The sequence below is a fragment of the Sminthopsis crassicaudata genome, chromosome 4 (assembly GCF_048593235.1).
Source record: "Sminthopsis crassicaudata isolate SCR6 chromosome 4, ASM4859323v1, whole genome shotgun sequence".
NCBI lineage: Eukaryota > Metazoa > Chordata > Mammalia > Dasyuromorphia > Dasyuridae > Sminthopsis > Sminthopsis crassicaudata.
Genome location: NC_133620.1, coordinates 370,702,685 through 370,991,042, shown reverse-complemented (window position 1 = coordinate 370,991,042; position 288,358 = coordinate 370,702,685). Strand labels below are relative to the sequence as shown.

At 36.1% G+C, this 288,358-nt stretch overlaps 5 protein-coding genes, 1 long non-coding RNA gene and 1 pseudogene across 24 annotated transcripts; 2 read left to right on the top strand and 5 right to left on the bottom strand.

Moving 5' to 3' along the window:
• Positions 1 to 8,599: 8,599 nt before the first annotated feature.
• Positions 8,600 to 10,932, bottom strand: LOC141541365 (uncharacterized). The gene is made up of 2 exons (XR_012481762.1): positions 10,769 to 10,932; positions 8,600 to 9,147 (listed from the first exon to the last, which is right to left on the bottom strand). It is a non-coding gene; the product is annotated as an uncharacterized LOC141541365 (long non-coding RNA).
• A 37,273-nt stretch (positions 10,933 to 48,205) lies between these two features.
• KPRP (keratinocyte proline rich protein) lies at positions 48,206 to 59,189 on the bottom strand. 2 transcript variants are annotated; one of them, XM_074262083.1, is made up of 3 exons: positions 58,985 to 59,189; positions 52,934 to 53,226; positions 48,206 to 50,755 (listed from the first exon to the last, which is right to left on the bottom strand). In XM_074262083.1, the coding sequence occupies exons 2-3, from the start codon at positions 53,038 to 53,040 to the stop codon at positions 48,841 to 48,843; spliced, it is 2,022 nt and encodes a 673-aa protein (XP_074118184.1). In that variant the 5' UTR covers positions 53,041 to 53,226; positions 58,985 to 59,189; the 3' UTR covers positions 48,206 to 48,840. The 2 variants fall into 2 exon arrangements, with proteins under 2 accessions (XP_074118184.1, XP_074118185.1); XM_074262084.1 differs by having other exon boundaries at positions 52,934 to 53,241; positions 58,985 to 59,188.
• Positions 59,190 to 66,279: 7,090 nt separating this feature from the next.
• On the bottom strand, positions 66,280 to 97,409 carry LOC141540825 (tubulin beta chain-like; annotated as a pseudogene).
• A 1,619-nt stretch (positions 97,410 to 99,028) lies between these two features.
• Positions 99,029 to 99,995, bottom strand: KPLCE (KPRP N-terminal and LCE C-terminal like protein). The gene is made up of 2 exons (XM_074265502.1): positions 99,884 to 99,995; positions 99,029 to 99,814 (listed from the first exon to the last, which is right to left on the bottom strand). Exons 1-2 carry the CDS (start codon positions 99,993 to 99,995, stop codon positions 99,114 to 99,116), a joined length of 813 nt encoding a protein of 270 aa, XP_074121603.1. The 3' UTR covers positions 99,029 to 99,113.
• Positions 99,996 to 125,914: 25,919 nt separating this feature from the next.
• Positions 125,915 to 154,861, top strand: DDX52 (DExD-box helicase 52). Of its 3 annotated transcripts, none has more exons than XM_074262068.1 (15): positions 125,915 to 126,090; positions 126,955 to 127,171; positions 127,715 to 127,842; positions 131,723 to 131,908; positions 133,927 to 134,070; positions 134,971 to 135,082; positions 135,653 to 135,725; positions 138,013 to 138,216; positions 138,683 to 138,773; positions 143,220 to 143,342; positions 145,011 to 145,161; positions 145,353 to 145,428; positions 148,388 to 148,459; positions 149,037 to 149,129; positions 153,853 to 154,861. In XM_074262068.1, exons 1-15 carry the CDS (start codon positions 126,004 to 126,006, stop codon positions 153,938 to 153,940), a joined length of 1,845 nt encoding a protein of 614 aa, XP_074118169.1. In that variant the 5' UTR covers positions 125,915 to 126,003; the 3' UTR covers positions 153,941 to 154,861. The 3 variants fall into 3 exon arrangements, with proteins under 3 accessions (XP_074118169.1, XP_074118168.1, XP_074118170.1); XM_074262067.1 differs by having other exon boundaries at positions 125,916 to 126,090; positions 127,703 to 127,842; XM_074262069.1 differs by lacking the exon at positions 125,915 to 126,090 and having other exon boundaries at positions 127,037 to 127,171; positions 127,685 to 127,842.
• Positions 154,862 to 158,719: 3,858 nt separating this feature from the next.
• On the top strand, positions 158,720 to 247,969 carry SYNRG (synergin gamma). 15 transcript variants are annotated; one of them, XM_074262055.1, is made up of 24 exons: positions 159,052 to 159,183; positions 162,838 to 162,878; positions 171,017 to 171,135; positions 174,918 to 175,014; positions 186,974 to 187,104; positions 192,862 to 192,967; positions 193,838 to 193,949; positions 197,804 to 198,106; positions 198,622 to 198,855; positions 199,829 to 199,906; positions 204,067 to 204,263; positions 204,743 to 204,991; positions 205,671 to 205,804; positions 212,682 to 212,797; positions 212,980 to 213,042; positions 218,153 to 219,109; positions 227,260 to 227,844; positions 228,609 to 228,772; positions 231,047 to 231,100; positions 232,212 to 232,308; positions 232,803 to 232,951; positions 245,714 to 245,824; positions 246,221 to 246,256; positions 247,319 to 247,969. In XM_074262055.1, exons 5-24 carry the CDS (start codon positions 186,986 to 186,988, stop codon positions 247,448 to 247,450), a joined length of 3,996 nt encoding a protein of 1,331 aa, XP_074118156.1. In that variant the 5' UTR covers positions 159,052 to 159,183; positions 162,838 to 162,878; positions 171,017 to 171,135; positions 174,918 to 175,014; positions 186,974 to 186,985; the 3' UTR covers positions 247,451 to 247,969. The 15 variants fall into 15 exon arrangements, with proteins under 15 accessions (XP_074118154.1, XP_074118151.1, XP_074118159.1 ...); XM_074262056.1 differs by lacking the exon at positions 159,052 to 159,183 and adding an exon at positions 161,244 to 162,020; XM_074262053.1 differs by lacking the exons at positions 159,052 to 159,183; positions 174,918 to 175,014 and adding an exon at positions 158,720 to 158,868 and having other exon boundaries at positions 197,966 to 198,106.
• A 3,037-nt stretch (positions 247,970 to 251,006) lies between these two features.
• DUSP14 (dual specificity phosphatase 14) lies at positions 251,007 to 252,624 on the bottom strand. 2 transcript variants are annotated; one of them, XR_012481282.1, is made up of 2 exons: positions 251,883 to 252,624; positions 251,007 to 251,701 (listed from the first exon to the last, which is right to left on the bottom strand). XR_012481282.1 is itself a non-coding variant. In XM_074262082.1 (1 exon), the coding sequence occupies exon 1, from the start codon at positions 252,622 to 252,624 to the stop codon at positions 252,028 to 252,030; it is 597 nt and encodes a 198-aa protein (XP_074118183.1). In that variant the 3' UTR covers positions 251,007 to 252,027. The 2 variants fall into 2 exon arrangements, 1 of the variants encoding a protein (XP_074118183.1); XM_074262082.1 differs by having other exon boundaries at positions 251,007 to 252,624.
• Between the last annotated feature and the right edge of the window lie 35,734 nt (positions 252,625 to 288,358).

Sequence of the window (288,358 nt, the reverse complement as noted above, 5' to 3'; positions counted from 1 at the left end):
TATAGCTTTTTATTTACTAAATATGCATGAGTAATTTTTCAACATTGACCCTTGCAAAATTTTCTGTTCCAACTTTTCTCCTCCTTCCCTTAACCCCCTCCCCTAGATGGCAAGTAGTCCAATACATGTTAAATATGTTAAAGTATATGTTAAATACAATATATGTGTACATATTTATACAGTTATCTTGCTGCACAAGAAAAATTGAATTTAGAAAGAAGGTAAAAATAATCTGAGAAGGAATACAAAAATGAAAGCAGACAATAACAGAAAGAGTGGAAATGCTATGTTGTGGTCCAGACTCATTTCCCAAAGTTCTTTTGCTGGGTGTAGTTGGTTTTCTTCATTACTGAACAATTGGAACTGATTTGAATCATCCCGTTATTGAAGAGAGCTATGACCATCAGAATTGATCATCATACAGTATTGTTGTTGAAATATATAATGATCTCCTGGTTCAGCTCGTTTCACTTAGCATCATGTATGTCTCTCCAGGCCTCTCTGAAATCATCCTGCTGAGGACCTTTAAGTTTAAAAATATTTACAGCAACTCTTTTTTGTGGTGGCAAAGAATTGGAAACTGAAGGGATGACTATCAATTAGGGAAGGGTCAACAAAGTTGCATATAATTGTGATGAAATATTATTGTGCTGTAAGAAATGATGTGGGGGGTGGCTTCAGGAAAAAATATAGCAAGAATTACATGAACTGATACAGAGTGTAGTAAATAGAACTAGGGGATCATTGTGCACAGTAATAGCAATGTTGTAATGATGCTTAACTATGAAAGATTTTGCTGCTCTAAGCAATACAATATTCCAAGACAATTCCAAATGGTCCATAATGAAAAAACTGCTATCTACCTCCAGAAAGAGAACTAATGAACTCTGAGTGAAAACTGAAGAACAATTTTTCATTTCCCTTTTTTTTTTTTTGCTTTTTAAAAAAATATGACTAATATGGAACTATATTTTACATCATTTCATATGTATAACTGATATATTGCTTACCATCTCAGTGGATTTGAAAAGGGATGGGAGGAAGGGACAGAAGTTAGAATTCAAAATTAAAAAAAAAAAAAAAAGAATGTTAAAAATAAATAATTAAAATGTTGGGGGAAATGTTGGGAGAAAAAAGAAAATAAACTGGAAAGTAGTTTCATTCCCTGGCTTTGTAGCTCCAAAGCCTAGTACATTATAATTAATTGATAATTAACTGAATTTTGGGGTTAATTGATAGTAAATGACAGAGAATGATTTGAATCTACACCTTCTGTTACCAAATCTTACATTGTTATTTTTCAGTTATTTCACTTGTATTCAACTCTTCATGACCCCAGGAGGTTTTCTTGGCAAAGATGCTAGAATAGTTTTCCATTTCTTTGCTAGCTCATTTTACACATGAGGAAACTGAAGTAAGCAAGTTTAAGTAACTTGCTCACAGTCACACAGGTATATGAGTCCAGATTTGAACTCAGGAACATTAGTTTTGACTTCGTCTGCTATTTTGTACACTATGGCGCCACCTAGCTGTCCAAAGTCCTATATTACATAGACACTAATGTTTTCCAGCCTTCCAAGCCTATTACATTCCTATCCACCCCAACTTCCAGTTTCTTTCCCTACCCTCAGAGGCTTTCACCATTCCTTCTGCCTGGTGAAGAAATGCTCCACATTTTTGCTTCCCTAGGTGTACCTATAATAGGAGGGTGGGGTACCAACAGACCCACTGATGATGTTGATGAGATTCTTATCAAATTAGTTTCCAGGTGATTATTCAGGGCAGTAATGAAAGACAAACACGTTCCTTCCTTCCATTTCTCTGGCCAAGTGCCAGAATGCTTCTCTCTTCTTCAAGAGTTTCAACAGAGAAATGTGGAGAACATAATTTTATCTAGGGTTCATGTTATTTTAATTCAATTTCATAGCATTTAATAAATGCTTGATATGGACCCAGGACTACTAACCACAGAAAGAAAGAAAGGAAGGAAAGAAGGGAGGGAGGGAGTGAAGAAGGAAGGAAGGGAGAGAGAAAAGGAGAGAGGAAGGGAGGAAAGGAGGGAGGGAAGGAAGGAAGAAATGGAGGGAGGAAGGGAGGGAAGGAAGAAGGAAAAGAGGGAGCAAGGGAAGGGAGGGAGGGAAAAGAGGAAGGGAAGGAAGAGGGAGGGAAAGAAGTAAGAAAGGGAAGGATGGAGGGAAGGAGGGAGAGAAGAAGGGAAGGAGGAGGGAGGAAGGGAAGGAGGAAGGAAGAAAGTAAGGAAGGGAGGGAGGGAAGAAGGGAAAGAGGAAGGTTTTGATGGAGGGAAGAAGGGAGGGAGGGAGGGAAAGAAGAAGGGAGAAAGGGAATGATGGAGGGAAGGAGAGAGAAGGGGAAGGCAGGGAGAAAAAGAGGAAGGGAGAAAGAAAGGGAGGGAGGGAAGAAGGGAAGGAGAGAGGAAGGAAGGAGGCAAGGGAAGAACAGAGGAAAGAATAAAGCAAGGGAGGAAGATAGGAAGGATTGGAATAGATTTTTTATGTCATCTATGGTCAGTTAGCTTAGTAGGTAAGAGCTTTGTGTTAATGAGTGCACAGCCACAGATTTATCTTATACTGTGCTCTTCTATAGCCCTAGAAACCCTGGTCACAAGCATGGCCATATTTAAATACTTTGAAGGTCTGCAGTGGGCAGGGACCAGGTTTGTGTAAATATGGTACCCAATCCAAATAATGAGGGTTTGGGGTAATGATCTTTGAACATCTATAGTTAGGAATGCGTCTATATTTGAGTATTCAGTTCTGTAGCAGATTAAAGGAAGATAACTATAGATTTCTGTAGGCATATCTATAAAGAACAAAAATATTATCTATAGGTAGAAATGATACTATGCTAAGAGCCCTAGACCTGAAATTGAGTCTTGACATTTTATCTTGGCTCTGAGATTAGCTAGATACTCAATTCTAATAATAATAACAACCACCAATATTTATATAATACTATGTGCCAGACTCTGTACCAAATTATCTCATTTGCTCTTCACAACAACTCTGGGAGATGGTATTATTATCTCCATTTTACAATAAGGAAATAGACAAATGGAACATAAGTGATTTTCTCAAGATTGTACAACTAATACATATCTGAGATCAGATTTGAATTTAGTTTTCCCTGTCTCTAGATCCAGCATTTTTAATTAATTAATTCACTGTTAGAAAGTGGTAGCATTCTTCTCCATCACCTTTCCAGAATCATACTTGGTAACTTTTAATCAAAATGATCAGATTAGGGCTTCTTAAATTTTTTCTGCTTATGACACTTTTTTTGTCTGAGAAATTTTTACTCAACACAGGGGTATGAGTATATAAAATAGGTATACAAATCAAACTTTTACTTAATATAAATCTTAATTTCACAACCCCCACATTCATTTATACAACCCCATATGGGGTTGCAAACCATAGTCACACAATAGGACTACATAATAGGACAACTTAGTAGATTTGGAATGGGTCAGATAGTGCAATTTATCATAAATAGTTCAATGTCATCTTGTGAGAAGAAGGAATCTCTATTTCAGGGGTTCAAGAATTTCTGTTTATTTCTATGCTATTCAATAAACTTATGAATGATTTAGATGAAAGCAGAGGTGGCATATATGTCAGATTTGCTTGAGGACATATTACTGAGAGAGATAACAAACATTAACACACTGAATGACAGAGTAAGGATCCAAAAAGTTCACTCAGCGAAAATAATTGAGGGAATTTCATAAAATGTCATTTAATAAAGATAAATGTAAAATCTGATACTTGGTTAAAAATATCACTTTGACAAAAGATGGTCTTCCTTATACCCAGTCAAAAGTCTTACTCCTTGTAATTGCCATCAGTGAATCTCAGTTCTAGAATTATGCACAATATATCTACACCCTTTCCAAAAAAAAATTTCACCTTGACAAAAGATGACAGTTCCTCTAAAACAAGATTTGGACATTTTAGTGGACTAGCAATCCACTACATATAGATCAATAGTATGGCAAAAAAAAAAAAAAACTATTCTGATCTCAGACTGTATTAAGAGACTCATATGGTCCACAATAAAAAGCCAATAGTTATTCGTTATTCTCACCTGGTCTAAATATATCTGGAGCATTGTGTTCAATTCTGAGGATCTGAAGGGCTATTATGTGGAACAATGATTAGATTTTTTTTCCCTACTTAATTCCACAAGCCAGAATCAGGATTAATGGATGGAATTAATGGAATCATATTTCAACTCTATGTAAGCAGAAACTTCCTAAGAATTAGAGCTATCCAAAAGTAAAAAAAAGTCTTTGGAATTGAGGCTGGGATAGTGGGGGTTTTTCTCCCCCGGTTTGTTGTATTATTCTTCCCACTTTTATAGTTGTCATCATTGTGTATATCTTTTCCCTGATCCTGTTCCTTTTATTTCATATCACTTCATAAAAGTCTTCCCATACTTCTCTGAAGTCAATTCAATTCAGTTCAATAAACATTTATTAAGCACCTACTATGTGTCAGGAACTGTGATAAACACTGGATTTTTGTCATCTTTTAAGGCACAGAAATATTTAATTTCATTCATATACCATACTTGGCTTAAGCATTTTCCAAGAAAGTGCATCTACTTTATTTCCAATTCTTTACTAAGCAAAGTCTGGATGGTCCTTTTATGAGAATGTTGTCAAAGGGATTGACATTCAAGTCCTGGCTGAACTATATGGCTTACAAACTCCTTTCCAATTCTGACATACTAGATTTGGGGTTCAATAAATACAAAATATCCCTGATGAGTCTTTTGGCCTAACAATATTATTATTATACATATACAACACATAATATGCATTACCAGATTCTATTTCATTACATGATATATTTATTATCATTATAACACTGTCTTTGGAAACCTCAGGCTGAAACATGGTCATTCCTGGCAAGACTGATAAGGACTGAAATTCCTTCCTCTATACTTCTACTTCCTAAACGGAGGAGAAATTGAGCAAGGGATGGCATATTACCAATCAAGACTTCCAATGTGCTTTGGTTATTTGCGACTCAGGATGAGACTTGTTGTTCAGTCCAGTCCAATTCTTCATGACCCCATTTGGGATTTTCTTGGCAAAGATACTAGAGTGATTTGCCATTTCCTTCTCCAGTTCATTTTACATATGAGGAAACTGAGGCAAACAAGGTGAAGTGACTTGCCCAGGGACATACAGCTAGGAATTATCTAAGGTTAGATTTGAATTTAGGTAGATGAGTCTCCCTGACATCAAAATCAGGACTATCCATTGTGCCACCTAGCTTCCCCAGAGATGAAGTAAGTATATAGTCCTTGTGCTGAGCCAGCAAAGCCTGGCTTTAGCTCCAATCTTTCTGACCGCTCATACTTGGCTCAGCCTTACAACCCAATTCCAAAACCCTGTTCTGTGGGGATATCTTATGACAAACTGATTCCTGATCCTGACCCTTTTGTCTGATTTTATTTGCTATGCTTTAGACAAGAGGAAGTCCTAAGTCAAAGTGGATAATAGGCAAAATTTGCCTTTCTGTTCTCCTACCCCTTCAAATTTCTTTGCTTCTTATATTCATTGATAATTGGAAATATTAATTGTTAAATGCTTAAGGGAAAATAGCCCTCTGTGAACTAGAATCATTCAACTAATCCATAACTTTTATTGCCTTCTGTATGCCAGGGACTGTCCTAGGTTCTCTGGGAGACAGGAAGTAAAGTCAGTTTGGCATACTATAGTGGATAAAGCACTGGACTTGGGAATAAGAAATAGGAAAAAAAAATCTGAATTCAAATCTGCCTTGGGTTCTTGTTTAACTGCACATTTCTAAACAAATGACAATCTCTTTGGGATTCAGTTTCTTCATCTGAAAAATGAGGGAATTGAACTCATGACTTCTAAGGTGTCTTTCAGAACTTACTATGTGACCATGATCCAAAAAGAGGCAAAGTATAAGGCAGAGCCCCCAATAATAAACTTATAATATAATTGGGAAGACTGCTCATAAACATACAAAGACAGGAATACCATAAAATTTATGTGGCTAAATGCCTAGAAGTAATCTAAACAATTCCAAGGCTAGTGATAACCATGAGAAAAAATGATAGAAAAGCCTTCAAGAACCAAAAGAAGAAAGACACTATCTAGAAATGGAAGACTTTTGAGTTAATTTGTAGACATAGGATCTTGCCTGATCAACTCTTCAAGAACAAGTATTCACTCACACTCAAAACTATCTCTTGCTTTCTAGAAGTCTGATGGTCCCCAGGAACTATATTGTAATATCAGGAGCCAAATCACAGAATCATGAAATCACAGAATAATCAATAGACCCAGGATCACTGAATCTTTGATTTACAGGACATCAACATCATAGATTTATTCATTCAAATTTTAAAATTGGAAAAAACATAATTCTTCAAGTCCAACTTCCTAATCTCTGGGTAATTACATGGTATCATTCCTAATGGATTGCTATTTCACCTTTACTTGAACATTTCCAGTGACAGAGAGCTCACTACTTCATGACTCACATCATTCCATTTTGGGACAATGGTAATTGTTAGGAAGCTCTTTCTTATATCCAGTTGAAATCTAACTCCCTATAATTTCCACCCATATATTCTAATTCTAGAATTATGCACAATAAGTCTACGCCCTTTCCCATGTGACAGCCCTTTGGACATTTGAGGATAGTTATCATGTCCATTCCAACACTCCTTTTATTTAATCTCACTGAGTTGTAGTTTCCTTATCTATAAAATGAGGGTTTGAACTCTATGACCTCTTATGTTTTTTTTAGCTTGAAAGTTATAATCCTAAAATCTTGAAATTCCCTTTTCTAGGCTAGATATTCCAATTCTTTCAGTCATTTGTATTGGGGTATGATTTGAATTGTCCTCATTCTTCTTGTTACATATCAATTTGTCTATGCCCCTCTTGAGCCACATGTCCCGTACTGAAAAGAATATGGCAGATATAATCTGATCACCACAGAGCAAAGGATAATATCAGTTTTTTTTTTATTCTGAATATTTCTTAGAATTCATTATTCCAAAACTCCATGATTTCAGATATTCAAGTACTTCATTCACCAATATGGATTATAATCCTATCATTTCTTTTTTTCATAGGTAGAGTCACTCAAAAAAAAATTCATAAAGTGGTGACTGCTCCTCTGGCAATAAGATTCTCAGGACATAAAAGTGTGTTTCCTAAGAGAGTCAATCAATCAATCAGTGAACATTTATTAATTACCCACCATGTTTCAAGCACTGTATTAAGCTTTGGGGATACAAAGAATGACAAAAAGATAGTCCATGCTCTCAAGGAACTCACAGTCACACATGGGACATATTGGGCAAATATATAGATTAAAAAGGAGTTGTCATTATTCAGTCATTTCAATTGTGTTCATTTGGGGTTTTCTTGGCAAAGATACTGGAGGGATTTGCCATTTCCTACTCCAGTTCATTTGATGAGGAAACTGACAGATGGGGAAATTGAGACAAAAAAGGGGTTGACTTGCCCAGGATCACACAACTGGTAAGTGTTTAAGGCCAGTCTGGCCTCAGTTTCCTCATATGTCAAATGAAGTAGAGAAGTGAATTGAAGACTGATTTCCCTGATTCCTGGCCCAGTCATCTATCCATTGTATCACCTTGATGCCCAAACAAGAATAACATGGAATAAATTGGGAGACAACCAACAAAGGGAAGGTGGACCAGGAAAGACTTCTTGTAGAACAGGAGATTTTAGCTGGAATGTAAAGAAATCTAGGGCAGCTAGTTGGCTCAGTGGATGGAGCTATTGGGCCTGGACTCAGGAACAATTGAGTTCAAATTTGACCTCAGACACTTACTAGCTGTATTGACCCTGACAAGCTATTCCAGTATCTTTGCCAAGAAAAACACAAATAGGGTCACAAAATGTCAGAGATGATGGAAACAGACTCTACAACAAAGAATAGAAAACTTCTGACTCCCCACTCAATGCTCTTTTCACTGGGCCATAAAGACTTTCTGGCTTCTGTTCCATCACTTGTAAAATGAAGGGGTTGTATAAGAGTGATCAAGAAAGCTACCTTTGCTTTTAAATAGATGCTTTTTAAAAATGTCAGATTTCATTTTATATATCTATACATGTATATGTGTATGTATGCGTGTATATGTATGTATGTATAGCTGTTTTTTTTTTTTTTTCATGCTTCTTAATTGTAACCTGCTTGGGGACGCTGGAAGGAGGTGAAAGGAGAAAAAAAAAATAAAGTAAAAAGGACATCATAGAGAACAAAAGAATAACCTACAAGGAAGCAAAAAAAAAAAGATGAAATCATGAATATAATCTTTTCTATTTTTATATATGCTTTCTTGAAATGGAAATTTATTGTTATTTATTTTGAATACTCCCTGATGTTCTGCTGGGCACATAACATTTTTTTTTCCTTTCTCTTTCTTTTTCTGGTTTTTTGTTTTGTATTTTTGTATTTTGTATTTAAGTTTAATTTTTTTTTTAATGTCAGATTTCCTGAGGAAAAAGCAACTAGATGTGTACTGTATGGTTAAAGCACAAAGGTACCCTGGAGGCCAATGAGTTTATAACAGAGAAGTTTTATTGCTATTTAGCTGGAGGACAGGGAAGAGAAAGTTAATTATTCTTTATTCAGTTCTCTCCAAGAAGGTCCTTGCAATGAAGATGGCTTCTTTACTGGAAGGACAAAATGAAGGACTTCTGGGCATCTTTTTTTTTTCTTTTTTTTTTTTTTTAAATTAACATCTAATTTCTTTTCAATAGAAGATTCCTTATTATTCATTGCTATTCAATACATCCTTCCGCCAGTTTCCAGCCCTGCAATATGGAAGCCTTCATTTAAGGGCACTGGCACCTAGCATTCCTCCTCTTTGCAATGATAGTAGGTGTCCCCTTGGAGGCAATGGGGCTTCCTCCGAGTAGCCCTGTGGGGCTGTCCTTGACTCCCCATGGAGCAGGGACTCTGTGCCCTGGGCCTCTGGTTTTCGAGAAAGCAACCTCTTGACTTAGGGACCAGGCAGGAAGCTGGGCAAGGAGCTGGGGTAGGATTCTTGGGAAAGGGCTGCTGTTGTAGCTGCTGTGACATCAGTAATGCTTATGAAGTGGATCTGGAAAAGAACAGAGCACAAGGTCAAGATTATAGGTTCCTAATCCTTGGCACTCAGTGGGGACTTCTGCAAAATTTTTAAAATTAACTTTAGTGTGATATATCAATCACATCTCCATAGGATTTGAGGGAAATCAACAACATTCAAAGGACCATCAATCTAAAGACCAGACAAGACCAGAGACACCATTTATTACAACCTTCTCACTTTATAGATATGAAAACTGAGGTCAGGAGTTATTATGTGATTGTCCAAGATTTCACAGAACTTAAAGGTCAGATAGGATTTGAATCTAGCTCCTGAAGTCAGAGCTTGGGCCACTTTATAAAAATAAACATTTAAAAATAAATAAATGAATAAATAAAATAGATATTTCAATGGAGAGCATATACAATTTTCCATTCTTATAATTTAGAATTTTTTAAGAGGAAAAAAGATATTTTCCTCTCAATCCTAGGAACCCAACAATGAACCTTCTGAACACTATCATCATTTAGATTTATCTTCAATTATATTATTTCTTTCTTAATATATACTGTTTATTTGGGGCAGGGTGGGATTTGGTATTCAAGACAGAAATTAAGAAGTTATTCTCAGTCCCCAGAGAACATCTGATTGCCAATTTTTTTTGGTGATAAATCATATATAAAATGTCCACAGTTATTCCAATTTAACCAGCTTGAAAAACTCATTGCCTTAGTCTCCTGTGACAAACCCATAGTTTTCTAGGCATAGTCTGACCAACTTGACCAGGTAAAGTAACACCCTTCTCCTAAAACCACCAGCAGCAAAAAACAACAAAACAAGAGCATATTAACAATCTACCTCTGTGTTGGCCATTAGCCACAAGAACATTTGTGTATTTGCAGGTGTATATGTATACTTTGTTTTTATAGAATAGATTTAAAATGCACTTTGAGTTTTGCTCATTTGGGATAGCTAGGTGATAATGTAGTTAGAGTGTTGAAACTAGAGTCAGGAAAACCTAAATTCATATTTAGCCTCACATACTTACAGGCTGTATGACTCTGAATAAGTCACTTGACCTCTGTCTAAAAATTGCAAAGGGATTGGTATAATACCTGGCCCATAGTAAATGCTATGTAAATGTTAATTATTATAGTTGTTGTTTTACAAATATTATATCATCTGTACTTCCCAAGAACCCTGGGAGGTAGGTATTTTAATTATCCCCATTTTACAATAGGGAAAACTGAGGCAGACAATGGTCCAGTCATGGTCACAAAACTAGGCAGAGTCTAGACTAGATTTAAGCTATATCTTCCTGATTTCAGGTCCAGCATATTCCATTTAACTGCCTCTAAAAAGCAAAGGAATAAGATGCTTTGATTTGGGAGTATGTTCTACCTACATTGCTTCTATACCCTTTCTCAAATCTAGCTCATTCTGGACCACTAATGCCACTAGTGGTCTCTATTCCTCTTGTAACTCTTACCTATGACATTGTGGGTTCCCTTCTGTACACTATTGAAAAAGTCACACCTCCTTTCTTTCTCCCCTTCCCCTTTTCTTCCTTTTTAACTACAGTCCAGGCAGGACCAAAGGAAAGGGTCCTTTTGGAAGAGCAGAAAATCACAGAACCCCAGAGAGATTTCCTTACCTGGTCAGTTGTACAGGAAAAAGTGTAGAGTGCCGTAATTGAAATCTCTTTTGAGACCTGAAGGGATGAGAGCTTTTTATAGGTTCCTCCAGCCAAAGCCTCAGGACTTCCAGAGGAGCTGTGGTTGTTGGCCAGGAGCCAACTGAAGAGCTACAATCAGCGATGTGTATGATTTATCCAGATATTTCATAAGCCTCATCTGCCATGGGACATCCTCTTGTGACGCTCCCAGAAATGAATTCCTTAGCCTCACATAACCAATAGTTGCAGACATAGGAAGGTGCCCATGTGAATATGTGACAGGATTTCTGCAATGAGAAGGGTGGGACCAATGATAAACAGTGACCTGCCTTCTGTGGGGTTGAGTTGGGATGGAGAACAAGACCCAGGAAAAATACAGGCAGAAGGGAGTATGGGTCTCTCCCTTCTCCAAGTTATCTTTTATACAGCCATCAAAATAGTGCCAGAATCTCAAAATATAGGTCTGACCATATCATTCTCGGACTCAAATTTCTTCTAAGTTCCACTTACTTCTAGTGGCTCCCTATTACCTCTACAATCAAATAACAAATCCCCTTTTTGGTATTTAAAACCTTTCACAATCTGCTTTCAGCATACCCTTCTGGGTTGCATTTCTATTATGCTTTTGTCATCCCCCATATATACATTTCATTTCCTATTCCCATTCATTTGAACAGACACTTTCTCTTCACCCAAATTTCTTAGAATTCCTGTTTTCTGAGTTTTCCATTAATCCCAGCATTTTCTTACCTTGTCCTTCACAATCTGCCTTGACTATAGTCACATGCATGCTAGATTGGTGCATGGTGCAGCATTGGGGCAAATTGGGGCAGCATTCTTTTTTTATTCCCTCCTCCATTTAATAGTATTTTATTTTTTCCAATTATATGTAAAGATAGTTTTCAACATTTCCTTTTTTAAGATTTTGATTTCCATTTTTCTCTCTTCCTCCTTTTTCTCCCCCACCCCAAGATGGCAAGCAATCTGACATAGGTTATACATGTACAATCATATTAAACATATTTCCACATTAGTCATGTTGTGACAGAAGAATCAGAACAAAAGGGAAAAACCATGAAAAAGAAAAAAAATTGAAAATTGTATTTATCCCCATTTACACTGAATATGGAAAGCATTTTCCATCATGAGTCTCTTGAAATTGTTTTAGATCATTGTATTGCTGAGAAGAGCAAAGTCTATCAAAGCTGATCACTGCACAATGTTGCTGTTATTGTGTTCAATGCTCAACTTCTGCTCATTCACTCAGCAGCAGTATATGGAACTATTTCCAGGTTTTTCTGAAATCATCCTGCTCATTTTAGAACAATGGTATTCCATCACAATCATATACCACCATTGTTCAGCCATTCCTCCATTGATGGCCATCCTCCAAGACAGCATTTTTTAAAAATTTCTGGCTTTTCCTTTTTCCTTCTCAACCTGCAGGGTTGAGAAAGACAGTTGCCTTCTTCACTTGTGCAGGGGGAGAGCTGATTTCCAGATATCTGGGCTTCTAGATGGACTGCTTTCCTGGGCATGCTATCATGGTGTTTTTCATCCAGCCAGTATCTTCCTCAGCAGCAGACTCAATTCCTCCTCATACATAAAAATTTGATTTGAACCCACCCACCTCACTACTAGTGCCTCTTGCACCAACATCTTGGATTAGTTTTGTATTAACTTAAATGTGACTGTCAGCCCTGATAAAAGGTAACTTCTTTGAGGGCATGAAATGTTTCTTTTTTTGTTTGTTTCTTTCTCTTGTTGGTCTTCTTCCATAACAAAGGACAGAACAACAACTTTGTATCTTTAGCATCTAGTACAGTGCCTGGAATTTAATCTTAGTAAATCTTATTGATTGACTGAATGATGGATAGGTTCCTAAACTCAGCTTGTGAATGCTTGTGGGAAAAGTAACCAAGATAAAAGGCAAACTAAAGGTCACCCTTTTTTCTTTAGGGAAAACTCTGAATTAACCCCATACATTCATTTTTATTATTTTTATCCTCATCCTCACCCAAAACAATTGTAAGAAACACCTTGTCATGTGGCTCTGCTCTGTAGATTTATTCTCAAAAAGGTTGATAGAAATCAATCATTTGTGAGTTGAATCCTACTTTAAATGCAGAAAGGGGGTTGGATTTGTACCATAACTTTGCAACAAATCCTACCATCACATGGAGATTCTCTCCCCATTACCCTTCCCTTCCAATCAACTCCCTCGTTGCCCCAATATATATTATTAAAATTTGGATTTTTCACTTAGTATTTTTAAGAAGAAGTCAACCTATAGAGAAACAATCCCTGCTTCTAGGAGCTAGGAGTCTCAGATACACTCATGTGGACAAATAAGTCACAGAAAGATGGATCATCATAATAGTTGACATAGTTCTGGAATTTACAGAAAGTTAACCTTACAACATCCCTGAGAAATAGGTAAGGCTAGAGTCATTGACCCCATTTTACAGATAAGAAAAGGCAAAGGGATCTAGGGTCACAAAGCTTAGCTAATCTGAGCAATAGGCTGATAAAGAAGCAGACAGTAATTTCTCAGTGTCAAAGAACTACACAGACACAGTTTTAATCTAGAAGAGACTTAAGTGGAATATGAAATATAGGTCAAGAGTAAGTTTACTTTAAAGAAAGAGGAAAGAAGTATAGAATCAGGGCATGGATTTGAAGCAGAATGAGAGGAGGAAAACCTGTGCTAGTACCAAGTCCTGGGAAGGTAGGACAACTTAGGTGATCAATCACAGAAAGCTTAAATAAAACCTTAGACGAAGGGAGAAAAATAATATAGGAAGTGAGGAGGAGGAGGAAAAGAGAATGGAAATATGTGCCCCTGTGTGTAGTCTCCCCCACCCCAATACAATGACACTGATGATACCTTGAGGATAGGAATAGGAGATGAATGGTGGAATGAAGGAGAGAGGAAGAGTCAGATTTTGATTATGTTGAAATCAACTCTATTTGGGGAATAAGAACATTGAATTTAGACTTGGGAATAATGTGAGATTATCTAGTCCAACCCACTGGATCATAAGAAAGAGCAAACTCAAGGAGGTTATGACTTATAACCTAAGGTTATAAGTCATAACCTTATCTGGGATAACGGGGGAAATACAATTGGGATTCTCCCTACCTCCCAGCCTTATCAGGAGATAGTATTATCTTTTTCCAGTGGATATTTCAGGTACATAGAACATTAGAGGGAAGGTGAAATAGAGTTTACTGAATTTGAAACTTCTTTCTTCATCTAGAAACTTCACACCACATATACCTATTTCCTTAAGACTTCTTACAATATATTGTTGCTGAGTTATTTCAGTTGTGTCTCCCTATTGGGGGATTTCTTGACAAAAATACTAAAGTGGTTTGCCATTTCCTTCTCCAGCTCATTTTACAAATTAAGAAACTGAGGCAAATAAGATTAAGTGGCTTCCCCAAGATTACACAGCTGGTAAATATCTGTGGCCAGTTTTGAACTCATATCTTCCTGACTCTAGGCCCAGCACTCTATCCACCACATCACCTAATTACCTAAGCAAGGAACAAAGGGTCATGAAGAAGCAAACTAAATCTACCTTGTCAATCTTCATTTGCAAATCCTACTGGTTTCCCTCAATTCCCTCCAAACTGCTATCCAGGCCAAATTCTTAATTGGTTCCTAAGCAACTATGTGATCTCTATTTCCAGTTCTGAACTATTTCTATTTCCTTCCTTGACCATTCAAGAATTTTATCTCCTTGTTCATCTCAAGTTTATTGTCATTGGACTCACGTCCAACTCTTTGTGACTCTGTAGACACGGGGCTTTCTTCAGAATGATACAGGAATGGTTTGCCATTTCCTTCTCCAGTGGATTAAGATCACACAGCTAGTAAATGTCTTAGACCAGATTTTAACTCAGGCCTTCTTGATTCCAGGCTCTATCTACTGAGCCACCTGGCTGCCTCCTTATCCCAACTTTGTTTGTATGTGTATGTTGTACATGTTTATAAAAATATGTGTATATAAGTTCATGTGTACCCTTCACATGTAGTCATTAAATGTCTACATCATGTATATATGTATATACAAAGGTAGACACACACTGTATATTTATACATTCATTATAGTTTGCATATATATGTATATATTTATATATACCAGTGTCTGCACAAGCACATACATGCTACATATATCATTATTTGAGGAGAGAAATGGAAAATAAAGTTTTCCCACAGGAAATGACACATGAACTAAACTGCTAAGAAGTAGAAGAAAGAGTACATTCCAAAGATATATAAAGACACACAGTGGGAGCTGGAATGACAGGTATGGGGAACAGTAAGAAAATAAGTTTATTTAAACATGGAGTACATGAAGGGGAATAATATGAAATAAACTTGCAAAGGTAGACTGGAGCCAATGCAGGAACATTTAGATCTGTTGTATTGAAGGGACATAGAATCACTTGCTATCTCTGGGTAGAACCAGAGAGTCTTCTGTATACATAGGAATAAATCATATTTGAGAGTATGAAAACCCAGAATGATTCCTTAATACATATAGGACAAAGTCTGAATTTCTCAGTCTGGCATTCAAGGCTCCATATTTTTTATCTTATCTACCACTACTCCCCTATATGAACCATCCACTGGAGAAGCACCAATCTACTCCATCCTTTGCCATTCTACAGCCTTGTTCTTGGTGGGGCAGGTGGGGAGGCTATTTGCTTTTTTTTTATTGGTTGGTTATTTTTTGCCTAGAATGTCTTTCCCAACTTTCTCTGCCTCCTGAAATCAATCCCTCCAGGTCTAGATCACATTTTCCCTTTCCTGTGAGGTTTGCCTTGGTTATTCTAGACCAGTGTGGGTTTATAAGGCCATAGGATTTACATTTGGAAAGGATCACAGTAATATCATAAATCAAAAACTAGAAGTGATAATGTTTTTGTTGTTCTGTCATGTCCAAGTATGTTTATGACCCCATTATGGAGTTTTCTAGGCAAAAATTCTAGAGTGATTTGTCATTTCCTCCTCTAGTGTATTAAGGTAAAACGAGATTAAGTAACTTGCCCAAGATCACACAGCTAATGTCTGAGGCTGAATTTGAACAGGTCTTCCTGATGCCAGATACAGCAGTCATGTAGCTGCTCCAGGAAAAACATTAGAGATTATCTAATTCAAATGCTACATGTTCTATAAATGAAAAAACCAAAGAGAGGGGATTTGCTCAAGAAAATGTAAGCTCCTTGAGGGCAGGAACCTCTTTGTCTTTGTATGTCAGGATGCCAGAGAGTGCTCAATAAATCTATGTTGGGTGAATGAATGAATGAATGAATGAATGAATATTCAAGTTCATTGCACATAGTGACAAATGACAAGATTTGAACTGATCACCTCTTATTCAAAATCCCATGTTCCTGCTAGAATGTTGCTCTGAGTTTTCTGAGTTGGTCTGAACCAGTCATCTGCTGCTTATGAATTATCTTTGTAACATTCATTTTTATGTGCAACTTTTTTATTGCTCTGACTAGATTATAAACTCCCTGTAGAGAGGGATTATGTTATAACATAACATACCCAGTGATTCACTGAATGTTTATTAATTGATTAGTTATAAATTAATTGACATGCACAAGTCATTAGTACAAGAAATCAGACACTTGAACATATTCACTGGAAGGTGAGGGATGGAGGACGTCAACTACCACATCCCTTTGAGCGCTGCTCTGTACCTTGTGCTCATCCTAAGTGTTTTCCAAGGGGCTTAGCTGTAGGGGAGGATCCAGGAAATGGATTCTTCTCACAAACAAGAAATTCTTAACACAACTCATCACTTCCTATGATGCTCCTGATAAGAAAGGACTTTCAGAAGTCATCTGGTCCATTCCTACCCTCCAGGCAAGACTGTATCCAAACCATCAATTAATAATATTTGCAATATGTCAACAAAACAGCCCATGCATCCCGAGGATCTTGCTCACTTTGCTGTAGTAAATAGATTTCCCCAGCTCAGGGAAATATGTAAACAGAGATACAGATACAGATAGATTGATTGATTGATGATAGGCAGATTTATTTTTCTAATTTTATAGAAATTAAACATAGTAATGATTGAGTTTCTGAGGGTTTCCTTTAGCTGCCACTATCCTCGTTGTTGTTGTTGCTTGTCTTTCATTCTCCAGGACTATGACATCAGGGAGATCTTGCCATGATGGGCAAGTGAGTTGGATTTAAGTGAGGCAGGGCTGTCACCTGTCTCGCTTTCCCCTCCAGAGTCTTCAGAGTCCCAATGGCCAAATAGAGATCATAGAGATGGCCCTGGATGCAATCTTGGCCTTTTTGTGTATCAGGAAGGGCAGGCAGGGAGAAATCAGAGCCAGGGGATATTTCTTAATTATATAGGACTAAAAAGAGCCTAAGCTGAATGTTGAGGAAGATAAATAACTAGTGAGAGCAAATGAACAAAAGGCATGAAAGAAGGATCAATAATTCTTTTTTATAAATGCACTTGTTTTAGGGAGATGAAGTTCTCTTTGTAAAGATTAGTTATCAAGCAGAAATGTGCTCAAGGGGAGGCTCAAAATGTCCAGTGGGCAGTAAAGCATAGCAAGGAGCAGTGTTCAAATCCTGCCTAAGGTACACAATGCATTGTCCTACCTCTGCCAGAAACTGGGGAGTTCTTATCCATAGAAAACCATTCAATCCTAGACTTGAAAACTTCTTATTTTTAAATTGATTCCCTCTTCTCGAAAAACTGGGGAAGAAAAGGGAAAAAACTGGGAATTTATCCTAAAGATTAAGGAAGCCTAAACTCAAGGGTCTAGTTTGATTGCGTTTTTCTCTCTGGGAAATCTTAGTTCAAATCTTAAATATTCAAATGTTTTGCATTCCTGGAAATGTGCCCAGATTCCTCCTGAGGCCATGTGTGTATTAGGGGATAAGGGCAAGGAGAGGAAGAAAAGCAATGGAGATAGACAGAAATGGAGAGAGGAGAAAGAGAGAGTGACACAGAGAAAGACAGAAATAGAAGCAAAGATAGAAAGATAGACACAGAGGCAGAGAGAGACAGAGAGACAAAGACAGAGACAGAGGGTTGGGCATGCTCAGAGAATCAACCTAAGAGATAAGTTTTCTTTTCTTTTTTTATTTTATTATAGCTTTTTATTTACAAAACATATGCATGGGTAATTTTTCAACATTGATCCTTGCAAAATCTTCTATTCCAGATTTTCCCCTCTTCCCCCCCCCCAACCTTTTCCCCTAGATGGCAGGTATGTCCATACATGTTAAATATGGTAAAATATATGTTAAATCCAATATATGTATACATAATTATACAGTGATCTTGCTGCACAAAAAAAAAATCAGATCAAGAAGGAAAAAAAACTGAGAAAGAAAACAAAATGCAAGCAAATAATAACATAAAGAGTGAGAATGCTATGTTGTGTTCCATACTCAGTTCCCACAGCTCTCTCTGGGTGTAGATGGCTCTCTTCATCACAAAAGAATTTGAACTGGTTTGAATCATTTCATTGTTGAAGAGAGCCACGTCCATCAGAATTGATCATCATATAATCGTGTGGTTGCCGTGTATAATGATCTCCTGGTTCTGTTCATTTCACTCAGCATCAGTTCATGTAAGTCTCTCCAGGCCTCTCTGAAATCATCCTGCTGATCATTTCTTATAGAACAGTAATATTCACATACCATTACTTATTCAGCCATTCTCCAATTGATGGCCATCCACTCAGCTTCCAGTTTCTGGCCTCTACAAAAAGGGCTGCCACAAATGAGGGACAGGTTTTTCAAGGTGCTTAAGGAGTTAACAGAAGGATGAATTACCTCTGAAAACAAGCAGGTGGAGCTCTATCCCAGAGGAATAGTGAGGGATTAAGTGGTGAAGGATGACAAAATTAGTACTAAAACAGGGGAAAAGTTTATTCCTAGAAACCCAAGAAGAGCCTGCCTCCAAACTAAGGTATTCTCTGTATATATGTTCACTCTCCAATCCACTCTCTCTCCCCCTCCATCTATCTGTCTCTTCTTTGTCTGTCTCTGTCTAAGTATGTCTATTTCTTTGTCTGCCTTTGTCTATCTGTGTCTTTCTGTGTCTCTGTATTTATCTCTGTCCTTTCCCTCTCCCTCTGTTTTTCTCTTTCTCTGTCTCTTTTTGTCTGTCTCTGTCTCCTTGTCTTCTTGTATCCACCCTTTCATCTCTTCTCTTACCCCTTTCTCCACCTACCCCACCATCCCCTTAACCTCCAATCCTGAGGATATAGGGACACTTCTCCTTACTCTTTTACCAAATAATAGGAAAACCATTAATTCAGCAGATAAATGGTATAGGGTTAAAATGTTTTATGATTAGGGCAAGGGAAAGAGTAAAGTAACATAAAACAATACATGATGAGGGGATGTGGGAAAACTGGGACACTGATACATTGTTGGTGGAGTTGTGAAAGAATCCAGCCATTCTGGAGAGCAATTTGGAACTATGCCCCAAAAGTTATCAAACTGTGCATATACCCTTTGACCCAGCATTGCTGCTATTGGGCTTATATCCCAAAGAAATACTAAAGAGCGGAAAGGGACCTGTATGTGCCAAAATGTTTGTGGCAGCTCTTTTTGTTGTAACTAGAAACTGGAAGTTGAATGGATGTCCATCAATTGGAGAATGGTTGGGTAAATTATGGTATATGAAGGTTATGGAATATTATTGCTCTGTAAGAAATGACCAGCAAGAGGAATACAGAGAGGCTTGGAGAGACTTACATCAACTGATGCTGAGTGAAATGAACAGAACCAGAAGATCACTGTACACTTCAATGCTGTATGAAGATGTATTCTGATAGAAGTGGATATCTTCAACCTAAAGAAGATCCAACTCACTTCCAGTTGATCAATGATGGACAGAAATAACTACACCCAGAGAAGGAACACTGGGAAGTGAATGTAAACTGTTAGCACTACTGTCTATCTACCCAGGTTACTTATACCTTAGGAATCGAATAATGTGCAACAAGAAAATGGTATTTACACACATATATTGTATCTAGGTTATATTGTAACACATGTAAAATGTATGGGATTGCCTGTCATGGGGGGGAGGGAGTGGAGGGAGGGGAGGAATAATTTGGAAAAATGAATACAAGGGATAATATTATAAAAAAAATTACTCATGCATATATACTGTGGAAAAAATTCTAAATAAAAAAATATAAAATAAAATAAAATAAAACAATACATGAAAGTTGAGACTTTTATTCACATAGAAATACTATGTGTATAGGCCTTTTTAATAGGGGTGTGAGTAGGAAGGAAGCAAGAGAATCTGGAACTCAAAGTTTAAATTCAGGTAAAAATTGTTTTACATGTAACTGGGAAAATAAAAATATTAAATATTTAAACAGAAATACTATGTTAAGAAAGTCTGACCCTGTCCCAGAGAACAAGCCAAGGCTCCCCTCTTAATGTTTTCCTTGAATCCCCTCTGTCCTACCTTAGGATAGGATACCTTCTCCAGCCAAAGAGTAATTGTCCATTGCTACTTAAATATCTCTAGTAAAAATACCAGGAATTTGTAATTTGAAAGTTTACAAAATGATTTATCTCCTTCACATCTTATTAGTTAAGTACTACATGTAATCATTTACAAATGAGAAAACTGAGTTTAGGTAATTTGTCTCTTAGGAACACAACTAAATGTCATAAGTTAGACTTAAAAACAGATCTATCTTGCCCTCAAGTCCAGCATTATTTCAACCACATAACTCTGCCTCTCTAGCAATAGACACATCACAAGACCTAAATTTGAGACCCTCTTTTACTACTTAGTAAGTATCTTTAGGTTAGTTTCTTAACATCTCTGAACCTCAGTTTCCTCATCTGTGAAATGGGAATAATATTAACTCACTTTTCATATAACACTAAGATTTCTTTACAATTCTTTTTAGTAGAACAAATATTCTTATTTTCACAAGGATTAAGTAACAAAGCTAGGATTCAAATCTAAATCTCTAGATTTTTATTTATTTGGTTAAATATTTCCCAATTATGTTTTAATTTTTCATTTGCATTTGGACCACTGGCCTGAGTGTTTCACTGATCCACACAGATGGGTGTTTGAAGATGTGTGGGATGTAGAAGACCCTTACCCAAAATGACTACTCAGAGATCACTCAAAGTAGAAAGCAGAAAGGTTGTTTATTAAACCTCCAGAGGATGAGCCAACCCATCAAGGGAAAGAGAAAGCTTGTGGTAGGAGGGCTAAAGAAATAGTAGATACACAGATTTTATACAAGAGATTACATCACAAGTAAGAGAACATTGAGAAGGGGGGAAGAAGTATCTTATTGGTTGTTGCTGGATTGGAATGGAAGGTTTCTGTTTCCCTGAAATCACCTGATTTCTAGGAAACAGAAAATCAGGCCTTCAGGCTTCAGATAATTAAGCAGATCAAGCTAATAGGCTAAATATCGATAAATGTCAAATACTGATAAATATCATCAGCTCAGGTTAAGTAAATATGTTTATAGCTGGCCAAGGCTCAAGTAAATATGAGCCTGCACATATTATATAGGTCATAGGGGAAACACAGAAATAATGAAAATAAAATACAGAAAAAAAATTCACACAGTCCTGTAAGTTCTTCACCTTATCTCTCTATTCCACACAAAGACATAGAAATCGGTGAAATTGCCAAGGGAAAGAGTATAGAGAAAGAAAATAAGACAGATAAAGACAGAAGTAACAGTATATCTACCTTAATGGAATGGAAAGAGACAAGAAAACTATCAAGAAGATAGAGAAGGTATAGTAGAGATCTTTGAAAGAGTAATTTTAATAGAATGATGAAAATGATCATTGTAGTAGAGGGATTGAGGTAAGATATATGAAAAGGAATTAAAGATACCAAGTGCACACTTTTTATTTCAATAGAGAAAGAAAATATATATATATAAGATTAAAGTAGTTACAATGTTAAAGAGGTCAGGTCTTTGCCCTAGGAAACTAAAATTTAAATAATATTGATAACACATTTTTTCAATAATTAGGAAAAAAATGAACTTAGTACCTAGTTTATAAAAATAACTTAATTAAAGTAGAAAGCTATCAAATGGTATGTTTCCCCATTCTTTTGATTTCATCCCAGGTTAAAAAGTTAACCTGAAGATATGGTTCTTAATATTTTCCCAGGGTATGTTTTGCATGTCCTGTCCTAGATGTCAAATATGCTAATTATGGTCTATATAAGAGGTTAACTAAAGGAGCCAAGGAAGCTGTTAGAATTTGGTAGATGTGAGCATTACAATCTCCCACTAAGTACATATGTAATTTTAGACAAGGCACATAACCACTCTAGCATTTGGTTTTGCCATTTATAAGATGAAGGAGTAGAACCTGATGACGTCAAAAGTCCCGTCTAGCTATAAATCCAATGAGCCTATGTTTGCAGGTAGATAGAGAGAAAAAATGGTTGAAGATGCACAATTGTTAGAGGTCCTAGAGGGAGTAAAAAGGAAGGGGGTCGGGGAGCAGAGATTTTCCATTACTAGATGCAAAGAAGAAAGAGCAAGTGATGATCCTGAAATTTGGACTAATAGAATCAACCAACCAACAAGCAATTAGGCTTTTGTTTGGGGGGGGGGCTTTTTTTGGAGAGTGGGGTGTTACAAAATTTTTTTTCATGTTTCGGTCTTTTAATATTCTATTTTTCCAGTTACATGTAAAATAACCTTTTACATTTGTTTTTAAAACTTTGAGTTCCAGATTCTCTTCTTTCCTTCCACCCACCCTTACTGAGAGGGCACATGTGAAGTTATACAAAACATTTCTTATAAAAGTCATGTTGTAAAAAGAAAATATAGATTCCCCCAAAAAAAGTCTATCAAGAAAAATAGTTTGGTGTTTGTTTTTAAAGATTTACAACAAGTATTTGTTGAGAGCCTGTTATGTACCAGGCACAGAATCTCAGAGTGGGAAAGTACCTCAGAGCCCATTTAGTTCACTTTATCTAAGCAAGAATCCCTTCTAAAATATGCCTAAAATCTTTCTGAGTTTGTGTTTTTTAGGTATATTTTAAAGGGAATTCTTGCTTAGATAAACTGGACTAAATGACATTGTTGATTAGAGAAACACAAATTAATACAATTTTTAGGTATCACTTTATACCTGTCAGATTGGCTAATATGACAGAAAAGGAAAATTATAAATTTTGAAAAATATGTGGGAACACTAATGAATTTGTTGGTAGAGTTGTGAACTGTTCCACCCATTCTAAAGAGCAATTTGGGAATGATCCAGCAATATTGCTTCTAGGTTTGTATTCCAAAGAAATGATTAAAAAAGAGAAAGGACCCACATGTATACAAATATTTATACTAGCTCTTTCTGTGGTAGCAAAGAATTAGAAATTGAGAAGATGCTCATCAATTGGGAAATGGCTATATAAGTTGAGGTAAATGAATGTAATGGAATATATTCTATAAGAAATAATAAGCAGGATGATTTCAGAAAAACCTGAAAAAAGTTATATGAACTGATGAGCAGATCCAAGGGAACTTTTATATGCAATAGTCACATTGTATGATGATCAACTATAATAAATTTAGCTCTTTTCAGCAATACAGTGATCTAAGACAATTCAATAGACTCATGTTGGAAAATGTCATCCACATCCAGAAAAAGAATATGGAGTCTGAATGCAAATAGAAAGCATACTATTTTTGCTTTTTTGGTTTTTGTTTTTTATTTCTCATTTTCCCCCTTTTGTTCTGATTCTTCTCTCACAACATGACTAACGTGGAAATATGTTTAACATAATTACACATATATAACCTATATCAGATTGTTTGCTGTCATGGGGAAGAAGACAAGGAAGGGAGAAAAAAAATTTGGAATTCAAAATCTTATAAAGATGAATGTTAAAACTATCTTTACATGTAATTAGAAAAAAAAAGTGGGGAGAGGGTAAAATATGCATAAAAATGGCCACCCAGACTTTGCTTAAAGATTCCTAATAGCTATTCACCAACAAAAATAGATAACTTAATTTTTCAGAAACACTTCCTACACTCCCTGCCTCCAATCTTTATTCATAGGGTTTCCAGAGCAGACGACGATTTCCACCCCTCTTCCCTTGTTGTCCCTATCTACTAAAATCCTACCTGAAGGCAGCTAGATGGCACAGTGGATGGAACACTGGCTCTAGAGACGGGAAGATCTGAGTTCAACTACAGCTTCAGACATTTAACATGTACTAGCTGTGTTATCCTGGGCAATTGCCTAAAAAAAATTAGCATCCTACCTGTCCTTAGAATTCTAATTCAAATACCACTTCCTCTATGAATCCTCCTTCAATAACCCCAATTGATAATCATCTTTCTCTTTTTGGACCTTAAAGCTTTGAATTTTAGCCGGGTGAACCTTGGACAAGGTCCTCAACTTCAAGGACTTAGTTTTTCATCTGTAAAATGAATACTACTTTCCCCCAATGGTTATTTTAAAGGAAATAATTTTGTAAATTTTAAAGTTTATAAAGTAAAATATAAAATTACACCCAAAAGTTAGTTATTATTATTAGTGTCTATAATGCACTATTGTGCATTATTTTATAGTCTAGATAGTTGTATATTTGCACTATCACTAAACTCTATACTTTACAAGGGCAGGAATTGAGTCTTTACTAAATCCTTTGTGTCTCCCTCCTTTCCTTCATAGCTAACTGTACACAGTAGGGCTTATTGAATTGAAATACAATAAAATAAAAGGAATCAAATCAAATATCCACACTTAAAGTCAGCTAGATGGCATTGTAGATAGTAGGTTGGACCCAGAGTCAGGAATACCTTAGTTCAAATCCAACTTGATCCATTTAAGTAACTGTGTGGCTCTAGGAAAGTCACTTAACTGAGACAAGTCTGCCTAAGTTTCCTCCTCCATAAAATAGGAATGATACTAATAGTATCTATGTCTCAAGGTTGTTGTGAGGTTAAAATGAAACAATATTTTTTCATGCCTTTATTCATACCCCTTCCTTCCCATCTTTCAACTTTCTTTTACTTTTCTTTCCTCATTAGAATATAACCTCCTTGAAAGCGAAGACTGTCGGTGTTCTTATCATTTAATATTTGGGCAATGAGGTGGTGAAGAACATAGAGCACTAGACTTGGAATCAGGAAGGATCATCTTCCTGAGTTCAAATCCAGCCTGAGACACTTATTAATTGAGTGACCCTGGGCAAGTATTTAACCCCAAATGCCTCCAAAAATGGGTAAAATCTGTTAAAATGAGATATAAGAGGAATTAAGATAAAGTCTCAAAGGCCGATTGAGGTTAAGTTCCTTGTTCAAGATCACAGAGATATTAAGTGGTAGAGTTAAAATTTTCATCCAGATTCTATGACTTTAACTCTAGCACTCATTCCATAATGTCAAGTAGAAGTTTAAATGTTTGTGGAATTCAGTTATGGTCTCTCAGTTTCCAATGTTACCTAGTTAAGTTTTTATCTCCAAACTTATAGCTTTGGACTTGGCGGAGTGAATTTATAAATTATAGAAATCAACTAAGGTAAAATGCAAAGGGAAAAAAACAGACAGAAACAGGATTCCAAGTAAACTCCTTTTATTTTTCTTTCTCAACCAAGAAACCCTGTGGATCAGACCACTAAATTTTATGTTTGGGGATTTCTTCTCCTCCCCTATGTGCTTCCTAGAAAGTTTAAAAGACAGAATATACAGCTGGGGTGAGAGATCAAGCAGGTATCCGTAACAGGGCCAATCAGGACTCCAACAGAGCGAATTTCCCAGGAAACAACTCTGAATGCTTCTAAAATCTTAGGAATTCAGGCTTCAGGAAGGAAGGGAAAAGGCATAAGAGTAGTATTGGGGAGAAGGTGCAGGGTCATTGGTTTTTTTATTCTTCTAATATAGTTGGTGTTGAGTGAGGGGACCAGTTCAACAGCATCCTCCACTGCTCCCGGACTGCTGACTGCTCCCACTGCCACTGCTACAGCAGCCTCCACCACCACTGCTATGGCCACTGCTGCAGCAGCCTCCACCACCACTACTATGGCCACTGCTGCAGCAGCCTCCACCACCACTACTATGGCCACTGCTGCAGCAGCCTCCACCACCACTGCTATGGCCACTGCTGCAGCAGCCTCCACCACCACTGCTATGGCCACAACATCCTGAGCTATGGCGTTGGCGTCTTCGGGATCTCCTGCTATGGCATCCGCCACCTCCACCCCCACAGCTAGAGCCGCAGCATCCTCCAGAGCTGGAGCCACAACAGGAAGAGACAGGAGGAGGGCATGGAGACTTAGGAGGGCACTTTGGTGGGCACTTGGGGGTCTGGCATTTGGGAGGGGGCTGGCACTGCTGCTGGCTTTGCTGGCAAGACATCTTTGTGGGAGCTCAGGAAACCTGAGAGAGAATCGAACAGAAAATTAGGATCATCTTTGGTTTCCCAAAATACCTCTATGACATCAACAATTTGTGGAAATATCCAGTGCTGGACCAAGATGGACAACAATAAATTGGAAACTGGTATCAGTGACTCCTGCTGAGCTCTTGAGCCCATGAATGACTGATCCTAGGAGCCAATGTTTGCTACTCTCCATTTTATTGATTTACTACTGGGAACCATCTGTCTAGTGCTCCCCTCTATGTCAATTCCTAACTCCTCTCCTTTACAAAACTTTCCTCCATCAATCCCCCCCCCCACACACACACATACACACACACACACACACACACACACACACACACACTATTTAGGCTCCAAATTTATTCTTTGTGATCATGGAAGTCAAATGAAGATGCTCTATTTATATCTCTATATAGATTTGTATTTCAGAACAGAGGCAGGGTAGATGGAGACCCAAATCTTTACTGCTTCTGTTTTTTTTTTAATCTTTCAAGATTTAAAAAGATATTTTGGGTCAGCCAAGGAAAAATGAGAAGACTTTTTAAAAAAGAGATATCCTAACTGGGAGCCAATTGAGGGTTGCATTCTTTTCTTGGATAGAAAAAATTAACATTATCATGATAGAATTTCTTCAGGAATCATTCCCCAGAAATCTGTGCTGCCAGGCCATCAAACATTAGACCTTGAAAGGACTTTAGAGATCATTTAATTATTCCCTCACATTGGACAGATGAGAAAATAGAAACCTGGAGAACTAAGGTGGCTAACCCATAGAAACAGAAAAACAAGACATAATACCATTGACCATCAGGCCCAGGGTCTATTAATTATACTGAACCGTGTAACTTCCCCCGAAGTTTAAAGAATCATATTTCCATGATCAGGCAAAAAAATCACAGAATCATTGCGAGAATGAAAAAGAACCTTAAAGATCCCCTGCTCCAATTGCTTCATTTCATAGATAAAGAAACTAAGGACCAGAGAGAGACTGAAGTAGCCTGATTAAGATCACAATTTGAAGAGCTCTATTTAGAGTTCTTTCCAGCAATATGACTCTTTTCAAAGCTATCCTCTCATTCCCTGTGTACAACCTATTATGCAGCAAAGTGATAATCAAAATTTTGCATCTCTGAGACTTGATGGAAGCCTCTTTGGTTTAAGGACATAATTGGAAATTTCTAGCAAACAGAAGCAATGTAGAGCCTTTCTTTCTATTATTCCTTTGCTTCCACACCATCTCCCCTGCTCCCACCTTCCCATATCCTTTTAACCTATAGTCATAAAATGTCAGAGCAAGATGGGAGCATGATAACCATCAGTTCCATCTCTCTCATACAACCTACATCCTTGCCTTTTCCCCTCACCCTTGGTGCCAGTCTTCTTTCCCTCCTCTCCCCTTGAGCCTGGTTCTCAATCATCCCTTACCCAGATGGATTCACATACCTGATCCACTCTCAGAGTAGGGTTCAGTCTATCACCACAGAAGGCAAGTAGATTGAGGTATCCTATCCCTCAGCATCCTTTTTATGCTGCTCTTGAGTACTGCCCTTGTCTTGTGAGATACAACCTAAGCTTGTGGAATGTCATTTTCCACCCACATAGTCTCTATGACTGACAGTTCATCACATATCTCTTCATCATTAGGTTCAGGGGGAGATGCCATCAAGGCAGGAATCTGAATACTTGGAAAAGGAAGGGCCCATCCCTGACCTCCACTACCTACGCCAGACTAGAGAGAGGAATGCCTCTGAAGCCATTTGATTCACATTCAAATTCTGTGACCCCCTTCTACCCCACAATCTCTCTCTACCATTTTGTTAACTCATCTAGTCTATTGATGCAAAGTAACCTCATCAGAATGTCCAAACCCAACCTCCTCTTATCACCATTCCTCCAAATTCCAGATCCTCTCCAGAAGCCCTCTCAACAGGAGTCAAAATGAGAGTTTCAAAAATATTAGATAATTTGATTAGAAAAAAGGAAAGAAAAAATCAAATTGCTAATCTCAAAAATGAGAAGGGAAGACTTTATACCAATGAAGAGAAAATTAGAGTAATAATTAGAAGTTAACCAAGTTACATGATTCTTGAATGCCCACATTCACAGGCTGAAACAATACCTAGATAATTCCAAGTAATCAATAAACAAGATCAATGAATATAAAATTTAAAAATACATAAATATATATACATATAATATACATATATGTATATATGCATTTGTGTGGTAAACATAAAAGAATTATGAATATATGAATACAAAAACATGTATAAATAAAAATAAATTAGAAATTCAGAAGATAATTTTAAAATTCATTTCTTAATTAGAATGCTAAGTAAATTCATTTTGGTGGAAGATCACAGAGTTATAGATTGGGACCTCAAAAGAACCTTAGAGGTTTTATGGTTTTGTTTTATAGTTGAAGACACTGAGATCCAGAAAAATTAAGTGGCTTTCCAAAATCACACAGATACTAAGTAGCAAGATCAGAATTTGAACTCAGATTCAAATCCAATTTACTTTTCATTCTACAGTGATGATTCTATTGAATTTTTATTGAAATCAATTCATAAACTCTGAGTATGTGGGATGTTGGTGTGAGTATGATGTAAGAGAATTCTAGATTGCATAGGATAGATAGTTGGGTAAAATGTTGACCGTGTGTAACCTGTATGGTAAACAACAAATATGTAATGGTTGAGATGACTCTAATTCCTTAGAATGACAACATTGGAAAGAACCTTAGAGGTTTTTTAGTCCAATACATATCTGAGCAAGAATTCCTTCTATAGGATCTATAAATCAATCAATAAACATTCTTTAAGCACTTATTATATTCCAGGAACTGTGCTAAATGCTGGAGATAGATAAAAAAGACAAAAATTAGTCCCGATCTTCAAAGAGCTTACATTCTAATGATAGAAACAACATTTTAAAAAATACAAAGCAAGGTACATACAGGATAAATGAGAAACAATTAAAAGAGGGAAAGTCCTGGAATTAAAAGGAGTTAAGGAAAATTACTGTAGAAAGTAGGATTTTTACATGGGACTCAAAAGAAGTTAGGAAAGTCAGTAGAAGAAGCATAACTGAATTGAAATAACCAGGACTTTCCCCCAAGGCCCTGACATCTAAAGAACATCATTCCTCCCTCTCTACACCTTGAATCCTCTACTGGCCTATATCATTGCACATGATTCTATTCCCTCACCTAACACTTTACCACATCTGCTTCTCCTTCCTTCTCCTCCCCATACACACACTTCCCCTGTGATTGAAGCAGGAGTCCCTGGAATGGACCATTCCCTCTCATGTTTTGACTATATCCACAGCTGAACTGACCTCTCCTATTACAGATACTAGATGACTTCCTGCTTCAAACTGGTTTTGCCACCTAAAACACAAATTCTAAATACAGCTTTGGCAGTCCAAAGAAGTGGTCATCCAATCTGCACTGGAAGATGTCTTATAAGGAAAAACTTGCTATTCCTTGAAGTAGCCCATTCATTCCATTTTTTGAACCACCCTTATTGTTTTCCCTCTATTGAACCTAAATCTGCCTCTCCATAATTTCTATCCATTGCTCATAGTTGTCCAATCTAGGTGCAGATTGAATAGGTACAATCCCTCTTCCACAAAATGACCTTTCAAATATTTGAAAATAGCTATCACAGGTATCTCCCATACAGGGACTTCAGGTTCTGATTTATTATTGTCTCATGTTTAGCCCACAATATTAGGATGTCTGCTCTGGCTTTATTTTACTTTATGCCACCCTCTCCACCTTGGCTTTTCTTCAGTCACCTTGCTACTTCATATATATCCTTGCCCTCCCTACCTCCTCCTATGTCATTTCAAGAACTACAATCAAATCAATTTTGCCATTGATCCTAGAAAGAGTGTGCATCTATTATCCTATAACTCCATTCATTATCCCATCAACTTTCCAAATCAAAATACCCAACTTCCTGAACACCACTTCCTTGTATGTATTATCTCTCTCATTTAAATGTAAGCTCCTTGAGCAATTTGGAACTCTGACTAAAGGACTATCCTTTGATCCAGCAGTCTCACTACTGGGTCTGTATCCCAAAGAGATCTTAAAAGAGGGAAAAGGACTCACATGTGCAAAAATGTTTGTGGCAGTTCTTTTTGTAGTGGCAAGGAACTGGAAACTGAGTGGGAAAATGGCTGAATAAGTTATGGTATATGAATGTAATGGAATATGAACATTCTGTAAGAACTGATGGGCAGGTTGATTTCAAAAAAGCCTGAAAAAATTTACCTACTGAGTGAAATGAGCAGAATCATGAGAATATATTGTACACAGTATCAAGAAGATTATGTGATGATCAACTCAGATGGATGTGGCTCTTTTCAACAATGAGGTGATTCAAGTCAATTCCAGTAAATTTGAGATGGAAAATGCCATCCGTATTCAGAGAGAGAACTTTGGAGACAATATGGATCAAAGCATAATATTTTCACTTTTTTCTCATGTTTTTTTTCCTCTTTTGGTCTGGTTTTTCTTACACATGACAAATTATAGAAAATATGTTTAGAAGAATTACACATATTTGACCTATATCAAATTACTTGCTGTCTTTGGGAGAGGGGAGATAAGGGAAGGGAGGAGAAAAAATTGGAACACAAAGTCTTACAAAAATGAATGTTGAAAACTATCTTTACATCTATTTGGGAAAATAATATATTGTTGAATATAATCTCCTTGAGGACAGGGGCTGTCTTCACTTTTGTTTTTCTATTTACTATATTTAGGACGATTTTGATACATTTAATAAATTATTTGTTAATTCATTCTTTCTCCACATCTCATCCCCAAATATATTTTCTCTTTTCCATAGTCTGACTGGACCCTGTTTAGTTCATCGATGACTAGACTTATATACACTACATAACTTGTTTATTATCCTTACTATGTACCAATTATATCCATACAAATATGATCTGACTAGAGCAGACATGAAGCTATATTTGTTTCCGATCAGTTTTGCAATTTCTCAACCTAAGTTTTGGGGGCCTATTTGTGAGAGGGATTTACATGGCATCTATTCCATCAGATTTGTGAATCTCTAAGAGAAGAGCCTGAATGTCCTCTGAAGACATAAACTCTATCCCCTTCCCATTGTTATCCATTATTTTTCTCTGGTGCCCTTGACAGGTTCCAGAGGAGAGGTCAGAGGTCAAACTCCCCTTCCCAGGGTTGCCACTTCAATTTCAGTCAATGGTATATATTAAAAGAAGTTATTGATAGTGGGGACAAATACTATAGAAATATCTGATTAGTTAATGAAGCAATTAAACAATTTGCTTCAGTTTTCTGAATTACAAAATGGGGATAATAATAATGTCTACTTCTCTGAGTTATTGTAAAGATAAAATGAAATATCTGTAAAGCATTTAGCACAGTGCCTGGCATATAGTAGCCACTACATAAATATCTATTTTCTTCCTTTCTTTTCCTATGTTACCTTCCCTTCCCTTTAGTTGTTAGGGCAACAATAAATTGTTTTGTTTTGTTTTTTTTTCAGAGACTAAGGGCACAATCACTCCTCTAAAGTTGAGAATTCTTTCTGATTACACACCAGCCACACACCCTCAGTAATTCTGTTGTGCCTCTGAATCCTCAGTGAAGTCTATCATTATGCAGCAGGTGGGGTCATCATGTCATTCTTGGTGAACAATGGCATGTGTTCATTGAAAGAAGGTCAATACTTGTCCTGCTTGAACAAGTTTGAAGGACTAGAAGCAATGAATAGCAGTTGTAGAAGAAGATAACCATAGCTTTGATAGAAGAGGAAAACTTCCTTAATAACTAGAGAAGGTCCAAAGTGGATTGGATTGTCTCAGGCATTGATTGATCAACGACATTGAAACTTGAACTAATTTCCATTAATAAATATATTTTATTTTAGCCCGTTTTCAACTCCCAACTTTGTCCTTGGTAGAAATAGCTAGGTGGTACAGTAGACAGAGCTGTTGGTGAGCCTCTTAACCTCTATCTGCTTCTATTTTCTAATCTATAAAAAAAGGGACAATATTAGAGCCAACCACTCATGGTTGTTGTGAGGATAAAATAATGATTTTTGTAAAATGTTTTGCAAACCTTAAAGTAACATATTTATAGCAGCTAGTTAATAGTAGTAGTAGTAGTAGTAGTAGTAGTAGTAGTAGTAGTAGTAGTAGTAGTAGTAGTAGAAGAAGAAGAAGAAGAAGAAGAAGAAGAAGAAGAAGAAGAAGAAGAAGAAATAGTAGTAATAATAATAATTAGTAGTAGTAGTAGTAGTGCTATTCTTGTTGTCCTCCTGCCCCATCTTCCCAAAACAATAACAACAAAATCTTTCTTCCCATATAGGATAACAGGATCTTGTATTTAAAGCTGGAAAAGAACTCAGAGATCAGTAAATCTAACTATTTCATTTTATAGATGAAGAAATTGAGGTAAAGAGAGATAAGTGACCTGTCTAACCTCACATAGCTAACAAGTGTTAGAGGCAGAATCCAATATCAGGTTTTCAAATCTCACATTCTATCCCCAATGTCAATTTTCAGCTTCTTTATTTCACCTCAATAGGCTTCCCAAACCTCTCCCCTGACATCTTGTATCCCCATCATGTTTCTAAATCTTATTTTACACTCTTTTTCTCTAGGAAGATCTTGGGTTTTTATTTATTTAGGTTTGATTTAGTTGGATGTTTTGTTGTTGTTATTTGGGGTTTTTTGTTTAGTTTTGGGGTTGGGGACTGGTTAGAGAAGCAACATAATGTAATGAAAAATGTTGGACTTGCCTCAAGATCCCAGCTCCCCCATTTATTGCTAAGATAAAAATTATTCAAAGATCTATTGATCTGTCAATCACTAAATCTACTACACAAAGTTAGTTATCTGTAGTGTTTTATTACACTCAGAGGCAAGCTTATCTGTATACAAAGTAAGAGAGCATCAGCTTATATACAATGTGAACACATAAGTAACACAGAAACATGGAATTTGACAGGAAGCAAGAAGGAAAACTAAGGGTATACATGTCTGGGAATAAGTAACAGAAGAGAGAGAAAAAAGGACACTTGCCAGATAGTCAAAAAAGGAGCTAGGCTTCCTTCCCAACCCTGATTCTAAAGTTTCTGTGACCTTCTAACTTCCAGCAATGACATCTGAAGCTCAAAAGAGTGACTAGAGCAGTTTTTTTTTTTTATTCTTATCACAGTAGTGGCAAGAAGTAGGAACCAGAGTTTCATCATAGTCTTCTCTTACAACAGTAACAAAAAGAAGTCTGATCCAAAAATTCTCACAATGGAAATAAATCTGACAGCAAGGGACTGTTATATTTGTCATTGTGTGCCTAGAACATAGCACATTGCTTTGACTATTAAGCGATGGATATTGAACCTGTGATTTCATTGGTGTAAAGAGCTCTCAGTGAGAAACTTCCTTCTTCTCTGAAACTTAGTCTTTGAGAATCACCTATAATCTTTAGAGATAAAGTGACTTATTCAGGTTCATGCAGCCAATATTTATCAGAAGCAGGACTTGAGTCTAGGTTTGCTACCCTTATGATCCTTCTCTTAAACATAGATGACAGATACAACTAAGAGACACAGTAGATAGAATGCTGGGTCTGGAGTTAGGAAGATCTGAGTTCAAATATGGCCTCAGATACTTTGCCTCACTTTCCACATCTTTAAAATGGAGATGATGATGATAATAATAATAATAGCATCTACCTCCCAGGATTGATGTGAGGATCAAATAAGATTCTAATCAGAAAGCACTTACACAGTGCCTAGCTATATAATAAGCACTATATAAAATGTTAACTATCACTATTAATAATTAATGTAAAGCAGAATTGGGATATAAGCTGATTTTATAGCTAGAATATACCTGTGATACTTTAAAAATATTGAAAAGACATAGGCTCTGATTAATTTAATCATTTTATTAATAAAGTTAGAATTTTTATGAATTTTTATGAATGTGGCCCTCTGGAATAACAAAGATCCTTCATGGTAGTGAGTTCATGGTTTATACGTCCTTGGAAGGGTTCCTGAAAGTGGTGGTCAAGTCTGACCACTTAACAATTAATGAAAAAATGAATATTACAATAAGAGGTGGCCTATATTACAAAGAAGATTTTAGGGTAGTGATTTAGATCACCCAAGTCTTGGTCAAAGAAATTAATCAAATTTCCTTATCACCCGTCTGACAAAAGGGAGAATACACATTTTCTCAGACCTGTCTGAGGAAATACAATGAGTAAGCCTAAACTTAGAATTTCTTTTTCTGAATGAGTCTTTGAAAAAGATTTCCCGCATTGGTTCATTTCTGGATGAGAAAGTAGAAAAGGGGGGAAACATTGGTCCCAATTCAAAAATTAATAGATAGATTTGCCCATGGTCCAACAACTAGCTATGTAGATAATAGAAAGAAGAATATGTTTGGAATTTCAGGCCTGGTCCAGTTTGATCTCAGCTATTTACTAGTTGTGTATGACTTTGATCAAACTACTTAAACTTTTACAGTTTTCTGTGATAAGGCATAACACTTTAAACTTTACAGAGTAATTTATACATATAAACTTATTTGACCTCATGGCAGGTACTTCAAATATTGTTGTAACTATTTTATTAAACTAGGAGACATGTAGAATATGAGAGAATTGATTATTTCTCTTTGCCCAGAGAAAGAATTGATTGCATTAGTAAGAATAATAGCTAACATATCTAAAATCCTTTAAAGTTTGCAAAGTCCTGTATAGAGAGAAACAGAGCTGGAGAGGCAGAGACACAGATAAAAACAGAGACAGACAGAGAAAGATAGTGACAGAGAAGAGATATAAAGAGATACAGAGAGACAGAAGAGACAGAGATAGAAATAGAAAGGAACAGAGAGACAGAAAAGGAGAGATACAAAGTGAGAAGAGGCAGAAAGAGAAAAAGAGAGGAGAGGGAAAGAGAGAGAGAAAGAGAAAGAGAGAGAGATTGAGAGAAGAGGAAAAGAGAGATAGAAGAGACAGAGAGAGAGAGAGAGAGAGAGAGAGAGAGAGAGAGAGAGAGAGAGAGAGAGAGAGAGAGAGAGAGAGAGAGAGAGAAGGGAAAGAGGAAGAAAGAAACGGACAGAGTTTTATACTTATACAAACACACACACATACATACCTACCTCATTTGATCCTCATCATTTTATAGAAGAGGAAACTGGTGAAAGAACCTTAGTCCCCAGCAAGGATCACATAGTTAATAATTTTCTGGAGTGGGATTTCAAGCTCGCATCTTATTGACTCCAAGTCCAATATTTAATTTAGTATACCATGTTATTTCTCATTTTAACTTTCTAAGTTTCATTCTCCTAATCTTTTCAATAGGGATAAATTCTTACACTATCTACCAAACTCTCAGAACTAAAAATAAATTTAAAAAATAAATGAAGAAGACAACAGCTAAGCGACATACCTAGGACTGTACAGTTAGGTGGCTGTTGATGATTTGAATTTAATTAATCCATGCACTACTTAGCTACAATCCTTGTTTTCAAGAAGTTATATCAGTATTCTTGCCTTTTTCATATGTGTCTAATTCCTCCCATCACTCTAATTTCCATTTTTCTACTTCTCCTATTGAATCTCAATAGTATATAACATCTTATCACAGGATGTAATATCTCCCCATAACAGGGGTTCATAAGCTAGGATCCATGCAACCCTAAATTTCATGATGTTCATGAACTTGAAGGATAAAATTACATTTTAATTTTCACTAATCCCTAACTGAAATTTAGCATTCTCTTCCACTATGAAAGTAGATAACAAATGTTTGGGTTGTTTTGTTTTTTTCTGAGAAGAGATCTCTTATACCTCACCTACCTGCCAAAGAAGTCTATAATATACAAAAAATTTCAATCCTTCACTCTACAACATGTAGTATGCCTTTGTTCATATTATATTTTCTGTGTTCAGTTTTTCTCTTTTCTGTCAAACATTTCCCTACAATGTTTTTTCTACAGATTTTAATATTTCTTTGAAGTGCCTTGTTAGCTGATTGGTGAAGAGGGAAGAACACAAGATTCAAAATCAGAAAACCTGTTTTTTAATCCCAGCCCTAATATTTATTAACTAAGTGAATCAGGCAAATTGCTTAATGTTTCTGAGCTTACCTATTTCCAAGGGTTGTTGTGAAGAAAATATTTTGTCAATCTTAGAGTATTTTTAAGTGAGAATTATTGTCTTATTATTGTTGTTTACACAGTATTAGCTAAATCTCCAGAGTATCTAAAATCAGCAAGCATTTATGTAGAACCTACTATGTGTCAGGAACTGCTAAAACCTGGGGCTGTAAACACTAACATAAGGCAGTCCCTGCCCTCAAGAAATCTACATTCCGAAGGAGGAGACAGGATATACAACACGTATAAATACCTCCTGTAAAGCCTAGCTTCGATTCCACCTGCTACAAGAAGCCTTCTTTAGACTTCTCATGAACACATGAGCTATATGCTTGTTATATTTCACATTAACAGTAAGGTAATGTAAGCTTCTCAAGGGCAGAAATTATTTCTCTTCTTTTTCCTTATATTTCCAGACCCTAGCATAGTGTCTCATTAAGGAAACATTTGTTTTCTTAAACATCTGTGTATTTGTTTTTGCTGAAATTATCTCCACATTGATGGACATGGCTCTTTTCAACAATAAATGATTCAGGCCAATTCAATGGACTTGTGATGGAAAGAGCCATCTGCATCCAGAGAGAACTGTGGGAATTGAATCACATCAAAGTATTTTCACCTTTTTGTTGTGTGCTTATTTGCTTTTTGTTTTCCTTCTCATTTTTCCCTTTTTCATCTTGTGCAACGTGATAACTGTGGAAATATGTATAGAAGTGCACATGTTTGGTCTATATTGGATTGCTTGCTGTCTAGAGGAGGGGAGCAGAGGGAAGGGAGAGAGAAAAATCTGGAATACAGGGTTTTGCAAGAGTGAATGCTGGAAACTATTTTTGCATATATTTTTAAAATAAAAACTATTATTAAGGGAAAAAAGAAATTATCTCCAATTCATACTGTCTACATCTTATATTTACATGGTTTGCATGTTATATCCTATGTTATACTATAAACAAATGAAATAATATTCGTAAAGTGCTTAGTACAGTGCCTGGCACATAGTGAGTACTTAAAATCAATACTTGACCCTTTCCTATGTACAAGGTAAGTGTTTAACAAGTATTCATTATAATTAGATAAGCTTTAATTTTAAAAATTATTTAGATTTTTTTCTAAGACCTATTTGCTATTTGTGTTATATGTGAAGGAAAAAAATACACAAAGATGATCAATTCTTAAGGTTAAGGACATACTGAAGGACATCATGCTATTTGATCAGCCCACCATGGCATGATATGGCCATATGGGAAGTCCTTGTTCCCTTGTAATCTTAATCCTTACATTCATCTATTATCAAAGCTCTTCTCTAAAATCCAAAATAGGATTTTATTGTCAGTAGGTTCAGTGCCTGTTCTATGCAAATCAATGTTGGGTTTCAGGTTTACCTTGGGGTTTTTTCCTATTTCATTTGTTCCCAATTAGACTTTAAGATTTTTGAAGATAGGGACCATCCCTGATGCCCTGTCATTCTCTACAAAAAGGATGGCAAAAGTGAACACTAGTAGTTCTCCAAAGATGATTCATTGAATCTCAAAGTAGAAAGAGACCTCTGGGATCATGTAACACAACCTTTCATTCCCAAGTAGGAATTGTCCTCAAGAGTATCTCCAGCATTCATTATTGTCTTGAACACTTCCAGTAATAGAGAGTTCACTACCTGAAAAAGAGGAAACTTTAGGGCTGTTGATATCTGACATCAAATATTTGAAAGACTATATGCTGAAGAAAAGAAAGATATATGTTCCAGTTCTATTAATAGTTTCATTTTTGACTTAAGGAAAGAAAGAAATATCTCTTAAGGACCTATGATGTGCCAGATACTGTGATAGGTGCTTTATAAATATTATCTCATTTTGATCCTAACAATAACTCTGGGACATAGGTGCTATGACTATCCCCATTTTATCTCCACATTGATGGACATGGCTAAAGAAACTGGTGTAGACAGCAGTTAAGTGACTTACCTTGAATCATACAAGTAGGAAATCTTCCTGATTCCAGACCTAGTACTCTGCCTACTGAACTAATTATATAGCTGATTTTCAAGTATTTATACCACTCCGGCCATATTTTAATTTATTAATTCCTTAAATTGTGGCTCCAGAATTGAATACAACTAACTGTGTCCTGATTAGGGCAGAGTACAGCTCAAAAAGTCTCTCCTTTGCTTGAAATGTTATGCTTCTAATCATATAGCCTGAGATTTTTTTTTTGTTTATTTGCTTTTTGCGTATGTTGTATTTTGCAACCATGTATATCAATCATTCAATCCACAAAGCATTAATTAAATACCTAATCGGTACCAGGTACTGAAACACTATTTGATTCAAATTGTTGTTGTTTGTCCTTTGTTTTTAAAGAAGATCAATGATATTACAGAGTGATACCTTGATTTGCCAGTGAATTGGAATTAAATAGATCTTACAGGACACTTAAAATTGCAAATCTTTTTCAGGGGGACTCTAATTGAGATTATACTCCTCAATGATTTATTTGTGGCATTGATTTTGTGTGCAAGACTTTTTTTTTCCTGCATGTATTCTTTACATATGTTATCCTTTACATGTATTCTTTAATTTTATCTTGCCAGATATAGCCTTCCCACCCCATCATCAGAATGACTACAAAACTCCCCCTCAGTTTTGTGTGAAAAATATTTTTTAAAGTTCATAGACCTCAAATTAAGAAACTCCTCCTCTAAAATTCTCAAGATCTTTTTTGGAACCTGTCATCCATATGTCAACTACGCCTCCCACTATGGTATCATTGGCAAATTTGGCAAGCTTGTCTTCATTCGAGTTGCTAATACATACAATACATTAAGGTTAGCCCAAACAATGAAGTTTTTTTGGCATTCCTTTGTTTGCCTTATATGGGTCACTGACCTTTACCCAAATTAAAATCAGAGATTCTCAATGTAAAAAGCATTACAATCTCAAAAGAAAGAGCAACTTCCAATAGACAAGGTGTCAGTAGAGGAGTGCAAAGTGCAAAGTGCAAAACGCAAGATTATATTGACTATAACCAGAATCCCCTGTCCCCCCTTTCTGACATTTTCTTCCATTGGCTGGGGAGTTCTAATTTTATCCAGAGCCCAGAAATAAAGAATACTAATCAATAATACCCTCTTTACCTAGGTACTTAAATGCTAATGAAAAGGTGTAAGGGGAAACCAAGGGAAATGTATGTTTATTTAAGATGATCAAACCTTCACTTTTTGGCTATAGCTCAACTTATTACAAAGTCTCAAGTCACAAATAGGGCATAGATTGTTATGAGAGCTCTTCACTCAGTTTAATCCATTCAGCCTCCTCCCTGATTGAGTGGAAGTTCCCTCAAGGCAAGAAGTATCTCATTTTTATCTTTGTATTGTGACTCTTAAGAGAAGATTAATAATGCTTTTTGAAGTCAATTGAAGATGTTTATTGTTCCATGAATCAATTCTCTCTTTTTGATGAGTTGTAACTGTATTGTAGTCTTGCCCAATAACCATCCTACTCATAGAGATATTTGTGAGATGCTTTAATCAGGTCAAAATAAACTCTGAGGAAGTATTATGTAAAAATGAGTTATTTTAAGTCAAGTCACGTGGTGACTGGTGATTGATTAACATCACTAGTGTTCAGTAGATATTAAAAAGCCATTGTGCAATTCAGTTGGTGGCTAAGAGGAACTGTTTGTTGACTGAGTAAGAACACGGACTTGGATATGGAATAGGGTAGGGGATTGTCTATGTGACCCAGTTTGGATCCAGTCATCTCAATTTAAATTCTTGATAAAACTCTAAATGTTCCAACTCCACGTAGAAATCTCTACAGCCAACTGTGGTAAAAGTGGGAGTGGTAAAAAGGACGGATACTTCATTCTCTCTTCCCTTCCTGGTTTCTGAACCATGATCATAGATACGCATGATTTTCAGTGTGTCACATTACATTGCAAGAAGTATGCTTCACCCACTGCCAATTTGATTATCCATCATCATATCCTCTTATTATTAACTATTTATTCTCTTATCCATCAATGAACTATTTTCTTATGTATCATTTGTTTATGCCTTCCCTCTAAAAGTATCTCTGATTTATCCTATCTGTATAGCTGTTTGCATGTTATTTTCCTTATAGGACTGTGAAGGCAAGAATGGCTTTTACCTTTCTTTGTATCCCTAGTGCTTAGCATAGAACCCAACACATAGTAAGTACTTAATAAATGCTAATGGACAGTTAGGTGACATATTGAATAGAATTCTGGGCCTGGAATCAGGAAGATAATTCATTCTCATGAGTTCAAATCTGGCTTCAGACCCTTACTAGCTGTATGACCCTGGGCAAGTCATTTAATCCTGTTTGCCTCAGGATACAAAGACGTATTTTCTTAATTTTTAGACTTGGCACTCTATCCATTGTGCCATCTAGCTTCCCAGCAGGATTATCACTACCCTCTTTGGATAAATAATACACTCTTAGTACCTTAGATCAGTTTGCTGACTCATAGTAAGAGTTTCATCCACTAAAACCCTCAGATTTTTTTTCAAGCAAATTCAGGCCTCTCCTATTCTATATGTAAGATATCAATTCTTTTAAAATAAGTGTAAGATTTGATGTAACTCAGGGCTAAACAGTATATATATCCACACACATACACATACACACACACCCCTTACATTCAAATTTATCTCTATTAAATTTCATCTTATTGTTATTATTAGATTCATTCTAATTCCTTAGACCAGTTGTTCTTAACCTTTTTTATTATCATGGACTTCTTTGGCAATATGATGAAACCAATGGTCTTAAATGTGTACAAATAGCATTACAAAAGACACTAGTTATATTGAAGTTATGCAAAAATAATTTTTTTAAAAAATTCATGGACCTCAAATTAAGAAACTCCTCTTCTAAAATTCTCATCTTTTTTTGAACCTATATACATGTGTCAGTTATCCCTCCCACCTTGATGTCATTGGCAAATTTGGTAAGCATGCTATCTATACTGATAAAAATATCAAATAGCATAAGACTAAGGAGTGATCCCTGAGGCATTCCACTGGGCATTTCTACCATGTCAATATTGAACCATTTGCCAATTGTTCTTTGGGCTTTGAGTGCAGCCAGCAAAGTCTTTTTGAAATCCATCTGATTTCTAGATCATTTGTCTCCAACTTTTCCTCAAGCAAAATATGAGATATTTTATCAAAAACTTTACATGTCCTCCTGATCCACCAGTTTTGTAACCTTATTAGAGAAAGAAATTAGTCTGGAACAACCTGTTCTTTTTTAAAATATATTTTTTGTTTATTTTGTTAAATATTACCCAATTATAAGTAATTAATTTTGAACATTCATTTTTAAAAATTTTGAGTTTAAATTCTCTCCTTTCCTCTTACCCCTCAATTCTACTTGAAAATATAAGCAATTTGATATTGATTGTTCATGAAAAGTCATATAAAAATTTCCATATTAACCACATTACAAAAGAAAATGGTCAAAAAAAAAAAAAGAAAGTTTAAAAAAAGAGTTCATCAATTTTCTCTTCAGAGGGAGATAACATTTTGGAATTGTCTTCATCTTGATCAGAGTAGCTATCTTTCATGGCTGATCATCTTTATATTTGTTATATAAAACGTTCTCCTGGTTCTGCTCACTTCACTTTGTATCAATTCAGATAAGTTTTCCCTGCTTTTCTGAAACTATCTGGTTCATCATTTCTTATAGCACAATAGTATTCTGTCACAATCATATACCACAACTTGTTGGGGCATTCCCTAAATTGATGGGCATGGGATAACCTGTTCTTAACAAAATCATGCTGTCTTTGTAATTGCTATTTCCCTTTCTAGAAATTAATCAACCATGTCTTTAATGATTCATTCTAGAATTTTCTCAGGAATTGAAGTTGTTTGCTGATTTATAGTTGCAAATTACATTCTCTTCCTTCCTTACCCACCTCTATCCAACTTTTTTTTAGGTATGAACTAAATTTGCTCTTCTCTAACCTTGTAGTACTTCCCCTATTTCCCATAATCTTTTAAATATGATCAGAGTGACTCATCAATCAAAGAAATCAATATTTCTTTGTCTAAGCTAAGCTATTTGAATTAACCAATGGCAACTAGATGCTTTATTAGGCCCCTTACTTATCTTGAATATTTATTTAAAATTGGTTGGTGAGTTCCCTGTATATCCACATTAGTCTCTTCAGATAAATCCCATTTTTTCCTCATTACAGTTGTTTTTCTTTAATAAGTTGTATAAAGCTAGAATTTGAAATCAGCTCCTGTGACTTCAAAATAAGGACTGTTTTCACTACAGAACTATACTTGTTCTGCTTACCTCACAATATTATTGTGAGGATGACAAGAAATAATTTTTGTCAAATAGTTAGCAATCCATGACATGTATAAAATTTTTAATGGTAACTTCGTATTTTCTCTGTTGCGATCTAGATAGAGTTCAGACATGAGTGAATAAGTATAAAACCTTGCACTCAAAAAATTCTACCATCCCCTTTGTTTATCTTTATCTAGATTTCTCATGATTGATCAATTCTCACCCTGATCCATTTCTGTATAAGACCACACAAATACACACACACACACATTCATCAAGCCAAGTCAATGAGCATTTATTAAGCACCTATTTTTTTATCAAGCTCAGCACTAAATGCTTTTGCATTCTTGTCCTCCCACAAACTCTCCAACATTCATTTCTCCCTCCTTTCAACTCAGCCAATTTGTTAAATGTGAGTTGAAACTTTAGAATTATTTTAATTTTCTTCTCCTGATTTCTTCTGAACATCATTCATATCCTTTGACTATATATCCTTTTGTTGGGGGAAGAGTCAGAGCACATACTGATGAATGTTTATACTACTAGTTTTTATGCTCTTAATATATATGATGTTTATATTAGAATTTAATATTACTATATTTCCTCCCTTAAAATACAGACCTTGATTATTTCTCAAATAATCCCAATTACCTTCTACTTCGAGTATAGGTCTCATCTTCTTTACTCAATTGTAGGGTCCTTGAGGGTATAGACTCCATTGACATTCATTCTTAGGCCACACAAAAATATTAGAGATAGAAGGGACTTGCAAGATTTACTTCTCTCTGCTCCTTTTATAGATGAAAAAACTGAGAACAAAAGAAAGTATTATCTTCTTTTTTCTTTTTTCTTTTTTTTTAGTGGGGGATGGTGGTTTGAGGCAAACAGGGTTAGGTGACTTGCCCAAAGACACATAGCTAATGAGCATATGAGGTCAGATTTGAATTCAGTCCTCCTAAGTCCAGGGCTGCTGCTGCATTCACTGTTCCACTGAGCTGTCCCATGATTTTCTTAAGGTTGCATAATTGGTGTCTGCACTAGAATGGGATTCCTGGTCTCCTGATCCAGATCACTGTGCTTTCCAAAATTAGGAACTCAATAAATATTTTTGGGAATGTCAATATACATACAAAATTAGGTACAAACTGAGTCCATACCTGTAAAGAGGTTGTAGGATAAAGGAAGAAACAGGTGAGTAAAATTTGAGGGCAGGAAATATAAAACAGGATCTGGAAGAAGGGGAGGAGTTTGAGGTTGAGATAATGGCTTTATCCCTATTTTCCATCTTATTTTTCAGTTTCTATTATTTATCACCCCATGTTCGTTAAGCAGTATCTCTCCTAGTTCTCTCCCCATATGAGCCACTGATTCACATCTGAAATGAAATCCCAACCTCCAACCTGAAGCAACAGGTTATAGCAGTTTATGGATTTAGATCTGGGAAGGGCCTGTCTTAATTGAAGAATCTAACCTTCTCAATTCACAGAGAATGAAACTAGGACTTAAATCAAGTGACCCAACCCAGACTCACACAGATAATAACTAGCAGAACTAGAATGAGAACCTAGGTCCTCAGACTCCAAAATTAACATTCTTCTCACTGGACCATGAAATCTTGAGTCCCAGCTTCAAGAAAGTCCCTCAACTTCTCTAAAGCTGCTTTTCTTCCTCAAAAAAATTGAAAGGCTTTAACCAGATTATCTCTAAATTCCTTTCTAAAATCTATTTACATACCTAAATATGCCACACTAAGCCTTTACCCAAAGGAGATCAAAGAAAGAGGAAAGGGTTCTTTATACACAAAAATATTTATAATTGCTCATTTTTGGTGGCAAAAAAACCCTGGAAACTAAAGTTTTCATCAACTGAGAGGTGATTGAACGAATTGTGGTTTATGACTGTGGTGGAACACTATTGTGCTGTAAGAAATGAAGAATAGGAAAGATTCATGAGAACTGATACATAATGAAGTGAGCAGAATCAGAAAAAAATTTGTAATATCACATATAATATAAACATTTAATATAATTATATGTAATGTGTTACCAACAAAAACCTGGAAACTCACATAAACTGCTAAAGAATGAATAGCAGAATAGGGAAAATAATTTACATAATAACAACACTGTGAAAGCAGAAAAAACTTTGAAAGCAGTAAAGACTCTAGTCTATTCAATGATGACCCATGATCTCATAGGTCTAATTATGAAGCATAAATATGAAGCACCTCTTGACAAAGAGGTGCATAACTACCTCATGACTTGCTTGACTACAGATATTCTTTACAAAAAAAAAAAGTTTTCTTTCTTTTTTTCTTATAGGGCATGGAGTGGGAAGGGAAGGAAATAGATTTCTGTAAATTTAAAATATTGAATTTGCCCATCTATCCAGTACCTTTCATATGCTCTCCTCCTTGGGAGGATTGTCTTAGTATAGAACAGATAATTGTCTGAGCTCCTCAAACCAAATAGCATGATTTCACACATTATCTCCCAACTCAGTGCTATTGTACTTGTGTCTCAAGCTGTAATGCTCTCCTCATCTCTGATTTCTGGCTTTCTTCAAGTCCCACCTTCTGCAAGAGATCATCTGCTTGTATCTTTATATTTAAATTATATTATATGTATACATGGTTATTTGCACATTTTTCTTACCATTAGAAGAAGCTTCTTTGTATCTTTGCAGTTTTTCTTTGCCTGACTTTGTATCTTCAGAAAATTTAATAAATACTGATTGACTGGCTGCTTGTTTGTTACTTGACTGTTTCCAAGATTCTTAATTATATTAAGTAATATAAGTAAGTATATTAAGATAAGTAAAAAGTAAATATCGTAAAAGAAAGGATATGAAAAGTATCATAACAGAGGTACAGATAAGATATGTTAGGGTTTAGAAGAAGAGTAAGTGATCATATCTGACTGGAAGAATTTGGGAAGATTTCATGGAGGATACCATATTGGAGCTGAGCCTTGAATGTTACAGGAAAATGAATTTCAGATGGAATGGACAACATTAGCAAAGGAAAAGAGTTTGGGGAATAGTGACAGAGCCAATTTGGATGAAATAAAGAAGTAGTAGGCAACTTAATTGTGGATGGGTCTAAGGGAGAAAATCTAGAACTCAAAAATTTTAAATACAAATGTAAACAATTTTTGTTTTAAATATAATTTGAGAAATATATTAAATAAAATAAAATATCAAAAAAGGAATAGTAGGCAACTAGATGGCTCAGTATGATAGAACACTGTACCTAAAAGTAAGGAACATCTAAGTTCAAATACATCCTCAGACATTTATTAGCTTTGTGACCCTAGGCAAGTCATTTAACCTTGTGTAAGTCTTTTTTCCTCCTCTATAAAATGAGCTAGGGAAGGAAACAGCAAATCATTTCAGTATCTTTGCCAAGAACACCTCTTGGACAGTAATGGTGTACTATTGTCCATAAGGTCGTAGACAATAACACACCAGTACAGTCCCTGCTATCATGAAGAGACCCAACTGGAAAACAACATAAGTACATGGAAGGAGATGGTGGAAGATGCTCAGAATATTTTATGAAGTGCTCTAAATGCCAGGGTGAAGAGTTTGGATTTTATTTGGCAAAAAATGAGGCACCAGTGAAGGAATTATATCATGAGTGGGGGAGTTACAGGATCAGAACTAGACATAAAGAAAATTCATGTGGCAGTCATGTTAGGATGGATCCCTGAGATCAGAAATGAGATGGGGAAAGGAGATACTCACTCAAACAGGAAACAGTTAGGTGATCATGATATCACAGAAATCAGAGGAGAGTAATCATCTTCACTTAATGTTGCAGGGAAGTTAAAAAGGATGAAGACTGAGAAAAGGCCCTTCGTTGGATTAGAAAATCATGTAATTCTGGGGAGAACAGTTTCAGCTTAGTAATACCTTCTAAAGCCAGATCACAGGAGCTTGAGGGACTAATGTTTAGTGAGGAAGTAGAGGAAGCAAGTACTAGAAATTTGGTAGTACAGGGAAGTAGTGGATTGAGGAGAGGACAAGGATAAATGATTTTTTTTTCCTTTAGCCTGAAGAGGCACAACAATGTTTTGTAGAGAAAGATTTTAGTGAAAGAAAAGGTAATTGAAGAATTGAAAAATTAAAGTCTTAGAAGAGGAGGACAAGCATAGGATCAAAAGCATAGGAAGAGTGGGGAAACAACACAGGGAAAAGAGGCAAGAGCCACACAAAACTAAAAGTGTTGTGGTGTATTAGAACATATCCTGGGATGTATACATAGAGGCAGGTAGGTGAAGCAGTGAACAGAGTGCTGGGTCTGTAGTCTGGAGAATCTGAGTTCAAATCTAGACTTACATACATAGATATGTTTATAGAATAATTTTTCATATATATGTGTGTATTTATGTATATGTATATACAATATACATTATATTGTATATAAGTATATATAAATTGTAAAACAATAAAGAAATATGTAGTTTTACAGAGGAAAAAACATTCAGCCTCAGACACTTACCGGCTATGTGATCCTGGGCAAATCATATAAGCACAATTGCCTCAAAAACAACAAAAAGAAAAAGAACACGCACTGGAATGACACTAGAATTCTCACTGAGTTCTTCCAATAATTAGTTAATTAGTCATTATCCCTTTCTGAGTATGAATATTCTCTCTTTAAAAAGAAGAGGATTGATCTATATGAGAGATTCATAGGACCCATAGTGCCTATGGATAGATTTCAGGAGGTCCGTCAATTTGTTATTTTTTAAATATTTTGATAATTATATTTTAATATATTTTCTTCCTAATCCTATATATTTTATATTTTTTTAACTTTTAAAATATTTTAATAGTTTTTTATTTAGCAGATATGTGCATGGGTAAATTTTACAACATTGACAATTGTTCAGATGGCAAGTTGACCAATACATGTTAAATATGTTAAAGTATAAATTAATATATTTTATATTTTTAAAAACATTATTCTAAGAAGTGGGTCTTTAATCTAAAAAAAGGTTAAGATGATCCTTTTGCTGTTAGGATTTATAAGTACTCATATTCTATATTCTAAGGTCCATCTGTAACAAGCTTTGCACTAATGTCCCTTAAATTAGCCTTGTAGTTCCATTTCAGCTTTGGAATTAAAAATCTGACTTTTGAACATGGTCTCTGTGGTCATGTCCTCAGTGGAAGGGTCAGGTCTCTCCCTATCTCTCTGATGCTTGAGCACATCCTACCTCACTGTTCCTTAGGGAAGTACTCTTCCTAAGGAACACATTTCATCCATCATGAAGAACTGATTAAGCACAGAGAGTGGGAATGTAGATTCTCTGGACGACCAACTTTGGCCACAGCATTGCCATGCCACAGACCACCATATAGAGAGAAACTCTGGTCAAAGAAACTCTGAAAGATCTCTGTTTATCCTTTTGAAAAGAAAAGAATTATTTTGCTCTTAAAATTCATTTGTTGAAACCACAAAGAGGCTCAAGATTAAAGAAACAGACAAAATGGTCTTTAAACTCTGGTCTTTATTGTTGCAAGTTTGCTGTCAATCCTATCTCTTGGTGGTTTAGGACAGGTGTCATCGAGGAGAGGGTAAGAGAGGGAGAATGAACCAAGACCCACCAGTGAGGTATGAAAGTGATATGGAGTGAGGGAGAGTTTGAGTGGATCAGCCAAAGGGAGAGTTTGAGTGGATCAGCCAATCAACAATAATTAGTCACTTATGCAATCAAGGCATGGTGTTCTGAAAGGATACAAAGAAGGCTAAGACACAGCTCCTGCCCTCTCACAATTTCCCAAACTTTTGGAGGAGATTGGACATAAATGCCAGGAAAATGAAAATTTCCAATGATGTCTCAGGGCAGAGAATATTTCACCCACACAGCAGCAACATAGGGACCAGGTAGTGAGTGTGCAAAGAATTATCAAAGTAGGCTGGAATTTTGTTTATGGAGGAGGGACCTTGAGTCCTGGCTAGAAGGGAATAGTGTTGAGCAGGTATTGTAAAGTGAGAAAATGTGTTTGATAGCTGGCTAGAGATAATCCTGGGGTGGGGTGGGGGGATGGAGGGAGAAAGAGAGACAGAGAAAGGTAGAGAAAGGGACACAGAAAGAGAAAGAAGAGGAGGCCTACTAAACTGTTTAGAAATAGCAGCTCTTCACTCCAGCGAAAGCCCCACCTTTGGGACCACAGCTACCCAAATCTCGAGGTTTTGAACATTCTGCAGAGCCATAGGTCTCTTCTTCATTGTATCCAGCAGGGCCACAGTGAGGAGGCTCGATATCTAGATGGCGAGGTTCAGATTCATGGCAGCCAGGAGAACATGGGCACGGACATGGTTTGGGGTAGTTGCGAGGACTGCTAGGCCCACATGATTCCATACGCGGTGGCTCTAGATGCGGGCAAGGTTCTGAGTAGGGCTCGAAACAGGGCCGTGGTGCTGGCCGCGGTTCTGGACATGGCTCAGGCTGGGGTGCGGAGCACGGTTCAGGGCGCGGTTGCCAGCATGTGCGTGGAGCTGGGAGTGGGCATGGTCTCGGCTGTCGTTCAGGGGATGAACTGTTATCTCGGAAGGCACGTGGCTCTGAACATGGCTGGGGGCGGGGAGAGTTACAAGAATACTGTGTGCTAGAGTCCTGGTAGGTGCGTCTGATGGGAGGGATCTGAACCGGCTCCCTCCTTGCTGGGACCTGAGAAGGACAGTTGGGAGAGCAAATTTCTACACGATATTTGGGACCACACCTCTGGGAAGACCCTGAATCTGGATGCCTAGGAGGACAGCTACTATAGCAAGGCTGAGATTGGCGTGGAGGAGTACAGTATGTATAAGTAGGCTGAGATCTGCGTGGTGGGGAGCAGCTTCTATAGGTGGGTCTGGACATGCGCGGAGGGCCACAGGGAGGAGAGCAGCTCCTATAGGTAGGCCTAGACATGCGTGGAGGGCCACAAGGAGAGCAGCTCCTATAGGCAGGCCTAGACATGCGTGGAGGGCCACAAGGAGGAGAGCAGCTCCTATAGGCTGGCCTAGATGTGCGTGGAGGGCCACATGGAGGAGAGCAGTTCCTATAGGTTGGCCTGGACGCCCGTGGGACACAAGGGGGTGAGTAGCTCCGATAGGTAGGCCGAGACTCACGTGGAGGGCTACATGGAGGTGAGTAGTTCCTATAGGTAGGCCTGGATGCCCGTGGGACACAGGGGGGAGAGTAGCTCCGATAGGTAGGCCGAGACACCTGTGGAGGGGAGCAGCTCTGATAGGCTGGCTGAGACACGTGTGGAGGTGAGCAGCTGCGATAGGTTGGCCGGGATGTGCGCGAAGGGGTGCAACCTACATACGAGGGCTGAGGTCTTCGAGGAGAGCAGCTCCGATAAGAAGGCTGAGGGGGGCGGGAAGGTCCACATCGACCATAGGATTGTTGATATTGATTTTGAGGGGAACAGCTGCTGTAGGTTCCTTGGTATTGGCTCTGAAGGGCAGCACCACCATAGTATTGAGATTGGCGTTGAGAGGTACAGGTGGTATAATACCCCTGAGCCTGGCGCTGAGGGCCACTGCTGCTGTAATACCCCTGAGTCTGGTATTGAGGGTAGTATTCTACGTAAGTCTGGACTGGTTGAGGAGCTGGTATATAGGCCTCCACGGGGCGTTGCACATAGTAAGTTTCAGTACAGCACACTGGAGAGCATTGTAAGTAGGAGGTCTGAACAGGTTGTGCAACTTGGTATTCTACATAGGATGCCGGGGCCTGGGGTGGGACCTGGTAGTGGATATAGCATATCTGATTGGCTTGGGACTGACTCGGGTCTGGACCCGTTCCCGAACATATATTAGACTGGCATAGGGTCTGGCCTTTTGTAGATGAAGTTTGAGCTTGGCTTACAACTTGGCCCTTCGTACAGCAAGTCTGAAGAGTCTGTACTTCACCGGAGGCCTGTCCTTTTATAGGGGTGAAGGAGGGAGAGGGGAAAAAAGAATTCCCTTTCACACAGCACTCTGGGAGAGGCAGGCAAGGCTGCTTCTGCTGGTCACACATGATGCTGACTCCAGATGATAGTGCTCTGTGGGCAGAGAGAGCACTGGTTAGTTTGGGAGGTTGGGGGAAGAGAAGGAATCCCAGAATCAGATAAAATTTGGAGCAGGGAGCAGAATGAGGATCCAAACTCATCTTGCAAGTAGTGAAACTTAAGGGCCAAGGAGGTGAAGTGATGACTCACACAGATCATTGGGCTACCAAAATAACAGAGCAGGAATTTGAAGGCCAGTTGTCTGGATCCAGAGTTTAGTGCTGGTCATCACACTACAGCTCCTGAGAGCTGATTGGAGGCAAAAACACAGGGAAAGCTACACAGACATTTACTCTCTCACAACACTGCTCCTAAAAGGAACCTCAAGAGGCAGCTAGGTAGTGCAGTGGATAGAGCACCAGCCCTGAAGTCAGGAGGACCTGAGTTCAAATGTGATCTCAGATATTTAACACTTCCTAGCTGTGTGACCCTGGGCAAGTCACTTAACCCCAATTGCCTCAATATAAATAAATAAATAAATAAACATAATTATCGTTCACTGGGCTGCACATATGCCTCTTACACCTTTCGTTTCAAGAAAGACTTTTTGGATTGTTGACCATTGTACACAACACTTTGGGCCGGCCCAAACTGGAGCTCTTTGGAATTTGTATTGTCTGTGGAATGTTTTGCCTCTATACAAGTGAATAATGGAGAGATGAAGTCACACACAGAGGCATGCACACATGTAAAAAACTGTACTGACATGCTGCCAAAACCACCCATTGAGAAGTGGGGAATCCAGTCAGAGCTATTTGGTAGCATGCACACAATAGCTGGCTACCACCCAAGCAAAATATTTGTATTGTAGTAGGTTTGTTTTTAAACAAACCTTTTTATTTGTCAGAGAAAATTTTAATTTAATTTAAATGGTCCTATATGCACCAACATGAAGTGGAAAGAATTGCTTTGGAGTCAGAGGAGATGAATTCAAATGCTGGTTCTTCCTTAGGACCTGTGTGACTTTGGGCATATCAATTCACTTCTAGATTTTGACTTCAGCCATTCATAAAATGAGGAGGCTTGAGATGATCTCTAACATCCCTTCCAGCTCAAGCTGAATAATATCCACATACATCAACTAGGCCAACAACTCTTTCCTTGCCCACTGCTTGCAGTAAACCCCAGTTTACACCTGGATAAGGAAAGACCGCTGATAGTAATTCCTTTTTACCTTGGGATGAGCTTAAGAGAATTTAAAAAAAAAAAAAAAAAAAAAAAAAAAAAAAAAAACCATGGACTAGAAGCTTGGGGGCTAGGATGTATAAGCCAGACATATATTCATGAATATATTTCTCTTTGGCCTTACAAATATAATGGATACATTTCTAAACAGGCAAGCATTCCAGATCTAAATACATGTAGCCACCCTTCTCCTGCCCTCGCCTGTCCTAGGTCAAACCATCTCACAAAACCAAACAAATAAACAAAAACTGTCACATGAAAGCAGAAAAGGCAATCATCTGTTTTAGAGACTCGGAAAAAACCTCTGTGGCTTATTGATCTGCCAAATCCTCCTTCAACCTTTTTTCTGATTTCTGAAACTCTTTTGCCGGGGCCCAAGTCTTTCCTGTAAAAGATGGCACACTAGTCAGTTCATCGCTGTATTTCAAGGAGGACCTGTGATTTCATGAATACAAATGGATCCTCTACCCAAGCAGGATCCAACCCCTGTACTATCAGATAGATGATTTTCAATAGTTGTTGTGGTCAGTGGCTATTATCCTATGGCCCAGTCTAGTGATGAATCTCTCCAAACATAACACACCCACTTCTTGGACAAGAGACAATCTGTCATAAAACAGCTTGCTTATAGCTGTCCAAATTTGATAATTCTTCCATCTTGTTCTAACCTAACAGAGCCTATTATAATCTATGGTTACTTCTACCACTAGGATGAAACTTCAATGGAAGAATTTAGTGGAGGTTCTAATTTATTCTCAAATAAAAATTTTCAAATATAAATCAATCAATTCATCTCTGTGTTGCCAAAGACCACCTTGGTTTTACATAAGCCACCTTCCATCACCTTCCTCTGTACTGCTCTCTTCTCCCAAATCCCAATTCTTTCTCCATCCTCATAGCTCGACAGTTTCACTGTTCTGACTCTTTGTCACCTGATCCCATCCCCCCATCCTAACCTAAGTCCCCTGTTCCCTATCAAAGACTTACCCTCCTTGATGGTACGTGATCACTCTGGCTGAGGAGTCTGAGCCTGGGAGCTGCTGCTTTATAGAGTTCCAGAGTCTGTCTTGGACCGTGAGACAATTTATTGGCATCTGCTCCTCTCACAAGGGTGGCAGCTGAAGTCCTGGTGACAAGGACTGGCATTCCATTGGCTGGTTCCCTCCCTGTGTACACCTGGGTGTGTCTGAGCTCAGGGCTGAGACTTCGGGAATAGGAAGAGACTATTGTTTCCCTCATCCTTCTTCATCTTACATGTGTTTCCTCCATTCCTGGAAGTCCTAGGAGGTTACAAACTGGCTGGGGATTACAAAGTTCTCCCATTCACCATGTTCTTCCACTCCCCACGCACAAACATATACAATTCTAGAGGTCACATTCCCTCTTCTATGGGATTTAACAGACTTTAGTAATTAACCAACTCCCAAATAATGGCAAAACTGGTGTGCTAGATGTTGTCTAAGCCCATTAACTCCAGTCCATAACTGATTACTTCTTCTAGAATGGATTCCAGAAACAACTCCAGATTACAACAATGTTTCCTTAGCTAAGATGAAAGGAAAAAATGATGACGAATATTGGAGGGGATGTGGGAAAACTGGGGTATTGATGCCTTGTTGGTGGAGTTGTGAACGGATGCAATCATTCTGGAGAGCAATTTGGAACTATACTCAAAAAGTTATCAAACAGTGCATACCCTTTGATCCAGCAGTGTTACTACTGGGCTTATATCCCAAAGAAATATTAAAGAAAGGAAAGGGACTCACATGTGCAAAAATGCTTGTGGCAGCCCTTTTCATAGTGGCTAGAAATTGGAAATTGAATGGATGCCCATCAATTGGATAATGGCTGAATAAATTGTGTTATATGAATGTTATGGAATATTATTGTTCTGTAAAAAACGACCAACAGGATGATTTCAGAAAGGCCTGGAGATTACATGAACTGATGCTAAGTGAAATGAGCAGAGATCATTATACACTTCAACAACAATACTATATGATGATCAATTCTGATGGACATGGCTCTCTTCAACAATGAGAGGATCCAAATCAGTTCCAATTGATCTGTAATGAACAGAACCAACTACACCCAGTGAAAGAACTCTGGGAAATGAGTATGGACCACAACATAATATTTCCACTCTTTCTGTTATGGTTTACTTGCATTTTTGTTTTTTCTTCTCAGGCTATTTTTACTTTCTTTCTAAATCTGATCCTTCTTGTGCAACAAGATAACCGTATAAATATGTATACATATATTATATTTAATATATACTTTAACATATTTAACATGTATGGGGCTTCACCTGCCATCTAGGGGAGGGGGTGGAGGGAAGGAGGGGAAAAGTTGAAACAGAAGTTTTTGCAAGGGTCAATGTTGAAAAATTACCCATGCATATATTTTATATATAAAAAGCTATAATAATAATAAAAAATAAAATAAAATAAACAACAACAAAATAAAACAAAACAATGTTTCCGTGTGACTTGAGTTCCTTGAAAACTTTTTGTCTTATTTTGTTTTATTGTGCTTCTTTGTATCCTTAGGACTTAGCTTAGTACCTGGCACATAGTCAGTATCTAATAAGTGTTAGTTGATTGATACACTTGATTCTCTGTAGCCTGTGCTTGCTTGGCCATGTGCAGAAGACCACATCCAGGCCTGTGCATATTAACTTGGGTCTGAGTAGGCCATGTGTGGCAAATAGAATGTTCAAGAAATTCTTAAGACTTTGAACTAGTGACACAATCTTTTATATTCACATTAGCATATTAAAAGCACCCATAGAGAAAGTCTAGTACCTTTTCAGACCTGACAAAGTTTCCACTCTATGGGGGCTGCATTTGCCATCATGTATGTGTCATCTTCATGGGAAAAAAAGGAGTTAAAGACTGCCTAACCATTCCAGAAAAAAATGACAAAAAAATGCCACCCATAGAGAAAGAGCTAATAGAGTCTGAATGCAAAACAAATTACACTATTTTCACTTAAGTGTTTTCATAAGGTTTTTCTTTTGATCTGTTTCTTCTTTGACATGTTTTACATGATTGCAAATATGTAACATATATCAAATTACTTACCAATTAGGAAGGGGAGAGTGAAGGGAAGAGAGAAAAAAATTGGAACTCATTTTTAAAAATTAATGTTAAAATTCTGTTTACTGTAAAAGGAAAAAATATATATATTAAAAAAAAAAAACATCTTGTTGCTTATATGGACCAGAACCAGAGCTATAACTACCAATATGTTTTCTGATCCTGTGATCATAAACTGAGTAAACTGTGATGGAAGAAGGGCTAGACTTAGAATCAAGAAGACCTGGGTTTAAATCCTGCCTTAGACATAGCTATATGATCATGTGCAAACCATTTCATTTTTCCTGGCCTCCGTTTCCTTATCTGTAAAATGAGGATAATAATAATTCCTACCACACAGGGTTGTTATAAAGATCAAATGAGAAAAGATTTGTACAGTGTTTTTCAGCCTCTAAAGTATTATACAAATTTCAGCTTTTTATTATAATCACCTTGCCTACTCAGACCCAAGGTCAGCTGTTTACATTCCCTCAATACCTGAGATTAGCTAAGGGGGAGGTACTGTAGCTGTCCACCATGTCATGTGTCCCCTGTAATGTATGTTTGGAATCACCTGTGGTGTGAGATAAGGAGTACAGAAATAAGGTATGAGAAGTGTCGATTATATATGTCCCTGTTACAATGGGAAGCATTAAATGTCAACGAGTAGGGGGAAATGCAGGTTCCTTTTAGGTGCAGAATCCTTGGAGAGTACAGTGATGAAAGCCAGTACTAGACAAAGCTCAGATACTAAGGAGCACTGCAACTTCTCTCATTTTCTGGTCTTTGGAACTTCAGTAGAAAAAAAGAAGGGGAAGGGATGGAAGAAGCAGAGGTAGCCTTCAGTGGAACACTGGGGAGAAACATCTCTAAAAGTATTTCACTGACTTGCATAGGAAAATAGTACTGAGTTTTTGTTAAACCAATCCCAAACCTCAAAACAGAGGATTCTTCCTTTTCTAATATAAGATTATAGAGACCTAGAATAATGGATGGCTTAAAGAATAGAGGTTAAAGTGGTAAGAAGAAAAACAATTTTCTTTTTCTCTTTGGAATGCTTGTATATTGCATTATTTTTATAGAGGCTCCAGATTTTCCCCCCAGAACTTTCTTTGTTATAAGGAATCTGGAAAGTTAATAATTTTTAAAAACCCATTGTTTTATGACCATTAACTTAGGTTTGTTTTTTTTTTAATGATAATCCCTCACACACATGTATGCGTGCATATGGATACATACCTATATATACACAATGAAATATAATAGCTTTCATTTTCTGACAGATATTATGAATTCATATATCTATATGTGTATGTCTATATATGTATGTGTGTATGTATGTATATATATATATATATATCATACATTGCAAAAGGAAATGGCAAACCATTGTAATATCTCTGCCAAGAAACTTCAAATTGGGCTACAAAGAGTCAGACACAATCAAAACTGAACAAAAATAATATATAATACAGATATGCAAATAAAGAAAGGTAAAAATGGAAAAGAGTTACATCTGAGTAGAGATAAAAATAGTAATAGCTCTGCTCTGAAACTACCTGTGCACCCTTAGATAAGGCATTGAATCCTTCCAAATTTTATTGGCAAAAGAAGAGAGTTGGATTATCAATAGTGTCAAACTCAAATAGAAAGGGATTCAATTAACATTATCTATATTGCATCATATTTTTATTTTTTTAAACATTTCCCATTACATTTTAATTTATTTGGGACCACACTGAAAAGGACCACACTCTGGACTAGATCATCTCTAAGATACTTGCCTCCTATAAACATTCTATAATCTTATGATTCTCAATAGAAAAAGAGCTATGTAATAAAGCTACATATGTAAAAATAAAGAATTATATAGATAAAGAAGCACAGTTAGAGATCATGAAAACAAATGTAGAAGTCAAGATTGAGATATTTAGAGATAAGGAGAGAGGTTTTCTAGAGGGAGAGAGAGTAGATACTTTTTAATTTCACTCAATTCATAAAACATTTTAGAGAGGCAACTGGGAAGATTGGATAGAATGATGTATTTAGAATCAGAAAGAATTGAGCTGAAATCCTTTCCCTAACTCATATTAGTAGTTTGACATGGGCTAGTCACTATAACTATAAGGCTTAGACAAATTCCTAAAATTTAGTTATGAAGTTATACACTGGTCTGTATAGAGTTTGTATACCAAGAATATCACAGATTTTCTTACCAACAAAATGACAAGAAATTACCTGAATGACTTAGTGTGTGTATTTTTGCAAACTTTGAAGTGCTATATAAATATTATTGTTATCATCATCATCATCATTATCATTACACAGGATCCCTGATCTTAGACTTTAAAGTCTGGCTAGAAAAATAAGTTTAATATGCAAGAAACCACAGAAAACAATACAAGATGTATTACCTGGTTTTGGAATGGAAATATTTAGATTTATGGTGACATAGTATTTAGAAAAAATATAAGAAATTGAGAGCAAAAGGAAGTGGAAAAGAATCAATGTATGGTTCAGTGACCAACCACAATTCCAGAAGACCAATAGTAGAAATGTACTACCTACCTCCTATGGACTCCAGAAAGAAATACATTTCTTTTGATCATGGGCAATTAGGGAATTTGTTTTGTTCGACTACCCATTTTTGTTACAGGTGTTTGATTTTGTTTTTCCTTTCTCCAATGAGGTTTAGGTAGGAAGGACATAAAAAAGATTTTTGGTTTTTTAATTTTTTAAAATTATATGTGTATATATGATAGATATGCAATAGTGAGAAATGCTGTTGATATAGTTTTAGAGATAAAGAGGTGTCTGATAATAGAAATAGAAATGAAGGTAAAATTATGTAGGAACAGAACACTGTATAGAGATCCTTAGAGGCAGAAATATAGAAATACACAAAGAGAAATCATGATCAGTAGACAAATATAGAGTAGTAATTATGTGGACAAATAGAAAACAATACAGAGGGAAAAAAAGAGTCCAACAGAGAGAAAACAAGAGAGGCAGGGAAGGGGAAGAGATAGGAGAGAGACAAGCAGAGAAAAAGAGATAAGATAAATAGACCTCTATATTTAGAGCCTGCCTTTGTTCATTGCAAGTCCTCCTTCCCCAGAGATACCCTTCAGCCCCCTGAGATGTTCTTTGCTCTTGATTTCCATCAATGCTAATAATCTGCAAAGTCTGGCTTCGAAACCAGGTCATACACCTTGTGTTGCTTTCTGTGGTTTCCTATTTATTAAACTTATTTTCCTAAGCAGACTTTAAAGTCTAAGATCAAGAATCCTAGCATTTATATAGCACATTAAGGTTTGCAAATAAACATTTAAATATATACATACAATCCTATGTATGTGTGTGCATAATAAGGCACCTAGATCATGCAGTGAATAGAGTGCTGGATCTGGAAGCAATAATGCTGAGTTCAAAATCTGGTCTCAGAAATTTACTAATTGTTGGACATTGGACAAGTCAATTAAACTGTCTTTTTCAGTTTCCTCATCTGTAAAATGAGGGTGATAATAGCATCTACTACCAAAAAATCTTATGATGATAAAATATAAACATATATGTATACATATATATTATATAACATCTACCTACCACATAGGTATTTAATAAATCTTTGTTAATTGATTGATTGTTAGCAACTGTCAAGACCTATCTCTAGCAATTCTGTCACTTGGGACAGAATATCAGATTCTGGCCAATCTACATGAAAGATAACCTTTGTTAATCAGTGTGGGACTGGGAAGGAGATTACAATAAGGAAGGAGAAGAGGTCTTGAAAATTCTTTACCTTAGAACTCAAACCCCTTACCCCCACTCCAGACCCAAAGACCAGTGAGAGAAGAGATCCCATGAGGTTGCCCTACTACAGAGAAGGAGATCTGAGTCTGTGGGACACCTTGAAGCCACCTCTGGAGAGGTTACCACTGGAATAAGTTAGGAGACAGACCTTGGAGAAGTTCACCTCAGGGGAAGGATATGTGATACCATCTGGTAGCTTCCTGTTTTAATTAATTATTCTTGTCAATGAGGTGCTAACTCAGTTGTTTCAGCCCATTAGGGAGAATAAGTGCTGTCAGCATTCACTATATATCTATGCATTGCAACAAAACCCCTACTGCCCTCTCCTAGTTAAAGCACCATCTCCAGCCCTCAAGGAGCTTACCTTCTCCTTGGGAAAACAAGTGTGATGTAGTTCAACGGAACACACATAGAACAATGTCAGACTGACAATAAGATTCTGTATCATGCGCCATAGGTATCATAGAAGCTCAGGGGAAGGGGAGGTCAGGGTAGGCTAAAGCTAAATCTCGTTTTTAACATAAATTCTTTGGGGTCAGTGACTTTGAGGCAATTTTATTTTAATCTGTTTATACCCAGCACCTGGGACAGCGCCTGGCACACAGTAAGATATTATTAATTCATTGACTTATGATAGAGACAACAATTATGAGTATTACAAGGTTCCTTATATTATAACAGATGGAATCCTAGGAACATTTCTTTAAATTGAATTTTGTGAATTAAATTACATTTTTCTCTTGATTTCCATTACTTATCAAATTAGAGCTGTTTCCCACAGAAAGGATGGAGACTCAAGACTAATGTTTAACAGTCTCACTAAATAGTGTATTAGACCCTCCTTATTATATATTTATTTCAAACTCTCAGACAAACTGAGACCTGGGAAAGACCTCAATTTAGAAAGGCCAAGGTCACCCTTTATATATGGGGCCAAGTCCAATTGTCTTGACCTTTGTCTTGACATTGTTTTCATATGATTCTGGAGGAGAGAGTGAGGCTGATAACTTTGCCTAGCTCTGCCTCACTTAAATCCAATTTATGCACAAGTTAAAACAGCACCTCATGATATTATCAATTCTCTTTGAGAAGGAAAGACAAACTACAACATCAAACTTATGTAAAAAATTATAATACTTAGATGAAAAAGTATTACCCCAATTGATGAGTAAAATATTTTAAATAAGCTTTCCTCCCTTTGAACTTACATGGCACTTTGTATTTCTTTTCTACTATTATCATATCTCATTCTTCATTGTATTTATTCTAAATTTGTACTAGAACATTACATATTTGTGTGTCACATCTCCTTGCTAAATAGCAAATACCATTAGGGCAGAAATGATGTCTTAATTATCTTAGTGCCTATCAGACTGTGCTACACATAGTAGGCCCATTATAAATGCTAGTTGAACAAATGACAGAACTGATGACTGAATGAATGATGAAGAATGAATATACTTCATTATCTTAGGCATGTTAAATCATATGTGAATGATTATACTCTTTTAGGCATACAAAACTTTGAAGAGAGTCATTTTTCCCCTTTACATCCATCAGGTTTCCTGGTGAACACAATTCCTCTATGTAAAGAACTTGTATTTGTTGTGAATAGAAAAGGGAGAAGAGTAGGATCAAGAGCAAGAAATCAGAGTCCTGGGAGTACTCTATTCTCCTGGCTAGACTTGACTTTACATCAATGTGCAATGGGAATCAGATTCACATTGTCTTCTTCATGATGAGTGAAAAAGAGGAAAATATTGGATCTGGAGTGTTCTCTTCAGTTCTCTTTCTATAAAATAAGGTATTAAATTAGTTGATTTCTGGAGGAATTTCTCAGCTCTAATGCTAATTATCTTACAATGGCCCTTAGGATTGGTCTTCAACAAAATGGTGAAGTTGATGACTCTTGCCTGTCTTGAACTCCCACCCCCACCTGTCTTTCTGTGTCCTTTTCCATCTTTCCCTTTCATGGAATTTCATGAAACTATACATGAAGGAGATGGTACAATGGATAGGGCACTGGTCTGGAGTCAGGAGAATCTGAGTTCAAATCTGACCATAAGCACTTATCTAGCCTTGGGCAAATCACTTAATTGTATAGTCTGAGCAAGTCATTTAACTCCAATTGCCTTCCCCCCCAAAACAACTTAATAAAACCATTCTAAGTCTGTATGGTGTGTGTGTGTGTATGTGTGTGTGTGTGTGTGTGTGTGTGTGTGTGTGTGTGTGTGTGTGTGTAAGAGAGAGAGAGAGAGAGAGAGAGAGAGAGAGAGAGAGAGAGAGAGAAAAGGAGAGAGAGAGAGAGAGAGAGAGAGAGAGAGAGAGAGAGAGAGAGAGAAAAGGAGAGAGGGAGGGAGAGGGAGGGAGGGAGGGAGGGAGAGGGAGGGAGGGAGGGAGAGGGAGGGAGGGAGAGAGAGAATGGCTAAAGAGTTGGTCTTAAGGCCAGGAACACCTGGATTCCTGATCTCCCTCTGACACATATTGTCTGTGTCATTCTGGGCAAATCATTTAAGTCTTGGTGTCAAACTCACATTAAAATGGAGGCAACTTAATTCTATATAAGGACCTTTGCTAACTGCAAATTGTCTTAGCTTTAAAGTGTATTATCAATATATTAGTGTATTTTAATTGGTGCACTCAGAAGTGCTGCTGGCCACTGGTGGCTGTTTTTGATTCCTCTGGCCCCTCTCCAAGATTGTGAGTTTACAGTGAAATATCAACCTGAATTGATAGAGGGAGTTTCCTCCTCTAGGAGTTTCTTATATAGTCACACATTTTATTGAGTTTTATTTTATTGCACTTCACAGATAATTGTACTTTTTGAAGGTTCAGGGTAACTCAGCTTTAGCAACATTTTTCCAATAGTATGTGCTCACATTATTTCTCTGTATCACAGTTTGGTAATTCTCACAGTATTTCAAACTTTTCCCTTATTATTATAATAATATGTTATGATAAGCTAAGATCAGTAATTTTTTGATGTTGCTATTGTTTGGGAGGGTCATGAGCCATGGCCATCTAAGATGAGAAACAATAAATGTTGTATGTTCTAACTGCTCCATCAACCAACCAGTCTTCCATTTTCCTCTGGCTTACCTATTCCCCGAGACATAATAACATTGAAATTAGCCACTTATTAACCATACAATGATCTCTGACTATTCAAGCAAAAGGAAAAGTCTATCAATAAAACAAACTTCATTTTTATCAATCTCAAGAAATTGCCATAGCCACCCTAACCTTCACCCTGATCAGTCAGCAACCATCAACATAAAAGCAAGACCTTCCACCAGCAAAAAGATTATGACTCAAATGATGTCAAGCATTTTTTAGTGATGAAGTATTTTTAATTAAGATATGCATATGCATTTTTAGACTATAATACTACTACATAGATTTCAATGTAGTATAAATATAATTTTTATATGCACTGGGAAACTGAAAGATTCACATGACTCACTTTATTGTTATTCTGGAATTGTGTTCTGGAATTGACCCTGCAATATCTCTAAAGTATATCTGTAACTAGTGAAAACACCAATAAGGGATATAAAAAGATATTAAAAAAACAGTAAAAGTATAAGACATCTTGAAAATGCAGGAATTGTTATTGTTATTATTGATTTGTTCATTATTCATTCAACAAATATTTAATAGGAACTTATTTGTTCAGTGACCTCAACTAGACACCCAAGAGGAATGTAAAGATGAATTATAACTGGCATTTATGTAGGGTTCTTTGAAACTTTGAAACTTGTATAATTTAACCCTCACAAACATCCTTGTGAGGCAAGTGTAGATATCAGTATATACTTTCTGTAGATGAGAAAACTAAGGCTAAAATAATAATATGTAGCCCCTGCATAGTACTTTAAGATTTGTTGTTATTGTTCATTCATGCCATATTTGATCTTCATGTCTCATCCAAGAGTCACACAGCTTGTGAGTGTCTGAGACTGAATTTTAATTCAATTCTTCTTGATTTCAGGCCCAAAGCTCTAACCACTGCTCTGCCTAGCTGTCCTTAAGGTTTGCAGAGTGCTAAATATGGTATCTCATTTGATCCTTACAATAACCCTACAAAATAGATGTTAATGTTATTCCCATTGATAGTTGAAGAAAATGAAGTTTAGGACTTGTCTAAAGTCTAAGTGACTTGTCTAAAATGTTACCTTTAGTAAGGGAGAGTCTGTAATAGGATTTGAACCCATTTCTTTCTGAATCTTGGTCCATTGTTGTATGTGACACATACTGGTTCTTGTAAGACATAGTCACCAGCCTCAAAGAAGTCACAGTCTAGTCACAAAGGCATTAAGACAGGCACACATTAAATTCAATACAATGTAGAATGTTGCAATGGTAATAGCTAGCATTTCTTAGCACTTTAAGGTTTGCAAAACATCTTACAAATATGATCTCATTTGAATCTTGAAACAACCCTGGGAGATAGGTACATTATGATCCCCATTTTGCAGAAGAGGTAGATGGAGATTAAGTGAGTTACCTAGGATTGCATAGCACAGACACATAGTAAATGTCTGAGGCTAGACTTGAACTCAGATCTATTTTGACTCTAGCGTCAGTACTCTAGTCACTGCATCACTTGGCTGGTTTTCAAGGGACTTAAGAGAAGCACAGTATTTTCAGGGTATGTGAAAAGTAGAGAATCGAGGACAGCATTCTGTAGCAGGTAGCTTTGAAGCTGGGTTCTGAAGGATTTCTGCAGTCAGTGGTTAAGGATTGAAGAAAGGCTATTTCCAAACATATGGCAAACATAAGGCATTTCAAACATATGTGAAAAAAATGGAGATAGAACATTTGGTATGTTTAGATTTAGTGATAGAATCACAGTCTCCAAGGTCAATGAGATCTCTGTGCCTGAATATTTACATTTTTAATAATAGCTTTTTATTTTCAAAATATAATCAAAGATAGTTTTCAGCATTCACCCTTGCAAAACCCTGTTCCAAATTTTTCTCCCTTCCTTCCTCTCCTCCCTCCCCTAGACAGCAAGTAATCCAATAAATGTTAAACATGTGTAATTTTTCTATACATATTTCCACATTCATCATGCTGCAGGAGAAAAACCAAATCAAAAAGGGAAAAAAGAGAAAGAAAAAAAATTCAAGCAAACAACAAAAAAAATGAAAATACTGTGTTATGGTCCACATTCAGTCCCCATAATTCTCTTTCTGGATGCAGATGGCTCTCTCCATCACAAGTCTATTGGAATTAGCCTCAATCACCTCATTATAAAAAAGAGCCACATCCATCAGAGTTAATCATCACATAATCATCTTATTGCTGTGTTTGATGTTCTCATGGTTCTACTCCAGTTCTTAGTTCAGAACTTAGTATCAGTTTATGTGTGCCTAAATATTTAGATGATACTTGTAAAGTTTTGATGTATTAGCCTTACAACAACCCTAACATGTTGATAATATCATTATGTCCAACAAATAAGTTGTTTCAAACTCAGATCTTCCAAGTCCACACTTTATCCAGCATGCCGCCAACAGCCAATATAAAGGTCTGCTCTGCTGCCTCATTTTGCATAAATGACCTGGGCTTTTGAAGACTACAGCCAGTCCTACTTTGCTTCAAAGGTTCTGAGGACAGACCTGGTGATATACATATGTCTTACATCCCAGAAACAGTCTATATGACTGTGATATTACTAAATTATTAAATCAAATTCATGGTAGTGATTTTTCTTCCTAGGTATCTCATGCATTTCCTGATGTACATTGAAATGAACCGATTAATCAGCCAGCAAGTCTTATTAAGTATTTATTCCAACCACCTAAGAACAGTTAAAACACAAAAATAAAGAATATTTTTAATGGGAGGAACAACTTGGTATATGCAAGATATATAAAAAAGATATATACAAAGAATATAGATGACAATTTGGGAGAAAAAGACACTGCCACCTGGGGGGACTGGGAAAGAGTTCCTGCAGAAAGGAATATTTGAATTGAGTCTTGAATGAAGCCAAGATGGAGATAAGTAGACCTAGAAAGCTCTGCATGTTGTTTGGTTGTTTTCAGTTATATTCAATTCTTGGGGCTCCTTCTGGGGTTTTTTTGGCAGAAATATTGGAATGGTTTGCCATTTCCTTCTCCAGCTCATTTTATAGATAAAGAAAATTAAATAAATATGATTAAGTGACTTGCAGCTAACAAGTATCTGAGGCCTGATTTGAATTCAGGAAGCTAAGTTTTTCTGACTTCAGGTCCAGTGCTCTATCGACTCTATAACCTGCTCCTTCCAGATGTACTAAATAATCAATACCAAAGGAGATGGGAGTGTCAGATTCAAGTCCAGTAGGCCAGAGTAAAATACCTAGAGAAAAGAAAGAGTGGAAAGGTAAAAGGGAACCAGTTTGTCTAGAACTTCAAATGCCAAACAGAAGAGTTTGTATTTCTTTCTGAAGGTAATGAGATAATAGTCACTAACTCTGTGCCTGAATATTTATATGATATTTATAAGATATTTTAAGATTTGCAAAGCTTTGATATGATGCTTAAAACAACACAGAATGTTGAAAATATTATTATCCCTAGCATAATTGTGTGAGATAAGTTTCAAATTCAGGTCTTCCAAGCTCAATACTCTATCTACTGTGCCACCAATAGGCAATACAAAGATCTACTCTGATGCCTCATTTTGCAGAAATGAACCTGAATTCTTGAGGACAGAGGTCAGTAAACAGGCCAGATGTATGCTTTTAGAAAATCATTTTGGAAGCTGAGTAGAGGCTGGATTGGAATGGAAAGAAATTGAAGACAGGAAATTTAGTTGGGAGAGGAACATAATAGTCCAGTAATGAGGGACTGAACTAGAGCATAAACTTGGAGTGGAGAGAAGGGAATATATAGGAAAGTTGTTGTGAAAATAGAGACAAGAAGATTTGGCAGCATATTGCATTATGGAATAAGGGAGACTGAAAAACTGAAAGTTATGTATTGCCTAGAGAAAAACAGACCCTGTACTTTGACCTCCCAACTCAATAGCTACCTCATGGCAGTGGCCTAATAGTGGGTAACTGAGTAGGAAAATAGAAATAATTATTACCAGCATTTTATATAGTGTTTATATGGGTTTGCAAAGTGTTTTATAAACATTTTCTCATTGGCAGCAAGAACCAGCATGTATGGAGGGCAAAGGACCAAATGAAAACCTGATAGCAATAAAAAGAAATTTTATTGTTTCACAGAATAAAGTGCAATTCCAGAAGATATATCTGAGTAACAGTTTCAGAAAGGCACAGGTGATGAAGTTGACTTGTATTTCAGGATAGCTGCATGGAATAAATTCCTTGGCAGAAAGCTTTGAACTCCTCACCGGAATCTCTTAGCATCTTAAACCCAAAGAGTAAGGAAGAAGATTAAAGAAAGAGGATGGGGAAAAGAAGAGAAGCAGTAGGCTGGGGGAGGGTCATTGGCTGATCTTGCAGGCTGAAAGAACTAAATTAGCAGCATCCCCCATAGCTGCCACCGCATCCTCCACCTGTCCCAGACTTCTGACTCTGCCCACTTTCACCACAGTCAGAAATTTGGGGGCGACGTCGGATGGATTTCCTCCTCCAGTGGGAAAATGGGCTATATGGTCCTCCAGAGCCAGATCTGCCATATCCTCCGGAGTTAGAGCTCCAGCATGAAGAAATTGGAGTGGGAGCCTGAGAAGGGCACTTGGGAAGACTCTCAGTGTATTTAGGAGGGGGATGGTGCAGCTGCTGGTTTTGCTGGTTGGACATCTCTGCACAAGTTCACCACACCTGATAAAGAATCAAATGGTAAATTAGACTCATAAGCTTCAAACACTATAATTCCATAGAAGACTGGCAGCATATGAAAACTTCCAGGGTCAGAACTGAAATCTACTACAGGGGCATGGAAAGTGACCAGGAGAAATCCTGTCATTGGGAGACTGCTGGTGAGCTCTAAGATTTTCTTTCTCTCAACTCTTTTTGCCTTCTGAATACAAAGTATCTAGATAACATCTTCCTTATGAGGGCATCCAAATCAACCTTTAAAAAAAACCTTTAATTCCCATGTCCTAGAAAAATATTAAAATTCTATACTTTCTTGTTAGGTATTCATATCTATGGTAAAGAAGGGTCAAGGAAATTATGTGAGTACACCTTATAAAATAGCCAACATTTATATAGTATTTACTCTGTGCCAAACATTGTGCTAAGTGCTTTACAGTTATTACCTTGCTTGATACTACAACAACCATAGAAGGTATCATTGTCCTCATATTACAGATGAGGAAACTGAGGCAAAGAGAGATTAAGTGACTTATCCAAGATCAAATAGTTAGGATGCCTCTGAAGCCATATTTGAACTTAGGAAGATGAGTCTTCCTGACTTCACACTCAGTACTCCATCAACTACCCCACCCAGCTGGTACTGATTCCAATTAACTGATAATTCCCAAACTGAGGTCTTCCTGACTTTAGGTCTGATACACTTCCCACTGTACCAGCTCACATATATTTCTGTATAAGTATGTACATGGGACTGGAAAAGAAGGAAGGAAAGGAATAACCATTTATATAGTTTCTGCTATGTGTCAGATACTGCACTAAGCTCTTTACAAATATTATCACATTTGATCCTCCCAATAAGTCTGATTAAGGACAAGAACTGTGAAGGTCAGGAACTGTCTAATCCATGGCAGTTGCCACATCTGAGTTCCATGGTAAGTATCTAATAAACGCTGTTTTTATTCATCCATCCATCTATCCAATTCTGATTCTTCCCCATTCCCTCCACTGCCAGCTGCCGATATTCCTCTCTTTTCTTCTTCTTGCCCCACACACCCTTGCTTACTGTCATGGTTTCTTCTCTTTTCCCTCTGACCAAATGTCTCTTCCCAGCTCCTCTGTGAAGAGCAGGGATCACCAGCTCTACATTGCTCAGAACAGGGCTCTAGCCCTCCCACCAAGGACCCTGGCTAGATGCTCACCGGACTCATTGGCAGTAACTGAAGAAAGGTAGACTGAAGACTTTAAATGGGAAGCTCTTTTATCTTATTATAGGCTCTGCCCCTTACCTCCAAGGCACAGCCCATGTATCTTGGGCAGCTTCATTCACAAACTGCCCAATGGGGGTGACACATCCCCAAACATTCCCTTCCTGGAGGCCTCCATTACTCATCTAACTTGTAGGGTGGCAGGTTAGAGTTTGTGAAAGGGGATGGTTACAGTTGGGGTAACCCAACTGTTCCAAGAGGTGGAAGGTTAAGTTTAAGGAGGAGACTGAGAGTGTGATTAAAAAGAAAACAGGAAAGGTCCTAGCTATGTAGGAATGCCCCAAGCCTTTAGATTCTCTTCCAATAGATTCATGCCTTTGGTCTATGCTTTAGAAGAAGGATCCTCAAACATTAAAACTGGAAATCACCTTAGAGAATACCTTGTCACTTTATAGTGTGGGACACTGGATTAAATGATAACCAAGTTTTCTTATGATGGCTTGGGAAACAATACCTATGTCCAGGTCTCAGTCCTACATAGTGGTCAGGGCCGAAGGGAGTGCTAGGATCAGGCTGGTAATAATTATAAAGACAGTAGAGGGAATACTCTGGAGCAAGAATCATACGGTAAAGCCCTGAAAAGTCAATGGACTTAATATAAGTGGATATAGAAGATACAGTTACCATAAGAGAGGGACCAAACCTTTATGAGAGTAGGAGGAAGGGGTCTAAAGCAATCCTTTAGCTATCTCACCTATGCCTATCAATATGGTCTCACTGGAAGAAATGGATAGATAGACAGATATAAACATCAAGAGATAGGTGTAAATACCTTGGAAGAGGAAAAAAAGACATAGAACTAGACATCAATTTGGTCATATCAGTCAGTCAATAAACATTTATTATACACTTATTCAGTTATTTCAGACTCACTGAGACCCCATTTGGAGATTTTCTTGACAGAGATGCTGGAGTGCTTTGCCATTTCCATCTCTAATTCACTTGACAGATGAGAGAACTAAGGCAAATAGGGTTAAATGTATTGCCCAAGATCACATAGCTAGGAAGTATCTTGGGTCAGATTTGAACTCAGAAGAATTAGTCTTCCTGATTCCAAGTCTAATGCTCTTATCTAATGTGTCACCTAACTGCCCTATTAAATACTTACTTTGTGACAGACCCTTTCCTAAAAAGTAGGAATTATCCATCCCATTCCCCTAAAAGGGCAAAGAATTCTCAAAGAGCTTACCTTCTAACAAATACATGGATAATATAATAATGGAATTTATACAGTGTTTCCATTTGAATCATGCTTTCTTCATAATCCTGAAAAGTATAGAGTATTAGGATTGTTATCCCCCTTTGATAAATGAGAGATTAAATGATTTGTTCAGACTCCCCTTGAAGGGGGAATGAAACTATGTTCCATTTAAAATTATCACTCTGAAACTGTGTTCCCTTTTGATCTTGGAGTCTCAGGCCTTCCTGAGAAAGCATATCTCCCCAGTTAAATGTCCTTATTAAATTAAAAATCTTGGTCAAAAAGCACCCCATTGATCTTTCGGAGATGCCAGACCCTTTTAAATTCCAATTGGAGATCTGGACTAGATATTGATGAGCATCTAGTATCTTTCTTTTCAACCTGAATCTGAACCTCAAGATTCCTTTTTAAAGGGAAATATCTGAACTCATTCTATTCAGAAGGTCCAAAGCAGCTTGCTCTGCCTCTTTGGTATAGCTATTAGGACCCTGCCTGCTGAGAAGCCATTCTATTCTCAATGTCAGCCTCCATTTCCCTAATAGGACTTTGCCACTAAAGAAGTCAATCTCTTAGCAAAACTGGTTTCCTATCAAACGATAAACTTCCATTTTTGCCAATTTGTATTTCGGGTGCATGAATTCTTCCACATAGAACCTGCGTTGACCAAAAAGAAATTTCTACAACTCTCTGACTGCACTAACCTCATCACCCTGACTAGTAAATGGCAAATTGAAAACTCAAATTTGGATATGCTGACTCAAGTCATCTTTTCCAAAGCTTCATCCCTAGTTTTATTAGCATTGTGATTTTCAAAATTTTATAGCCCACTCTCTATATGATAGTAGTTATACTATTGATATCTGTTTATCAAGGAAATGCATAATGACTAAAGTCATTAAGAATTCAAAAAGTCTTTAAATGAGTTTGCATTATATTAATCACAATAGCATCTACATACATTTCAAATTAGTACCTAATTATTATTAGCACTATAAGTTATTAAAGCAGCAGGCTATTTGTAGCTTTGAAATTTCACTCAAGACTTTTCAAATACTCTATGAGAGCTAGAAATATATGTGCCAAAAACATATAAAAGAAACAAAAACCACTCTTTAATCCAGCCGCATCACTAGCAGGTCTGTATCTTAAAGAAACTTTTTTAAATGATGGAAAGGATCTATCTGTACAAAAATATTTGTAGCACTTCTTTTTATAGTGGCAAGGAATTGGAAATTGAGAAGATGCCCACCAAATGGGGAATACTTGAACAAGTTGTGGCATGTGATTGTAATGGAATATTACTGTGCTATAAGAAATAATGATTAGGCTGATTTCAGAAATACCTGGAAAAACTTATATGAACTGATATAAAATGAATCAAGCAGAACCAGGAGAGCATCCTACACAGTAATAGCAGTATTGTATGATGAACATTTGAAAATGACTTAGCTATCCTTATCAAATACAGTGGTACAAGACAATTCCAAAGGACTCATATGGAAAATGCTATCCACTTCAGAAAAAGTACTGATAGCATCTGAATGCAGATTGAAGAATACCATTTTAACTTTCTTTTTTTCAGGGTTTTTTTTCCTTTCAGTCTGTGTCTTCTTTCACCACATGACTAATATGGTAATATTAAAGATTAAACATGTATAATCTATATCAAATTGCTTACCAGCGTTAAAAGGGAGGAGAGAAAATTTAGAATGCAAAACTTTTTTTAATTAATGTTAAAAATTGTTCTTATATGTAATAGAGGGAAAATAAGATCCCTTTTTTTTTTTTTTTTTTCGGAAAAAACCTATTGAAGTAGATATGACAAGAAAGGGAAGTAAAATATATATATATATATATATATATATTGACATGATAAGACAAATACAATGAAAGATTATAACAAGTGACTTAAGTCTGAGAGAGACATTTTGTAGCATATTAGATATAAATCTGGCTTTGAAACCAGCTTGAGTTTAAGTGCCACCTGTGACACATACTGTGTGACCTGGCGAAGATACTAAAATCTTTAATGTCTCAAGAAGCAATCTTCTAAGATTAAAAATTCTTCATTGATAGAGGGAGCTTCCTCACTGAAAGTTCCTCCCATCATTGAAATTCCTGGACTAAACTAGCACCTCATCCCCACCCCAAAGAAATAAACAACCAAAAGTCTAAGACCATTGTAACAAGCTAAAAATAAATAAAGTATAAAATTGGTAATTAAACTATTAGTTGTGTGTTCTTGGGCAAATGACAATTTCTATTTGCCTTAATTTTCTCATAATATGGGATGATAATAGCACCTAATTCCCAAGATTGTTGTGAGGATTAAGTGAGAGAACAATTATAAAGCACTTAGCATGACAATATAAATATTAGTCATTATTGTAATTGGCATAGACTTAATTATCTATAGGAATTCAGAAGAGGAAATGATCAGTGTGGATTAGAATAAATAAAAACATTTTCACAAAATCAGAAAATCTCAGAATTGGAAAGGTCCAACTGGATAACTGAACAAAAAAAAAAAAAAAGTCATTCTAAAACACATTCAACAAGTGGTCATCTGATCTTTGCTTGAAGATTCCCAGTGAGTGGGGCAGCTAGGTGGTGTAGTAGATAGAGCACCAGCCCTGAGTCAGGAGGATATGGTTCAAATCTGGATTCACATTTACTAGCTGTGTCCCTGGACAAGTCATTTAACTCTGATTGCCTCCACATACAGACATACAAAAACAACCAGTGAGTGAGAAAGCTGACAAGGAAGGGAGGAAATAAGTGTTTATTAAATGCTTACTATGTGCTAAGCACTTTACAGATATCTCATTTGATCTTTTCAACAACCTGCAAGATACTATTGTATTAGCCATTGTACAGATGGGGAAACTGAGGCAAGTTGTGATTTGCCCAGGGTTACAGCTAAGACGTATCTGATATTGAATTTGAACTCAGGTCTTCCTTATTCCAGTGCTTCGCAAGGAAGCTTATGTTGCTTTTCCACAGCAAAAAATTTAATTTATTTTCAAGTTCTGCCCATTGCACTTAGTTCTGCCATCTAAATTTATACAGAACAAATCTAATTTTTCTTCCACATAATACCCTTTCAAAAACCTGAAAAGAGTCATTATGCCTCCTTTTATGGGCCTTCTTTTTGGAAAAAAAAATGCTAATGGAAATAATAGCAGTGGTAGGGATGCATGGCAGTTGTAGGACTCTCACATTGTGGAATAGATGTCACACACACATATTATCTAAAAGCAAATTTCAAAAAACAAAATGGTATTATCTATTAACTTCCATTATAAAATTATAGGCATATTTTCTCTCTTTTCTCACAGGAAAAGTATGGGCCCCAAAGAAAAATTACATTTCAAAAGGTCATATTTTAAAAATCAAATGAAAATGACCACTTTTCTGATGAAATTCCTCTTGTGATTTTCTCAAGATAAATAAGACCTTCATTTTTTTTTGTCATTCAGTCATTTTCAAATTTTCATGACTCCAATTGGGGTTTTCTTGGCAAAGATTAGAATGGTTTGCTATTTCCTTCTCCAGCTCATTTTACAAATAAGGAATTGGGGCAGACAGAGTTAACTGACTTGCCCAGAATCATACAGTTAGCAAGAATCTAAGACCAGATTTGAATAGAAGATCAGTTTTTCTGACTTCAGGCCTAGTACTATAGCCACTTAGCAGTCCACACATTCCTTTAGCCTCACAAAAATGCTATAAGATGTCATATCTTAAATATGACTTGATTTGACCTCTTGGATAAGGAACTTCAATCTAGAGGTTTATTAACTTTTTTTAAAGATATTTTGATACTTATATTCAAACATTATTGGTTTTCTTTGTAATCCTATATATTTTATGCATTTAAAAATATTCTTCTGGGAAGGGATCCCTAGGCTTTATCAGATTCTACCAAGGAATCCTTAACACACACCAAAAATTAAGAACACTTACACTAAAAGACACCTTCAATAATACCTAAGGAAATAGGAATTTTCTGTGTAATATCAGTAATTCAGAAATGGGGCAGGGATATCAGATGATAGATGGTACAGATTCGGGGTGAGACAATCATAAAGATTCTCTTTCCATTGCCCAGAATATGAACCTTTTAGCTGAGATTCTTTCAGTCATCTAAAAGGAGCAGGGAATGGGAAATAGGTCCGTACAGCTAGCATTGATTCTTGAGCCGGGTAAACATCTAGTTTTGAAAACTTGTAGTCATCTTCAGCTCCCCCACTTCTTTAATTCATTGTATCTTTCTATTCCTGGCAGTATCATATTATGGTGGAAAGAATCCTGCCTTTGAAAGCACATGACCTGATTTCAAATCCTTTCTTTGCCACTTACAACCTCTGTGACCTTGGGTTATTTGGGAATCTTTGGGACATTTTACCATCCTTGGTTTTCTTGTTTATAAATGAGAGGGTTGACTAGATTAGGGCTAATTAAATTTTTTCTACTTCCAACCCCTTTTCAATTAGGAAATTTTTACATGACTCCACGTATATAGGTATATAAATCAAACATCTACTGATAATAAATCACAATTTTGCATCCCCCACAGTTTAAGAAACTTTGGGTTAGACAGCTTCAAAAGTCTTCCCCTTATAATGCCCCAAACTCTAGAACTACAATCCAGGTTCCTTATTAGCTGTGTGACTTTTGGCAAGTGACTTGATCTATCTTGTCCTTACTATACAATGAAAAGATTATTCTAAATAACTTCTAAGGTCCCTTCTATTTCCAAACCTGTGATCTCCTATGATCCTTCCAAGTTTCCCTTCAAAATATCTTCCTGATCAATTGCTGTCCTAGTTCAAACCCTTATTAACACACACTCAGATTTTTTAAAATTTTGTTATCTTATTCTGAACTTAAGAAATAAAATGAACATTTCCATAATATGATAGAATATTTTTTAAAAAATATAATCATAAGTGAAACTTTATTAGAGCTCCCTTCCTAGTCTCCTTAACTCTAGTCTCTTCCTCATACCTAAAGTGGTGTTGTTGTTGAGGTTTTTTTTAGTTATATTCAATTCTTTGTGACCCCATTTGGGGTTTTCTTGACAAAGATGCAGGTTTGCCATTTCCTTCTCCACCTCATTTGACAGATGAGGAAACTGAAGTACACGATTAAATGAATTGCCCAGGGTCACACAGCTTAAAAATACCTGAAGGCAAATTTGAACTCAGAGCTTCCTGGCTCTAAATCCAGAGCTCGCTCTACTGTACCATCTGCCTGCCTTATAGAGGCTACTAAATTAATCCCCATCATACTTTTATTTTTTGTCTTATTCAAACTTTTCAATGAGAATTCTAGTTACCTGCAACTAAATGTGCTCAAACCAGGTTAAAATGTAGTTGGGAAATGTTTCACAAAAGAAATAAAAATACAGTAAAAGATAGGAAATGTTGATTTGTGGTTTTCTAAGTCAATTTGCAGCAGCAGGGATAAATTTGTATCAGAGACCAATGGTCTAGAGGATAAAATCGGATTAGTATTCAAAGTTTTGGAAACTAGCCAAATCCTACTTACCAAATATTTTCTTTACAACCAATTAACAAGCATTTATTAGTCATTCACTTGGTTTCAGGCAATATGCTAGGTGCTGGAGAATCATAGCATCTAGAGCTGGGAGGGACCTTAGAGGTCATCTATTCCAACTTCTTTATTTTATTGATGGAGAAACTGAGGCAACAGGACTGTTATGGGATTTGCCCAAGATCACACAGTAAGCATCAAAGGTGCAATTTGAAACCAGGTTCTTTGACATCAGAATCAGCTCTTTCCCCTGTACCAGGAATTGCAAATTGTTCCTGCCTTTAAGGTGCTTACATTCTTGGGGGAGGAGGGGAGACAACATGCATACATATAAGTATATATAAAGTAAGTATATGAATACAAAAACAAGATAATTGTGGGGGGAGGGTGGAGCAGCTGGTTTGGGGAAGTGCAGCAAGGATTGAGAAAGGTTCCAAGTAGGAGAGGTAATATTTCCTACTTATTCCCAACCAGAGACTGGTTAGTGGTCTGGTCAGATCGTTGTTTTTACCATCTTACAAATTCTGCATGATCATTCTTGATTGAGTCTTTCCTTATGTGTTCTCCCAGTAAGAGAGATTCCCACCATTTCCAATCCCAATTATTCTTACCATCTTCAAATACGTAATTCATAAACTCACCTGTCAAGGAAGGAAATGAGACTGCATCCTCCCTAAGATTTCTTCCTTATCTAGATAGTATCCAGACACAAAGGCTTCATTCACGCTCCTTGGTGACTTGATCTTTTCGCTATACTTCAATAGGTTTTCACTGTATGAAATTTTGATGGTCACTCATCTTTTCTGGGCCTCAGTTTTCTCATCTATACAGTGGGAATAACAGCCATTGCCCTATTAAATTCTGTGTGAATCAATTAGCATGATGAACTTCAATGTAATTTGAAAAGACCAAAGCCTTTACTAATAAGAAGACTCTTTCATCCAAATCCTGGGCACAGCCCCATGAGACACAACATATGTATCTGAAGCAAGCTTTTCCACAACTCCGGCAGTGGAGTGATGACAGGTCTTTACATTTCCTACCTAGCGGCCTTCATTAATCACTACTAGGGTAGCATGGCTACATAACCACTGTGGGTGGTGCAGCGGTGGCGCAATTGCAAGATATCTAGGACACCCAGGATGCCCCAAATATCCCTCTACAGACCTGTTCTGGTGGCTAACCTCACCATCAGGGACTCATTTATAGGAGGCTGAAGGTTCTCTCTGAATGACACAATGAAGAAAGGCACAGTGAATATAAGGAAGATGAAGGGGGTGGGGCATTCCCTCTGTGGGAGCTCGCAGACCATCTATGATTTAATAGATAAATCTTAAGAAGTTCCCTCAGGCCCATAGAAATTAAGTGGCTTGCCTAAGCAAGCATAGCTAATGCCAGTTGTTCCATTTGATCCAAGGTCCATCTTCCTATCTTTAAGCCTATGACTTTATTCACTCCATCATATTGTTTCTGGCATAATAGATCCTTGGTGGCCAAGACCAGCTTGCTTTTATAGCCATATCCCTGATTCTTGGCACATAGTAAACAATTATTTTCATTCATTTGTTCATTCTGAGTAGGTAAAATTTCACATCTCTGGATGTGATATAATGAGACAAATGGGTTATTCACTCTTGTACCTTGCTTTAAACCGCTATATAAAGATTAGCTGTTGTTACTATTCTTATTACTTTACAACCTTGGGGATTATTCTGCCCATCTCTTTGAATATGTCTTCATAACTCAAAATACACTCAATAACATGTTATCTAGTCATACCTAGTTCTCAGTGACTCAAATTAGGGTTTTCTTGGCATAGATATTGGAACTATTTCCTTCTGTCATTTCCTTCTGCAGTTCATTTGACAGATGAGGAAATTGAGGCATACAGGGTTAAGTGATTTACCCAGACTCACATAGTGTGAATCCAAGGCCAGATTTGGACCAACAGTGTTCTAGCCACTTTCAGATGGTGAAGGAGGTTCAAGGTAGGAACCTAAAGGATCATCTAGTTCTGTGGCATAGAAACCAAAGCCACTACATTATATTACCTTAGAAAAATACATATTAACATCATGTCTGTTCCAAATATTTCCCAAATACATTTTAATCTGTTTTGGGCTCATTTGTAGTATTAACTATTTATTATTATTATTATTATTATTACACCCCCCCATCCCAGGCAAACAAAAGGAACCTCATTGTTTATAGTCAATTATACTGGACTCCTTGCTGCTGTTCATATACAACACCCCACACCATGCCTCACCCCCCCCCATGCTTAGAATGCTCCCCCTCCTTACTTACATCTGTGCTTCCTCTTTTGCTCCCCTTCTGCAGGTGCCTTTCCTACCTCCCTCTCCCTCTAATGCCTTCCCTCTAAGAGGACTTTCTACCTACTTTGCATATAGCCCATACCAACATAGTTGTTTACATGTTGTCTCTTTCATTAGGATATAAACTCCTTGAAGACAAAGACTGGGTTTTGGGGGCAGCTAGGTGGCACAATGGATAGAGCACTAGCTCTGAAGTCAGGAGGACCTGAGTTCAAATATGACCTCAGACACAATACTTTCTAGCTGTGTGACTTAACCCCAATTGCCTCAGGGGAAAAAAAAGACTGGGTTTTTTGCTTGTTTTGGAGACTTTGTTTTTGTTTTTGTTTTTGTTTTTGCCTTACTTAACACAGTGCCAGCATATAAGATGAACTTAAATATTTATTGACTATATGAAGATTTTGTGTGTATATGTGTGTGTGTGCATGTGTGTCCATGGGATGGGAAGAGGTTTTGCTAAGATTCTCCCTTCTCCCTACCCCTACTTCTCCTGCTTTTTCTGCAACTATGACCTCTTTCTGCTGCTCTACACCATGTCTGGGCCAGGTAAGTGTTGCAGTGGAGAGAGCACTGGGACCTGGGGTCAGGACTACTCATCTTCCTGAGTTCAAATCTGGCTGTGTGTCTGTGAACAAGTCACTTACCCTTGTTTGCCTCAGTTTCCCATCTGTAAAATGAGCTGCAGAAGGAAATGGCAAACCACTCCTGTATCTTTGCCAAGAAAACTCCAAATTTCATGTAAAATAAGACATGCCTGAAAAACTTCTGAACAGCAAAAGGCTTAAGGAAGAATAGGCATCCCTGAGAACTGGCTACTGTTCAGTTAAGGTGATCCACCTCCCATTCTCAACTCATTTCTTACCCAGTTTACTTTCTTACCCATTTTATTAGAGAAAAATATCCACAAGGCACAAGATTGAAATTTACTGGAAAGCTGGATTCTTTTTATCTGTCCAGGCCCTTCTTGATCAAGAGATATGAATATCCTGCATTATCAATCTTTTTGGCAATCTACCCAGTAACCATGGCATTCCCAACATTTCCTAGATGGAGGCTTTTATTACTCACCTTCTGAGCACTTCAACAGCAAGTTGATCCACTTCTGATCCTAGACCTAGATCATTCCTGATCTCCTGAAAATATCCATCATGGGCCTATCCCAAGGCTAGAAATTGATCATCAGAAATCCCATCCTTTGGGTTATGGCTCATCAACCTTATAATAGAGATCTTACTGAAGGGATGGAACAAAATATAAGGCAAGACATTTACCTTTTCTCTCATACACTTTACATTATGGTAAATTTGTAAGGCCCAAGGGGCATTCATTTATCAGATTGCTTCCCAGCTCTGTAGTTAGCTGAAACCTAAGTCCTAAGGATGTAGATGTTAATGGTTGGCAGTGGGAAGACTGGAGAAAAAGAATGAGGGACAAGAATCACTGGTCTCCAGTGTAGACAAGATTAGAAAAGAAGCAATAAACTGGGGGGAATTTTACATTCAAGAGTTCTGATAGAAAAGGAACACTGGGAAATGAGTGTAAACTGTGAACATTTTTTTTGTTTTTCTTCCCAGATTATTTTTACCTTCTGAATACAATTCTTCCTTTGCAACAACAACAAAATTCGGTTCTGCACATATATATTGTACCAAGGATATATTATAAGATATTTAGTATGTATGGGAATGCCTGCCATCTAGGGGAGGGGGTAGAGGGAAGGAGGGGAAACATTCTGAACAGAAGGGAGTACAAGGGATAATGTTGTTAAAAAAATTACCTATGCATATGTACTGTCAAAAAATGTTATAATTATAAAATTAATAATAAAAAAGAGTTCTGATAAAGACCTCATTTCTAAAATATGTAGAGAACTGACTCAAATTTATAAGAATTCAAGCCATTATCCAATTGATAAATGGTCAAAGAATATGAAGAGACAATTTTCAGATGAAGAAATTGAAATCATTTCTGATCATACGAAAAGGTGCTCTAAATCACTATTAATCAGAGAAATGCAAATTAAGACAACTCTGAGGTACCATTATACCTCTCAGATTGGCTAAGATGACAGGAAAAGATAATGATGAATGTTGGAGGGGATGTGGGAAAACTGGAAAACTAATACAATATTGGTGAAACAGTGAATGGATCCAACCATCCTGCAGAGCAATTTGAAACTATGCCCAAAGGGCTATCAAACTGTGCATACCCTTTGATCCAGCAATGTCTCTACTAGGCTTATATGCCAAAGATATCTTAAAAGAGGGAAAGGGACATGTATGTGCAAAAATGTTTGTGGCGGCCCTCTTTGTAGTGGCCAGAAACTGGAAACTGAATGGATGCCCATCAGTTGGAGAATGGCTGAATAAATTGTGGTATATGAATATTATGGAATATTATTGTTCTATTAAAAAATGATCAGCAAAATGATTTCAGAGAGGCCTGGAGAGACTTACATGAGCTGATGGTGAATGAAGTGAGCAGAACCAGGAGATCATTGTATACAGGAACTAGATTATACAATGATCAGTTCTGATGGACTTGGCTCTTTTCAACAATGAGATGATTCAGACCAGTTTCAATAATCTTGTTATGAAGAGAGCCATCTACAGCCAGAGAGAGGACTATAGAACTGAATGTGGATCACAACATAGCATTCTCACTCTTTCTGTTGTTGTTTGCTTGCACTTTGTTTTCTTTCTCATTTTTTCCCTTTTTGATCTGATTTTTTTGTGCAGCAAGATAATTGTGTGAATATGTATGCATATATTGGATTTAACATATATATTTTACCATGTTTAACATAGATTACTTACCATCTAGGGGGGCATGGGAGAAAGGGAGGAGAATTGGAACACAAGGTTTTGCAAAGATTAATGTTGAAAATTATCCATGCATATGTTTTGAAAATATAAAGCTTTAATAAAAAAAAAATTTACTGGTTCCTTCCCACCATCTATTCACCCAGCCAAACTGGCCTTCTTTTGTTTCTCACATGTGATTTTTCATTTCTTATCTTCATGTCTTCTCAGTTTTGCTTGTTATAATGCCTGGTTTCCTTTCATTCTCAGCTTAAGTATTACCTTCTCCATAAGACCTTTCCTGTTTTCCGAGATGCTAGTAGCTTCAAAAATCACTTTGAATTGGTTTTGTATATACTTATGGGTGAATATGTTGTCTGCCTGATAAAATGAGGGCACAGACAATTTCATTTTGGTTTTTGCATGGTATTTAATCCATAACAGAGACTTTAAAAATGTGTTAATAAATGCAGATTGATTTGATTGATCTGGTTGTTTAAGATTGAGAAAGGGATAATCATGAAAGAATTAATTCTGAGTAATGGAGACAAAAGTACAAGAAGACTATATTCATGTCACTCTAGTATTAATTAAAATCATCCAGTGTTCTCTGCTGGACCAGATGGATTGAGGAAGAGGAGGAGGAGGAAGAGGAGGATAGCATTTACCTATTACTTTAATATTTGCAAATGGCTGATAGTCTACTGAGTAGAAAAGAGAAAGGCTCAAATAAAATTATTGTACCATTGATTCTGAAACCCCAAGGCTGTTATTTTGACCACAATAATCAATGTCATCCTTATAAATGGCATCATTCATCTGAGGTCTATTCAGGTCTATACTAAGCCCTGGTTTTGTACCATTGGGATATTTATCTGCTATTACCTATTGTTAAATATTCTTTGAAGTGTTATTATGATATATGCAATGAAATTGACATAATAACACCTAAAGTTGTGAAGTGATAATAATAATAACAATAATGATAACAGCTAATATTTATATAATGCTTTAAGGTTTGCAAAGCAAGGTACCAAAGTGGAACAACCTATTTATGCATTATTACTTCACAACCATAGCTGTGAAACCTGACCTCAGAATAAATGAATAAATAAAAATCATTTATTAAGTGCTTATTTGATGGCAGGAATCAGGAATACAGGTACAAAAGTGAATCAGCCTCTGTCATCCCCAATCTCCTATGAGGCAGCATGTGGAATGAATATTTGTTGCTTCTGAGATCACAGATTTATAGTCCAGGACTGTCCTCAGGGGCTTCCTCAGTGAAGAATCAAGATTTGTAAAATAGTATATATACATATATATGTATATATATGTGTATACTACAAAGAAAGCAGGAAAATATGGAGGAGTCAACAGAGAAGGGAATTTGCATGTTTGGCACAAAGGTAGGCTGTCAGCCAATTTAAGGGTGCAGTACCTGTTCCAACTCTTTCCAGACTTTTTTGTTCTACATTTTCATCCACCCCCTCTCTTTCCCCATTTCAGGTCAATCTGTTTGCTTACCAGTGTGTCCTGGCATTTCAGGTGATACAGAATAGTAACCTTACGCATTGGCATGGGCATCAAAGACAAAGAATGAAATGTAGGTGCACCATTGGTCTCAAACCTATTCCTATTTAGGGAAGAAACTCTAGGAATGGGGTAAAAAAAAGATTATACATTAATTCCTACTCTTTTTAACCAATGATTCTAGTAAAGGGACTGGAGCTGGTAACAAACTTTTAGTTATAATCAAACTATTCATTTGCAGCAATAATGACCTGTGATTTCATCAGTCTAGGGAATTCCTTGTGTGGAAACTGCTTTCACCAAGGCAGATAAGCAATTCCTCTGTAATGTGGCCTTAGGGTTTTGCTTATAGACACTAAGAGGTTAAGTGACTTTCTTATTGCAACCCAGTATGTGTCAAAACACCCCAGGAGTCTTTATGAGTCATAGAAAAAAATTTAATAAGATGGGCAGTGGTTCTGGGAGTGATCCTGTCCTATTTTGATAATCTTGGGGAAAGAAGGAAATGGAAAGAATAAGAGATGCTGAAGAAGAAAGGAAGAGGAAAGGAGGAAATTCTACCTGATGTAAGAAGGATTCACGATGAACCTCCTTTTCATGGAAACCAGATGAAGAAAGGCAGACTATGCTAATAATATATATGCTCATCCTAACATACACAAGTTTTGCATAAAAATTCAACTAGGAAATAGACGAGAGGAAAGAGGGAGGGTAGGATAGATAATAAAGTAGTCATAAGGAAAACAAACTCCACAGTGTGAGAAAGACAAGTATAAAAGTAGTATAAAAAGGAAAGAATGAAAGAGCAAAAACCTATGATCTAGAGAAGGACATGGGGAAGAGTAGAATTAGAGCAGAAACCAATTATGTAATTTATTAATTATAAGCACTAGACAAGTTCCTAGTTCATTACTTTCTTCTTTATAAAAAGAATAGATTTGAGGAAAGGAAAAGGACAAGAGGACAAGATGGAATGAAATGCACAATTAACAATCATAACCATGAATTTTAATAGAATCAATTCACCAATAAACGGTAGCCAAATAGATAAGAAAGCAGAATCCAACAACATAGTTTTTTTTTTTAATATAACAACACTTGAAACAAAGATTTGCATTGTCAAAAATGAGAATTCAGGCAGTCAATAAAAATTTATTAAGAATCTGTGAGAGGCACTATGCCTCTGGGGAAACATAAAACCAAAACTCTGATCTTAAGGAGCTCGGTCTAATGGAGTGGGGAGAGACAATTTGCAAGTAGCAAGCAAGATAGTGAGAAGATAAATTAGAGATGATCAATCAAGAGAAAGGCATTAGTATTAATGGAGGTAAGGAAAGACTTCTTATAGAAAAGAACTTTAGCTGAGATTTGGAAAAAAGCAGGGAAGTTAGGAAGCCAGGATAAGGAAGAAGAGCATTCCAGACATGAGGGACAGTCAGTGAAAATGCTCTTAGTGGGGAATTAGAGAGCCTTGTTAGGAGACCACCAGATCACAGAGTATGTAGAGTAAAGAACAAGAAATATAAGAAGACTAGAACTATAGAAGAATGCCAAGTTATAAAGACTTTGAATGCCAAGTAGACAGTTGATTTGATTCTGCATGCAATAGGAAATCATTGGAGTTTATTTAAAAGAGTGGGGATATGGTCATACATGTAGTTTAAGATTGAATGAATGAACAAGTGGAGAATGGACTGGAATGAGATGAGAATTGATGTAGGGAGATCAACCATAAGGTTACTGAAATACTCTAAACATGAAGTAATGAGAAGCTACATCAGCTAATTGCAGTGTCAGAGAAGAGAAGGGGACATACATGAGAGATATCATGATAGAAGAATTGATAGGACATGGTAATTAATTGATTATGGAGGCAATAATGAGAAGTTGAAGATGATAATCTAGGTTTTGAGCCTAGACAACTGGAAGAATGGTGGTAGTCTCAACAGTTACAGGAAAATTAGAAATCTAAGGACTTTGGATTTTACTCAATTTGTTTTGCTAATGTTAACAGAAGACTCACCAATGGGAGCCTCATCCTCTGAGCACAATACTTTGCCTGCTATCATCCACTTTAAGTAAGTGAAGGGAGCCTGGTTTGGGGCATTTGTAATGGATAGCCCACTCTTCACTGAATAGCAAGATGGGACTTCCATTGTCTGGGCACCCACTGTGGGTCAATTCCATATAGGAAGAATGTGGGAGTTGCAAAATTACAATTATCAGTAAATAGTTGATTATTTACCTATTTTATATACCTGGAGTCATATAAAAATTTCTCAGGCAAAAAAGAGGTCATGAGTGAAAAAAATTTAAGAAGCCTGGTTAAGACATGCAGAGAACAGTATTGCAGCAAAAACTATTTCCTGTGATGAACAGGTAAAAGGAAGATAAACTACCCAAGTTCCAAATTGTTTTCATCAATTTTGTGTGTACTTTTGTATATAAAGAATTTTCCCAGTTTCACAAAGAAATTATACCAACATCAGATGATCTTCAAAACAACAGAATGGAATGGAAATCCCAAGTTGATGGATATGATTGATGCAAGGATGAAAGTGATAGAAGAAGAAAAGCCATAGGAAGCTAACAATGACCCAAAAATGTAGAGTTGAAAATAATCTATTAACATAATGAAGCACAGTTTTCAAACCTGAAGAAAATTTAGGAAATACTGGTAATGACAAAAAGTCCAAAATATGTCAAATTTTGTAGCACAATCCAATATATAAAAGACTTTCTGCTGATAAAGAAAAACTGAAAAGGACTAGAGTTTTCATGTATTTTAGTTAAGTAAATAATAAAAGAATAATCAGCAAAAATACAAGATAAGAAGGGATGCAAGTTTTAGGTTTTAAACTTAAAACATTCACAATCCATGTATTATCCACAAAAGTTTTAATAAATTATCTATTAGAAATTAGTTTTCTTTTCATGACTGAAGCCAACTTCCAGGGACAAAAATCCTTCAAGTCAACAAATATTTGGGTATGAGAAAGATGACAGGAATACAAGATGAAGAGAGTTACAACTCAAGATTTCCTGCATCTAGAATAAATATCCTTTCCTTCTCCATATTACTTACTTTGTTATTTTAATTGTCAAGATTATATCACTTTTCAGCAGTTTGTTACACATCACAGCTTTATGATAACAGAGTCTCAAAGATCTTTCCTGTTGCCTGAACCTAAGTAATAGTACTTTATTAAGTTACAAAAAGCTCATTTCCTCAGAGAGAATTATCATTTCTTAAGCTTCCTAATGATATATACTAATCTGATATTGCCTAATGAATAAGTACTATTAGGATGAATTTTGAAATCTGACTAAGAGAAAACTTTACTTGTATAGGTTATTTAAAAATATTTCAAATATTATACATATACATAAAATATATAATTGTATAATATTTCTTGAATTACTTTTCAAACATTTAAAGAATATTATTTTAATGAATCAAACTGGGAAAACTACTTTGAACATGTGGTAAATTTCTGGAGTCCACAGGAACTTAAAACTCAGAATAAAGAAATAATTCGTTTCAGACTAAAATAAAAAAAAAAAAGGCTTAAGAATGCCAAAAGATATCTAAATTAGAATAGACTGACTGCAATTCAAGATTTTTGGAGTAACTTGTTTTTTAATCTTATAAATGTATGTGAATGCATTCTTCTCTTCACAAAGATAATTTCACTGTAAGCAGCAAAATAAAGCTTTATTGATAAATTTTCGTCTTAATATTCTTTAATATAAGAATCATTAAGAAAATGTATAACTAGGTAGGAAACAGACTATATAGAGAGTAACAATAAACTCAATTCAGTTGTATCCCCAAATATTAAAAGATTGTCTTTCTCAAATCTGATAGATTCTCTATGAAGAATTTATTGAAAAACTTGGACAAAACTTGCACAGGGTAAGGAGAGGTAGCAAAGTGCATTTGTACAATAAGGCATACCCATACCAATGAAACTATGGCTCCATTAAAAGACTGAAATAGTTAATATCTTAAATAAATTCTGAATGTAAAGTTTAAAAAAGAGAATAGAGGGCTTGGGGGGATTGATAATAAGGTTAGTTTTGAACATGTTGAGTTTAGAATCACCAAGTCAAATATAATATAGAGATAGAAGAGAAAGAGCCCAGAACAGAGCCTTGGAGAAATACCCACAGGTAGTGAGCATGAAGACAAAACAAAAAGACTGAGGAGGAAGGGACAGATAGGAGAAAAACCAGGAAAACCTAGAGAAAAGAATAGTATCAAGAAAAAAGTGACTGACGGTGTCAAAAGTTTCAGAGAGGTCAAGAAGGGGAAAAAATGAGCAATAACCATTAGATTCGGCAATTAAGAGATCACTGATAACATTGGAAAGGGAAATTTCAGTTGAATGATTCAATTTGCTGCTACACTATAGAGTATTAGAAAGAAGGAGAAAGGAAAAAGGTGAAGGCATCAATTACAGTCTTTCCAAGGAATTTAGTCACAAAAGGATGGAGAGAGATGAAATAAGAGTTGTTAGCAGGGAGCAATCAGGTGACTCAGTGGGATAGCATACCAGACCTGGAGTCAAGAAGCCTCATTTTTCTGAGTTCAAATCTGATCTCAGACATTTTACAAGCTGTGTGAACCTGCACAAGTCACTTAAACCCTCAGTTTCCTCAATTGTAAAGTGAGCTGAAGAAGGAAATGGTAAGGGAAAGGGAAAAGGGAAGGGAAAGGGAAGGGGAAAGAGAAGAGGAAGGGAGGAGAAGGGAAGGGAAGGGGAAAGAGGAAAGGAAGGGGAAGGGGAAGGAGAAGGGGAAGGGAGAAGAAGGGAAGAGAATTCTTAAATTTGTCTTCTCCTTTCCTTTTCTCCCCAGCTGACAAACTGAGACTGAAAACGGCTTGCTTCCTTACTTGTAACAGATTTATACTTCTAAAATTTTCATAATTTAGCCATACTAGGCAGAAATTAGATATGGATCCACACTTAACACCATATACCAAGATAAGATCAAAATGGGTCCATGATTTAGGCATAAAGAGGGAGATAATAAATAGATTAGAGGAACAGAGGATAATCTACCTCTCAGACTTGTGGAGGAGGAAGGAATTTTTGACCAGAGGAGAACTAGAGATCATTATTGATCACAAAATAGAAGATTTTGATTACATCAAACTAAAAAGTTTCTGTACAAATAATACTAATGCAAACAAGATTAGAAGGGAAGTAACAAATTGGGAAAATATTTTTAAAAACAAAGGTTCTGACAAAGGTCTCATTTCCAAAATATATAGAGAACTGACCCTAATTTATAAGAAACCGAACCATTCTCCAATTGATAAATGGTCAAAGGATATGAACAGACAATTCTCAGAGGAAGAAATTGAAACTATATCCACTCACATGAAAGAGTGTTCCAAATCACTACTGATCAGAGAAATGCAAATTAAGACCACTCTGAGATACCACTACACACCTGTCAGATTGGCTAAGATGACAGGAACAAATAATGATGAATGTTGGAGGGGATGTGGGGAAACTGGGACACTAATACATTGCTGGTGGAGTTGTGAAAGAATCCAGCCATTCTGGAGAGCAATTTGGAACTATGCCCAAAAAGTTGTCAAACTGTGCATACCCTTTGACCCAGCAGCGCTACTACTGGGATTATATCCCAAAGAAATACTAAAGAGCGGAAAGAGACATATATGTGCCAAAATGTTTGTGGCAGCTCTTTTTGTTGTAGCTAGAAACTGGAAGTTGAATGGATGTCCATCAATTGGAGAATGGTTGGGTAAATTGTGGTATATGAAGGTTATGGAATATTATTGCTCTGTAAGAAATGACCAGCAGGAGGAATACAGAGAGGCCTGGAGAGACTTAAACCAACTGATGCTGAGTGAAATGAGCAGAACCAGAAGATCACTGTACACTTCAACAACAATACTGTATGAGGATGTATTCTGATGGAAGTGGAAATCTTCAACATAAAGAAGATCCAACTCACTTCCAGTTGATCAATGATGGACAGAGGTAGCTACACCCAGAGAAGAAACACTGGGAAGTGAATGTAAATTGTTAGCACTAATATTTGTCTGCCCAGGTTGCATGTACCTTCGGATTCTAATATTTATTGTGCAACAAAAAAATGATATTCACACACATGTATTGTACCTAGACTATATTGTAACACAAGTAAAATGTATGGGATTGCCTGTCATCGGGGGGAGGGAATAGAGGGAGGGGGGGATAATTTGGAAAAATGAATACAAGGGATAATATTATAAAAAATATATATATAATAATAAAAAATTTAAAAAATAATAATAATAATTTAGCCATACTACTTCCAGTCCTTGGCACTAATCCTTTATTCCTGGTGATAGAGTGAATGCATTCCAATAAAAGTCCATGTCCCTGGTAGCAACCCAGTGTCTAAGTGGACCCCAGTGAAGAGCAAACTGACTTTGTAGAATTGTCTTGTATTGACAGTAATCATGCCAGATAGAAATATCCTGTACCTATACCCACTTTTAACTTAAACAGTCTGGAGGTTAAAGCTGTAGATATCAACTCCCAAAGCTATCTTCTATACCATATTTTGGGTCCTTTCTCATAAAAGGTTGCACCTCTCCCCTGGTTAATTGCAAGTTCATTAGGAATTTTGCCCACCTTGTAGCATTACCATGAAACCTTTTCTCATTACCCTGAAGATGATTTGAGCCTGTGGATTCATTCCAAATGACTCCCCATGTTTGTGACTTATTATACCTTATCATGATTTATTGGACCCTATTACTGGTACTTAATGGACTCTGGGCATTTATCCTTATTCTTGATACTTATCCTTCTAGGCACCTAACTACTCATATCTATTAATTCCCAACCTCTAGTTCCTAACTAGCTAACCCAGCAAGTAGAAGTAATTTAAATTTATTTAAACAGAAACCAGGATGGATGAATGAATGGATAAACATTTGTTGTTAATCATTAAGGAAATTCTCTGACTTTCCCTCCATGCCTGGTAAGCCCATTATTAGGAAAACCTTCTGTAAGATTCTATAAGCCTGACTACTCTACCTCATCATCATCCTCTCTTCCTCTAATTGAATGGTGGAATCATTAATCCTAAAACTTTTAGTTAAGAAGCTCAGCTTCAAGGCAATTCCAATAGACTTGTAATGGAAAGAGCCATCCGCATCCAGAGAGAGAACTATGGAGACTGAATGTGAATCAGTGTATTGTATTTCTCCCTTTTGTTTTTGTTGTTGTTTGTTTGCTTGTTTTTTTCTTTCTTTCTTGTGAGTTTTTTTTCCTTTTGCTCTGATTTTTCTTGGGTAGCATGACAGATATGGAAATATATTTGGAAGAATTGTACATGTTTAGCCTAAATTGGATTGCTTCTTGTCTAGGGAAGGGGGAAAGGAAGAAAGGAGGGAGAAAATTTTGATATACAAGGTTTTGCAAGAGTGAATGTTGAAAACTAATTTTGCATATATTTGGAAAAATAAAAAGCTATTCTTTAAAAAACCTCAAAACATCTCATTTCTTATCTGGCTGTACTACTTTGGGTAGACAAATAGGTGACACAGTGGACAATGTATCAGGTCTGAAGTCAAGAAGACTCATCTTCCTGAGTTCAAATCTGACCTCAGAAACTTAATAGCTGTGTAACCCTAAGCAGGTCACTGAACGCTGTTCCTCAAATGTAAAATGACTTGGAGAAGGAAATGGCAAACCATTTCAGTAACTTTGCTAAGAAAATTTCAAATTAGGAAGGGAAGTAGTGTGGATTATGAAGAGTCAGACATGACTAAAAAACAGCTAAACAACAAAACGACTTTGAGACTTTTCTGACTTTCCATCATGCTCTTTCTTATGAGTATCCACAACACTCCCACCTTCTTTTCCATTTCCTTTTGTCTTCCCTCATTTGTTTTTAAGTTTCTTAGAGATAGGAATTGTCTTTCTCTTTTTGTATTTAAAACCCTAGCACTTAACACAAGGCCTGACACAGAGTTGACGCTTAACCAATGTTTATTGACTGACCGACTAAGCATTCTCTATGGACTGTGCCAAATGCTAAGAAAACAAAATAGGTAGGAACTTAACATTGTAATGGGAGAGACAACATATATAGGAGAGTGGTGATGTGGAAAGGGAGTTTCAGTCTGATGAGTCAAGAGGAGGGTAAAGTGATCCTTTCCAGAAATAATGATAGCCTTGGTTTGATTACTGTCCTTTTAGAAGGATGTAAAAAGGAGGAGACAGGGTGAAGGGATACACCTTCTGTATTGTGCAGAATGATGTGGGGCTGGGTAGATGTTAAAGCCAAGCTAAACTTGCACTTGCCAATCAAGACATCTCAGTCCTAGTGTGTTAGTTCCAAAACTCTGAATGGATTCACTGCTGGATTGAGGCCCACTTTGGGGGATGTGGGGAGGCTTAAGGGTCTCTGGAAAATTCAGAAGAAATAACAAAAACAACACTACAAAATAGCTAATGCTTACATAATACTTTAAGGTTGGCAAAGCACTTTACAAATATTATCTTATTTGGTCTTCATAGCAACCCTAAGTAGGAGGTACTGTTACCATGCTCATTTTACATATAAGAAAACTGAGGCAAATAAATCCTTCATATACTCTAAAACCCATCCACTCTGGTCTTTTTTTTCTCATCTCAATTTATCTTAACCTAGTCATCACATTCTTAGTGATCTTGATTCTGGCCAAGTTTCACCTATTTCAGAATGTCTTCTCCTTGAACAGGACATGACAAGATTTCTAAAGTATATACATGGCCTTTAGCCAGTTCTACATTACCCATTCCAATTTAAAAAAAAGGAGGCAGGAATCACTCAATCACCCAAGGCAACTGAAACAGTATAGACTTGCCACCCCAAATATAGATTGTGTGCTTTATAAATAAGATTAATACTGTGAGATTATAAATAATACTTCTTTGAGCAGTATACACCAATAGAGAAAAAAGAAGCCATTCATGGGATTTTTCTTACTCTGATATATCAAGAAGACTAGAATGCCATGAGGAAATAGTCCTCAATTAGTTTGGACATTAATCTAGAGCCAGTGGATAATTCCTGTGAGCTTTGAGGGCTTAATTCAAAAAATTCTAATTCTTTTTTGCATCATAGATTTGGCAGATTGGTGAAGCCTGTGAACTTCCTTCCCAGAATATTTTTAAAGCACAAAATTATATATATATATATGTATATATATATATATATATACATATATATATGTATGTATATATATGTATATATATGTATATATACATATGTATATGTACATATATATACACACATATATATATATATATATATATATATAGCATTACAAAGGAAACTAATTACATGAAAAGATTTTTTCAAAATATTTTTAGGTACAGTTAGATGACTCAATGGATATAGCACTTGTCCTGGAATCAGAAGGACCTGATTTCAAATCCAACTTCAGACACTTAACACTTACTAACTGTATGACCCTGGGCAAGTCACTTAACTTCAATTGCTTTACTTTAAAAAAAAATTTAAAACAATTCACAGTCAGCAGATTAAGAACCCCAGACAGTGTTAGCAGAAATACATATGTTAATAAAATATTTTATTATCATACATATTGCAAAGTATTATGTCATTTTATGTTGTTTATATATTATTGTTATTTTATATATTTATATAAATATGTTATTTTACCTATTATTAATATGTTAATGAAATTTAGATATCTTAGGATTTAGAAGTATTTTCAGTGTATTTAGTTGTATCTACAGAACTTAGGGAGAAAACTAAAATTGTGTCCTCTAATATGATCTCCAGGTTGGTCTTTGAAAGCTCTTTTGCCTAGCTACTCAGTACTTCAAGGAGATATTGTTATATCACTCTTTTAATTTGAATGTGTGTTTACAACTGCCCAGGTAGTAACTTCACATACCTTCCAATATCAGAGAAGCCAAAAAGTCTGCATTATGATCAAGGGTATCAAGGGGTGTGAGTTATACCCAGGAAATGGCATGAGGGTTATTTGAACCCTTTTCAGGGCTGCTCATCCATCTTTGGTGTCCACCTGACACTTAACTCTCACCTGTGACTACAAGAAACTAGCATATGCAGGTGCCACATCCTGATTAATCATCTGGGCAAGTGAGCTAAACCAACTTGAAGGTAACTAAAGCGTCTCAAACCCTTCGGTGAGTTGGGGAAATGGCTCCCTCAAGATTGTGAAAACATCCCCCAATGGAATGGGTGGATGAGAACAATTTGTTCCAACGGCAATGAAGGGTGCTGAAGCGGGCTTTGTGGAGCACTGGGAGCCATGAAGGTCATCCACTACATCTTCAGCCATCATCAGTCATCTTGACTTTGTCTTGACTCTGTCGATAATGGTCGGTAATATAAAATATTTGGGAATATAACTACCAAAGGAAAGTCAGGAATTACATGAGCAAAATTACAAAACACTTGCCACAAAAATAAAGTCAGATTTAAATAATTGGAAAGACATTCAGTGCTCTTGGATAGGCCGAGCGAATATAATTCAGATGACAGTACTACCTAAACTAATCTATTTATTTAGTGCTATACCAATCAGACTCCCAAGAAACTATTTTAATGACCTAGAAAAAATAACAAAATTCATATGGAGTAAAAAAAAGGTCAAGAATTTCAAGGGAAATAATGAAAAAAAAAATCAAATGAAGGTAATCTAGCTGTACCTAATCTAGAACTATATTATAAAGCAGCAGTCACCAAAACCATCTGGTATTGGCTAAGAAATAGACTAGGTTCACAGGGCAAGATAGTGAATAAAAATAGCAATCTAGTGTTTGACAAACCCAAAGATCCCAACTTCTGAGATAAGAATTCATTATTTGACAAAAACTGCTGGGAAAACTGGAAATTAGTATGGCAGAAACTAGGCATGGACCCACATTTAATACCACATACTGAGATAAGATCAAAATGGGTCCAAGATTTAGGCATAAAGAACGAGATCATAAATAAATTGGAGGAACATGGGATGGTTTACCTCTCAGACTTGTGGAGAAGGAAGGAATTTGTGACCAAAGGAGAACTAGAGACCATTATTGATCACTAAATAGAAAATTTTGATTACATCAAATTAAAAAGCTTTTGCACAAACAAAACTAATGCAAACAAGATTAGAAGGGAAGTAACAAATTAGGAAAACATTTTTACAGTTAAAGGTTCTGATAAAGGCCTCATCTCCAAAATATACAGAGAATTTATAAGAAATCAAGCCATTCTCCAATTGATAAATGGTCAAAGGTTATGAACAGACAATTTTCAGATGAAGAAATTAAAACTATATCCACTCATATGAAAGTGTTCCAAATCACTATTGATCAGAGAAATGCAAATTAAGACAACTCTGAGATATCACTACACACCTGTCAGATTGGCTAAGATGACAGGAACAAATAATGATGAATGTTGGAGGGGATGTGGGAAAACTGGGAGACTGATGCATTGTTGGTGGAGTTGTGAAAGAATCCAACCATTCTGGAGAGCAATCTGGAATTATGCCCAAAAAGTTATCAAAATGTGCATACCCTTTGACCCAGCAGTGCTATTCCTGGGCTTATATCCCAAGGAAATACACTTGTATGTGCCAAAATGTTTGTGGCCCTTTTCGTAGTGGCTAGAAACTGGAAAATGAGTGAATGCCCATCAATTGGAGAATGGTTGGGTAAATTATGGTATATTAATATTATGGAGTATTATTGTTCTGTAAGAAATGACCAACAGGATGAATACAGAGAGGCTTGGAGAGACTTACATGAACTGATGCTTAGTGAAACGAGCAGAACTAGGAGATCATTATACAGTATCATCAACAATGATACTGTAGGAGGATGTATTCTGATGGAAGTGGATATCTTCAACATAGAGAAGAGCTAATCCAATTCCAATTGATCAATGATGAACAAAATCAGCTACATCCAGAAAAGGAACACTGGGAAATGAGTGTAAACTGTGAGCATTTTTTTGTTTTTCTCCCCAGGTTATTTTTTACCTTCTGAATCCAATTCTTCCTTTGCAACAACAACAACAACAACAAAATTTGGTTCTGCACATATATATTGTACCTAGGATATACTATAAGATATTTAATATGTATGGGAATGCCTGCCATCTAGGGGAGGGGGTGGAGGGAAGTAAGGGAAAATTCAGAACAGAAGGGAGTACAAGGGATAATGTTGTAAAAAATGTCATAATTATAAAATTAATAAAAAAAATAGAGGGATTGGGAATTCTATGCAGTGGTTCATAGTCATCTCCCAGAGTTCTTTTGCTGGGTGTAGCTGGTTCAGTTCATTCCTGCTCTATTGGAACTGATTTGATTCATCTCATTGTTGAAGATGGCCACTAAATCAGAATTGATTTTCATATAATATTGTTGTTGAAGTATACAACGATCTCCTGGTCCTGCTCATTTCATTCAGCATCAGTTCATGTAAGTCTCTCCAGGCTTTTCTGAAATCATCTTGTTGGTCATTTCTTACAGAACAATAATATTCCATAATATTCATATATCACAATTTATTCAGCCATTCTCCAAGTGATGGGCATCCACTTAGTTTCCAGTTTCTGGCCACTACAAGAAGGGCTGCCACAAACATTCTTGCACATACAGGTCCCCTTTCCCTTCTTTAAGATCTCTTTGGGATATAAGCCCAGTAGTAATGCTGCTGGATCAAAGGGTATGCACAGTTTGATAACTTTTTGAGCATAGTTCCAAATTGCTAAGCAGCCTTTCTTACGATTCACATTGCTCTCCTCCATATGTGAGGAAGGGACTAGAAAAGGTCCAGCTCTGGCCTGGTTTCCATGGCAGGTGTGGATCCCACCCTGTGAATGAAACAAAAAATAAAGTACACATACTTTTGCAAAGGTGATTCTACTCATCATCAGTACATGAAATGTATGCATGCTTATAGACAACATGAAATCTAGCAGACCTAAAAGCTGATCAGTTCTTTTTGTGAGAGAACTCAGCAAGTATCACATTCAAACAGCAATCCTGAGTGAAACAAGGCTGGCTAATAAAGGCCAGCTTACCAAAGTCAGAGCTGGATAAAATGTTTTTCTGAAGTGGAAGGGAGTGCCATAAAGTTGCTGTAGGTTTTGCCATCAAAATTAATCAAATCAAATATCTTATATATCTGTGAACAACAAGTTTGTGACCCTGAAATTTCCACTTGCAGGAAAACACCAAGCTCTATCAGGGCCTATGTTCCCACTATGACAAACCCTGATAAAATCAAAGAAAAATTTTTATGAAAACCACATCATCAATGTGCCAAAAGAGGACAAGCTTATAATTCTGTGCCTTGAATGCGAGAGTAGGCACAGATCATCAGACATGCCAGGGAGTTCTTGGGAGAAATAGAGTTGGAAATAATATCAGCAGTGATTTACTACTGAAGGTTTGTGCATCTCATTACCTTCTCATCACCAATACTATCTTCTGTTTACCTCATAATAAAACTTCATGGATGCACCCTCACAGAAAACATTGGCATTTAATAGACTATGTCATTATAAAGAGAAGAGACAGGCGGAATGTGAGAGTGATGAATGCAATGTGTGACACAGTGCTGAACTGATCATAAATTTATCCTCTTCAAGCTAAATATTCATATTCAACAAGTATCATCCCTAAGGCAAAACAACTACCACAAGATTTAATATCAATATTAGAGTGTTAGAGGGAACAATTCAACTGCTAACTTGGAGGGAAAGCGGGGTCAACAGTGGAGTAGAAAGAGGATGGACAACTTTCAGATATCTGGTGTACAGCATTTCATTTACTCATCTGGACCAGAATGGCTAACTGGCTAACATGAAGGTGGTTTGACAGCAATAATTAGGAAATTTAGAAGCTGCTAAACATAAAAAATGAGAACTCCACAGGGTTTACCAGCCGGATAGTTCATTTACCTCTAAACAAGCAGCATTTAACTTCATCAAAAGTAAAGATGTAGGATTCTTGGGTCAGTAAGAAAGCAGATAAAATCTAGTTTTATACTGTTAGTAACAAGCCACAATGCTTTAACCCAAAAGTTATTTATGAGACAAAGACCTTTGGTGCATCTCAATTACTCACATTGATTAGGGATAAATTCATAATTCTGGAGAGATGGTCTCAACAGACCATCATCAATCAATGCTGAAGCCATTGGCCATATGTCTCAGATTGAAGTCAATCCCTCAGTAGCTGAACTTCCAACTGAAGAAGATATTTTGAATGCCATTAGGCTCCTCTCCTGTCGCAAAGTGCCTGGTGCTGATTCTATTTCAGCTGAGATTTACAAGGCAAGTGGTGCACTGTTCATTTGAAAGCTGACAGAAATTTTCCGGGTTACATGGCAAGAAGAAGTTAACCCCTAGGAGTTCAAGGATAGCTCCATTTTTCTTCTCTGTAAAGATAAAGGAAATAGATTGTCAATCATGGTGAAGGTGAGGGGGGTTATCTCTCTCTTAATCATTGCTAGAAAGATTGTTGTCGAAGTCTTCCTTAATAAGCCACTTCTTCACCTCTGAGAATCAATGTGACTTCAGAAAAGGCCAAGGAATGGTTAATATAGTGTTTGCTGCCTGACTATTCTAGAATAAATGCCAAGAGAAGAATAGAGGTCTGAGCAAGTTACTTTACCCCAATTACATCTTTTTCCCCACAATGAAAAATGCTTTAATGGTGTTATCTATATAGCATTTGATGTCAAAAACCAGAAAAATAGCAAGTACAAAAATGTAGCAAGACATGAACATCAGGAAAAAAAACAAGTTTGTGAGTGAATAAAAAGTTTACATAATTTTCAATATAATTTACAGAGTAATAATTGATGCAGTTTTCTGCCACCTCCTCTTTAGCCTCCTCCTCAACTATGGCATCCTGATACTGCTGATGCTCATTAAGCAAATCATTCATATTGCTTTCTGCTTCAGTGAATTCCATTTCATCCCTGCCCTCTCCAGTATGCAAGTGTAAGAAAGCTTTTCTATGAAACATGGCTGTAAACTTCTCAGAAATGTGCTTAAAAAGCTCTTAGAAGGCAGTATGGTTACTAATAAAATTGGCAAGCATTTTCAGGTCCTGGAAAGGGATGTCCCAAATAGCCATTTTCACATCTGGGGAGATCTATTCAACAAAGTAACTGTTGCTCTTGTTTTGAACACTGAACATTTGCTTGTCTCCCTCCTTCATGGACATATGGCCTCTGAACACAGCTGCCAGCTTAAAGTAGTGCCGTGCCATAGGTCACAAACTGCCATCAAATATCATGCTCTGGCATGGTACTGCTGACTACCATGGCTAGTGGGTGGAGCAAAGCCAGGAATAAAGAAGCACAGATGGAGAAAGGGTACTGTGTTCACTGCTAGCTTATGCAAGTAAGTGTTAAGCTACCCTGGGAAATTTAAGTTGGTGATAATACCACTCACACTTGCTTATACCAGCTGGTTCAGGTCCTATATGGGAGTGGTCAGGACTCTGAAACACATATCATAGAGTGCATCATTATCAATACAAAATGTTTCATCTATGTTTTCTACACAGATAAACAGGTAAACTGATGTTGCACACAATGATAGTATGTACAATATTCATCAATCTGACCGAGTCCTTTGACACTATCAGTTGTGAGGGTTTATAGAAAATTAAGTCCAATTTGATTGTCCAGAGAAGTTCATTATATCAATTTCATGGTGACATGCGAGTTCTGGATAATAAATGATGCTATTTTGTTTTCCTAGTTACTAATAGAGTGAAGCAAGACTGCAGGCTTACTGTCATGCTTTTTAGCATGATGCTTTTAGCAATATTGTCAGATACCTTCAAAGTCAGCTATCACACTGATGGCAAATTATTTAATTTGAAAAGGCTACAAACTGGAGGGCAAGTTGGTGCATGATTTTATTTGTTGTTTGCAAATTATTTTGAAGTTAAGGTACAACAAAGTATGAATTGATTCTCTGCTGCTTATGCTAATTTTGGCCTAGCAATCAATACCAAGAAAACATGGGTTCTCCACTGTTCAGCACCATACCATCCATACAAAGAACCATCAGTTACAACAAATGGAGAAGTTTTGAATTGTGGATGAGTTCATTTACCTTGGCAATATACTTTCCAGGGTTGTACATATAGATGATGAGGTTAAAACACATTTTGCCAGAGCCGAAAGAAAGTGTGAGAGAGAAAAGGTATTAGATTAACTACCACACCAAAGCCATTGTGCTGACCTCATTGTTGCATGCCTGTGAAAGCCGAACAATATACAAGTGTATAATAGGAAACTGAACTGCTTCCATTTGAATTGACTTGGAAAGAGTCTGAAAATCAAAAGATAAAGTATTAGACACTGATATCTTTAATTTCTCAAGTAAACTACCAATGCATGCAGACTCTATTGCAGAGACCTCAACTTTATGGACTGGCCACGTTGTTTGAATACCAAACATATGTTTGCCTAAAAAACTATTTTATGGAAAGTTCCTACAAGATAAATGCTCAAATAGAGGTCAGAAAAAGCAGTACATGGACTCTCTGAAGAATTTTGGAATCAATTGAGTGACATGGAAACACAAGCAAAAGACTGCCCAACAGAAGAAGCTGTGCTACATGAGTGAAGCAGAGATAGCTCTTAGAGATAGCTCCACTCCAAAAGTGAATTCATATGGACTATCTATGCCTGACCTGTGGTAGATCCTTCCAAGTTTGTGTTATTCTTATCAGTCGCAACTGGACACCCTTTACCTTGATTTCAAAATAGTGATTTCATTTTGGTTCTCTTCAAGAAGGAAGGAGAACAACTAAGCAACATCTGAGTTTAGTAAAGAGAAGAGAAGGAGAAGTTGGATTTTGAGTCAAAGATCAGCATTTGGATCACATTTCTGCTTGCTACTTGTGTGACTTTCAGTAAGCTATTTGAGCCTTTTCAGTCCTCATTCTCATATGAGAATAAGGGGAATAGATTGATCAGAAGTTCCCTAAGACCATAAGTAGATATTCAGTCATATCCAACTCTTTGTGACTGTTTGGAGTTTTCTTGGAAAAAAGATTGGGGTGGCTTGCCATTTCCTTCTCCAGCTCATTTTACAAATGAGAAAATTCAGGCAAACAGGTTAAATGACTTGCCTAGAGTCACATAACTAGTAAGTCTGAAGCCAGACTTGAACTTAGAAAGATGAGTCTTTCTGACTTCAGACTAGCAGTCTATCCACTGCACTCCTAACTACCCAAGGACATATCTAAAACTCTAAATCTATGACCCTATAATGCTTCATCACTATTGATGTCAGTGGTCAGAAGAGGGTTTCTTGCTAGAAAGAGACCTTTATTCCATTCCCCGAACAATTTTAAGTTGGAATCAACTCTGTGTGTGTTCTGAAATAAACTGGAAATCTATTCTAGGACAAGCTTAGTTCATCCCCTAATCCCTCTATGATCTTTCTGAGCTTTGGGTACAGAAAGAAGTAAGATTCTGGAGAAGTCAAGCAAAGGGAAAATGACCACACAGGGAACTGATTATATATTCTCAGTTTTATTGTTGCACAAGTTTTTGCTATTTTGATCTAACTCTAGCAGGCAGCCTTTAAAAAGTAGCAAGCATAGCATGGAGTACATGTTAGGAGTTTCTTATCTTTTTGCTCTTCTCAATCATTATGATTTCGGGATCTCTGAGTAGGGTTTGACAGAGCTGGAGTAAGAGCAAGCTGGTAGAGAAGAGGGATATGATGGTGATGAAGGCAGGATGAATGTCAGCTCTTCTAACAGCAGCAGTTATGGGCACAGCAGAGAGGGCCACAAGCTCTCATGGGGAGGATTCCCATGCAACAGCACCCCCCTTCGCAACAGTCAGAGCTACAACAGCCAGAGCTACAGCAGCCAGAGCTACAGCAGCCAGAAGTGCCACCACCAGAGCTGCAGCAGCCAGAAGTACCACCGCCAGAGGTGCCACAGCCAGAACTCTCACAACAGCCTGTGGATCCTTCACGGCTCTGGGGCCCACGAATCCAACGCCTGAAAGGGCTCACCCCAAAGCTCATCGGAGCAACAGGGCAGCAAGTGGTGCCACTGGAACTAGAAGTATAGTAAGAAGATGGCACCATGTACTGAGGTGCCAAGTATCTGACGGAGGGAGCCATATAATAAGTCTGCGTCTGGCAAGGAACACTCTGGACATAGCAAGTCTGCATCTGGCAAGGTACTGGGCATTTGACACTAGTTTGGCATGGAGCTGGGCATTTCACAGAAACAGTCTGACATGGAGGTGGGCATTTCACAGAGACAGTCTGACATGGAGGTGGGCATTTCACAGAGACAGTCTGACACGGAGGTGGGCATTTCACATAGGTAGTCTGGCACGGAGGTGCACATTTTACATATGTAGTCTGACACGGAGGTGGGCACTTCACAGAGACAGTCTGGCACGGAGGTGGGCATTTCACACAAGAACTTTTAGACTGGCCTTTCTGGAAGAAAGAAGAGCCTTTTATGAAGGAAGTTTTAGACTGGGGTAACTCTGGTCCACTCCCACAAGAAACCTGTGCCTCGCATGGAGCGGGGCCTTGGGTAGTTTGGATGGGCCCTGAAGCTGAGCCTTTTACATAAGATGGCATGAACTGTGGCTGTTTCTGCTGGTCACACATTTTTTGATTCTTCAAGTGTTGAATCTGAAAGGAAAAAATAAGATGAAATCGAGACAATAAGGAGACAATTTCCAAATCTTGAGACATCTATTAAACATGGGGGGGGGAGGGGCATTAAACAATTACATTTCAAATCTCCCTATCTGGAAGAATTATAGTATAGGGAGATAAGATTCTAGTTCTGAATCTGCTGCTGGGCATTAGATTAGATAATCTCTAAGATTCTTCTCAATTCTAAATTTCTATTAAGAACATCTAGCTCAACCCCTTTGTTTAATATATGAGAAAACCATGATTCTGAGAAATAAGTCTTAGCACCTCTTCCAAGGATATCCCACTAGAAAATTAAAGGAAAAGAATTTAACTCAGGTCTCCTGACTCCTTTCTTTCCCCTCTATTAGCACTTCTTTCACTATCTCCCTATGCCTTGCCACATACATGTTATCTATACGCTGGAATTACCTTTCATTCTCCTCACCACCATTCATCAACCCCCACCATGTTTGTATGCATATGTACATATATATAATAAATGCCTTATATGTACATTTACATAGTTGTTTGCATATTGCTCCCCCATTAGACTGTAAGCTCCTTGAGGGAAAGGATCTTTATATACCCAAGCTCAACACAGTAAACTGCTTGGTTAATGTTTGTTGATATTCTATTCTATTTTACTCTGTTCTTTTCTTTCTTTTTCTTTTCCTTTCCCTTTCCTTTTCTATTAATGTTTTATCTTATTTTATATCTTCTTTGTCTAATTTGTGGATTATCTTTAGAATATGGTAAATTTCTGAATAATTTCTACCTCCTTGGCCTCCTTTTCTCACCACTTAATCCAGGGTGTGGCCTGGGAAGGCAAACTCATTTTGATAGTAATCTGGGTCAAAGAATTTCCAAACTGAATCTTACCCGATATGAAGAAAAAAAATGTGATACATCAGAAAACCAAATAAAATTTCCTTCTACACCATCCACTGCCTTAAATTATCCAGAGTCTCTACATCCCATGAAATTTACGCTCAATAGTCAACTGCAAATACAAGCAAGACCCAGGATATCCTAAGACAATTTACCAACACAGGATTCTTCCCATCCTTTGTATACTCAACCAGATATTACCTGAACCTTTCTTTTCTGTCACCTGCATCTGGATGTTTCAATAATTATTTAGTCAAGAGTTTTCTGGCACCAAGTTATCAAAATTCTTCATCCCACCCCATCACCCTGCTCTGAAACTCAGGGAGACTTACTTACCCTCTTTGTAGACTGGAGTAAAGCTTGAAGAAGACAGATGTTGTGAGAAGCATAGAACTAGGAGGCCTTTTTATAAGGGGCCCTTAGCTCTGACTCTTGGTATGAGACAATTTATTGGCATCTAATTCTTTCATAAGATAGCTGGGCACCCCATGACCAAGCCTGGAATTCCATTGGCCAGATTCCTCTTCCACAGAGCTGTCCCTTCAGTCACAGGTAGAGCATGTCTCTCTTCAATGCTGAGTCCTCAAGAATATGATAAAGAAAAATAAAAAGATTCTCATTCTATTCTTCACTTACAGATCTCTTCTTCATGCTTATAAGTCCTCATGTATTTCAAAAGAATATTTCCCCAGGAATATTTGAGTCTAGACTACAAGTATTAAACATACAACAATATGCCTTAATGTCTAGATCCAGATTAAGATGCAATTGAGAAACATTAACAAAATTAATAAAAATATAATAAAACATAGCAAACTTTAACATGTGGTTTTCAAAGTCTATATGGGGCCATAGGGATTCTTATGTATGGTTTAGTGACCCCTATTTCTATTCAAGTTTGATACCACTGGTCCAGATCACTCAGTTTTTCAAAGTGTTTAAATGTCTCAAACTTTAGTAAAACCATGATTTGGGTGCTAAGGCTAAATTCTTCTCTTTGAGGGTTTCAAGAGACTATCCTAGACAAGGAATATGTTTCAAAAAATTCACAGTGTGGCTCAGGTCAGAGCTGAGTGCCAGTGATTCTTTGAACTTATTTTGAAAAACAAATGCCTTTAAACAACAGACAGAAAAGAACAAAAAAATGCTGGGGCTAACATAATAAATAAATTAGCCAAAATAAAAACAATAAACCCTACTTTCAAAGAGTTTACATTATCCTGAGGGAGCAGACAAATATAATATAATAAGTAAACAGAAGATAATTTGAGAAAGTCAGGCAGGGTAGTGCTGCTGGTGAAGCTGAGGCTGGTGGATCACTAGAATTTGAGAGTTCTGAGCTACACTCAGGAGGGGGTAAAATCTGTTGGGATGTCTATACAGAATAGTGAGTGAAGGGCCAACTAAACTGCTTAAAGAAGGGCAAACCAATATGGGGTCAGAAAAATGGAGCTGCTTTAAATCTCCTTTGCTGATGAGTATTGGGATAAAGTTCTTCAATGGCTTGGATGAGATGGAGAGAGACAGTCAATAATAACAATTTGAGGAAGGAGAAAAAACTAATAACGGGAAGCATTGGTAGACTTCATAGAAGAAGTAGCACCTAAGATGAGACTTAATGAGAGAATAAAATATAGACAGGTACAGATACAGATTAAACACAAATTCCCCAAACTGATATTTGTCCTCTAAAATTTGATTCCCATATCCCTTTGCTATCTTATTTCATATCCTGCCCCATTTATGCATTCTCCATTCTAGCAAAACTGCTTAACTAGCTATCTCCCATTCACAGTATTCTGTTTTCCAAGACTGTGCCTTTACATAAATGGTCCCCCATTGTCTAGAATCTATCTTATAGAAGCAGCTAGTGGCACAGAGAATAGAGCACTGGATGTGGATTCAATAGGCCTTGAATTCAAATCCAGACTCAGACACTCGCTAGCTTTGTGATTTGGGCAAGTCACTTAACTTCACAGAGTTATTGTAAAGATCAAATGAAATAATATTTATGAAAGTACTTACCATAGTACTTAGCACATGGTTGGACTATGTTAATGCTTATTCTCTTCCTTCACTTTTCTCTTCCCTTAGAGCCTCCTCTGCAAAGCCTGTTCTGATTCTCCAGTTATTTCTCCATCTTGAAATTACATTGTATCCCTCTGTATGTGTTATTCATGTGTAAACTGTATCTCCCAAGAATTTTTGTGTTTGTATTTTCAGTGTCTGTTATAGTGTCTTGAGCAAGGGTTCTCAAACTACAACCTGAGGGCCAGATGCGGCCTGCTGAGGACGTTTATGCTGCCCGCCGGGTTATGGCATATGGGCTGAAGGGAGGAGACAGAGTGTGCAGCCTTCCAACAGTCTGAGGGACAGTGAACTGGCCCCTTATTTAAAAAGTTTGAGGACCACTGGTCTTAGTATGTATGTTTGATTAGTGTTTGTTGAACTGACTTGAACTAAGAAATGATAGGCAGATTCTGCAAATGTTTGGTGACGGGAAAGGGAATGTAAAGTTTGGACAGATTGGAGAAAAAAATCAAACCATGCTGGACTAAAAAATGGATTTCTGTCCTGATAATACTACTAACAATGTATAGTCATTGAAAGTAATTTATCTTTATCAGACCTTTGTTTTCTTATCTGTAAAATGAAAAGATTGGACATGGACGTGGATCTGGAATCAAGAGTCAGAAAACTGTGACCTGAATACCGACTACACTCTCCAGCTACCTATTTGTCCGATCAGCAAACTGTGAATGGTTTTTTAAAAGAAATTTTAATAATGCTTTATTTTTTCCAATTACATATAAAAACAATTTTTAACATTACTTTTTAAAATTTTGAATTTCAAATATTCTCCTTGCCTCCCCTCTCCTTGAGACTGTAAGCAATTTCATTGAGAATAGCTTTTACCTGGGAAAACATTATTATATTCAAAGGTTCTCATAAAGGTCTCATTTCTAAAATATATCAATTTGACTCAAATTTATAAGAATTCAAGCCATTCTCCAATTGATAAATGATCAAAGTATGTGAACAGACAATTTTCAGATGAAGAAACTGAAACCATTTCTAGTCATAAAAACATGTTCTAAATCACTTTTGATCAGAGAAATGCAAATAAAGATATCTCTGAGATACCACTATACTTCTCTCAGATTGGCTAAGATGACAGGAAAAGATAATGATGAATGTTGGAGGAGATGTGGGAAAACTGGGAGTTGTGAACTGATCCAACCATTTTGGAGAGCAATTTAGAATTATGCCCAAAGGGCTATCAAAATGTATATGCCCTTTGACCCAGCAGTGTTTCTACTGGGTTTATATCCCAAAGAGATCTTAAAAGAGGGAGAGGGACCCATATGTGCAAAAATGTTTTCCAGCCCATTTTGTCATGGCTAGAAACTGGAGACTTAATGGATGTCCAATAGTTGGAGAATGGCTAAATAAGTTATGAATGTTATGGAATATTATTATTCTATAGGAAAACATCGTCAGGACGATTTTAGAGGCCTGGAGAGACTTACATAAACTGATGCTGAGTGAAATGAGCAGAACCAGGAGATCATTGTACACGGCTACAACAGGATTATATAATAATCAATTCTTATGGACATGATTTTCAACAATAAGATGATTCAGACAAGTTCCAATGATCTTGTGATAAAAAGAGCCATCTACCCCCCAGAAAGAGGATTATGGGAACTGAGTGTGGATCACGATATAGCATTTTCACTCTTTTTGTTGTTGTATGCTCATATTTTATTTTTTTTCTCATTTTTTCCTTTTTGATTTGATGTTTCTTATGCAACAAGATAATTGTATAAATATGTATGCATATATTGGATTTAACATATATCTTTACCATGTTTAAAATATATTGGATTACTTGCCAGCTAGGGGAGAGAGGGGAGAAATGGGGGGAGGGGACTGAAACACAAGATTTTACAAGGCTTAATGTTGAAAAATTATTTGTGCATATGTTTTGAAAATAAAAAGCTTAATAAAAATAACAAAAAAAGAGAATGGCTTTTACATTTTAAAATATAATAAAACTATTTTAAAATGTAAAAAATGCAGACAGGGCTAGATTTAGTCCTCTACTATAGTTTGCCAGCCTCTGAACTAGTTTATCTCTAAGATCTCTTCTGACTCAAACATTCTGTGATTCTATCTTTCATCTAAAACCTAGAGAAATTACAGAAAATATATTTTCCTCCATCCTCTAGCCACATTTCACTATGTCTCCTATCCAGTGTCTTCTGGAGGAGCCCCATATCAGATCCAAGGCATTTTAACTATCAATAGGACCAATCTGAAAAGGGAGAATCCCCCTCTAAGGCCTAATGTTGCTCATCAGGTTAATTGCAATTTATTGTTGTTAATAAAAGCAGTAGTTGTAATAGCAATAGTCATAATCATCATTTATATTTATATATCATACTTAAGTTTACGTAGGGTTTTCTTGTGACTTCTGCCTTACCACGAAAAATAATAGGGCAAGAACAAGAACTCTAGTTGTGTCATTTCCTGCTTGTCAGAGACTGTTTCGACGTTCTCACTCATTGGCTTGACATCTCCAGAGAATAGTAACAGCATCTATGTAAGATAATGCTCATACCACTCCATTGAGCTGGGTGGGGTACATTCTGCCCATTTTACAAGTTGGAAAAGTAAGATACCAAGAAGTAATATGACTCTTGCAAGAGACTTGGTGAGTCACACATCCTAAATTAGATACAACAGTAGTAAGAATTCCATGTATCCTTATGGATTCAGAGTCATAGAATCAGAGCGTCATAGATTCAAGGAATAATAAAATCATAGATGTAAAATAGTGGAATCATGCAGTCACAGAGTAATAGATTCAAATTCCTAGAGTGATAAACTCCTAGAATCAGAAGGCAGAAAGAGACTTGAATCTTAGAACTTTGGATATCCATTAGAGAACAATTCAAATGTTATCTTTTAAAATATACTTTTATTGATAGCCTCAGCTATTAGGGTTCTCTCCCTCTTGAGGTTATTTTACATTATTTTGGAATTAATTTGTTTGTACTTCCCACAAAAAATTAATTTGTTTGTATTTGTATTCCAACAGTAGAACACAAACTCCTTGAGGGCAACTCAGCAGCCCAGATAGTACTTTGAACAGTATAGGCATTTATTCAGTGTTGAATTAAATTAAATTAAATTAGTCTAACCCCCTGATTTAAGGCAAATTAAATTTTAAATAATCTAAAGTTACCTATTTGCTTTATAAAGATCTTTAGGTCTAAAAGAAATACAAGAAACTCTATCTTAACTCTGGGACATTTTCTTTTCTTTTCTTTTTTTTCATTTGATTAATAAGTTTGTTTTTATGTTTTCTATTTCTTATATCATCACAATTTTTCCAGTTATTCTTCTCCATTCCTGAGTTCAATTCCATGTTTAAAAAAATAGTATTTTTAAGACAAGAAAACAAAATCAGCACAATTGATTGATACATTGAAAAAATCCAAAAACATATGTAACATATAACACCTTTCAATTTCCCACCTCCATAAAGGGATAGGTTGGGAAATATCTCTTCATTCAATGCCATTTGATTTTTATAATTTTGTTGTATTCATTTTTGAATTTTTATTATGTAGTTCTTTTAATTTATATTATTGTAATTATTGTGTATATCTTTCTTGTCTCTGCTCACTTCATTCTGCTTTAGTTCACTTAGATTTTGCCATACTTCCCTGTATTTATCACACACATCATTTCTTAACAACACAGTAAGATTCCATTATATTCATGTAATAGAATTTGTTTAGTCATTCCTTAATCAATGAGAATCTTTTTGTTTTCAATTCTTAATTATAACAGAAAGTACTGAAATAAATATTTTGGAGATAGGGAACTGTCTTATCAATGGCTTCCAAGGGGTATAAGGCCAGCAATGAAATCTCTGGCTCAAAGGTATAAACACTTTAGTCAAGTCATTTGCATAATTCTAAATTGCTTTCCAAAATGATTGTACAGCTCCACCAACAATTTACTAGTGTGCCTGTCATTCCACAACACTTCCAACAAGAGCTATTGCCATTTTTTACATTTTTGGCAATTTGCAAGGTGTGAAGTGAAACCTCAGAGTTGTTTTGATTTGTTTTCTCTTCCTAGTAATGATTTTATTGTAAATTTTTTTCATGTGGTTGTAATTTTCCTTTTGAGAACTGTTTGTTTATATCCTTGAATTACTTATCTATCAGGAAATGATTATTGGTATTATATGTGTGTCCTTATTAATTGTTTGTCAATCTTGGATATCAAACCCTCATCAAAAATGTTTTTACCATTCTTTCACTTCCCATTTTATCCTATGTTCATTAATTTTGTCTCTGAAGAAACTTCAGTTTAAAATAATCAAAGTCATCTATTTTATCTTTTGTAATTGTTTCTGGCTCTTATTTGGTTAATAATACATTTCCCACCAGTAATTATGAGAAGTATATGATGTGTTTTTCTTCCAATTTTTTTTTTGTAGAATGATCTTTAATATTAAGATGATGTGTCCATTTAAAATGTAGTGTGGAATACATTCTTGTTGATCCTAAGTCTAGTTTCTGACAAATTGCTTTCCAGTTTGCTCAGCAGTTTTTTGTCAATTATTATGTTTTCCATTTCATCAGATGCTGAACTACTGAGTTCCATTGTTTCTGATTCTCCTTTGTCTAGTCTGTTTCATTGATCTAGCTTGTTTTTTAAACAAATATCAGATGATTTTCATAACTAATAACTTAAAATATAGTTTGAGGTCTGGAATTACTATTTTCCCTTACTTCTTTTTTTCCTCTTAATATCCTAGATTTTAGGGGGGTTTAATGAATTTTGTTATTATTTTATCAAATTATATAAAGTATTCCATTAGTAATTTTATTGGTATAGCATTAAAATTGTAAATTAATTTGGGTAGTGTTGTCATTTTTTTTATTCTAATGAATTTGGCTTAGCCATGTACACTCAATAGTACTCCAGCTTTTTAAATTGTTCTTTATTCCTTTATGAAGTACCTTGTAATTGAATCTATCCACTCTTTTGTGTGCTTTGGTGAGTTAATCCCCAGGTGTTTTATGTATTATAAATTTTTTGGAATAGAATTTCTCTTTCTATTTTTGCTTCTTGGATTTTCTTATTACCTTATGAAAATATTTTTGAGGGTTTCTTTTGTAGCCTACAACTTTTTATTGTCTCAATTAAAATTTTTACTGATTCCCTAAGACTTTTACTGATTCCCTAAGACTTTCTAAGTATATCATCAGAAAGTCGATATAGTGTTATTTCCTGTTTACCTATCTTTTATGTCATTAATAATTTCTCTTCTCTTATTGTTATTGCTAATATTTTCAGAACTATATTAAATAATAATGGGGAGAGTGGGCACCCTTGCTTTTCTCTTATATTTATTGGGAAAGGTTACAGTATATCCCCATTGTATTTTATGCTTGCACATATATATATATACACATATATATATTATTTTGCAGTCCCATTTAGAAGATATAATAAATCTTTTTTACTTTAGTTTCTCTAGTGATTTGTTCATTTCCATATTTTCCTTCTTTGTTTTTCTTTCTGTTAGACTTATTCAAAACTGAGAGAGAAATACTGAAGTCTCCGGTCACTATTGTGTTCCTGCCTGTCTTCTTGTTGGTCAAATAACAGTTCCTTTATGAATTTAGATGTTAAGGCACTTAGAGAATATCAGTTTATTACTGATATTGATTTGTTGTCTACAGTTCCTTTTTAGCATACTGTGGTTTCTTTATTTATCACTTTTAGTTTTTGAATGTGTGTTTTTGCTTTGTCAATAGCATGATTGCAAGTTCTACCTTTTTTTGGATTCACTCAATGCACTGTAAAAAAAATATTCATTCTTCAGTTTTATTTTGGGTATGTGTTTGTTTCTGAAATGCGATTCTTGTAAGCACTGGATTGTGGGATTTTGTTTTCCTATCCATTCTGTAACTTCTTTTCACTTTATTTGACTGCTTAATCTATTCATATATAAAGTTATATGTATTAGGTTTATATTTTCATCCATTTGTCTCTAATGTTAGAAGCTTTTTTTTTTTCAAATTATGATTTCCCCCTCTTCTGCAATAAACACAATACTATATTCCTTCAGTTACTTTGCTTAATATTTTTAAGCTGACTCTATTCCCACTGGCTCCTCTTATTCATTATCCTTTTCCCTTTGGGATTTTGTTTGTTAGTTCCTTCTTTTCTCCTACTTTGGCTAGATCTGGTTATTTAGTTAGATCTAGTTATATAATTCTTCTTCTGTTTTTTTCCCCTAAGTCAAATAGATTTTCCTTTTTCTCTCTTCCCCTTTAATAGCTTTTTAATTAATTATTCTTTCAAATTTCATTTTTGTGCTCCTCTCCAAAAATGATTTCTCCCACTCTCCTCATTCTACTATCTCTGCTTCTGTATATTCTAGAGCCTCATTTTCTGATTCATGATCCCTGTATTTATCTAGTCTCTCTCTATTCGCTATATTTCTTATGCAATCAAAATTTCCAGGGTACCCAGTCTAGGCTCTGCCCTCCATGCAGTTTCTACTACTGCTTTATAGAACTTGCCTCCATTATGCTTCATTCTCAGAACAATGTCAATTCTCACAGCTCTCAGAGAAGACAATGTCCCATGGTAGGACCCTATCACCACCCTCCTTGGTTATGCAATCCACCACTCATCACCATGATCTACCAGTTAGCTTTTTTTCCCCCTCACTTGTCTCAAAATCTCCTCTTTTGCATCCAAGTCTTTCTATTCTTGTCCCCCAATGAGTTCCAACTACCCCCTCCTAAAGTGATCTCTTCAAGTACCAAATTCTCCAAATCACACCCAATTTCCTTTCACAGAAGATCTCTCTTCACTTATAGAAAGAAACATTTCTCAGTGGAACTCTCTCCTACTACTAAGCAATGTCTCCATTCCTTCCCTCCCTCTCTTAATACTTTCCTCCTATTCTTCACCTACTCCCCTATAGATTCTTCTATTTCTTCGACCATAAGGGTCACTGCCCCTTTATTATTAGGCCACAATTTTACCTGAGCATATCACACACTCCTTTTTTATATCCCTGCTTCCCTTGGTTTCTTATATCCTCTTATTCTGTAATGTACCACAAAAAAAAAAAAAAAAAAAAAAAAAAAAAAAAACCTGTAGGCAGATGAATTGCCAGGTTCTGTTCATAATGTTCCAGGTCTCTCTTTTCACTACGATCTTCACTGGACTTCTGCATTCACTCCATCTCCTTCTGTACATGTATTTTGAAAATTCAATTTTGTTTTATTTTCAGTTCCAAATTCTTTCCCTCCCTCATCCCTTTCCTCTACCCATTGAGAAAGCAAGAAAAATTAAATCCACTTAGCTTGTGTGTAAATATTGAAAACAAATCCCCACATTAGCCATATTCTAAGAAGAAGAAAAAAATGTCTCAATCTGCTCTCCATATCCATAATTTCACTTCCTGTATGGATACCATATTTCATCATGAATTCCTTAGAATTGTAGGAGGTCATTGTTTGATTAGAGTTACTAAATCTTTCAGAGTTGATTATCTTTATAATATTGCTGTTACTATATACCACCCACCCCCACCACACACACACACACACACACACACACAGAGACACACACACTTCCCATCACTTCACACAAGTTTCTCAGATTTTATTGAAACCATCCCCTTCCTCATTTCTTAGAGCACAATAGTATTCCATCATATTCATAGACTACATATACTTCAACTTCATATACTACAACTTGTTCAACCCTTCCATAACTGATAGGCATGGTCTGTACATTTGGAAAGAAGTTTTTTGCTGATGTCATTTTGCTGCTATTGTTTTCCTTGGCTGATGTATTTTTTCAGTTCTTCAGAATTTCTATTGTTTGAAGTATTTGAGAGGCATATAATCTCTTAAACTCTGATTTTTCTTTCTAAGAATATTTTAGACTCTTCTTTATTGTTCAATGACATTTTCTATTCCATATGATTAAGTTCAAATTTGGATAGATCATCCTAGGCTAGATCTTAAGCTCCATTATTCTTTAGAACACATCATTTTATTCATTCTCTCTCTTTCTGGTAGGTGTAAAAAAGTCTTGTGTTATTGGATGTCCTTACTTTTGTATTGGAAAATTTCCTGATGCCTTAAAAATTTATTGTATCTGAATTAAATTGTTGAATTTAACCACTATGTTCTCATCCTTGGATTTTTTTCCTGAAAGCAGTCTGTGATTTCTTCTCATTGGAATTTCATTTTTTATGTTTAAAAGTTTTGAGTATCTCTCTTCTCACTGTAGTATTGAGGTTTTGGGGGGCTTGTCATGTTCTTTTGAAATCCTTACCTTGTCTCTACACATCCTATCTTCAAAATCAATATGGTTTGCTTGTATGTTGAGCATATTTTCTTTTCTTTTAATGATATTGATTTTTCTTCTCTTCTGGATTGTCTTTCATTTCTATATATGTGCTACCAACTTCTTTTGTTTCTTTGGTTAGGCTTGCCATTGCTGAATCCAGTTTTTTCATTTTGTCGATTATTTTTGCTGTGCAGGCAAGTTTTACTTTTATGTTCTTCATTTATCTTTTGAACCACCAAGGAACATTATACAGTGGTCTCCTCACATTCCACAGGGTCCTCTATTTCATCAAGTATTGTGTCATTTTCCTTTCTTTTGTAGAATTTACTGATAGATGCCTGAATTTGTTTACTGGTTTTGGAGGCCATCTTTTCCTCTGCTATTAGTGTTTTACCCATTGATTTAATGGCTAGTGTCAAAATCTCTGAGTTTTCTTTCTCCTGAGATCTTTGCTTATTTTATTCTTTTCCTCTTCATCCTTTTTTCCCCACTTTTGCTTATCTCCTAACTTTCTCCCTTCTGATGGTGTTGTCTTTGGGAGCTGAATCTCAAAACATCTCAGCCTTCTTCCATGCTGAGTAGAGTAAGTCGCTGCCTAATTGACATTTGGATACATAGAACTGTCCCCAGCTGGCCACCGAGCTCTTTCCCTCCGGCTTGCCAGAGTGCTGTATGCCACCCACCCCCACCTCACACACACACACACACAAGTCTTCTCTTGGTGTCTTGTCTGGCTTCTTCTATTCCTCAGCACCAACATTTCAGAGAGTGACACACTCTTGTGCTACGGGGTTGATTTCTGTTCTTTGGGTCTCCAAAGCTCTGAAAGGAATGAAAGAGCTTCATTCTCTCTTCTTGAGTCATCAGAATCCAGTGGCAAGACAAAAGTCAGGACCACAGGCAATGGTATGGGATGTTGGTGGTATGACCAAGCTCTAAGTACTCCACAGTGCCTATTTCAATCCCCTACATGTCCCCTAGAACAAAGTATTCTCATTCACCCATTCCTCTGGGAAGGAGTCTTCACAATCTTGGAGTAGATATCTTCCCTAACTCACTGACAAGTTCGAGACCCATTGGTTTGCTTAACCTTGTTTAGACCATTTACCAAGACAATTTACTAGGGTATGACCACTGTGCATGCTACATCCCTAAAAAAGAGTTCAGCAAGCCCTCACATCAGAAGTGGTAATCATGAAGTGCTACTGCCATGCTTTCTGTCTGACTAGAAAACTTTCTTAGCCTAGAACCAGGGTCTCTGCATCACTGAAAAGAAAGATGGGGACCAGGGTGTGGGATCAAATTTGTTGGAAGCCTGTTTTTTGAATATTTGGGTTTACTAGTACAGTCTCATTGCCAGTGTCTTAGAAAGTAGAAGAGGACAGGTGCTGAATAAGATCAGGGTAGGCATTAGTTCATAGGTTTTTTTTTTAGTTTGGTTGACTGATTGGTTGGTCAGCTTTTAACCTTTTGAATTCTGGGTGTCCTAAATCATAGAGACAGCTAGATTTGCTTTATCTTTTATGCATAATTTCTGTTTTGGAGAGGTTTGAGAGGTTGTAAAGATCAAAGAAAATGTCTTATCCTCCATTTTTTGCTCATATGGCTCAGTTTCAAATTTGCTCATTTTCACTAGCTGCCCCCCCCCCCCCATGTCTGAAAGGCTGTTTCTCCTCATCTCCACTTCTTGGTTTCCCTGACTTACTTTAAGCCCTACTTAAAATCCTATCTTCTATAGTAAGCCTGACCAAATCCCTCTTAATTCCCTCTGTTTATTATCTACATATTATCCTATTTATATCTTTTTTATTATTTCTTAATCATAATTCAGCATAGATTCAGCCTCATATGTCTGAATGAAAGCAAGATTTCAGTCAAGAGCAACAATTGACACTTATGTCAAGCTTTCAGTAGATTATCTCATTTTAGCCTCATAACAATCTTGTGAGGTAGGTGCTATTATTCCTATTTCACTGATCAATAAACTCAAAGTCCAAGAGGTTGTGACTTGCAACATAGTTCGTAATTTGCAGAGGTGGGAAATAAGCCCAGGTCTGTTTAACTGTCAAGTCCAGTACTTTATCCACTGAGCCATGTTGCCTCTCATACCATGAAATCAGATAGCATTAAAATTTAAACAAATTCCTAATTAATAAGACTGGGACTGGGACCTAATATGAGGTATTTTTCACTCTCCCCAAACAGACTGAGGATTTCCTGGAGAGATTCTAAAACAGTTATTGATCCTTGAAACTCTATTCTCATTTCCTTAATAGATTTCTCCCCAAGAGAGGAACTAAATAGGGTTTTCATTTTGTTTTCAAATTATTTTTCAATTTTCAGTTTCAATTTTCAATTCAATTATTAAGCACTTTTTAATTTCTCCTAATACATCTTCTTCCCTCTCCCGGAAAAAAATAAAGAAATAATGTTTATAACATATAATAACAATCAAGCCAAAGAAATTCTCACACTTACCATGCCCAAAATGCATGTCTCATTATTCATATTAGTTGATTACCATGAAGATGTTGTTAAATAAAAGTGATACATGACCAGATCACTTTCTTCTTGGATTTTTTTCTTTTCATCATTAGAAAGCTATATTTTACCACTCTCCTGCCTGAGAAAATACATGCCCTAGGAAATGGACAAAGGAAATGAGCACAGGATTTCGTCTAGTGAAGAGATCTAGCTCTACAACTGAATTTGTGTGAGCATGAGCAAGTCACTTCATCATTTTCTGCCTCAGTTTCCCCATTTTTAAAATAAGAGAATTGTACTAGATGATCTCTCCTATCCTGTCTAGCTCTAAATTGAATGAAAACAAATGCACTGATCCTTTTGAAGATTTTGATTCAGAGAATAGTATCCCAAAAGTCTTGGCGCTTTTTTGAATTATTAAAGCTTAAAGTTCCTTTTCATTTCTAGATTTTTGATACCATAAGGACTTCTGTTGTAGTACAAAGACAGAATATTATTAGTTGTTGACTATACCTACTCTCACTCCGATACTTGTTTCTTCCCATCTTTTGCCTCCCTCCCCACCCAAAGTGGTCAGAAGTCTGAATGCTGCTGTATGGCAAAAGGTGAAGGGTACAATGTAAAAATATTCATGCTTAGGGATTTCACTAGGTCCTTATCTACAGATAATTAATTTAACCATACAGCTTAGCTTATAGGCTACAAGCTATTAGGCTACAAGGGCAGGGCCTTTTATCTTTGTACTTCTCCTTTCCTCCCACCCCCAGTGTCTAGCTTAACGCCTGGATCAAAGAAAGAATTTAATAAATATTTGCTGAATTGTTGAAATAGGAGCTAGATGTGATATAATTCTTACCCACATCGTAAGATTATAGACCCAGAGTTAGAGGAAACTCGAAGGCCCTCTAGTCTATCCCCTTCATTTTATAGATGAGAAAATCAAAGCTCAGAAAAGTCATTTTCCCAACATCATTCAAATAGTGTCAACATCTGTATTTGAATCCAGCACTCTTCCCACTGCACAACTCTGCCTCAACTTGATTTGACTTAACTGCCACTGGTTCTGTCAGTATTGTCAATTCACTATTGTTGTTGCTTGTCCTTTATTCTCAAAGAATACTGTAATACCAGGGAGCTGACGCCATGTCATGCAAGTGAATTGGATTGAAGTGAGGGAGGGCTGTGCAAGGTCACTGGCCTCACTTTCCCCTCCAGAGCCATCTGGGTCCAGTGGCCAGATAGAAATCAGGAGAACTGCAGATGGCCCTGGTTGCACTGAGAGACCTTGGCTTTTTTAAGCTAAATTTTCAACAGGTCCAGCTTGATTGAAGCCATATCCATTCAGCAATTAAGGCAGTAGCAAGTGAGGCAAAGAATCTCCTCTTTCACCTAGTGCAAAATAAAAAATCTAAATAAATAAATGAATGAATGAATCTGGGAAGGGAAGACCCAGGGCTTCTGGCCAAAGCAGAAATGTCTGCTATTTAAATTCAGTTTGAGTCAATCAGGACCCAAACCATGACCAAATGGGGCTTGGTCTAGGACAGAACCAACAAGCTAGATAGTCCTCCCTCTCTATCACAATAAATGGGAACCATTACAATTAATATCATCATCACAATCATCATCATTCTGAGCTTTTGACATTGCATTTACAAGCAATGGTAGGTACCATGGGGTTATGGAAATCATGACATGTTATGGACCCACTTCACTCAAGATCATGCTAAACTCTCAGATTCATGAAATTTTTGAGGTAGATTAGGAACTTGACAACTTAAACTACTTGAAACAAACTTCCCCAGATACCAATGACAAGTTTATTAACTTCTCTGGGTGTCAGGACATCTCTAGGATGAACAAGTTAGACAAGAATGATATCCAAGGTCCTTTCCAATGCTAAGCCAATAAACTCAGCAATTCATTTCCATAAGACATGGGAGTTTACAAACAGCCTCACAGTTTATATCAGCTTCTTATTTATCTAGACTTCTTGCTCAGGTCTTCTCAACTCAGGTAATTATTAGATTTTGGGGTTACTCTGGAGTGCCACCCTGAGGCCAACATGGATAGTTTCTGTTCCTTCCCCTCTGATTATAAAACTATACATTTGGAATTACTTAACTTTGTGATCGTGGGCAACTTCCTGGGTCTCATTTCCTCGCTGAGAAATAAAGGGATTGGAATAGACGACCTGGAAGGTCTCTTTCAGCTCTCTGATTCCAGGTCCTTAAGAATTTACATCATATTCACCATTTGTGTTAAAATTTCACCTCTGGAATATGTTAATTTTTTATTTAAGAAGGCAAGAGGATGTGAGAACCATGTCCCACATTTCTAAAGTACAAGACACTTGCTTGTACTTTAAAGTACAGGCTCACTTGCTGTTCAGCTTATACAATAATACATCTCAAATATCCTCATCTTTGTCTCATGCTTCAAGTATCCATCCTTTCCCTATTTGCCTCTTTCAAAACTTAGTTCAAGCACTACCTCCTAAAAAAGATGCAACCTGATTCTCTCAATTCCTAGTCTCCTTCTCCCCTGAATATTTAATAATAATAAATACTTTTATATTCATTTAACTTATGTGCAGTTCTTTTTTCCAAACAGAACATAAAATCCTTGAGAACAGGGACAATTTCTGTCTTTGTAATCCTCATGTGAAACACGATGCCCAAAACCTAGAAGACTTTTAATAAATGTTTGTTGAATGACTGGGTGAACCTTGTTTTAAGTGACTTGAACATTTGAAATAAAATACTTGGTCTGTGGGAGGCCAGTGGGTCGAGTTTTGCCCTGGATTCAGAAAGATTCATCTTCCTGAGTTCAAAACCAGCTTCACACTTACTAGCTATGTGACCTTGGGTAAGACACTTAACATTCAGTTTCCTCAACTATAAAATTATCTGAAAAAGGAAATGGCAAAGCATTCCAATATCTTCATCAAGAAAACCCAACTGGGGTCACAAAGAATGAAAAAAATCAACAATGTTGCCTATGAACAATGAGATTTCAAAGAAGTATAAGATGCTTTGAGCCTTGTTATTTATGATATCAGTCACTTTCACCCTTGTAAATAAATCATAGGATTATAGATTTGGAATTGAAAGGACCCTAGAAGTCATCAAGTTCAATTTCTTCATATTGCAGAAAATGAACCTGAAACTCAGAAAAATTGTATGATTTGTTTAAGGTCACATGAAAAATAAAATAGAAGTAGGATTTGAACCCATGACTTATGATCATAAACCCAGTATTTGGTTATCTTTTTCAGATATAGGTGTGGCTGAAATATTTAGAGAATCTCATAATGCTGCAGTTGGAAAGGACCATCAAATAGCCTAATCCAAACCCCTCACAAGGAGGCAGCTAGGATATCATGGAACAAATCCAGATTCCCAGTAGGAATCAGAGGATTTGGGTCTTGGTCCTCTGTGACCAAGTTCCCTGTCATTTAACTTTTCTGAAACTTTCTCATTGGTAAAATATAAATAACAGTTCTTACAGGTATTCATAAGATTTTGTGGTTTTTATACAAGTTTTATATACTGTGAAGTACTATATGAATTAGAACTATTGTCAATATGTGTCTAAGCAGGTAATAGGCTCAATTAGATTAAAGATTTGCTCAAGGCTTGTGATGGAGAGAGCCATCTGCATTTAGAGCAAGAACGTATTTTCACCTTTATTTTTTTCTTTCTCATTTCCCCCCCTCTTTTGTTCTGATTTTTCTTGTGCAGAAAGATAAATGTGGAAATATGTTTAAAAGAATTGCACATGTTTAACCTATGTTGGATTATTTGCTGTATAGGGGAAGGAGGAAGAAGAAGAGAAAAATTCGGAACATAGGGTTTTGCAAGGGTGAATTTTGAAAATTTTCTTTGCTCCAACGCAATCCCAATATACTTTGGATAAAAAATGTCATCTGCATCCAGAAAAAGAACTATGGAAATTGAATATAAATCAACACATGCTATGTTCACTTCTTTTTTTCTGTTTTTTTTTTCTCTCCTATGGTTTTTCTCTTTTGTTCATATTTTTCTTTCCCAACATGATTCATAAAGCAATGTATGTTAAGAATAAATAATTTTAAAAGAAAAAAAGAAAATTATCTTTGCATATATTTTGAAAAATAAGAAGTTATTATTATTGATTTTAATGATTTGTTCAAGCAATATCAAGATATTACAATAAAAATATCGCTATTATAGAAGTCTAGGCAGCATTCTGGGCTTGGAGCTCACAACCCATCTCTGACATGTACTCCTATGACATTTAACCTTGATGTACTTCAAGCAGCTCCCTCATACCTACCTTCTACAAAGATGTAGATGGTTAAGATATATCCTTTGTCATTTTTTTTATTGTTTTATAACAGGCTTTAGGACCTCAGTGGTAATGAATGTTTTTCACCCATGCAGGTCAGTACCTTTTTAATAACTTAGAGTCTTATTAGAGAGTCATCTGGCACACTGAGAGGTTAAGTGCCTTGCCCAGGATCATACACACAGTATGCATCAGGGATGAGAAGTTAACTTAAATTTTCATAACTTAATGTTATTCATTATCTGGGATAGTGGAAAACTCAGCAACTTTGGAGTCAAACTCAAGTTCAAATCTCACCTCTGACACTTGGAAAAAGTCATTTAACCCTTAGAGGCATGATTTCCTTTTGGATTTCTTCAATTTCTCTACCTTGACCTTCCTTTCTCTCTTTTAAACTTTATTTTGGGTGTTGTCTTTCTCCCCTTACAATGTAAGCTCATTGAAGATAGAGACTTTCTTTTTTGTATTTTATTCCTAATACTTAACATAGCAACATATTTCCTAGGTTCTTAATAAATGTTTTTTTTTTACTATTATTGTTTTCTGGGGAAAATTGTGAATAGATATTGAAACAAATAAAAGCCTCTCTCCTATAAGTTGTTATTTTGTCATTTTTAGATTTTTGATGAATTAAGTCTTTGGGTATATGGTCACGGTATCAGGGCCATGCCTCTGATGTTTACAGTCTTTATTTTATTTTTTAAAAAAGAAAGAAAAGGAAGGAAGTTCAAAGCATTTAGAAAAATGGCACAGACACAGCCCTAAGCTTTGAAAGTAGGCAGGGGTGTGTTGTTAGGAGACCTGGGAGGCTATAAGCTCCTTGAGAGCAGGGGCTGAGTCATCTCTCATCTTTGACTCCCAATGCCTGGCTCAGTACTTGACAGAAGGAGTTTTGACAAATGTTTACTGAATTGAAGACTGTTAGAAGGTGGTTACTAGAACTACCCTCTCTCTCTCCATGAAGAGCTCAGGATCCCAAAACCAAAAAGGTTTTGCTTTCCTAGACTCTCCGGACAAAGTCTGTGTGCCTAGGTCTTTTTCTCAAGCTCTTCTACATTATTAGCTCTTTCAAAAGATCCAAGAGTTGTTTGTTTGGTTTTTTTTTTATTTGAAATAGGATAGAGCTTTTCCATCTTCCTTTTCATGACTCACTCCTTTAAGAGCCCTGAAGAAGACTGTTACTCCAAAAGTCTCAAAACTGACTGGCATAGAAGAATTCTAAAAGATAGACTGCCAAGACTGGGACTCTTTTAGCTCTCCACAAGTCTCCAAACTTCAAGCAGGACAGAGCATTCATCTCCCTCACAAGGAGAGACACATTTATCAGTGGGGCTTTGAGATAGGGGTTACATCTCTCTGGGATGAACTAAGGGATGGGTGGCAGGGGCTGAGGGGAGGGTTGGAAAAGAGTAACCCTAAAAAAGAAAGAATAAAGAGAGCATCACTAAACCATATTCCCCGAAATACACTGGCAGGAAAAGACCAGAAAGGATTGCAGGCAAACAAGATAACTTTGAAAGGTATATGTTAAATTCATTATATATTTTAAAAGAAAAATAAGCTGTATAGAATAGAAACCTTCAGTTTTCATTTACAATTCTCCTTTTCTGTTCTACAGTATATATGCAAATATCAATTTTATTTTATGTTTACAAAGTTCAGAATGAAAATAAATATTTTAAAAGGTTTTAAGACCTGTAATGGAGAAAACTATTTGCACCCAGAGAGAGGATTGTGGGAGCTGAGTGTGAATCACAACATAGTATTTTCACTTTTTTTGCTGTTGTTTACTTGCATTTTGTTTTCTTTCTTATTTTTTTCCTTTTTGATCTGATTTTTCTTGTGCTGCATGATAACTGTGGAAATATGTATAGAATAATTTAACATGTCTAACATATATTGGATTATTTGCTGTCTGCTGAGGAAAAAGGGAGGGGAAACAATTTGGAACACAGGGTTTTGCAAGGGTAAATGTTGAAAACTATCTATGCATGTGTTTTAAAAATAATATATATGTACATATGTATATATATTTAAAGATTTTAAGACTCAGAGAGGTAGATAAGATGTCATCCTACACAACCTGCCCAGCATTCTCCCAATCTACCTTCTTGGTCAATATTTACTTTAGTCCTACTATGTACAAATCACTGTGCTAAGTCTAAGCTTACAAAGTATACAAACAGCCATCATTCAGAATGCATTTATTATGCATGTTATTATGTATTATTAATATATTATATATTGATATATACTATATAATAATATGATATATTATCAATATATTGACATAATACAGTTTATTATATATTATTAATATAATGTTATCATATTATATCTTATGCCAGACATAGTACTAGGTATAAAGGATACAAAGATTAAAAAAGAAGAAAAAAAAAAAAAGTTTCTACTCTCACAAATTTACATTCTCTTTGATAACTTACTTTCTTGAACTCTATTATATTCACTATTTGCCTATATTACCTTGGAAAAATCCATTTACCTCTCCCATCCTCAAATTCTTTGTGACAATAATAATGAAATTGTAATAAATGACATTTATATAGCACTATACAGAACAATTTGGGATTTTGGTTTTATTTTTTAACAGCAGAGCAGTGAGTATAAAAATATAAGTAATATCTCTATTTTATAGGTAAGGAAACTGAAGCTCAGAGAAATTAATAATAATAGCTTGCACTTCTATGGCATTTTTGAAGTGCTAATTGCCTTATATGTGTTTTATCATTTGATCCTCACAAAGAGGTAGGTATGCTATTATCTTTATTTTACAGATAAGGAAACTGAAGCTTAAGGAGGTTAAATGATTAATCAAGATTAATCTTGGCTAGTAAATGGCTGGGCCTGAATTATCTTACTTTATTTTAGTTTTCTTCTTAAAGCACAGAGACTATTTTGTTCTTTTTGTTTTAGTTCTCTATTCTCTCCCTTCCTCTATCCCCTACTCAAACCAAAGAGAAGTCAAGAAAAATCAAATCTATTACAAAAACGCATGGTCATGCAAAACAAACGTCTATATTAGCTATGTTTTTAAAAAGAATAAAATGTGGCAGAGGAGAAAGAAATAAAAGAAGGAACAAAGGATAGAAGAAGGAAAGAAAGAAGGAAGGAAAGGAAAGGAGAGGAGAGGAAGAAGAGAAGGGTTCCATCATTCTCTCTTTGGAAGTATATAGCATGTTTTATGAATCCTTTGGAATTTTGATAGGTTTTTATGTTGATCAGAGTTCCTCAATCTTTCAGAGTTGATTATCTTTACAATATTGTTCTTCTGGCCCTGCTGTCTTCATTTTTTATCATTTCATACAAGTCTCCTCAGGTTTTACAAAACTATTATTTTCACCATTTCTTTCAGCACAGTAGTATTCTATCATATTTGAAAGCCACAACTGGTTTAGCCACTGTCTAATTGATAGACATCCCTTCACTTTTCCATTTTTTGCCACTACATCATAACAAAAGGAGCTGTTATGGATATCTTTGCACTTGGGAATCTTTTTCCTTTCTTGGCTCTCCTGGTGAGTCCTAGTAGCAACACAGATGGCTCAAAGGATTATATACAATTGAATAGCCTTTTGGACAAAGTTCATAGTGCTTTAAGAATGGTTAGATGAATTCATAGTTCTACTAACAGTGCATTATTATTTTCCCATATCCCTTCTGGCATTTGTTATTTTCTTTTTTTGTCTTCTTAGCCAATCTGATGGGCAACATCAGAGTTGATTTATTTTAAATTTTTCTAATTTTAGTGGTTAGAATACTTTTCCATATAGTTGTTGATAGCTTTGATTTCTTCCTCTGAAAAAATGTCTATTCATATATATCCTTTAACCCTTTATCAATTAGAGAACAGTTCTTAGTCTTCTAAATTTGGCTCAGTTCTCTATGTATTTAAGAAATGAGATCTTTATTAGAGAAACTTGCTATAAAGCTATTCTTTTAATTTTATATGTTTTAGTTATGGAAATGGAACAACTTTTTAATTTTACATAATGGGAGCAGCTAGATGGCACAGTGGATAGAGCACTAGCCCTGAAGTTAGGATGACCCGAGTTCAAATCTTGTCTCAGACACTTAACACTTCCTAGCTGTGTGACCCTGGACAAGTCACTTAACCCCAATTGCCTCAGCAAAAATAATAATAACAATAATAATAATAACTTTACATAATAAAAGTTAGCCATTTATTTTGTAAACCAATATTAGGTTCTTACCCCAAAAACATTGAAAGGGAGAACTCATTTGTTCAAAATATTTATAGTAGCTCTGTTTACAGTGACAAAGAACTGAAAAATGAGGGAATGTTTATTAACTGGGGCATTATAAAACAAGTTATTAAACATGAATATGATAGAATTCTATTGTGCCAAAACAAACAATTACAGGAATGGTTCCAGAGAAATCTGAGAAGACTTGTATGAACTGATGCAGAGTGAATAGAGCCAGGAAAACAACTTCTATAATCATATTTGGTTTTGAAAATCACTAGAACTGATCAATGCAATGAAGAACCAAATTCCAAAAGAGTCATAATAACTTGAGGGGTAGGCTAGATGATGCAGTTCATAGAGTACCTACCCTGGAGTCAACCTGGGACAAATCTGACCTTAGATACTCCATACTTATTAGTTGTGTGACCCTGGACAAGTCACTTAACTCTGACTGCTTTGAAAAGAAAAGAAAAATCCCTGACAGGTAGTGTACTCAGAGTACAAATTTAGCTGTGTTTTGGGCACAGCTAGTGAAGGGATGTTTTGCATAATAATATGCATAATACATATCTGTAACAGGAATTTTCTTTTGTTTTTATTTTCTTTCTCAATGACAGAAAGAGAGGAGGGAAAGTATTTTCATTGATTAAAAAAATATTTTTTAAAGAATGGCCTCTTAAGGAGGGCAGAGCCAAGAGGGTAAAGTATAAGCAGGAACTCACTGATTCTCATCCAGACCCTTTGAAATACCTTTAAATAATGGCTCTAAACAAATTCTAGAACATCATAACTCACAACAAGGCGGAGGGAAACAATTTTCTAAGACAAGTAAAAAAGTTAGCAGGAAAGATTTGTTGCACCAGGGTAAGTGTAGAGCACAGTCCATGACAGTCCACACCGAACAAGCGTATATCCCCAACCCCAGCAAACTAGGACAAGGCCTCTGAGCCACTGAGTCAGCAGTGCTATTGGCTGTTTCCAGAGCTCTCAAGCCAGGAATAGTAAGGAAGTCAAACAACTGATCAGAAGGAGATTATACAGGTCTCTTTGCTAGAAGGAAAGTAGAATTCTATCGCTTTGCCCACATTCAACTCTGGGTTACAGTCCTAGGTGACAGTCTCAGAGCTAGGAGGATCACTAACACACCACAGTTTGTAGCCACAAAGGAATGGGGGGCCCTTCTCACAATTCTAGGGTTAAAAGGAGTGCTCATGGTCAGAGCAAAGCACTCGAATATATAGAGCACTCAAATTTATAAAAACAAGAGCCATTCCCCAATTAACAAATGATCAAAAGATAGGAACAACTTTCAAATAAAGTAATCAAAACTATCAATAGCCATATGTAATGAGGGAAAGGAAAGGGGGAACCCCATTTATTGGAGCATAGATAATCCCATGAGGCGCACTGTCCCCTGTAAATGAATTTACAGGCCCAAAAACCTAGATTGATAAATAAAAGGTTTATTGTAGAAGTTTGGAAGTAAAGCTCAGTTAGAAAGACACCAGGGCCAGAGGTGGCCACTGAGTGGGCAAGAACCCTTACATGGCTGGAAGGATACCATGTGTTGGTGGGAGGGCTCCTGCAATGAGGGCGGTCCGGCTCACCTCTTTTATACCCAAAAGATTGTGGGCAGTTCCAAGTTCTCACAGGCTTTTCTCAGTTAGCTCTGATCAGGTGAGGGCTGGGGGAAGCCCTGCTGATGGGGGCTGGGCCCGGATATTCAAAGGGTGCCTTTGACCAGGATTTGTGAATCAAGGTTAGTCATGGGTTGGGCAATTAGAAAGGAATCTTTTTTTTTTCCCCCCTGAGGCTGGGGTTAAGTGACTTGCCCAGGGTCACACAGCCAGGAAGTGTTAAGTGTCTGAGATCAGTTTTGAACTCTGGTCCTCCTGAATTCAAGGCTGGTGCTCTATCCACTGCGCCACCTAGCTGCCCCTATAAAGGAATCTTAAACGGACCTCAACCCCCATCAAATGGTGGAGGGGAAGTGGGAAAAATGCGACATTAATGCATTGTTGCTGAAGTTGTGAACTTTTTCAACCATTCTGCAGAACAATTTAGAACTGTGCCCAAAGCCCTGTAAAACCATTTATATCTCTGACCTAGCAATACTGCTAGGTCTGTGTTCCAAAAAAGGATTTAAAAAAAAGAGAGAGAGAGAGAACCTATATGTACAACAATATTTACGACACTCTTTTCTGGGGGCAAAGAATTAGAAATCAAGGGAATACCCATTATTTGGGAAATGGTTGGATTGTGGTGTGAGATTATGATGGAATACTGTCTGCTATAAGAAATTGTGGGCAGGATGCTCTCAGAAAAACTTGCAAAGACTTACATGAGCTGATACAAAGTGAAATGTACTGTGTATAGAAAGTAATAATGGGGATACAGCTTCTAGGAGAAATACACAGTCATGCTGAGGTCCCCAGACCTTAGGAGTGCTATTGTTCTAACAATCTGTCAATGATCCTTAAATCTTCTTTAGGAATACTATAGTCCTAGAAACTTTGCTGACTGCCAGATACCGACCTGGGTCAGTGATTACAGGGTTTCTGAGACAAATGGGGAGGAGCATACCACCCCACTCCTCAGTACTGCCTCTGGGCCTTAAAATCAGCATATCAGTGACATGAAGAATTAGATCTTTGCCTTTTTCTATAAATTTGTCTTTCTTGCTCCTGATTCTTTGCTAAATCCTTTTGGAACTTTGATGGGTGTTACAATGATAACAAACTTTGCCTGTCGCCTTGGAAATGGATTCAAGCCTGCGAATTCTTTTGAAACAGGACCAGAACATTGGTCTGCAACCCCAGTCTTTTGAGGTCTCCTTTACACTCCAACATTAACAGCAATATTGTTAAGATGATCAGCTGTGACTGACTTAGCTAAAGTCATTTTAAAGATTCAGCTAAACAATACCATGATCCAACATTACTCTGAATGACTGATGATGATAGATGCTATCCACACACAGAAAAAGAACCGGTGGTGTCTGTACATACGCTGAAGTATATTTTTAAAAATTTTATTTTTCTTGAGGGCTTTTTTTGAGAGAAGGAGGTGTCTGTTTTCTTTTATAACATGACTCTTATAGAAACGTTTTGCATAATTACACATATATAGTCCACATCAAATTACTTGCCTTCTCCATGGGGGGCGGGGTGAGAGCAGGCGGAAGAGTAGGAGTGCAAACAAATGTTTAAATTTTTACATGTAACTGGGGAAAATAAAATACCAAATAAATTTTTTAAAGAAAAAAAAAAAAAACGACGGCCTCAATATCCCCTTGCTTCTTTTATTTGTTTGTTTATTTATTTTAAACAGCAATGATGTATCCATTGCCTAGTGCTTCTTGGAAATCAGGAAACTGACTTAAAACTGACACATACGATATTTACACAGAAGTTCTTTTAAAAACAGATTAGAAATAGATTAAATTCTAAATATACGGTCCCTTAGAGGATGCTACAATTCGCTACAAGCCGGCAAACTCTGCGTCGTATGGCGTAATCGTTGAGTCACTTCCGCCCTTTTCGTCATTTCCGCCCCCTTCCTCTCCCGTCTGCCCTCACGCCGGGAGGGGCGGCAATGCGCCAGAGTTCTGCCGCCGCTGTGGCTGCCGGGTAGCTATGGATGCTCACGATCTGTTTCGTCGCCTTGGCGCGGGAGCCAAGTTCGACCTGAGGCGCTTCCAGACGGACGCGGCCCGATTCCAGGTGAGGGTGCGGGTGAGGAAGGGGCCGGGAGAGGAGCGAGGACGGGCTGGAATTCCGCGGGATACACGCCCACTTGCGCTGCGCCGGACCTCGGAGCTGTGTCCGGAACGTGTTTGGCCCGGCTGCGCAAGTTCTCCCGAGCCCGCTGCGGAGCGTTGACTCTCCTCTTTACTCCTCCCAATTAATTATGTGATGTCACGTGTCACTGTTCTGCCCCTGGTCTAAGCCGTGTCCATACCGGCTTCTAGAAGGAAGTGGGTCTGTGTCCGCAGACGGGCAGCCGAACACGTGTTTAGGAACTTTCAGATATACTATGTCTGTGCTTTGACACGCCAGAAAACCTTACGTGCAGGGTCTCTGTGGGCCCGGCCACAGTGTTTCACACTGGAAAGCAGTGACCTGAATCCTGAAAGGGATTTGCAATCTAATTAAAGGGGGGAGGGGCGCAAAATTCAAGGTAACATGCTAGATGCCCAATGAGTAGTATGAATGAATGAATGAAAAAGCGTTCATGAAGTACTTATGTGCCAAACTCTGGGCACTGTGCTGAAATAGACAAATATAAGACAGCTTCAGCCCTCTATTGGTGAATGGAACCAATAAAGGGAATGAATCCATAAAATCTTTGTCAGGAGCAATAACAAAGTTGTTTTACTTATGAAAACCGGAAAGATAAGCCCTTGAGAGTTTCAAAACAGTGTTTGCTTTTTATATTCAGTTCCATATCTATCCCTCTTCTGTGTAGAGTAGATACTCTAATACTTGGCGTTGATACTGAGCATGTCTCCCAACTTACTGCCAGTTCTGATTGGGGAGAAAACAGTCAGTGAGAGTCAATTTCATTTCAAATTATTTGGTTCTCAGCTAGGAAAAAGGAAATGTGACTTGGATTCTTCAGAGGTATTAGAGGAACTGAACTTCTTTGGAAGGAAGAGACCTGCCCCTGCAGAAAATGAAGCCTCATTGGATAATACCCTATTCAAGGAAGATGAGAGATCACAGCAAAAAGCTGCAGGTGAAGAGGATAACAGAATTGAAAGGAAGAGGAAACGGAACATGAAAAAGGAAAAACAGACTTCTGGTGAGTACTATGTCTGTTGCATTAAAATTTAACCTGGGATCCACAAATCACCAAGGGAACTGCAGTTGGGTTTCAGGGAGTTCTTGAACTTGAGTGGGGAAGAAGTTACATCTCTGTCTTATTTTATAATTAGTGAATATCTAAGTGAAATTTACCTTTTTTTTTTTTTTTTTTTCTGAGGCAATTGGGGTTAAGTGACTTGCCCAGGGTCACACAGCTAGGAAGTGTTAAGTGTCTGAGACCAGATTTGAACTCAGCTCCTCCTGAATTCAGGGCTGGTGACCTTTTCTTAAATTATTTAAAAACATAATTCTTAGAAGGGACCCATAAGTTTTATCACTCTGGTCCAAAGAACCCAGGACACACAAAAAGTGAAGAATCTCTGCACCAAAAGGAACATCTATTATGTCCATAAACTAAAGAGGATATTCTTCAAAGGATATGGACATGCAAGTTTAATATTTGGTAAAGATGAATGCTATGCCAAGATCTTTTTTTTTTTTTTTTTTAAAGTTCTCTTTTGAATTTTAGAAACTATTTCAGTTGGTTCCAACAAGGAAGAAGAGACTATACTATGGATGTCTTCACTGGAAGCCAAGATTAAAAATAAAAAAGGAAAAGAAGAAAATAAACTAACTGCAGAGAAATTGGAACGGCTCCGAAAACAAAAGGTTAGGCTGATTTCTTAAACCAAAAAAACATGATGAGATTATTTCCTTGATTTCATATTGTTATCACTACTGTTTCCCTATGTTTTACTAGATTGGATCATTTTTAGGGTCTTAAATTTCTTTGGTCATCAAATAGGAACCAGCCTCTAACCTGGGGATGGCTAAAGCCGAACAGAGCAGGCTACAGGCAGGTGTGTCAGAGATGAAGCAGAAATTTAACTAATTTCAGAGTGAGGAAATGCTTGTAAGTAGAAGCCTAGCCCTCTCCTCCCCTCTTGCCGCCCCCAAGGATTTAATATGCTGGGGCAACAACAGTACTTTATATACACAAGAAATTGGACCATGACATAATCATTCATGCATGGACAGTACAGGCATCCCTAATTCTGTGGGATCTCCAAGTTGATTGTCTCACAACGAGTTACAGGACTAGAGTTAGTGTGGTGGGAACAGGAGTGCATTACCTGGTTTAGTTCACTTGGATACACTAATAAACAAGGATCACGAGCATGTCAAGAGATGTGATGGATCAGCTGCTTCTAACTCTTAAGTCCCTGGGAAATAGGGGAGTTCTCCAAGTGAAAATCTGGTGCTTGTCAAAACAATTCACTTTGCCAGAGGGTGAGATCATCCAGAGTGCAAAAGATTGTTGTTACGCTATGCTCAGGGCACACCTTGCTAGCACTTAACTTTGGGGAAAAGGATATCTGCAAAATATTTTGACAGAATAAAGTTGAATCTAGACTACTAAATTATGAGAATCATAGATTTAATATTTGAAAGTACCTTAGACGTTATCTAGTTATAGACTCACAGAATGGAGACGTGAAAGGAACTTCAGAAGCAGTTGAATTCAGTTTCCTCAGTCTGATGGGGAAACTGAGGCTCAGTGAGGTCAGTGTCTTGGCCAGGGTCACATTAAATAGCAATCAACATAACGAATTTGAATCCAGTTTCCCCTCAGATGGTACCAGGAAGGTATTTTATGGATGAAGAAACCCAGGCCAGAGAGATAGAGACACCTTCAAAACCATATCAGTAGTATTGGCTGAGCTAAGATTCATGCCGAGCTCCTTTTGACTATAAACATCATGTCCTTATTAGTCTGTCATTTGGCCTCTACTGGCTTTTGGCTTCCAATGTGTTCATCGACGTGTCTTCTAATATACACTTAGAGCCCATCACTGCCCATTCCTCAGTTCTCAGGTCTTGTTTTTACCTCCTCGGGGTTTATGCACTGGTTTGTTCCCTTTTCTTCACTAATATAGCCACTGCCTTATTTCATCCCCTCTTATCTGAACTGTTAACTCTTGCTTTGTCTCCACTATTATGAGTCCCCCTGCTAATCTCAGGTCTGCCTCCACCATTCCCCTACCTATGAATCTCAGTGGCTTCTTCCTCTTGCCTCTGGGATCAAATAGAAACTCTGGTTTGGCCACCTGGTTTCCAGTGTGTTTTTTTTTTGTCTTATTTGGTAATACCTTCCTTTCCTGAACTCTGGCTTTACTTCTTTTTTGTCTCCCTTTCTGTGTTTTTGCTATTGCTCATGTGTGGAATGCCTTCTCCTCTACCATGCCTTCTGCCTTTTAGAATCCTTTATTTCCTTTAAATCGCATTCTCTGGAGCCTTTCCTCTTTTTTTCCCCCCCCAGCTGCTTGTGACCTCCCTGTCAAAGAAATTGCCTTGTCTTCATTTTATATAAATTTATGTATACTTCCATATGTGCAAAAGAATATATGCTCCTTAAAGCAAGGGCTGTCCTTTTTTTCCTATTATGCACAATGCCTGGCACATAATAGGCACTTGATTCTTATTGATTGATTCCACAGCAAGGTGCTGTTTTAGAGTGCCACCTTACAGCTAATATCCTTTCTTCCATTCCTTCCCACTCCCTCCCACACAGCCAGTGCTCTGCTCTGACATCTCCCCTTCCTGACAGTCTCCTTCCTGTGTACCATAACCCCCAAGCATTCACTGCCCTTGAGCAATGTCACATAGTCACCTACCTACCTTTCTCCTTCATTCTGCAGCCTCCTTCATCTATGGAGATAAATTGGGCATAAAGTCAAGAGGACTTGGGTTTGAACCCCACCTCAGACATTAGCTGTGTAACTCTGGGTTAGTCATTTTACTTGAGTCACTTCACTGAGTCTCACTTTCTTCATCTCTAAAATGAGGTAAGGGAATTAAACTCAATAACTTCTAAAACCTCTTTCATCCCTAAAATATGTGGTCCTATGATGAAATTAACCAGAGGGTTAAATTCTTATCTGAGTGATCCAGTATATTCAGAGGGGCTACTTTTAACAGGATTAAATGAAGTTAGTAAAATTATTTGTTTCACCTGTTCCTTATGTATCTGACTTTTTTGAACAGCTACCTTGCTGCCTATGGTTTCCAGCTTCTTCAAGATAGGTTTGAAATAAATAGAGAAGTGGGTTTGTTTCTAGTAGTGACCTAGGAGGTCATCAAGGGGTAGAATGTCCCAAGAACCCATGCCTTATTGGCCCAGTAACTAGAGATAGCCTTACCCTGGACCAGGGGAATAGAACCAAAGCCAAATCAGAAATACCAAATTCCTTAGTGATTCTTTGATTGCCTTAGATTTTGACAGGGATTAGACAAGGAAGAAGACTCATAGCAAACCCGAAATTGTGTGTATTACCTCAGAGAACAGAGATCACTTAATCCCATCATCCCTTCATGTTGTATCCTATTCTTCCCAGAAAAATTCATAGAAAAAGCCCTTTATATTTATTTTCTCTACTTCTTCATCTCTCATTCATTTGTCAACTCCTTGCAATCTGGCTTTCTTTGTCACTGTTCTTTGAAAGATTATTTTATTTTTTTACTATTAAATTCAGTGGCTTTTTCTCATTTCCCCATCATAGTTCACTGTAGGATTTGACAGTACTGTTGACCATTTCCTCCTTCAGGATAATTTCCCTTCCAGGAGTCTTTGTGACTCTGTTCTTTCTACCTGTTAGTCTTCTTTGCAAATACATCAGATGTAACCCTCCCCCATATACAGATAGACCCAGAACTATTCCTTGGGCCCACTCTTCTTTTTGTTCTAGTCTTTGTAAGTGATCTCATCAGACCGAATGAATTAATTTATAATTTCTGTGCATACTACTCCCAGATATACAAATCCGCTCTTCTTCTGACCTCCAAACCCACAAATCCAACTTTGTTTTACATTTGCATCTCAATGTCTCAGAATCATTTCAATCTCAGCATGTCCAAAAGAGAACTCATTACCATTCTCCCTATACTCATCCCTCCTCCTAATTTTCCTAATTCTGTTAAGGCTATTATCATTCTTCCAGCTGAGTAACAGCTTCAAAATTTAAGAGTTATTTTCACCTTTTCTTTTTTATCCTTCCCCCATAGCCAGTCAGTTGCCAACTACTGTCTGTCTTTTTTAGTATTAATAATATATACAGTTTTTCATAGTCTAGCCAAAGTGATTCAAGCTCTCATCATCTCTCACCTGAATTTCAAATCTATATTCCTAAATCATAGGAATTGTCTGTTTTATATTTATATCACCACATAGTGGTTTATTGATTGATGGATCTAAATTTTTCCTCCAGGAATTTACATTGATATTGTATAGGATGAAGTCAAAGGTTAAATATAAGAAGACATGGACAAGTGTTGGCCATTCTCTAGTGATCTTTGGTTTCTGAGAAGGGCTTGAGGGGTATCTCCTACTTACTTTCCTTACAGGGCTTAACAATATATGCAATAGCACCTCAGATCTTACTTTTAATGTGGTCTGAGCTTCAGTACTAGGAATTCGATTGCAGTGTGTATATGTTCACAGAGACTAGCAGTGTGTATATGTTCACAGAGACTATTTGGTTTGATTTTCCAGATAAACTGCTTCCGAAATAAACACAAAATTCACATCCAAGGAACTGATCTTCCGGAACCTATTGCTTCATTTCAACAACTTGATCAGGAATATAAGATCCACTCTCGACTACTCCAAAACATCTTAGATGCAGGTTTCCAGACCCCCACACCAATCCAAATGCAAGCAATTCCTGTCATGCTTCATGTGAGTCTTTGTCTGGGCTTAGTGATTGTACAACTTGGCTAACTGGAACTGTGCTCAGAATTGTACTTTTTATTTCTTGTTCTTGAAACCTCTAGTTATCTCAGCTAAAAAAATTTTTTTTTTGTTTGGATGTAATTATTATGTCCATTCTCTCAGAAAATATTCCAGAAATATTAACAGTTTCTGAACTCTTTACTGTTTAATTATTAAAAACTAAAGCTTTCTGCAATTCAAATTTTGGGTAATTAATGGCTAACAACAACAAAAGCTAATTTTATTCTGATGGTTACTGTGGATTTAGCTATAACATGTTTCCCTTTAAGTTCACAATAACTATTTTTGCTTAGGTGATTTAGTGAGTGTTGGGTCTGGAATCAGAGCTGAGTTTTACTTTTGCCTTGGGACTTAACTAGCTAGTTCTGTGTCTCTGGGCAAGTTACTCTACCTCAAATGCCTAATTTCCTCAATTATAAAAATGGAAAGACTACTAGTATCTTCCTGCCAGCAATGTATCAAGTGAGTAAAGTATTCTGCAAGAGATTGCCAGAGATTATCATTATGAATAATTTATGTTCTGTAGTTGTCTTAACAAATGTGTTTTTAAAATGCCACTTAACAATATTTTTATGCTCTTTATAGTGCAAATGATTAAAGTATTAACATTTACAAGGACTTTATGAAAAGTATGTTTAGCTCTCTCTGAATTAATCAGATTCAGGACCCAAGCCCTTTCCTCTTTTCCTTTTGCCTCCTAATTTTTGCTTATCCCCTTATATATTAAATTCTCCACCAGATGGTGAGTAAAGAAAGAAATCATTATACAGTTCTATTATTTTGCTATAATAAAAGATTTGGCATAGAAAATTTAAGTTAGTCATGACTGAATGTGGCTGACAAACATAGTTTTTTCATCTTTTTTGTTATTTGCTTGCTTTTTGTTATCTTTCTCATTTTTTTCTTTTTGATCTGATTTTATTGTGCAACATGATAAATGTAGAGATATGTATAGAAAAAGAAAGAATTTAAATCAAAGGACAAATTCAGATTTATAGATTATATTTATTTCAATTCTCTCTCCTTTTATTATCCCATTAGCAAAAGTTAACTTTTGCAATGATGTTTTGCTAGAAATACCACTCATTTGTTACTTAACCAGATGTTTGAGAGAACAGAAATTGCCTTAAGCCAAAAAGTGAAATTACAGATTTTCCTAACAGAATAGTGATGCCAAGATGAAGCAAACTGTAAGAGGAGGCAAGGTTGGAGAAGAGATGATGAGGTTCCGCTTTAAAAAAAAAAAAAATTTCCAAAAAACTCGACTAATTGAAAGTGTTATCTACAACCTTAATTTTGTTTCTTGGTGATTGCTGACAATATTTGACCAGATTCTGAAAGATAACTTCCACTCAATTCAGCAAACATTTATTGAATGCCTACTGTATACAAAGGAACTTTGATGGTCAATGAGGGGAATTCAAAGATGGGTAAGAGGAGGCCCTGAATTCAAGGAGCTTCAATTTAGTGTGGACACAGATACTTATGACACAGAATGAGTGTACAAGTGCAGAGAGAGGGACCCGGAAGCCAGAGACAGAGAGGTAGGTAGGTAGGTGACACCAAGAATAAGATACTGGGCCTCAACCTGACTTCATGTCCACCTCTAGCACCTACTAGCTATGTGACCTCTGTTTTGCCTCAGTTAATACAATTGTAAAGTGGAGGTAGTAACAGCACCTGTCTCCCAGGGCTGTGATGACAAACATAATTAGATAGCATTTGTAAGTTCTTAGCATAGTGTCAGGCCCATGCTAAATTCTACATAAATGCCAGCTACTGTTATCTTTACTACTATTACCACCACTAATGAAGTTTTGTCAGCTCAGAGTGAAGAAAAGTATCTCTTCAGACCAGGGAAGACCACATCAAAATGACTTTTGAACTTATTCTTAAAGATAAAAAATAATTAGCTAATCTTTTTTCTGACTTTAATGGTACTTGGTGTATTCTCTGATTTTTAGGGTCGTGAACTATTGGCTTCTGCCCCTACTGGATCTGGAAAGACCTTGGCTTTTAGCATTCCTATTTTAATGCAGCTGAAACAACCAACAAATAAAGGCTTCAGAGCACTGATCATATCACCCACACGAGAACTTGCTAGCCAGGTAGGACTTTGTTCTTTGGCCTCTGTCTTGGGTATGGACAGACTGTTTTTGATTATCCAGCATATATTGTTAGCTCATCCATCTTTCCTGTTCGATGAAGTTTGAAACTGAAGCCAGAGAGGGGAGGGACCAAAGATGAACAAGCTAGTTATAGTTAGCTCCATAATTCCTGCAAAGCTTTGTGTTCCCTGTGCTTTAAAAGGCTTTCTCTTCTATATGAGTAACTCACAATGTGTGAAAGCAAGTTTTTATTTTCTGTGTAACTCTTCCCATAATGCTTTTAAGATTCTCTGAAGTGGAGAGAGGATAATGAAGACTGAATGTAAATCAGCACATGCTATGTTCACTTTTTTCTCATTTTTTTTCCTTGTGGTTTTTCTTTTTTTTTCTCTCTGCCAACGTGATTCGTATGAAAATATTTTTTAAAAGTGAATGTACATGTATAATGAAAAAAAAATTGTTTTACATATAACTGGGGGAAGAATTTTTTGTTTTTTTTTTTTTAAAGATTCTCTGAGATGAAGACCAACCTTAATGTTTAAATCACCTTTAAATTTTCATCCAAAAGTGAAACTTATGCTTCTTTTGAAAAAGCAAGATTGTATAGGGCACCCATCTGTTTTTGATGTTTAAACGAAGTATCTACTCAAATTGCTCCAGTCTAGAAGCTGCACAGCACTATGCAGATGTTTGTAGAATATTAGTTTTGTGCTGTGTCTAAATCATTGGAACTAGCTTTTGATTCTAGAAGAAATGTTCTTTGAATTCCCAAATGCTAAAATTCATTACTAGATTAATTATGGGTGTAGTCCAAGGGTTTCACAAAATATGACTGATGGGAATTTTTTGATGAAGGAAATAATTGTTTTTGTGCCTCAGTATTGCCTTTATCTATTTCAGACTCATCGAGAGTTAGTAAGAATCTCTGAGGGCACAGGATTCAGAATACATATGATACACAAGGCAGCTGTGGCAGCCAAGAAGTTTGGGCCTAAATCATCTAAGAAATTTGGTAAGAGATCCATTTGGGGATGTGCAGTAGGCAAGGGAATTTGAATAATTGCTTTTAAGAGATTATCATGGGGGCAACTAGATGGGCAGGAGAGTGGTTTGCCCTGAAATAATGAGAACATAAGCTCAAATCTGGTCTCAGGCACTTACCACTTATTAGCTGTGTGACCCTGGGCAAGTTTAATCCTAGTTGCCTCAGCAGAAAGAAAGAAATTTATTGATAGTGTTGGACAACAGTAAATCAAGTTGGCCAACATTCAATTTGGACAACTGATTTGTTTCTAAGAATAACACTGACCTAGAAATCAAAGATCAAGATTCTAGACTCAGCCAAATCTGTCCTTTCCACTTAGAATGTTCTTGCTATAGAATTTAGGGAATCAACATTGATGTATATGTGTCCAAATTGAGCTAGTTTGGTGAGGGGTCCACTAGGTAACAGGAATTTTGTGGCTGTTGCCTTGTTAATTTTGTAGTGGGTTTGGTTTTTTCCCTCAAGAATCTCATAAAATTTCAAAGAGGTTAAATTTCTTAGTTTGAGGAGATTGAATTCTGTTTGCTTTTCCTGAAGATATTCTTGTGACTACTCCGAATCGACTAATTTATTTGCTGAAACAAGATCCTCCAGGAATAGACTTAAAAAAGTATGTATACAGAGTTTGCTAATGAGTACTTTTTGGTATTTTGTTTATTTCCTTCAGTTGATTATTTTCTATCCTCAGCTATTCTTCCTGTCATTTGAAATTTTCTGTCTGTTTCCTTTCACTCAGTATAGATGTTATTTTTATCATTTTTCATTGTCATTATTATGATTATCATTAATGTATCTCATTGAGCCCGTTACTAAATAGCTCCCAGCTAGCTGGTCACAGGAGAGACCACTAATTCTGAAGTATAAATTTGTTCTCTTCCCAGTAGATATATGTAAGACAGGAAAGTCTTTGATTTGCTTTTCAAAGAATCTTAGATTTAGAGCTGGAACAGATCAGAATCATCAAGTACAATCTGCCATGTTTTACAGAAGAAACAACTGAGCCTCAGAGAAGGGTGTGGCCTTGCCCCTGGGTCACATAGGTAAAAAGTAACAGAACTAAGATTTAAACCCAGGTCCTGTGACTCCATATCTCTTCTTCTTTCTCCTGTGCCATATGTCCTTCCTTCATGACTAAATAATAAATACTCTGATGATTTGGGTGTGATGCATCAGGAATTTTGCTAGATTTAGAGGCAGGAAATATGCCTTTGAATCTTAGCTCTGCCTCTTTTTTCTTTTCTTTTTTTTTTTTTAATTAAAACTTTTTCTTTTCAAAACATATGCAAGGATAATTTTTCATCATTGACCCTTGCAAAACCTTGTGTTCCAGTTTCCCTTCTCTTCCCCCCACTCCTTCCCCTAAATGGCAACTAATCCAATATATGTTATACATGGTTTAAAAAAAAAAAAAAATGTAAATCCAGTATAGGCATACATAAATACATTTATCTTGTTGCACACAAAAAAATTCAGATCAAAAGAGGGAAAAAATGAGAAAGAAAATAAAATTCAAGCAAACAACAACAAAAGAATAAAAATACTATGTTGTAAAATCCTCTCTCTGAGTGTAGATGGCTTGCTTCATCACAAGATCATTGGAACTGGCCTGAGTCGACTCATTGCTGAAAAGAACCACATCCATCAGAATGGATCATTGTATGATCCTGCTGTTGCCATGTACAATGATCTCCTGATTCTGCTCATTTCACTTAGCATCAGTTCATTGGCTCCACCTCTTACTGCCTATGTATCCTTAGACAAAGTCACTTGATCTCAGTTTCCTTCTCTGTAAAATGGCAATCTTAGACCTGATGACCTCTGAGTTCTTTTTAAGCTACTTAGCTATTTCAGTCAGATTTTTCCTCAAATGTACTTTGTTCTCTTAGTAGTAGGTGCAGGTACTTCTCCCATTTTTAAAGACACTAGATAATATGTTAATTATAAAGGACAGAATTGACAGCAGGACAAAACAAAATAGAATTTTGATGGTTACAGATACATAATAAAGACTTGAAGTTGCTAATCAAAATTCAGAGTGGTTATGTCAGTGCCATCTGAAATGAGAAAAAGCACTTTTAAGGCCCCAAACAAAAGAATTATAAGTGTTATGGGCCAGAACCCTGAACTTGAAACAAAGGATTCTTACAAGGTACTAAGTCAGTGGAATTGGTAGAGACAATAGTTATCTAATTTAGCATGGTTCGGTAATCATTGATTTAATCCTACAAGGAGATGTTATGGGCTAGAACTTGAAACAAGGTACTAAGTGGAATTGAAGAGACAATGGTTAAATCTAATTTAGCATTGATTTAATCCTATAACAAATAATGATTTCCTAGTAATATAATGATTTGTTTGTACTCAGTGTGGGGCATATAAGGAGAAGCTCTCAGGGCCAGAGAGGACAAGTTCACTAGAAGCTCTCAGAGGCTGAGACAGATTCATTCCATCATCCACTTCTGTGGTGGCTGGAGGCTGAAGAACAAGCCCTTGGACTTAGATTAATTCATCCCATCTCACACCATTTTGGTGGCAGGCTGTCCTTCACTTCTCTACTAAAACCAAGATTCCAGAAGGCCTTTAAGAAAGCTAGCCAAGCCCCAAGTTAAGGAGATAAGACTTTGAAGGAGACAATAAAGGATTTGGACTTTAACCCCTGGCTACTCATGTGGTAATTACTGAACTGAAATGAAGGCTGCCTCCAGAGACCCCAAGAAAATCTCAACAGAGAACATCACATTTTAAAGAGAATATTACACATAAGGTCACAGATACTTAGCTGAAAGAGACCTTAGAGGTCATCTAGTCTAAGATCACCATTTTACAGAGGAGGAAACTGAGATTAAGAGACTTCATTGCAGCTTACTAACCAAAAAGTCTGTTTTATCATTTCATAGTGTGGAATGGCTGGTGGTAGATGAATCTGACAAATTGTTTGAAGATGGAAAGACTGGTTTCAGAGACCAGCTGGCTTTCATTTTCCTGGCTTGCACATCCCACAAGGTCAGGAGAGCTATGTTCAGTGCAACATTTGCACATGATGTGGAACAGTGGTGTAAACTTAATCTGGACAATGTTATTTCTATATCCATTGGAGCAAGGTAATTTATCTACTACTACATTCTCTATTTTTAACAAGAAGAATCCAGTTTTGCCATATAGGAAACTACAATTAAAGATAGATATGCTTATTTTTTTAATATTGTCCTATATTTAATATTGGTTGATTTTTGATATTGTATATTAATTTATCTGTGTGGTTTTTTTCCTAATTCTGTGGCAGGGTATGAAAATGTGGTTGCTTATTGCCAGTTTAGTTTCTTGATGGCTAAATTAAGAATTAAAGGGCCACAGTATGGATATTATTATCAGTGATCTGCTTGCCTGTTTTCCCCTTTTAGATTTCATTTAGATTGATTTTATGCACTCATATTAGTGATATATTACCTGAATGAGCAGAGGACAGATGTGTAGTCATTAAAGCTACTTTGCATCAATTAATTGTTTAGTAAAATTTTTAGCTTTCAGACTGTGCTTTCTTCTCTGAGAAACAATTTCTGTTTTTAGGAATTCTGCGGCAGAGACTGTGGAACAAGAACTCCTGTTTGTTGGATCTGAGACAGGCAAACTTCTAGCCATGAGAGATCTAATTAAGAAGGTATTTCTACAGCCTCTTGCTTTTACCTGGGTCAGAGACACCAAGCCATGGACCCAGCAGGTTCAAGACATAAACATTTTTGGTCATTTCCTATTCTGTAATCGAGTTTTGTTGGCAGATGTCCTTTGGGCCTAACTTGGCAGTGCAGAAGGTGATGATAACAAAAGTAATAATTTTGTTTACAGAACTTTGCTTTTTGAAATCACTTTGGCATATATTATCTCATTTCTGTCTCCCAGCTACTCTGTAAGGTGTGTAAATATATACAAGGGTTGTTACTTTATTGAAGAGGAAAGTTAACTCAGAATACAGATATGTCTAGAGTTCCAGTGCTAATAAGCATCACAGGAGAGTCCATAGCCCAGGGTTCCTGGCTAACTCTTAGTCTGGTGCAACATGAAGTCTCATGATCAGTTTTTCTTCACCTTTTATATAGAAGACACCCAGGTCTTGTCAAGAGTGCTTACTACTAAGCAGATCTTTCCATTTCCATTCATTCAACAAACAATGACTGCCACATACATGTCCAAAAGAATGACGCAAACATTATCTTCTATGGAGTTCAAAGAAGGTGCTAGGAAATCATTGTGGACTAGAGACTGATGAAATTCTTGGAGTTATCTGGTTCTTGAAAGTATAGACAGAAGAGAGGAGAAAGCTTTCCATTTGGAAACTGCCTAAATAAGAGGAAGGGAAAGGAATAAACATTTATTAAGTGTCTACTATTCATATAGAAATAGTAATTATACTGGTGTCTTAGAAGATAATAGAGACTCATCTTGCAGAGCAGAGTGCATTGCATTATATATTTCATGTAGTAAGTGCTTAATAAATGCTGTGTCATTTAGTAGTAAGAGAATAAGGCTAAAGGAGGAGGATGGGATTCAGATTATAGAGAGTATTATTTGGCAAGGCTAAATTTATGTCGACTGAGTTAAAGACAAAATTTTATGTAAACAGAAAGTCATTAAAGATTTTTGAGCAAGGGAGTGATACAGTGAAAATGAATTTTTATAAAAGATGAATTTAGCAGTGGTGAGTAGGAAGGAGACTGACAATTTGGAAGCTGTTGTATTTCAGGCATGTAGGTTAGGATTATGACACCTGCAGTGACATTAATTGGATGGAGACACATTCTCAGGAAAAATTTGTAAGATCTGATAACTGATTGGCTAAGTGAAATTGAGTGAATCAGATCGGCTATAAGAGACACTAGCTGAGTGACATTGGACAAATCACTTAATCCTCTGTTTGCCTCAACTTCCTTATCGGTAAAAGGAGAATGATATATAGTATCTACCTCTCAGGATTGTTACTGAAGTAATAATTGTAAAACACTTAGCATATGCCTGACACATGGTAAGCACAAGTCTTGATAATTTAGTGGATAGAGGATGAATAAGAGGGAAGAATCAAAGACGATCAATTGATGTCAGATATATATAACTAAGAAAATGATTGGTTTCAATGACAGAAATTGGAAGGAAGGCTGATTTTGACAAGAGGAAGGCAATGAGTTTAATTTGAAGCTTCAAGTTTGGAGCTTTAGTTAACTAATTGAAATAGAGAGGTCTTATCAGTTGAAGATATAGTAATGGAGCTTGGATGCGAATAAGAAGATGGGACTAGATGTCCAAATGTGAAAATCAACAGTATGGAAGGAATATTTGATAATATGAGGGGAAAATCAGTTCAGCAGGAGAAAAACATGTAAAAAGAGTATAGAATTAGACCAGAAGATAAATATTGAAAGTGAGTATAGCTTAAATACACAAGGTTCACTGAATTAATTTGAAGGGCAGACACCAGTTTCATTGACCTGAAAAAAAGTATCGTAGTCTGCTGGATAGAGTGTAAGATTTGGATTCAGAAAATGAGGTTTCAAATCTCACTTTAAACTCCTAAGTATCTCTGTAGTCATGGGCAATTTACCTAACAGTTGCTCAGTTTTCTCTTCTTTGTCATATAGATGATAACTTGCTTCATAGGATTGTTTTGAGAAAAGTATTTTGCAAACCATACAACCCTTGAGTATTTCAGTGAATGTTTGATCTCATCAGTGTAACATTCCCTCCTTCTGTATAAGTTATAGCCTGTCTAGATCTCATTTTGTATGATTTTTACCCATTTTCTTATATAGTTCTCCACAGTGATCCAACCAAAAGCTGGAAGCTGTCCTCTTGCCCTTTGCATTTTGGAGGTACCGGTAGAGCACTCAAGCTGTCTATCTTTTCTACTTAGCTCATGTTCTATAACCATATCTCCTTTATGTTTAAATACGTTTCCTGGATTTTTTCCCTTAGAAATATGCCATTCATTCATCATAGCATCTTAGCTTGAGGATAGGCCATCTTTGGAAATGCACTGTAGCAGCTTACTCCCAACATGTGTTGTCCTCTTGACCACAGTATGATTCACAATTGCATAATTTCCCAAATTAAATCCAGAATCCCTAATACCTGCTCAATTCTAGGCCAACTATAATTGGTTGTTTGTAGCACTCATACCAGATATAAGAAATGAGATGCAGCATATTAAGAGTGAAAAGAGAGATGAAATTAACAAGACCTGTTTTCAAATCCTTCCTCTCCTAGCTTTATGATCATGAACAAGTTATTTATATGCATGGTCATTTAGGCATCCCTGTGATATTCTGGGACTTAAGGTACTTACTATAATCACCATCTGCACAAAGAAGTCCAGAGAGACCTCACCCTCCACAGGGAGCCCCTCTTCTCTTTGAGGCTCTTGTAATATGTTTTGTGTGAGGATGGGTAAAACCTTTGTTCATTTCCCTCTTTGATGCCTCATTTGGCAGTAATCAAAGTATGGTACAGTGGTGTTTTCTCTGGAATATATTTATCAAGGAATCTTGTATGACTTTAACATTTGAATGAGAGACTATTGACAGCCTTTTCATTGCCTCTACCAAGTCAAATGCTTATTAAAATATAATACACAGTGGGATCCTATATTCTCTGAATCTTCAATCACTTGTATTATTATAATGATGTGGTTTGCTATAGGGAATCATTTGAGAAAATCATTCCTGTTTCCTTGCCTTATTTCCATCAAGGATATTCTTGCTGTACATTCTTAATAAAGACTTTATAAAGATAGGAAGATAAAAGATCACTCAGGAATTTTTGATCACCTTTTGGGAAGGAGGTATTGATTTTTCTTTCCAGTCTTTATAAATTTTTCCCTTCCCTAAAAAATTATTTCAAAATGATATTGCCTCTAAGACAAATTTCCTCTCTGTTTGCTTGGTCTAGCCCAGCCTTGCCAGCTTTCTCTTCTTTAGTAGCATTTCTACTTCTTATAGGACATTATGAACTGATTTTAGTGTCCAAATGTGGTTACTTTTACTTATGATACAACTTGATCTTGAAAGAAATACTGACAGATTTGCTCTATTTGTGTTCATTTGTTGTACTCCTGCCAATTTTCTCTATAAGTGCTATTATTAGGATGTACCTCTTTTGAGTCCCATATCAAGCTTCTTTAGCCTTGTTTTCATTTCAATGTCTTTCTATTTAGTGCAATAATCTTATTGGTAAGCTGCCATAGTTCTCCACAATGTTTTATAAATGAGTTTTTTTTAATAAATCAGTTTTGCTGGCATCTCTTTCCACTTGACTTAAAGATAAAATATCTGTTGTCCAAAGTGATTTCTGGGCTCCTGGGGCCTTTTCTTTGTGATGGTACAGCTGTGATGCCATATAAAGGTAAAAGGATGGGTTTTTTAGTTTTTTTTTTTTTGTTGTTTTTGTTTTTAAAGAAAATGGGAGGTAAAGAAATGGACCACACTGGACCATTTGTTGGAAAAGTATGGCAATGAAAGGAGATCTGACAAATTATTAAAAGTGTGTGATAGTGATAGTTTCACATTGTGAAATATTAAGAAATTATATCTTGATTATAAGCAGCTATATGAAATGAACATATGAACACTGAATCTAGAATCACAAAGACTTCATCTTCCTGAATTCATATCTGGTTCTCAGACACTTAATAGGAATGTCACCGTGGACAAGTTATTTAACCGTTTGCCTCACTCAAATAAGCTGGAAAAGAAAATGGCCAACCTTTTGCCAAGAAAACCCCAAATAGGCTCACAAAGAGTCAGACATGACTGAGAAACAACTGAACAGATTTGACTGTGGAAAATATATTTTTAGATTTTACTTTATTTATTTATTTGTTTGTTTATTGAAGCAAAACTGGATCAGTTAGGTGACACAATAGAGAGAGCAGCAGCTCTGGAGTCAGGATCAGAGTTCAAATGTAGCCTCAGATACTTACCAGATGTGTGACCCTGGGCAAGTTACTTAATCCCAATGGCCTCCCTTTCACCCTGTCCCTGGCCAAAAAAAAAAAAAAAAAAAAAATGTAAACTTATTGGAAGTGTTCTTGTACATACTGATTTGCCTTTTTCTCTTTCAGGGTTTCCACCCACCTGTCCTTGTTTTTGTTCAGTCCATTGAAAGAGCTAAAGAACTTTTCCACGAACTTATTTATGAAGGTATTAATGTGGATGTAATTCATGCAGAGAGAACCCAGCAGCAGGTGAGAGCAATGTATTCTATAGAAACTCTGAATTTTATCTTTGCTGGGGTTTTTAAAAATAAGTGGTTTTTATATCGAATTAAGATATTACATTTTTTTTTTCCATTCCTTAAATAGAATTTGGAGATTAGCTAACATCTTTTTTTTTTTCCTTGAACAATTAAATTTATTTATTTATTTATTTATTATTAATTTTTATGATTATAACATTTTCTTTCACAGTACATATGCATAGGTTTGTTTTTTTTGTGTGTGTATGTGTGTTTTTTTTTTTTTACAACATTATCCCTTGTACTCCCTTCTGTTCCGAATTTTTCCCCTCCTTCCCTCCACCCCCTCCCCTAGATGGCAGGCGTTCCCATACATATTAAATATCTTATAGTATATTCTAGGTACAATATATATGTGCAGAATCGAATTTTGTTGTTGTTGTTGCAAAGGAAGGATTGTATTCGGAAGGTAAAAATAATCTGGGAAGAAAAACAAAACAAAACAAAAAACCAATGCTCACAGTTTACACTCATTTCCCAGTGTTCCTTTTCTGGATGTAGCTGATTCTGTCCATCATTAATCAATTGGAATTGGATTAGCTCTTCTCTATGTTGAAGATATCCACTTCCATCAGAATACATCCTCATACAGTATCATTGTTGAAGTGTATAATGATCCCCTAGTTCTGCTCGTTTCACTCAGCATCAGTTGATGTAAGTCTCTCCAAGCCTCTCTGTATTCCTCCAGTTGGTCATTTCTTACAGAATAATATTCCATAACATTCATATACTATAATTTACCCAACCATTCTCCAATTGATGGACATCCATTCATTTTCCAGCTTCTAGCCACTATGAAAAGGGCTGCCACAAACATTTTGGCACAAACAGGTCCCTTTCCCTTTTTTAGTATTTCCTTGGGATATAAGCCCAGTAGTAGCACTGCTGGGTCAAAGGGTATGCACATTTTGATAACTTTTGGGGCATAATTCCAGATTGCTCTGCAGAATGGTTGGATTCTTTCACAACTCCACCAACAATGCATCAGTGTCCCAGTTTTCCCACAGCTCCTCCAATATTCATCGTTATTTGTTCCTGTCCTCTTAGCCAATCTGACAGGTGTGTAATGATATCTCAGAATTGTCTTAATTTGCATTTCTCTGATCAATAGTGATTTGGAACACTCTTTCATATGAGTGGAAATAGTTTTAATTTCATCGTCTGAAAATTGTCTGTTTATATACTTTGACCATTTATCAATTGGAGAATGGCTTGATTTCTTATAAATTAGTCAATTCTCTGTATATTTTGGAGATGAGGCCTTTATCAGAACCTTTTAACTGTAAAAATGTTTTCCCAATTTGTTACTTCCCTCTGATCTTGTTTGCATTAGTTTTGTTTGTGCAGAAACTTTTTAATTTGGTGTAATCAAAATTTTCTATTTTGTGATCAATAATGGTCTCTAGTTCTCCCTTGGACACAAACTCCTTCCTCCTCCACAAGTCTGAGAGGTAAACCATCCCATGTTCCTCCAATTTATTTATGATTTCGTTCTTTATGCCTAAATCTTGGATCCATTTTGATCTTATCTTAGTATGTGGTGTTAAATGTGGGTCCATGCCTAGTTTCTGCTATGATTAGCTAACATCTAATATTTAATCTGTTTCCTATTTACCAGAGAGATAACACAGTCCATAGTTTCAGAGCAGGAAAAATCTGGGTCCTCATCTGCACAGCCTTGTTAGCAAGAGGAATTGATTTTAAAGGTGTGAACTTAGTAATCAACTATGACTTTCCAACCAGTGCAGTGGAATACATCCATAGGATAGGTAAGTGTGGCTTTCTTTTTTCAACAGAAAGTAATCCTTTCTCTCAAGATATTCTCAATCCACTGTGACTAACTCTGTCTTCTCTTTGGTCATGCTAATCTCTTGATGACTAGAAATCCATGAATTATAACACTTCCTGTATCTGACCTGGAGCAAGGCTTGGTCCATAATCTTTCTTTGTGACTTTTTAGGTCGAACTGGAAGAGCAGGACATAAAGGGAAGGCTGTTACATTCTTTACTGAGGATGATAAGCCATTATTACGAAGGTAAACTATAAAATAGGGTTCAACAAGTTTTTTAGTTTGAAAATATGTCAAATAGGAACATTTTTATGTTTTCACTGTCAAATTTTTATTGAGCATTTCATTTTTTAATCAAAATCATTTCTAGGTCCAGAATCTGCTTACTTACCACAAAATGAACTACCAGATATTACTCAAGGAATAGAAAAATTCAACAGAACATCTCCCAAGGGAGATAGTCATAAGATGGACAGTTCAATGTTTCTATTTTGTCCTTTAGGACTTTGTGGAAGCACTGCATTTGATCTATTATAAATCCAAACTGTACGTAATCATCATTAAAATTATATTTGGCCGTCCTTTCAGCTCTTGATTACAGTCCCTACAATATCAGGATAGGAAGTGTGCTTAATTAGAAGACCTCTTTTTCTTTTAGAAAAGAACTTTAAAAGTCATGGAGTCTGAGAACTAGAAATGACTTTATAATTCACCCAGTCCATTTCCTTCACTGTATTTATCCCCACAAGGCTCAGAGATTTCCATTTGTCCAAGGTCATATACTATCTAATTAAAATAGAACTAGAACTAAAATCTTTTACTCTTGACTTTCAGTCTTCTCATTCTGCTAGCCAGCAGGACTAATGCTGGCTAGCTGTAAGAGAAAAAAAGTAAAATATGGTCATTGGGAGGATATCATGAAACAGAATATGAAAATTTTTAAAGTTTTTTGCTATGTTTTTGGCAGTGGAATCCTTGTGGGTTTTATATTTTAAGCAATGTAGAAGTTTCAGGGAAAATCTAGCTTTAATGTGAACTGGGTTTGCTTGAAGGTGAAAAGCAGAGAAAAGAGGAGGAAGGGGGAAGGACAACTTCTGCACAAAACTTGACAGTAATACTAGCTCACATTTATGTGATATCCTTTCTTCACAAAAGTCCTGTAGAACTGCTAATGCTGATATTCCCAAATTTGTCTTTAAAAAAAGACTTGGTTCATTGACACTTTGTTGCCTTCAGGAAATTATGCATAACTACACAAGCATTGTATAGTAGTCCATAATCTTTAAAGCTAAGGATTTATATTCTTAATTTTTTTTTTTTTTTTTACTGTATTTTGGTCCTTCATCAATTTCCTGGTAGAACCATATTCCTATATCTTTTGGGGGTCATTGCTTTAGATCAGAAGTCCATCCATAGAAGGTACCTGATAGTGCTATCAGTAACTTAGATTTCAAGAAAAGCCAATTTCAGCTTTCCAGTAGGGAGCCATAGGCAGAATACTTTGCGGTTTTTTATGATTAGAATTAGCTTAGCAAAAATGTCTTATCTAGCAGGAGTTTTCACAGCATTATTTGTTCAAAATTTTTTGCTCAGATCATGGCTAATCACACAATTAGGCCAGTATATTAAGTAGGACACTGAACCCAGGTCATTTTAACAGCTTTGCAAGCTTATTTATAGGAATGAATGCTCTTTCACACAATCACCAAATTCTGGGTTCTGTTAAAAACAGGCTTGTCTAATAATGTTTGGCCAAGAATAAGCTGTGCTTTGTTTCAGCTCCTAAAATATTCGGCATATTGGCCTATTTTGTGCTGAGAACACTTTTATTTTTAGTTTTAACAAGAAAAATAAAATTATAGTTATTTGGTAGACAATAAGCCTGATAATAGACTACATCATCATCACCATTTGTAATTTAAAAAAAACCAATATTTGTTTGTAGCACTTATTTTGGTGGTATCTTTACATATAGGAAACATTTTCAGAATCCAGGCTCTTAGATTCTCTTTTGTTCTCTCAATATAATTAAAGGTAGCCTGGCATAAAGGATGGAAAGATGGCTTTAAAGCTATGACAATCTGTGTTCAAAATCCACCTCTCACTAATGCTAACTTTGTGATTCTGGATAAGTCACCTAACCTCTCAGTGCCCCAAATAATTCTAATATTATAAATTCGTAGAGGGAATTTCTTTCCCTTAAGAGTTTCCTATACCAAGGAAATTACAACTCCAGACCCTCTTCCTTATAATGAATACTTAACAGTAATGTTATTATGGAAGCTTTATTTTGGCATTTCATCTCTAACTTGTGTAATAACACAAAACTTCCTTTATGGTTACAGTACATTCTCTATTTACTATGTACCTATTATAGGGCACTTTCATTCCCACTTCCCTTCACCGCTCCAAATAAAATGCAAGATCTTTGAAATTAGGAAATAATATTGTTCTTGACTTTGTGATGCCAGCATCTAGCACAACATCTTACTAGATATTTGTTGAGTTTAATTTGAATTTGTTTTCAGCCTTTGTGTTGCCGATCAACTATTTTGGGGCTGTTGGAAAACATAACTGATATATGAAGAATAAAGCTACCACCTTAGGTGGTAAGCTATAGATGGAAAATGAAGCATATTTCAAATATAATCAATGTCTGAAAAGAGTGTGGAAATGTTTTAACTCTTTATGTGTTACCAAAAAAAAAAATCTTAAGAGGTTGGAAGGATTTTCATTGATAAAATATCATGAAACACAATATGAAAACTAAGTGGGATCTAATGGAATTTTGTGTTTTAAGCATTGTGGAAAGTTTCAGGGAAAACCTAGCTTTAGTGTGAATTGGATTTCCCAGATTAGACTGTGCTTGATTAATGTCTTTTAGAAGACATGCCCATGTTTGCTTCAAATACATGGGGCTCTTTGTGGTCTGACTGTTGGATAAAAATTAAGTACCAGTAGCAGTTCTTATCCTAAATTCTTACACCAGGTTACTGTTTTATTAGTCCCACTATCAAACCTTCCCACAAACACTCCACAGTTAATGTTCATGAGATTACATCGTTTTAGTGCAACAAAATATCATTAGATAATTGTTAATGTACTTGTACTTGTGCTACTGTACCAAAAAGTTTGTTAGTGGGTTTGATGATATTGACAGTGATCTGCTAAGATACCAATTTATGACCATGAGCTTCTGTTTTAGTGTTGCCAATGTGATACAGCAAGCAGGATGTCCTGTGCCAGAGTACATCAGAAGTTTCCACAAGCTTCCAAGGTAACATCACACTAACGGGTACTTCTTATCATATACAATAAATGTATTTTTGTTTTGTTTCTAACAGAGTGAATAGATTGACTCATTCTCATAATAATTCTGTGAAATCTTTTTTCAGAAATTGTCATATTTTTTTTTGGCATCTTTAAAATGAAAGTGTTTGTCTTCAAAGCATTGTAAATATCACCACATTTTTACCCTGACAGTATCATGTCCCAGCAGTTTTATATTTTGGATTATTTTCTCTTACTGTCTAAATGCACCGAGGATAGTCGTAATTGAAGAAATTTTTAGTTCATTAAGTTTGAAGAAAGAGAAGCCACCCTAAGAGACAGGATACAGATATAATGTTTATTTCATTAAGCTGGATTTTTCATCAAGTTATAATGTTTTAAAACTAATTGAATTCTGCAACATCTTGTGAATACCACCTAGCTCTTGATGTTAAGTGGTGATCTGTGCAAGTAAAACAGTGTCAATGGGTGAAAAAACTGTTTTGGGGGTAAAGCCCAGAGGCAGATTTTTAGTTGAATTGCAGTTGATCTCACTCTTACCTCCCCTTCTTTGTATTTTTCAGCAAACAGAAGAAGAAGATGATTAAGAAACCATTGGAAAGGGAAAGCATTAATACAACGCCAAAGTTTTTCTTAGAAAATGATGAAAGTGAAAAGTAAGTATGTGATTAGAAATAACTACTGTACTATTTCTATATCTATCAGATAATGACAATCTTCTTTTGAACTGTGGAAAATTTAATGTTATCCAGCTACTGGTGACTTGACAGCTTTGTAGTCCAGGAATTGAACCCTGGAGTACTTTGGTCAATATACTCTGGTCCTCTCATTTTTTACCTTTTGAAAAAGGAGTTTTACATTACCACTAGTCAGAATACCCATCACATGCCATCCACTGCATGACCAGCAGTAGCTCTTTTTTTCAGAAGCCCCAGATTCCTGCTTTTGAAATTGAAACATTGTTTCCATAGTACAAGAATTTTCCAACAGGGTACAATACTACATTTCTCCATTAACACACAATATTTGTTTAATAGAAACAGCACATGATAGATACTCTTCTTTTGCATTCAGTGAACAAGTACTAAGCTCCACTGTGGATCCAGTATTTCATTAAATGCCATAGACGATACAAAGATATATAATGTACAATAGATATCCAAAGTTGCTTATTGTCAAATTGGGGATACAAAGCTAACAACTAATTTTTTTTTAAAAATAAGCACTGACCACCTGCCATCTGGGAGGAAAGGGGAAAAGTTGGAACAAAAGGTTTTGCAATTGTCAATGCTAAAAAATTACCTATGCATTTATCTTGTAAATAAAAAGCTATAATTACTAAATAAACAAATAGGCACTGACCAATAAAAATTCAAAGAAAGATGTCTCTGAGAATTGGAATAAGCTACCTCTTAAAGATAGATAAGCTTTAGTAGAGTAGTTGAGAGCATGGAAAGTATAAGCAGAGGGAATGTCATGAACTGGGAAACTTGCATACTTTGACACAAATAAGTTAAAAGGTCATTATGTAAGTTTTTCTTTCCCAGTTACCTCTAAGTCTCAATGAACATGACATTACAAAGAACAATGAAGTACCCAGCCTCAGATTTTACATTTGGGAGTAGTGATTTGGAAATGAGGTTAGATAGGGTGAGAAAAAGTTGTGGAGGTTTTTGAAGTAATTTAGAAGATTCTCAGTTTGGGAATCTATAGATTATTGGACAATTCAGTCAGCATTAAGTACCTTCCATGTGCAGGGAAAATTCAAATATGATGAGTATGTATGAAAAGTTCAACCAAATGGTATTAAAAAAAAAAAAATCAAAGATAGGGAAGGATTCATGGAGAAGGTTGTAGCTGGGTTGGGCCTTGAAGGAAAAGAAAGATTACACCAAGTAGAGATGTGGAGGGGCTTCTAATTAAATGAGAGTTTATTTTATGAAATTGATCTACATGTAAGCAAAACTAAACAAGATTAAATAATAAAGTAATAATTAATGCTTATGTAACATTTAACTAGGTGTTAGGCACTGTATAAAGCACTTTTTTACAAAAGTTACCTTATTTTGTCCTTAGAACAACTCTGGACTGTGAATGCTTTTTAGTTGAGGAAACAAGTCATTTGCCTCCACCCCACAGCTAATAAGCGCCTAAAGCTGGATTCAAACTCAGATCTTTCTGAATCCAGGCCCAGAGCTCTTTCCTTTGCTCCACCAGTTGCCCATAGAATGGGGTGTCCCTGAATGGGCAGTTAGTCTTATTGGAAGATAAAAAGCCAGTGGGGCAAAGTAAATTCAGTGTAGAGGCTTAGGAATTTGTATTGTATTCTGTAAGCAATAGAAAACTCTTGAAGGTTTTGGAGCAAGGGAAAAATATGGCCAAGCTATATGCATTTTGTGACTGTGAAGAAAATTTGTAGAAAAGAGAACCTAGAAGTGAAGAGACTGGTTAAGGGTAGCTCTTAGAATAAACCTAGTGCAATGAACATGCCCTGGAGCAGGGAGAACAGCATCAGGGGGGGAAAGGAAACAGAAACATTATTGAGGGAATGACATGGAAGTGTACTAATAAGGGCACAATGAGGGAATATTTGAGGAAGAACTAGGAATTCATGTCCTGGTGGGGAAAGGAGCAGGTGTGAAATAAATAAAAGGAGAAAAGATTTGAGTCAGAGGAGTTTCAGAGTATGACCTGAGTGAATCCTGTCACCAAAAAATGTCTCCTTTGCTCTACAAACCCAAATGGTCTTGCATCCTCTCGGAGCAAGATAAGCTTTCTTGGGGGAAGTCACATCTCCAGGCAAGATTTCACATTCACCTGAGACTTCCCTTAGACTCATACATAAAATGGGTCTTTAGAAAATGAATTTTTGTAGATCACTTCTTTCTTGAGAATGATATGCCTGCCAAGAGAATCCCTCTTGGTGTTCCTTTAACAATAAGGTTTTTAATTCCCTTTTTCATGTCCTCAGTGAGGCAGGTTAGGAGATGATCCCTCTTCTCTCTGTCCCTACTCCCCTCCTGATAGTTCCACCCAGGATCTGAAATGGACTTGCTATGGCCTCTGCTTGATATCTACCACGGGAAGAGGCAGCTATATTATCCCTAAATTTCTAGGCCAAGTCCCAGTTCCTCCTTTTCTCCTCTATGGTACAACAAGAGGAGAAAAGGATATTAATATCTCTCCACAACAGATCGTATTGGCTTTGAATCCCTCAATATACTTGGTGAGATCCTCAGAATATCTGCCCAGTTTCTCCTTAATTTGGGAAAGATCAGACATGGAGAAGAGCATCTGTACTCTAAGAGTCCCCCATCTGTCTCCTTTCCCTCCTCCCCCCTCACCAAGGTCAGCCACTTCCCTCAAGGGGCAGAGTTTAGAAGTAGCCAAATCAAGGTCCTGAGCAGCAGCTGTGGCTGAGTCAGGTTCATGGGGAGGAATAAAAGAAGGATAGAGGCTTGGGGGCAGAGTGGCCTCCAAAGGAGGCAAGAAGGAGTGGATTGAGGAGAAGGAAGCACCTAAGAAGGACTAAGGAGTAGGATAATCCCAGAGTCCAGCTCTGAAGGAGAGGGGAGTTAGAGTGGGATCCATGGTCCCCATCTGATAAGGAGGTGGCTCTGAAGGCAATTTGGGAGCTTCCTGCTGAGGGCCTCAGGGGAAGGCAGATGCTCCTTGCCAATCCCAAAGGAATGGAAAAGGGGATCATTCAGGAGATCAGTATCTATCTCCAGTTCCCCTGTAGTAAACTTAACTAGCAACATTCTTCAATTTAACCTTAATTTAGGATCCTGAGACAGACCCATAAACATAGGGAACCTCGGTCCATCTACCCTGTCTCCTGCAAAATAAGTCTAGTTCCCTAATAGTAGTGAAATTAATTGAGCCATTAATTGGCCATGCCTCCTGGTTGTTTAACTTATATTGTGGCTAGGAAGTATTGCAAAAATAGATGAGCTTTTTCAATTTTAAATCTCTCAAGCCGAATTTGTTCCTATTTTTTAAGAGATAGCCTAAGGGAGAATCTTTAGGAATGGAGGAAGGAAGCTGACCCATCCTGCCACAAGCCCCAAGCTTTCCCAATTATATAGCTCTCATCCAATCTCCTCTACGCATCCCCAGAGAGACAGAAAGATGTGACAAAAGCTCTCCTCAATAAGGGCTATTTGTCACCCCGCAGAAGTTGTCTGTCTAAGGATCCTTGTCTGCACGAGGCTCCAGACAGTTCCATATGTGTGCCCCGGGAAAGTAGAGGTGTCCCCTGCTATAGAAAAGGTGATATGGTGAGCTTACCTCAGGTCAGAAAGACCCTCGTGGAAGAAAACCTCATGGAAGGGCTACCAAATAATGAGGGATGAGGATACTGATAAAGAGGTTAGGAAGGAATGGATGGGGTTCATTCTCCAAGGCAGGAGTTCAGAGCGAAGAAATTCACTAAACCCAAAGGCTATGATAAAAAGCTTTATTGTTTAAAAAAAAAAAAAAACACCAAGAGGGAATCTCTTGGCTAGCATGTCATTCTCAAGAAAGAAGTGATCTGCAAAGAGTCATTTTCCGAAGATCCATTTTATGCATGAGTCTAAGGGAAATCTCAGGTAAATGTGAAATCTTGCCCAGAGTTGTGACTTCCCCCAAGAAAGTTTATCTTGCTCCGAGAGCATGCAAGACCATTTGGATTTGTAGATCAAAGGAGACATTTTTTGGTGATTTTACATAATTTTACAGGGCTCACTCAGGTCATACAAAGTTTACTCTCATCACAGCCATTTGGATCATACTTGGTCTCTGTGGAGTCATACTTGAGCAACACCATTCTGACAGGTGTATTGTAAACAGGATGCTAAAAGCAACACTGTAAAGTTAAATTTAGGAAGTTAAATTAAAAGCCATTGTGAATATGTTGAAAACATTAAAGTACTAAATAATTGTGAGTAGTGCTAAAGCCTGCATCTACCTGGAAGGCAGGGTTGTACAAGGAAAGTGTTCTGGCCCTGGAGTCTGAGGAAGTTTCCCCATCTGTAAAATATAGAGATTGAACTAGATGCTAAAAGTTCCATCCTCTACAAGATGCCTTCAAGGAACTTTCAGCTCTGCAGCTCTGATCTCTAAATGCCATTTTCTTGGAGAGCATCCTGCCTGGTCTTGGGAGAAAAGCAGAGAGAAATAGAGTCATTGTGGAAGTCATGCTTGTAGTAAAAACACATGGAAATGTGATTCACTTTATAATAATGCAGAACAAAACCTGAGTTCAAGAGAGGCACAGGGTATAATTCAGGATTCCAAGAAGAGGAGGATATTTTTTTGGCTGGGAAGAATTGGAAGGTCCTGGTGGAGGCGGGACTGCTTCTGATTTCAATTGCTCTCTGATTTTCTTTTTCACAGAAAAATTACTCATCAGAATGCTGGAAAGAAGACAATACCTACTAAAACCAGAAATAATCAGATTTCAAAAACTATTCCAGAAATATAATTCTGTTGGCTTTAAGTATTCCATTATTAAGTGCTGTTTTCATGGAGCACTTTGAGTCACCTTTCTCCTAGACTGAAATAAAACTCCAGGAAGCTCTCAGTTCAGAAAGTGATACATGATCATGTGTTATCACTATTTCTTATCAAGTTTCAACTTTCAGGTGACTTTAAAGATAATACTTTGGAAGGAGAATCATCCTTGGAAATGTTTGTGACAGGAATACTTCTTATAGAAGATCTAGTGCATAAATGGGCCAAGAATCACCCAAAGATGAATGACTATCTCTGAAAATTTCATCTGTAGATGATCACTGCTGGATGGCTCAGCTTCAAGTGTCAGCTGTGAATTTGAGAACATCTTTTCGAGATGTGTCTGGAATAATGTATCATGAAAGTCAAAGATTGTGTAGCCAAATGTTTGCTTATTTAACATTCCTTAAATAGTTTGGGGATGCCTTTGTGAGATGGATACAACAAAGGATCCTCCATTCTATAACTCCTGACTAGAGTAATTTAAACCCCCAGAAATGAGTTCAAGCTCTTACTGTCTTCATAGGATTGGAAAACCACCAGAGTCCTCCAACCATCTTGTGGAGGCAGTTAGATCACTGCCAGCAGTGCCTCTTTATCCACCACTTAACCATATTGTTGCATCCTATCTTTCCATACCCAATGGTTTTAGTCGAAAACTGATCTGTGGATTATCTTGATAGGAATGAATGTTCCTATTACTTGATATTCTTTTGGCACCACTCTTATTCGATTGCCTCCCTAAGGGTTTTTTGCCCTCATTTCATCTAGTAAGCTAATCCTTGTCAAAAGTACTACATAGGGAAATAGAAACTATTCTTTGATGCATGTGGGCCTGGCATTTTTATAAATGGTAGTTTTGTACTGTGGAATTAAAGTTTCTTGATCTCAAGAATGTGACAAAAGTGGCCTCAGTTTATACTGTTTGCTCATTTAGAACATTTATACCATGTGTTCTCATAAAGGTAAGGTTCACAGTTGAGGACTAATGGGTGAAGGGAGCATAATTAATTAACATTGTAAAAAGATGTAATTGTAGAGTACTTACATCTCTCTTTTACACTATTCCCAAGTTTCAAATCAATCATCAGTATGCATTTTTTAGATACATAAAATGTTTCAGGTGCCAAAAAGATAAAAACTATCTAGTTCCCTTCCCTCAGATTCTATGAGGAAACTTGCAAATATCAAATAGACATACAAAAAGGGTGATTTTGGTAGGAGGGGAATTCTGGGAGGTGGGGATTAGGAAAAAAAAAATGCCTTCTGTAGGAAAGAGTATTTAAGCTGAGCTTTAAAGAAAGCTAGATTGATATATGAGTGTTATGGAATATTATTGTTTTATAAGAAATGATCAGCAGGATGATTTCAGAGAGGTCTGGAGAGACTTACATGAACTGATGCTAAGTGAAATGAGCAGAACCAGTTGATCATTGTACACAGCAACAAGACCAATGATCAATTCTGATGGACATGGCTCTTTTCAACAATGAGATGACTGATGTCAGTTCCAATGATCTTGTGATGAAGAGAGCCATCTACACCCAGAGAGGATTGTGGGAACTGAATGTGGATCACAACATAACATTCTCACTCTTTTTGTTGTTCATTTGCATTTTGTTTTCTTTCCTTTTTGATCTGATTTTTCTTGTGCAGTAAGAGAATTGTATAAATATGTTTACACATATTAGATTTAACATTTTAACGTATAACATATATTGCCATTGCTTGCCAAGGGAAGAGGTGGGGAGGAGGGGAAAATCTGAAACACAAAATGCAAGGGTCAATGTTGAAAAATCCATGCATATGATGTTTTGAAAATAAGTTTTAAAAATTAAAAAAAAATTTTTTTAAATGAAGAAAGCTAGATGCTTGAGAGAGCTGGGGAAAAGGAGGAAGGTGGGGATGTGAACAAATTAAAAGCCCATAAATGCACTGGCATGGAGATGGAATATAAGGATGCAGAGCCGGAAGTAATAGCCTGTTTGATCAAAATTATGGGGATAAGAACATAAAATAAGCCTGGAGAGACTAGAACCCTATTGTGAAGAGCTTTATATGCCCAATTGAAGTATTTTATCTTAAAAACGAGAGCCACTGATGCATAGGAAAGTGACAGCCAGACTCATATTTTAGGAATATCACTTTTGCAGCAGTATGTGGGTTGGAATGGAAATCCTTAAACATTCCTATTAACAAAACCTTCACCATTGTTTTCTTAGGAGGAAAAAAAATACATGAAATAAGAGTTCATTTCACCCACTACAAATCTGTTAAGTAACATTAGCTGAGCTTTCAAGACTTCCCATCACATAGTTCCTTTCCATCTGTTCACAAACATGTTCTGGTTTCCCCAATCCTAAAAAAGTCTTCCTTTGAAAGGTATAACTCATTCCCTCTTTCCCCATCTCTCCTTTTCTTTGCTATAGTTTCTCACGAGTTGTATCCCTTGCTATCAGGCTTCCATCCCCACTGTTGTCCTGAAGTTACTTACTCAAAAAGCTTTTGCAGATAGGCATGTAGGTATGTGCCTATTAGTTGATATCATATCCCAAAAGTCTTAGTACAGTTTTAAGGTTTCATTATTTGTATAGGTCTGTTTTCCTGAAGAATTTTTTGCTCATAGTTTTTTCAGTTAAATCCCTAGCAACAAAGTATGTGTGTGTGTGTATAGTACACATATTCAAATATGGAATAATTTGCTTTTCAAATAAATATATATGTATACATATTTATATAATATTGTATGTATTCAGAACTGTCTATCTTTGCTTGTAAATTTTCTTTTCTCTGCTGTGCCCTTTCTACTTTCATTTTTTCCTCTTTCCCCCCCTCACTTCCCCCAAGAAGGTTGCAGTTAAGCATGGATATATATATACACACGCATACATAGGCATATAACATACGTAGATATCTATGGTCACATACATCTATGTGAGGTAATACTCCCCTTTTTTTGTTCTGCTATTCTGAAGGTGGATAACATCATCCTCGGGTCCAAGTCTTAGCATTTTTCCAAATCCAATTCATCATTTGCTAAATCACAGCAATATTACCTTATGTTATATATTCTAAGTAATCTAAAACAATGACTGACAGTGTAGTTTCCCTTTTTCTTTTAATTAAATCTATTTTAACTTTTACCTTATCTAAGATCAATGATTACTACCCCCTGCTTTTTTTCCTAATCAGTTCTACTCTTGATCATTATGTTTATGTGTGTCTTTTGCTGACTTGCCTTACTATTAACCTACCACCTGTCCCCAGGATCCTACCCTTATCCTCTTCCCCACTTTTTTTCCCCTCTTAATTCCATTCCCATTAAGCTACACATCCTTCTATACTTCCCCATACCCTAATGCCTCTGTCTTATTTCTTAATAAACTTAGAAGAGTTGGGGACATATATGTATGTGTGTATGTATATGTCCCCTATTTAATTCATTCTTGATATGGTTAGGATTCTGTGCATCTAATTACACTGTGTCAGATCTTGCTCTCATACCACACTCAAATTACTTAATCACTTTATTTTGTCTTTTTCTACATGGTTTTGCTTTTAAGAATCACATATTCAGCTTTATCCCAATTTTTCTCTCAAACTATTCACTTACTAGTGACAATTTTAGACATAGTTTATATTCTTTCATATAAAGCACAGTTTCTGCTTATTGAGCACCTTGAAATTAATCTTTGATGTTTATCTAGTATTTCTCTTGGATTTTATATGTCAAATTTTCTTTTGCAAACAGGACTTTTGTAATAGGATCTCGAAAGTCTGACGATTCATCCAATATTCGTTTTTTTCACTCAGGACTATGCTTAACTTTGCTAGATATGATATTTTCAGCTGCAATCCTATTCTTTTGCTCTTCAATATATAGTGTTCCAAAACCCGCAGTCTTTTTAATGTACCTGCTGTTAGATTTTATGTGATTATAAATTGTGGCTTTGTCGTGTTTGAATATTTTTTCTTATTGCTCCATATTTTCTCTTTGATTTGGGGGCTTTGAAAGTTAGCGATGATCTTCCCTAGATTTTCCTCATCGGATCTCTTTCAGGCGGTGATCTGTGAGTTTTTTCCTATTTCTATTTTCCCTCCTTGGTGTTACACTTCAGGACAAGTTTCTTTAATTATTTCTTGCATTCTTATAACTTTTTTGGTGGCAGTTTTAAGGTAGTCCGACTATTCGTGTGTTTTTCTCTTCTTAATCTGAACTCCAGATCAGTTTTTCTTATGAGGATGGAAATTGTTCTTTGCCGAGTTCGAGGAAGCAGCTAGAAATAGACCGTGGCGCTCGGAGTCAGGCAAAGTTTCAGCCTCGGTGCCAGCCTGCGCCTCCCAAGGGGAAGGGGTAAAGTGCTTACGCAGTGCCGGGCGCAAAGTAAGCGCTATATAACAGGAGCTACTATTATTAAGTGACCTGCTCAGAGTAGCCAAGATAGCAGGCAAGATCCAACCGCGTCGGCCCCTAACGCAGAAGAGTCTTAGCTGGGAAGTGTGGCTCAGTCCTGCGCCGTCCTCAAGGGCCGGCTGGGGCGGGGCGGGGCGGGGCGGGGCGAGTCACAGGCCAGCAAGCCGGACCCGCAAGTATTGGAAGAAAGCCAGAGGTCACGGCTTGAGGGTTAGGGCTTTACCCAAGCCGGAGTCAGGGCGGGTCACGTGTCCGTCCAGACTCCGCCCAGGCGGGAGGAACCGCGGTGGGGGCGGGGCTTGGGTTCAGGCGGTGCCGCCCGCTGCCCCGGAAGTGGCTGATCTCAGCTGACAGAGCCTCCTAAGGTGGCAGCGGCAGTGGCAGCAGATTCCGGGGAAGATGGCGCTGCGGCCGGGAACGGGAGCCGGCGCTGGCGCTGGCGGAGGGGCGCCCGGGGCCGGCGCTGGGGCTGGCGGGGGAAGCAGGTGTGTGTGCAGCGCCCGGGCAGGGGCGTGGACCGAGGTTGGGACGGTTGCCCACTGTAGCTGAGCCGGGGTCTGGGGGTGGAATGGGAGGGTCGTTGCCCAGGCGACTGGGGCTCCTGTCGAGGCGGGGAAGCTGGTTATTGCGGCTGCGCGGGACCCTTAAGGGGCGGGGGTGAGGGGGTTGGGTTGGGCTGGGCTGGGCTGGTGCCGGCTTGGCCCCCAGACGGGTCTGCTCCTTGCTCGTAGCCACCTGTTCCCGAACGAGTTTGCGCTGGGGAGATGTCCGCGGGGGCCGTGGCTCATCTTCGAGCGGAGGTGCTCGTGCCAGACCCTCCCTCATCCCCAGCCCTGCCCGTGGCCCCCTTGTCTGTGTCCCTCTCAACTGCGCGAGAAAAGCCGCGCGGCCGGCGCGAAAGGGAAACCGAGGCACGCGTCCGTTCCCAGAGCCCCCTGCCGGGCAAGCCGGGCCGGATACGGAGCTGGCTGACAGAACAAAGCTCCTAAAGCAGAAACTGTCCTCCGGCCTTTGTGCCCCGCTTCCGTGCCGACGCGGCGGGGATGCTCGTAGATAGCAGCGGAGTTGTTCCTGGGAGCCAGCAGGGCAGGCCCGGGCCTCTCCATGACCGGGGGCATACGCGGGCTCCGCGCTGCCAACCCCGCCTCCGGGGCGCTCCGCGCGGGTCACCCTGGCTTGGCAATATTTCCCCTGGTTTCTCAACTTCCAAGTGAAGAGTTGTTCCGGTTCAGGGGACTATCAACCTGGGGCCCGAGAACTTTTAAGAAAACTCCTTTAATAGCATTGTTTCCTTTGCGATCTTATTTTATAGCCTTAAAAGAATTATTCTGAGACTTCATCAAAATGCCTGAGGGCACCATGACACAGTCTTGAGCGGTGGTCTCTGAGGCGCCCTTCGTCCCTATTTCTGTTCCTATCCATAAAGCTTGTGGAGATAAAGTTCCCTTTATCTTCAGTGTCCTGAGCTATTTTTGGAAAATCCTCCTTTTTCTTCTGTGAAGATGTTGTAAAAATCCAAACTTTGTAATTAACAAGTGACATCTAACCCTCTGAAGAACTGTGTGATTGGGAAACCTCACTTTTTAATAAATGCCTGTAGCAAAGGACCATTTTTATACCTCCTCTACCTTTTTACTCAATTACATTTTTATGGACTGAATTGAGAATATGATTAGTGTTAACGACATTGTATCCCTTTATACACTTTTTTTTTTAATGTGAAAGGACTCCTATACCTGTAATAGTGACTTTGAAATAATGGCTTTTTTTTAAACTTTTGTTTTTGTGCTGTATTACCACAGTTCAAGTACAGCTTTTATTAATATTTGCATTTCACCCTCAAGTTGAAAGACATGAATAGTTGATGATCTTGATATTATTTTCTCATAGTATATGATATTTTTGGAATTTTGTAGATTTTTTTGTCGAATTTTAATTTTAGTTTGATAAATTATCCTTGCCAGTGAATTCTGATAATTCATTTAGAAGAATTTATTGCTCTGGGCAGAGGTTTGAAAAAATTCTGAAACATAGACTGATCTTTGAAAAGGAAAATGGTGCATGCTTATGATCCCTATTTTTTTTTTTTTTTTTTGGCCTTTTGTCTGCTGAACCTCTGAAGAGCCATTAGTTAGAATGGGGGAACATGTTAATTTGTTCTGTAGTGTAAAAACTGAATGCTTTTTTAAAAACTGAAAGAGTAAATACTCCATGTGCCTTTTAGAGGAGAAGATGACATTTCAAGCAATTAAAAAAATTAGATTTCAGTGTGGCATTATTATTTTCCAGAGCAATTTGTTTGTGTCCTTAGTATGTTTGAGAAATTCATGGAGTATCTGTGATGGGCAGAGTTTTGGGAGGAATACAAAGATATTCAAGGTATGGTTCCTGTTCTTAAAGGACTCAAAATACATTAAGAGGAGATAATATATAGAGAGAGCACTCAAGTACACAATATGTTAGATCTTCTGTAATGTCTGCATATATGATATATCATAGGAGTGATACATAGTATGTGCTAAGGGAATGCCAAGAGAAGACTCCTTCTATTTGCCATGGAAGAGGTTGCATTTGAATTAGGCTTTGAAGGTTTTCAATTAGAGGAAGTAGGAAGGGGCACCACAGAGGAAACAGTAAATGCAAAAGCAGGGGAAATGGACCTAATGGACAGGGAACAGTGAGGGTTCTGTTTCACTGTAACTTTAAGGCTGGAAGAGACCTTAGAGGTTTTCCAGATCTGCCCTTTTTACAGTTAAGGATCCTGAAGCCCATATTTTGAGATTTGCCAAGGATTATATGGAGAAGTAAGAGAGAACACTAGAGAAAGAGCTTAGAAGAAACTAAGTTTAAAAAAAAAAAAAAGAAGAAGAAACTAAGTAAGATCATAGGCTCATGGTTTAGAGCTGCAAAGGATCCAATCCTAATTTTATGGATGAAGAAACAGTCTAGTGAGAATAAATGGTAAAATTGAGTGGAGCCAGTGTTCTTTCATGTGTCAGGGCTACCTTAAGTAAAGGCAGTTTTCTCAGCAATGCAGAACCAAAGAACATTGAGAAAATGAGTGATATTATTATCAAAGTCCTCACACTTAAGGAAAATTGTGGTAGTTTGTTGGCTGTGTGTGACCCAGAAAGTGTGGAGGAACAAAGCTCAGTTAGAGACATGAAAAACAGTTGTGAACTAGAATAAAGTAGGAAAGAAGGGGTAGATGCCAGAGATTTTTTTAATTTCTAAAAGTTGTATATCTAAAATTGCTATAACACAGGTTGATGATAATTCAATTTTTGATGAGGATTTTCCATGATTCATACTTTGCTGTGTTATCCTTTTGTTACTCTTTAGTCAACTACTTGTCTAATAGGACTTTTGGGGATACAAAGAAAAAGCAAAAGTTAATTGGTAAATCATTACCTGTGAAAGTTTCTATTCAGCAATGTCTCAAGTTATAATTAATAGAATTTTTGAGCAGGAAGTAGATACATCATTAAGCCCAACTTCCTCATTTGGTAGATGCAGCATTGTGGGCATTGTGACTTTTAGTCAGTGACAGAGCAGTGACTTAAAACCTACTGCTTTTTCACTTAGTATCAAGGTAGCTTTTGTGTGTGTATATATATACAAAGTATGAACTGGTCAGGTGAGTTTCGTTATAGTTAGGGCTTTCACAGTCTTTCTTTTTCTTTTTCTTTTAGAGATGTTAAGAAAGGGTCAGTTAGCTATAGTAACACAACCAGCCCACTTTTTCCACTTAACCCTTGATACAGATGGCTAATTGTTTAACTTTTTAATATTGATTTGAAAAAATCTTTTAAGCTGATTCTTTAAATGCCACTGTCCCCCCTTTTAAGTAATAAAGGACTTTTTTTTAAAAAGTGAGTTGTTGGTTACTTTTCATTTAATTTCATTTCCAATTCAATGTAAATTAGTGATGTTGAGCTATAAGATTATAGGTAGCATGATTCCAGTTCAGCTAAATCATGAAGACATGGTCAGTATAATTAATAGTATGGAAACCTTTTTTTACTGTGAGAATCATAGAATTTTAGAGCTAAATAGATTCTTGAAGATCATTGAGTCATTATGTCCCACACAAATCAATGATTATAGTTACTAAAAGTCTTCTATGACAGAACAAACTCAAAGACCTTACTCATTGAAAATTCTTATATAAAAAACAATATTTTGATCTTAACAGAATTTTTAAAAACCCTAAATTTTAAAAAAGCCTGACTGACCAACAGATATATCTTATTTCTCCAACTATTTTATAGCATTTTAAATTAATCCCTAATTATCACCAGGATCACTGAAAACTGAAATATGGAAAAAAAAAAACCACAACTTTTTAAAATCAGTCTATCTGGGAGCAATAGAAATTTACTAAATTCCCCGTATTCAATAAAGGATGAGGAAAAAAACCTTTGACCATGATATTTCTTTGTTATATATTTCAGCTTCATATTTCCTGTTGCTGGTGGAATAGGACCCCCTCAAGGTATGTGAGAGTTTGTTTTGAATGTTTCTTTATCTCACAATATTTTTGAGTTTGAAGGTTAATAGGTAAAATGAACAGAAACTGTCTCACCAGTAAATAAAATAGAATGTTCCTGCTGCCTAGAACACATTTGACATCTACCTTTAAAGTTTCTTATAATGGGCTTTGGGGTGAAATGGCTAATTTCACCCTTCATTTCTTCATAAGTGCTGAAAAATTTACAAGTTTTTTTTCATATAAATTCATGGAGAGAGAAAATTCAGTAGGATCAGAGTGAGGTAGTCATAATTTCTTTTTTTTTTTTCTTTTTTTTTGAGGAATTTGAAGAGTCTTTAATTCTAAGCAGTACACTTTTTCTTTGTGAATTTTTGTTTTCTTCAATTCTTTTTCTTTTTTTTTTTTTTTCCCTGAGGCAGTTGGAGGTAAGTGACTTGCCCAGGCTCACCCAGCCAGGAAGTGTTAAGTGCCTAAGACCAGATTCTCCTGACTTCAGGGATGGTACTCTGTCCACTTCGCCATCTAGCTGCTCTTCAATTTATTTATTAAAGGCATACTATGAACAAAGTGCGTGGAGATTGAAAGGAAAAACTGAGCAGTCCCTGCTTATTCAAAAGAATAAGTGGAAAGTAGAGGAGTAAAGGAAATATGAAAGATATCAAAGTAATTTATGAAAAATTAAGAAAAGAGAGAACACTGATAACTGGGGGAATCAGGAAAGACTTCATGCATGAAAGAGTAGTTGAGCTTCCATGAAGAAGAAGATAAGGATTGGAAAGACAAAGTCCATTCTAAAAATGGGAGGACTACTTGTATAAATACAGTGAGGTAGAAGATGGCATGTTGAAGCTAAGCTTCAGCTGATAGTCCAACTTCAAAAACATTTTTTGCCAAAACCTCTCATTAAGTTTCATTACTATAAAATATGTTCTAATGTTATTCAAACATATTTAAATTTCATATATCTTAAATGCATCTACCCAGATATATATCCCATTCAGTTACTAGGCAACTCAACTCAGTCAACTTCAACATAAGTCCAAAATCAACTTCACAAATGCAAGATGCGGTGGAGCATAGTTAGATAGTATTTTATCTGAAAATATTGGGATTCTAGTGTATTGGAAACTCAGTGTTTGAGTTTCAGTTTAAAATGACACAAACAAGTCTCTGTGATCCTGGGTTGCATTAAGAAGGTCATAACTAACTGATTCAGAAAAAAAAAGCGAGGGAGGTTCACTTTTATGAACATTTACGGAATGAAATGAGTAGCACCGGGAGAATAATTTATACAAACAATTTATACAAAGACTAAAAATTAAGAAAAAAAACTACTTTGAAGGATTGATCAATGCACTGATGTCATTTCCTCAGAACATTAATGATGAAACTTGCTTCCATAGATTGATGAGCTTGTGATGAAGAATGAGAGATACATTTTCAGAAATGACAATATCTGTGTTTTTCTTGACCATGCTTATTAGGTAAGAGGAAATACTTTTTAAAAGAACTAGGATGAAAGATGATAGTGTTATCAAAAAATTAATTATAGGAACACTGAGGAAATTTTTTTTGAAAGTGGAGAATTCGCAGAGGTACACAAGCAAGCAGGACAACTTTGGTATTAATATGCTGAATGTATTTTATATCTAAAAAAAAATGGAGATTCATGGTTTCCTATTTAATTTGGTTTTTTTCCCCCTATTTTTTGTATATGGAATCCTCATTTCCCAATGTTTGCCAAGTTCAAAACAAAATTTATATTTTGAATGGTGTTGAATTTGTGAAAGAGAAAAGTTAATTGTTTTAAACCAAATTGATATAGTTAAATGAATTTCTTGTACATAAAATTCCTCTTCTTTTGTCCACTTCCTTCCTGGATTCCTTGATCCCAAGGATTTTGAGTGATTCCGACTCTATTGTACAACATGGAATCAAGTCATGAATATTATATTCATTTCATGCTAAAATTTCCTCTGTCTCATAATTTCAAAGAAGAGGGACATAACTCTACTGCTTTCTCCCTCATAAGGTCTGATCTAGAGTCTTCTCTTGAGTCATGGCACCATCATTTAAGAAAGACATTGATAAGCTGGACTGTGTCCTTATGAAAACTGGTTGAAATTGAAAGTAGGGACTTTTACCCTGGAGAAAAGATGAGTTGGGGGAATATGATACTTCTTCTATTTGAAGGGCTCTCATCAGGAGAAGGGATTAGACTTACTCTTTTTAGCTTTAGAGGCAATACCAAGAGCAATAAGTAGAAGTTGCAAAGAAGCGAATCTGTTTGATGTTAAAAATTTTTTAACATTTAAAAGTAAATAAAATTAGATGAGCTGTCTCAAAAATTGGTAAGGTTCCCCTTCTTGGAGTTCTCCCAAGTAAAGGATGGTTGACTGTTTACTGAATATGTTAGGGAAAATTTCCTTTCAGATGGGCATTCCTGAGGTCCTTTCCAGTTCTGTGATTGATCTCTAATAGATGGCTGTGCCATTTAGGACCACATTCTGATAAGGATGTCTTTTCATTGTGGGGAAAGTCATGCATCCATGTATCTGTCTGTTCTGTCAATACACTAGGGCAGTTTTCTGTAAATTACTTTTTAGCATTAGTGGAGGAAGTTTCCACACTGGACCTTCCTTTCTTGGGTTAAACTGATCTGGATGTTCTTCTCTACTAATGTTTTCTCCCTGTTTTCTCTGGAGGTTTGATTTTTATGAAAATACTCTCTTTTCCCCCCCCCACCTCCCCCAATCTGTTGTCACAGTGTAGAAACAGAATGATAGGTCGCTAGTTAGGATAGCAAGAAAGAAAAAACAGCTAATGAAAATTAGGGAATGATTCATCCTGACTTATTTTTCACTCATAAACAATGATGCAGGCTGAATTTTAAAATTTTCCAAAAATCTATTATATTCTTTTCATGTATATACAAAATTACGTAATATATAAACATTTCTTTAGAATGAAAATGCAGGAAATTTTCTTTTTTTATCAAATTTTCTGTGGTTTATCTTTCTGGATTCCCCCCCCCCCAACAAAACCAGCTCCTACTTTTATTTATCATCTCAGTAGCTTTCTTATTTTCAATTTTATTAATCCCACTTTTGGTTTTTAGGAATTTCCAGTTTGGTGCTCAGTTGGGGATTTTTAATTTGCTCTTTCTCTGAGGTTTTGTTTTATTTTGGGTTTGTTTTGTTCTATTTTTGTTTTTTAGTTGCATGCCAATTCATTGATCTCTTTCTCTGTTTTAGTACTGTAAGAATTTAAAGAAATAAATTTTCCCCCATGGTTTGGCTGAAACCCATAAATTTTGGCATGTTGTCTCATCACTGTCATTCTCTTCAATAAAATTATTGATTCTTTCTATATTTATTCTTTGACTCACTTATTCTTTAGGATTAGATTATTTAGTTTCCAATAAATTTTTAATCTTATCTTTTCACTGGTATTTGTTGAAGGTAATTTTTATTGCATTATGATCCCAAAAGAATATGTTTACTATTTCTGTCTTTCTGCATTTGATTTTGAAGTTTTTTGTGCCAGTTTTGTGTAGGTACCATGTACCAGTGAGAAAAAAGTATAATCTTTTTTGTTCCCACTTAGTTTTATCCAGAGAACTGTCACATCTTACTTTTCTAAAATTCTATTCACATCCTTAATTTCTTTTTTAATTTTTTTTGGTTGGGTTTATCTAATTCTAAGAGAAAACAGTTGAGATTCTCCACTAGTATTATTTTGCTCTCTATTTCCTGCTTGGACTCATTTAACTTCTTTAAGAATTTGGATGCTGTGAACATTTGATGCTTATATGTTTAATACTGATATTATTTCATTGTCTTTGGTACCTTTTATTTAATAAGATGTAGTCTTCTTATCTCTTTTAATTAGATTTATTTTTGCTTTTATTTGAGATCATGATTGCTACTGTTTTGTCTTGTTTTATTGTTTAATTTTAGCTGAAGCATAATAAATTCTGTTCCAGCTCCTTATCTTTACTTTATGTGTGTGTGTCTCTGCTTCAGGTATGTTTTTTGTAAATATCATATTATAGGAGTCTAGTATTTGAACCACTCTGCTTCCATTTTATGGGAGAGTTCATCCTATTCATATTCAATTATGATTAGTACCTGTTTATTTTCCTCTTATTATTTTGTCCTGTTTTGTTTTCTCTCCTTTCAAACTTTCCCTCCCCTTCCCCTAACCACAATTTCTACTCTTTTTTTTGTCAGTCCCTATCCCTCTTCACTTAACTTACTTCCCTTCTACTGCCCTATTAGGTAAGATAGATTTCTATATCTAAATGATTTATGTAGGTAGATTTCTATAACTAACTATATAGGTTATCCCTCTTTGAGCCAATTCAGATGAAAGTAAGGTTCAAGTGATACCCACCACCCACCCTCTCATATTCCCCTCCACTGTCATAGGTCTTTAGTGTCTCTTCATATGACAATTTATCCCATTCAGCCTTTCCCTTCCTTCTGCTCCCAATATGATTCTCTTTTTTATCCTTTAATTTTTAAAATGTTATCCCTTCAAGATCACCCTCACCTTTTGACTATATATGCTCCTTTTAACTGCACTATTAATGCACTGTTACAAGTGTCATTTTCCTATGGAGGCATGTAAACAGTAGCCCCAATTGAATCTCTTTTTTTTTTTTCTCTTTCCTTTTTAAGCTTCTCTTCAGTCTTGATAGTGAAAATCAGATTTTTTTTATTTATTTATTTTTGGTTCATTTCTGGTCTTCTCAGGAAAGCTTCATTGAGTGACCATTTTTTCCCTTGAAGAATTACACTCAGTTTCTCCAAGTAAGTGATTCTTTGTTGTAGTCCTGGCTCTTTTGCCTTCCAGAATATTATATAACCTTTGATCTTTTTAATATTGCATTTGCTAAGTCCTGTGTAATCTTCACTGTGGCTCTCCTCTATTTGAATTGTTCCCTTCTGACTGCTAGCAGTATTTTTCCCTTGACCTAAGAGTTTGACTATAATGTTCTTGGGAGTTTTCATTTGATGGATTTCCAGAGATGACTGATGGATTTTTTTCACTGTCTAATATTTTACCTTCTGGTTCTAGAATGTCAGGGCAGTTTTCTTTGATAATTTCTTGAAGAATGATGTCCAGGTCCTCCTTTTGATTATGGTTTTCAGGTAGTTCAATAATTTCTAAATTATCTCTCCTGGATCTATTTTCCAAGTCAGTTGTTTTTCCATTGAGACATTTTACATTTTCTAATTTTCATTCTTTTGATTTTTATTAATTGATTCTTGATGTCTCATAAAATCCTTATTTTCCACTTGCCCAAATCTAATTTTTAAGGAATTATTATTTTCAGTTAGCTTTTATACCTCCTTTTCTACTTAGTAAGGATTTTTATTTTCTTTTTCCAAGCTGTTGACTTTTTTCATGGTTCTCTTACATCACTCATTTCTTTTGCCAGTTTTTCTTCTACTTCTCTTATTTGAGTTCTTCCATGAATTTTTTCTGGGCTTGAGTTTAGTTGCCATTTTCTTTGGGACTTTGCCATTGTTATCATCTTCTGAATTTGTGACTTGATCATCTTCCCTGTCATCATAATAACTTTATATGATTAGGGTTTTGTTTTTTGTTTTTTGTTTTTTTTAAATTTGTTTGTTTTTTGATTACCTTTTCCCCAGCCTTTTCCCTTCCTTTTAAATTTGAGTTCTGCTGCAGGGTAGAAGGGGCACTGTCCCAAAATTCCTGTGCTTGGAGGCTGCTGATCCTGATTGTTTGCCTGCTGCTGACTGGTGCTACCCTAAGCACCCTAAGGTGCTATCTCCTGCCTTTGTTGTACTGAGGGGATGGGGTGGATGGTAGCTGGCACTGCTGGAGGCCACAAAGACCTACTTCACTTGGTGCTGCACTGAGGCATATGGGAGGCTCAGCCTCCTCCTCCAGCACTGCCCTGAGGCAAGTGGGGTGTCAGCACTGGCCTGATGTGTGAAGTCTGGGTGTTGGTAACTACCTGCCTCCTGGAACTCTCCTGAGGCATATGGGGTCTTGGTGTTGGCATGTGCTTGCTCACCTGGCACAGTACTGGGACTGAGGACTTGCTGCTGACTTGCCGAGATGTTTCCTGTCCTGACCTATGCTCCCCTTTTATCCAAATAAAAGACATTTCCTGCTGACTTTCCAAGTTTCTTTTGCTAGGTTGTTTTACCCTGTCTTTTTGCTGGTTCTACCATTCCAGAATTCCTTTTGGGAGTACTTTGTTTTTTATTGTTTTTTTTTTTTTTTTAATTTTGATAATAGCTTTTTATTTTCAAAATATTTGCAAAGATAGTTTTTTTAATTAATTAATTAATTGATTGATTTTTACACAAATTTTATGCATAGGTAATTTTCCACCATTGACAATTGCAAAGCCTTTTGTTTCAACTTTTCTCCTCCTCCCCACTCCTTCCCCCAGATAGCAGGTTGACCAATACATGTTAAATATGTTAAAGTATAAGTTAAATACAATAAATGTTATACATGTCCAAACAGTTATTTTGCTGTACAAAAAGAATCAGACTTTGAAATAGTGTACAATTAGCCTGAAGGAAATCAAAAACGTAGGCATATAAAAATAAAGGGATTGGGAATTCTATGTAGTGGTTCATAGTCAGCTCCCTGAGTTCTTTCTCAGGGTGTAACTGGTTCAGTTCATTACTGCTCTCTTGAAACTGATTTGGCTCATCTCACTGTGGGAGAGGGCCTCGTCCATCAGAATTGATCATCATATAGTATTGTTGTTGAATTATATAATGATCTCCTGGGTCCTGCTCATTTCATTCGGCATCAGTTCATGTAAGTCTCTCCAGGCCTTGCAAAGATAGTTTTAAACACTCACACTTGCAAAACCTTGTGTTCCAAGTTTTTCTCCTTCCCTTCCCCCAGTGTCCCCTAGATAGCCAATAATTCAGTATAGGTTAAATTTGTGCAGTTCTTCTAAACATATTTATACATTTATCATGCTGGACAAGAAAAATCAGATCAAAAAGAAGGGAAAAAAGCAAGAAAATAACAAAAAAAAAAAAAAGTGAAAATACTGTGTTATTCACATTCAGTATCCACAGTCCTCTCTCTGGGTATAGATGGCTCTCTCCATCACAAGGCTATTGGAATTGGTCTGAATCACCTCATTATTTAAAAAAAAGGCAAATTCATTACAGTTGATTATCATCTAATCTTGTTGCTGTGTACAATGTTTTCTTGATTCTACTTATTTCACTTAGCATCAGTTCATGTAAGTCTCTCCAGGTTTTTCTGAAATCATCCTGCTGATCTTTTCTTATAGAACAATAATATTCCATTATATTCATAAACTATAACTTATTCAACCATTCCCTAATCCATTGGTACCACTCACTTTCCAGTTCCTTGCCAAGGGGGAGGGAAGAAAGGCAGGGGGAAGGAGGTGAGGTGTATTATGTTATAGTAATATATAGGCAAAGATAGTTCATGTGATTTCCTGCCTAGTTTGCCATCTTGACTTCTCAGAACTCTCTCTCTCTCTTTTTTTAAGTTTGTTTAAAAAATAATTATAAAATTATGTTTGTTGTTATAATTGTGATTTTTTTATTTATTTCTTACTTTTGTCATTTTAAGTAAAAGCTACACATAGAGAAGAAAACCCAAAATATTGCCTTAAATTGTGTTACAAAAAGAATAATCAATGATGCCCTGAAATTTTTTTGATCTACAAAGAATGTTAGAAATTGAACATGACCAGGTATAGTGGTAAACACCTGCAAACCCTTCTCCCCATCCACTGAGATTGAAAGATCTCTTGATCATAAGAGTTCTGAGATGCAGAGGGAGTGGGGGAAAGAGAAAGTTGCCTAAGAAAGGTTGACCTGGCCCAGATCAGAAACAGCCTTGTCAGTTCATAGAATCCGTTCTGTAAGTAGACCATTACATTTCAACTCTTTCTGACATACCAATATCAGTTTCTTGTTGCCTTTCATATTTTCAATTTAATTTCTATTACTGTTACAATACTTTGCATGCTAATTGCCATTTATGAAATGAATTCTTAATTACTAGTATGCTCCAAAGGATTACTTAACAGAGTTTTAAGAGCAGATTTTAAAAGTTATTAACTTGAATAATGCTCTTATGTTTTCAAATAGGTCTGATGCCAATTCAGCAACAAGGATTTCCAATGGTTTCTGTTATGCAGCCTAATATGCAGGGCATGATGGGAATGAATTACAGTTCTCAAATGTCTCCAGGACCTATTGCCATGCAGGTACTTGTTTTATTAATCTATTATTTCTAAAGGTATAATTTTTGTTACTATTACATTTCTGTGTCCTAGAGACAGACATTAATAGTAATATTTATGTTATTGATTTCCTTAGAGAACTTACTATCTAAAGAGGGCAGTTAGATGTGTATGTGTGTGCGTATGCGCATATGCGTGTGTATGTGTGTGCGTATGCATATGTGCTTGTGTGCCTGTGCGTGAATTAATAATTTATAACATTTTTTTACCGCTAAACTCCCCTACCCCCCTTACTAAATTTTATCGCTTCCGTCAAACCCCAAAACCGGATGATAGGCCTCTAGTATGGTACAAAATACCATGGAGAAATAGGTTTAAACCCGTATATAATAGTAGCTACTTACCCTAAACCTACTTAAACTACTATTAGATACTACTAGTATAAGTTATTACAGAATATTACAGAATGTAAAAGCATCATAAAGTATTAAAAAGTACTACAAAATATGAATACACTAAAAATATAAGTTTACTGTTACAAATTTTATTTTACTACGCACAATGCATCTCTGGCCCTGAAATCAAGAAAATCTGAGTTGAAATGTAGCCTCAGACACTTCCTAGCTATATGATACTAGGCAAGTCATTTTACCTTTTTGCCTCAGTTTCCTTATCTGTAAAAGAGGATAATAGCAGAATCAAATGAGACAAGTGTAAATCCCAGTGCCTGGCTCATAGTAATAGCTATATAAATGTTAGTTATTTTTATTATCTAAATAAGGCACAAGTACTTGCAAATAATAAGAAAAAAGGAATCAAAATGTGCATTTGAAAGATTAGAAAAACAAGCCTTTTGACAAGAGATAGCTACTAATTGCTTTTCTTATTTTTGCTGGACTTTTGGTTTAGAGATTATTTAAATGCTAAAGATTAAAAACCTCAGTCTTAAAAAAAAATCTAGAACATGGTATGTTACAATCCTAAATATTATCAATCAATATAATACAGTAAAACTAGATATATAGAGGGATACAATCTCTGTCCTTGAGAAACTTCTTTTGAAAAAGATAAACTATAGTTAGAATGAAAATGAAGAAACAACGAAGGGGAAAGGAGAGCAAGAAGATGGGGTTTTGACATTATCTTGAACTTTAAATCATTATTCTTTCTTTGAATAGAACTTCCTTGCCACCTCTTTCACTATACCATATCTGTTTTCAACCTTCATTAAGACATCCATTCACCAATTGCTCCTACTTTTCTGAGTGCACTACCCTTGAAATACTTTCTATCCTAACTTTCCTGGTCAAATGCCTTCTTTTTTTTCTGCCCCTTTATTTAACCTTTCCTAAGTCAGATGGTAACAATCCCCAATGTTGAATCATCTTCCTTCTGACTTTTTTCCCTCCTAGGTCACTGAGAACTTCTAAAAGATGCACATTCAAAGCTAGACTTAAAACAAAATCATGTTGCCAGATGTCAAGCTGGTCCTTACTTGATGTTCACTAATACTTAACTTTGATGAATTCTGTCAAACTCACCAATACAATTATCCCATCTTTTTTTTTTTTTTTTTTTACTCTTTTAATGCTCCTAATTATCCCCACTCTGAACATACATATAATCTCTAGTAGTTGATTTCTCTTCCTTCTGGAATGAGTTATCTCATATACCTTCATCTTTACCTCAGAATACCATTATCTTTGTATCTTTTCTTCCCTTCTACATGTACTCAACACCCCTCTTACTTCCTCTGAAATACTCCTTCTATAATTATACCATTTCTCTCTACACCATAGTCCATTCTTTTCCAAGGATTCTTGCCTTTATAAAATCACAAATCTGGCCCATCCTTTAGAAAAGCATCTAATTATGCTTTGGTCTCTGCTGGCCTTAAGGCCTTTCTTTGACCCCGTGGTGAACCACTTCAAATATATCTATCATCTTCTCTGGAATCCCTTGCCCAGTTGTTCTTATCATCAATTATGCTTTGACAAACTTCAATCCTAGATTACTCCATCTATCTCCTTCGTTTCTGTCCATGTGCTAGTGGACAGAGTTGGAGAAAGTGCAACTGTGGGATAAATACTCATACAAATAAATATTTCTCAATCTCAACAAGGTCCTCACTGCACCCCATTTCCTTCTACTTCTTATTTATTGACTAAGGAGTTGGATAAACCTTTTTATCTGAATTCTCCATCCAATCCCCTCTCTTTTTAAGCAGATTGCCCTTAGTAGCATCCTCACTCCTTCACTAATCTTCTGGTTTCTCTCTAACTCTTATAATGACTATTAACATGCTTGTGTCTTTCCCATCTTTAAAAAACTTTCACTTGATCTGTCTATCTCTACTAGCTATCTTTTGTATCTTGCCTCTTTTTTGTGGTTAAACTCTTTGAGAAGGTTCTCTACAATTAGTCACCTCCACTTTCTTTCCTTTCTCCTAACTCTGAAGTCTTAACGTCTAACCTCATTCATCTGATACTTCCTTCTCCAAAGTTATCAGTGACGTCTTAATTGACAAATCTATGACTTTTTCCTCAAGTCTTTATACTTCTTGACCTCTCTTTGACACTTGTTTGATGACCTTCTAAATTACTCTCCTCTCTCAATTTTTTTTGACACTCCTCTCTTGGTTCTCTTCCTGTGCAACCAACTATTGCTTCTTAGTCTCCTGTATATTCATCTGGGTGTTCTAGGCCTTCTATTAACCATGGTTTTTCCCTCAAATACTGTTTTGGGCCCTTTTCTCGGTCTGTATTCTCTCTCTTGATGATGTTCATCAGTTCTCATGGGTTCAATTTTCATATCTATGCAGATGATTCTATATGTCCAATCTGTCTTTTGAACTCTATTCCTGATTCACCAACTCCCTTTTGAGATGTCCTGTAAGCATTTCATATTCAGTATGTCCAAATATTTATTACCTTTCCCCCCAGACACTGCCCTTTTCAATTTTCCTATTACTTATGAGAGTATTGCCATTCTACTAGTTACCCAGACTTTCAACTTTGGTGTTATTCTTAACTCTTTATTTGCACTCCATATTATCCAATCTGTTGCCAGATCTTGTTGTTTCTACCTTCAAAGTTTCTACCTCATTTATATCCCCTTCTTTCTATTCACATAGTCACCACCATTGTACAAATCACAATCATGTGTCACCTGGACACCTAGAATCCCTGATTCAAATCTACTCCTTCCTACTCTTCACTTAACTGACAAAATGATAGTGATTTTCTTAAAGCAAAGATCTGATCATATTAGATTTGTACTCAATAACTCCATTGGTTCCCTATGACTTCCAAGATGAAATACAAATTCCTGTGAAGACATGGACAAGAATAGCACAGGGGGACAAATCTTTTATGGGTTGTAATTTACAACTATGGGAACTATCCATACCAAATAAATCTTAACTCCAAATAGTCATAAGCCCTACAAGTCTGCTATTATTATCTGTAATAATTATAAAATAATTGAAAGGAGAATTGATCAGTTTCTTTTATCTGTATTCCTTTGGACATTTAGTTGCAGTTGCCCTCAAATCAGTGGTCTCTAAAGTTTAATACGCTCTTATTTAACCCTTATTCACATCCCCGAGAAATCCATAATCTATGGAGAATTCAAAAGGAAATATTACAGTATTTCTATTTCTATTTATTTTTATCTAAAAAAAATTAAATGTTATTTAAAATAAAACTAAATGTGATAGATGATAGAGCATTACTTGTAGGTTCTTGAGCAAGTACTAACATAATGAAAGTAGCACTTAAGGAATTTAATTTGGGTGTATTATTTAGGATGGACTAGGGAAAGAGGAAGTGGAGACACAAAGAACAACCGAGGTGGTACTACAGTAATCCAGGAAATAAAGAGGGGCCCTTTTGATGCTGCCAGGTAACATAGGATTGCTACAATGTATTTCATAAAGTCTAGTTTGAATAACTCCCTTTATGTAAAGTTATGTTTATTTTTAGAACCTTTAAAACTTCAAATGTTATTCTTTCCTTTCAGTGAATTGACATGTTTACTAGAAATATGATGATCAAAAACTGCAACCATTTAAATCAAAAGCCCTATTTGTCTTTTCAAAAATAACAAGTTTGAAGGCCATTGTATTGATACCCGCCCCCAGCTACTTAGAGGTAAAATAGCTCCTCTAAATTGTTTTTTTTCTTTTTCAGTTTTTTTGTTTTGTACCCCTCATCTCCTGGAAAGTGAGAGCCTATTTTCAAGATCTCTGTAATGTCCATTGTCTTGTGAGCTCTCTGAGGACAGGATCTATTTTGCATTTCTTTGTATCCCCAAATTTTAGCATAATGCTTAGATGTTTACTCTTTACTCACTGACTAATCTCAATCCAGATGAAATAGTTCTTTTAGAGATAACAAATTGCTTCAGTTTAACCAGAGATTAAGAGATACAAGCTAATGGTGGCCCTAGAATCCCAAGGAACTAGAAAACAAATATCACTGGCAGGCATCTGAAGCCTTTTTGGTGCTATAATTGACATTTGGTGATATTTGGTAGTAGTTCCCTCCCCTAATATGTGCTCTGTCCATACAAAATAATGAACTAATTATTTAAATGGTAGAAAAGTAGATAAAGCTGTCAGTTCGATTATACTTGTGTTCAAAAAGTGGAGTGGTGAAAGATGTTGGATGTGGTATGAAGTTGAAAGTTAACTTAGTTATTTTTTTAAACTTTAGTTCACAAGGATCCTAATAACATCTATATACAAATGAGTTATATATCTCTACATCCAACCTCAGTCTTCCCCTGAGCTTCAATGCTACAAAACTAACCAACTGGGCCTTATACATTTCAGACTAGCTTTCCTAGAGGCATCTCAAATTCAGTGGCAAAAAAGGAATTCATTGTCTCTGTCCTAACCCCAGCCCCAAATCTTCCCCTTTGCAGACTTCAATTCTGTCAGAGGTACCAGATTCTTCATTCTTCCAGTTTGTGATTCCATCATTATCCTCAACTGTTCACTTTCTCAAATAGCTTTTAGATATGGATGTGCCACAATGGTTAGGGCTCCAGGCCTGAAGTCAGGAAGCCTCATCTTCTTGAGTTCAAATGTGGTCCCAGACATTTAAGACACATTTAACTCTGTGATCCTGGGCAAATCTGCCTCACTTTGTAGAATAAGCTGGAGGAGGAATTGCCATTCGGCAAACCACTCCAGTATCATTGCCAAAAAAAAAAAAAAAAGACTGGGTTAGGAAGAGTCAGACAAGCCTGAAACAGCCGAACAGCCTCACTTTCTCTCACACCACATTTCTGGTTAGTTGTCAACTTGCCATCTTGCCAATTCTTTCTCTCTGACATCTCTGAATCTAACTCCTCTCCACTGCTGCCATTTTTGCTTACTTCTTCCTCACCTTTTATCTGGATTATTGTAACAGTTGCCTGATTTTTTCTTCCTGCCTCAAGTCTCTCTCCACTTCAGTCCATCCTATACATTACTGCCAAAGTGATGTTTCCTAAAACACATATCTGACTAACTCGTTCCTCAACACAGCAACTCCAGTAGCTCCCTGTTGCCTCTTAACACAAAATAAAAATTCCTTTGTTTAGCTTTTTAAAACCTGACTTCAGCTTACCTTTTTAGTCTTAATGAACATTACTCCCCTTCCTGTATAAACCAGCCAAATTGGGCTTTTCTTTCTTCTTCAGACATGACACTCCATCTCCTATTTCCATGCTTAGCTATCTCCCTACCTAAAAACCTTCCTCACCCTCCTCTTAGAGAAACCTATTCTTCTTTCAACCAAGAAACATCACCTTCTACATGAAGTTTTTTCCACTTCTTCCCAAATATTTAGTGCTCTCTCCTATTCAAAATACTTTGTATGATATATATATATATATTAATGTTCTGTCTTCCCCATTAAAATTCAAGTCCCTTGCAAGTAAGGATTGCTTTATTCTTTATATTTGTATTCTCAGTGCCCATTAAAATGTCTGACACATAAACTCTGAGCATTTTTTTTGTTTTTCTTCCCAGATTATTTTTACCTTCCTAATACAATTCTTCCTTTGCAACAACAACAAAAAAATTCGGTTCTGCACATATATACTGTACCTAGGATAATATTATAAGATGTTTAATATGTATGGGAATGCCTGCCATCTAGGGGAGGGGGTGGAAGGAAGGAGGGGAAAAATTCCAAACAGAAGGGAGTAACAAGGGATAATTTTGTAAAAAAAATTACCTATGCATATGTACTGTCAAAAAAATGTTATAATTATAAAATTAATTTTTAAAAATGTCTGACACATGATAAGTGCATAATGGTTATAGATTGATGTGTAAAATCATGGACAAGACAGAGGATAGACAATTCCTAAGTTGTACTTTAGAATTCTGTAAGGTTTTTCAATTTAGTAATTTTTGAGTCAATTTAATAATACTTATGGTGGATGAGATAAGTATTTGCCAAACCTAGGCTTATCCACAACTCTTTCTCCCTGATTCATGAGTTGCTGAATCAAGACCCCTGAATGCCTTTTTGCCCTGGTTTTCTACCATATGTCTGTAACATAAATCAAAGGTATGATCTGAAGTGAAGGAAAAGGGAGAGTATCTAGTAGGAAGGGATGAAGCCTAAAGACTGGCCATTAGATTTAGCAATTCAGAGGTCATTGACAGCCTTGATTTTTGTCCTTTTTCCTTAGATTTCAAATAGAAGGAAAAAAAGTAGCACACACTTCTTGGGGAAGTGCTTTAGAACATCTTTGAAAAGTCTTATAAATGGAAAGAATATTTCTCTTTGCTCCACAGAGCACTCTATTACTTCAATTTCTTGTTTATTTACTGTATATGTCATTATTTTTCAACTTTTGTGGTTTTAGGGATTTTTTTTAACTTTATGTATCCTTTAAGTAGTTGTCAATACATATTTTTTAAGCTACATTCATTTAGCATTGCTCTATTCATTTAACTGCCAGCACTTAGCTGGAAAGCCAAAGTGTTGTTTAAATAAGCCACAGTCTAGGCTTGGCAATATTGGCAGCTGTACATCCTTGATTTAGAAAACAGATTGCTTCTAGTCAGAGCTCTCTGCTTCTGTTGTGCCAGCTGTGGAATGCTAGGAACAATTCTTCAGACTTCAGACCTGCTGGAGTACCACACTAAGCTAGCGGGTCATAAATGAGGGTGTGTGGAGGGAGGGGAGAAAATGGGGGGGGTATTAATACCATGAAATTCATACCCAAGAAACAAAAGGCTCCTCCTAGTTTTGTTAATTGGGGATGCTAATGTTGACATCATTATGAGGACTTACAATATCTTGTTTTTACCATCCAAAAGATAAGAAATAAGTTAATAAGTATACATATAGAATAGTATGCCAGTTTGAAATTTGTTATTCTCAGACCAAGAAAATCTCAATAAATATTGCAGCATTGTAACTAACACCACTTAATAATTAATTTTCCTAGACATTTCTAGCAACCTTTCCTCTACTATGGTTATATTGAATGGCAAAATATAAGAAATTAATGCTTTCTTGAGTAAAGATTCTTTTTTGTACCCTAGATCTTTCTACTGACTATTCATCACCATTATTTCTAAAAATCCTGGAAAATATAACCATAAATTTTTTTCTGAAATTTCTTTTTGTTCTTGCTTTTATGTGTACTGTACTTGTGGGTAGGAAATTTAGGAAACGTGTTTTTGATAGTTCTAAAAGAAAAAACTACAAAACTTTGAGTTCATGGGGGAAAGTGAATAATTCAGTTCAGCCCTCACCTATTAAATTATATGTTTGACACTGTTCCAGCAACTGGGATAAAGAGCAGATAAGATAGGTCATGCCCTCAAGGAGTTTACAATTTAAAGGGAGTCATAAGGCTACATTTAGGAATAATTGCTGCAAGGCCAGTTGTGCTTAAGTGGATAAAAGGCCAGACTAAGTATGAGAAATATGAAAAAAAGAGATTTTCATCTGTGAAATTCAGGGGACAACTCTAGGAGATGGAACAACTAAATTGAACCTAGAGGAATTTATATCCATGAAGATTTGGAGCTGAGTTCAAATGGCCTCAATTTTTTTTTTGTAAATAGTGGTAAGCAAGATCATCTAGGGAAGTAGGAAGAGAAAAGCTTGCGAAGATAAAGATTTAAAACGGCATATTGTTGTTGTAATAGAGAATTAATAAAATTGGAATAAAAGGATTGCCACACAGTAGTGAGGACCCAATTGTGGTTAGGTCATGTGAATTAAGACCAAAAACAGTATTGTAGGGAGCCAGGGGGGTGGGGGAAGAGAGAGGTTGACAGTGGTGGCAACACAGAAATAATTTTAGGAATGGTAACAGCAAAATAGCAACTCAACCAATGCCCATGCAGTTGTACTAGGTTGAAAAGGGAATTTGTTCCCCCAGGAGGCCCTGGAGGAAAATTGAAAGGGGGTGGGATTTGGGGGAAGTAAGGGTAGAGGTGCTTAAGACAAGCCCTGGGAAAGCGAATGAAAACGTTAGGATGTTGAGCTGCGACTAGATGAGGTAGTAGAATTATGAAGGCCAAAAGAGGACTTAAGAGATGCAGAACTGATAGTTTTTATATCACTCTGAGAAAGAAATACGTCTCCCCTGGATTAGCACCCTGGATAAAAAGCCCTACCCCCACCCTTGCTATGTAGTTCCATAGAAGGACAGTGGATTAAAAGAGAGGGGATCGTTCAGCTGGTTGACTATGGGATAAGAAACCATGAAGGAAGGGAAATCACAAAGCGGGGTGACTAAGTACTTTGTACCTCTCATGCACTTATATGTTATTTCTAATTATTGGTATTTAGGTATGTATCACCTCCCTATTGACTAAACTCAGTGAGATTAGAAACTATAGCTTATTTAAATTCTGTATCCCCTACCTAGTGCCTAACGTACACAGAAAAAAGTATTGCTAAATTTGTATGCACAGAACATCAGATACATGCAGGGAAATATTATGAAAGGTGAAAACTTTTTGAAAGTTTCCTGTTATGTATCAAATCAAGTGGAATCAATATAGGTTTTTTTTAAATTGTAAAGAAATAAATTGATGCCAGAAGTTGAAGACCTTGAATTTGAATTAAAATGTTGATCATTTCTATTAATCACCTCTCCTTTAATAACTTCCAATGGTTAATAGATTTAATAACTCCATAAAGTTATAAACTGGGTTAGGGGTTAGAGTGCTCCTCCACAGGGTACTTCACTTGTGTCTTCCTCAGCAGTTCTCATTGTTCCATGATTACTCTTTGGATCTAGTCATTATGAATTCAACCTTCATCCTCCTTAGATTTCTCATCAGCTTTTAATACTTGTCGGTCATCCTTTTTTCCTTGATATTCCCTTTTTTCTAGGTTTTCATGACACTACTTTTCTGGTTCTCCTATTTGTTTGACCTATTCTCTCTCTCAGTGTTTCCTTATTATATCCTCACTTACGTTGCTCTTGCTAATCATAAGTGTCCCTCAAAACTTTATTGAGCTTCTCATTACCCTGTCTGACCACTCTTCAGTACCCTTTGCTCTATCTTTATCTAGTTTGCACCTGTTAACTGTGAGTGTACCCCAGTCTTTGATCTTATTCACTTCTATTACTTTGTTTGATAATCTTATCCTAGATTCAGTTATCTGTATAGATGATTGTCAGACCTAAAGATCCATCTTTAACTTCTTGCCTCATATCTTCAATTACCTTCTGGTAATCCCAAACTGAGTGTCCCATAGATATCATAAATTCAATATATCCAAAACTGAACTCATTGCCATTCCCCCAAAACCCTCGAGGGTAACCTCGTCACTCAGGCTGAGACCTCAATATTATTGTTAATTTCTCACTCTCATCTCTCCATATGCAGTCCTTCATAACACCTTGTATGACATCCCTTTTCTCCTCTGGGAATTGCCACAATCATAAATTTCCTTCTCTGGGCCCTTCAAAGGCTTTTTTTCTTTTAACTACTCCCTAAAACTCAGTGTTCTTGAAGAATATTCATTTATATGTAGCTCTTTGCATTCAGTTCTCAGCTTATAAACAGTTTATTTTCCAAAAGTTAACTTGTACATTTATTGTTGTAGATTAGTATGTAGAACATATTTTCCCATGGAAACAGATCCGATTCCCAGACCAAACTTATATCATCTATTTATCCCAGAGTGCACCCTTCTAATATAGCGCTGTACAACCTAGACATTATCTACTCATTAACAATGATGGAAAATACCTTCAGGAGTGCCCATTTGAACCATCAAGAAGTATTCCTCCTCTCTAGCTGTAACCTTAGCAGTGCAAGTAGGACTCCCTCTATTGAAACCATTAGTATTTACTCTACTTGTCTGAGGTATGGGCACCAACAGACATGAAGTCCAGGGAGGAAGAACTTTGTAGTTAGAATCTCCTGCTAGTGTAAATCTTCAGTGCACTTCCCCATCTAGCCTGCTTCCTGATTCCCCAGTTGTTTTTGTTTTGTTTTGTTTTGTTTTGTTTTCTGAAACCTGAGTCCTTTCCTTTTTCCACTATCACCACCTTTTGTTTCTAATTAAGGTTTCTCTTTGCTGAATAACAAATTGCCTCACAATTTCCTTTCTCCCCGGTTGCCTCCTCCTCATCCTGGAATCAAAAACCCAGCTCCTTAGAGTTTGTTTTTATTTTCAGAGACTTTCATTCTGGCACTATTTGAGACTAAAAATTCTTCCTCCTTGACGTCTCATATCTCTCTCATTTAAAAAGAAAAGTTATTATTGAAATACAAAGTTACATAGATTATAGTGGAGGATCTTTAGGTACAAAAAAAGCTGAAGTAAACTGCATTTGTATTTTAGGAGACCATTTTAAGGAAACTTAATAAATCCAGAAACTATGACAAGGATTCTGGAGAATAAATGCTAAGAAAATACTGTACCCAGACTAAAAGTCTGTTGCTGGGTTTGAGGGAAAGAATGAAGCATTTACTAAACAGTTAACTGTGTGGAAAGTACTGTGTGAAGGGAATATAAATAGAAAAGTAAGATGGTCCCTAATTCCAAAGAGTTCATATTCTAATGAGTCATTGATCACATAGTGAAGGTTTCAGCTATAAGTCTGATAGAAGATCCTATAATCCTTATTGTGTAACAGCAAAGTAAATGTTAATGCTTATTCTTTAATGTTTTGTCACTGATATAATCATATCTGTTTCTATATTGAGCCATTCCACAGTGGTTTTGTAGAATCAATTGCCAGACTCTATCTTCACAAGGGTTGTTTCCCAAAATGATGGCTGAAGGCAGTGGGCTGAAGTAATGGTTATCCTAAGGCAATTCTTGGTTCAGGATGGCTGTCTCCATCAGGGTCTGGATAGAGGTGGTAGTCAAGGTGGCAGTAATAGTTTAATTTCTCCAGATCATGCTTCCTCCCATCTTTAATGAAGAGTGCTTTGTTGCTTCAGCTGGACTGGCTAGCCTGCTCTGTGGATAGCAGTCAGAGGGGTTGGTCCCTTTTCCATGGGAGCGCGCGCACACACACATACACACACATACACACACACACACACACACACACACACACACACACACACACACACACATAAACACACACATACACAAAATATGACTGTGAATGCCAGGCTGGAAGTAGAACCATGGCTGGGGTAGGGAGAGTCACTTAAAAGACTTTTCTGCCTACCTGCCTGTTGATGGTAGTTGGTGAGCAGCAGTTGTTGATTATGAGGAAGAAGCTTGATCCCTTTCTCTACAATGATTTCTCTCCTGGATGGTGACTCTAGGGACTGGTCTAGAAGCAGGTCTGATGGTGAGATATGGTTGGTTGGTGGTTGTCCTCTATTTTCAAAAAGGACCAAAATAACACCACTCTGTTAGAATCAAGTTATGGTGTGTCCGACTGTGGCTGATCAGACCAGTATGAGCTCAGAATGTTCTGCCACAGGTTGGACACAAACAGTTCACATAACTATTGGGATAGCTTCTCTAATTTTGCACATCTTCTCTTTCTTCTGAACCAATTCAATACTGCTTTGTGCTCATAGAGCACAGCACTTTCTCTGAGGAGGTTTCCGATGTCATACAATCAATTCTAAAATTCTTAAGTGATACCTCGAGAGTGTCCTTGTATTGCTTTTCCTGTCCATCTTGTCAGTGCTTGTCCTGTGTGAGTTTTCCATAAGATAATTTTTTTTGGCAAGCGTTAAATTTGGCATTTGAATGGTGTAGCCAGCCCAAAGGAGTTGTGCTCTCTGCAATAGAGTTGGAATGCTTGGTACTTTAGTTCAAGAAAGGACCTCAGTGTCTGGTGGGGATAAAGAGTGGAGAGGCACTATGATTCTCAAGTGGCTTAGGTTTTATGTCCGGGACTGTGTCCATCAGAGTCTGAGTGAAGATGGCAGCCAAGGTAGCAGTTTGACTCGAAAGAAGGGTTTAAGTTACAAAGTGGAACCATGTGTCCATTCATTGTGTTCATTAATCTTAATATTTTCTTGATTTATCATTTTTTCAGTATGAATACTTTCCTTGACAATTAAGGTTATAATTCTTAAGTAAAAATACTTCATGAGTTCCCGTCACCAAAAACTTAATTGCCCTGAAGCTAACCATATGATAAGCTTCTTTAACCTTAGTTATGCTGATCAATAGTTGGAAAATATATTAACCATTGCCAGGTTCATATTTGAAATCTTTCCATCTAGATTTTAGACCTTTTAAGATCTGAAATCCCTTCGCACAACTTTGAGAAGCAAAAGGCACCTCTGTCTCACAATGAGATAGCAGAGTTGTTCATAAACTCATAGCATGTTAGACCTTGAGGAAACTTTAGGTTATTCTTGTTGATTAATTTACTGATAATAATTTAGTCTAGCATATTTTACAAAGACATGGAAGCTCATTGAGGTGACATGACTGAGCCAAGGATGCATAGTGGCAGTGTTGGGGCTATTTAGTTTCTTGTATGTAAATATACGTATCAGGCATGTTCTGCCTCAGAAAACACATTCAGTTTTGATTTTACTATGTACAGTGTTCTAGAACTTCAGAGGAGTTAAGAAATCTGTTTGGACCAAAAAATGTAGTCAAGGAATATAAATAGGATAAAAAATTTTGAAGTCAATCTTAAATGATAAGATTTCAATCATTGGTATAACAAATTTCTAAGTGAGGAACCTGCCTCTACCAATGCAGATTAGTACTTTCTCTGCAACTTAAGAGTCTTAAGAAGTTACCTGGAGCGCTGACAAGTTAATTGACTTGTTAAACTTGTATGTATCAGAGCTGGTATGACAATCAATTTGTGTCAGAGGTTATACAAGAACAGATCTTCCCAGTTCTTGAGACCACCTTGAATAGATTAGAAAAGGGGAGAGAGCTTTCTAATAAAAGGCTAGAGGAAGAATAGCACAAGAGAAGGTGCAAATAATCATGGAGTAGGTATGGGATATTGAAGAATGACAAAATTTTATAGTTGGAAGAGTTGCCATATAGTTCAAAAAGAACATCAAAAAAAAGAATCTCCACTCCAGTATATCCACATGATATACCTGACAAGTGGACGTCCTGCCTCTTTTTGAACAACTCCAATAAAAGGAAGACGACTACTTAGTAGTTGTAGTAGACAGTGCACCCCACAGTTCTTACTGTAGGACAGTGGTCCTCAAACTTTTTAAATAGGGGGCCAGTTCACTGTCCCTCAGACTCTGGGAGGGCCGGACTATAGTAAAAACAAAAACTCACATTCTGTCTCAGCCCTCAGCCCATTTGCCATAACCCAGCGGGACACATAAACGTCCTCAGCCCTCTGCATCTGGCCCGCGGGCCATAGTTTGAGAACCCCTGCTGTAGGAAGTTTGTTTAAATTTTCTTCTTTACAAGTTGTATTCATTGCTCTTGGTACTTCCTTCTTGGTGCAAATAGAACAAATCCAATCTCTCTTCTATGTGCTAGCCTTTCAAATACTTGAACACAGCTATCCTGTTTCCCCTGAATGTAATCTCAAGGCCAAACAATTCTCATGTAACATAAACTTAAGATCCTTTAGCATCCTGGTTGCCTATTCTGTATATTAGCCAATTTTATCAGTATCATTCCTAAACTATGATGCATAGAAATGAAAGTTAATTTATAGTTCACCATGATCCTCTCCCCCCAATTTTCCATACAGTCTAATTTGGAGGTTGCTTTTTGTATTTTACCAAGCCTTTCCCCTTCTTATGCTTATAATTTTTTTAAGCTAAGTATTAGAATTGGTATTTATCCCTATTGAATTTCATCCTAAGTGATTTCATCTAGTGCTCTATCCTTTCAAGATCTTTTTGTATTCTGATTTTCCATCCATGATGGATTCTGACCATCCATGATGGTAACTGTGCCTCCCAGTTCTGGGTCATCTATGAATTATTCATGTCATAAACAAAAATGTCAAGATACCAAGCACAAATCCCTTGGGCAGCCTATTGGCAACCTCCTGGCAAGCTCAGATGGAACCATTAGTGAGTGACTATTCTCCAAGTTTGTGTTTCATCTAGTTCTGTATCCATCCAGTTACACAATCATCTAGCCCAAAGGTGTCACATACACAGCAGCAACACTTCCTAATAAGGCTGAAATCAAATTAAAATATTTTGTAATTGGACAATATTTAACAAAATAAAAACTCAATAGTATATAGGTAATCATTTGGTTTGTTTTTAAGTCAACATGGGCCCTTGTTTCTAATTTACTCTGACACCACTAATCTGATTAATATATCTCCATTATTTGTTGTTGTTCAGTTATTTCATGTCTATGACCTCCTTTGGGGTTTTCTTGGCAGAGATACTGGAGTGGGTCTGCGATTTTCTTGTCCAGCTCATTTTACAAATGAAGAAACAGAGGCAAGCAGGATTGTGTGACTTGTCCACAGTCACATAGCTAATAAATATCTAAGAGTGGACTTGAACTCAGGTCTTCCTGACTCCAGACCTGGTGCTCATCTACTATGCCATTCCTTTTGCTCTTAAGAATTGTATGAGAATATTTTGTTGATCAAATACTTTGCTAAAATTATTTTATATATATGTATGAATCATAAATCAACAAATTATGTTAAATCATTATTATTGTTGTTATTGTTATTATTATATAAAAATCATAAATCAACAAATTATGTTAAATCCCTATTAAGTACCAGATACTGCATTTAGGTCTTGGGGATATAAATACATAAGATAGTCTCCGCCCTTAAAAAGTTTATATTCTTCCGGGGTAATAAAATATGGTCATGGATACTTAAGGTAGACTCACACATCAAATACAGAGTCACGGGATGGGGTGAAGAGGCACTAAGAAATAGAAGAATCAGTAATAATCTCTTAAAGGTAGTGGCATTTGAACTGAATATTAAAGGAAGCATGGTTTTCCAAGAGAGTAGAGGTGAGGAAGGAAAACATTATAAGCATTGCATGTTATATTTCATCTTTAAGGGCATAAAAATAGGAAATGGAATGTGGTTTACTGGGAACAGCTAGGTAAGTCATTTTGTCTGTAGATAAAATCTATTGGGGGAGCAGTAGGTGATTAGCTTGGAAAGATAAACTAGAATCAGATTTTGAAAGGCATAAATGCCAAACAGAAGTTTCTCCTAAAAACAATCTATTTGAATGGGAGAATATCATGGCTAGACTTCTTGCTTCAGGAATATCAGTTTAATAGCTGTCTGGAAGAAGTACTAAAGAGGGGAAAGACTGTTAGAGAGAAAAATTACAGAGCCATTACAGTCATTTAAGCCATGGTCCTCAAAACTTTTTTGATCATATTTACCTTTCATTAAACAAATCTTTTAACATGTTGCCCAATAAATACTTGTTTCTCAATTCTGATTCTTTTTCTTTTAGGGAGGGATAACAATGGGTCCAATGACAGCAGCAGGAATGCCTTACATGGGACAAGCTCCTTTTTTAGGAATGCGTCCCCCAGGTCCACAGTATACCCCTGACATGCAAAAGCAGTTTGCAGAAGAGCAACAGTAAGTGGCCTTTATTAGTCATGAACAAAAAAGAGATATATCACAAAAACAGTTGCCTCAAATTTATTACAGAATCATAAGATTTGACTTGGAAACAACTGGAGCAGCTAATACAAGCCAGACTCAAAAGGAATCCCGATTGTTGTTGTTTTTGTTTTGTTTTGTTTTTGTTAGGGGGGGAAGTGGGAAGAGTAGGAATCATAGGGAAAAAAGATGAAGTCTTAATAATTGAAAGAAATTTTTAAAATTTTAAATTATTTTTTAAAATCCCTATTATAACATTTCAGACAGATTATCATCCAGCATTTGCTTGAAGATACTGGAATAGGGGAAGCAACAGCTCAAATTGTTATGGAAACTTAAATTTTACTGACTTAAAATATTTTCTAGGAGTATCTCTAATTCTAATCAGAAAAAATTTTTAAAAGGTTCTGTTAGGATTCTTACAAGATACTAAGACAGTGGAATTGATAGAGACACTAATTATCTAATTTAGCATGGTTCAGTATGATTGAGCTGAATCCTACAAGGAGATGTTATGGTCCAGAATTTGAAACAAGGTACTAAGTAGAATTGAGGAGACAGTGGTTAAATATAGTTTACCATTGATTTAATCCTACAATAAATAATGGTTTCCTAGTGATATAATGATTGGTGTATACTCAGTGTGGGGCATATAAGGAGGTCATCTCAGGGCTAGGAAGCTCATTCCGAGGGAGCTAGAGGCAGAAGCTGGCAGAGGCAAAGGACTAGCAGCAGGAGCTCTCAGAACCAAGGAGAGAGATAGGCCTCTAAGAAAGTTAACCGGGCCCAAGGAAGGAGACAAGACTTGGAAAGAGACAATAAGAGATTTGTACTTTAATCCCTGGCTGCATTTGGGGTGATTCCTCTGAACTGAAACTAAGGCTGTCTCCAGCCAGAATCCCCCCAAAAAACCTGCTCCTAGAGAATATTACAATTTAGAGAAGAACATTACAAGGTTCCTTCAAAATTCTTATTAAAATTACAGTTTTAAAACTGGGTAGAAACTTAGAAGTTATTTAATCTTAACTCATTTTAATAGGTGAGAAAAGAACCAAATAATGAACATAGTGAAATGATTTGTCAAAGTTTGGCCAGTTATTATTTGACATAGTCTGAACTGGAACCCCAAATTGTTTGACTCTTAGGCTTATGCTCTCTAACTACAATATGCAACAATAGTTTTATTCTGGTCAAAGCTAGTACTAATTTTTTATATATTTGCTTTTAGTGGGTACAAGGACATATGCTCTTCTTTAACCTTCCTTTCTAACTTTAACCGGCAAATCATAAAAAATTAAGCCAAAGTAAGTAAAAGAAATTGATAGGAAAAGCATAGGTGAAGAATAAACAAAATTATTGCTCTTTTAAGATGAAATAATGGTATACTTAGGAAGCCAGATAAAATATTAATAAAAACAATTTTAGTGAAGTTGCAGGACATAAAATAAATCCATATAAATTATCAACATTTCTCTGTTATAAAAAAAAAAAGCCATCACGAAGAGGGAGCAAAAAATAAATTCCATTTTAAGATACTACAGAGTGTATAGAATACTTGAAAGTTTACCTTTGAGATTATACACAGGAATATATAAATACAATTATGAAACATTGAAAATATAAAGGCAAACCTTAATAATTGCAGAAATAATTTCTTCTGGATAGCCAAGACATTATAATAAAAATTCACAATATTATCTAAATTAATTTACTTATATAGTGCCTTAACAATCAAACTCAAAAAGGTTTATTTTTTATAGTACTAAAATTTTTATATTCTTGGGGAACAAAAGTTCAAGAATCTTAAGGGAAATAATGGAAAAGACAAAAGAAAGAAGTATAATAGAACCATATCCTGAACTTTACTAGAAAAGCAGTGACTATCAAAACAATTTGATAGTATTTTTTTTTTTAAATAGGATGAGTGATCAGCAGAACAGATTATTGTTCTAACATAACTTATGCAAACAAACCTAACAGCCTAAAGATCCCCACTACTGGATAAGGACTCACTGATTTCATAAAACCTGTTAGGAAAACTAAACAACAGTCTGACAGAAATTAGTTTTAAATCGCTTCTTTATACTATATACCGAAATAAATTCCAAATGGATATATGACCTATTTTTTTTCTTTTTTGGGTTTTTTTAATACTTTATTTTTAATTTTATAATTATAACTTTTTTTTTGACAGTACATATGCATAGGTAATTTTTTACAACATTATCCTTTGCACTTAGTTCTTTTCCGAATTTTCACCTCCTTCACTCCCTCTCCTAGATGGTAGGCAGTCCCATACATGTTAAATGTGTTTATAGTATATCCTAGATACAATATATGTGTGCAGAACCAAATTTCTTGTTGCACAAGAAGAATTGGATTCAGAAGGTAAAAATAACCTGGGAAGAAAAACAAAAATGCAAACAGTTTACACTCGTTTCCCAGTGTTCCTTCTCTGGGTATAGCTGATTCTGTCCATCACTGATCAATTAGAACTGAATTAGATCTTCTCTTTGTTGAAGATATCCACTTCCATCAGAATACATCCTCATACAGTATTGTTGTTGAAGTGTATAATGATCTCCTGGTTCTGCTCATTTCACTCAGCATCAGTTCATGTAAGTCTCTCCAAGCCTCTCTGTATTCATCCTGCTGGTCATTTCTTACAGAACGATAATATTCCATAACTTTCATATACCATAATTTACCTAGCCATTCTCCAATTGATAGGCATCCATTCATTTTCCAGTTTCTGGCCACTACTAAAAAGGGCTGCCACAAACATTTTAGCACATACAGGTCCCTTTCCCTTCTTTAGTATTTCTTTGGGATATAATAAGCCAGTAGTAACACTGCTGGATAAAAGGGTATGCACAGTTTGATAACTTTTTGGGCATAATTCCAGATTGCTCTCCAGAATGTTTGGATTCTTTCACAACTTCACCAACAACGTATCAGCATCCCAGTTTTCCCACATTCATCATTATTTTTTCCTGTCATTTTACCCAATCTGACAGGTATGTAGTGGTATCTCAGAGTTGTCTTAATTTGCATTTCTCTGATTAATAGTGATTTAGAACACTCTTTCATATGAGTGGAAATAGTTTCAATTTCATCATCTCAAAATTGTCTATTCATATCCTTTGACCATTTATCAATTGGAGAATGGCTTGATTTCTTATGAATTCTCTCTATACATTTTGAATGTATATATTCTATATATTTTGGAAATGAGTCCTTTATCAGAACCTTTAACTGTAAAAATGTTTTCCCAATTCATTCTTCCCTTCTAATCTTGTTTGCATTAGTTTTATTTGTACAAAAGCTTTTTAATTTGATGTAATCAAAATTTTTTATTTTGTGATCAATAATGATTTTTAGTTCTCCTTTAGTCACAAATTCCTTCCTCCTCCACAAGTCTGAGAGGTAAACTATCCCATGTTCCTCTTTATTTATGATAATGTAGTTTATGCCTAAATCATGGACCCATTTTGATCTTATCTTGGTATGTGATGTTAAGTGTGGGGTCCATGCCTAATTTCTGCCATACTAATTTCCAGTTTTCCCAGCAGTTTTTGTCAAATAATGAATTCTTATCCCAGAAGTTGGGATTTTGGGGTTTGTCAAACACTAGATTGCTATGTTCACTATTTTGTCCTGTGAACCTAACCTATTCCACTGATCAACTAGTCTATTTCTTAGCCAATACCAAATGGTTTTGGTGACTGCTGCTTTATAATATAGTTTTAGATCAAGTATAGCTAGGCCACCTTCATTTGATTTTTTTTTTTCATTAATTCCCTTGAAATTCTCAACCTTTTGTTCTTCCATATGAATTTTGTTGTTATTTTTTCTAGGTCATTAAAATAGTTTCTTGGGAGTCTGATTGGTATAGCACTAAATAAATAGATTAGTTTAGGGAGTATTGTCATCTTTATTATATTCGCTCGGCCTATCCAAGAACATTTAATATCTTTCCAATTATTTAAATCTGACTTTATTTTTGTGGCAAGTGTTTTGTAATTTTGCTCATATAATTACTGACTTTCCTTTGGTAGATGTATTCCCAAATATTTTATACTATTGACAGTTATTTTGAATGGAATTTCTCTTTGTATGTCTTGCTGTTGGATTTTGTTGGTGATGTATAAAAATGCTGAGGATTTATGTGAATTTATTTTGTATCCTGCCACTTTGCTAAAATTGTGAATTATTTCTAATAGCTTTTTAGTTGAATCTCTGGGATTCTCTAAGCATACCATCATGTCATCTGCAAAAAGTGATAAGTTTGGTTTCCTCATTACTTACTCTAATTCCTTTAATCTCTTTCTCGACTCTTATTGCTGAGGCTAGTGTTTCTAATACAATATTGAACAGTAATGGTGATAGTGGGCAACCTTGTTTCACTCCTGATCTTACTAGGAAAGGTTCCAGTTTATCCCCATTACATATGATGCTTACTGATGGTTTTAAATAAATGCTCCTAACTATTTTAAGGAATAGTCCATTTATTCCTATACTTTCAAGTGTTTTTAGTAGGAATGGATGTTGGATTTTGTCAAATGCTTTTTCTGCATCTTTTGAGATGATCATATGGCTTTTGTTAATTTGATTATTAATATGATGACCTAATATTTTAAGTCAAATAATAAATTAGTAGAACAAAGATCAGTGAGATGGGAAAGAGTTCATGACCAATTGAGAGAAGGGATTACAAAAAAACAAATTGGATAGTTTTGGTTACATAAAATTTAAAAGTTTTTGCACAAATAAATCCAAAGCTAAGATTAGAAGAGAAAAAATTAACCAGAGAAAAAATATTTACTTCAAGGTTCTCTGATAAAAATATCATTTCCAAGGTATAAAAGAAATTGAATCAAATTTATAAGAATAAGAGCCATTTCCAAATGGCTAAATGGTCAGAGGATGGACAGTCTTAAAGAAAGTAATGTAAGCCATCTATAGCCATATAAAAAAATACTCCAAAGAACTGATAATTTTAAAATAGGAAATGAACTCTGAGATTCCACTTCACACATCATAGTAGCAAAGTTAGTATTTAAAAAAAAAAAAAAAAGGAAAATGGAAAATGATGAAGGACTGGAGGAGTGGTATGGTTGGAGGAGGTAGCCAGACAAATCAGTTCACTATTGGCAGTGCTATGGATTAGTCCAGTTAGTGTGGAACTGTGCCAAAAAAGTAATTAAAATAGTAATAACACCATTAGATCTATATCACAAAGAGATCAATAAAAAGAAAAAGGATGAATAATGTCCAAAAATATTTATAGGATCCTTTTTTTTGTGGTGATCAACTGAAAACTAAGAGGATACCCATCAATTGGAGAATGGCTGACTAAATTATGGTATGGGAGTGTAATGAAGTATGCTATCTACATCGTGACCAGAAGTAATGGGCTAATGTGCAGACTGAGACATCATTTTGAACATAGCCAATATGGGAATTAGACTAGGCTTATTTGTTAATGTGAAAGTTTTGGTTTTCCTTTCTTTTTCAGTAGTAAGAGGAAAAATGGGGAAGGAGAAAAAGTAGTTTGAAATAGGTTTAAAATTTTCTTAAGTAAAAGAAAGGGAAATGGAAATGTCATGTGGATAAAATTAGATGTTTTAGAGTTATAACTGTCTTGTCATACAGGTAAATTAATTTGTTAGTAAGTGATTGTGTATATGGCATAGTTGATATGGTTATTCACTGGCGTTCTATTTCCTTTAGAAAACGATTTGAACAGCAGCAAAAACTCTTAGAAGAAGAAAGAAAACGACGCCAATTTGAAGAACAGAAGCAAAAACTCAGACTTCTAAGTAGTGTGAAACCCAAGGTAGATCAACTCTGAATAATCTTTATCCAACACACTCCTCATTCAGTATACCATGGAGAACTAAATTTTGAACCTAAGGCAGTGATTAATGCCCTAAAGCAGATTCTTAATTTTAAGTCCATGAACTTGGTTTTGTTTTTTAGGAAGTATTTTGATGACTCTATTTTAATAATAGAATTCATTTCTTTTGTAATCTTATATATTTTATTTTATGCATTTAAAAACATTCTGAGAAAGGGCTCCATAGATTTTATGATACTAATGCCAAAATGATCCATGAGACAAAAATAGTTAAGAGCTCCTGCCCATAAGTTTGAATTATCCAGTATCTGGATTTATTCATTTTGTTTGTCCATTAAGTTCTTTTGTGGCTTTTTTTTTTTTTCTGTTTCTTAAAAAATCCATAGATTTTCTTTTAAGACAGTAGAGTAAAATACTCAGTAATAAGAAAAAGATCGATATAAATTGTTCTCCTTCCCTTAATATTTGCTGCTTTTCTATAATTCTTGCAGTTACTACAGTAACTATTAATTTGCTTTTTTTTCCTCTTGGAAAACATTCCAAACTCTGTTTCCCTCTAAGATTACATTTATTGTTCACCATACAAGTTACTTCAAGTATAACTATAGTAAACCCTTTATGTCATTATGTTTACAGTGAGGGGGTAGAAGGCTCTATTAGCTCTTGTGCCTTACTGCCTTTGTTTTCTATATCCATCATTGTCAGTATTCCTTTGAGAAAAATATGTAGTCAGAAGGGGGAAGGGTAAGAGTCAAAAATAAATGGGGGTAATATTGATTGGTTAGGAATAGGAGGTGAAGGAGGCAAACAATGGTGTGGTATAAAACTCATGTGTATTTGTCATCTCAGACAGGAGAGAAGAGTAGAGATGATGCTTTGGAAGCTATAAAAGGGAATTTAGATGGATTTTCCAGAGATGCTAAGATGCACCCCACTCCAGCATCCCATCCCAAGAAACCAGGTAGCTTTATTTTTAAGAAGCATGGAAATAAAAACAAGTAACTGCTGAATTTTGCTTTTGTTTCTTATATAGCAATTTGTAGTTCTTGTGTCAGTTAATTGACCGTTAAATATGATAGGATTCAGAGCTGAGCTCTTTCTTCAAGCTAAATGAAGAATTGAATGCATTGAAATTTACATGAAGTAAAAATTCTGGTCTGGCACATTATTTGGAGGAAGGCTTTTAATCTTCTGCTTAAATACCAGTATGACAACTTTAATTTTAAGTCTTTGGTATGTAAATGAGTGTGTTAACTCAGCTATTATAGTAGATCATTAACTTATCTGAATGAAATGAAGGAGTTTGTCATTTCATTTTCATTGTTTTGTAAAATAGTTTTTTTTTTATGAGCTACCTCAGAGTTCATTATCTGAATGTGATTGGGCTCATTCTTAAGAAGCACTGAAATAAAAACTGTAGCATGAGTAAAATTCCTTAAACAAACTGAAATATTATGAATAAATGTTCCTTTCAAGCCTTTATTCAAATGGTCAAAAACAAAAAATAAAAACAAACACCCATCCAGAATACTTCCTTTGTCATTTGGAAATGAAAATAATTCTCATCTTTGGATAGCAATCATATTGTAATTTTAATTCCTTGATATTTTGACATTTGATTCAACTCATTCAAAAATAATATGACATGACATTTTTTGTCTTTTGGACTTACAACTAACTAGGTGTCCTCTTGTGATAACTGAAGAATGCCATTTATATATATATATATAGAAGAGTGCCATTTTTATATATAGAAAGTGGATGAAGTATGATAGGCCCAAAGTACAAAGATAACAGGTTTAGGACAAGATATATTGAAATTAAAAATATCTCACTTGAAGAGGTTAAAAGAGATAGCTCAAGATACAAATAATTCCTGTCTTAAGAAAGGTTAAAGGAGATAACTTGAGACACAAATGAAATTCCTGTCTTATTTACAAATATTTCCAGAACCTCTTGGATAACATCTCTATACAATGACCCTGATTAGTATAAAAAGAATTTCTAAAATTATATTCCTCGCACTTGATTTATCCTTGCCTTGTGCCCTCCAACTGGAGTTCCCTTGCCAGGCAGTTTGGCCTTTCTAGAAGCCAAATGTCTGTCTATCCCTTTACTATCAATAAAAACTTTGTTTTAACACAGCATTGAGTAGCAAATTCATTCACTAACCAGACCCACCCTTTCGTACTTTGGGAAGGAATGAGAGGTAATCAGACAACCAGAAAAGGAGCTGATCCATCTTGGCTTAGAGCCTCAGTTTCTCCTCCTCATCACTGATAAAGAAATTGTTGAGGAATTATTTGAGGAAGATGATAAAGGTTCAAATACCTTTTATCTATCAAACCCAAAATGAACAGCAAAATTTTTAAAATTAAAAATCAGGTAAATATCAGGAAGAAAATATTGTCTGTGAATGAAGTCATATACCAGTAATGTAGGAAGTAATACAAAAGTTGATAGAAATTTGTGATATTCCAATAGGGTACCTAGAAAAAAGGAGAAGTAGGGAATGATGGGCAACATCAGTCTAAACATTATTTAAAAAGTATTTCTTTTATCTTGAAACACTGTATAAATTTGACCATTAGGAGCAAAATACTTTGCATTATCAGCTATGGTTCCTAATGTCCTTCAGAGAGTGTTTTCTTCTTGATCTTCAGCTGATTTCTAATGTGCAGAATACTGTTTTCTGCTTTGGATGTAGCAGCTAAAAAGGGTTTAGGACCCTAAATCATCTTCCTCAAACAATAATATAGTTCTTTAATCAGTGAAGGACAGTCACTTTCCATTGTAAATAAATTCCAAGTTTCTTGCAAGTTTAAACAGCTTTGATCAAGTAGTTGAGCCTTATTAACTCTTACTAGGATGATAAAATTAAGACTTGGTAGGTAGTTATGAAGTCTATATTCTCATAGAACTTACTACCAGAGAATTTCCTTTTATATTATATATTTTTTTATTATCCAACAAAATTAACAGAGGGAGAAAGAAATTCCTTTCCTAAGAGATAGACCAAATATCTCTTCCTCATTTCTGTTGATGTATTGCCTCAATACATAAACTTAATACTGATCAAATGAGAAAATATTTGAAAAGTGCTTAGCCTGGGAAATAGAGCTATATAAATTCATATTCCTTCCCATCTGCTCAGTCAGTTAGCAAGCATTTATTAAGCTCTTACTATGTGGCCGGCACTGTGCTAATTCAAGAACAGGCCCAAGGATGTGTATTTGTCCAATTCTTAAGGAGCTTTACATTAGGAGCAAATCTGCTAATTGTTGGCAATGTAATTTCCTGAAGAAGACTATAAAGTTTTTAGGCCTTGTCCAATTTGAGGTTTTAAAGTAGAGATTAGAATAGTTAGTTCTCCCTGTTGAGAAACTAGATGGAAGCACAATGTGATAACTCTCTTTTTGATGTTGTTGAAAATAGAATATTTATTCAATAATTGTATCTTTATTGTATAGATCTCTAGTATAAATTTCCTTAATGTCAAAAGATAAAAAAGCAATTGTTGTCTTTTTTCAGAAGCAGAAAATTTTAACAGAATGTGATTAGTATTTGGCATCAGACAATAGGCTGCTTTAAAAAAAATTTTTTTATCTCTTCTCTATGTCTTTGGAACTCAGATAATTCAAAGTGTAATTAAAATGCTTCTTTAAAAATAACTTAGCATTTTTAATGAATATTAGTCCAAATGTAGTCCCTGAAAATGAGTTTAAAATTTAAATTAACCTCACATTTAAACTATATAAAATCAGTAATGATGTTTATGAACTGGTTTACAATCCCTCTCCCTTATTTTTAAATATCTCTCTCTTTAGTGCAAGCAATCTTTTAAGTTTGGTGCTCCATCTTAACTGCTGAATCTATTGTTGAAAATTTTGTGTTAGAAACTACTCTCTTGGATTTTTAGGTTCTTTATTTTATCAAAAGCAGGCAGCATTTTGTAATGATTGTGACACCTTGAATGAAGGGCAATGATTGATGTAGTTGATAAAAGAATCAGCCTTGAGATAAGGAAAACAGGTTCAAGTCTTGCCTCTGACACATGAACAAATCAGTCAGGCTCTTCAGTCCCTCCTTTCCCCCCACCAGCAGCTCTCATTGACCACAAATTGAAAACCTGTTAGTACAGGCTCTGTGTTAGTTGGGGGGAATTTCTATAATGGAAATTTCTCACATTGAAATTATAGGTCTTAAAAGGAAGAGGTGTTTAAGAGGGAGTTAGGCATGACGGAAACAAAAATTAAGATGCTTGCAACTTTATGTTGATTTTGTATTCCTAAATATCCTGACAAAATTGAATCATCAATATGATTATCCTAAATGTATTTAGATTTTAATCTTTAATTTGCACTTACAACTACAAGAACAATGACCAGGTAAGTTGATTTTTTTATTTCATCCAGAAATACTGCTGCTCCGTCTTGCCTCAAGTGTTACTAACTAGGACAACTTGATTTCATTCAGAAAAAAAAAAAAATACACTTCATTACATCTTCCTGAAAAGGAGAAACATTTTGAATTTTACATTTGTTTTTCCTTTGACGGAGATACAAAATAATAGTTGTCCTTTTTCATTAAAAAGAAAAAATCCTGACACACTTAAATTGTTCAAGTATACCTTTTTGATATTTTTGATGGATTCATGTAATTTCATTTGACTATTGTTACCTGGATTATTTCTTTCTCCACTCTCACTATTCATGTTTCAGTATTTCTCTTTTGGAACTATATGCCCCATCTTTATTTCTTTTTCTCCATTGACTTCCATTTCTATATGTTTCATTGCCATTTTCCATTTTACAGATTGTCCCACACCATCCCATTCTACTGTAACTGTCTCCCAATCCTCTGCCTTTCTTGATGAAGAAGAATTCAGTGACTTTATGCAAGGGCCTGTTGAAATTCCCATATTTGGCTCTTCATCCTCTTCCCAGCCTTTTCAGTCTTTCCATTCCACCACTCCAGGTGGCCAGTTACTTTCAGAGAAGGCTGTGACCCAGCCCCTCCCTCCAGCACAGATTCCAGTGTCTTCTGCCTTACATGGTGCCCCTGGGCAGGGTCCTTATTTTTCTACTGCTTCAACCTCACACAGTATACAGAAAACAGGTAATTCATAGATAGCATTATCAGATGCCTCTATTTTATTTAGACTATCAAATTTAATTCATGTTTAAAGAGGGATAATACAGTAATAAAGGCAAATCAATGTACACTTGCTTTGTAGATAAATGTTGAAGAAATTCTGCTATCCATCACAATAGATATCTAATTCAGAAGTATAGGATACTAGAAAAGTTGTGGTTTAAATGACTTTTATAGTATCAGTTTCTGATTTCAGAAGTTATTTTCACATCACTGGTCTCTTATGAAAATATTACTTAGCTTTTATTTGATCAAACCAAAGCAGTCTTTTCCCATGTCTTTCTCCCTTTCCCCCTTTCAGCAGTGGGCAGTGGGGAGGCTATTACAAGAAACCCATCAGAGATCTAGTGACTCGGATATGCTATTTTGGGAGTCTGACATTTTTAAGAAATTATTTTTTAAATAGTTGTGGGACTGGAAATGGGGTTGAATAAAAATAAAGTTACAAATATAAATAATATTTAATGCTGTTTGTTTAGGCCCTTCCCTGGAGAAGAAGTTCCTAATATCTTGTGATTTAAGTACGTCTGGGCAGGTGCAAATTAAATTAAATACTTCTGAAGCTGGGCACAAAACCTCAGGCTCAGATGCCAATAAGAGCCATCCCAGTTTAACAGCCAATAACGGGGGTGCAGTAGGTGGACGTGTAAATGGTGCCATCATTGCAGAGGCAGAAAAGACTTCAGACCAAAACCTGTCAGTTGAAGAGAGTGGTGAGCTCATGAAACATTGACAAAAAATGAATGCACTTTAACCAAATGTTGCTTGAAAGCTAACACCTTTAAGCATTAATCCTGAAGTGAATGTTGCTTGATTTTGCTTGTTAAAATCTTGCTTAATATATATATATATATATAAACATAACATATTTTATTCTTTTTCCTAATCATTATTTTTAAGATTTTGCTCTGAATTCTTTCAACATGCTCTTCTTTTAAAAAAATTGATAACAAGTTTCTATAATCAAATTCATTCCTATTTGAAAATATTTTTCTCTACTTTTACAAAAGCCACATCCTGTTTGGTTTTTTTCTTGATGATCTTTATTCCTCCAGGGATAGTGGGAGATTAAAAATAAGGCCTATAAAAGTCACCAATAAGAATTTTATGTTTTTCTTTTCATGAAATACATTTTGAGTATTGCTGAATAGAAGACTGAGATTTTATAAACTCAGCTTTCTTAGATAAATTTCAGAAACAGAATATGAATAACTGATGAAACAGTCCTTTGAAGGATGTTTTGCAGGATTCCTACATTTGAAGTGTAGACATTAGAATTATGCTATTGGAAGAGAAATGATTTGTTTGAAATGAAAACATAATTTTGTAATAGTGGCAAACTCAGGGTTTAAAAAATCATTTTCTAGTGTTAGAAAATGCTTCAACCAAAATATTGGTTATACATGTGTATTTAAAAGTATCATTCTTGGCTAGCTTTCTTTTCAGGTTCATAACATATTAAGGATAATGAAACCTTATATAGTTCAAAGTATTAATCTAGTATATTTTAGATTTTTTAAAATTTTATTTAAGACATATTTGACATTCTTGGTTATATTCTTGGTATGTTGGTGACTTTTTTTTAGTATCTATCCATTGTGGTGTGCCTTTAATCTGTTTGAGAGGAATTTCTCTCTTCTCTTTTTTTTAATACTCTGTTTTAGATAATATTTCTATATCTCCTAGGTGTGGGTGTATTCCCTTCTCAAGATCCAATCCAGCCTATGATACCTTCTTGGATTTACAATGAGAGCTTAGTCCCAGGTAAAATTTTTTTAAAATAAAAAAGTCCTTTTTATAAATTACTTCCAGAATATTTTTCCCCATAAATTCCCCAAATGTAAAATTGCATGCAGACTAAATAAAAAGGTTTTATTAACACATCTTGAGAGTATATTAATTGCATCTTTTCCTGTTGACAATACAAAAATTATAAAACAACAGCAACATTCAACTAAACTGTTGCAAATTAAAATTTTAAATGGTGGTATTTATAAAGGCAATAGATAGAATGCTATCCACAGAGTCAAGAAGACCTCTCTGAATTCAAATACTGGTTCTTGCACATAGACTCTATGATCCTAGGTTTGTCACTTAATCTGTCAATGTTTCTAGGCAACTCTTTAAGGTGCAGAACAGATGCTAATTTGCTGCCAGGTTTCTTCATTGGAGTTTCCTATACTAATTAAATCATGTCTGGTTTAATAAAAAGAAACTTCAAAATATTTATAATTTGAAGGTTTTCTAAGTACATGTCCATTTAAGAAATTCAAAGATGTCTTGCTTCTGTATACCCTCTAATCATTTTCTTTGTATTTTTTTATTTTATTAATTTTTGGTAATTATAATTAGCATGGTATATTTATATTCTGCTTTATTCCATAAGTTGCATTTTTCTAAATGGATCACAAAATTAGAAGATTTAAAACAACCATATTTTAAATTTATCAAATTCTTAACTTTGTCTTTGGCTTAAGTATTCAAAGATTGCTATTTAACCATGTAGCTTCAAAAGAGCATGCCTTTGACATAATAAGTGATCACTGAAGATATTAATTTTGTACATCATATATACCATCCAGATTGTTTTTTTCCTAACAATAACAATAAGGATATTTCATTGTTGTGTTCCATGATAGAATACTTAAAAGTTCTGTTATAATTGTGATCAGACTAACTTCTCTTTTCACATAATGAATAGACATATATTGAAGTATATTTCAAACCTGATTTTAGCCTGTTCAAGTTTTGATACTATTTTATTCCATATGTTTTTCTACTCTGAAAAAAGTACAATCTCATTTATCCACTTTTGCTCATTTGAATATGTTTTCTATATAGTTTCTCTTCATCAAAATAGCCCTTTGAGGTCTATTTTTCCTACAAGAGAATTTATATGTAAGTTTTGTGTATCTTAGAATTTTATTGTAGTTGCCAGATAATTTTCTCTAATATATAATTAACAGAATAGTTAAGTTAAAACAAATAATTCTATTTTCTCATTCTAACTTAAAAAATTGGATTTTGGAGAGATTTCTTGGTCAGTCAGTAGCCTTTCAGACCTTCCTTGACTTATACTAGTCAAAGTAAGTTATGAAGTGTTTCTTAACTCGTCAGCTATTTTTAAGTACCTACTGGGTGAGACACTAGGGATATAAAGACAAAAGCATTGCCATACCATCCATGTTTTCCTAGATCCAGATCTCAGCTGCTTTATATATGTGTGTTCAATAAACAGTTAGTACTTAAATCTGCAATATAGTATGTGTAGTGCTGGAAGAAGTATAAAAATTATATGTATAGCATTATGTTGCATATATTCCTTTAACAAATATTATGCGCACCATTCAGGGAGGATGCTGCCTACCCTTTTTCTGAAAAACCCTGAAACCAAGAGCCCCAGGAAGAGTAGTAGCTCCCACCCAAAAAAAGTGAAGCCCTTCTTTCAACCTACATTTTCCCCATCAGCCACCAATTATTTGCTAAATTACTAAAGAGGTAATTAAAATAGCCTAGTGAAAGCAGGAAAGAATCTAGAGAGAGATGTAGATGGTATATATGAGGCAGGTCAGATCATCTTAACCACTACCTCTACTTGAGATGATCAAGGAGACAACCTAGGGCACTAAATTCAGGAAACCTGGGAAAAGCAGTTTCTTAGGCCTTCAACCCTGCTCCCAACCTGTTCCTCATAGCCATCATCAAAAAGAAAAATCCTCATGGGAAAGGAACTCACTATCCCCACTAGCACCAATACCATCTGCTGATCTCACTGCTCAACATCAGCACCCTGAAAATCAGTGGCAATCCTTAAGATGCAATCTGGCAACTTCCTTCATTAAGGAAAATAGTGCCTTTAGCCTCCACAGCTAAGTCCAAAAAAAAAAAATTAAATCCTCAACACTAAAGATCTTAGCACTATCAGCTGATTCCACCAAAAAGCATATAGTTTCATTAAAAGAAATGACATTTAAGGAGATACATTACCACCTGCTTTGCTGCTAAGGAGCATAAGACCTTTCTATCTGATTTGTAGCTGAAGCCTTCTTTATAACACAGTTAGAATGTGAGCTTCTTAACAACAGGTGCTCTCACCTTTCCATTTTATATGAAGGCCTTAGTGCACTGCTTGCACTTTATGCTGTTTTCAGTCACTCATTACATATGTGGTGAACAAACACATATTCACAATAGTCCTGTTGTTCACATCACTAGTCAGTTTTTTTTTAACATTTTCTTTTCATATTCATTATTGTTATAAATTGTACCATATGATTTTTTTCCTTATCACTTCTTAGGTAGTGCATGAAAATAGCACAAGTGAATAAAAATAGTCTAATACTTAAAAGATATTTTCAATAGTATGTCTGATCCTCTTGCAGTGCTCAGTAACAGAAATAATTCAAAGGTACTATGTTGAATTGAAATTTATGCCAAAAATTTAAACTCTCTCCAAAAAATATATTAAGTCAACTTCAGTATGAAATACTTACAGATATGTTTTATACCGCTGACATTTTTTCCTTTTTTTTTTCTTTCCTCTTTTTATTTGTTTTGTTTTTTAACTGGTGTACTTTATTTCTAATTTTTTTTTTTTACTTAATCCCATTTTAAAAGAGATTATTCTTCATTTTATTAGGATTAAGGTGAAACTTAATCAGGGCTAGGTTATATAGTTTCATACACACATACACACTATACAAATGGTGGGGGTTTTTTAATGTTAAAAAAAAATTATTGACATTCCAAGAATGACTTGTTTAAAAAAAATACTCTTATATATGTTTTTTTTTTTTTTTTGGCTAATTTTATTTTGGATATTTGGATAAATATTTCCATTATTCCTTATTTGGATAGAAGCTCTCTTTGTGTTGGAATGGTGTGCATTAAGTTCATGGTACTATTCTAAATCAAATTTTATTATCACTTGTTTAAGTAAAGGAATAATAGAATATTTTCATTAAACTCTATAGAGGCACTAAGTAGCATTACAACAGCAGAAAGCAATTAATTTCAACTTTTCTTGAAATTTATATTGTTGTTTAATTTTAGATACTTTGTTTACTCCCTTGAAAGCTAACTTCTTAGAAAATTTTCATAGTTGAATTGTGTTAAAATTATTTCCTATCCAGTTAATGAAGTCTTACGTAAGACTCTCTTAGATGAATTTGTTTGAAAAAGAGATTGTCCATGCTAAGCTTATACCATGTTCTCAAAGTCTTCATGGCTCAGAAGGCCTTCAGGATTATATTTTAAAATGCTAAATTATCCTTTTTTCTATGCCAGGCAAAAGAATATTGTTTCTGCACCCATGCCAAAAACAAAAACCAAAAATTTGGAGTGCTATGAAAATTTTTCTGTTTTAAGCTCCAGCAAATCAGTCATAGCATAAAATATAAAATTATAACATTTGTACTGCCACCTAATTAGAAATGTTTTACTGTTGCATTGTTGTTCAGTTATGTCCTCCATGGACCCATCAACCATACTGTCTATAGGGTTTTCTTGGCAAAGATACTAGAGTGGTTTGCCATTTCTTTCTCCAATGGATTAAGAGGTTAAGTGACATGATCAATGTCACATAGCTGGTGTCTGAGGCCAGGTCTTCCTCATTCTATCACCTGAGCCATGAGGCTGTCCTACGTGGAGATCAGCTGATAAAACACCTCCAGGCCAAATCCAGTCCTGTTTCTGTATTGACTATCTGTGAACTAAAAATGGTTTTCATACATTTTAATAGAATAAAACTTTGTTTAATAATATAAAAACTATTCTTAGCTCTCAAGAAGTAGTGAGCCAATCATTAGGCCAACCAGCAAGGCAGTGGGATAACCTTTGCTAGATAGCAAAACAAACTCTAAAATATTTGTTCATCTGTAATATTTTTACACTTGTAATTATGCAATCTGTTCTTTTTTTAATAGATGCATATAAGAAGATTTTAGAAACCACTATGACTCCAACGGGAATAGATACCGCTAAACTTTATCCCATCCTGATGTCATCTGGACTTCCCAGGGAAACCCTTGGGCAAATTTGGGCCTTAGCCAATCGTACTACCCCAGGAAAACTTACTAAAGAAGAACTTTATACTGTTTTAGCTATGATAGCTCTAACTCAGGTATACATGTTTTCCTTAAAATTAGATAGATACCTAATACCAATGTAGGTAGGAAAGATTTTGTATATTTCATTTTATTATGTATGTTTACATATCTACATTTCTTTTATAATACTATATAATTACACTATTAGTGTATTAAATTATAGTTTTCATTTTATTATATACGAATACAGAGATTTCTATATTATACAGTTTATGTGTCATGTTTGCTACTACTTACAAATTTTTATCCTATAATTCTTGGGAATAAGTATGATAGCTACTAGGTAATAACATCATTAACATTTCAAGGTAGAATTTCTACAGTTTTTATTTAATATATTTTTTATCAAATATTTGGATTTTATGTATAGAACAAACAAGATTTTAAATGAGACTTTGTTTCATTGTCTGTATTTTCAAATTTGGATCATTATTGCTTGAAATGTAAGTCTTAAATCTTAAGATTTTGCATTTTTTCCCTTTGTTCTATTTAGAGGGGGGTGCCTGCAATCAGTCCTGACACATTAAACCAGTTCCCAACTGCTCCTGTCCCAAATCTGAGTGGCTTTCCTATGACTCTTCCTACCCCAGTGAGTCAGCAGACTATGATGCCTTCTGGTCCTACAGTTTCTATGCCTCTTAACATTGGACAACCAGTCATGGGTATTAACCTAGTTGCACCAGTAGGTGGAGCTCCAGCTCAAGCTTCCAGTGGTTTTGTCTCAACTTACCCAGCAAATCAGGTCAGTGGAGTTACTGTACTTTACACAATCCAAGTAATAACCAAAGGTGAATTTAGATAACTTCTTTACAGAAACGATCATTGAAGTTCAGCACCAATAGTTGAAGAGAATTTGTTTTATAGAAAAAGGCAAATGTAATTTTTTTTTCCTTTAGAAAGAAATTTTGATGATCTAAAAAGATACTTAATTCTTTGTGGAAAATAGAAAGTTTTGTTTTTCATTTCTTCTAAACTTTATTGTAGTGGAATAATATTAACATTAGTACTATATGTGAACTAAATGCTTAATACTAAAGTTAAAAGAAATTAAGCTTACTAATGTGTATTGAATTATTTTCACCTATTATTATTGTACCTATTTCTTTTGATAACCTTTAGAAGATGAGATCATTTCAATAGCACCTATTATTTAGAATTTATTTAGAATTTTTCCTAGTTCCCAAGAATGATAGGTTACTTTAGTAAATTACTCAAAATGTCAATCTGTTCATTTTAAAGTTTGAGTCTTAATTTTCAAACCAGCTTTACTATTTGCATTGAACAAAGATCATCTAAAAATGGAAGAATAGTTGTAAGACTTCCTCCATCATTTAATACTTTAGGATATGTAATTAAAGATTTTTGGCTTATTTGTATTAATCTTTTTTTTTTTTTTTTACTTAACATCTTTTATAATCTAGGTAGTAAAACCAGAAGAAGATGACTTCCAAGATTTTCAAGATGCTTCAAAGTCAGGATCACTTGATGATTCATTTACTGATTTCCAAGAGATGCCTGCTTCTTCAAAAACAGCTAATTCCCAACATGGGAGCAGGTAGAAGAGAGTTGTTCAGCATTGTATTTAATGGCATACAAACATATCTCATCTTTTAAAAAGAATTTGATTCCTTACTTATAATACTCCTCATTATCCCTTCTTTGTATACATATATTCTGACCTTCACACTTTCTTCCACCTGCAACTTCTGCTTCTGCCATCTTCCCTTGCTGCTTATTTTGGCTGCTTTTGAGATGAATTAAATGTAGGTGAATGTTCCTTTTCAGTTAAAGAAATGACTTCGAATTTTTATATATGGGGGTTTGTAAATACCTTTGGGGAGACAGCTTACAGTTTGGAGGGTTTTTTTAATTACCTAAGACCATCCCCATTTTATAGTTTAATTTGCCACCCTAAAAAATTAGAACTTATATTTTTAAAGATAGCTACTCTCACATATGTCTTCCATCTTCAGTTTGAGCTTTCTGCACTAACAATTATTGGCATCTCAGCATTTTTTAATACCAATTGAAGCCTTTTTTTTTTTTTTACAATTATTCATCCTCATGCCCAGTTATCCCATTTTCATGATTGAAATAGTTACCTGTTTCACACAAAAATGCAGAACACATCAGACATTAAAGTATAAGATATTTTCTCTTAACAAATTTCTAGAACTATTGTTTTTGTCAGTATATATAAACATCTTTTATGTATATGTTTCTATTATGTCATATCATTCATCATTTCTTTTGCATAGTGATTTATCCATCAATTACTCAGTACTTACTATGTGTGTTACATGAAGAGAACAGTTGTGGACAGTATAAAATTTTACAAATTTACAAATTAAGTACTTAATATGATTTTTCTGTCTTTTGAAGAGCTTTGCAATTTCATAAGAAAGACAGGCCAAACCAAATGAAAACACATGAAAAGATAAATACAGTAAACATATGTCCATAAAATAGTGAACCTGGTTTCTCAATCCTTGTGTTAACAACAGTCTTATTACTTTAAAAGTATATATATACAAGTTATGACTGAATTGAGTAAATGTTTATGGCAATTTCACTGTAAAAATGAATTTCTGTAAAGTGAATTCTGTTTTTTCCACTGATTTCCACAATAAAACAGGAGCCAAATCCCCATGGAACATTACTCCTTTGGGGATTTTACTTTTTATTTGTCTTTAATTTGGAGCATTTAAGATAGCAATCATACTGGGCATATTTCAGCAATCTGTACTTGATGGGAGTTTTAGTTCCCACTTAATTTTTCTTTACAGCAATATTTTGCAGCTTTCTTTTCCTTACATTAATATCACAGTGTAGACCTAATTTTGAATACATCTATGCTCTCTCTATGCTATAGAAATTTTTCCATAACTAAGATTCTCTTGACTTATATATTCAAACTTCCAAAATTTAACTACTTTTTTTTATTTCCCTGGGCTTAGTATGTCATAAATTTGGTCTTCAGTGTCCTCACTTTTCCTGGCTAATATATCATGTACTATAGTTTGAAAATTCCTTAGTTTTGATACGTCAACAAATGTAAGATAAATTTGTATCAATACTATAAACTTTTAATTCTATTGAATTCACCTAAAATAAGAATATATTTAGGGTGATGATTAGATTGATCAGTATTGAACAGTTCACTAAGTCTTTTTTTTTATCCTAATTTGATTGTCTTTATGAAAGATATGAACCTTGAGTCATATTTTTAAAAAAAGAAAACTTCTGATTTGTTCAGGGGCAAGTGGAAAGGTAAACAATCAAGTTATATAGGCATAGTGAAGAACATTAGCTAAGCTGTAGAATAGGAAATTGATTTGCAAAGAAAACACCAGTTTTGTAAGGTGTCTTAGAACTTGTGATTAGTGATTTTGATTTGCCAGAAGTAGAATCCATTCTTGTAAAGGCTTCCAGAAAAAGTGAAAAGATAGTTAAAGGAAATGATTCTTGCTTATGAGGGCAATTCAAGGGGTAGAGGCTGTCAGTAGTCCAGTTGGGGTAATCAGGATATAATGGAAAATATTTCTCCAGAAGAAAAAAAAAAAAAAAAGAGTAGGATTTAGATAAAGGATTTGAGATAAAGACAAAAATAAAGTGAATTGAAGGGCACTCCCAGTATGCAACCTGGAGATCATTTGAAAGGTATTATATTTTATGAGGAAAGACGATCTCTGAGACATGTATGTCAGTAAACATTTTTTAGGTGTCTTTGATATGGCAGATTCTATGCTAATTACTGATGATACAAAGAAAGGCAAAAGATTAGTTTCAAGGAACTCACAGTCCAATGGGAGAGGCAACATCCAAACAACAGGTGAACTATATACAGGATGACAAGTTGGAAATAACAGAGGGAAGGCACTAGAATTATAGAGCATCAGGAAAGACTTTCTGTAGAAGGAAAAAATTGAGTTAGAATTTGAAAGATGTAGGAAACAGGAAGAAGGAGAGCTTTTCAGGCATGGGGGACAGTTAGCAAAATAATCCAGTATCAGAAGATAAAGTGGCCTGTTTTAGAAACAACTGAGAGACCAGTGTTACAGAATGCCAGAGTTACATAGTCAGGTGTGAATTGTAAGCAGACTGAGGAGGGGTGGATGGGGGTGGGGGGGGAAGTTTACAAAGGATTTCATATTTGATACTAGGTGTGATAGGGAATGTGAGTGGGAGGAGGTTGGGAATGACATGGTGAGATCTGTGCTTCAGCAGACAAACTAGTGATAAGCCCATCAACTAGCAAACTGATGCAGTGTACTTCAGGCATGAATTAGTAGACACCAAGATGGCGGCAATGTCAAGAAGGGCGTGTTTGACACATATTATGAAAGTAAAATTCAACAGATATTGAGAATAGATTGGATATAGGAGGATGGGTTTAATTTTTCAGTAAGATATGAGGCAGAATTTTTTATTTCCTTCACAGGCTAATGGTACACTATTTCAAAGTCCAATTCTTTTTGAACAGCAAAATAACTGTTTGAACAAGTATACATATATTGTATTTAACTTATACTTTAGCATATTTAACATGTATTGGTCAACCTGCCATCAGGGGGAAGAAGGGGTGGGGAGAAAGAGGGGAAAAGATGGAACAAAAGGTTTGGCAATTGTCAGTGCTATAAAAGTACCCATGCAATATATCTTGTAAATAAAAAACTATAATAAATTTAAAAAAAAAAAGACATGAGGCAGAGTTCTAGGGATAGGGGAGGGGAAGGGAAGCAGTCAAAGATTGAGGAGGAATGGAGTTTGAAAGAAGTAATGAGTGTTTTGGTAAGTGGGATGGGAGTTAATTAGGATTGCCTAGTTGCTGTGAGGCCTAGTTAAAGTTACATAAAATACATTTGTAATTGACCAGTTAATATGATTTTGTAATTTTCTCCATCTTCAGAAACACATGTGTTAATAGTAAGAAAGGCAGTGATGGCTGGAGTTTAGAAGAGCAGTGATATGATAAGAGGGCAAGGCACTCCAGAGGACAATATAGACCTGAACTGGTTCACCAGTGGGTCCAGATGGGAAAAGGAGAGTGTGGCTAGTGCAACGATAATGGCCTGGAAAAGAATTAAGAGTTTGGAGAGGGAAGTGGAGTCCATGGTATAGACTATACAAACAAGGCCTGCAAGGCAGATTGTTATCAGTTAAGGGAATGTGAATCATGGGAAGATCAAGCATTTGTATGTGGCTGAACCATCGTAGGATGGTGGGAGTAGGTCATAAAATCATATGAAATGACTATGTTGAACTATGAGGTATGAGTGTTTGAAGAATATTGTATATTGTATATTGAAGAACCCCAGTATGAGGGCAAGATTCAAAGGAAAGAGAAAAAGTCTGTAAGCTAAGGACGGAACTAATAGAAAATCAGTACAGCTCAGTAGACATCGGCTACCAGAATTTTCATTGGATAGCAAATAAGCATTGAGTGAATGTCAAAGGAAAAGATAATGATAGGTAGGAGAACCTGGAAATGGCAGTGGGAAACAAGGTGTATTTTCAACACTCCCATAACATCTAATGAGTCCAGAGGAACGAGTAAAAGTGTACCCTTTGCTTGACGGTGGGAAAGACAGGCCTATATCATCAGCTTGGGGAGGAATTCAGCTTGGGGAGGAGTGAGTGGGTAAAAAATTTCTAGGCTTAGGGAACAACTTGAGCAAAGGCATTGAATCAAAAAAGCATAGGGCAGGTATGGAGAACTGTAAGTAATACAGGTATGAGTAATATAAAGCTGAAAATGGAAAGATAGATTGATGCCAGATTTTAAAGGTCTTTAACGCCAGCTGTCTAAAGTTTTAAACAGAATAAAATGATGAGACATGCATAAAAAAGATGTCTGTTAGGGAATAGAGGAGGAAATGGCAGTGAAGAAAGAATGATTGGAAAATCTTTTGGGATATTATAGTAGCCAAGATGAGTGGAAATAAGATTTTTTTTCCCTAGGCTAATAATGATGAACTAGAGAAGAGGATATCATAAAGATATGATATCAAAAAGATATCATAGGTAAAATGAATATCATTTGTAACTGGAAATGAGAGGTGAGAGGAAAAAAAGAGTCCTACAAGAGTCCTACAACATCAAGATTCCAAATATATCAGACTAAGTGAGATTGTGTTAGCACTCACAGTGACTTCAAGAAGAACAGAGCTGGGGGAAAAGATTATGTATTCAGCCTGCATTTGGGACATTTAAGTTCGAGATGCTGGTGAAGAAGTTGGAGATGTGGTTCTTTGTCTGACAGGAAAAATAGAGAAATTTGAGCATCATTTGATTGTCAGTGGATATTGAAGCCATGGGAATGAATAAGGATGCCAAGGAAAGACAGAATATAGCAAGGGGAAATAAAACCAAAGAGAAAAGATAAAACTTTGAAAACTCACATATTTAAGAGTAAGAGAAGAAGTTGTTAAAGGGACTGAAGAAGGAGGAAAGGAATCAAGAGACTATGGAATCTTTGAAGTCAAGGGAGGAAAAAAAGTATCTAATAAAATAGAGGTACTCATCAATGCCCACTTCTCCACATATATCAAAAAGGAAGATGAAATTATGCAGTAGCCACAATGTATTTTTGTTTTTGTTTCAGTATAGACAGTAGTGAGAACAAATTTAGAGGCTTTATTTGGACCTTTTCTGTCAAGAAGCCTTTAGTTTATGTAGAAAGGATCATGGTTCTTGAAATTTTAAATACTGGGCTTATATATACTGTATATACTTGGGTACTTTTCATCTGAACTGGAGAACAAAAATTCTGTTTTCCTATTTATATCTGGGAATGAATCTGTTTATATGTAAATGATACAAACACTTTCATGGTGATTAGCAGTTGTTTTTTAATAATGAGTTCAGAAGAAGAGACTACAATGAATTGTTCAGTCTCAGTATGCATAAAATTACAGACTGAGTCATAGCCTTTCTTGAATGAGATTTCATTTCATTGGTTTTAATCAGCAACACTTCATTACCCTGAGGATGCTCTATTTTTTTTCTAACTACCTTACTCTGTAGTGAACATAATTTTAAAATTAATATTATTTAGTTAAATGTCAGATTTAGCAAAAAAGATTTTACCAACTTAAAATCACAAAGCTATAACAAACTATCTTTGGTTAGAGTCACAAAAGACAAAAAATATTGTGCAACTGCTTGTCTTTTCTACTGCATTAATTCTTTCTATTCAATTGTAAAAAACATCTAACAACATTTTGTACAATGAGCTCTAGTCTAATTACTTATAGAGTTTTTCTTTAAAGTCTATCTATAGTGTATTTATGATTACCCATTTCATTTGCAAAGTAGATATTTGTTGGCTATCTAACAGTAGTGTAAAATTAAATTATATCTCAACTATAGTTTGATGCAGTTGTAGTCCTGAAGCACTGTGGACTACCATTAGTATGCATGTATAAGAGCTGGGTTTATAACTTGCTTGTAGGCAGCTGATAAGATTTAAATGACTATGGAAAGATTTTTGCTCTGAAGTGCACAGGACTCAAAAAGAAATTCATTTATATAGTTTCTATCTGTGGTATTGAATGACTTAAACTGGAGTTAAAATACAATCATTCATATGTAAAAGTTGTTCTTCCTGGGAGCTTGCCACTGTCTGATAAGGGGGGGGAGAAGGAAAGAAGCAGTTGTCATGTATATTTGAGCCTTCCAAAAATTACCAACATAGATACTGCTTCTTATACCACTTTCCTTATGCAGTAAGAAATATGTTCTCAGTAAAAGTCTTTTAATCTAATTGTGAGATGATTGTTGTTTTGCTACGAAGATAACTCCTAGAATCCACTGGTGTGTTGTAAAAATGCAAATTGCATTAATGCTACTATTTCATATCAGATGGGTTAACTTCTGCCAGTGGCAATCAAAAGCAGAGAATTTCAAGCTTAGCTTGAACAACATTTCATAACTTCTGATTCTTATCATTCCTAGTCTACCTCTCTGAACCCATTTTAAAGCATATGACTTATAATAAGGTTAACATAATACATTTTTAAAATCTAGTTTCTTAGATTGGCCATGCATGTTTAGAGCAATTCACTTCTATGCTTTTGTATCAAAGGGGCTTTATAGCCATAATCACACCATTGCTTCCACTCGCCTCCACAACCTCATCTATTATTTTGTCTTGAAGAGGTGGTTAGAATTAGTGTGTGACTGACCACCCTCATATTCATAAATTCATAACAAGGTTGCTGCTTTTAAATCTTAATTTTTTAAAAAGATAAAATAGTAAAAGGATTTTCATAATTGTATTAGTATCAAAATTTTTACCCTAAATTTTGGCATGCAAATGATTTTTAGGAATTATATAATTTCTGTTTTGGAAATCAAGCTTTTATATGATTTGTAGTAATACTGAAGAATTTAATGTGTTAAACATTTAAAGGATTTTCTTGCCTTTCTAGTGCCCCTTCTTTGATACCACTTCCAGGAACAAAAGCACTGCCTTCAACAGATAAATATTCTGTATTTAAAGGAATTGCTATTGATAAGACATCAGAAAACACAGCTCCATTTGGAGGTAAAAACAAAATTTGTTGGCTCAAAATATGAAACATATAATTTTCATGTTTCTATGATTTGGATAGTGATATTATGCTGTGTGTAAAATATTAGTCTTTTAGGTTTTAAATTATATTTAGCTGTGGAACACTTTCACAGTAATCTTAATGAAACTTTTGCCTTTTTTTATATGCATTGTAGAACATGGAGACAAATACAGTGCTTTCAGAGAATTAGAACAGCCCGCAGAAAATAAGTCCTTAGGTAAGTTTTTGGCAATGTACTAAAAATATATTGTTTGAGTTTTTATTTTTAGTAAAAGCTTAGGATGTCCTTGAACATGTCAGTGAGGTTTATTTAGGGAAAATCAAGAACAATAACATTGGAATAGAGTTTTCTAGTTAGGATTTAGGTTTCCTCTTAGAGACTGTTATATTACAGAGTTAAGTGGGGAGATCAACAAGACTTGAGCTGCTGAGCTATAGCTACTTTGTGTTAGAGAAGCAAATAGTGGCTCTCTCTCTCTCTCTCTCTCACACACACACATCCCCCTCCTCTGTCTCATCCCTCTCTCCTTTTCCTTCCCCTTTTTACCCTTTTAATCTGATATTTCACTAAACTACTTCCAGCTTTGTCATTTGGTGCTACTCATGTTCCTTTTAATAATAATATATCAGATCACCAGTGATTAGAAACACAAAAGCCTCTGCCAAGGTAGAAATGTCATTTTAGGATTCCTGTTTCTGAGGTTGACTGGGCTTCTTTTTACTAATTGACTGGATATAATTCTGCTTTCTTTCTCCTCAGGATGATATACAACAAATCTTTATAAACTAGCCATCTTTCTTAGAAAGATAATGACAAATTTATTTTATAACAGTAGAAAGACAATAATATTCTTAGGGGCTAGGTCAGAAATTACCTTTTGCAATATCTTTTACAGAATGTGACAGGAAAGAGATAGACTTTTAAGGCACAGAATTGTTTACTGGAAACAAGTAACCTCAAAAAAGGATATTCATGGAATAATTTGCTTAATATATCATGCTATGGTAGTTTTTTATATGAAAGTTTCTATTTACTGCCACTATTTTGTAAATAGTTGTCAACTTATAAATTACCCAATGCTGATTTGTTTTTGACCTTTTCACCAGCTTACCTCACTAATGGAAAAGTGTACATTTCATCAGTAAGTTTAGTTTGCTTGTGGTGTTTTTGTTTTAAAAAATAAAATAAAACAAAAAGTTGTCAATTTCACAGATTATTTTAGAATAGCACATCAAATTTTAAATGTGAATTGCTTGTTATTCCATTAATATGAAATAATACATGTTTTCTGGTGTATAAACATGGATAGAATTATCTAAAATCCAGAGTGATTTTGAGAATGTTTAATAAGATTTCTGTCCATTTGTGAAGTTGACTTCGTTCTTGTTAGTACTGTATATTAAGAACATAAGACTCGGGGAAATCTGAGTGCAATTTCATCCCTTGTACAAAAATTAAGATAATGAATAAAAATGTCTTCATTCATTTAGACATTATGCTGGTGAACTGGTTATAAATTTTAGATTAACAGAGAAATTCTATTTCCTCTATTTCCCATGCTTCCCTGGTTTAGAATTTTAAAAATAAACTTTTATTTATAGCTTTTGTTTTTTTACATCACCATGATTTCTCCCAGCCTCTCTCCCCTTTCTCAGATTACAAATCTTATTTTTTAAAGAAAAAAGACCAAAATTGGTCAATTATTCTAAAAAGTCAGGCAAATATGTACAATGTTCCATACCCATGGATCTCCTACTTCTACCGAGAAGTAGGATTGAGGGAGCTTGTTTTCTCTCTTTGAAGATCCTGCTTGTTCTTTGTAATTTTGCATCATTCATTTTTGATTCTTTTGTGGTTTTTCCATTTACATTGTTGTAATTATTGTATGTTGTTTTCTTGTCTCTGCTTATTTAACTCTGCATCAGATCATATGAGTCCATATTTTTCTATATTCATCATATTTTTAGTTTTATTGATGATTTGTTTTTACATTGTAAAGCATTTATAGATTATCTTCATTCTATGAAAAATTTCCTAACAAAATAAAATAATTAAGCAAAATTCACAATTAAGTGAATTTGGAAGTGCATGAAACATTTCCACAATTTTAACACCATCTCCCACTTCTTGTTTTTAATTTTTTTTAAATTAAAAACGCTTTGTTGTGCCTTAACTCTCATTCCTAACCCCAACCAAAAAAAGAGAGAAAAAAACAAATTCCTTACAAAAGATATGCATAGTCAAGCAAAACAAATTCCTTCATTTATCAGAAATATATGTTTCATTCTGCATTCTAAATCTATTAGCTCAGTCAGGAGATATATGTTTCATCATCAGGAATGATAGATGGTAAGTATATCGTTCATGGTATTTAAAGCTTTTATAGTTGTCTTTACAGTGTCATTATTGTAGAAATTGTTCTTTTGGTTCTGCTTTTTTCATTCTTTATCACTTTATAAAAGTTTTTGAAGTTGTTAATTTTTATAATGAAATTATAGTGTAAATTGTTCTTATCTTGCTTAATTCACTATCAATATACACAAATCTCTTCATGTCTCTTTGTAACCTCATTTTTTATAGCACAGTAATACTCTTTATCATATTCATTAACCACAACTTACTCAGCTTTCCTTCAGTTGATGGACTCAGTAGTTTCCAGTTTTTTGCTACTAGAAAAAGAACTATAAATATTTTTGTACATAAAGGACCTTTTCCTATTTCTTTGATCATTTTGGGATATAGTCCTAGCAATGGTTTATTTGGGTCAAAGGTTTAATTTAGTAACTTTTCTTTGTAATTCCAAATCAGTTTCTAGAATGGTGTACTGATTCACAGGACTACCAACAGTACATCAATGTATCTTTTTGTCTATATCCTCTTCAGAATTTGTTATTTTCCTTTTCTGTCATCTCTGTCAAATCTGATGAATATGAGATAGAATCTCAAAAAAGCTTTAAGTTGTCTTTAGTTAGTAGTGATTTGGGAGCATTTTTATATTGCTATAGATAGACTAGGTTTCTTTCCTTGAGAATTGCATATTATATCCTTTTACTATTTATCAATTGGGAAATGACACCTAGCCTTATAAGTTTGAATCAGTTTCTTACATATCTTGACAATAAGGACTTTAGCAGAGAAAATTTGTTTCAAAGATTTTTCCCCCAAGTATTTTTCTTTTAATTTTAGCTCCATTGGATTTGTTTATGCAAAAAAAAAAATATGCAATCAATCTTGTTACTAAATTAACAAATATTACAAAATCTATTACTATGGAATTGTTATTTCAAGTATTAAAAATCATATTTTGTGACTTAAGAATTGGGGTTCCATTGATGAGTAGTTCATATACTGCTGTTTTTCTTAGATAGGAAAAAATAGTTTTCTTTTAATTATTAATGGGATCATTATAGTGAAGATTATCCAGACATGAGTTTTAGACAATCAGTAAGCATTTATTAAGCATTTAGCTATTGTGCAATAATAGTACCACAATAGAGATAAAAATCAATCTCTTCCCTCAAAAATCTGTGTGTGTGTGTGTGTGTGTGTGTATGTGTGTACGTGTGTACGTACAAAATAGATATAATGGGGTAATGTAGGACTGGGAGAGGACACTGGAAAGTGAGGGGAAAGTAGAGTTATGAAAAGTTTTGTGTAGAAGGTGCTGTTTGAACTAAAACTTGAAGAAAACTAGGGATTCTGAGAGGCATTTGTGAAGAAGGAGTACATCCCAGGTATGGGGGAATAAATAGCCAATAGAAAAAGCTTAGAACCTGTAATTGAAGTGCCATTTGTGTGCAGTGGTTGAGCATGTGTCATAAGATGGCACAGATCTGTGACAGATGTGCCATAAAACTAGAAAAGTAGCTTTGCCATATTTTATAGTAATATTTGTTGTAATTTTGATTCACCTGTTAAGTACTTATTGTGTACCAATTTCTATGCTATCTAATTAGATCTTAAATATTATGGATATAAATAATGATATCATTATCACAGTAACAAAGAATGAGAACTCTGTCAATCTTAGACCCAGATGTTGGCTTATATTTTCAACAAAGCCTGGTTTAATTCTTTAAAGAAATGTTCCTGAGGACAGCTAGATGGTACAGTGAATAGAACACTGGCCCTGGAGTCAGGAGGACCTGAATTCAAATCTGGCCTCAGACACTTTTAACACTTACTAGCAAATCACTTAACTCCAAATGCTTCACCCAAAAAAAGCAAACCAAAAGAAATTTTCTTATAATTTTTTAAAACATTAAAAAAAATAAAGAAAAGTTCCTGTATAGTATTTTAGCTACCAACAAAATTTTGGTTAGTAGCCTTTTCCTTAGAATATATAGATACAAAATCAAAATTTTAACATACCTCAAAATTTTAACATAAAATATAAAATGACATTGATTGCCAGAACTCCATTGTGTTTAAGTGAGAGTAATATCTAACTAGACTTAATAAGGAAGTGTGCCATGTCTGAAGAGAAGCTGGAAACATAAGGAGAAAGACTTGTATTTTCTGACTGAGTACCTTTTTTCTAAGAGTTCTAAACCTTTTTGTTGGTAGGTTTGAGGCAAAGATAAATAAATCAATAAACATCTGTTAAGTGCCTACAATGTCCTATGCCCTGTGGTAGACACTTGAGAACTTTGTGGCCTTAGATAACATTTTTGGGAAGGGAGAATTATTTTTCTCTTAAATTAATGCCCATGTAATTCAGGAATATCAGTTCATATCTAATCCTGTATTAAAAATGCACAATTAAACAAAATGTTTTCCCTGGGTATTAATGTAGAATTTCTCATTACTTCACCAATACCATTAGTTCATATGGACCCCCCCTTATTGTTTAACATTTAAAGGTTTTATTCTTGGGAGAACACCATTCCCAGGCACAGCTCTCCAGTAATCCTCAAACCCTTCTCATTTTACTGCATGCTCAGTGAGCCAGATACAAGGACAGAAAGTAGTGAAGCCCTGACCCTGACAATGAAAGATCAGTGATTGCCAATATTGAACATTGAAGCATTTATGGAAATGACTAATTAAGAGGCATTTGAGGAGTGAAATGAGCCATAAAGCATCAGCAGGGTTTTTATTTATTTCCTTATCCATATTCAGTGTGGGAATAATCTGTGGTTTCCAAAATGAGAATCTCGAGGAGAGTGAATACACAAAAAGATCAGATGGAAGTTAAATATGTGAATTCAACTCAACAATGGAAGAAGCAGAATTAATAAATATATTTGACACTTTGCAGGAAATTGGATTCAATGTACATTATGTGGTTTTAAGTTTAACATCCTTGTTCCATTTTTCATTTCAGGAGATAGTCTTGCAGAATTCAGATCTACAGGAACAGATGATGGCTTCACAGATTTTAAAACAGCCGACAGTATTTCACCATTAGAACCACCAACAAAAGACAAAATGTTTCCAATTCCCTTCCCTTCTTTAACCGTACAACAGAAACAACAAACACAAGCTAAAAATCATCTGAACTTGGCAGATCTAGATATGTTTTCTTCTGTTGGTGCCCCTGGCGAGAAACCACTTTCTTTTCCAGATGCATTTAGCTCTTCAAAATCATTGTCCACGCGACCACTCCCAACAACTGCTGCCACAACCGCCACAACATCAGCACCAACTAAAAATTCTAGCTTAGCTGACGACTTTGGAGAATTCAGCCTTTTTGGGGGATATTCTAGTTCAGTATCTGTTGGGGGACAAGATGACTTTGCAGATTTTATGGCTTTCAGTAATAGCTCTAGCTTGTCTGAGCAAAAAGCAGATGATAAATATGATATTCTTAAAGAAGAAGTTAGCGCTGCTCCTCTGACTAGCAGCATAGGCAGCACAGTGAGAAATGGGCAGAACTCTTCAGCCGCTGCGCCAACCAAATATGACGTCTTCAAACAGCTTTCTCTGGAGGGCCCTGGAATAGGAATGGAGGAGTTAAAAGATGGCACTCCTCCAGGGAAAAGTGACGAAGACTTTGCTGACTTCCATTCAAACAAATTCTCATCTCTGTGTGGTAATTCAGACAAATCTCTGGTGGACAAAGTGGTAGCTTTTAGACATGCCAAAGAAGATTCTGCTTCTGTGAAGTCTTTGGACCTGCCTTCCATTGGTGGTAGCAGTGTTGGCAAGGAGGACTCGGAAGATGCGCTCTCTGTCCAGTTTGACATGAAACTGGCTGATGTAGGAGGAGATCTTAAGCATGTCATGTCTGATAGCTCTTTGGATTTGCCCACAGTTAGTGGCCAGCATCCGCCTGCAGCAGGTGAGGAATTGGTGCGATTGCTCTGGTGATAGTAGTAGATTTCAAAGATAATTCTGTGTTGCTGATTTACAGTATTAATACTCTGACCCTTTACCATTGTGAAAGGTTCCTTCATAGCAAACCCCTTAGTTGCCAATATCCCTCAAAAATACTGTAATTGTTGACTTTTTTGACCACTCAGTGAGACTGATTAGTTAAAATACTTTTGTTTTTGAGATCTTACGCCAACTTGGTGTCTCTAAGGCACATGAACACCTAATGGTTAGAAAAGCTCAGCATTGCCAGGGATTTGAACAAATATTTTCAGTGTTAGCAGTGCTCTTCCAGTTTGTGAGGTCAGTGTACCTCTCTTGCTTTCTCATATTATGGGTACATTTTACAGCTATCAGAAGTGATCTACTTAGTGTTCTAATAAGGTTTACAGAAGCATACTCTATGCTAAGAGTAAAAGCTTCTAAGTAAATAACCCATCATTGTAATATGTCCTTTCAAAAGGCAGGAAAAAAGATTATATTGATGTCCTGTGTTTCAGGTACTGGCAAAGGAGGTTTTGCATTGTTACTGTCGGTGAAATCACAGTTTTCAGTGTTAACACTAATATTGGTATATTTAATTATAACAAATCTATCAATGCTAGGATAGGTGAGCTCTAGTTAGTTATTTGGGGAAAATCAAAGTTAGCTGAATGTATCTTATTAAGTGGCCCTCTTTAAACTCTCTATGAAGTTAGATAATAGAACAGCATATGAAACAAATGTATCTCCAGTCTTACTTCATAGCATAAAAACTAATTTCCCAAGTGTCCTAGTTTTTTTTCTTTTGATATGTACATAGAGAGACAGTTAAACCTATTTTGTGGCCTTTAATAATGAGAAATATCTCAGTATTACTGTATTATTATAAAGAAAGCATTATGCAGTTGAAAGTTTTTTGAATGGGAGGGGGACACACTGTTAACTGTAAGAATTATTACTGTAAGGATCAATTCTTTCCATAAAAGAAATTTCTTCCAAGTTTACAGATCTGGATTAAAAATTATATAGTTCTGTAGTTTTGCATCATATGGTATTTTTATGTCTGAAAACAAACCTGGATCTTTCTTTTGGCTCCCTAAGTGTGTGCAGGACATGGACAGGACATGTTCCTGACAAGGGTACTGCAACCAAGAGCAACAGCAATTAGTTAGAACATTCATATTTCATGTTGCTGCTTGGCAAAGTGTTCTAAACACAGCAGGCTATCCAAATAGCACCTCATGCTCTTTAGTGTTTACTTACTTTTTATGTGCTTTTTTCTCAAATATTTTTCTTTTTATATATATATATATATACAGTGATTTTGCTGTGCTGCTTTTTTTTTTTTTTTTTTTTTTTTTTTTTTTTGGTATAAGCTAGCTACTTTGGGACCATGCAGTTAATTGCAGATTGCTCTGTTTTGTGATAATTGTCTTCATGTTATATCTAAGAAATAATGTGTGTAATCTAGGTATTAGTTATTTGGACAAATGATAGTTATTAATTAGAAGCTATTTTTCTGAAATAAGTCTGAATTCTTACCACTTGCCTACGTAAATGTTTTCACAAGGAGAGTTTTATTCCAGCCCTTTTCTGTTTTAGTCTTCTGACTGAGCTTGCTCTGATTTATTTGTTAAAATAACCTCCTGTGCTCTCATGTTCTTTTTATGTATGTTTGGAACACTTCTAGCTTTGAACCTGTAATGTTCAAGCCAAGTCTCTTCAGTTTGCATATATTCTCAAAAGCATATTGTTTCCTCCTCCCTTTAATCTGTAAATTTCATGTCAGAAAGGAGCAGTATCCGTTTAGAGTGGTTAGCAAGGGTTGTTGTTTGACCACTGTGCCTACTTTATGGTTGCACAAAATTGCTGCATTAAAGTATTAAAGGGGTCAAAGGCAGTGAATTTTGAAAGCTTGATTTGGCTTTACCCATGAACATCATAGTATTCTACCCTCTGAGTGTGTAGGTTGCACTTATCCCTTAGTAGGGAAGTAAGCATTAGAGCTGATGAAAAGGGAATAAAATGCAATTTCCAAGGACCTTAAGCCGATTGAGTGACCTAAGTTAACTCTGTAAAAGGATACTGTCTCTTTAAACTTTGCTATAATTCTTTGTATGGAAGTTAGAGAATACTAATAACTTTGCCTGATTTCTTGCATATATTCAAGTTAACACTTTGAGTACTTGCTGCAAATAGTTTTGACTAGACTGCTTTGATATTTTCCCCTCTAAATTTAATCTCTTCATTTAAACATTTTAATTATTGTTCAGTCAAGATCACCTTACTCTTATTTTAACTGCAGCAGGAGCTCACCTCATTTGTAACATTATCAAAGGGTTAGCAAACTAGCTGCATCTGCCTACCTGTGTAGTAGCTCTTCTTTGACATTAAAAATCTTTGTATTTTAATCAATACCTGGTTTTTTGCTGCTTTTTCTGATGTCTTTTTTTTTTCAATTTAAATATTTTCTGTGTGAATGTGCCTTCTCAAACTTGCGTTAGTATATTCTTCTCTGCAAATACTGACTTGCATGCTTATTCTGATGACTCTTTTTTGAGCTCTTCTGTATTACTATCTTTTTTGTGATCTGTAAGTCCTGTGTTAATAAATAATACCTTGGCATATTTTGAAAGTCTGGGGGTGTGTGTAATTTGTACCTGAGTAGGAGAAAACAGAGATAGAACTTGTGTCCTACCTAAGTTCAGAATCAGTAGTATCCACGGAGCTATTTGTTCTTTGTTTCGGATTGTTCCTGTTTCCTACAGAAAAACCATAGCTATTTGGGAAGGGCATTTTAGATTTTTTTAAATTCCATTGATAGATATCCTTTCATGTGCATTTTGTAGATATTGGAGTTGGGCTGTTCCTTTTAAATGTTAGAGGAAATTCCCTACCTTTTTAAGTTTACCCTGACTTTTCTGGAGGGAAGAACCATATAAGTGGATTTCATTGTTTAATAAACATTGTAAGAGCCTATTCATATTAGGTGTGGTGATTTTAATGTTGAGGAGTAGAGAAAAAAATTAACAGAACCATTGAAGATTAGATATCTACAAACTTATTTCAAAATAGCTCATCAAATGGCATTGGCATGACTTTTGGTCACCATAGACCTGCTCTGAATTTAAATTGATGATCCTACAGTGAAAATTGTTTACTGCTAATTCCTGGAGGACTTCAGGCCTAAATGTGAGCTGGATTCAGAATTAGCTCCTGTGTCCGTTGGTATTTCAGCACACTTCCCTCCTCCTCTCTTCCCCGCAAGCATCAGAATTTATTTGGGGGTGTGATTGAGTTTTCATTTATTATTAATAATCTATGGAACATGATCTCCCCTCACTCCCAAAATGACTCTGGATGTGTCAGGACAAAATCCATATTTTAGAACATTTTTATTGCTATCAATGCAACTTAAGAGTCTGTGTTAGTCAAACATATATGCTGTTTTTCCCATTTTAGAGCAGAATGGAGGAAAAACCTGTAGATGTTGTTTTTTAAATAAATACCATGGAAATCTTTGGTGGTGAAAATCCTAGGCTAAATTTTAAATCAAAAATCTGAATTCTTGACTAGAAAAGAAAGGAAATTTAACTGAGGCAAGAACCTATAACAAGATAGCTGGATTCAATACTATTGTATTGAAAATGAATTTCTGGGGGTGGGGAAGAATTCAGATTATTTTGTGTGACCACATCTAAGGGAAAGAAAGCAAAAGCAGTTTTATGGGAAACTTTCTTGCATGTTTATAGCATAATGACCCATAAGCCATCTTTAGTATGTAGTTTATAAGTTGTTACTTATAAATTAAAGAAATGTCCAATATCACACATTGATAAGTTCCTCTTAGAGGTCTTAAAGATTTCTAAAAATCAGCCTAAAAGACAACTGGTGTAAAAGAATCACAAGGAAGAATGCTGAATTCTCAACCTGTTTAAAAAATCAGATTATTTTGTAATTAGAGATTACTTGAAATCTTTATTTTTCGCAGTTAAGCACATTTAAAGTACTTCTGCAAATGCTATAGAAATACAATGGAACTTTTAAGAGTAGAAAATACGTTACTGAAAGAAGTCAACCTTGGAACATGTGGAATTGCACTATCTCTAGTTGGGAGTACTCCCTTATCAGTTTGTTTCTCTGTTGGCATAATCATTCTGTTCAACATGGGGATGGATGAGATGGTCTTTGGGGTTCTGATCAGTTGCCTGATGATAACTACCTTGCTACTGGTCTTCTCCACTCCCTTGAACTGTGGCATGAATGTGAAAGATGTCAACAGTCCTTTATCTTCTACTTTTTTTTAGATAGCCACTTAGCACTATCAAATGGAAACTGTAACTTGCTTATGGATTGTGTGGATAAAAATAAGCAATGGGTAATTAAATTTATAATAGTTCAAATGAAAAATGGCAGATTTTATGCATATGAGTAATACTTGGAAAGCAGTTATGTGTCACCATTTAATAACCTATCAGAAATCTGCTATGATATCATTCTTGTTTTCTTCAACAGCACTAATCCTGGTTTGTAACTTTTCACAGATTGATGTCAGCTTATGGTTATAATTAGTAGAAAATACCAGACTTTTGACTGTTCTGATATGCTAGTATGAAACTAGGAGGAAAGAAAATGAAAGTTAACATTACACCATAGGCTGTGGTAGAAAAGGTTCTTCCATGATCCAGGAAACATTTTTATTATTCCATAAGATTTTTCCTTAAGATAATGGAATTTATTCTCTGTCCCCATTCCAGAACACTTGTCTTCTGGACATGTGCCTGGTGTTTTAGAAAAGATCTGTATGGAAATGTGACTCCTAAATCCTGTGCTTCCTACAGTAAAAGTGGTAATATCTTTTGATTAGAGTTTACCTCTTGCCCACATTGATCCAAAATTCAAAATTAATTTTAAAAATAAATTGTTCTTGTTTTGAAAGTTTCATTTTGAAACTGGTTTTTGAAAGAATTGAATTTTTTGTGCATGCAGTGAACAATATAAATGTTTCAACCAACCTGCTTATTCAAGGAAATATAATTATAGGTTAAGGTGGAAATCTCTAATGAGCAAGAAATGTGATTTGTGACCCATGGTGAAAAAGCAGATTGTATAGTTCTTTACTTCGTTCTGTCCCCTAGGCACACTGAAGAAGTTGATGTTGTAGGACATGGCATGGTATCAAATACATGTATTTAAAGCACACAATTAAGGGTGCATTCTCTTCAGCTCAATTATGGTTCTAATTAGTACAATCCAAGAATATTACAAAATTTGAAATGTAATAATTGTTCCTGGTTTGTTTTATTGTGTTAAAGACTACTTTTGCTTTTCTTTCCTCTTTCTATCGCACTTTACTTGACTGTACCTGTCAATTGAAAACTGAGCTTTAGAAGCTTAAGTGATTATACAACATAAAGTAGTAGGTGAAACCTTAGTTTGCCAGACAATTCTCCTACATTTATACCGTATATCTTATAAAAAGTCTTAGGTTGGCAATCTCTTCAATATTACAGAGAACAATATACTCTCAGATACACATTGTGTATGTATAGGATGAGGAGGGAGGGAAGAATGAAGTGCTCATTAAGTTTACCCTGAAGAAATATGCATATATGTCACAGAGATTTTGTATTCTTTAGCAATACTAAAATTTTGGTAATCACAGTGAAATTCCTAATGATGATTTTACCTTTTTAAGATAAACCAACATACAGAATAACAATTTTTGTATGTGATTTCCCTCCATATTTTACATTTGCAAATCAGTTTAGAAAAAGTAAAAGTTAGACATTTGAAAATCAACTTTGATTTTTAAAATCAATTTTTAATTCTTAGATAGCTAATAACTTATTTTTTAAATTTTTAGAAAAATTTCTGTCTTTTGACATATCTTATTTGGGATGTCTGTGATTTATTCTAAAACATAATCTTTTTGCTGGTCTTATTTTCTAATATGAACTGGAATTTGTTAAAGATTTGGGTGTGCAGTCATACAAATAATTTCAATCTTTCCAGTTTAACTAATTATATAGATAAAATGGTATAATTATATACAATCATCCTTTTTTTTGTCTTAGACAATTGGGGTTAAGTGATTTGCCCAGGGTCACACATCGAGGAAGTGTTAAGTGTCTGAGGCCAAATTTGAACTCAGGTCTAACCTGACTGACTTCAAGGCTAGTATTCTATCCACTGTATCACTTAGCTGCCCCTATTATCCTCTTTTTAAAAAAAAAAAATTATGACCGTAATTGCACAAGGGAGCTTTTTATTTCCATGGAAACTGGTTTATACCTTTTTAATCAGAACTGATTTTTCATTAAGTGGGTTTCCAGTATTTAGGAAATTTATAGTTTCTTTAGTAGATGGAATGATAATTCTTAACATGGGTTCATGAATCAATATTCTGATATAGTACAATAATAAAAATATCCCCACTTTAAAACCCTGATTACTTTTAATTGACACAGCTTTCTATTTAAGTTGACCTTATGTGAGACAATATACCTGTTGTTATTTTTAAGAAGGGAGAAACAACATCTATAATGAGGTTTTTTCTCATAGTAATAATGCTATCTTCTGTATATTTTCAACTTGATTTTTTTTAATGAGCTATAATTGAAGCAACATTTAAAATTGTTTTCCTGTGAAAGAAACTTAATTTCCTAGAAAGAGTTCCTTTTTAAACATGCAGATTTTTTTTTTAAAACTTTGGTTTTAATTGCCTTTCTCTAACTAAATTAAGAGAGAAAAAGAGTGATTTGGGGGAGCAATTTTGTGCAGGGAGTTGTGGAGTTGTCAGAATCCTTTGACTACCCAGTGTTTTCAGAGAAAAAAAAATAAACTACCTGGTACACTGGCCTGGCAAAGTGGGATGATAGACAGCTGTGGATAATAAATATGGGTCTGAGAAGCTGAGATATTAACTTGTTTGTCTCTCCTAGTAGTAATCAGGTGAAAAGAGGCACATCTTAAATAGTCTAAGTCCATAAAAACCCACCCAGCAAGCCCACAAGAAAAAGGTTAATGTTTGAAAACCAATTAAGAAACCTTTTTGCCTTTCCTTCTCCCACAAGTAGTAATATGTTGTTTCTTTTTTTTGAGTTGGAAGCCATTTCCATTAAATAGCAATTTAGCTTCACTTCATTCAGGAGCATTCACTTCATGTTTTCAGTAGTCCTGTCTAAGCTCTCACTAGTGCCAGCAAAAACATACCAAGCATGTACTTGGATTTTAGATGCTTTGTAATATGTTTTCTGGCTTGGGGTTTTCACTTAAAAAAAAAAAAAAAAGAAAAGAAAAGAGAGGAGGAGAAAGAAGAAGAAGAGGAAGAAAAAGTTGAATGAGAAGCAGGCAGCTTGATAAGAACCAGACCTTTGGTAATTAATAGCAGTGTTATGGGCTAAAATAGATGATCGGATTGTTTCCTTCCTCACATCCCGTCACAACAGTGGGAAGCACACAGTGGTCCAAATAATGACTGGGTAAGTAACTGCCTAATTAAAGTCCCACTAGAACATTTTTGGTTTAGTCTGAAACAAAGTCCTTACTAATTCAAAGCTAGGGACCTGTATTGCCATTTTCATCTTAATTTTAATGTTGGAAATCTTTTGTTTCCTTTTGTCAAATTACATTTTATATATATATATACATATATATGTATATATACATATACATATATATATTCACTTTTCTTCTTTCTCTTATACTTATGTTGTCTGAGGGCCTTTTTCTGGGCAAAATCAAGGCAAAGATAAATAGTTAAAGTGATGAGTTTGTTTTGGGTTTGGTGGCTTTTGGGTTTTTTTCCAACTGAATAGTGTGTTATTAATGTGATTTATATACATAAATTAGCTTATAAAAGACCTAAAATTTTTATCATGAACAACACATAATTAATAGTCCTTTTATGTGATTTTTTTCTTTTTCATACCCCAAGAAAATGGTTTCATATAAGTTGAATGTAAACCTCAATCCCACTTTGACCTGAGGTACACAAAAATGCCCCAAATTTAGTTCCAACTAACATAAAACTCTAAACCTGATGCTCTATACGTTTCACTTGTGCATAGTTTAGGGTATTTTAGTTAGATAATGAGCCACTTTTCTAACTGTAGGGTCTTATTTTCCTTTCAGATATCGATGACTTAAAGTATGCTACTTTGGGGATTTATGGTAGCAATTCTTCTGTGAGTGCCCTTGCAAGCTGTGAGTGGTCAGACAGGGATGATGCTCCCGGCAGAATGCTTTCTCCATTTGTCTTCTCTGCAGGAAGTAGTTCCTCCTCAGCTACTTCAATTCTTCAGAAGAAAGAGACTTCATTTGGCAGTTCAGAAAACATTACCATGACAACAGTTTCCAAAGTGACGACCTTTCCAAGTGATGATACTCTTCCAGAGGCTACATTTTCAGCTTTTGAAAACTTTAAAAATGGTCTTTCCCAGCCCACTGAACAAAGAGACATTGAGAGTGGGGATTTCATAAAAAAACAGGACCTACCTGCAACCGAACAGAGCCAAGATAACATGTTTTCAGTCCCAGTTGCCAGTGGCATGTCTCAGGAAACTCCAAAAGAATGTCCTGATGACTTTGGAGAATTTCAAAGTGAAAAGCCCAAAATCAGCAAATTTGACTTTCTGGTGGCTAATACACAAAGCAAGATGAAATCTAGTGAAGAAATGATCAAAAATGAACTGGCTACTTTTGACCTTTCTGTTCAAGGTGAGCAAATTAAGGGCAGATTTTTCTGTAATGGTTTTGCTTCTTGGAATTATACATTCTCTCTTTCTACAAATATTTTGTTTCCTATTACCAATGAAAGAAAAATTTTCCTTTCTTTTTTTTATTCAATTTTATTTTATTTCCAGTTCCAAATTCTTTCCCTCCCTCACCCATTGAGAAGACAAGAAAAATAAAACCCATTACAAATTTCTACAATAAACATGTCCAAAAGAAGTAGAAGAAAATATGCCTCACAATCTCTAGGTCCATCAGCCCTTTGTCTGGAGGGAGATAGGGAGCATGTTTCATCATGAGAGTTTTGGGATTGTGATTGGTCATTGTGTTGATCAAAGTTACTAAATGAAAGAAACATTTTCTAGATATGAAATTAATGTCTATGAGAAAAGGCTGAATGGGTTTTCTTTAGGACTAAACTGAGGCCAGTAAGACAATTACACTGAGATTAGGTTGGATACCTTACCTTTAGTAAACTAAAGAAATGGAGATAACAGTATGTGGCTAGTTAGTTCATTTGGTTAGAGCACTGCTGTAGAAATCAAGATGTCATAGGTTTGATTCTCATGTGGGCCATACCTCTTATCCCCATCAGGCAAACAGAAGCTTTGGGGAGATTAAAAGAAGTGAATCAGTAATAAATTGACTATTTCCAATTTTAAAAGATTTTCCTTGACTGGGTTTGGAATCAAGTTTAAATTCATGAAACATTATAGAAACCCTTTGATTGTACTTTCAATACTTCTTAGGATCTCATAAAAGAAGCTTGAGCCTTGGCGATAAAGAAATAAGCCGTTCCACTCCATCTCCAGCTTTAGAGCAACCTTTCAGAGATCGTTCCAACACTCTAAGTGAAAAGCCGGCTCTTCCTGTTATCCGGGATAAATACAAGGACCTAACTGGGGAGGTTGAAGTAAGTACAGTTATTTGATATAAGAGACACGTAGATTACCCATGCTTTTGCTCCTAGGAGGAGCAAATTTCCAGCTTTTGAAAACTTTTATAATAATTTTTTATTTATTTTATAATTTCACATGAAAAAAAGTGTTTCTTGAAGAGCTTGAGAAAATTTTCTTTATTATTGTGATTTCATTGGAGTAAACATCTATGAAAATGTTAATCCTCAAAAAATAGCATCCTGTAAATGGAATCAATGTGAGATTCAGACTGTATTCCTAGAATTCTTAGGATGGGGAGTTGTGCTTTTGTTTTTGAATATTCAAATCTTACCATTTCTGCTAGTAGTTAAATTTAAACAGCAACAGAGAAAATAGTGAAACTGAGCTAATTTTACCCACTACAAATTTGTGAAATAACTACAGTCAGGCCCTTATTGCTATTTGACAACCTATTTGCTTTCCTTTTTTCCCCCTTTCTTTCACTTTTAGTGAAAGCATTTATTTTCTTTCCCACCACTTTCATTGAGGAAAAAAGAAAAACTAAAAACCTTTTGCAACAAATATTCATAATCAAGCAAAACAGATTCTCCCTTCCTAACTTCCTATCTTATAACCTCTCGGTGATTCTCAGACCTTTTCTTCTTGCTTTTTGATGCTAAACATGCCCATAACCCCATACTTAGAGCAGATAACAGCCTCTTACCTTGAGAAGATTAAGATCATCAAGTGTGGCCTTAATTCATCCCTTTCAGGCCTCAGCATTATTTTACACCACCTTTCCTCCTGCTCTGCCAAGGACAGATTACTTTTCCTGCTGCCTAGCAAGTCTAATCTTAGCAAGCCCCATTACCTGCTGTTGTCTTTCCACCTCAACTCTAATCCAGCCACTAGTTCCACTCTTTAGGCATCTTCAACATGACTCTTTCACATATGTCTACAAATATGTATAGGCCTCCCCCACCTAAAAAAGCCTTCTCATGACCCTTAAAACCCAAAACCCATGCCTCTTCTTGCTGTTACTACACATATTCTCTGACTACTGCAACAGAATTGACCTTCTCATCATCTATTGAAATTGTTTCACAAAGATCCCCACTGAACATCAATCACTAAGTTCCATAGCCTTTATTTAGTCCTCATTTTCTGCTTTTGATATCATTGAGCACCCCAAAACTAATTCTCTCTTCACTTGGCTTCAGAGATTTCTTATTTCACTGCTTCTACTAAGATCCTAAGTCTAAAGCAAGAAAGATCCTTGAGAGGTTATCTATTCCAGGCCTTTTATTTTACTGATGAGAAAACAAAAATCAAAAGATTAAATGTCTTGCCCAAGAACACACAAAGGCCAAGGCTCATGCTGGTGGGTTTTCCAATTCAACATCCTTTTTTTCCTTAGGCCACATTATCCCTCTTGTCCTATCAATTACTTTTTATATTTTTTAAAGGATTTCCCCAAATACTTGGTCTTTGACCTTTTTTCTTTCTTGGTAGTCTCACTTATTCTAACAGTTTCAACAGTACAGCTCTATGCTAAGAAAGAGTCCCAACTTTGTGTTTGTAGTCCTGATCTTTCTCTGAATCTTAAAATTCCCATCTCCAAATTCCTACAGATGATTTCTGTTAATGGTCTTATATACTATATGTCTAACTCAATATATCCAAAAAGAGTTTGTTATCTTTCCTTTTAAATTTTATTCTTTCTATAACCTCTACATTCACTTATACTCTCCCACATTTGGAACCTTCTGGAGTTCATTTTCATTCTTTTTCTTTCTCATTTCTCTCAGTCAATTGATAGGTCCTCCTGTTATACATGAAATATCTGTCCCCTCCATATCATCATTGTAACCACCCTAGTAAAGGTCTTTATTATGCCTAACTTGAGCCTCCTTAGACATGTTTCCACCTCTGCTTTCCTTTCCCAGTCTTTCATAGAAGTGCTAGTATTATCTTTCTGTATGCATAAATCCCAGTCCTTTCCTCAAACCTTATCGTGTATACAAAGGAAATTTCAAACTTCTCTACCTGGTATTTCAAGTCCTCTGCAATCTGTGTTTCTTGTCTTATTAGATTGTTGTCTCCTTGTGATCAAGTACTTTGATTTAGCCAGACTTTCTCTCCCGCCATATCTAAAGCTTTGTACATAAGTTAGAGAATAAATATCCAGTGGGCAATCTACAAATGAGAAAACTTTCTTATGTCTTGTGAATTAAAATTATTTAAGCTAAAATAAAAAAGTGTCAGGCTTGCTCTTTGCCGTTTTAAGGTAGTCCTTTCTTTTTTAACAGGAGAATGAAAGATATGCATATGAATGGCAGAGATGTTTGGGAAGTGCTCTACTTGTGAGTATATAGTTATATAGTGTTAGATATCTTCCTATACATAGTTTTTTTCTCCTTTAGAGCCACATTTTACCCTCCTTAGGATTGAGTAAAGATGTTCCTAAGAGAGAACTGGAGTTAACACCCAAATTTCAGTGATGAGTACTATATTATTGATGTCAGATATCCCCCTTTTTCTTTGAATTTGATCCATCTAAATAAAGTTTTTACCAGTATTCCTTTAAGTACCTATGGCTGTATTTAAGATAATGAACTCTTTAACTTTATTCCCAAAGTAAAATCTCTAAGTTGGAGATTTTATGCATACAAAACACAAACCTTGTCATTCCAAAGAGGAGAGGTGAGAGAGTGGAAGAGGAGAAGACAGTGGCAGGAGGACAAGAGCAGCAGAATGATTTCTTCCTGATTTAATTAAATTCTGAGGGCAGTGGGGTGTACTTCAAAAGAGCAGTACTCCATTTGAAGTTAGAGAATAAATTCAAATCCTGCCTCAGATACTGCCCACTTGTGCAACCTGAGGCACATCTTTTAAACTCTCTGAGAGCCTGTTTCTTCAGAGGAAACATAAGGGAAATGGATTAGATCCCTTCCAGCTTGAAATCTTATGATCCTTATAAACTTCTTTATAAGTTATGGATCACAAAAGTCTGTATTTTAAAAGGAACTTTTGTAAAGATTTATTTACTTATCTTTTGGCTATTAAATTTGATTCAATAACAATGGTAAATTTAATTTTGTTACTGTTAACCATTTTTAAAAAGACATTTGTATTGATATCTTTTCACATGATTTAAATTTCTAACTCTAACCATTCCCCTCCTCCCCACTAAAAAGTCATCCCATATAATAAAGACTATTTTTAAAAGAAAAAAAAGAAAAGAATAAGATAAACAACCAGCAAAATTGATTTATAATCAAAATAACTGAAGATATATTCAGTGTTTCATGAACCTCTCATTTCTACAAAAGAGTTAAGGAAGGTATCTTCTCATATCTCTTCCTTGGGGCTGTGCTTTTTCTTTATAATTTTGCAATATTCACTTTTGATTGTGTCATTGATCACTTTTTTCTTAGAGATAATCTAATGACATTGTCATGTCATGTCTTTTAGATCATTAAGAAGGCAAATGACACTCTAAATGGAATCAGTAGTTCATCTGTTTGCACAGAAGTAATTCAGTCAGCACAGGGCATGGAATACTTATTAGGTATGTAACTTTATATTTTGTTTATTGAAAATCATGGTGCTTTCAATTTTCATCGTCTGTTTCATATATGCTGTGAAGCATTTTTAATTAAAAAACCTCAAATTGGATATAATTCATGTTACACTGACATGTGCAAATGAGAAAATGAGGACACAAAAGTATCCCAGGATAGTGATAAAATGGGAGTAGAATCAGAAATTGTGGTTTCTTGATTCTTATTGTATAACCTAAGTTTCTTCCCCTAACTAGACTTTGTGTTCCTCCTTGAGTCAGGTTAAAACAACCCTCTGAATGTCAACAAAGGAATCCTAAAAGACTCTAAAGAAGGGTCCATGAGTCTCCAGGCTTGTATGGTGTCTTTGGGAAGAACTTTGGTTTGTGGGCTTTGTATACATGGGCCAGTGAGGCTTTTGACTCTATTGTGATCATTTCTTTGTTCCCACTAAAGTATCACCCAAGTATGATGCTGCTTGCCTCTTTATTTTTGTTGACAGGTGTTGTGGAGGTATACAGAGTAACCAAACGTGTGGAGCTAGGAATCAAGGCCACAGCAGTATGCAGTGAAAATCTCCAGCAGCTGCTGAAGGACATTGATAAGACATGGAACAACCTGATAGGGTTCATGTCACTTGCCACACTCACGGTAAGATCATCCCATCAACGCCCTCTTCCCCAGAAGCCTTGTTCTTAAAGTAGAGAGAGGCTTTCTTTTGGTATGCTATCAGGAGTGGTTATGATGCATACTAAATCTTTATAACAGGTAAGTGGTGACATTTGTTGAGAGTATGTAGCATGGTGAGGAAAAGAAAATAATTTTTTATACTAGGAAGTGGAAGGGCAGGATTTTATGGAAGGTACCGGAAAAGTCTTCTGGCCTGTGGACAAACTTGATTTATTCATTGTTCCTAGCAAAAGACAAAATGAATGCAAGAGAGAGAGAGACAGAGAGACAGACTCAAGAGAGAGAGGAAGAGGGAAAGGGGGAGGGAAGGGTAGAAGATAGAAGAAAACAGAAAATTTAATGTTCTTCAGCCCCACATTTAAATTTAAAAGACTTGAATTACTGGGATCTGTCTTAAAAATAGTCACATTCCATGATTACCTAATTAATCAGGTGTAGTGAATAGAAAGCAGTTATTCAGCATCAGATCTGAATTCAGTTCCCACATCTGGCATATACTGAATGTTCAGGAGAGATACAGAACAATATGGAATGTTTGAGTAGGGAAACAGCCAGCAGACAGGGAGAGATTTAAGCTAAGTGAAAGAGTGGGTTTATAGAGGGAGCAGATATGTTATAAGAAACATAATGAGATGGGATTACATGAGCAAGCAGTGTTTAAACAGGAGAAGGGCCATCGGCCTCATTATATGAGACTCATCTAGGTGGAGAAAGTGGCTGAAGGTATTTGAGATAAGGAGAAAATCTTAGAAAATGGTCTCAAGTTTTTTAAAAATGAGAAAGTGTTCTCATCTGAGAAAGTGGAGAGAATGAGAAGCATGGGAGGTTTGAGAAGGGATGAAAAGGTTTGGAAAAATCACTGTGAATTATGGGATACTGGGTTATTTAAGGAGGTAGAGAAGGATTGTCAAGCGGTAATGAAGGTCCAGTTGAGGTTATTAAAAAATATATATTATTGCAATAAATTAAGATCCGATAAGGAAATTTCAGAGTTCACAAACAAGGAACTGATGCATTTGTGGGTAAAGGTCTGATCAAAGATGTTACCATCTTGGTGTGTGGATGAGCCAGTGGGGAAGAAGTTGTGGGAAATGAGAAAGTTGTCTTTTTTGCTGAATCTTGGTCCAGGGTCATGCCCATTAATTTTGATATCCCACAGGGCTCAATCCTGGGTCCTCTTCTCTCTCTCCTCTACCCTATTTCACTTGGTGATTGCATCAGCTCCCATGGATGTAATTACTATCTCCATGCTTATTATCCTCACATCCATTTATCTAACCCTAACATCTCTTTACTGACTTATAGTCTAACATCTTCAACTGCCTGTTAGTTGGAGTTGCCGTTTATCTTGACCTCAAAGTTGACCTCAAAAGTCCGGTAGCCACCTTCAATTCAGTTTATCTAAACCTAAACTCATCTTTCCCCCTAATGTCTGCCTGCGCCTTGGTTTCTGGAGGCCAACACCCTCCTTCCCAGCTCCCCTCTAGGTTTTAATACCTATTCAATCAGTTATCTTTATCTGTCATCTGTGTCCCCTTCTGTCTTGACACTGCCACTCCCTTGGTGTAGGCCCTCATCTCCGCTCTCTTGGATTGTGGCAGTAGCCTGCAGGGCCTTTCTCAAAGGTCTCCCCAACGAACTAGAGTTGTTAGAAATCTTCTGCAAGTACAAGTACATCTCCCCTTCTCTGTAAAATCCAATGGCTCCCTATGACCACCAGGATTAATTATAAAATCCTTTGGCATTCAAAGTGTTTTGTAACCTAGCACCCTCCTCCACTTTTCCAGTTTTCTTATACCTTCTCCTCTCTCTGTTACACACACACACACACACACACACATATTTTGATCCAGTGATACTGACCAATTTGCTATTTCTTAAACAAGACACTCCATCTTCAGACATTTGGTCTGGCTGTGCCTTGTGCCTGGAATGTTCTTCTCGTCACCTTTGCCTCCTGGATTCCTTTAAGGCCCAGCTAAAATGTCACCTTCTACAGGAAGCCTTCTTAATTTCAGTGCCTTCCCTCTGTTGATTATTTCCTGTTGATCTTGTGTGTACTTTATTTGTATGTAGCTATTTGCCTGCTGTCTCCCCACTTAGAAAACTCTGAGTTCCTACAGACCAAGGACTAACTTGTGCTTTTTCTTTGTATCCCCAGGATTGAGCTCAGGGTGGGGTCCTTGATAAATGTTTGATGACTAACAGTGCTACAGCAGCTGAGGTTCTTAAGTTGTAGAAAGGCTTCTCTTCTATATTTGTAAAATAGACCTGTGGAATTATAAATAGAATTTATAAGAGGCTGTCCAAGAGAAAAAGTAAACAGCAAGTACATTTTGCCCCTTATATGCCATATCACATTGCTTCCCTTCTCACTAGGGGATGAGGAAGGGAGTGAAAGGAAGGAGAAAATTTTGTACCCAAAGTTAAAAAAATATATTTAAAATACCCTAAAAAAAATTTAAGTGCCAAAATCAATATATGAGCATTTATTAACTATCTATTCTGTCCTGTACCTATGCCAGAATTAACTTCCATATTCTCAGATTTTAAGAATGTTATATATTTTTCTTAACAAGACCAACTTATTGATAGATTCTCTAGGATTTACTCAATAGCCAATCAATGAGCTGTGTGCTAAGGACTCCAGTGGAGCCACAGTAAAGGAAACAATTGTTACGAAGTTAGAGGAACATCCTGTCCTAACCCCCCCCCTCCTTTTTTATAAGAAAGTTACTTGCTGTCTCTGAAACTTCCATTTCTTCACTTACAATCAATAAGTGTTTGGACAAAATAATCACCAAAGTCTATCTTTTCCAATGCACATTCATAAATAGCATCTTCTAATGGGTTACTTGACTTAATAATGCGATTAAAGGAAAAAGCAGCCTCACATTGCAAAGAAGACCCTCCAGAATTCGTCAGTAAGCCCATACTCCTATCTGTTTCAAGTAAGGAATCTTATGATGTTAAGGGCATTATTGGTTCTCTTTTTCTTCCTCTCCCTCTACCTAGAACCAACCCCAGTGATTCTCACTTGAAAGTATGAAGATGATCAAATTGTGTGACTTGAGTCTCCAGATTTGCAGAAGTTGAGTCAAGTTCCTTCATTTTTCAGCGAAAGAAAAATGAGGCAATTGCAGATTGCCTTGTGGTGGTACTTGGCAGACATGAATGGGCAAGGCTGTTCTGCTTCTCATGCTTTTGTTGATGCTTTTTTTGGCTGAAATTTTTTTTTTTTTTTTCAAAAAGACATCTTTCCTTTAAGATTTCGAAGTGCTTTGATTTTACATCAATCATTTCTCTTTGTTAGTAGTCCTTAGGTCAAAATCTGTGAAAATTTGATTTATGCAAAAATATCCAAAAGAAGCCTCTTTTTTCCTCTTATGGTACTCACTCTTGAAAACATTTACAAAATACCTGGCAAAGGCATAGTTATTTTGCCTTTTTTAAGAAGTTTTTTTTTTTTTTTAAAGAAAACATGGCATTTTAAAATATGGGAATATTCTGTCCAAACTCAATTTGAATTGCCCCATCCTATTATATTTTGAAAAAAGGAATTATATTTATTGAACCATCCTATACAACTGTGATGTCAAGCTCAAATAAAAACAGATCCCTAGTATCTAAATGTTGACTTAAAAAAACACACTAAAAAAATTGTTCTCTGTTGTGTTATATTTTTATTTTGTTAATCATTTCCCAGTTTACATTTTAATCAGATTCCAAAACACTGAGTGTTCTTCCCCCATCTCCCCTTTTCATGCAGCCTGTGAGTCATGAATATGACACAGCTGTCTAATGGCCTTTCAGAATCCTCCTAGCCTGGTTTTTGCTGGTGGGGTGATGGAAAACAGGCTGGTTTTTGCATCTAGGGACCTGGATTAGCTTGTTGACTCCATCTCTTTCTACCTGGAACAAGTCATTTTTAACCTTCTTATCTGTGAAATGAGGTCTTGGACTAGATGGCTTCTGAGATCTCTTCCAGCTCCAAATCTAAAATCGTTTCCATGATCATCTTTGACAGGAGCCAGTGACAAGCTCTCTTGGGGGCTTCTGAAATTCAAAAGTACCATGTTTAAAGGGAATGAGTATCTTCTAAATCAGAAAAATTCCCAGAATATTATAATCGTGTCATACCAAAAGCAGCAGAACTATAGTCAACTGGTTATAACCCTTCAGCCCTTTCACAAAAAGAAATGTAATTCTGTTGTTTTTTGTTATTTTGAAGGAAATTTTGGGTTCAGAATCCTCTGACTAGAAAGTTTTGTTCAGTTCACTTAATGTTGACTATAAATTCACCAAAATAACTAAAAGTGGTTTGTGCATGGCACAAATCCCTATCTTCTATTTCAAATAGCATCACAAAGATTTGGGGAGTGGAGTAAAAGATGGCCTAGAGATTTAGGAGACTAGCTAAGAAGTTAATATGGTATTTCAGGAGAGAGGAACAGGGGCTTAGAGAAAGGGAGAGTGATGTTGGGACATATATTGTGGAAATAAAATCAATAGAAATTGTCCAATGTTTGGATTTAGACAAAGGGAAATCAAAAAGTAATAATAATAATAACCACATGGTACTTACTTTGTGCCAGGTGCTGTGCTAAGTGCTTTTGTAACTCTTAACAAATTTGATTCTCACAACCACCCTGTGAAATAGACGATTTTATTATTTTCACTTTACAGATAAGGAAACTGAGGTATACAGAGGTTAATTAACTTGGCCTGGGTTACACAAGTTAGTAAGTTCTGGGGCTGGATTCGAACTGAAATCTTCCAGACTCCCAGTGCCTTACCCATTATACTCCTTAGCTGACCCAGAAATTTTGCTTTTAAGCCTTATTGATCAGAGGTTAGGAGTGCATAAACAGAGAATCAAACTGAAGGGGATGCCCATTGCTTGGAAACTCTCTGAACAAGTTATAGTATGTGCATGTGATGAAATGATATTGTGCTGAAGAAACTATGAAAGGGGCAGTTCCAGAAAAACCTGGGAAGATTTGTATGAACTGATGCAGAATGAAGTGAGCAAAATCAGGAGAATAATACAGTAACAGCAATATTGTAAAGACAAAATTCTGCAAGATTCAAGAACTGTAATCAATACAATGTTTTAAGAAAAGCCTAGAAAAACTTACATGAAGTGATGCTGAGGGAGGTGAGCAGAACCAAGAGAACATTGTATAAGATTGTGTGATGATCACCTGTGATAGACTTGGCTTTTCTGAGCAATGTGGTGATCAAGGTAATTCCAATAGACTGGGGATGGAAAGAGCCATCTAATCCAGAGAGAGAACTATGGAGACTGCATATGGATCAGAGTACAGAATTTTTACCTTTTTGATTGTATATTTCTCAAGGTTTTTTTTTCCTCTTGGTCTAATTTTTTTTGCACAGCATGACAAATGTGGAAATATGTTTAAAAGAATTGCACATATTTAACCTAAAAATTTTTAGAAAAAAAAAATAAAAAAGAAAAGAAATCCTGCATAACTTCTCCAAGGTCATAAAAAGCAAATAGATAAGCCAGGATTCAAACTAGAACAAGGGTGTGCTGGAATCAGCTCATACTGACTTCTGTGAGTCACTCATTAAATTTTTCAGTGTGAGTACTTTCACCTGAAAAATTGGCAAATACTATAAATCAAAGTTAAATTACTATTTTGTTGATTGTCTTAAGAAAATGATGGTATTGTATAAGACTACCTGCGATTATTGTATAAGACTACCTTCTATTTGGGGTTTGGGGGTAGAGGGAGAGAAGGGAAAAGTCGGAACAGAAGTGAGTGCAAGGGATGGATGTTGTAAAAAATTACCCATGCATATATATGTACTATGAATAAAAAGTTATAATAATAAAAGAAAATGATGGATACAGTATTAATATGCAGATTTACCTTAAAAGTGGGGGGAGGGAAACTTATTTTAGGGGAAACACCAGATGCAAAGATACCACTGGTATCCTGAACCAGCGTTGCTATAAGAATGATTGACATTTGACATTACCCAATTTTGCATCACAGCTCCAGGGCAAAGAGGAACCTAACCATGGGCCCTTGCTGTGTACTGAGCAAGGAACAAATTCCAAGAAACAAATGGTAACTATTTGGCACTGATCCCCCCAGAACAGTATAGCATCTCAGGGGGCAGCTAGGTGGCATAGTGTGGATAGAGCACCAGCCCCAAAGTCAGGAAGACCTGAGTTCAAATGTGACTTCAGACAACAAACACTTCCTAGCTGTGTGACCATGGGCAAATCACTTAACCCCAGTTGCCTCAGCAAAAGAAAGAAAGAGAAAGGAAGGAAGGAAGGAAAGGAAAAGAAAGGAAAGGAAAGGAAAGGGAAAGGAAAAAGAAAGGGGAAAGGAAAAGGGGAAAGGAAAAGGAAAAACAGCATAGCATCTTAGATCAAAGGGGAGCTTGGAGTTCAATTCTTGTGTATCTCCAGAGACAATCAATGAGCTGGCTATTAGTGGCTGAATCCAGAACAGGCTGGTGAAGGAAGGAAGGAAAGAAGGAAGGAAGAAAGAAAAGAAAAGAAAACTAAACAGTATAGCATCTCAGACCAAAGAGGAGTTTGGAGTTCAATTCTTATGAATCTCTAGAGACAATCAATGGGCTGGCTATTAGTGGCTGAGTCCAGTACAGGCTGCTGAAAATCTCAACCAGGAACAAGCCATTAGACCTTTCAAATTTGACCAGAAGGTCAAAGAACAGATCTCTCCTGGGGATATCAACTATGTTGACAACACTGAAAGCTGGCTTCCAGACTGAGCTGTGAAAGCAGCAGCCAGATATAAAAAGACAGTAGTTCAAGCCAGAGTCATGCCCAAAGCATGCAGAGCCCAACACAAACAAACTTCAGAGTCAAGATGGAGGCCAGAAGTATAAGCAAAAAAAACCAACAACAACAACAACCTGATTATATAAAGAGCTATTATGGAGACAGGGAAGCTCAACGCACAAAAACAAAAACTTATAAGCAAAGCCTCAAGGAACATAAATGCACCCTGGACACAAATTCAACAAGAATTCCTAGAAGAGTTAAAGCAAGAATGTTTTAAAGATTATTTTTTTAAATGGGAGCAATAGAGAAAAATTATAAGAGAAATGTTAGTTATGCAGGAAAGATATAGTAAAAGAGGTACAAAAAACTTACTCCTTGAAGCAGCTAGGGGGTACAGTGGATAAAGCACCAGGCCTGTAGTCAGGAGGACTTGAGTGAACTCAAGACTCAGTCTCAGAGGCTTAACACTTACAAGCTGTGTGACACTGGGCAAGTAATTTAACCCCAGTTGCCTTGCAAAAAAAAGAAGAAAAAAAAAAAAGCAAAAAACTTACTCCTTGAAATTTAGAACTGGCCAAGGACTGGCTAATATTAGACTGACTGTGACACATCAAGAAATAATAAAACAGAGACAAAAGTTTGGGGCTTTTTTTAAAAATAGAAGAAAATGTGAAATATCTATATCATAGGGAAAACTGACCTGGAAAACAGATTTAGGAAAGATAATCTGAAATCATTGGAATACCTGAAATACATAAAAAAGAAAAAGAAGAGGACGAGTCTAGATAACATACTTTTAAAAAATATAAAAGAAAACTCCCAATTTCTTAGGATCAAGGGAAAGTAGAAATTGAAAGAATATATCGGTCACTTCCTCAAAGAAACCCCAAGATGAACACTCCCAGGAATATTTTGCCAAATTCTGAAGTTCACACATCAAAGAAAAATATTACAAATAATCAGAAGGAAAGAATTTAAGTATTTGGTAGGCATAATCAGGATCATACAAGATTTAGCAGCTACTATACTTAAGGAGTGGAGAGCTTGGAGTATAATATTCCAGAAGGCAAAGAATAATCTATTCAACAAAACTGAATATAATATTTCAGGAGGGAAAATGGGCCTTTAACAAAAAACAGATCTCTAAACATTTCTGATGATGATCAGAATTGATTGAAAAGTTTGACCTACAAATACAGGAACCAAGAAATGTATAAAAAGGCAAACATGAGTGAGTAATTACAAAGAACTAAGCCAAGTTAAACTGTTTATATTTTTATATAAGGAAATGATATATGTGATACTTTATCATCACAAGAGATTTGACAGTCTAATTAGACAGAGGGCCTGATAATCTGTTCCGATAATCTCAAAAGAAGAATAGAAGAGTAGGGAAAAGTCATGCACTAGAAGAAGAGTAATAATGGGGGAAATTATCTCACACAATGCAAAGAAGAGTTTATACAACAGGGGGCAGAATAGGAGACACTTGAACTTCACATCTGAACTGGTTAAAGGAGGATACAATACAAATACACATTTAGGTATAAAGATTCATTTATCTAATAGGAAAGTAGAATAGAAAATAAGAATAATTTATACAGTGTAGAAACAGTAGTCAGAGGAAAAGCAGATACATAAATAGAATGGAGAGAAAAACAAATCATAACTGTAAAATGTGAACGGGAAGAATCCATTCACAAAATTCTGTCTTAGAATAGACTAGAAATTAAAACCCAACAATAATTTGTTTACAAGAAAGTCTGAAAAAGAAAAATACATATGGAATTAAAATAAGGGGCTGGAACAGAATATATTTTACTTCAATAGAAGTTTAAAAAAAAGTGGGTAATTATAATATTTCAAACAAAGCAAATGCATATAAAGAGATAAGCAGGAAAACTATATTTTACTAAAAGGTACCATAAACAGTGAATAATACTATGTACCATATGCACAGTATCCAAATTCTTATTTGGGGGGTTTTGTTTGGGGATATTGTTTTCTTAATATTTTTTTCCAATTACACGTAAAGATAGTTTTCAGTATTTGTTTTTTGTGGTAAGATTTTTGAGTTCAAAAAAAATTTTTGAATTCCAAATTTTCCTCCCCTCCCACCTTCCTAAAATAGCAAGCAATCTAATATAGATTATACATGTACAACCTCCATTTTAAACTTATTTCATATCAGTCGTGTTGTGAAAGAAAAAACTCAGAACAAAAAGGAAAAACCAGTAGAAAGAAAAAAGATGAAAATAGTATGCTTCAATCTGCATTCAGTTTCCATAGTTCTTTCTCTGGGTGTGGACGGCATTTTCCATTACAAATCTATTGAAATTATCTTGGATTACTGCATTGCTGAGAAAACTTAAGTCTGTCATAGTTGATCATCATCCAATGTTGCAGATACATTGTGTATAATGTTCTGATTCTGCTCACTTTGCATCAGTACATGTCAGTCTAGGTTTCTCAAATCAATCTGCTCATCATTTCTTATAGCATAATAAGTAATGTCTATTAATATACTACAACTTATTTAATCTTTCTCCATTTGATGAGCATCCCCTCACAATTTCTAGTTCTTTGCAACCATAAAAAGAGCTGATACAGACATTTTTGTACATTTCCTTCTTTTGAGATACAGACATAGTAGTGGTATTGCTGGATCAAAGGGTCTGCACAGTTTTATGGCCCTTTAGGCATAGTTCCTTATTACACTCCAGAATGGTTGGATCAGTTCACAGCTCCAGTGTATTAGTATTTTAATCTTTAATCCTAAAGAATATAGATCAAAGAAAAAAATTTAGAAAAAAAATTTCTGTTTTTTAAAAGGTTCAATTGAAGTGTCACCATTTCCACAAAGCCTTCCCTGTCCCCCCTTCTCCTAAAATTACTTTGTATTTATTTGTGTACATATGGAATCTTTTCTTTCCTCTCCTGATTTGTCTAGAATTTAAATTTCTTAAGGACAGAGACTGTACCGGAGGAGGGATGCTTGGAGGAAGAGCAGTTGTCTTTGTTTCCATAGTGCTTAGTACATAGTGCATACAGTGTTTGTGGAATCAAATTGAATATTCTGTTCATCAAGGAGTTAGGAGGAGAACAAGAGAGGCCAGAGGACCACACAAACTCGGTAGCCAGAACCTGTTTTGCCTGATCCACACATGCTGTATAAGAAACATAGGCAATAAGGCAGCTAGGTGGCTTAGTGGATTAGAGCATGAGCCCTGAAGTCAGAAAGACCTGAGTTTAAATCCGACTTCAGACACTTAACACTTCAATGTGACACTGAGCAAGTCACTTAACCCCAGTGGCCTCAGCAAAAAAAAAAAAAAGGTGGGGGGGGAAAGGTGAGGGAAGGTTGACAGCGGGCCTTCTTGAGCTCTTGTGGTGTGGGCTTTTCTGATCTTTGTCCTCTAGGGTTCTGGGAGGTCCTGCTTTGGGGATGACAAGAGAGTATGACCACATGGAAAAGAACTTTGACTTTGGAGTTAGGGCTCATGTCCAGATCCCAGCCCTACTCCTTAGTATTAGCCTGACCTCATCCAAGGATGCGGAACCTCTCTTCCCTCAGTTACCTGGGAGGTCCCTTCTAGCTCTAAATCTGTGAACCTCTGCAGCAACTCTGTAGGGTTTTCTCCAATAAGAGAAGGCACCAAAAATAACTATATGGACAAGTATACATATATTGTGTTTAACTTATACTTTAACATATTTAACATGAATTGGTCAACCTGCCATCTGGGGGAAGGTGGAGGGAAGGAGGGGAAAAGTTGGAACAAAAGGTTTTACAATTGTCAATGCTGAAAAATTACCCATGCATAAATCTTATAAATAAAAAGCTATAATTAAAAAAAGAAAGAAAGAAAAGGAAAAAAAGAGAGAGAGAGAGAGAAGCCACCAGAAAAGAGAGCTGTCAGTTGCGTCAGCTAGGCTGTTGCAAATGCAGTACCTTTAGAAGAATTTTTACTGTTTGACCATTACTTAATGCTAGTGGAGGTTCTAAGAATCTCCTCTCTGCATTGGCAAGGCCCTGTCTTATTCACAATTTCTTGTATTGCTGAAGAAAGTCTCCCTCTTGCAGTAGGATTAGCTAGAAAGACACAAACTGTGATGGTTCCAAGTTTCTTAGTTAGAATAGCTTCTGCTTTATTGACATGCTTAGAGCTGGCTTGCTCCATGGCGATGAACTAAACCAGGTTTCACCTTGTTTCCCCTACCCCGTGTGGCCTTTTTAAGTTTAGAAAAGGAGAAAGACTATAGGCCCTGGAAAACAAGGAAAGCCAGTGTTTCTGCCAAACAGGAATAGCTTAAAGAAGGGAATTCCAACTTCTGCTTAGATAATGAAAATCACACTTCATCCTAAATTCAGTCCAAACACTTAACTGCTATTGACATGCAGTGAATAAGTATATGCTATGGACTTTACAATTAATATGCTTGAGAGACAGCTGATAAAGGAGGGAGAAGACAGAGGAATTTGTAGTAAAGTGAAATTCGGGTGCAGTCACAGATCTAGTATTTACATCTTGTTTCATGTTTTCTTGGGAGGTACTATAGCCATTTATTGTTGGTTAGACTTAGGATTCTGTGCCCTGTACTTTTATGTACAAGTAGTATGAAATGTATGCCTTTTAAAATGTAGACTAGCAAACAATAGTTTCAATATAGACAAAGTACTGCATGTACATGATTTTATACAAGATCAAAATTTAGATTTAAAAAAGTTCCTTTTACTTAAAAGCATAATTTGTTTACAAGGTAAATTATGCCAAATCCTATATTTTTTTACTGATTATTGTATAACCTTACTACTTTTATGAATAACTATTAGAATAGTAAAGATCAAAAATGTTTCCCTTCCACTTCTCAAGTGGCTCTGTTCTAGCAGCATGATGAGAGTTATCTCTAATCTGGATTATGAAAGATGGTGTTCTGTTTTTAATCAGCTCTTTTAAAATTCCTTTCAATTATATTTTTAATTATCTAATTTTTATGATAGGTTTAATGTATCAAGAGTTGCCATACCTGCACTTTGGAATTGCATGTTGTCTAGAATACTATACATTAGTCTCCCCATTTATCTCCATCTAAAGTATTACTGCTGAAAACCATATTTTCCAAGCTGTTTTACATATATACAGCATCTTTTTTGGTCCTCCAGAACTCTATTTGAAACTAGAACAGGGGGCAGCTAGGTGGCGCAGTGGATAGAGCACCAGCCTTGAATTCAGGAGGACCAGAGTTCAAATCTGGTCTCAACTTAACACTTCCTACCTGTGTAATCCTGGGCAAGTCACTTAATCCCAGAAAAAAAAAAAAAAAGAAAAAGAAACTAGAACAACTGCTATCCCAAATTTTACAAAAGAGAAACCCGAAGCACCAATTAGTTTTGACCAGAGTGGGCAAAAGCATGTAAGCACCTGAACATGACTGACCACATATTAGGTGTGCTGAAACAATTTTATGTATCAGATATGGATTGAACTTAAATGACTCCTAAAACTTTCCAAATTTAAGACTCTATGAGAAAGATATTCCTCCTTTGTTCCTTTTGTATGGTCTGGAAAGGTACAACTCCAACTCAGGGGATGCTGCTCAAGAAACTACAATACCTGTTTTATTTATAATGAGCCTCCACATTGACTAGGGATGAAATGGGCGTGTTTTTTGTTGGGTAGGAGGGTAAGAATAGAGGATAAGGAAACTTCATTACAAAAGTAAAGTGAACGTAATTTTGCCTTATTGCTCAAAAATGATTACTGTTTGGGCACAGAGACTTTCAGGCAGAAATCAGAACATGCACACTGCCTCAAACCTCCTGACAAATACTAGTAATTATGTGATTGTTGCTAGCACTGTGCAATGATCAAAGGGTGAACTAATAAATAGCATTTGGAATTGTTGGGCTTTTAACTGTCTCATTGTCTTTTTAGCCAGATGAAAACTCGTTGGATTTCTCTTCCTGTATGTTGCGTCCTGGGATTAAAAATGCCCAGGAACTTGCCTGTGGGGTATGCCTCCTGAATGTCGATTCCAGGAGCCGGGTAAGTTCCAGGCCCGCCTGCCCTCCCTCCCAGACTAACTCCAATGCTGCTTTCAAGGTCCCTTGGGAAGAGCTATAGTCAGTCTTTGTAGTATCTTCCTCATATGTATGGTGTCACCTGAAGCTATAATTGTTATAAAGCTCCAAGGAGCCAGTGGTTATTTTTCTTTATAAAGAGCAATCGGGACAGAATGTTTAAATACTGATTTGGTTGGGGGAAGAGGAAAAGAGATCAGTTTGCTTTTGTTTTTAAATTAATGAACTTACTATTTTCAGTGTGTATAGCCAAGGTACAAAGCACAGTGGGGCTGTGAAGAAGGGTCAAATGTGAAACAATTTGGAGGTAGGCAAACATGTTGGGAGTCTTGTTGACCTTTTGGTTTCAACATTATTTCAGAAAGAAGAGAAACCTGCAGAAGAGCATCCTAAAAAAGTATGAACCAGTCACATCTTTTCTTAGCTTCATCATCTTAATTATATGTGGAAGACATATTGGATAATTCCACTGCCCTTCTGAATTGTTCCTATCATGAATCCTTCAGTCATTTTTGTTGCCGTAATGTTTAATCAATGTGTCTTTGTGACTTCCCTTCTGTCTTTGTTTTGCATGCTTGTATACCATGATTGGTTTTTCACATATTTCTTCCTCCTACATTGTGCAGGACAGTTTTGTAGCCAATTTATGAAGAAGCCATCGAAGTGTAGTGTGACCAGATTAGATTACAAAATTAAAGGGCTACAGGATTTGTTGAGCCCATTAAATTCCTCCAGAGTCAAAACAATTTAGGTTTTTAAGTATGGAGTGTGGTTTTTTAAAATTTCCATTAATTTCTCCAAGAATGCTAAATAAAATAACCAAAGCAAGTGACTGAAGACAAGATGCTATTTTTTAATTCTCCTTGTTAATGTTATCTTTCATCTTTGACAATTCAGTCATCTTTGAGCGATGAGTCTTTTGATAACGGTGAATGCTATGAGCATTCTTGTTATTGGTAATTGCTTTAGATTTTTTAGTTGATTCAGACATCACTGTCAGATCAGCTCCCCATCCACATAAGAATTATTTTTAGTGAATATTAATAAAAGTTGCTAGATTATGTATGTAAATCAAATTATTAGAAAAGGACCATCCCACTAAACGAAAGCAAGGATCTTCTGCAGCCCAAGAAATTCATCTGGTCACTGTGGCCTTTCTTTGTGCAGTTTTTCTTCACAAACATTTGCCATCTTTTCCTAAAAGCCAAGTTATTGACAGGAATCTGTCCTTTTTGAGCAGAGATATAGTGCTGTCACTTCACCTTTCACAGACTGAATAGCTTTGATCTTACCATTTTGGCCACAGTCAATTCTTCTACAAACCTCAGTCTATTTGGGAATTCACAGAGTTTGACACCCATCTATTTCCTCTCAAGGAAAAGTGACCAATTATAATGCAGTTAACTCCACAAAGCCTTACTTTTTTTTCTCTTCTACCTCAACATTTTTGTTTTTCTAGGCATTCAATTCTGAAACAGACAGTTTCAAACTGGCATATGGAGGACATCAGTATCATGCAAGCTGTGCCAACTTCTGGATCAACTGTGTAGAGCCCAAACCTCCTGGACTCATCCTACCAGATTTACTCTAAGAAGGCCTTCTACCAAACCACCAGCTTTTTCCTGCCGTTCCCCAGTAATGAGGGGACCAATAAATGAGTAATGCAAACTGATCTCTATGAATCCATATGAGGAACTTTGCAAAAGGCACTTATAGAGACTCCAAGCCATGACTGGTAGCCTCTGACTGTAGATCCCACTTAGGATCTGAAATAAAAGCAATTAGCACTCTGAAAGCCTCCCCATCGTGCAGAGCTACTGATAAGAGAAGGGAGATTATTACCCACCTGTCCAGACTGTGTTAGACACCCCAGGTTTGTAGATCTTTCGTTTTCTTACAATGTTTTAACATAGAGATGATCATTTTTCTCTAAGGAAGCATTTGCTGCTACAATTTTAAAACTGTGAATAATTGACCTAAGAAATACCATTGTAGGACTAGAAATTATGAAAATATCGAGTCTGCTTATTTAGATATAGAAATGTTATTTGTCCTGTGGGATAAAAATACATTTGTTTGCTTACTGTTTAAATAAAAGGATTAAAATTAATGTTTGGTCTGATGGTTAGATTTATGAAGAGTACTGTGCAGAGAGTCCCAGCAAACTTTACCGTATCACATTGTTACAAAACCTCTCCTCTTCCCTAATTTCTAGAACTGAATTTGCTAAGGAAGACCATCTTTCAAAAGCATCCAGACATTCTGGATAAGTGTTCATGTTAGCATGGATACCCTAAAACCATGCATATTCAGTTTGCAAATCCTTCTTCTGATTTTTCTTCCCTGATAATGTTCCTGTCCTGAATCCCATCCTCTGGACAAAGCCCAAAACCATGACATTTTCCGGGAAGATTTTCTAGTAGTGAAACTGCACACAGTTGAATGAATGGTATTTATTTGCAATGAGTGGCCTTTGCTGAAGATGACTATATTATATATAAAAATATATAAAAAGATCAATATTCCCTAACCTAATTGTGGGTATATAATTTCTTAACACTTTTGGAGAACAGCAGTATTTATGACAAGAGCTTCTGACATTTCAGACAAATTAAAATCTAGAAAGACAAGGCTCATGTGCTGTGATTTTTTTTTTTTCTTATAAACTGAGATGGTCATGTAATTGAAAGCAGAGTTGTCAGAAAAAAAGCAAGACCGCTGAAGAAGACTCATCAGTACTACGGAAAATATATCAAAACAGGCAATTAGAGTACTCTATTTTAATCAAATTGAAGTACCATATATTTTTCCTTATCTCACTGCACTGTACTTAGTTTGGATTGCTTCAAAAAAAAAAAAAAGTGTATAGTATTTACCTATAATTGCTTTATTTTCCTCTTCCCCTTGACAAACCAGAAAGGAAATTCAATTTTTGTTTTGTTCGTGAGGTTTTGGTTTTGACTCCAGTTAGCAAATGAATAGAAAGAGAAAAGTGTAACAATGTATCAGTCAGCCAGTATGACTTAGATGACTGGCTGGGATGTGTTTAGACTGGACTTCCATCTATTAGTATTAAACCAAGCTTCCATAGGCTAAAGTAGATTTCTTAACAGGGTCTATCCACAAACCTGTAAATATAATGCCATATATGTCATTTTAATACAAGGAATTTACCATTTCTTGACTGAGCTAGTAGATTCCATGTATAATTATCAGTGATGATAGAAAATACTGCCAATCAAGGCTTGCAACTCGTTTAGAACTCTAATGAGCAGTCGCTTCTGGTTCACCTATTAAGCAGATGTTTCTAAATCTTAAGACGAAATTCCAGAATGCTATGATATCTCCAAAGAGGACAACTGACTTCAGGGATATATGACACATTTCATTATATGACACACTGCATGAAAAGTGCTTTCAATAAGATGCCCTTTAGCATAAAGGGCAATGACAGTTTTGAATGTCTTGAAATTTTCCCATCAGAAATATCATTTGTTTCTCTGCTTACACAAACCTATTTCATTAAATGATTCAGTACTGCTGTGTTTATTTTCACCTCAGTGATTTCCATGGTTAGCCCTGGGCCCGTGTCCTTGGAAACTGTAACCAAGGTGACTGATTTCCACAGCAGGCATTGTCAAGACAGAGCTTTACTTCTGAAGATGAACAAATAGGCTTTTTTAAAAAATGTTGATACGTCATGTTGGATTCTCATTTTGTTGCCGAAAAAAAAAATTTAATTTCTTCTGTACACACTGGTGACACCGTTGATATATCTATCTCTAAAAGGATCTTTTCTCTAAGTAATGAATAGCCAACATTGCATCCAGTTGCATATTGAAGGTTTAACACAATCCAGTGACTGATTACTTGCCTTTTAATCATTCTGTTCAAGATTTTGAAGAGTTTTATAATGTAAAAATTTAACTATGTGCTTTGTGTTAAAGGCTAAATTGCCCCTAAAAGTTTTTGGATCACTCAACTTTATAAAAGAAATTAAACTTCCAATATACCACCCACCCTATGACAAATAAACTCTCAAGTGCTTGCTACAAATACTTTTCACAATCCATTTTTACTTAGTATTTGAAATTTTTCTTGACAATCCCAATATTCTCATTCTGTTTTTGTATGTGGTTAAAAACCAATATGTTGGTGTGAGCTTTCTGACAATGTGATAAACTCTCTAAGAACCAAATGAAGTTGTTGGAACATAATCAAAAATTGGTTTTAAAAAAAAAAGGCTGATTTGTGCTGTACTAGAATGCTGTACATTCTATATGATCAAATATGGAATGGCTTTTATATTAATAATTGTCTTGCATTATACATTAAGCAATTTCTTTTCTTTAATAAAGGAAAATATTTTCTATTTTTAAAACTCAAATCCTAGAGAATGTGGCACACTTTTCAGTTTACAGACTTTTTACATTTCAAGGGCAAGATTAAAAAATGGGATTTTTCGAAGTCTCATTTATGAAGTTAAATTTTCTCTATAGCTACTCTACTTCCCAATGTCTTTACCGGGATTTCTTTGAAAGGGTTTCCCCATTCACTTTTAAGATAACTTTTTCAAGAAGAAATATTACAATTTTTGACATTGTAAAAGAATGATCATTTGTAGTTTTCCATAACAAGTTGCAAAATCTATACTTTCATACTCAAAATCCATGTACAGAAGCAAATTGTTAGCACAGTTGCAACATTCCTCTAGGTCCCTCTCTCCCTGCTGTACCAAAGGTTTCCAACCTTTCCCTAATGAAGCATGACAGAGCCTAGTCTAACAGAATAGGTGTGAGAACAAAAAGCCATCTCCCTTCCAGAAGAGTCATCAGGCAGGGAAAAATGTTTTATTGATAGGAATGAACAAAAAGTCCAGAAACACAGTGATAGCTACTGGTATTATACTTCACCATCGATGTCAACATCAAATCTGGAAAGGCTTGAGAGACAGTAGGTAGATTAGAATTAGTTTTGGTCTAATACAGCTACTCCCTAGGATTACAGGTGATTGATAGTTCATTTAAAATGTCAGGTGTTGAAAGTTCCACAAAGCCCCTGTAAGGCTGTGTTGTCCAAGGTATTAATATCTGAGGAAGTTGCATGATATTTCTTAAGTTAAATCAAATTGCAGTCAAGAAAATCCATTGCATTTATAATCTTTATTAACTTTTTTTAAATATAAGTAGAGGCACTCTTTTTTTTAAATAGATACCTATAATGGAGGACCTAGTGCTTTAGAAAGCACACTACTTAACAATGGGCTGATAAAGAAATAAGACCTTTTACCTTTTTTTTTTCTTAAACAAACACATTATTCTCACTGTTCCAGCAGTGCTTGTCTGTGATATTGATATCTGCCCATCTGCAGTGGTGTGAATGGGTATACATGACTCAGCTGGGAAGCTTATTTTAAATAATGTTCATAATTTTTTCAGAAAGACCATATTTTATCATGTTTTCTTTTACCCTTATAAGAAACATAAAAGTAAATTGTTACCAGGAAAGCAAAAATTTGCCTAACAAAAGTTTTAAGAAGATTACAAGTTTACTAAAAGTACTAATAATATAATCTAGGATTACATATAAAGTAATTCCTAGATGATCTCTGCAGCAAATTTCATTATCATTACTTACAATTAAATAAAAGTTTACTTATTTGAAGTTGCAGGTTGAGTGAATCATGAATGAGAAAGAATACAGTTGACGCCACTGACGACTGAAGCATTATAGAAATTTTTTCTAAGCAGCTGTTTTAGTTGGCAGCCTTGAGTAAAAAGCCTGTGTCTGAAGGATTGATCCTAGCACAAAGTGATTGTCACTCTGAAGTGAGCTCAGATACCTGCAATGATGTCAAAGGCATAAGATTTAGGGTGAGGAAGAGCAAAACATGTCATTAAATTACTTAACTTTCAAATTGTTTGTTTAAAAATGATTAAAAGCATCATTTGTAAACACTATTTCAAAAGGTTACTTTTAAAAATGTCACTAGCAATGCAATGTCCCTCCCCCACCCACCCTACCTCTTAAAATAGACTTGAACACCCAGTGTAAAAAACACTTGCGGGAAAACCAAAAGTCGATCATTTGAAAAGAAAGTTGTAGCAGATTGTGTGTAGCAGATGCTGGTTCTGCTCCGTGGAGCTGCTGATGCAGGCTGCGGCGGCCTTAAATCCCCCAGTAAGGCATCAGGTGTCGAGACTCTTTCTCATAAACGTCTGGGACAATGCCATAAGGCGTCTGTATCATTTTAACTGTCGACTTCCCAAAGAGCTGACGCTCGTAGTCTATCAGCTGCCTCCAGAAACCTACATTGGGCCTAATCACGGGCCTGCGGGCTTTGACCCAGTTGTACGCCTCTAGCAGGCACACGCTGTGGTACTTCATCAAGTAGGCGAGGCAGAGCGTGGCGGAGCGGCTCACCCCCGCGGCGCAGTGCACCAGAGTAGCGCCGTGCTTGCGGCTCACACTGTGGATCTTGTCGGCCACAGTATCAAAGTACAGCCCTATGGGCGCATGGGGCATGTCGGCCAGAGGCACTTTGACATATTCAAACTGAGGCCAGTTGAAATTGGGAATCTCAATGGTGGCGTTGACGATGCAGGTGATCCCGCGGGCCTGGAGGAGGTGGCGGTTGGAGGCGACGCTGCCCCGGCCCAGGTAAAGGGAAGACGTGATCTGGGCGATGCCCCCGAGCTCTCCCTCGGAAATCATTCGAGGGGCCATCAGAGTTCGTGGAAGTGTGCTATGACCTCTGGAGCTCATGAAGACACTAGCAATCACACTTTCATCATTGGGAGGAAGCCCGCCTCTTTTGTCCTTCCACCAAGAAATCAGAAACTATTATAACCTCGTTCCTGCAAAACACAAATAATCATCAGTGTGAGGGAACTTGGTGATTTCTGCTTTTCCATTTTCTAAAGCACTGAATGAATATTTTATTTGCAGTATCTGAACATTAAATTCAAATGCAAACAGATGTCAGGGTAATAAAAGCTCTTGTGAAACATAACTTGCCAACAAACTCAAGGAAGAGAAAAGCATAAAAATGCCAAACCCCAACTTCCTGAACAACTACCAATAGCAAGAATATACTTAGAAACATAGGAACACAAAGAGCTACACTGAGCCCAGAATCATCCAGTCTAATTCCCTCACCTTAATGTTAAGAAAACATGTCCCCCTATAGATGATGGAACTTGTCCACGGGTCACACACAGATGGCAGAGCTAGGATTTTCCTCTAACCTGAGTCAGCTGACTCCAAATCCAGCATCCTTATTCCACTTTAAGTTGTAAGGACCGCATCTCCCCAGAGTTAACAAAACAATGACTTTTTAACAGACCTCTATAAAAAGAAATTTATGGGACTTTTAGAAAGAACCATTTTTGGACAATGGATACGAACAGGCAGTTCTCAGAAGAAATCAAAACTATCTTAGTCATAATGAAAAAAATGCTCCAAAACAATACTTGAAAAAATGCAAATTAAAACTCTTCTTTTTTAACCCTGAGACAACTGGGGTTAAATGATTTGCCCAGGTCCCACAGCTAGGAAATATTAAGTGTCTTAGAGACCATATTTGAATGCGGGTCCTCCTGAGTTCAGGCCTGGTGCTCTATCCATTGCGCCACCTAGCTGCCCCAAATTAAAACGTTTCTGAGGCACCACCTTATATCTATCAGATTGACTAATATGAGAAAAGAAAAATGACAAATTTTTGAGGGGATGTGAAAAAATTGGGACACAATTCACTGTTGGAATGGAACTGATCCAACCATTCTGGGGAGCAAACTCAACATACCCTTCGATTTGGCAATATACTATTAGGTCTGTATCCCAAAAAGATTTTTAAAAAGAAAGTAAAAGGATCTATAAGTATAAAAATATTTATAGTAGCTCTTTTTCTAGTAGCCAAGAATTGGGCATTGGCTATACATGTATAATATATATCAAACTTACTTGCCTTCTCAAAGAAGGGGAAGGAAGGAAAAAAGATAATGGAGAACTAGACAACTTCTGTTAAAGTTCATTTACATGTAAAAGGGGGGGGGGAAGCCTTTAAAAAGGAACTTTTTCCTTTAATATTAAATTATGCCATGTTTTTGTTTGTATTTTTACTAAGTACAAATATTTTCTGAGATTTACTTCTTCCAGTTTATTATGTAGAGTGTAGCCATTTTACTCAAAGACAAAACTTTTCCAGAAAAAAAGCTTTAGACTATTATGCCCCAGGCCTTTTTGGCTACCCAAGGTTTCATGCATATAAGGCATTCTAATATGCTCTTCACATAAATCTTTACCTTCCTCTGTCAATCTTAAACCCTATGAAAAAATCCTCAGATAAATAGGCTTAGGGACATGGATCTGGCAAAGATTAGTCTTTCACTGTCATATTAGGTGTAACAATTCTTCTCACACCTCAGATCATACTTGATGAAGATCCCATATCTGGGCTTAATTTAGAAGAGGAACATAGGAAGCAAAAATTGTACTCATACCCATGGTTAAAATTTAGCCTTAGCATTAATAATAAACAAAAATAGTACAGGGTCCACTCACTTGCAGTGAAAATTCTGGTGTACACAGGAGCCCTCTTCTGTATGTGGAAAATCCCAGGTAAGCAGTGATGGTCACAGTGGATATGAATTGGAGCTGCATAAAGATAGCAATGTAAAAAAATGTGACTTGTTTTTGTAGACAAATGAAGTTCATAAAAATCACTAAGATTTGAGCTGGTAGAGACCATATCTTAGAGATTATCTATTTTTTTTAAAAAAGAACACTTAATAAAATATATACTAAACTAAAGTTGGTTTGGCTTAACCTGGCAAAGTGTAAATTTTAAATGCCATACTCCACACCCTCCCCCAAGAAAAACACATCTGTAAAGAGCACTGACTATTTAATGCTCAACTTTTCTGCAATAAAACATATAGTATGGTCTAACAAGAATGCTATAACATGCAATGTTTGAGATTATGTCATTGAAGGGGAAAGAATCATTCAACAAATAACACTGAAAGAAAAACCCTGTTAATACTTAAGCACAGCAAAATTCAGGAGTTCTTATGTGTTAAATTTCACACCACAATTCCTAATGTAGAAAAGAACATATAGTTAATTTAAGAAACATTCTTCAGGTGTCATGGATATTGCTGAAATCTTTTAGAATTTTGCACTATTTAACAATTTTTTGAATCATCAAAGACTGAAAAAGCTAATAACTTCACATTTAAATTAAATACAAAGCATCAATTTCCCCCTTTCCAGCATCACCTCCTTGAGATCGCAGTCCTCTTGGAGGACACAAAGGCCGAACAACAAATCACCAGCACACCATCCCCACCAGAGCCCATAAGCACTTCCTGTGGCTGTTCACGGTCTCCCTCAATGGCCACTCAATATGGCTTCATTCTTTTGGTTCTACTTATTTCACTTTGGGTCACCGAACAGTGGCCTTTGCAGGCCCCTGTGTGCCAGCCCCCTGGCAGCTCCTTGAGAGAAAGGGCTGCTTCGGTTTGTTCTGTTACGTCCTAAGGGCTTTGCGGGTGAGAGCTTCCATGTTTCTTGAAGTGTCAAGCGTGCAGGCTGAAGCTTGTAAAGTTTTAAAATGCTATATAAGCAGCTCATCTACCTTTTCTGCCAGCACTTTTTCAAGAAGATAAACAATACTACATATTTTGGAAGCTAATTGTGCTTCCTCCTCAATATAGTTAAAGCTGTACCAAAAAGATGTATGCACCATGAAAAATTTAAAAACCATGCACAACTTCCATTTCTGATTAGCTGGGTGGCCATGGATTATTATGCATTTCACTTCTTTTCTGAAGCCACTGGAACGTTTCTATTTGCTCAAGTACTGTTAGAATAAGCATCTTTCGAAAACCGATACTGGAAATTGCAAATTCACAAGATTGTCCCTGAGTTTTGGAGGTTTTTTGCAGAGCTCATTTCTCCTAGGAAAGCATTCCTTATCATATGAATACTAACCTCTTAGTGTAACCCAAGGATCAGAGTACAGTACTCAGGTTCTCCAAACTTATCCCTTGAACTTTTGTGATTCTCCCTCATCTATACTGTCACTAAAACATATTTCAATCCAAAGGAAAATCATTTCCTCTCCCTAGACCTGAGATGTTTTGTTGTTGTTGTTGCTTTTATTTTCTATTCTAAAGTTTAGGCTCTGGTCTATGTCTTCTTATAAAAGGTCCACAAGATGGCCTTCTTTTTGACCTCTTAATGTAACCCAGGAATCAGGGTATAGTATTCAGGATCTCCAAATTTATCCTTTGAACTTCTGTGAATCTCTCATATTTATGCCTTTTTTATTCTTTTTTAAAATGTCAATAGTATTCTATTTTTCCAAATACATGTAAAAATAGTTTTCAACATTCATTTTTCCAAGATTTTATGTTACAAATTTTTCTCCCTCCTTCTCTTACCTCCCCTGCTCCTCAAGAAAGCAAAAGCAATCTAATGATACAGGTTAAATACATGATTCTTTTAAACATAAAATTTCATGTCATGTTGTGCAAGAAAAATCAAACCAAAAGGAAAAAAGATACAAGAAAGGAAAAAAAAAAAAGATGAAGAAACTATGCTTCAATCCACATTCAGTCTCTATATAGTTCTCTCTCTAGATGCATATGTCACTTTCCCTCCCAAGTCTACTGGAATTTATACCTGTCTTTTTGAAAATAGTTTTACTGTTTCATTTGCATAATTTACCTTGACAACGTTCTTAAGTCTATTTTCAGATAAATGCCCACCACAGGCTTCACCCCTTGCCTTTGGGTGATCATACTGATTCTACTGAAACTTAATTCCATGATTCAAGCTATAAAAACATTGGCATATTTTGTGAATATATGCCATTTTTATTCCCTAAGAGAAGTGGTCAAAGGATCAAAGTGAAAAAGTTCTCAAAAGAACTGCAAAAATATCATGACCATAGAAGAATGCTCCAACTCACCAATTAGAGAAATGTAAATAAATAACTAAGGAATTACCTAACACCCTAAAAATTGACTAAGAAAGATGGAAATAATGTTGAAGAGGCTATGTGAAAAGAGGCAGGTATACTAGTACTTAGTGGAAGGAGCGCTATATACATATATATATATATATATATATATATATATATATCAGTACAATTATTTCCAAAGCTTAAGTTCAGCAATTAAAATGACTAAAAATGTTTATAATGTTTGACTTATGAATCCTATTATTAGGCTTATACTTCAAGAAGGTCATTAATAAGACTTCATATAAACTAAAGTATTTATACCAGCGCTTTATGCAGTAACAACAAACTGGAAACAGTGGATAATCCATGGATTGTGGAATGGCTACTAGATGGTACATAATATAATAGAATATGACTGCTATATGAAATGATGACTGGGATGAATACAGAAATGCATGGAAAGATCTATATGAATTGATGTGAAGTAAACAAGATCAAGAAAACAGTATACATGACAACAAAAAACCCACAAAGGGCAAACATGGTTCCGAGGAAATAAGACACACACCTTTGTAGAGGTGGGATGCCAATGGACAAGAGTACACTGCACATATTTTCAGACTATTTTAATGTATTGTTGAGTTTTCCTTGACTTTTTCCTTTAAATTATTACTTGTTATGTGACAGCTCTCTGGGATGGGAAAGGGAAAGAGATGCTGTGAGAAATTTTAATGATGTAAAAAAAAAAGAAATTTATTTTGAAAATATTACTTAAAATTATAAGAAAATAAATATGAAGAATGCAGAAAATAGAACATTAACTAAAGCAAAGTAAAACCACAAAAAAACAACTAGAATAATGTAAATGGGGACACAACAAAATAAAACTGAATGCTGTGAAACTATAATGACCAAAAATAAATTTTAAAAATTACTTCCCCAGTTCTCATGAAAAGGCTGGAGACAATGAGTGTATAAATAATGCTTATCAGGCTTTTTTTAAAGGGTTTTGCTGAAACATTTTTTCCCCTTTCATATATGTTATAATGGCACTCTGGGGAAAGGTGTCAGTCAGGTAAATGGATTACAGTAGGTGATATAAAAACAAAAGATCAAACTTTTAATAAAAACTTATTTGATTCTGGGTTCAATTCAATATTTATTTAAAGAGGCATTCCAATGATGGACCATCTGAAAGGACTCCCCCATCTAGAGTATGAACAACATGACATTCTCAACCCACTTCGTTTTTCCCAATAGAATATAGAGAAGGCAAATTCCTTGAAGATTTATACAATACTTCTCAGTGTAATACCTGAAAGATTTATAAATGCTTAAGTTCAAATTCAAGTTTCAGCTTGTCAATGCTTTCCATGAAAGCTAATTAAGTAAATATTTCAGGAGTGTTATCAGTTCATACAAAATGCAAACATAGTTATGAATATCATGTCTTTCAGTGTGGCTCTTTTGGTTGCCATGTCACACCATTATCTCATTGTGAGCTTTCAATACCATCATATTCATAGATGTTTTTCACACAAATTACTGTCTAACCAAGCCTCCTCTTCTCCCCAAAAGTTATATTTGGGAAGCAGATTCTTTGAATAAAGTATAGAATTATAAATAATCCCTATTAAATTTCAACTTAGTAAGAGTCAACCTCTTCCCATCTCCATTTGATTTCTGACCTCGTCTATAAAATTCCTCCCACGTTCACGTCAACTGCAAATTTGACAAACCAGTTAAACTATACTGTTATCCTCCTGAGGAAAACAACAAATGGGACAGGATCACAAACTAACCCCTGAACTGTTCTACTAAAAATCTCTCTCCAAGCTGATACCAATATATTAATGAGTAGTCTGCTCATTCGGTAAGTTCTGAATTCACTATTTCTCCATCTTCTTGTCCAAAAGCATAATATGAAAGACTTTCAAAAACTATGCTGAAATGTAGGTATATAGTATCTATACTTAACTCACTTAGTCTACCAGATTGGTCTATCAAAGAAGAAACTAAGATAATCAGAATAACCTGTTTTTTTGATATCATAATAGTTTTTAGTTATCTTTCAAACGGTCTTCAATTGAATCCACAACAATTTATACAGTGACAACAGTATTGTAAAGACTAACAACTTGCAAAGACTTGGGAACTTTGATACACAACAGCAATCAACCACAATTCCAGAACTCATGATGAAAAAGGATGCTCACTTCCCATTAGAAAGATTAAGAATACATATTGATACATTTTTTGGAGAAAATTTTCTTTTCCTTGTTTTCTCAAGATGGAGAAGATAGTAGGGCAAGAAAATGGACATTTTTTCTATTTTTTCAAACATGATATTTTTTCCCAATTACACATAAAAAAATTAATTTTATAATAGCTTTTTAGTTTTCAAAATTCATATAGTTTTCAACATCCACCCTTGCAAAACCTTGTGTCCACATTTTTCTCCTTCTCTTCTTATTTCCCCTCTCCTCTAGTCAACAAGTAATCCAATATATGTTAAACATGTGCAATTCTTCTAGACATATTTCCACAATTACTATGCTACACACAAAAAAAAAATCAGATCAAAAAAAAAAATGAGAAAGAAAAATAACAATAAGGTGAAAATGGTATGTTGTGATCCATATTCAACCTCCATAGTCCTCTCTTTGGGTACAGATGGTTCTCTCCATCAGAAGTCTATGGAAGCACCCTGGATCACTTCACTGTTGAAAAGAGCCACGTCCATTAGAACTGATCATCACATAATCTTGTAACTGTGAACATGTTCTCTTGGTTCTGCTCATTTCTTATAGAATAATATTTCATTATATTGATGTACCATAACTTATTCAGCCATTCCCCAATTAAAGAACATTCACTTAAGTTTCCAGTTCCTTGCCACTACAAAAAGAGCTGTTATAAACTTTTTTGCACATATGGATCCTTTTTCCTTTGTAAAAAAAAATTAATATTCATTTTTTAAGATTGAGTTCCAAATTCTTTCCCTCTTTCCTCTCTATCCTTGAGACTGCAAGCAATTTAATATAGACTGTATATGTACAGTCATGCAAACATTTCAGTCATGCTGCAAAGGAAAATACAGAAAAATAGTAAAAAAAAAAAAATTATGCTTCCATCTGCATTCAGATTCCATCAATTCTTTCTCTGGAGATGGAGCAATTTTTTATCATGAGACCTTTGAAATGGTGTTATATCACTAAATTGCTGAGAAAAGCTAAGTCATTCACAGTTGATCAACATATAATATTGCTACTTACTATGTACAATGTTCTCCCTATTCTGCTTACTTCCTTTTAGATCAGCTCATATAAGTCTTTCCAGGTTTTTCTGAAAGCATTCTGGTTATTGTTTTTTATAGCACAGTACCATCACATGTATATACCATAAGTTTCTCAGCCATTGCTCAATTGATGGATTTGTACTGAATGTCCAATTTTTAGCTACCCAAAAAGAGCTACTTATAAATATTTTTATATATACTAGGTCCTTTTTCTTTTTTTTTTTTTCTAAAAATCCTTTTGGGATACAGGTTGAATAGTACTACTGCTGAATCAAAAAGTATATACAGTTTTATAGTCCTTTGAGCATCTTTCCAAATTACTCCCAAGTGGGGCAGCTAGGTGGCACAGTGGATAGAGCACCAGCCCTGAAGTCAGGAGGACCTGAGTTCAATTCTGGCCCTCAAACACTTAATACTTCCTAGCTGTGTGACCCTGGGCAAGTCACTTAACCCTTATTGCCTCAGCAGAGGGGAAAAAAAAAACTAAGCTCCAAATTACTCCCAAGAATGGGTGGATTAAAATTCATAACCCCACCAACATTAAACACTGCATTAGTGCCCCAATTTTCTCATATACCACTTCAAGATATGTCAATTTCCTTTTCTGTCTTATTAATCAATCTTGATAGGTGTAAGGTGGTATTGCATTTCTTTGATCAATAGTGATTTGGAGCATTTTTTCATATGACTGATAACTTTGATTTCTTCTTCCAAAAACAGCTTTTGTATACATCTTTTGACTAGTTTTCAACCAGGAAATGATTTGTTGTTATAAACTGTACTTCATTCTCTACATATTCAAGAAATGAGGCCCTTATCAAAGAGAATTACTATAAAAATAATAATTTCCCAGTTTTCTAATTTCCTTCTAATCTTGATTTTGCTGGTTTTGTTTGTATAAAAACTGTTTTAGTTTATAATGTAATCAAAATTGCCCATTTTACCTCTCATAATGCTGTCTCTTATTTGGTCTCAAATTCTTTCTTTTTCCATAGATATGATAGGTAAATTATTCTCCATGCTCCTCTAATTTTCTTATGGAATCATCCTTTATGTATCATGTACCCAATCTAACCTTATCTTGGTATACAGCATGAGATTCTTTTATACCTAGTTTCTGCCACACTGCTTTCTGGTTTTCCAGGAGGTTTTTGTCAGAGTAAGTTCTTTGTTCCCAAAGCTTAGATCTTTGCATTTTTCAAACACTAGATTATTATGGTTATTACATAATGTACTACATAGCTAATCTATTCCACTGAACCACCACTCTGTTTCTTAGCCTGTATAAGATCATTTTGGTGATTACTACTTCATAATTCAATTTGAGATCTGGTAAGGTTAAGCCACCTTCCTTCACTTTTCTTTTTCATTAATCCTTTGACATTCTTGCCCTTTTGTTCTTCCATATGAATTTTATCAGTTTTTTTATCTCTGTAAAATAATTTTTGATAGATTGGTATAGCATTATAAATAAATTTAAGTAGAATTATCATTTTTATTATATTGGTTCAGTCTACTTATGAGTAATTAATATTTTTCCAGTTGTTTAGATAAGAGTTTATTTGTATTAAAAGTAGTTTGTAACTGTGCTCATATAGTGAATTTCTGGATTTGTCTTATAAAATACTTGGTAAAGTATTTTATATTGCCTATAGTTCTTTTAAATAAAATTTTTCTGTGTCTTCCTGCTGGACTTTGTTGATTATATACAGAAATGCTGACAATATGTGTATTTATTTTATATCCTGTAACTTTACTAAACAATTATTTCTAGGGGTTGGGTTTTTTTTTTTTTTTTGATTGTCTAGGATTCTATCTGCAAAGATGATAGTTTTGTTTCTTATTGACTGTTTAAGTTCCTTCAATTTCTTTTTCTTTTCTTATTGCTTGCTATAACTGGCATTTCTTATATAATATTGAATAACAATAATGATAATGGACATCCTTGCTTCTACCCTGTTCACACTGTGATTACGTCTAGCTTAGTCTTTTACAAATAATGCTTGTTGATAGTTTGATATAGTATAATTTTGTGATGATCAACTATAAGGTCTTAGTTCTTTTCAACAATGACATGATTAAAGGAAATTTCAATAGACTTGTGATGGAAAGTGCCAATTGCAACCAGAGTGAGAACTATGGAGACTGAATGTAAGTCATCATTTTTTTTGTTGTCTGCTTGGGTTTTTTTCTCTCATGTTTTTCCCCCTTTTGATCTGATTTTTCTTGCACAATATGATGAATATGGAAATACGTTTAGAAGAAATGCATGTATTTATCCTATATCAGATTGTTTAATGTCTTGCAGAGAGAAGAAGGGGAGAGGAGAGGGAGAAAAATTTGGAACACAAGTTTTTTCAAAGGTGAGTGCATTTTGTGGGAAACTAAAGTGCTATTTTATTTTATTTTATTGTTTTGTTTAGTTTTTAAACAAGTTTACAAAACATATGCATGGGTAATTTTTTCAACATTGATCCTTACAAAACCTTTTGTTACGAATTTTCCCCTCCTTCCCCCCACCCTCTCCCATAGATGGCAGATAGTCCAATACATGTTATATATGTTGAAATATATGTTAAATCCAACATATGTATGCATATTTATACAGTTATCTTGCTGCACAAGAAAAATTGGATCAAGAAGGGAAAAAAACAGAGGAAAAAAAACAAAAATGCAAGCAAACAATAACAGAAAGAGTGAGAATGCTATGTTGTGGTCCACATTCAGTTCCCACAGTCCTCTCTCTGGATGTAGATGGCTCTCTTCATCACTAAACAACTGGAACTGATTTGAATCCTCTCACTGTTGAAGAGAGCCGTCCATCAGAATTAACCATCATATAGTCTTGTGGTTTTTCCTTGTATAATGATCTCCTGGTCCTGTTCATTTCATCAGTTCCTGTAAGTCTCTCCAAGCTTCTCTGAAATCATCCTGCTGTTCATTTCTTACACAACAATAATATTCCATAACATTCCTTTCCCTCCTTTAAGATCTCTTTGGGATATAAGCCCAGTAGAAACACTGCTGGATCAAAGGGTATGCACAGTTTGACAGTCCTTTGGACGTAGCTCCAAATTGCTCTCCACAATGGTTGGATCCATTCACAACGCCACCAACAATGTATCAGTGTCTACATTGTTGGTGGAGTTGTGAAAGAATCCAGCCATTCTGAAGAGCAATTTGGAACTATGCCCAAAAAGTTATCAAACTGTGCATACCCTTGACTCAGCATTGCTGTTATTGGGATTATATCCCAAAGAAATACTAAAGAGCAGAAAGGGGCCTGTATGTGCCAAAATGTTTGTGGCAGCTCTTTTTGTTGTAACTAGAAACTGGAAGTTGAATGGATGTCCATCAATTGGAGAATGGTTGGGTAAATTATGGTATATAAAGGTTATGGAATATTATTGCTCTGTAAGAAATGACCAGCAGGAGGAATACAGAGAGGCTTGGAGAGACTTACATCAACTGATGCTGAGTGAAAAGAACAGAACCAGAAGATCGCTGTACACTTCAATGTTGTATGAAGATATATTCTGATGGAAGTGAATATCTTCAACATAAAGAAGATCCAACTCACTTCCAGTTGATCAATGATGGACAGAAATAACTACACCCAGACAAGGAACACTGGGAAGTGAATGTAAATTGTTAGCACTACTGTCTATCTACCCAGGTTACTTATACCTTTGGAAGCTAATAATTAATGTGCAACAAGAAAATGGTATTTACACACATATATTGTATCTAGGTTATACTGTAACACATGTAAAATGTATGGGATTATCTGTCATGGGGGGAGGGAGTGGAGGGAGGGAGGGGATAATTTGGAAAAATGAAAAAAAAAAAAAAACTATAAAGCAAAACCCAAAAAAAAAAAAAAAAAAAAACAATGTATCAGTGTCCCAGTTTTCCCACATCCCCTCCAACATTCGTCATTTTCTTTTCCTGTCATCTTAGCCAATCTGACAGGTGTGTAGTGGTACCTTAGAGTTATCTTAATTTGTGTTTCTCTGATCAATAGTGATTTGGAGCACCTTTTCATATGACTTGAAATAGTTTCAATTTCTTCATCTGAAAACTGCTGCTGAATGAAGTGAGCAGAACCAAGAGAACATTGTATACAGTCATGGAGCAAAATAATCATGATTACGGTTGGCTTTGTTATTGATGTTGTTAATCATACTGATAGCTTTCCTAATATTGATTCAACTATGAATTTGTAATATAAATTCCAACTGGTCATAACATGATCTTTGTGACATATTGATGAAATCTCCTTGATTAGAATTTTATTTTAAATTTATGCATCAATATTCATTAGGGAAACTGGTCTAAATTTTTTTTCTATATTTTTGCACTTTCTGGTTTAGGGATAACGTGTGTCATAAAAGGTATTTGGTGGGAATCTTCCTTTGACTATTTTTTCAAATGTTTATAAGGTATTGGAATTCATTGTTCTTTAAATGTTTGGTAGAATTTACTTATGAATCCATCTGATCCTGGGGATTTTTTTCTGAGGAAGCTTACTGATAGCTTGTTCAATTTCTTTTTCTAAGACAGGGTTATTTAAGTACATTATTTCCTTTTCTGTTAAATATTTTTGTAAATATTCATCTACTTTATTTAGACTGTTAGATTTATTGACATACAACTGGGCAAAATAGCTCCCAATAATTGCTTTAATTTCATCTTCATTGGTGGTGAATTCACCCTTTTCACTTTTGATACTATTAAATTTGATTTACTTCTTTTTTTAATAAAATTAATGCTGTATCTATTTTATTGGCATTTTTAAACATAAAACCAACCCCTAATTTTATTTTTAGGTCTTTTTTTTGAAAATAAAATTTAATTTTATAAAAGGTAATTCAATTTACCCCTTCTCATCAGTACTCCTTACAGCACTGGATAACATACTCATCCTGATCTTCACATGAAACACAAAATTTAAACTTGAAATACTAAAAGTAATTCTTGAGTTGTTTCAAATTTTGATAGTACAATCAGCACACATAGTACTTAACTGGCTAGAAAATTAACATCAATACACGAGAGGATTAATTTTCCATATCTTATAACAAACAGACAGTGTCACATGGGAACATTTGGATCTTCTCAGCAATTAAACTTAGGTTATGGTCAGGAATTTTTAAAAGAATAAATTCTTTATCAATGTCATGGAGCAAAATATTAATTATGGCCATTTAAATTTAGAAGCTCGTTTCTAGCATTTCTAAAAACTCCTGCTATGTAAAGCAAAGTCACTATCTTATTGGAACACAGATGGAATTCCCATTACAGGTCATAATGTCAATATTTAATTTAGTTTTTTATTTTTCCCCAGTTACATGTATGTAAAAACAATTTTAACACTCATTTTAAAAACTGAGTTCCAGTTTCTTTCCCTTCAAATTTATAAAACCATAAGTCATTCCCCAATTGATAGATGGTCAAAGGCTATAAACAGACAATTTTCAGATGAAGAAATTAAATCCATATACAGTCATATGAAAAATGCTCTAAATCACGAATGATTAGAGAAATGCAAATTTAAAAAACTCTGAGAGACCACACCATATGTTCCACATTAATGTTGGGAGGGGATGAGGGAAAACTGTAACACTAATGCATTGCTGGTGGAGTTGTGAACTGATCTAGCCATTATAGAGAGCAATTTGGAACTATGCTCAAAGGGCTATAAAATTGCATGACTGCTTTGATCCAACAGTGTCACTACTAGGCCTGTATCCCAAAGAGATTATAAAGGAGGGGGGCAAGGACTCACATGTGCAAAAAATGTTTGTAACAGTTCTTTTTGTGGGGCCAAAGAATTAGAAATTGAGTGGATGCCTCTCAGTTGGGAAATGGCTGAATAAGTTATAATGTCAATGTAATGGAATATTATTAAAATAGAAATAATGAGAAAGCTGATTTCAGAAAAACCTCAACTTAAATGAACTGCTGCTGAATGAAGTGAGCAGAACCAAGAGAACATTGTATATAGTAATAGCAAGGTTAGTTGATGATCAACTATAATAAGTCTTGGCTCTTCTCAGCAATACAGTGATCCAAGGCAATTCCAATAGTATTGGGATGGAAAGTCCATCTGCACCCAGAGAGAGTTTTGGAGATTGAACATGGATTGAACTGCTATTTTCACTTTTTTTTTTTGGTTGTTATTTTTTTTTTTTTTTTTTTTTGCTTTTTTCCCTCATGGTTTTCTCCTTTTGTTCTGATTTTTCTTTCACAACATGATTGATAGCTTCCTGAAGAGGCAGAAGTAGCAAATGGCTTTGTCTATAATCTATAGTCTTATAATTTGGCTGGCTTTAAAGCTTTTAAAAACTACTTTAACATTCAGGCACAAATAACAGAGTCTAAGGCAGAAAAACAGCAGATAAACTGGTGAATTGCTGAAAACAAGATAAGCCAGTATGTCTGGAGGAGAGTGTATGTATGAGCATTAATAATTCTGAGAAGGTAGGCTGGAGCCACAATGTGGAGGGCTATCTGAAAATTCTGTATTCAGTCCTCCAATAAAAAAGAAGGGAGCTGACATGGTTAGAGCTGTACTTCAGACTGATTATTTTGGCAATTGTGTAGAGGATGAATTGAGGAGAAAATACTAGATATGCAGTTAAGAAGCTACTGTAATAGTCTAAACACAGTTGATAAGAACCTGAACTAGACTGGTGAATTATGTGAAAGGAGAAGAGAGAATAAATATGGAAGATGTCACAAAGGTAGAAGCAGTAAGACTTGGCAAATCAGTAGACTCCAGTCCAAGTACCAAGAACTCCTGAGGTTGCAAAAACTAGGTGACAGGATAGTTGTCAGCCAGCTTCCATTTTAAAACTTCCAATGAGAGGCAACATACTACACCTTCTGATACACCCCATTCTCCTTTTAGATAGTTCTGTCATAATTTCCTCTTTCTATCATGCCTGAATTTGCCCCACAATTAATTTCTATTCATTTATCCTAATTCTAAGTGCTAAGGACAAGTAATAAGAGCCCAGCCCACAAGGCAATTTTTAAATATTTGAAGATAGCTATCTCAGCTTGCTCTAGCTAAAGATCTCTGAGGTCTCCAACCAATCCTGGTATGGCATACTTTCAAGTCTATTTATTAACACAAGTTAATCCGCTTCTGAAAATAATCCATTTTGACAATGTCCATTCTAAAATATAGTGCAGATAATTAAACAGATATCTGAGCAGAGCACAATATAGCTGGACATTCCTTTCATTCATTCTGGACTCTATACTACCATTCAGTCCAAAATCACAAAAGTTTTTTTTTTGGGGGGGAAGGGGAATAATAAGGAGTGCTAAAGGGCCTGCTTCTCTGACACTGGGTTGATTCAGACTCTCATGGCAATCCATTAAAAGTGCCAAGTGTTTTTTATAAGAACCAGTCTCTGGCCATCTTTTCTTACCCAAAATTTGCACATATGATTTTTGAATTTAAGTGAAACAACTTTATATTTATCCCTATTAAATTTCACCTTATTATATTCAGCTTTTGCCTTAGTCTACTGACAGCTTTTTTCATTTCAATTTTGTAAATCAAGGAATTAGCTGTAATTTGTCCCAATATTTGATAAACAGGAAAAACCAATTCTAATGAGGCTCCTTTGTTATCATGGAAAAGCCAAAAAAAAAAAAAAAAAAAAAGTTAAATTATTAATCTAAATACATGATCAAGACTCAACTTTGCAGCACTTTTCCTGGTATCCCAAGCAATGACACTGATGAGAAAGCCAACTATGGACAAAAAAAGTCCCTACTATTCAGCACAAATGCTTCTGTCATTTATCAAGTTTATTTAAAGTATAAATCAAGCTCAGTTTATTCTAATGACTAATTTGTTGAGCTCTGATAAGGTATTTTACATAGGAAAACAGACTGAATCTTCAGGGTAAAATCCAAGTTGAACAGTCAAGTTATCTTATCCCTGTTGGTGATCTTCTGTCTGTGCCCAAAAAACCTGCTTAAAATGTTAATATGGTCCAAAGGCTAAAAACAAAAGAAAAAAACTTCCAGGAGACATAGATATAATAGTCTTCCCCCATTTGTATAAACACTACTAGCTATATTTTAAAGAGAGTAAACCCAAAGTTCTGGGCAGTAAGATGACTTGCCCTCATAGTTAACAAGTAAAGAAATTAGAAACGATCATAGTCTAAAGACTTGGATACTAAACTGCTTCTTCATGTCAATAAGGAATGTGGTTGTGTACTCATTAACTCACAGCAGTACTTTTTAAACAATGCCAAATAGTCCCTTTAAATGCAGAAGAAGAAAAAAAAGAAGGTAAATTCCCTTCAAATATGCCTGAGCATATTGGTTATATAAGTTAAGCCAGATGCTCCAGTTTTTAACTAAGTTAGCTAATAAGTTAAGTTAACTAAGTTTTTAACTAAGTTAACACTTATTGTCATGGACTGGTGAACCTATCAAAGGGGCATTGAAGCAGGGACCTTCAAACAGTTACTTCCTCCCAAACTTGCTGAAATAGGAGAGTGAGAGGCCATTTTGCCCACCTGCTTTGCCAACTGTGCTTAGGTTTTATAAAGTAATCAAATGTTTTAAAAGAAAAGCAGGTAAGATATAAAAATAGATTACTGTATCTGTCATATAAGCACAACAAATTCATTTTAGTTTGTACATAATGACAGACAGGAGATGTACTGGAAATAGAAATCTTACCTGTTACTATAATCAGAGAAATCCTAATTCTTGCTGAGTGAACACTCCTTGTAGAGAACAAAAGTCTCTCTTAAATTGAGCATTAAATCACCAAGATCAGGAGAGCTCACTATTGCTGTCCATGGTACTCGAAAGAAACAGGATTAGGCCCTTTCCAGCTCCCATTGAATATTGAAAAGGGAATGATATTTTAATTCAAAAAATGTTTTCCATGTTGAAGAGCAACATGGAAAACTGTCATGAACTAATCCCTCATACTGATTTTAACCAAATCCTTAAGAAAGACAGCTCAAAAGCCAGGGCTGATGTTGACAACTTTTAACAATAAGCATCAAAGCACTGGGTGCTAAACAAAATACAAAATCAATTGTTCCCATTGGGCATGCAATGTAAATAATATATAAGCCAGTTACAATTACTTATAGCTCCATGAATAACAGAGCTTCTGGGTCAATCTAAAAAGCAAGTGTTTAACACTGATAAATTAGAATGGCTCTTATATCAGGAATGAGGGGGAAAGTCTACATTTCTGAAGCAGTGACCACAATTCAGAGCTAATGATCTATTGTGATTAAAGCAGTAATGCTACTATCAGTGGGGGCTAATCATTTTTTGTCAAGACAACTAAGCAATCAGATCAGTAACAATGGAACTCTCTCCTCAGATCTAACAAGCAGAAATTATAGTGGCAAAAGTATAAAGGATTACAAATTAAATTCTCAGCTTTGCAAAATTTCAGTGATACACAATATACACTGGAGTCTACCCTATATAAATGCTAGATAATCTCCTTTATTCACTCTCTCTTTTTGTTTTTTGAGGCAATTGGGGTCAAGTAACTTGCCCAGGGTCACATAGTTAGGAAGTGTCTTGAGGCCACATTTGAATTCAGGTCTTCCTGACTCCAGAGCCAGTGGTCTATCCTCTGAGCATCTAACTGCCCCAATCTTCTTTAGTTTCAATTAAATTTCTCAATGTTCTCTAGCTCTTCAAAAAATATCTGTGAGCATCCATGAAGAGGAAGCACTGCATAATGGACAGAGCTTTACTGCGAGTCAAGTGACGAGGCATGAGTCCTGCTGTTTATTAGCCATGTGAAATCACTTAACCTTTTCAGAGCTTCAGGGTCCTCACCTGTAAAATGAGGATTAAATAATAATATATGTAATAATAACAGATGATAACATGTATAAATGTTAGCTATTATTATACTTACAGTATCCATATCATAGGATTGTTGTGAATATCAAATTGAGATATTATATATAAAGCATTTTGCCCACTGTTTTTATTATCACAATCCACTTAGTGACTCAGATGAAATACAGTTTAATTTTCCATAAAGAGAATTTCAATTAGAAAAATTTATTCTCTCCTGACTTCCATTTTTAAAAATCAAAAATGTATTTCACTAGAAATCTTGTCTTATCTATGTTAAATTAACAGAATCTAACAAACCTTACATCATAAGAGAAAATGGTATCTGAAAAAATATTACAAATACTACTCAAAATATTAAATACTAAGTTATATTAAAATAAACACTAAGATTAAAAGCTGAAAATAAAAGTACAGTACAGCACCAGAAATTCAGACAGGACACTCAGTCCCACAAATTGTTCAATATAAAAGTAGCAATCCTCAAAGTTTTAGCAGCTTAACAAATATATGTACATAAATATATATATATATATATGCATGTATATACACACACACATATATATATATACACATGCACATACACACACACACAGAGGAATTCTATATATGCTTAAGCACTCCAGCTTTAAATGATTCTAAAACCTAAAACTTAACATTTAAGATTATTATCTTTTTCTTTCTTCACTTTTCCCTATTGCCTGAATTGACTTATTTCCAAATATTTCTGTTGTGAAAATATCTGTATGTCAAATTAAGAGTATATTTGGATACGAGAATATACTGAGTCATAAAACCGGAATACCCAATTCTTGCTTATTAAAGGCTCACCCTAGTCTGTTGGAACATAGGCTCAGCAATTGTGTATAACAAATACTGACCATTGTAATGTTCTCATTTAAACTATTACCATGTCATCTTGTGGCTATTTATGTTCATATCGTCAGCAATTGGACTTAAGATGTACTCATGTTATAGCAGGGGGAATTTATCACTCTAATACAGGTATAGTACACAATATTATAGGATAATACAGCAGGTATAGTACAATAGCATTAGATTAAAATTCTGTAAACTCAAGATTTGCTATTCTTCAATGACGTCTTTGAGAGCACCCCGTTTGTTCCATTTGGCCAAGTATGCAATCTGATTCATCCATATCTACCTAATTTCCTAATATATACTAATGCCTAATCCACATCTACCTAATTTCCCATTATCCAATCACTTACCAAGTCCTGTACACTAGTCATTTACTTAACCTTTCTGTGCCTCAGTCTCCTCATCTGGAAAATAAATGGATTGGCCTCAGATGAGCACTAGAGTCCCTTCTGTCTCTAAATCTATGATCATAACTCTACCTAAAAATCATTTTTCACACTGTTTCAGTCCTGTTCTCATATCAATCATCAATTCTCCTTCCCCACCTTTCCAGATTTAGTTAACATTATCCCCCTTATAGAAATATCTATTTCAGTCTAATGATTCTATTGCTATACCCTAAACACAGCATCCCATCTCCCTCTCACCCCACAGAGGCTACTCCACATAACTGGAATCTGTCCACTCAATTCTATCTATTAGAATACTCAGCTTCCTTCAAAGTTCCACACTAAGTGTCACTATCTACAAGAAGTCCTTCCTATTTTCTCACTCCTCAAATCATACCTATTTAAATGTTGTATCCATCTGATAGGATGTTAATTTCTTAAAGTCAGGCCTAATTTTTGTTTTGTCTTTGAAGTTCAAGTACAATACCTTGAACACCACAAATGCTTAATAATTGCTGATTAAAATCCTGATTCAGAATCAGAATTTAACTCATATATATTTATATCCAAGGTAAATATGTCAAGTCAAAACAAGCAACTTGATCCCATTCCTACTTAAATACTGATTCTTAATTCATTCAAAAAATTAATATATTAAGCATTCACTCTCTGCGTTCAACCTCCTGTTAGATCCTGTTTGGGGAGGGGGAGAGTGTGCAAGGGCAGGAACACAATTCCTGACCTCAAAGCACTTACAATGTTAGTGAAGAGACAAAATTTAATCACACAAGACAGGAAACAAATACCGAAATGAGTGGCAGAATGAGCACATACTATAGAGGGAAGAGTAAAACAGATGTAATCAGGGAAAGTCTGCTACAAAATGACCTTGAATCCATTTTTTCCCTACTGACTTATATTAAAGGAGCAAATATGCTCCACTTAGAAGACCTGTTGATTCTTAAGTGTATAAAAAGTTTTTTTTCTCAGAGAAAGAGGAAATTATTATGGTTGCCAAAGTTAAAAAAAAAAAAAAAAGTAAAATGATTTTAGAGTCCTACCCTATTGCATCAGTTAAGAGATTCTAGGCTTCCTCCATTATTACACTGAACCTGTGTTGTCTTTTATGTTACAAAGGCTCCAAAGCAGTTAGGCTTCACTCATTTTCCTCATTCCTTCTGACTGCTGTTTTTAGATTTAGCAAAATATAACTTGTCTTGGTCTCTTTCTATAAAAGCAAACATCACTTCCAGGGATGTCATTCAATTAGCCTTTCTTTTCAAATAATAAGTCCTAGACAAAATACTCGATCATACCCAGATTCTGAATTAGTCAATCAGTGAAGTAACCAATGAAAAAATGTAACTCCTTAACTTTCAAGTTTTATTATACTACCAAGATTAGTGACAACTAATCTATAGCTTTAACAAAATGTAAAAGCAATTGAAAAATATAAGTCGATAAAGGTATGGAGTAATGATAAACATAAAACAGAAAAAAAAAGATAAATTCAGAGTTATTCCAAATATTCTTTATCCCTAACCTAAACATAAATCTAAAATTAGCTGCTAAAAGATATTCATCCTCCTTTGGGTGTGGAAATCTGATAAACCCAGAAAATACTTGCCAAGATTCCACAATTACATGAGTCTAAACCTGTTTGGTGGTAACTGGAAACCAATTTGTGCAACAGTCTATAAATCTTCTCTTAAAATGTTCAAGGAGTAAACTATAAAAATTATAATATGATTCATAGATCTGAATGCTGAAGTTTGATTTATATAGGTCAGAACTACTATAAGAATGTAAAGGGAAAAAAACCCTAAGTAAGCAATAAAATACAACCAGATTTTGAGTCTGAAGCAGAATAGCTCATATCTGTTGGATTATAAAAGAAAATCATTGAAGAACCACATGTTTTCAAGAGTTCCCTTTTTAAAATATATATTATTTGTTTTCAATGAAGGCAAAAAAAAGCATCTCTGGATAAGAATAAAGTCCATAGAATTTAAGTGTTTACAAATAATAGTTAATCCTTTGATGAAGACATCAAAATTCTTAAAATCAGGAGCATTTGCTTCAGGTTTTCTAAAAGATCATATTGTTTACTACAGGCATTATAGTATTATGAAAACAAATCAGTAGTACATCTCAAATGACAATTAAAGAGAAATCTCAAACCTTGGCCAAATTTCCTCTTGTGGGGTAAAGAGGAATTCAACACTGACTCTGCCCCAGAGACACTCCTTGATGTAACTCTGAAAATTTTATGTTCTTAAAAACTATAAACCATGTCAACCTATGTCATGAACATTGTCAACTAACAGGAATCAAAAAACAAAAAAACATAATGCAAGCTATTCTATCCCCTTGATTCCTTTGACCTGTAAACTTAGTGGTTAATCAAAAATGAGATGATGCAGGAAGTTCCTTTCATCTATCTGGCTCTCAACATACTTCACTATATTTGAAAGAGACTATTTTTACTAGTTACTAAAATATTCCTAAACCATTACTCACACATTTGGGTAAGAGCAATGTTCAGAGAATAGCTAGCTTTACAGAAGGCCTTACCTCTATAATACATTGTATTATTTTGTTTTGTTTGAAAATTAAAATAATTTTATAGAATATATAAGCATTGCAATTTATTTTTTGTAAAGCCCTAAAATCCCATTACCACCTTTTTATTACTAAGAAAAACCAGACAATGGCAGTGTAAGACCAATGGCCATTCCCCCAAGGGATAAAGTCAATAAATGTGAAAAAAAAAAAAAAAAGTCTGCAAAAGAATTGTAAACTTTTAACAATTATATAAAAGATAATTTAAAAATAAAAATTTGGCCAAAATGTCCATGCCTTTTGACTCAAATAAGTATTTCATTGTTTGGTACATACACCAGAAAGGTCACCAATAAAAAGTGACTGATTTTTTAAAAAATAATAATTTTTTAAAAGTTCTTTACACACCAAAATATTTATGGCAGCATTTTTGTGGTAGCATTGCCCATCAATTAGGGAATGGCTAAACAAACAGTAAGATGTGGATGTAATGGAATAATAAGGCATTAGAAGAGAAACAACAAATATGACAAATATAGAGAAGAAGCAAGGAAAGTCATATGAATTTATAACAAATAAAATATGCACAACAATTTACATAGAAAGAATGTTGAAAAATAAAAAAGAACAACTAAAGAAAAGATATAAGATTCTTTGTCCCAAACCCAAACATTACTTTAAATTTTAAAAATTATTAGCTGAAGTCTGCCCCCTCCCAACTTTTTCACAGAGGTAGGGGGAAGTGGTTCACAAGTGTGAAACAGCAATTATTTTCAGAGTTTTTAAAAATGTACTGATTTTGCTGTTTTTTCTCTTCCTCATTTTCTTTTTTTCTTTTTAAAAGTGTTGGGATTGGTCTCTGAAAGAGGGTAGGGAGAAGTTACAGACAATGTCTAAAGAAAAAAAAAAATTAATAAAAGTAAAATCAGCCTTTCCCCCAAGATGGTGCCAAAGGCAAAAAAGGAAATGGTTGTCATCCTCGAGACAGAGGCAAGTCCAAGGCCTTAAAGGCCAAGAAGACAGTGTTCGAGGGTGTTTGTCCACAGCCATAAAAAGAAGATCCAATTATTATCCACCTGCTGGCTACACTAAGACTTCAAAGGTAGTCCAAATACTCCTGGAAAAGTGCCCCTCGGAGCAACAAGCTAGATCACTCTGCCATCATTAAAGTTTCCTGTGACCACGGAGTCTGCAATGAAGATGATTGAGGATAACACCATCCTTGTCTTCATTTGGGGACATCAAGGCAAACAAGCATCAAAACAAGCATCAAGGCAGTAAAAAGATGTATGGCATCCATGTAGGTCAACACACTGATCCAGCCTGATGGAATAAAGAAGGCCTATGTCTAACTTGCTCTAAATAATGATGCTTTGGATGTTGCCCACAAAATTGGAATCATCTAAACTGCATGCAGCTATCTCTCTTCACCTTCGATAAAGTTTTTCAATAAAAGAAAAGCCACAGGTGTTTGTTGTGAGCGCTAAGGGAAGCCATGATGTAAGACTAAATAAAATCATCATTTTACAAAAATACACACAAAAGTGAACAAAAAACTCATAAAATAAAGTGAATTATGTGCTAGAGATAAAAAAAATGTCTTTAACTCTGAAAGAATTGTCTTTTTGTAGAGTGGGAAATAGGCATTCTTCATGCTCATCAAAAGTTAATTTTAATTAAAAGAAATGATTGGGAACCTCAACACACCTTTCATTCTTTGCCACATTTTACTCAGGCAATAAACTTCAAATCCCAACAACAACTAAGGCTAAATGCAACATGAGAAATCAATGAGGAGACCATACAGCGTAACAACTATTATCGAAATTAATTCATAATTTTAAACCTTGATTTAGAATTTGTAGCAACTCACTTGCAATCAGTACTCTTAACTCCTTTGCTTTAGTATAACGTATAAGGAACACTGACAAATTCTGAGCAAGCAAATCTAACTTATATTCTCTTTTCTTCTAATCAGTAAAACCTGATGCTTCTACCATATCTGATGCTTTAAACCGTATATATTAGTTGGAGAGCACACACTTTATGAAGGATTAATTAATTATATGTTATAATTTTAAGAATTAAGTAAGGACGTAAAAAAATTCACTATGGGCAAGTTGATTCTTTTACAGGAAGAAGAAAAATCTAGCATTAACACATGGATTTTAAAAGGTCCTTATGGATACTTGAGATGGAAGAGAGAGTGGAAATATACTGACAACAGTAGATAGACTATTTGCTTCCTGAGTAAAGGTAAGAATATACTAAGATCATGTCAGTTGAGCAAGCCACTTTTAAATCAACAAAGTTGAATAAGCATAGTAGAATATTTATGTTTTATATTAGATTACTGGTCATCTAGGGGAGGTGGTGGGGAAGGAGGGGGAAATTTGGAACACAAGGCTATGCAAGGATCAATGTTGAAAAATTATCTGTGCATGTTTTGAAAATAAAAAGATTTAATTAAAAAATCATTTAAAATGTTTGCAGGTAATTAAGGAAAAATTACATTACAATTTCCTAACTTCTTGGGGAGTGGCAGGGAGGGAGGGAATAAAAATTTTTAATTCATAATTTTAAAAAAAATGTTAAACTTTTTTGTATGTAATTGAAAGAAATAAAATATTAAAAACTAAAAAAAATGTTTTAACATATTGTTATGAAATTAGAAAAATTAGGCTTCTTATTGTTAAAGTTAACAGCACTCAAGCTTCAGTTATACTGTAAAAATTTATTATTTAATATTATAACTGTTTCTCTGAAGTCTTAAAATCTCCACAGAACATAAGATCTAATCAGCCTTCCTTGAATAGCAAAAGTAATAAGTTTCAGGGAAGATTCCTAATTGTTTGGTAGCTAGTTTACTGGTGATTACATTAATTAATAAAAAAAATATCATTTTATTAACCTAATGCACTCCACTGAAACTGGCCTCCTGGCAGAACTGAGAACAAGACACTGCATTTCTTCACTCCAGGCATTTTCTCAGATTTCCCTTCAGGATGGGCATGTCTCTTTTTATCTGCACCTATGGTCTTCCTTGGCTTCCCCCTTAAGTTTCAATTCACTTCTAAAGAAAGTCCTTCACAATCCCTCTTAAACCTAGTGCCTTCCCTCTCTCATTTCCTATTTATCCTATCTATAGCTGATTTAAAGATATGTTTACTTGTCTTCCCCATTAGATTGTAAGAAACAAATGCAGGTGAGGGGAAGAGACAGCTCTCAATACCTTCCAACATACTCTAGCTCATGATACTCATGGTACAAAGGCAATTGAAATACTATTACTCTATCTACCATCTAGGGAAAGGAGTGGAGGAAAGGAGAGGAAAATTTGGAACAAAAGGTTTTGCAAGGGTCAATGTTGAAAAATTACCCATGCATGTTTTGTAAATAAAAAGCTTAGGAAGGAAGGAAGGAAGGAAGGAAGGAAGGAAGGAAGGAAGGAAGGAAGGAAGGAAGGAAGGAAGGAAGGAAGGAAGGAAGGAAGGAAGGAAGGAAGGAAGGAAGGAAGGAAGGAAGGAAGGAAGGAAGGAAGGAAGGAAGGAAGGAAGGAAGGAAGGAAGGAAGGAAGGAAGGAAGGAAGGAAGGAAGAAAATTACTTGAATAACATCTATGTAGTGCCTCATATATCAGGCAATTTGCTAAATTGCTTTACAATTATCTCAGTTGATCCTCACAAAAACCCCAAGATAAGAGTTATCATCCCCATTTTACAGAAGAGGAAACAGAGGCAAACAGGTTAAGTGACTTGCCCAGGATCCTGAACTAGTATGTATATGATGCCATATTTGAACTAAGGTCTTCCTGTTTCCAAGCTCAGCATTATCCCCACTGCACTACTATAGCACTGGTAATTAGTGACTCTGATTCCTAGTTCTCCTCCGTTGACCTGATAACCAAAGACTAAGAATATTGTATTATAATCTCATTTTAAAAGAAGGCTATAAAGAAGCCATCTATTATATTAGAGGAAAATATACTGAGGTTCTATATAGTATGGTTCCTTAGGAATTTGCAAGCTAGCCAGGCAGCTACTGTCACTAAGTATCTATTAGCACTGCCCAGGTGCCAGGCACTAGTATGGGGCAGTCTCTGCTCCAAGCAGATCGGAACAGCCAAAGGAATAGACATGTTTACACAAGCATATGAGTATCAGTCCTCTGGAGGCTAATTTAACAGAGACTTCACTAGATAATTATAAACATCACAGAGTGAAGCCCAGGATTTCTATCTAGACTTGAGGTTCAGATATAAATAAAAGAATGTGATTTTCTCAAGGTAGGCATATGTCAGAAGGCCAAACCAAACCATACAGCATTTTATAGCACACCATAATCATCCCTCTGAAATATGTCAAGGGCAACAATCTGCCTCCCTCCTTATCTGTCCTACCTCCCAACAAGAACCAGTTTCCTTAATCATGCACCTCTATTCCATCCAATTTAGTGGCACAATACTTGACTACACACAAAACTGTCCCTGTTTGAAATCCAGGTGTCCCATTCAACATTGTAAGAAGCAGTATGTATGTAGTGTTGCACTTGGAAAAAGGAAGACTGGCTTCAAAAATCCTGCCTCACATACTAAGTCAGTGACCATAGGCAAGGCACTTTAACCTCACTAGTTCTTAATGTTTCTCATCTGGAAAATAAAGGAGTTGGATTCAATGACTTTCATAGTCTCTTCCAATCCTAACACTATGATCCTATAAACAGGATGACAAATAGAAATATTAGGTTTCAAATAAATGCACTGTAGGGGAAAAAAATCATGTCTAACATAAGGATTTCGAATCCCAAATTCAGAAAAATCAAGACCTAAAGCCATTTCCAATAGATAAGTGGTCAAAAGATACAGGAAAAGAGTTTTCAAAGGAAGAATTGTAAACTTAACTACCTTATAAAAATGCTACCAGTTACTAGTAAAAAGAGGAAAACAAATCTAATCACTTCATACAAAGAAAACTGACCCAGATGACAAGAGACTGAACTGGTTACTGTTGGAGGGACAATGGAAAAACAGTTCACTATTGCTGGAACAGTAAACTGCCATCCTGGAAAGCAATTTGAAATTAAATAAAATAGCTAAAATAGGGACACCCATTGACCCAGATGGATATTCCACTGATAAAAATTTGCTACAAAGAAATCACTGATTTTTTTAAAAGGCTCTACATTCACCAAAACATTTTTAGAGCAGCACTCTCTGCAAAAGTAGTAGTTCTACAGCTATAAAACATTGCCCATATTTTCAGATGTTTTCAATGTATTGGTTGTAATAGTGAGATATGCAAGTTAAATGAGTACATGATAAATGCTAATTTCCATTCTGTATCATTCTTACGTTTCTAGTTACAATTAGTGTTTCATCAAAGTCCTATTTTCTCATGCAACAATGAAGTATAATTTCTCAACAGCTATATAAACCAATTCACAAGCTCTGGTAGATTGGTCTAAGGCTGAGTACAGAGGGGTTCATTATCAGATGACAACCAAGAGATTAATTTTCTGGACTCAGAAATGAAGATGTGGTTGGACTGCAGTCTATATCAATGAAAGGAGTACCTGTATGGATAGAATCTGATTTTTTGAAATATTGAAATATTTCTACTCAGGTAGAAATGCAGATTATAAAACTCACCTCAGGAACTGAGAATTCCAAACTTTAATAAACTAATAATATAAAGACCACCACACCAAACACTTACAAAAACTGATGAAGTGAGCAGAACCAGAAGAACACTGTATAAAGTAAAAGCAACACTTTGTGATGATCAGTTATGATACTCTTGACTCTTTTCAGCAATATTCAAAAGAATTCCAAATGATTTGTGATGGAAAATACCATCCACATCCAGAGAAAGATATGGAGTCTGAATGCAGAGAGAAGCATACTATTTTCACTTTTTTAATATTTTCTTTTGTTTTTTTCTTTATTGTGATTTTTTTTCTTTTCTTTTGATTCTTCTTTCACAAGACTAATAAGGAAATATGTCATATATAATTGTACATGTACAACCTGTATTGGATTGTTCAATGTCTTGGAGAGGGGGGAGAGAAGAGAAAGAGAAAGAAAAATTTGGAACTCAAAAGCTTACAAAAAATGAATGTTGAAAACTATCTTTACATGCAATTAGAGGGAAAAATCCACCACTCCACTATAAATTTCTTTTGGCCTTAACTGTCCTTTTGTTTACTCTTTTTCTAAAACAACTCACGTTGTGACAGGAGATAAATGCTCTCTTACTTTTAAACTCTTCATTTATTTCTAAGTAATCTTTCAGCAATTCTTTCCCCTTCTCTGTACTGGGCAAAAGTGATTAAGCCAGAAGTTATACACAAAAGAATGGGAAAGCTTTCATTTGTAGTTGATAGCTAGCCTAGAAGACTCAGTATGATTATACTCACAGCATTAAGATTATTCAAGGAGGGTAACTGCACTCTGTGTGTGTGTCCCAAACACAAAGATATTTATGGAAACTATATATGTCATATTTAAAACAATGGTTTTGTTATCTGCCCTATTCAAAAGTTTCACAAAATCGGTTATCTGTGAATGATGTCAAGTTTCAAAATAAACCCAATTAAACATCTCAAAATAAAATTTCAAGTGCAAGAGTAATCACTAAACAAAGATCCCTTAAAACTCATCTTTACAAATGCCTGATTAATTTGATTTTTTCTGGAATTTTATTCTGTTATGTAATAAAACAATATGCAGACAGGAATGATAAAATCTTTTAATAGGCACTCAGCACAGAAACTTTTATTAGTGATCCTAAATACCCAACACTGATGTTTAAAAGTCTCAGAATGAGGAAAACGTTCTCTTTTATGGGGGAGAGACAAAAATATGAAAGAACCACACGTACACAGCATAACAAGATGAGTCAGTGCTCCCAGAAGGAACAGAAGCCATGTGTCAGGACTCCTGGTGTGGAGTTCGGATAACCACTAGGCAACACTGTCCCTATATCAATCACTGTAAATTCTCAAGTACTTTAAACACTGAGGAAGAGCCTAACCATCTGCTCTAGGGGCATTCCAACTGGAAGAATTCATGTGATCAAAGATCAAAATAGCTACCAACGGCAAAGCAATGAACAAAGTGTTGTCTGATAATCCAGCCTGACAACCATTTTAGTCAGAAGGAACTAGGGAGCCAGTGCCTTCCCCCATTTCAGAGACAAGGAAACAGGTATAGAGAGGCCAAGTAGCCAGTCTCTTGTAAGTGGAAGTCTGGCAAGGGCGAGGCCCAGGACCCAAATAATCCGAACCTCAGTCCATGCAGGGGCTCTCTGACTTGGAAGTAGAAGTATAACCTCAAGATGGATAGTCAATTATTCAATGACTTCTACTGACCACTTCCTCCCCAATACACCCTTTCTATATTTTTTTTTCCCTGAGGCTGGGGTTAAGTGACTTGCCCAGGGTCACACAGCTAGGAAGTGTTAAGTGTCTGAAAACAGATTTGAACTCTGGTCCTCCTGAATTCAGGGCTGGTGCTCTATCCACTGCGCCACCTAGCTGCCCCCATATTCTATGACTTCTAAAAAATTTCTAATTAAATACTCCAGAAAATTTATGGGTCATTGCTGTTAGTTTCCCTTCCCATAAGGGCTAATAACTCGCCTTATTATCTCAGACAAAAAATAAATCAAAAGCTGTCTCTCGCCCTCAATTTCCATACCTGTAAAATGAAATAATGTTCTCCACCTACCTGAAATATATGGCTATTGTCAAAACTAAAGAACTAATATTCAGAAAGTGCCCCAAGGTCCCTGGATTAAAAGTACAAAGGTCATTATTATACCTCCACAATGAAACTGCTTTTGTAAAGTACTCTGTCACCTGGTTGCCCAGAGACCCACCCAGCACCCAGGACACAGCACCAGTGGCAACACTGGTAACATTAAGTAAAATCGGCTATATCATCTGTACAAAACCCTTCCCCACAAAAACGAAGTCACCCACAACTTTTAAAACAACAGGAATTTGGAGCTCAGAAACAAAGGGCCACTGAGAGGGAAATGATAGGGAATTGGGCCGCTTGCACAGTGATCTGCAACCACAAATAGTCCAACTGAACGTTGACCCCTTGACACTCAAACTGTTTCCTTAGATCTCCACATACACAAATACTGAATGTAAGCAGCTGCAGCCCACTTAGGAGTGCTGGGCGCTGAGGAGACAGGTGAAAAAAGAAAGCACGAACGGAAGAGAGAGCCCAAAAAAAGCTCAGGGGAGAGGCAAAGAGCAGGGAGGAAAGCGGTCCAGAGGAAAGGGAAGGGAGGGAAAAGAAAGTCAGAGCCGGGGTGAGAAGGGATGGAGCGGGGAGCTTTAAGGAGGAGGACAAGGTGGGGAGGAGGGGAGAAAAGGGCCTGATGGGCTGGCAATTGGAAAGAAATTAAATGGGGAGTGGTGACCAAAACTGGGAGAAAAGGAAGGCAGAAGAAGGGGCCAGAGAACCGGGGGAGTGACTGACAAGGAGTGAGGAAGGGGAAGGAAGAAAAGATCGGGGGCTCGACAAGGAATGAAAAAAGTAGGTAAGGGAAAAGTGACAGGGAAAGAGTAAGAAGGGAGGAGAAAAAAGTGGGGGAAGGAGCACGAAGTGAGGGGAAAGAGCCCGAGAGCAGAAGAAACGGGAGTAACGAGAGGCAGGACTGGAAAGCGAAGGAAGAAAGGAGGGGACGGAGCCGCGAGGGAGCGACAGGGACCGAGGTGGAAGCACGGCAAGACAAGTGATGAGGGGAGAGGGGGAGTGACGCGGAGAGAGGGATGGAGAAGAAGGGTGTCCGCCGAGCGGGAAAGCGGAGGGGGGCGACGAGGGATGAGGAAGGGATGGGGGGGAGACGGAGGTGTCACGGGAGAAGGGGCAACGAAAGTGGGCGCCCGGGATCCGATCGGGTCTGGAGGAGCAGGGACCCGGCCCCTGCCTGCCCACGGGACATTCCGGACGGGCCTGCACGCCGCTCGCTCCGTCCCCCACCGCGGTCCCGCGTGGGCACCGGGTTTCTTGGACTCCGGGGTCGGGGACGGCCTTTGGCCCGCGGGCCCAAAGCGGCCCTGCGGGGCGGAGTGGAGCTTGCGAGCCGACCGGCCCGGCTGTTCCCTCCCGAGAGCTTGCTTACCAGCTCGGCGCTCGCCTGGCCGAGCTTCGCCGCTTGGCTCCCTCGGACTGGGCTGTACGGTCCGTCCCGTACTCTTGGTGCGCTGCTCGCGTATCCCGTCCGTCCTCCTGCGCGGCTTCCAGCGTCTGCGGGCTGGAGCAGCCGCGCGCCCCTCCTTCTCCCCTCCGCCCGCGCCCGGGGCGGGCCGCGCGCACGCTCCCTGCGCCCGCCGCCTGGTCCCGGGGGAGGGGGAGTAAGGCGGAGGAGGGGAGCACGCGCCAAGCCCCGGCCCGCTGCGCGTGCGCGGGCCTCCCCCACTTACCCGCGGCCCCCTTGTGCCCCACAGTAGACGCGCAGAGGGAGGGGGAAAGGCAGCCTGAGAAGAGGCAGCCCCGAGGTTGGGGGAAGGGAGGCTGAGACAAGACACTGAGTCAGAGACAGAAGCACTATAGGAGATGAAACCCTGACAGACCCCTTCCCATCCCCTTCTGGAACCCTCCTTCTCCGTCTCTCACTGCACTGAGATTTTTACTTGAATACGTGAAAGCTCCCCAGAAGTCTCTTGAAAGTGTCCCGTAAAGAGAAGGGGAATCCTAAAGCAAACAGGGTGCTTGTATATCTGCTTGGTTGGTTTGGTTTTGTCTCCGTTCGGTTTGGGGGGAGTAGAGGGGAATAAAAGCGTTTGAAGCTTCAGTAGAGAATCATAAAATTATAGTCTTAGAAATGGAAAGGGTCTCAGAAGGAACGCGGAGACTTCAAACGACTTAAGCTTACGGACACATAACTATAAGTGACAGGATTTGAACACAGGTCCTCAGACTCCGCGGGCAGAGGAAGAGGAAAATCGGAAAACTACTGAGGCGGCGGCGGGCCTGGTTATTCGATTTCCCCCGGCTCACTAAGGATGCGCTGCCTCCTAGCCGTAACCAGCCTCCGGGGAAGGCGGAGAGATTCCTGGGGCACCCCAGAAAAGCCTCCCTTTCTCCTTTCAGGCCCCTGGAGGAATTTTGTAAGGGTAGGTATTCCCGGGGGAAATTCCACCGGGTCGGACCTGATAGGAAGCTGCCTCGTACCTGAAATTCTGGGTTACCTGGGATTGCCCTCCGCCCACTTCGGGTCAATAACCCGATACTTCCTTCCTCCTCTCTACCCACTGCGGACGCACGTTCTAGCTTTTTATCCAGGAGACCCTCGGGGCTCGAAGCATTTCCGAGAAGTTTAATGTGACCTTACTGAGCTGAGAGAAATGCAAAAGAGGTCCCAACCCCTCCCGACAGGCAAGCGGGTCCTTACTCTCCAGGAGCTTTCAAATGGGGGTAATACATCGGGATTAAAAACCAAAGGTCTCAGAATGCCAGAGCTGGAAGGCAACTGCGAGATCAGCTGGCCCAATCTGTCCCCCTCCCCGCAAGAAAGAAACTAAGCTTATGTCACTTCGGGCTCCCGAGTTTTTCCACTTGTTTATTTCAAAGAAGAGGAGATAGGGAGGGCTCTGCACCTCCAACCCACCCCCTGTTTATCACACAAGCGCATCCCGTCTCCCCACCCCCGCGCGCCCCCCCCCCCCCACCGCATCGGAGGGCAAGGGAAGAGGGGAAGACTTCCTTAAGACTCCTCGGTGACTCAGCCACTTGGAGTCCTGACTCCATGCCCGGTGTTTTACTCACCGGACCCAACTCCTCACCGTTGTAAGTCCCTAGCAAAAAAAGTGCTGAGCGGTGAAAGAAGTGGGACTGAGGGAGATGAAGGGAGCCGGAAAGGCACATTTCATTTATTGATTTCCTGGCGTTCATAGCTTCATCGATGTCCTGCCTCATTTTCTTCCGTCAGTTCCGACCTCTGGATACCAGAATCTTGAAGAGTTTGTTTCCCCCACGAAAAGAAGATTCTAAAACTGCCTAGGGATTTAGAAAGACTCTGCCTCCAGAGAGAAAAAAAATCAAAATCATTTGAAATAGGGCATTGTCCAACTCACTGGGAGACATTTTTTTTTAATTTAAAAAAAAAAAGTGAAAATTCGTCGGTCTCAAATCCCGTTAGGAATATCGGTTCTAGAAGGAAGGAATTGCCCAAGGATGTTAATATTGATGTCAGTCAGGAAGAGTATATTAGGAAGGAATAAGCAGGGTAAAGAATAAAGCAGCATCTCCCAGTACCAAGGAGCTCCAATTTATTAATTCATTTACGGATTTTCCACTTCCCAAAGCAAAACAAAAGAATCGCTAATAGTTAGGTCATATGCAACTTTATTCCCTTGGTTCTTATTCTTTCTTTCCCTGAGCCTATTCCATGACTCAGCAGCACAGATGAATTCATCCCCTGTCCTGTCAGAACTAAATATGTTGCACGAGAGAAAAAAAAAAAAATAATAATTAAGGCATTCTGGCTGAAGGCAAGGATTTGGGCATTTCCTAAAATGAGAGGACCCAATCCACAGTGAAAGATCAGGGGGAAGAAGGGGAAGAAGCACCCTCTGTCAGGTACTATACTATTTTACAAATAAGATCATTTCATGGGGTACAAAATAGGCTTAAAAAGGCTCTTTGAATGTGCCCCCTCACATATGCAAACTGTACTAAGAGACAAATATAACAGAGATAGAGAATGAAGCAATGGCAGAAAAAAAAATTCAAGATAGACAGTTTATAAATAAAGCAAATAAAATACCCAATGCATCCATGTAATATGTTAGGAGGGGCAGTGAGAGGTGGGAGGTTCCTTTTGAAGAAGCAATTCACAGAACATTTGTGTATCATGCCTTGATGTTGTGTATTTGACCACTAAGGAAATAAAATACAACCTGCTGGATACTTTCTTGTATGTGTCAGTCATTCAACATTTATTAAGCACCTACTGTGCCAGGCACTATGCTACTAGGCTCTGAAGATAGAAAGACAAAAGATAGTCCCTGATCTCAGAATTCAGTCTACTAGGAAAAATGGCATGCAAATAACTATGTACATACAAGCTACAAGCAGAATAATTTGTAGATATTTGACAAGAGAAGACATTAGAACTGACAGCTTGAGAAAGATGTTTCTCTAGTTGGTGGAATTTTAGCTGGGATTTAAAGGGAGCCAAGAGGCAGAGAAGGAGAAGCAGAGCATGGGAGACAGTCAGTGAAAATACCATGAGTTGGGAGATGGGAGTGCCCTGTTTGAGAAACAGTAAGGAGGTCAGTGTCATTGGATCTCAGAACAGAGTACCTAAGAGTGTAAGGAGACTGGAAAAGGGTGGAGGGGAAATTATGAAAGACTTTGAACTCCAAAAATAAGATTTTTATATTTGATCCTAGAGCCAATAGGGAGGCATTGGAGTTTATTAAATAGGAGAGTGACATGATCAGTCCTGTTCTTTAAGATTTCTTTGGCGGCTGAGGGGGAAAAGAATTGTAATTTTAAAAGACTTGAGGCAATATGACCAATCAGCAGGCCTGCAAAATTTTGAAAATATTTGTTATTTGCTGTCTTCCCTCTTAAATTGTGAGCTCCATGAAATCAGGGAGTATTTTTGCCTCTTTTTGTATCTTCAGGGCTTAGTATAATGCCTGGCACAAAGTAGGCACCTAATAAATGCTTATTGACTGACTGATACAGTTCAGGAATGAGGTAATGAGAGCTTGCCCCAAGGTAGTGGCAATGGCAAGGAGAGAAGGGGACTCTCTATAGAAATCTGGAGCAGTCTTTCCTTGCTGTGATCTGTCACAAATCCCAGTCATGTCCCTGAAGTTAAATTTCCCCTATAAAATCTACTTGTGGGCCATCCTGTGGCTGTTGCCTTCCTTTGGGTCAGTCCACCACTGCTCTCTGCCTCTTGGTATCTTTCCCCTTCCCCTTTCCCCCATGCCATGTGCTATCTCTCCTACTCCACTATGCTCCCCATCCCCACTTCTCCTTACAGCTAACTAAACTCTTTTAGGGCCCTAAGTCCCTTTCAGGATTTAGCCTGCCACCTAAGGACCTTCCCCAACCTCATAGAATGCTCCCTTTCTACTGGGTAACTTTAAGTCCCACTGAGGAACTTGTCTTTCATAAGCTCTCCCAACTCTATTTCATATTTACCATTCCTGTTGTCTACTCTATCCTTTCATTTTTTCTGTAATCTCTTCCCTAAATAAATCTGCCTTTTGCCAAAGAGAATGGCCATTGTGAATTCTTCACATGACCTAATCCCAACTTTCGGTGCCTGCCATCACCTGGTGACTCCATCACTCACATTATTTAACTTTATAAGGCACAGGGCCTTACCTACAGATGCTCTTAAAAGCATTTTTTCCCTTTTCTTTTGTACCTTTGAACCCTCCCAAGATATTTTGGGGTTTACTGGCTATATTTCTTAAGGACCAAGCCTTAAACCAAAACCAATCTGAGTCTAATTGGCCACCAAAGAGTCCCAGGCCAAGTCCTATTTGGTCATTGTTTGGTCCTGATTGACTCAGATTGAATGTAAATAGTCATTTCTGCTTTGGTCAGAAACCCTGAAGATCTTTCCTTCCCAGATTTATTTATTTAGATTTTTCTTTTTGGACTAGGTGAAAGAAGAATTTCTTTGCCTCAATTGCCACCTAGCCTTGATCACTGAATGGCTGGGACCTCAATCAAACTGAGACCTCTTGAAGACCTTAGCTTAAAAGGGACAAAGTCTCCCATATGATCCAGGGCCATCTCCAGTCCTCTTGGTCTGTATATTGCTATTGGATTCAAATGGTTCTGGAAGTGAAATTGAGGCAGGTGACCTTGCACAGCCCTCCCTCACCTAAATCCAATTCACTTACAAGTCATGGCATCATCTTCCTGATGTCATGGTCCTTTTTGAGAACAAAGGACAAACAACAAGAAGACATGGGGACATCTTACAGTCTATCTGGGCGGTTTCTGTGCAGAAAAAAAAAAATAGACTAATCTGATAATAATCTCAATAAGTAGAGGGTGGGAGCCCTTGTTTTGCTTGGCTTCTGATGTCTGCAGTTCCAAAAATATTCTCCTGAATAGTTTCGGGATGACTGCCCATAGGACAAATCATGCATTTATAGGTCCAGACAAAGAAGAGCTGTGTCCTTCCCTTATATTGCTACCTTTCCTAATACACTGACAATAACATGGACACGCCTGGCTGATTCACAGGAGGGTTGTAACTTGGGCTTTACACTTCCTTAGAACAAAGCCTGCCTATAATGGTCTGATTTGAGGATGCCCCCAAAATATTTCTACTGCTTTTCTCTCAAGGTTTAAAACCACATTTCCCCACAAGCTTTATCCCCTTCAACTGAACATTTTGATTCTCCTTTATAAAATGCCTGAAAAGGAGACGTTATCAGTTACTGAGCTTATTCTGATATCTAGTTCCTTTCCTGAAAAGCAGGTTTTAATAGGATGAGTGGACATTAAAAAGCTGAGAGGGGAAAAGCTGCC

What these genes read in the sequence shown, in the direction of transcription:
- KPRP (XM_074262083.1), bottom strand. Translation starts at nt 53,040, where the DNA reads ATGCCAATAAATTGTCTCACGGTCCAAGACAGACTCTGGAACTCTATA. An exon ending in ATCACGTACCATCAAGGAGG is followed by an intron (nt 50,756 to 52,933) that starts GTAAGTCTTTGA and finishes CTCTGCCCACAG; the next exon opens with AGCACTATCATCTGGAGTCA.
- KPLCE (XM_074265502.1), bottom strand. Translation starts at nt 99,995, where the DNA reads ATGTGTGACCAGCAGAAACAGCCACAGTTCATGCCATCTTATGTAAAA. An exon ending in ATGCGAGGCACAGGTTTCTT is followed by an intron (nt 99,815 to 99,883) that starts GTGGGAGTGGAC and finishes TCTTCCAGAAAG; the next exon opens with GCCAGTCTAAAAGTTCTTGT.
- DDX52 (XM_074262067.1), top strand. Translation starts at nt 126,004, where the DNA reads ATGGATGCTCACGATCTGTTTCGTCGCCTTGGCGCGGGAGCCAAGTTC. An exon ending in CGGACGCGGCCCGATTCCAG is followed by an intron (nt 126,091 to 126,954) that starts GTGAGGGTGCGG and finishes TTTGGTTCTCAG; the next exon opens with CTAGGAAAAAGGAAATGTGA. An exon ending in GAAAATGATGAAAGTGAAAA is followed by an intron (nt 149,130 to 153,852) that starts GTAAGTATGTGA and finishes TCTTTTTCACAG; the next exon opens with AAAAATTACTCATCAGAATG.
- SYNRG (XM_074262050.1), top strand. Translation starts at nt 158,783, where the DNA reads ATGGCGCTGCGGCCGGGAACGGGAGCCGGCGCTGGCGCTGGCGGAGGG. An exon ending in ACACAGTATACAGAAAACAG is followed by an intron (nt 198,107 to 198,621) that starts GTAATTCATAGA and finishes CTGTTTGTTTAG; the next exon opens with GCCCTTCCCTGGAGAAGAAG. An exon ending in ATGTCGATTCCAGGAGCCGG is followed by an intron (nt 245,825 to 246,220) that starts GTAAGTTCCAGG and finishes ACATTATTTCAG; the next exon opens with AAAGAAGAGAAACCTGCAGA.
- DUSP14 (XM_074262082.1), bottom strand. Translation starts at nt 252,624, where the DNA reads ATGAGCTCCAGAGGTCATAGCACACTTCCACGAACTCTGATGGCCCCT.